This window comes from Lissotriton helveticus, chromosome 2_1 (genome assembly GCF_964261635.1).
Source record: "Lissotriton helveticus chromosome 2_1, aLisHel1.1, whole genome shotgun sequence".
In the NCBI taxonomy this organism is placed as follows: Eukaryota; Metazoa; Chordata; class Amphibia; order Caudata; family Salamandridae; genus Lissotriton; species Lissotriton helveticus.
This window is the reverse complement of record NC_136059.1, coordinates 323,914,933-324,203,290: the sequence shown is the minus strand read 5'-3', so window position 1 is coordinate 324,203,290 and position 288,358 is coordinate 323,914,933. Positions and strand designations below refer to the sequence as shown.

Genomic DNA, 288,358 nt, shown 5'->3' with positions numbered 1-288,358 from the left:
CACCCATGCTTGCCGCATTGCTCTTCCCATCAGGATTTCATGGGGACTCAAGCCCGTGTTCCGATCTGGAATACTTCTGAGTCCCATCAACACAAGAGGCAGAGCATCTGGCCATTCCAGTTGAGTGTATTCACACATCTTTCCCAATCTTGATTTGATTGTGCCATGTATCTGTTCTACCACTCCCGGAGCCTCTGGACGATATGCACAGTGCAGTTTTTGCGTGATTTTGAATGCTTCACATATTTGACTTATTATTTCATTCTGGAAATGACTTCCTCTGTCAGATTCAATTAAGACTGGGAAACCGTAACGAGTTATAAGTTCCCTAAGCAATAATGTTGCTACTGTGATGCTGTCATTTCTACATGCGGGGAAAGCTTCCACCCATTTTGAAAACAGGCAGACAATGACAAGTAGGTATTTCATTCCTCAACAAGGGGGCAACTGAATGAAGTCAAGTTGTAGTCTAATAAAAGGGCCTTCTGCCTTTCCAATTTTCCCTGGCAAAACTATTGTTTTCTTTCCAGGGTTAAATTGTTGACAGATCAAACACCTCTGGCAGAGTGCCTCTGCTTCACTTCTGAATTTCGAATTGAACCATGTCTGACAGAACATGCGAATCATCGCATCTCTGCCTATATGTGTCTCTCCATGGATTAACCTGGCCATAGGAGCAAGCATACAGTCTGGCAACACAGGCATATCATCAAGGTAAACAATTACACCATCTCCACCTCTCCTTCGACAACCAGAGTTTCTCCATCTCTGTTTCTTCTGTGGCTCTGCTGCTTCCTGTAAGTCTCTCACTTCTTCCCATGTATTCACTACCTCTAGCATCAAACGTTGGCAGCTGTTTCCGTTTCCCCCAACCTTTATATTGATTGAAATTCTGTATTTTGCACAATGTTGGGCTAACTGGTCAGCATATCGATCACCTGCTGTCACTTTGTCATCGCCATATTTGTGAGCAGCACACTTGACCACAGCCAATTCTTTTGGCAACTGGATTGATTCCAGTAAATCCTGCACATACTTTCCATTTCTGATGGGAGTGCCTGAAGATGTCAGGAACTCCCTCTGTAGCCACAACTGTCCGAAGTCATGCACAACCCCATAACCCTACTGACTATCAGTGTATATTGTTATTTTCAAATTTCTCCCAAATTTACAAGCTTTTGTCAATGCAATTAATTTGGCTACTTGTGCAGACTTGACTCCATACAAATAGGATGCTTCCACTAGACGCTCTAAGCAGCACTTAGGCCACCATCCTAATGTCTCATGCATGAGCCGTCTACAAACAATTCATAATCTTCACTAAACAGGGGGTTCTCTTTTATGTCTGGGAGTGGTTTGGTACTGAACTCAGTCAAATCATTGCAATCATGTGCAAATTCTTCCCTTACTTCTGCTGCGAACGAGCTAGGTAATAAGGTAGCTGGATTCAAAATATTACATCGTTCGATGGTTACGTTTCCCGCACCTACAAGGATTCTCTCATACTTAGTCAGCCGACTAGGAGTGAGGTACTGAGTCTTTGTCCGTGTCAGCAGAATTACAACAGAATGTGGAACATATACAGTTACTAGATGTCCCATAACAATGGACTCACTCTGCTCAAGACTCATGCAAGTTGCAGCTACAGCTTTCAAACACCCAGGTAATCCAGCTGCTACTGGGTCCAATGTGGAAGAAAAGTATGCCACTGGACGTCGAGTCAAACCATGAATTTGGGTCAGGACTGAAAGTGCACAATTGTCTCGTGTGTCACAGAACAATGCAAAGTCCTTAGAATAGTCAGGCATTCCTAATGCAGGAGCAGTACACAGACATTCTCGTAATTTTGTAAAAGCTGTCATGCTTTCGTCATCCCATTCTACTGGGTCATTTGCTCCTTTCTTTGTCATTTTTATCAATGGTTTTGCTAGGACTGCAAATCCCACAATCCACTGCCTACAGTATCCTACAACTCCAAGGAACATTCTGATTTCCTTCTGGGTATTTGGTAATTCCATGTTTCGAATTATCCTAATTCTTTCTGTGGTGACTTTCCTGATACCTCTCTCTATCTGGTGCCCCAGATATTTCACTGATGTGGAACAGAATTGCAGCTTTTCTGGTGATACTTTATGCCCTCCCTCACCTAAATGGTTCAGCAAGGCAATGGTGTCAGTTACACAGTCTCTTCGACTTTTAGACGCCACCAAGAGGTCGTCTATGTAATGCACCAAAACTGATTTTCCGGGCAATATTAGGGATTCAAGGCACTTTTTCAGAATCTGATTAAAGATTGAGGGGCTTTCTGTGTACCCCTGAGGGACGCGATTCCAGACGTAGACGTGACTGTCGAACTCAAATGAGAAAAGAAATTTGCTGTCTGGATGCAATGTAATTGAAAAGAATGCGTGACATAGGTCAATAACGTAAACCATCCAGCATTCCATGGAATTTGGTAAAAAATCACAGCAGGGTTTGGCACAACAGGACAGCAAGGAACCACAATTTTGTTAACCTTGCGCAGATCCTGTACTACCCTGTACTTACCACTAGGTTTCTTGATTCCAATTATGGGAGAATTACATGGGCTGCTCATCACTTCTTGTATGATTTTGGCTTCTAACAATCTTTTTATTTCAGTGGCAACCCCCACTTTTACTTCTGTACTCATTTTGTACTGTTTAATATTTGGGTATACTGCATTTTCATTTATGGCTATTTTAATTGGGTCAACATTTTCCATTAATCCTACATCTTTTCCAGTAAAATCCCATACCTCTGGTTTCACTGTCTCTTGGAGTTCTTCAGGTAAGTCTTGTATTGTCAGTCTTTTAATTTCGGAGTCGGGTCTTGCTAGCATTAATTTGTAAATTCCGTCTTCGTCTGGGGTTTGAATTTCGACGCCATTTGGTGTGCAAAAGATAGTGCAGTTCATTTTACACAACAAATCTCGTCCTAGTAGGTTTACAGGACTGGAATCACAAACAACAAATCTATGCATTTCCTTAAAATTCCCAATTTTAATCTCCATAGGTTTTGTAACTGGGGTACTAATTAGCGGATTAGAAACGCCAACTACCTGGATTGCTTCTCCCGAGAGGGGTAGGTTTGGAACGTCTGCTGTTCTCATAGTAGAACGGGTAGCACCAGTGTCCAACAGAAAGGTGACGTCATTTCCTTCAACCTTTCCTTCAATGTATGGCCCTGTCTGTTCCACCGGCAAGGAGGCACCAAGCACGCACTCCTCGTCCTCCCCCCTCAGGCACCGTCAGTAGGTGTCATCACAGAGAAACGTGTCATTTAACAGAAATTGTGAAGTTGCTGCATTTTTTTCTCCCTTCCTTCCCACACTTCGGTGTCTTCACCCTGTTGTGCTTTGCTCCTATAATTTTGTCTAGGGGCACGAGGCAACTGATTCTGCTTTACCTGTTGCTTGGTCTTCCGTGGTTTCTCATTCTGTGTCTGTGGATTTAAATCATTTATTTGCACATTACCATTCTGTACAGCTGGACACTCGTCTCTCCAGTGACCTATTTGTTCGCACCCGTGACAGGGGAACTTCTTTTTGGCCTCCTCTCGGCTCATCTTTACTCTGGGCTTTCCCCCACCCCCGGGGCCTTGATTCTGATTACTGGTCAATTTATTTAACTGCTGTTCCTGGTGTTCTGCTAATTTTACTAGAGCCCACATGACTTTTTCTTTTAACTCTTTTCGTTTATCTGCCAATTCATCCTCGCAATACTTAGCATACTTCAGGACCTCATCAATTGGTTTAGACTGCCAGCAGATTTTATTGTCTTTGATCCACTGCGAAATCTCAGGTCTTAATCCTAGCACAAATCTATAAATGAAGTGGGTCATGTCTTTCATCTCGGTGTTGTCCAAACCACTGTACGTTTTGAACACCTGTAACAATCGTTCATAATAGGAGTGCACAGTTTCATCTCTATTCTGGGTAGTTCTGTCTATTCGAGTCCAATCAGTTTCTTTTGCAGGCACCTTTCCTTTTAGATACAACATTACCTGATTGTACTTTTTTATTACATCTGCTGAAGGTGTCCCTGTGTTTGGATCTCTTGGGTATTCCTCACTAGGCCAATCAATAGCAATTTTACATTCTGTCCACAAATCTACAGGTACTACAATTTTGAAGAACCCATCTAAATCTTTTAGGAGGCATTTCTGCACTTTTACAAATCTCTCGACCTGTCGGTACCAATCTACAGGTTTTTCTCGTAATTTTGGGAAGTCATTGGTAAAGGACACAATATCCTGTCGGGACCATGGAACATGTACATACTTTCCACCTGGCACTTCTCGCATGGGATATAATTTTTCTGCCTTGTCTGCTTCTTGTAACACGTATTCAGATGTCATTTGCTTTGATCTATTATCTTCTTTTTTCTTGGCCCACCTGAATTTCCACTTTTCTAAATCTCCCCATTTTTGTAATAGGTTTAACAATTCTCTGATCTGTACCTTTTTTCGTGACCCATTCATGTTTTCCAAATCTTTGTCTGAGAATTCTGCTCTGTAGGGTTTTTGCAAAACTTTTGATTTGCTAATATCTATTCCCATACTAGCCGCAGTGTCTATTAATTTTTCATGGTACACTCTGATATTTCGAGTTAGACTTTTACAAATAAATAACAATTCTACCTCCGTTAGGGTGTTCAGTCTGTCCAACCCCACATTTCTAGCTGTTAGTTCTTCCAATTCTATTCTTAGTTTGTAAATATTAATGGTCTCGGCTGAGGATTTAGTTTTTCTAATTTTCGGCTCCATCTTTCAATTTCTTCAGGAGTCACTACCGTGGCCCTTCTAGTACCTGAAGCTGATTCAATCTGAATTTCTCTGGAGGTAAATGGAGTGTTCCTTCTCTGTGAACCCCATTCTTGTTCCCTTATTGGTAAATCCATCAAGGAAATCACAGATTCACATGCACTTGCCTGATCATCTACAATCAAGGGCTCTCTTCTCGGCTGTACTACAGATGGGGTAATGATTGGAGGTTTCGGGGTATTCTGCTTATCCCTGTACAGAGGGACAACTGGTCCAATAGTTACTGGAATTGTCAAAGCTTCAGGACTGGTATTCAGTTGGGAGGTTTCTGAATTAATTCTGTTCTTTGTTAAACTAGAGCCTCTCGTTCTCTATCCTGTAGTACCCTTCCCATGGTAGTTTCATGCACTATTTGCGGAGTTAGGGTTGGAGTATAATTCGGGGCAGTCGGATGCGTCTTATTTAGTCCTTCACCATTATTAGGTTTCAGGAATGGGTTTCCTGTACTTAGGAGTCGTGTTTCCTCCTGGTAAGGAGGTCTTAGACATGTGTCCCTCGCACTTATAGGTCTTGATCCCTCATTATAAGGTGGAGGATTCTTCATCAACAATTCCTCCAGATAATCATCATCTGAATCCACACTGGTCATCAAATGCTTTGTTTTCTCCGTCCTTTTCTCTCCCAAGGGTGCTTCTAGCGCTATTACCATCATATTCTGTCTCCATTCTTTCAATCGTTTCTCTCGGGTCTGGCTATTTACTTTCGGGTAAAATTTTGTCAACCCTTTATCATTTCTGGGTCTGTCTCGTTCAAAAGCCTCTATTTCCCATTCTTCTAAGGCCTCATATTGCGTCAGTCTGGGTCTGGGATGCAAATCATTCATTCGGGTCCTCAAATTAAACAAAATCCTGCCATTAAATGTACCTTCTAACGGAAATGCCTAAATTCCATCATTTTTAGTATATTCCACCCAATTTTCCAACCACACACAAGAATGGTATCCTCTGACAAACATCATGAATGAGGCAGGAGTATTAGGAGGTGGAATGATAACTCCTTCTCTAGTTTTGATAGACTTGTCTTTCTTGAAATAATTCTTTGCTTTCTTTGCATGTGTCATTTTCCTCTTGCTTCCGTACATAATGCAATTTCTAGCTGTTCTCCACTGATCCCTTACAAATCCTTGATATCTAGGATCCGGTCGGGTCTCTGGATGTCTCGAACACCACATATACCTTTTCGCAAATTACTCTTTGTTTACAAAATCAATTTCCAATCCAAAGGCGTCTTTCAATTTTTCTTAACCAAATCAAATGCGCGGTTTCAAACTGCCTCAACCAATGGGTGCGCGGCGTTTCTCGTAAACGAGTTCTCACGCTCCTGTGCTCACCCTCCTTCACAATTCTGTCTCAGCTACACGCCCGCTGCCTCGACCAATACCAGCGCGGCACTGAGTGACGTCAGCGCAGCTCCGCAACTGACTCTCTCCTTCACAAGGTAACGGAAACCTCAATTTCTACCTTTTAAAGTGCAAGTGCCTTGTTTAATTTACAACGTAAACACATTCGCCACTGTACTCGAGTGTCTAGAAAGGAAAGATTTGTTTCGCTGCAAGTAACCTTCTTCTATTTACTTTTCAAATACTGCGAGTAGAACCCTTCTGCCTACTCTTCACAAAAGCATTAGTGAACCTGCTACTCCTTCGACTCATCCACTCTGGGATATATATACTAAGCCAAAGGTTTCACTAGTGAACCCCTTTGCTATCAGTCAAGCTTAGACAAACCTGCTACTCCTTCCGTGTGACCCTTACTAGGTTATATCACAATAGAAGTTTTGCCAGCGAACTCTTTGCTACCATTTATTCAAACATTTATGCAGAAAAGCCTAATTAGTGCTTCCAGTTCTGTCTAACCTGCACCAATCTTCCTCAGGTAAGTGACCTCACTACGGCGTGGATTCTCCTCACCACCCGCTATTCTGCCCCCGGGGATTCCAGACAAACATATAACAAATCACTAACGAGTGTATTAGTACATTTATCAATATAAAAGCAAAAAAACAATTTAAAACATTTCATAATTTTTCAAAGCAATAAACAACAATTTTACATTTGATCGATCGATACTTTTAGCAGCAAATTTCACAGTTAGCAGCAAATAACATATCTACCTATCTTAACTAGTCCTACCTACCTTTAACCAGTCCCTAACCATTTCCTCTGCTACCAGAAAACTACTGATACAGCACGCAGGTCACCCGACTATAAATTTACCATATACACTTTGGGCCCATAAATTCAATTTACCATATTCATTTAATCGGGTAACCTACACACTACTAACAGTAACCCAGTTCCTTCCTATTTATTTCTAATGTACCTGACTTACCAATCCACTGCTACGGGTACCCATGATCACAATGGATCAGGGAGCTAGCTGTAAAAGAAAGGCAGTCACAAAATACAAAATACCATTTACTATATTTGCACTCATGTAATAATCAGAGACACAGGAAGTTTTCAAAGTCTTTATCTAATCTTCTTCAAGGTTAGCAAGTAATATGTTTACAGCAATTAAACTATCAATGACTAGGAGCATGAAAAACGTGTAACTATGCAAGAAAAGGATAAAGCCACCCATTTAGGACTCTTCAAAGTTTAGACTTAATATGGAGTGACTAAAGGACGGGAAAAAGAAGGAGCATACTAAAATCACACAGTTTGTATATTACCCCTAGAAGGTGGGTACGGAAAAGAACTTTTAGTTTGTACTACGGATATTCTGAGGTACCTTGGTAAGACTAGAACATGCTAACATTCAGAGCAATTACGGTAATTCAGTAAAGGGTGGGTAGAGAGAAGGAACATCTATTTATTCAGAAACAGTGTTTTATTCACCTATAGGTAGGGAAAAAATGGAACAGGCTATAATAGTACTTTCACGACTTCATTAATCTATAAAAAGGTAGGGTAAAAACAAGGAACATAGGCAATTTGTGAATTAGCAAAAAAGTTCAGGCAAAGATTAGAAATAAAAGATGCAAGTGTGGTTCCCTAACAGCTTTATATTTACCTAGCACGGTGTGAAGACCAACCCTGGCCACGGGTCAGTTAAGGACAGTAGGAAACCCCAAGGAAGGACGGTCGCCAGTAGGCCAGCAGGTGCAGCATGGAACCCCAGGACAGGAAGACCAGATAGGGTTCAGGACAGGACCACCAAGGTAAACCATCACCCGCAGTTCGGAAGCAACGCCTGCGCTCCACCCTCTCTGCAGCTATCAGTCAGAACCCCGATTGGGTTATCGAATTTCCCAGTAAAGTGCTCCGCCAGCACTTAAGGTTTCCCAAAACCCCGCTTGGGTCTCTGAAAATTACGGACAGAGTGCTCCGCAGCTCTCTGTATCATTCACCTATTGAGTGCGTTGGGTCAATGACAGGTCAGCTATTCAGACAAGTCGGACAATTTCTCTAGCTAAACCTAGGCTAGTTATACTGTTTTTGGGTCAGTGTACCACCCCCCAAATGTTGCAAGTGTAAGAATCCCCAATTTCGATTGGTCCAAAGAAAGCACAGGTCATCACACCAACTAGGATTTGACTTTCTCAAGCTCAATATTTGCATCTTTGGAACCTCCCATTGAATTTTGGGGTTCCCATGACATACTCTTCTTCCCTAACAATGGTATATACAAATTTTATTACAATTGTTTCAAATGCAGTACAGTTCGGCTCCGTTAGCTGGGCTACAGGTCGATTCCCAGGATGCATCTTGACTGTGGCTGCCAGCTGGCTGGGTTCCACTGGTACAAGGTTTTCTTCCCTCTGCTAGGATGGCATGCGCAGTAGGGACTTCAATAGATGGAGTTTAAACACCTCCCAGGCCCAAATGATTCGCCACATGAAAAGTAAAGGAAAACAATTTAGAACACAGAAATAAATGAGTACACTGTATACCAGGAATCCCTATATGACTCCCCTTACTTTATACTAACTATAGCATTAGGATTAGTGCAAAACGAACAGCAATTGCAAAAGCTGCAGGGCAAGCGTTGGCATGTGAGAACACAAAAGCAGCCATCTTGTTGCAAATGCGCTAGCGCAAAGATTTCCCACCAGAACTGCGAGTACGTCACGTCACGTGAGTATGCGCAGAAGAGATTCCCGCAAAGCAGCAGCCATTTTAGGTTGCAAGCGTATTAGGATTAGTAAACACATAAGCAAGCAACACTGGGACACCCCGTGTAATGTAGAAATGTGCAATATTAGTAACACGAACATGTTGATTACAGTTATTAACATTATTTGAGGTTCTTGATACAAGCAAGTCGCTTTACGTGCGAATCCTTGCTCCATCAGTATCGCCCGCATACATATGGAAGAGAATGTCCGTGGATTTTAGTTTTTCCAAGAACAAGTTGAAGAGAATGGGAGATAGGGCGGACCCTTGGGGGGTCCCCATGGATACTGGGGAGGGCTGGGAAAGAGAGATTGGTTTGCCTTGAATCTTAGAGATCTGTGGTGGAGGAAGGACAAGAACCAATGCAACACCTGCCCAGAAAGGCCCATCCTGTTCTCCAAAACGAATAGTAGGTTGTTGACAGTGTCAAACGCAGGGGAAAGGTCAAGGAGGATTAGGAGGCCAGATTCATTATGGTCAAGCATTTTTAAAATCTCATCCATATTGTGAGTGAGAGCAGATTCAGTGCTGTGCCCACTCCGAATGCCAGATTGATGTTGGTCCAGGAGTTGGAAATTCTCGATGTGAGCACAGAGTTGTGATTGGATGCATTTTTCCAGGAGTTTGGCTAGAGTGGGGATGTTAGAGATGGGGTGGAAGTTGTTATGGTCAGCACTATCGGTGTTCGTTTTTTTTTAGAATAGGTAATACCTGAGCTACTTTTAGGCAATCTGGGATGATGCCTTGGGCAAATGACGCGTTGACAATCTTTGTCCAGATGGGGATGATGACATATTTGATTTCTTTGAAGATGGAACGTGGCAGCGTGTTGCTGAAGTGATTAGATTGGTTGATACTCTGGAGAATATTGCTAATGTCTCTTTCACTGAAGTTCCCATCGGGCATTGTTCTTGGTGCACAGGCTGATTGGTGTGAGCTTCTCAAAGAGGGCCGAAGGGGACGCGGGCCCATAAGATGGCAGTAGAGCCTTCTTAGAGAAAAGTTCAATACTGATGAGTCTTGATTTCTCCGCAACGAAAGCAGCCAGTTTGTCGCATGAGGGTGGACTGACTCCAGGGTCAGAGTGGTTTGGAGCTTCCACTGATTGCTGTTTAACCAGTTCAAAAAGTTTCTTGGGGTGATTAAGTTGGGATCTGAAGTAGTCGGCCTTAGCGTTCTTGATTTGTTTGTTATAGTAACTCCTGACCGCTCTAAGGATTTTTAGCTGATCCAAGGATGGTTTGGATCTCCATGATCGTTCAATTGCCCTAAGGTTGTGGCGTTCAGAGTTTAAGTTGTCGTTGAACCACGGTTTGGATATTTTTGTTGAGGCTTTTTTTGTTGGAGTGGTGCAATGGAATCTATGATGCTATAGATAGTAGAGTTGTAGAAGTCAGTGAGTATATGAACTTCAGACATGTCATCTTGGGAAGAGAGGGCAAATTTACAGTGGGTTGCTAGTTCATCTTGATAGATCTGAGGTCCCTTTTCCAGATCTTCAATTTCGTTGGTTGACCTCAGAGACACCTCCCTGTTAATATAGAAGAAGATGCTGTGATGGTCGGACCAATCGAAAGGCGTAATGGTATCCAGAGTGATGGTGTGTCCTTTGGTAATGATGAGGTCCAGAATTTCTCCTGTATTATGGGTTGGGCAGTCACAATGTTGTTTTTAAAAAAAAATCTTTTTATTGAATTCAAAGAACAAGAAACACATAAATGAAACAAAGGCAAGGCAATACATTACAAATGTGCCACTTCGGCGCTGGGGGGAGGGGGTACATATGCAAACAAATGTCAGAAGTATACGATGAGATTGGGGAGGGGGGAGAAAGGAGACCAGAAGCAAACAAAATATCTAAACTCCTGCGGAGGAAACATCAGGTTGGGAGGATGACAAGTCAGTATCCAGTGCCGAATGGGGGTGGGGGGAGTACATATACCACCACGGTACGTGTTCCATTGAGTCCAAATTTCCCCCCATTTGCGGGGCGTGCCACGGGAAACATAAACAGTCTTTTCTCTAAACATGCACCAGTCCATGTTTTGTTGCCACACCAGAACAGTTGGTGGACTCTGGGCACCCCATAACTGGGCAATGTCTCTCTGGGCAATCATATTACCCAAGGTCACCAATCGAAGCTGCGCCTGGTCATAGTCATTCGGCTCCCAGACATTCAACAGACATCTCCTCGCCTCAGGCATTGATCGCACACCCGTGACCTCACTCATAACTTCATGCACGCGAGTCCAATAGCGTAGCACAGCCGGACATTCCCAAATAATATGTTGAAACGTGCCCACCAAACCACAGCCACGCCTGCACAAACCATCCGCCGAGAATCCCATTCGCACCAGACGAGAACCAGTCACATATACCCTATGAAGAATTTTGAGCTGGACAAACCGGAGGCGTGCCGGGATAGCCACCTCCTTCGGGGAAGAAATCGCAGCCTGCCAGTCCTCGTCATCGAGTTCCAGACCATCACTAGTCCATACTTCTCGAAGGGTATCCAGTAGGTCAGTTCTGGTATTAAGTAACTTTTTATATATGAGCGAGATTGTGCTATCAGGGACGTGCCCATCCAGTATCCGATCCTCAAGCGGGGACGCCTCCGGAATATCGGAGCCCAGGGGAAAAACTGACAAAACCGTATGTCGGATTTGCGCATACCGAAAGGACTCTCTATCATTCAAGTCATACTCCACTTTCAGCTCCTCAAACGTCTTGATTCTACCCTTGATCCATACATCATTAACCCTGCTGATATCGATCACGTCCCACTTATCAAAACCCTTCGACTTCCAGAGGGAGCCAAGTGTTTCCGACGCATAAAGCGGAGTAGCACGGGTCGGCTTGTCAGCCCATCCCGTAGCCGCTGCAGCACGATACCACACCTGCACTGCTGTCTTAGTGGGGCCCGTGAGAGATCTGCCGGCAGATTTCGCGTACAGAGCCCTGTTGTAATCTCCACCGGGTAGTAGCCATCTATCCATCTCAAAAGCCGGGTTCGGCAAGGGTGCGTAAGTGCCGTAGTTGATGGCTCCCAACTGAGAGGCCCAACAGTAGCGACGGATGTCCGGGAGCGCGATGCCCCCATCGTACCAAGGGAGCGTCAGCTTCGAAAGGGCAATACGAGAACGGCCCCCCCATATGAATTGTCGCTGTAGACTTTCAATCTCCCGAAAGTAACCGGCTGGTACAATGTCAAGTGTGTTCTGAAGCGCATAAAGAAACCGGGGGAGCGACATCATCTTAAACAGCGCCGCTCGTCCCAGTGGAGAGAGAGGGAGCCTACCCCACGCAATCACATCAGCATGGAGGCGCTGGAGAGGGGGCAGCAAATTGCGTTCATAACGAAACACAGTGTCCAAGGTGATAAAGATTCCCAGGTACTTGAATCCCTCCAGCACCACCGAGATAGGACAGCCACGAGGCAGGAGAGGAGCTTTGCCGGAGAGGACATAGACGCAAGACTTCGACCAGTTGATGACAAGACCGGAGTTTTTACGGAAAGAAGTCAAAACGTCGAAAAGGACGATCAACGACTTCCGAGGCGACGTAAGGTACAAGAGTATATCGTCTGCGTATAGGGATATACGATCTTCAAACTCCGGAGTCCATCTAATGCCTTTCAAAGATGGCTCCCACCTCAGCCATGCCGCCAGCGGCTCCAAAGCAAGGGCAAACAAGAGTGGGGACAAAGGGCAGCCCTGGCGCGTTCCCCTACCGAGAGCAAAGGAGGTCGAGACACGCCCGTTCACCACCACTTGCGCTAAAGGGTCAGTGTAAAGCAATTTCACCCAGTTAATAAAAGTGGGGCCAAAACCAAATTTAGAGAGAACCGCCCAAAGATATGGCCACCCCAGCGTATCAAACGCCATGGTGGCATCCAAAGACGCCAGGATGGCCGGTTCACGCAGGGTCTCCGCTCGCGCAAGGACTCCATGCAGGCACCGGAGGTTCAGCGCTGTGTTGCGGTGTGGTATAAATCCAGACTGGTCCGGGTGAACCAGATCTCCTATGACAGAAACCAAACGATTAGCGAGCACTTTGGCCAGGATCTTCGGTTCAGCGTTAATCAGAGATATGGGCCTGAAGGAATCGCAGTGGTCACGTGGCTTACCTTCCTTATGAATAACCACTACGGAAGCCAATCTTTGGTCAGGAGGAAGGGAGCCCGTCTCCAGTGTTTCTAAAAACAGCAACCGTAGATACGGTGCTATCACATCAGGACGGAGCTTGTAAAGCTCAATGGGGAGCCCATTAGGGCCCGAGGCCTTCCCCACGCGAACCGAGCGGATGGCAGTCGCGATCTCCTCAACTGTAGGCGGAGCCTCCAGGAGATCCTTTTCAGGGTCGGACAAACATGGCAGCGAAATATCGCGCAGAAGCAAGTGGGAGTCAAGTTCAGGTCTATCGGACACAGGGGAGTACACTTCCCGAAAATAATCCGCGAAACATTCAACAATATCAGCAGGGTCAGTGACACTCACGTCATTCACATCAACAATCACAGGGACAACCCGACTCGCACATTCCCTCCTGTCCAACCACGCAAGCAATTTCCCAGCCTTATCTCCCACATCATACAAACGTCCCTGCTGTTCCCTGCCCATCTCTTTCGCAGCGTCAGTCACCAGCGCCCTATACTCAAGTTGTTTCAGACCCAAAAGGTGCAGCCTCTCCGGGGTGACCTCGGACTCCAACTCCCCCTCAAGAACGGAGATTTCATTTTCAAGACGGACAACCTCCTCCCGCCTACATCTCTTAACGTTACCAATCAAGGAGAGGGCCTGGCTCCGAATAACAGTTTTGTATGCTTCCCACAATGAGACAGAAGAGGACACAGAACCCACATTTTCAGCAAAGTATTGGTCAATCGCTTTAATTAGTTCTGTTCTGACCTTGGGATCACGGAGATACCATGGGTTTATCGGGGCCTCCCTACCCTCCGACTCCACGTGCGCGTCCACAACCCACCATAGTGGGGAATGATCCGAAATACCCCTAGCAAGATGTTTCACCTCCCTGATGAAGGATGCCTGGGAGGAGGGCATCAACACATAATCCAATCTCGAAAGACTGCCGTGGGCTCCAGAGTGGAAGGTATATTGCAATTGCCCAGGGTGAAGCAGGCGCCAGCAGTCGGTAAGCCCCAGAGCCTCCAGAAATTCCCCCAACCAGGATTGAGACTTCGCGATTTCACGGGGAGGGTAACGATCACACATCCCAGACAATACAGAGTTGAAATCCCCACCCACTACAAGCAAACCCTCAGGGACTCCCAAGATCACTCTTCCCAGGTCGGCATAGGTAGTAGTCTGGAGGCCTGGCGGTACGTAAACGGAGAGCAGGGTGACAACCCTCCCCTCCCAGCGCCCCACAATGGCGGCGTATCGTCCCCTATCATCCAGGATTACATCGTCAATAGCAAGAGGGAGGGAGTTCCGAACCAGAATGCCCACCCCCCTGGAGCCAGAAGTGAAACCTGAGTGCGCAATGAGACGATAGCCACGCCTATTCATTGCATGGCACGTATTGCCAAGCAAGTGCGTCTCCTGAAGCAAAACCACATCAGGGGACAGACGTCGCAGTAGCTGCAAAACTACACCCCGCTTGATCCTATCTCCCAGCCCATTAACGTTGCAACACAGTAATCTTAGTCCCCTACCCCCATCCCAGAGGCCACCCTCATCCCCCCCACACCAGACGTGACACTGTAAAACAGAAGATCATCGATACTATGCCTTGATAAAAACGAAGAAACATGAACTGCAACCCCCCAGCCCCCCAAGACATCACACCCCCCACCCCGCACCTCTGCGTAAGACTCAAAAGCCACCCCAACTTGCAGTGTGCCTGTCGCCCTAACATACAACTATTCTACGAAAAGAACCCCAGAGGAGGAAGACTCACCCAACCCCCACCCACACCCCAATCAGACAACATGTTAGCAAGCAATAGCGGCATAGCAGCAAACCACAGCCGAAAGTCCATGCGATGGTCTGGGAGCCGATTTCGCCCCCTATTCCTGCTCCACCGGGCCGCCCTCCGCTCCACCGGAGTGGCCAGAATGATCAGATGGATCTCGTCCTGGGGGCAGCGTGTCCAGCCAGTCACTGGCCGCCCCAGTATGATCAAAGAAAAATGTTCGGTCATTGTACACCACACGTAGTCTGGCCGGGAAAAGCATAGCATATTTCATATCTCTGTTCCTCAGTCTCTTTTTCACCCCCTGGAATCCAAGTCGCTGTTTCTGAACCTGCTGGGTGAAGTCCGGGTAGAAATTGACTGCGGTGTTCTCATATGCCGTAGGACCAGATAGGCGTGAAGCTTGCAGGATCGCATCCCTGTCCCGAAAGTTAAAGATCCGAGCAATGATGGGACGCGGAGCGGCTCCCAGCTTAGGCGGGCCACCTGGGATCCTGTGTGCACGTTCTACTGCAAAAAACTTGCTGAGGCCCTTGAGTGCTAAATGATTCAGGACTAAGTCCTCCACCAGCAGGTCCACCGATGATGCTTCCAACGTCTCCGGGACACCAACCAGACGGACGTTGTTCCGTCGTGCACGGCCCTCAAAATCGTCCAGGCGTCGAGTGAGGTAGTCACGGGCGGATCGCAGGTTACCGACCTCTGCCTGTAAATCGGAGACGTCGGTAACAAGACTAGATGTCTTTAGATCGAGTGATTTGACCTTCTCATTAGTCTTCGCAAGATCAGCCCTGATCAGGGTAACATCGATTGCGACCGTATCCAACTTGTGGGGCAGTGCTTCATACTGTTGACCCAGTGTGGCCTTCATCCCAGCAATGGCGCCCATGACGTCCCTCAACGACAGATCTTCACCCATCGGGGATTCTTCTCCAAAATTGGCCGGGGGTTTAGTCAATCCGCCCGGAGAGCCCTTAGCGAGGGTATATCGGTCCATAACATTAGACTGCACAGGACCCCCTCGTGTTGCCGGTTTGGTCTTGCGTTTTTCTCCCTCAGGCTTGGCGGCCATTTTAGGTCGTGCGCCCCGGAGGGTATTCTGAGACCTAGTAAGAATGGCTACACTCGATGCGCCCGCAGCAATTTGGAGAATAAGATGAGGATCAACCACCAGGCAAGGAGCAGTGAAGGGCCGGGTCTCCAGTCGGTGATGCGTGGTTAGACAGAAAGCAACAAACCAGGGCGATCAAGGCAAAGTCAAAGAGGTAGAAGCACGAGAAACGAAACTGAAAGTAGAAGACCGGGCAAGCGAGACCCGCATGATCCGTTGTTGTTCAATTACTGTCCGGCTGGCAGAGAAACCAAGCCCGGGGCAGTACCATGGAGCAGGCCGGAAACGTTCAAAAGTCCATATCTTCGGCTCCCGGGGACCAAATCGAAGTCTGAAAGCGGATAAACGATCAGCAAGGCCGCGCCAATAAGAACCCGTCCTCTAAGTCAGGATAGGGTACAGGATAATCGGTGGAGGTGGCGAAGCTCCGGGAGCTCTAAGCTCACGCGACCATCTTGGGTGCGCGCTAAGCTCCTCCTGGGCAGTCACAATGTTGAATCAAATCGTGATCACTTAGGATAGATTTAAGACATGTTACAGCTTAGTCATTGGAGTTAGACGAGTGAAGGTTGAAGTCTCCAAGGAAGATTTGGGACATAATGGAATAGACATTCCCAGAGATGATTTCCATTAATTGTTCGATAAAGGGGAGATTGTTCCCCGGGGGTGATAAAATGTGTGAAGTTTGCACACCGGAAGGTTGTTACTTGAGATGTTGAGACAAAGGTATTCGCAGGAGGATGGAATAGAGGACTCCGAGTGGGAAACCGAGAGAGTGCTCCAGTGTATACAAGCTAGGCCACCGCCCAGCTTCAATGCGCCGTCTATATGAATTATGTCGTAGGTAGGAGGCAATAGGAGGTCTAGGATAGGAGTAGAAGAGAGATTGAGCCAAGTTTAAGTTAGGATGATGATGTCTAAATCATTGTGATGGATGAAGTCGAAGATGTCGGAGGCGTGTTAACTGGCTGACCTACAGTTGAGTAGTACACATTTAAGACGTTCCGGTGTATGAGAGGAAGGTGTCTGGATTATGTTCACTCTCCTAAGGTTGTGATTATTGATGCCTCTAAGATTGTGAGGGGGTTCTCTGTTCGGCTTAGAGAGAATGGCTTGAATTTTCTCCGGAAGGATCTTGTTGGTGCTAGAGTAGGTCATCAATATCATTAGACGCAAGATAGGCCTTCAATCTCCTGCCTTCTGCCATATGCCTTCTGGTGTGCTTGACCAGCGGGATATAAGAAACCATCCGTCCCAGCACCCTCAGAAACATCCTCACCAAGATGCAGGACAGAGGATGAAACATTGGGATAAGAGCTCAAATGTCCTGGATTCTCTTCTCCACAGGACAGGTACAAAACTGCACTATGTCCAGAATGGCTCCAATGAAAGGGAGGATCTATGGAGTCAGGTGTGACTTCGGCACATTGATAATGTACCTGAAGAACGTCAGAAGGTTCACCGTAGTCTGGAGGTGGTTGACAATTGCCTGGGGAAAACTCCCCTTCAACAGCCATTCATTAAAGTAGGGTAAGACTGGAATCCCAACCTCAGAAGATACACCTCTACCACTGCCATCACTTTTGTGAACACCTGAAAGGCGCTAGTAAGACCATAAGGGAGCAAAGCTAATTTTAGATGCTTGTGGCCTACTGTGAAGCACAGATAATGCCTGTTGGCCTGCAGAAAGGGGATGTGGAAATAAGTGTCCTACAGGTCTAGTGATACCATCCAGTCTCCAGGGTTGGGGGCAGAGAAAACCTGGGCTAGGGTGTGCATCTTGAACCTGTCTTTCCACAGAGAGGCATAGAGAAGGTTATGGTCTAAAATGGGATGGAGAGCCCTGTTATTTTTTTCAGCACCGGGAAGTAGCAGGACTAATGACCATGATCAACTTCTGATGCTGGTACCCTCTCTATGACTCCAGTCAGCGGAGGAACATTATAAGTTGAGTTTGTCGTCCTTAAGTTCGCCTTCGTTCTGGTCTCACATGACAGGCTATGGCAAGAATTGAACCGCCTGAGTCTTTTCGACAAACTTTTGCTACTCTTGATTAGTTTCCACGAGAGGAACTTTCCGCACGTTCGTTGGGGTTCCCAAGGACAAGTGACAGACCGATTCTCTATCACAAAGAGTGTTGATCAGTGGTTTGTGTTGGCACCTACCTTGTTTTTGCTTTATCTCAACAATGTTGTCTCTTACCTGTCCTCCATACATACTGATGCTCCATTTCTGGCGGGTATTAAGACATCAATCCTTCTCTGCGCGGATGACACCTTATTGATTTCCAAAACCCAGAGCAGTCTGCAACATGCTTTAAATAGCTTTTTTAGAATTTTGCTATCTGAGGTTTGGAAATCAAATGCACAAAGACAAAGGTAATGTTCTTTAATAAGGATCAGCATTTCAAAAGGTAACTTGAGTTGGGGAGCGAGCCAATCAATAGTGTAAAGATTTCTAGCTATTGGGAGTGACTTTCTCCCCGAACATTTCATGGAAACCTCAACTAGATTTACTAACTCTCAAGCACAAGCAAATAACAGGAGCTATAGTCAGAGAGTACAATAGCTCCTTAACCAAACCAATTGCACCTATTTTGCAAATTTATGATGCTAAAGCTGTTGGTGCCTGTTTTTGTGGCTCAGATCTATGGGGTTTTTTGCGACCTTTCCTCGCTGAGCAGATTAGAAGATCACTTTTTGAGGAATGTGGTCAATTTACCGCAAAATACCCCCCTTAAACTTTTGATGTTGGACTTGGGTCAGTGACCATTGGCAGATAGAGCCAAATAGCGGCCTTTGTTATTCTGGAGGAATTGGCATATTATGACGACACATTAAGGGACTTGATGACTGTAGACACGTTTTGTAAAATACCATGACTAAGACAGGTTCGCGAGTTGCTTGTAGCGATTGGTCTTGAGGACTATTGACTCAATCAACTCCTAATTCCGCCTTTAACACCAAGGCTGTTGAAAGCCCATTACTGGCATTGGGTAGACAGAAATGCAGTTCGATCGAGCATTGGTCACTTGCTGATTGGAGGCTTTTATGATTTTAAATCCTCATTTTATCTGGAACCATACTGGGATCTAATTACTGTACCTCTAGACAGGAAATTATATTTCCAATTTAGGATATATACACTACCTCTAAAAGCTCCTCCTGCAAGATGGGCCCCTGATAAAAACAAAGTCTGTCCAGTATGTATTGCTGCCCCAGAATCTGTTTGTCACATTTTCTTTGCCTGCTCTGGATATGACGACATTCACCATTCATGGATTAAATCCATATGCCGGCTGATGGGGACTCACAGTAGCCAAACTGCTCTCAGGATACTTAGATCGGACCCAAATAAGGCACTTGTATGCGCTGTTGCCATGTTTCTGGGTAAAACGTGGGTCACTCATTCAAAGGCATAACCAGGGCTGATCTATCACACTGGCACTTTTTGAACTGCTCAAGCAGTTATCACACCAGCTGCCCGTGTCTATTTACTGTGAATACAAGCGTGGTGATCATCCTCATATCTGTACATTTTATATGACATGTATTGACGAATACAGCACCAATTGATTGAGTGACTCCTATGGCCAAAAGAGCCTGAATTTCCTGCTGCAAGATTAACAGGGTGTCCTTCCTCAGCCTATCTGGCGACGGTGGAATATGTGGTTGGTCTCAAGAAATGGTAAACCGTAACCCCACTGATTAACTTGCAGGAACCACTTTTCCTAAGTTACTGCCTGCCACCCTGGCAGAAAGTGTTGAATCCTCCAACAGGGTGGGTGTGTACTGTCAAGGGCATGCTAAAGAGGGTTAGGAGGGTGTGCAGTTGTGGGGGGCAGAACATGGGGCTGCACTCTGTTCCGCTTTCCCTCTGCTGTGGATTACGCAACCACAAAAGGGCTAGGGAGATTGTTCAACCTGCTGCGGCTGTTGGCGATATTGATAGACCTTACCAAACCCACATGGGGTGGAGAGGGAGAATTGCTGGTGTGGCTGGCAAGAAGAATCAAAAAGTCTCAGGAAGTGCTTTGTGGCCCTGCTATCATTGAAGCGCTCCAGGGAAGAGTCTACTTTATCCTTAAAAGACAGGAGACGTCAAACAGCATGTCCATAAGACTGGCCTGAACATCTTCCAAAAAGCCTGTGGACTATGCCTGTGAATGGCCACGCTGGTGCCAATAGCACTGCTGAGGGAGTACATGGCATTGAGTTAGCAGAGGATGGTGTACTTGGCCGCAACTTGACCACCTTGAATGGCCTAGGAAAGTTTGGCCCAAGCTTCTTCGGAGACCATGGGCAATACTTGGGCCACATTGATCCTACAAGGTATCCAAGTAGCACCCGAGGAGACAGCTGGCATTCTTCGAGTGAAGTGCTAAACCTGTGGAGGAAAAAAACCTTTTTAACAAAAGTCTCTATCCACTTTGATTCACTGTCATGGGGAGTACTAGGAAACTAGTTTGGGTTCACTTTACTGGCCGAAGCCTGCACTATAAGGTTCTTAAGGGTGGGATGCTGAGTTGCCTTAAGCAGGGCGATGGTGTCTGGCAATCTCGTTATGCACAGGAGGGCTCAGCAGGGTTTTGCTCAGGTAAGAGCATATCAGTTATAGCCTCATTGAATGGAAGCAGGGGCTCATAGTTACACTGGCCAGGCTGTAAGACCTCTGTCAGGACACTGGTTTCAACTTCCTGAGTGGGAAATTCAAGGTCAAAGACCTCAGCAGACCTTTGGATAATCATAGCAAAAAAGACACTGTCTTCCATGTAGGCCCTGTGGGAAAACTAGCCCAATGTCTGGATAGGTATACAGACACTGGCATATAGGAGGTACACAGACCAGTTGCAGTGCAGGCAAGTCTGGGGAATCTCATCTCCAGCATCACAGACCCATTATCAGATTCTGCACCGCACAACTCATGAATAACATTTTCCCTTCCTAGAAAGCAGAGGCACTGTATCAGAATCATAAGGATGGTGAAGAGGTCATGCTCAGATAAAGGAGCATGCTGCCGCAGTCGAGGTGGCATTGTCTCAGCATCAGACAGAACTATTGGTTGGCTGTCATTGTTCAGAGGCGATGGCGCTGTCATCAGTGGATTGCATTGCAGCGTGGGTTTTGGTACCAAAGAGGAAACGGGTACTGAAGTGGATCTGTAGCCATGAGCGGATCCCAAGGGCACTGAGGGGTAACCTGCTTTTTGGCTCCTTGTGGCCCAAAGGCATTCCGGAGTGCCCCGGTAATATGCTATTAGGTCGTAGCTTGGCTTCACATAATTCCTTGATTTGCTGCAGCATTGCCAAAGGACCAGGAAATTACAGCTACTACAGACCAAGGAATCAACACCGAAGTAAAGGGAACTCGGGAGCGCAACCTGGAGGCACGATGATGCCCTCATGTCTTCTTGTGAGATCAAGATTGGTGGGACAGGGCCAAGTCTCACTTGAACTTCTTGGGCTTCTTCTTAGCTTTGCATGAGGACTTAGATTGTGAAGACCACATATCATGGGAGCATCCTCGGGATACAAATGGGACCTAGACCGATACTGGTGCAAGGTCTTGTGGTGGTTCACAACAAAGAACTTTGCTTCTCGATCTCAAATGACCTTGTGGTTCATCAAGGCACAGTCATTGTAGGCCTTGGAATCGTGCATCCACCCAGGCAGCCCAGGCAAACCACTTGTGAGTCTCAATGAGACAAGGGGTAGCTCCGGATCTGCGGATCGTGCAGAAAGAAAAGAACTGATGTCAGCACATTAGTGGTACCCATTTAGGTCTGTGCATGTCGAATTCAACGTGATACAACATCAATTCAGAGCATCCGATGCACAGGGGGACTGCTGAAGAGTTTCCTGATCCAGTGTGACATGAGGGGGAATATTCAAAATGTGTGGAATCTGCGTTTAGAAATCTCTATCACAAGACATATGTACCACATAGGTACATATATGTGGAGTTAGGTATAGCAATTCTAGACTTACCTTTAGATATTTTATTTTCTATATTCGGTCCTCGAAATTGTGTCTCATTGATACTGTGGCTTCGATATTGAGGGTGCGCACCATTTCTGCCCGCGATGAGTTAAGATGGCTCCACGAGGACACACTTTAGGAGGATTTATTGTAGAAAGCACATTGTTCGTAAATGAGCTGATTTGGGTATTCTTTGAAATTGGGAATGCTCATGGAGTCTTTTTAATGGTGGTATATCATGTGGTGCTTCTGTATCAAGTTCACTTGAAATATTTGAACAAAAAATTTGTTTGGGGGCTCTTTTTCTACAGAGGACATTAAAGCTGTGCCTTGTGCCCCTTTCAATGCAGGCTGGCATCTGGTGACTTCCATTCAGAGCTGCGTGGACACCAAAGTACATTGCAGGATCCATAGAAGCCAGATGAGATATGCCCGAGTTGTTCTAAACAGTAATGACCAAAGTGGCCTTTTGAAGATTCCATCTGCTGCTGGAAGGTCGAGGAGAGAATAAAACATTCCTGCTTGATAGGATTCAGGACTTTTTTAGGGCAGGTTCAACCTCATGGTCGTGGATGCTTTTTGGGTGCATGAATGAACACAGGTTGTAGTCCACCAGGTCATGTAAAAAGACCGAGGGACAACAAACTAATTTACATCTGTAGATGATATCGATCTGTGGCAAATGTCACAGGGCTTAAAGCCTGAAGAATTTAAGGGACATGTGCTATGATAACTGCACATACCGGGTCCAGTCATTGCCTGATAAGTCTCTTTAGGGATAGCCATGAAGCTCCCCCCTCCATTGGTTTTTTTCAGTCTTATTGGTCCCTGTATTCCCCTGAAACCTATCGGGTTCATCCACACCAGAAAATTGCCACCTTAACATTGACCATGCCACAGACCAGAGCTTGGTATCAATTAATTTTTGTCCTCCATACTGCCAGTAAAGATAAAAAAGGTCCATAACGCCTCCTGCTTGAATTTTATACTTGCCCTTGGTCTTTCAGCTGTGTGTGTTTGGGTGGCCATCTTGTTGGGTTTGGTATATATACCACACTCCAGTCACTTGGCCTTACTAGACTTTGTTTCCCACTTGGACCCTGAGCAGTTTATGCTGCATCTCACTAAAGGAGCCAGGCAAGGAGGAACACCGGATTAAACTCTCTGGACACTTACCTTAGCAAGCGATCCTTGCTCCAGCAGCCTTCCGTCATTCAGGACAGACCTAGAAGAAAAGGAAAAAGAGAGACATTCAAGTAAGATCTAGGAGTTTGCTTGGTGAAGGAAAGAGACAATTTGGGTCAACGTCAGCATTTTGAATGTGTCCATCTGCAGGAAGGCGTTCAGAAGGCGAAGATCTAAGATGGGCCAATATCTCCTTTGGAAAGGAAAAATTGTACCTCCAGCCAGAGATTGGACAGGTTCTCAATTGAGATTTGCTTTGATTTGGGGGTGAGGGGGAAGAGTAACAAGAGAAGAAAGGAAAGATATGCTGAACAATTTGGAGTACCGATCGGTCACTTGTGCTGGATCCTGCCTCCCACAGAGCGGTTTGTGCAACACTAATGCTAAAGCAGCTTTGTGACTGATGCTGCACGGGATTAGGAAGAATGGTTCCCTTGGTGGCCTGAACATTGCCTGCCCAATCCAAGTCTTCTGCCTTGAAAGGACTGTGGTGATTGTAGCAGAAGCGGGAAGACTGACAGCCACCTTGAATAGTCGCTGAATTTATGGAACTGGTGATGAACTGTTTGGCAGGGGTTCAAAGACCCAGAGGACGTGTTGTGGCCCTGCTTTCTTTGAAGTGTTCCAAAGCAGAATCCGCCTTTTTGTCAAACAGGCATGAGCCATCAAACTGCATATTAATGAGAGAGGCCTGTATGGCTACAGAGAATACTGAAAAGTGCATACAGGCATGGCAGCAGATCACCACATTAGTGCCAAAACCTTTCCTAGAAAATCACTGGTATCAAGGCAGCATGAATCACATACCTGGCCACATCTTGACCATTGAGTGGTTTGAGACAGGGATGCCCTAATTTCACATTTGATCGCAGGACGCACTTGTTGGCCATGTCCCAGAGGACGTGTGTATAACTGCCCGACAAACAAACTTTGTTGCCTCACCTCAGTGTACGACAGACAAGTTAACATTTGTTTTCTGACCTCCTCAATCTTATATTCCTTAACTGAGGGACTCATGGAGAAGGAGTTGGGGTTCTACTTGCTGGTTGGAGTCTGAACAACCAGATTTTGAGAGGTAGTGTGCTTTGCGAGGGAATCAGGATTGCAAAGTGCCAGTCTGGGACGTTTGACACCTGCCTATTCACGGGTGGGACAGTACAGGGCTTTGACTCTGTGCCCATTTAAGTGGCAATGAGGGCCTCACTAAATGAGAGCAGGGGTTCAGAGGTGGCTGGCCTAAATTCAACGAAGGGAAGTTGTAGGTACACGACCTAAGATACACGACGATTACCACTGCAAATGAGGCTCTCCCTTCAATTGGCAGGCCAAATGGCGAGTTCAACCCCGTACCAGGGGAAGTATCAAGCCCACTAGCCTCTTGTAAGTCCTTGTAAAAATTATTGTCATGATGGGGAGGTAAACCATCCCCCGCCCTCTCTTTACCCCATCATCCTTATATCTGGGTGGTGGCAGGCTTTGATCAGAATCTGAGGTGAAAAGACACTGAAGTCTTGAGAAAGCATATGCTCTAGAAGACGAATAGGATTGGAATCAGGCAGTATATGATGGGGTTCCCTTTAGTGATTTCATAACTGGACATTGGTAGGGATCGTGTTCAAGTTTGTTCAGGGTCTCGCATTAGAACAAGAACTGGATCTCCACCAGCACTGATGAGGAAGGGCTCGATAAAGGTTGTGGCTTGAGGGTGAAAGTTTGTACCTGAGCTGGTACGATGCTTGAAGTGGGGTCTGCTGGTGGTCACTCAACTGACTGCACTTGTGGATCCTCAGGGAACACAGGCACGTCAGATGGAGCCTGAAGAGGTCCAAATATCTACAACATGGCATCTTTAAACAGTACCCCCACGCCCCCAGGATATCGCAATTTTATAATATGTAAAAGAAAAATCACAAACTTTTTTGTAAAAGTTCTATGAGTTTTACAAATTGGCTGCAAAAACAAAGGACATTGTCATTTTCTAAAAAGAAAATGAGGCATCCCCTTCTTTTATTGGCACTGTGCTGTCAAAAGCCAATAAAAGCAAAGTGAGCAACATGACAGCTGGCAGCAGAGGTGTTAAATTGCTCTGTTGCCTGCCTGGCTCCCCGTATACACCTCTCTAGGCCCCCTCCCTCTGCACTGCCCTTTATCTCCGTCAAGCAGTGTTGCCGAAAGCCACTAGTGTACCCATAACGTGATTAGGTGTAAAAAGCATATTAAACAGGCAAGACAGGTTTATTTATACAGGCATTCCGGTGGGTCACAGAGTCAAAGGAATGGCATACCCACACAAACAACTTTGTGTTTTGCACCTACATATAGCGCATATGGGCCTAAGGGCATTACAGACCTTTAAGTGAGCATCAGTTACAAGTCACAAGGTCAGATTCATGAGTTTTTTCATGCACGGAGAGCTTAAGTGAATTGCTAAGAATCAGAGGATGTTGAGGCGATACCAAGACACGTACTGGTTCCCCAGTTCCATCGTTGAATCTCTCGTAACCAGCAGAGCTACTAGGAGGATTGAAGTAGGCCACTGCAACAAACTAATATCTGGATATGCCTCAGTCACGATTAGTTTACTTCCAGGTGATTTGGAAAAGCATTTTTGACAGGCACATATTATGCCGCCCCCAAAACGACTTTCGGGTTTTGGACTGCAAATTGTGCATTTTTTTCCAATAAATTTGCCATCCTAAGCCACAAAATCTTGGGGCATCTACTTAAAGGCTTCAACCTGTTGTGATGTCACCTATTGCCAGAGGAAGTCAGGTCACACAAAGACTAAGTGCAGAATCAGCTCCTCAACTGGAGAAACAGAGGAAGACCAAATGACATTGTGACACTCTAGAGTCAATCATTTTTATTGTGTGGAGAAGCAATGTTGTACACAGCCCAGCTGCCTACATCAGCTTGTCGGCAGGGCGTATTCTCATAGCAATTACACAGCGTCTGGGTCCACAACCTGGAGGGCGACCCCGCGGAAGAGAGCGATGCTGTAAGAGCAACCTTGCAATGCTTTAGCCACCACTTTTAATCAAAAAATAAACATAAGACACAAACAAAAACCCACTCCCCAATACCCTCACCCCCACCACCACCCCACTCCGCACCAGATTCGAACTCTACCATCCAACCTCTAGGAGCCGCCAATTCTCCCTATCAACAAGCAATCAATCAATATTTGTGGCCCCCTGAGGTTCTAAAGGAATGAATTGCAGAATTTGCAGATACTTCAGGCATGTTACTTCTCGCAGGTCTTTAGAGAGGAGTCGCAAGAACAGATCTAAGAGCTTTGCGTAGTCGCTGCCCTTCCCATACACACCCAGGGAGAGGCGCTCCAAAGCCAAAGTGTGCCAAAGTCTTAGTAACCAATCCCGTGGGTCTGGAATGACTGGGGAACCCCACTGTGCTAAAAGGACCTGTCGCGCCGCTAAGAAAGCTAGTGCAATCTGTCTACCCTTCAGCGAGCGCAAGGGAGGGTACTTAGGGTGGGGAAGCCCCAGCAACACATGTTCAGGGGCACGGAGAAATGTAATCTGAAATGCATCATCCAGGTCATCCAGGACTGCCACCCAGTACCTCACCAGCTTTGGGCAATGCCACAGTAAATGCATCAAAGTCCCTGAGAGGTCACCCCCGCCAGCAGAGGCCTGACTTTGTAGCGTCCCATGTCTTGATGCGCGCCGGGGTATAGTACCAATAAGCGGCCACTTTATAGGCCGATTCGGTACCCGCAGTGTTAAAGGCGGTGTGGTGCACGTGGTAAGAGATATGTTTCCACTCCTTTTTCGTCAAGGGGCGTCCCAGCTCTGTTTCCCAACGGACCTGCGCCTTCGTACGCTGCTTCTCAGTATGGTGCAGGATCATCACGTACAGCTCAGATATGATCTTGCGGTCATATTTCTTACAAACTAACCATTTTTCAAACACCGACAATGGGCGGGACATGGAAGCGAAATTGGATGGCTGCGTCACACAGTGTGCTAACTGCGAGTAGTGGAAAGCATCAGACTCCGGTAACTGGAAGTACTCTCTACGTAATTGGGTGAATGGAATCAGACCCTCAAGGTCAAAGAGAGCCCACCCTCTTACAGCCTTGCCACGCCATCAATGAAAGACTGGAGACGCACATCTGGCGTAAAATCCGGATGATCAACAATAGGAGTCATCGGGGAGGGAAAGATAGTCCACCCCCTGCGCTGCGCCAATTGGTCCCATGCTTTGAGGGTCGTGGAAGTCACAGGGGAAAAGTACAGGCCCCACGTGCCTACGCGGTAGCCACAATTCCCGCCAAACGTTGCAACCCGCTACCGTCTGGTCCATGAAGTTCCAGTGCTTGCTAGACAGGGGCCTGTTCCATTCTGCTATGTAACGGAGGGAGGAAGCCTGATAGTAAGCCGTCAGCAGGGGAAACCCCAGCCTGCCCGCCGCCTTCGGGGCAGTAGCAAGGGACAGTGCAAGCCGCGGCCGTTTATTGTTCCACAAAAACTTATTAAGGAGCCTCTGCAGTTTCCGGAGAGTACCCGGCGGGGGAGTCAAGGGCATCAGATAAAGGGAGCACAGTCATTTTCACCACCGCCAACCTCCCGTACCAAGCTAAGTTGAGGCGGGACCAGTCAGAAAGGGCCTTGACAGTTTGGTCAATAAACAGTCTATAATTAAGGAACACCGTTTTAGCGATGGAGGGGGACAATCAGATACCCATGTATCAGATATCGGAGTGCACCCACTGGAAGGCAAAGTCTTGCTGCAAGTCTTGCACGTCTCCGTCAGGGGTGGAGAGAAAGTTTAGAGAAAATTACTTTAAAACCCGCTACCTTTTGGAATTCAAGGAGTTCCGCTGACAGACATCGCAGGGAGGAGTGGGGTTGGGTGAGCGACAGAATGACATTGTCCGCATATAGGCTAATCTTGTGAGTGTCAGCGCCAAACTTGATACCCGTGATCCCGATGTTAGACCAAATGCGTGGAGCGAAGGGCTCCATATAGAGCGCAAAAAGCAACGGGGATAGGGGGCATCCCTGTCGCGTTCCCCTGGTGATGGGCAAGAGGGCTGACTTATAGCCATTCACCCGCACTGCAGCTCTAGGTGCCGCATAAAGGCACAAACCCAGCGCAAGAAGTTGTCCCCATCCCGAAAGCCTTCAGAGTAGCAAACAGATAATCCCAATCGACCCAGTCAAAGGCCTTCTCTGCATCAATAGATAGAAGGCCTGAGTCCGAGAGCGATGGATCAAATCTATTAGGTGGAGCAGTCACTTGGTATTATCCCCCCCCTGGCGCGTTGGGATGAATCCTGCCTGGTCCGGGTCAATGATCCCATCCATGAGGGGGCTGAGTCTCACTGCAGCAAGCACACCCGCGAACAGTTTCGCGTCTATGTTGAGCAGCGAGATCGGTCTATACGAACCGCAATCTTTAGGGTCTTTTCTCGGTTTAAGGATGACCGTGATCGCCGCCTCAGCCATGGAGGGAGTCACCTCCCCTGCGCCAAGAAAGGAGTTAAAAAGACGGGTTAAAAGAGAAGTCATCTGGCCCCGAGGATTTAGCTACCTTCAACCTGGCAATCGCAGATATGACCTCTTCTATGCGGATCGCAGAATCTAGTGCATCCGCGCCGTCTGACACAGAGGCGTAATGCCACACGACGCTAAATAAGCCGATATTCCCCCAGAAGCCCCCTCCTCCCTGTACAAAGTCTGATAGAACTGCCGAAATGAGTCCACAATGAGGGTATCCATGGAAGGCTCAACTGCTTGGGAGTCTCTGATGGAATGAACAGTTGCCAGCTGAGTTTGTGACCGCAATTTAGGTGCCAGCATCTTCCCCCCTTTATCCCCACTAAGGTAGAACTTGTGCCGCAAGCGCAACAAGGCACGGGCAGCTCTATTGAGATTAAGGTGTTTTAAAATGCGTCTTTTCATCTCCAGCTCCCTCCAGACTCTCAGGGCCCCAGTCCTCTTATGTATTGCCACCAAGCAGCCTACCTCCTTCTCCAGTTCAGCGCGCTTCTCTTTGCGCAATCTAGAATACGTCGCTGCAAGCGCTATAAACTCTCCCGCACCACAAGTTTCAAGGCCTCCCAGACCGATGCTAGGGGGTGTACCCTCCAATTCATTATCGGCAAGGTAGTGAACTATAGTTTCCCGTATCTGCGAGACTACTGAATCCGAGTGTAGCAAGGAGTCACAAAGGCGCCAGCCAGCCGGCGGCGGTTGAGCACCATGGGAGGTGAGCAAAACCGAGATAAGGGCGTGATCTGACAGGGAGCGGGGTGCGATGTCAGCTGCTGAGAGATGAGGTAAGAGGGATGATGTGGCCAAAAAGTGGTCTAAGCGCGCATACGTTTTGTGAGTTGCAGAGTAGTAGGTGTAATCGCGCTCTTGGGGGTGTAGAACACGCCATACATCATGCAACCATCCCTCCAAGAGCCACTGCCTTCCTCCCTGGGACATTGCCCCCGCCTGATGGGACCGCTGCTCAGACCTGTCCACCCCGCGTCCATCAAAGTATTCAGATCACCACCCACCAGAATCGAGGCATCTGGCGATGCTAATACCTCGGAAAGGGCCGCCTTCAAGAAAGGCTCCTGTCTCTCATTCAGAGAATAAATAGACCTCACTTTGAGCTGTGTCTCCCCCCATTGGATGGGAACAGCCAGAAACCTCCCCTTAATGTCTACAATCTGAGAGAGTATCTTGCAGTGTGCACGTGTGTTAAAAAGAATCGCCACCCCATGTTTCTTAGCCTTACTTGAGGACCATAATTGCAGCGGGAAGTGTTTATCTGCCATGTGCTTAACATCTTTAGAGAGGAGGTGAGTCTCTTGCACTACGCACACATCCCCACCCACAACCTCTAGGAGGGAGAGGATAGCTGAGCGTTTAACAGGGTTATTCAAACCCCTAACATTGAGGCTCACAAACTTTAATTCCCTACCCACGATACCTACAAGGGGGTGGGGTGGGGGGATAGCCATTGCAAGTCCTAACGCCAGCGCCCCTGGGGGTGCCACAGCACTCGTTCTGCGCCCCGGGTCCTCGCCTAAGTCCCCGTTTAGCTGGTGCGGAGCCCCCAAAAGAACCCCAAACCCCCCACCCACACCCCCCTCCCTAACCCCATCCACATGAAAAGCCCACATGAAACAAGACACAGAGCTCGGCAAAAGCAACAACAGTTCGGCAAACAGGCCCAAATAGCAGGAGCACATGGCGCCTCCGCAACACCCCTCCGATTCCTGATACAGGACACACAGATCTTCGAGGACATAGAAGTGTAATAATCAGTCATTGGAGAACCGTCGTCCTCCGGCGCCAGATACAGACCCCACTAGTGCCAAACTAATGGGCCTCAGGCGACCCCAGAGATATCAGTTACTAGTGCCACGGAGGTAACAGCAGCCTCCCTCTCCAGCTGACTTGCGGACACATCCGGCTTCGCTGACGTAGAGGGCTTCCCTACACGCTGCCATTCTGTGGAGCGCCTGCGCTGCCTAGCAGAGGACCTGCTGCCCACATGCGCGGAGGACGCCCGTTCCAGACCCAAAATCTCAAAAGCAGAGTCCAAAGAACGAACCTGGATCAGCTTGCCATTGAACTTGAAGATAAGCCTAAACGGGTGGCCCCATGAGTAGGGGATGCCTTGTTCTCGCAAATGAGTGGTGATGGGTTTAAAGTCCCTACGTTTGACAAGGGTGGAGGCCGCCAGATCCTGGTAAAGCATTGGGTGGTGGCCCCAGAACTGTATGGGGTTGAGATCCGGGGCTCTCCGGAGGATCTTTTCCTTGAGCTGAAAGTCATGGACACATACTAAAATGTCCCGGGGAGGAGCTCTGGCACCACACGGAAGGCCAACACGGTGGACCCGATCCATCTGAATGTCCTGGACCTCCTCCTCGCCTAGGATGTGCCGAAAAAGGGCCTCCATGCAGGTTGTCACCCTCGCCCTTCCACGGGACCGTCCTGATTCTAATATTGTTCCACCTGGACCGGTTCTCTAAATCATCAGCGTGCGCCTGAAGGTCTAGAATCTGTTCCGTGAGGCAAAGAACATCTTGCTGAAGTTGGTGGATGTATTCTGCGGTCCCCAGGTCATGCTCCTCCAACGTCGCCACTCGCTCACTGACAGCGTCCACATCGCGTCGCATCTCACGCAAATCTGAGGTGAGCTGTGAGCGAAGCTTCATCATATCTTCTTTTATGACGGAGAAGAGTTCCAACATAAAGGCCTTGGTTGCCGGCGCCTCATTATCCTCAGAGTGCGGTGATTTATCAGCAGATGAAGAGGCAGGCTGCCCTGCTACTTTCGGAAGGAGAGCCTTGAGAGGTGTGTCCCTCTTGTTCCTGGTAGCCGCCATCCTGCGCCCAAGAGGGGCCCACACTTCAAAGCGCTAGGAAAGGGCAAAGGTGGGGTCAACCCCCAGCAGTTGCAACTGAAGGCCCACACCTCAGCACCTGCACACCAGTCCAACCGCGAGCCCTGCACTCTAAAGCGCGACACAGGCCCGCGTCTCTCCAGGGGTGAGGGGGGACAACGAAAGATCAGGGCTCCATCCAACGCAGCAGAGGGGCAGAAAGCACTGTTGAGATGCCAGGCAGTGATCGCTACCTCGGGTACAAAGGAAGCAGAGGGGATGGGGGGGCGACCACTCGCCCTGCGGCGCCACACTCCAAATCTGGGCCGCCCCTGGCCCTGGATCCAAGGTTTGCCGCGCCGCCGTCTGCCGACACGCAGACCGAGAAGGCGGCCCAAGCTCCCACCACTGCCTCAGAGTGAAGATGCAGTCTCAAGTGCCCCTCGGAGAGCAGGCGCCCTCCGTGCGCTTTTTACAGCCGCCAGGCAAGGTGGGCCCCGTAACAGGTGTAAAGCTAGTAAGATGCCACCCGCCGATTCGCGGGCCGATTGCAGGTCCCCCACTCCCAACAGGCTGCTCAAGTCCCAGCAACACAGGCGCCGTCACTCGTCACTCGCCACTCTCCTCAATGAGGGCACTCACCCCCGTTGCAGCTCCACAGGCCTCACCTCGGCCGCCTTCTGGGCTGGGTCCGCCGCCGCACTCACCAGGCCCCGCCTCACCACCAGCAGGCACGGGGGTTCCACAGAAGCTGCTCAGTCGCCAGCAGCCCCGCCAGGTGGGGAGAGACAGGAGGGCAGGTCACGCGCTCCCGCTAGGCCCCGCAGACGTCCACCACCACGCGGACCGAGGCCGCGGCCTCAGCTCACCAGCCTCCTCCTCGCGCCAGCGCCCACCTCTTGGCCCTCACCCCACCTCCGGCCGCTCTGCACTACTCTGCTATGGGGCCCAGATCACTCCGCCAGACACCACGGTCACTTGCCGGCGGCGCCGCAACAGCAGCTCCACCGGGCCTCTCTGTCCAGGGGCGCAGCCAGGTACCGCAGGTCACTACTTACGAAGCTGGGGTGCCGAAGGACAAAATGGCTGCCGCCGTCCCGGAGCCCTCGCTGCCTCCGCCACCGTGCTGCACGAACCTCCTCCCAGGTAAGTCGGCCGCCGCTAATGACACAGCGGTCGCAGCTCCTCCACACCGATGTATCCACACCAAGCAGCCGCCCTCTTAAACGCTCCCACCAGTCAAGGGCACCGGGCATCCGCCGCTCCAAGGCCACGCGTCTTCAAACAGCGGCAAGCCACACCGGGCGCAAAAATAGGTTCCCCACCAGAGGACAGGATACAAGGGGAGGCGAAGGACCCCCGCGGCCAGCACAGATGGGCACTAGTAGGGGCTAAGTACAAAGCGATGCACGAGCGGTGCCGGAGGGACTGTAAAACATGTCCTACTCCGCCGCCATCTTAGCCACGCCCCCCATTGTGACACTCTAGTATCTCATCTTTAGATAAAGTGGTGGATTGGAGTTGCATCTCCCTTTGACTTCTTGAGTGTTTTTGGACTTCGACTTACTGGAGAATTTCAATGCTAAGTCGAAATTCGCAGGGTAGTCTCGTGCTTGATGTGAAGAAGGGTGAGGAACTTACACGAAGGCTGCAACTTTAGGTTACGTTTGGCAAAATACAGCTTCGCCTCCCTGTCCAAGATCGTCTTCAGGTGCATGAGAGCGTATCTGTTGCATGAATTCAGGTCATGCCCATTGCCCAAACATCAGAGACACAGTTCATGCGGGACCGTAACGATAACTGTTTTGATCTCTGCATGGTTTGAAACTTCCTGTAGTTTGCTAGGTAAGAAAACAAGTTACTTACCTGTAACTTTGGTTCCCCAGTATTGGTAACTTTCATAGATTCCCATGCTTTTGTATCATTCCCCGTCGTCGGAATGGGAGTCTCGGTAATAACAAAATACCATAGTAGTAGGTACAAAAGAGAGAGGAAAGGCCTAGGCCTCATTCCCTTTTGTAGCATATCAGCCTCTTTTTGTAAAAGAGACCAAATATTAGGCATCAGCCAATCAGAAGAGCCTCACCCCTGGAACCTTCCTGAAGGAATCTCAGAGCCTCAGATTTTCGTTGTGTGCTAGACACCCTACTTGCTGAAGGCTGAGCTTTCCCCGGGGAGGTGGGTGGGCGCATGGGAATCTATGAAAGTTACCAATACTGGGGAACCAAAGTTACAGGTAAGTAACTTGTTTTCTTGCCCCAGTATTGGAACTTTCATAGATTCCCATGCTTTTGTATCAGAATAGCAAGCAGTAAACCATCATAAACACATTTTGTAAATAAATACTGTATATCATCACAAATGAAATCACAAAATGTGTTACCACTGGAAGGTGGGATAGAAAGGAAAGCTCACCAATCACTTGAAGAGGTTCCTCAGGACAGCCTGGCCCACTGCTGCATCATCCTGCTGCAATGACTCTAAGCAGTAATGCTTAGTGAAAGTGTGCACGCTGCTCCAGGTAGCAGCCCTGCAAATGTCTTTTATAGGCACCCCCGCAAAGAGGGCCGTTGAGGATGCCACTGATCTCGTTGAGTGAGCACGTATCCTGCCCACCAGAGGTTTTCCTGCTATGTTGTGGCAATGCAGAATAGCACTTGAAATCCATTTGGAGATCCCCTGTTTGGACAGAGGGAGACCTTTGCTTGGACCACCAAAGGCGATGAACAATTGCGAAGTCTTTCTAAATTCCTTGGTACGGTCCAAGTAGAATTTAAGACATCGTTGTAAATCAAGAGTGTGCAATGACTTCTCCGCTGGAGTGACTGAGTTTGGAAAAAATTTCTTTAGAATTACGGGTTCGTTCAAGTGAAAGTCTGTAGGAACTTTAGGAATGAATCTTGGGTTCGTCCGCAAGATGACCGTGTTCTTCTTGAACTGTAAAAACGGCTCCTGGATAGTAAGGGCCTGCAACTCTCCCACTCGCCTAGCCGATGTCAGGGCTAAGAGTAGGGCCAATTTCCATGACAAATATTTCAGGTCTGAGCGGTGAATTGGCTCAAATGGTTCCTTCATCAGTTGAGCCAGGACCAAGTTCAAATGCCAAGTTGGAGGAGGAGGTCTCACTGGTGGATAGATCCTGAACAGGCCTTTGAGGAATTGCTTGACAATTCTTGAAGACCACAATGAAGGACCAGAGGCAGCTCTCCTGAATCTGGAAATTGCCGCCAAATGGACCTTGATCGTAGAATGGGTCAGATTAGACTTTGCTAGCGAGAGTAGGTAGGGCAAGATCTGATGAGGTTTTGACGTAAAAGGATCAACCTTTTCCTTCTTACACCAAATACAAAACCTTTTCCATTTTAATCTGTATGTCTTGTTTGTTAAAGGTGCTCTTGCCTGGGAAAGGATGTCCTTGATCTCCTTGGAAAGAGGGACATTCATGAATTCTCGCTGGTCAGGAGCCATGCAGTCAGGTGTAATGATCTTGGGTCTGGATGCCAAACCTGTCCTTCGGACATGGTCAGAAGATCCGGAACCTCCTCCAGCCGCAATGGAGGGACTAGCGACAGCAGATGTAGTTCTGTGTACCAAAATTGTCGCGGCCATGCTGGAGCTATCAGGATTAAATTGCATGGTTCCGTTTTCATCTTCCTGATGAGGCGTGGAATCAGGGGAATTGGCGGAAACGCATAGAGAAACCTCCCTGTCCAGGCTAACGACAGGGCATTGCCCAATGAGCCTTGATGGTGGAACCTGCTGGCGTATGACCAGCATTTCTTGTTGGTTGGCGTTGCAAAAAAGGTCCACCTCCGGTGTGCCCCATGTCTGAAATAGTAGATCCAGAACCTGCTGTTTTAGTTCCCACTCGTGACTGACTGAGGATAACCTGCTCAGTCTGTCGGCGCCTTCGTTCAGCACTCCTGGTAAGTGCTCCGCCTTTAGTGAAATTCTCTGAAGAATTGACCATTCCCATATCTGTTGAGCTTCCCGCGACAAGAGGAGTGATCTCGTTCCTCCCTCCTTGTTCACATAATGCATAGCTGTGGTGTTGTCCGTTCTGATGAGCACTTGTGAACCCTGGAGTCGCGGAAGAAAAGCTTGAAGAGCTAGCCTGATCGCTCTCAGCTCCAACAGATTGATATGCAGTTTTTGCTCGCAAGGAGACCAATGGCCGCTGACCTGCAGATCCTGCATCACTGCTCCCCATCCCTCCAATGACGCATCCGTCGTTAGTATTTGAGGCGATGGTACGCTTGCGAAGGATAGACCTTGGCACAAATTGTCTTGATGTGACCACCAAATCACTGCCTCCTTCATCTCCCGAGTGACAACCACCTTGTCCTCGAACGATCCGTGCACTTGTTTCCATTGGAGGTCCAGTTGTTCCTGCAGGGGACGCATCCGAATTCTGCAGTGCGGAATTAAGGGGATACATGATGACATCACCCCTAGCAGCGACTTGTAACTGCGTACAGAAAGACACCTTTTTACCCGAAGGTTTCGTGCCAAACGTTGCAGTTTCTCTATCCTCTCTTGAGTAGGAAACGCCCTCGAGAGCTTTGAATCTAACACTGCTCCTAGGAACCGTGCTCTTCTTGAGGGCATCAGCGTGGGTTTTTCTCTGTTCAAAGTGAGCCCCAGATTCTGGAACAGATTGGTGCAAGCCTGCACAGCGTCCTGCGCTAACCTTCTGGACGGGGCCTTCAGTAACCAATCGTCCAGATAAGGGAAGACCTGGAAGTGGCTCCTTCGCAGAAATACCGCCACCGGTGCCAGCACCTTCGTGAAAATCCTTGGGGCAGAGCAAAGTCCGAACGGCAGAACCCTGAACTGAAAATGGCTCTTGGCTACTGTGAAGCCTAGGAACCTTCTGTGTGCTGGGTGAATCGGGACATGGAAGTACGCGTCCTCCAGATCGAGCGTGGCCATGAAATCCCCCGGGCTGATCATCTTCAATATATCCTGTAGGGATACCATCCGGAAGGATAGGGAGACGAGATAGGTATTTAGCTCCCTGAGGTCTAAGATGGGGCGCCATTTCTCCAGCGTCTTTCTCACCAGGAAGAACCTGGAATAGAAACCTTGGCCCTGTTGTTTGGAGGGGACCGGCTCCATCGCCCCTTTGCAGAGCATGTGTTGTACTTCGAGCCTTAGGAGACGCAGATGTTTTGATGGAACGGCTGCCGGGGGCCTGGGTGGAGGGACTTCCATAAATTCCAAAGTATGTCCTCGCCTTATGATGTTGATCACCCAACGGTCCGATGTTATTTTGGACCAATTTTGAAGGAATGTTGACACCCTGCCTCCAACTGGTGATTTCTTGGAGGAGGGAACAGTAGGCAGAGCCAGGAGGCCGCTATTGGCGCTTGGACGTGTCCCGTCCACGGGCAGCCTGCTTGCCCTTATTGTAAGGCCTCGAATAACCCGAAGATTGGCCTTGCCTTTGCTGGTATGACTGGCGATTTTGCTGGTATCCTGAGCTGTTCGAAGAATAGCGTTGTTGCTGTTGTTGGTATGAACCTCTATAACCACCTCATCTGCCTCTCGAACCTCTGAAGGGAGATTTGCGATACTGGAGGGTACCTAGAGACCTGGCTGTTTCTGTGTCTTTTTTGATCTCTTGAAGAGTATCATCTATTAATTTCCCGAATAGGGCTTCGCCATCGAAGGGCAGATCAAGGACCTTGTTCTGAATTTCCGGTCTAAACCAAGTCGCCTTCAGCCACCCTTGGCGTCTTAACACTGCCGCTCCTGCTAACGCCCGAAAGGACGTTGTCGCGATGTCCATGGCACAGTCTATAATTTCCATGGAGACCGCCTCACCCTCCTGTAAAGTCTTCTTCGCTTCCGCCAGTGACTCCGGTGGAAGGAATTCCAGATATGGGGCTACATCGCACCATAATTGGCGATCATATCGTCCTAATATCGCCAAAGCATTGGAGGCACGAATTAGTAGGCTAGCCATCGATGAAAACCGTTTGCCCGTGTTATCAAGTCGTCGCCCATCCTTATCAGGAGGGGCCGTTAATGGAGCAGAGGGGTTCCGCGACTTCCTCTGTGCTGCCTGTGAGATGACAGAGTCAGGTTTTGGATGGCCCGTTAGCGATGCCGGTCCATCATCTGGTGCTTTATACTTTTTATCCAGACGCGGTAGCACAGGGACCACTGTCGCTGGGTTTTTCATAGCTTTCAAACCTTCATCCCACAAATGATCCACAATTGGAATCGATCTTGTTGTTTTGCGGTGTGTTTCTTTGAAGTCATATAAGAAACATTCCGTGGTTTCCGCGGGCATTGCCAGCTTAAATCTTCCCGCTGCACGTTCCATCAGCTGGTGAAAACTGCCGATGTCAGCAGGAGGTGAATCTACCAAGTCCTGATGAGGTGAAGCTTGGTCTGGGATGATTTAGTCATCATATTCATCCCTATCATGATCCGAGTCTTGGTTACCATCAGATGATTCATCATCATCATCCCCCTCCGGGTCATCGGCTGGCTCTGACGGAGCCTGAGGTGTCGGCCGCTGAGGCTGAGGTGGCGTCCGTGCCGGAAGTACCAAAGGGACTACAGATGAGGGGTTTCTGACTGGTGTCGAAGGAGCAGACCTACGTGGTGTTGGTCTTTCCGCTTTCGACTTATAGTCCTGCAGCATCTTGTGGAGGTCATGCAGGAATGTTGTAGGTACCGAAATCATGTCCTGTGGCACATAGCCCTTAGAGTGGGCCACTTGATGATATTCTCCTTCTCCTTGGTCATATGCCCCATCCGAATCTGTCTCTTGACTCTTGATTAGTAGCTGAGACGGGCTACTGGCATAGTCATAAGCGGCGAAACCAGTTCTGCCTTATCCTTCCCACTGCGGTGGGGGGAGCTTTCTGAACCCCGGCTATCAGACTCTCTGGGGTCTTTTTTGAAGCCTTTGAGGGGCACCCAACAGAGGAAGATGGGGAACCTCTACCCCTTTTCACTGACCTTTTTGAGGAAGTAAATGAAGACGATTCCTCCTCATCACTGGAAACTCCATGTTTCCTCTCCTTTTGCCTCTGTAGCCATGTAAGCAGTCTTCCAGCACGATCTCTCAAGGTCTTGGTGGAGAGAGTGCGGCAAATTTTGCAGTCTTCTGCCTTGTGATCCGGATAAAGGCAGTAAATGCAGTCCTTGTGTTTGTCCTCCACAAACAGCCTCTTCTTCCCACAGGTGGAACAGGGCTTGAAAAGAGCTTTCTTTTTCTCAACTTCAGACATCCTGATGAAAAGGAGAGATTTCTAAAGTAGAACTGAAGAAATCCTGAAGAAACAACTGTAGAAATCTACTTGAAAGAGTTGAAAATAGAGCAGAGCTCAATGGAGACTCCCTAGCACAACGTGCAGTAGAAAATCTGAGGCTCTGAGATTCCTTCAGGAAGGTTCCAGGGGTGAGGCTCTTCTGATTGGCTGATGCCTAATATTTGGCCTCTTTTACAAAAAGAGGCTGATATGCTACAAAAGGGAATGAGGCCTAGGCCTTTCCTCTCTCTTTTGTACCTACTACTATGGTATTTTGTTATTACCGAGACTCCCATTCCGATGACGGGGAATGATACAAAAGCATGGGAATCTATGAAAGTTCCAATACTGGGGCAAGGATGCCCCCTCCTCAAAGTGCATTTTTGTTTTTTTCCATCAGATATGACGAAATCGAGAGTGAGGCTCTGGATCTCTGGCGGTAAGGGGTAGTGGCAGTTCCTCCTGACACGCTAGCTCGCCAGAGGCTACAGTATTGAGCCTGCACTCAAACCTAAATGTGCTTTGTGATTTGCCATAATTTTTAATCTGTGATTGAAAACGGAATAATTTGTGTTTTTAAAATTTGCATTTCGCATTTCTTGCACTCACTGATCTAATTGCCACACTCATCTGACTGGTGTGCAGTAACCGCATCTCGGGTTGCTTGTTCGTTTTCCCTCTGATTAGCAAGGGGGAGGACACCACTTCCTGTTTAGAATTGCTTGGCGGTTATCGCTCTAGCAGCTGGGTCTCTCGGGGCTATTTAGGCTGAGCCTGACATCTACGCGCTGCGGTAAGGGGTAGTGGCAGTTCCTCCTGACCCGCTAGCTCGCCAGAGGCTACAGTATTGAGCCTGCACTAAAACCTAAATGTGCTTTGTGATTTGCCATAATTTTTAATCTGTGATTGAAAACGGAATAATTTGTGTTTTTAAAATTAGCATTTTGCATTTCTTGCACTCATTGATCTAATTGCCACACTCATCTGACTGGTGTGCAGTAACCGCATCTCGGGTTGCTTGTTCGTTTTCCCACTGATTAGCAAGGGGGAGGACACCACTTCCTGTTTAGAATTGCTTGGCGGTTAGCGCTCTAGCAGCTGGGTCTCTCGGGGCTATTTAGGCTGAGCCTGACATCTACGCGCTGCGGTAAGGGGTAGTGGCAGTTCCTCCTGACCCGCTAGCTCGCCAGAGGCCACAGTATTGAGCCTGCACTCAAACCTAAATGTGCTTTGTGATTTGCCATAATTTTTAATCTGTGATTGAAAACGGAATAATTTGTGTTTTTAAAATTTGCATTTCGCATTTCTTGCACTCACTGATCTAATTGCCACACTCATCTGACTGGTGTGCAGTAACCGCATCTCGAGTTGCTTGTTCGTTTTCCCTCTGATTAGCAAGGGGGAGGACACCACTTCCTGTTTAGAATTGCTTGGCGGATAGCGCTCTAGCAGCTGGGTCTCCCGGGGCTATTTAGCCCTCGCCCCTTGGTGAGCGCGCAGCGATCGCGGGCAGTGAGAGCCGAAGCTACGCCGAAGAGTAGCCAAAGAGTGGCCCGTCTGCGCCCGTCCGCGACAGGACGGGGCCAGGGGCCACTCACTCTGCTCTTCCTCCTTACCATCATGGCTTCGTTAGAAGACACACGTCTCAGGTACACCTCTCACTCTCTATTAGCCCTTCGACCTCAGGAATTACTGAGGTGTCCCTGCAATATCTGGCCATGTCCAGAGGGTCCCTTTTCCTGTCTGCTATGCAGATTTCAAGCGACTCCCAATGCTATTACTATTGGGACCACTAAGGCACATAAACCAGAAACGAAAGGCTGGAGAAGCTTTCTTTTAAATGTTAGATCCCTCCCGCGACATTGCGTCGAGATATGGGATACTATCCAGAGCCTTAAACCGGAAGTATGTTTCCTTACGGAAACTTGGCTAAAGCCACATACTGTCTGTTAGACCTGTCTGCTTCTGGGGAGACTCTAACCATTATAATTTATTTTTGTCCCCCTTAGCCTCCCAGAGTTTCTATTTTTTATTTGTACATATGTCCATCAGGATTTTTCAATGCTGTCAGGGGACTAGGTGTTCCTTGGCGATGACGCTATTTTTCCCTCATAACCTGTGAGGCCTAGTCACCCCCTTGAAAATCTAGGGATCTCCAGAGACCTAAAATGGTGTCCACCAACTGCCATAACGGACACAACTGGAGGACAGGTCCATAGGATAACATTAGGGAACTTTCTGGAATTGACTAGAGACTTCTGCAGGTCTCAGGCCACCCTATATAAGGCCAGTGACCAGCAGCCATTTTGTGCTGACCCCAGAGTAGAGGAGTGAGGCAGTGGTGAGAGGAGGTGGACACACTGAGAGCAGCTAGTTTGTCTCTGAGGCTGACAGTTTCTTCAGAGGATTGTTCCCCCTTCAACCTTTGACCGATCCCTCTCTCTCAAGATAACAACTGCTGATAAAGAAAACAAGCTACTTGAAAAGGAAGACCCTTCTTAATCGGCTCTCCAGTAAAAGCTGACAGGACCTTCCTTCTGAAAATCATTCCCACATCCCCTGCCCAGCGCTGCACCTACCAGGGTGTCGAATCAGTTGTGGACCCCTTGAAGCGCCTTGGTGAGGTTGGGGGACTGTGGAGCCTGTAGCGACCGGAAGAGCGAGTGCCCGATCAGGAGGATACCTTCCCTGGAGCCAGGTGAGGGAAGTGACAGCGTGTGGAGTGCGGCGCTGTGTTAACTGACTGCGGGACCCCGGGGGCACCGGACGCGTCAGTGGAAGCCAGGAAACGCTTCCGCGCATGTCCGTAGCACGTCCGCTACTTAAAGCAGGAGGGGCCTAGGGTCGGGCAGGCCCAGGAGTGCAGCGTTCCCCTGTGAGGCGAGGTCCGGCGAGGAACGCGCAGGCGCCGAGGAACAGCGCGACTCGAGAGGCGGAGCCGTCGAGGAGCGACGCGTATGCCCAGGAGTTCAGCGCGACCATCGGGTTGCCTGAGGTGGCGCCGGAAGATTTCCCTGAGCGCCGCGTTAGCGGCGGTAATCCCCCACTCTCGAGCGCTATCTGGAAGAGCCAGCGCTTGAGCAGAAGACTGCCCAGCCAACCCCTAGCGACACCCTGAAGCAGTGAATCATCGCGCTGAGCCTAAACCGAGGCCCCCTAGCCTAACGCTGACGGGTGGAAGCGCGCTTGGGCTGAGGAAGTCGGCAAGGTTTCCCCCACGCCAGCAACAGGAAAGCAGCTGGTTGGGGAAGCCCAAGAGGCAGGTGCCATCTGAAGGCCTGTGGACTGTGGCGTATCTGCCACCAAGACAGTAAGGAGAGGGGGGTTGTGGAAAGAAAGTGCTGGGCACTAGGGAGTAACAGTGAAAAGTTACCTTAACAGTTCCAACAACAAACAAGGTGCCTTGACCATTTTAATTCCCTCGAAATCCATACTGTGAGGTAGTAGATAAGGGGATAGAGAGCATAGCCCTGAATGTGATTGAATAACCAGTGAATTGGCAGGTTTTATTGGTGAAGTATTGGTGTCATTGTGCATTAATGTAAAGTAACCCTGCATAGTGTGAAACTAAGGAGATTCACCTAAGTATCCAAAGAGTTACCTTTATTCATGACTGAATCTTTGACAAAAGAATGTGGTTTATTGCCCTTTTTCCACAGCAGGAAGAGTGAAAAGTCATTTCTCAACGCAAAAGTGTAATGTTTACTCCTAAAAGAAATTGATGTTGTATCCTGTATGATTTGAATCCAAAGAGACACATTATTTTTATAAAAGGTAACGGTATTTTTCCAAATAATGGTGTTGTGTCTTCATTTTAGTGGTTCATCACTGAGTTGCTGTGAGTGAGACTTGTAAGTACTTAGCCAACGCCTTGAGTTAGCTGTAGACCACTACTGTGCCAAGCTACCATATGTAGGCTTGGGTAATCTAGGTCCAACATAATTGGTGTTTCAGCGGTGGGATCACGGATTTGTACTTACACTCACTTATTAGTAACGCAGTGCCAACCACGAGACCTCACCTGGAGTTTTCTCCCTGCGGCCCTCCTAATTTACATTTTTGATTTTTCAAAATTTTCTTCTGGTGGTGGGTGGAGGTTAACCTCAGGTCACTTCGTGGTTTTCTCCTGTGAGTAATTTTATACCATGGCAAAGCTGGAGGTGAATCTTAAAGAGCTGGAAGCCAATACTGTGGCCCAACTCAGGGATTGGTGTCAGCAGAACGGGGTATTTTTTAATAAAGGAGCCAAGAAAGGAGAGTTGCTGACAAGCATAAGGGCATGGTTAGAAGCTCGTCTAAGGGAGGAACCAGAAACGGAAGTGGGTGATGGGGACACTGTTACTGAGGCTGCATTGCTGAACCAGATGGGGAGAGGGAATCTTCTGACAGGTCCCAGGATACCTTCAAGGGCAAGCAGCAGCGTTTCAGACAGGGGCTTAACCGAAGCCGAGCTGGAAGATAGGAGGGAGGAGAGGAGGTTGAAAATAGAACTAGCCAGGATGGACATGGTGAGGGAGGAAAAGAGGTTGGAGCATGAGCGGACCATCAAGGAGATGGATTTGCAAGCCCTAAACTTAAGTACCCCCAAACCAGAGAATGGTGGCAGCGATATCCAGACCAACACCAGGGAACCTAGACCGTACCTACCAAAAGATATTATGGCTTGTTATGTACCCAGTGACGACATTGCTAAGTGGCTAGCCGCCTACGAGGTCTCGCTAAGGGCCCATGGGATTCTGGAAGTCCACTGGGGAGGTGGGTTATACAAATACATGCCCCCCACTGGCAGGGATACTTTGTTGGCTCTTGACCAGAGTGAACAGACCTACTATCCGGCTATGAAATCAGCGCTGCTCAAGAAGTTTGGGTTGACCCCTGAGAAATATAGGCAAAAGTTCCGGGGCAGCTACAAGCTGGGCACGCAAAACTGGGTAGATTTCTTGGACTACTCCAGGAAGGCCCTGGAGGGTTGGGTAAGAGGCAGCGAAGTAGGAGACTATGAGGGACTATATGACCTCATACTCAAGGAACACCTACTCGAGAAGTGTCTTCCCGAACTAAGACAGCATCTGGTGGACAGCAAGCTGACCAGCCCCAGGAAGCTTGCTGAGGAGGCGGACATCTGGGTTAGTACCCGGGTGTCGACTAAGGGGACTGGAGGGAATTCCCAGAAGCAAGGACAGGGCGCCCCCCAGAAGAAAGAGGGAGGGGAAACTAAGAGGGAGTTCTCAAAAGGGCCACAAAATACTTCGCAAGGAAGGGGCAGAGGATTCATCCCCAAGAGTAACCCCCCTCGCAACCCTACCCCTGGCCAAAGCCAGCAGCCAAGGGTTGTTCATTGTTTTGAGTGTGGTGGTGTGGGACACTATAAAGGAGATGTGAGATGCCCAAAAAGACCACCCCCTCCCACTGGAGGAAAAGCCCCGGGAATCACTAGTGTAGTGCTCGGGGAGGAGATGCCTTTGGTTAAGGGAGGGGAGCGGGCGGGTGTCACCTTAGTGTCCCTGGGAGATAAGGAGATGGTTCCCAAGACCCAGCTGCCCTCTAATACTACTAAGTATGAGCAGTGGGTCACCATCAATGGCCGTAGAGGGGAGGCTCTGAGAGACACAGGAGCCAGCATGACTACGGTAAGGAGTCAGCTGGTGTCTCCAGAGCAGGTCATCCCAGATGTACTCCATCCCGCCGTAATGGCTGACGGCAGATTGGGCCACTACCCTGTGGCTGAGGTTCCCTTTGAGTGGGGAGGGGTTGCAGGTCCACTTCGAGTTGCCGTAAGCCCTGCCGTGCCTGTTGACTGCCTGTTAGGGAATGATATGGAGCACAATGCTTGGAGGAGGGTGGAGTACCAGACTCACTCTGAGATGCTGGGACCCCCTGACTGGACTTGTGTCAGCACAAGGTCCGCGACTGCCCGAAGGGGGAGTTCACTGACGCTGGAGCCTGGAACAATGGCCCAGCCGGCTGCCAGAGAGGAGAAGGACAGGAGGCCGGAGGACCCTGCCTCGACATCCCCACCTCGTGAGACCGCCGGGCCACCTGCGGAGGTGGATCTGGAGTCCACAGGGGAGAATGTTGCTTCCCTGGAGAACCTACCCATCCCTACTGAATGGCATGTGGAGGGAGGTCCTTCCCGGGAAGAGTTCTGCAAAGCTCAGAAGGAGTGTCCTACTCTTGAGGGGCTGCGGCAACAGGCCAAAGCCCAGGCAGCAGGGAACATTGTAGGGAGCTACCAGATTTACTGGGAGGATGGACTCCTCTACAGTGAGCCCAAGACACCTGGACATGGTTCAACCAGGGCCTTAGTGGTCCCTCAATGCTTTAGAGCCTTTTTACTGGAACTGGCTCATGAGATACCATTGGCAGGACACCTAGGACAGGACAAGACCTTTGCCCGGCTTGTCCCCCATTTCTACTGGCCACGAATGAAAGTGGCGTCGGATACATATTGTCGGACGTGTGTGTCTTGCCAAGCCAGTGGGAAAACTGGGGTGAAGCTAAAAGCTCCCCTGGAACCACTACCTGTCGTTAGCACCCCCTTTGAGAGGGTGGGCATCGACATTGTAGGGCCATTGGATCCACCAACTTCAGCTGGACACCGGTTCATACTGGTTTTGGTGGATCATGCCACACGGTACCCAGAGGCAATACCTCTGAGGACCATCACTGCACCTGCAGTGGCAAGGGCCCTGATGGGGATCTTCACCAGAGTGGGTTTCCCCAAGGAGGTCGTTTCCGACAGGGGGACTAACTTCCTTTCAGCATACATGCGGGCTATGTGGAAGGAGTGCGGCGTTACCTATCGGTTTACCACTCCTTATCACCCACAAACCAATGGTCTTGTGGAAAGGTTTAACAAAACCTTGAAAGGTATGATACGGAGTCTACCTGAGAGCCTACGGAGGAAATGGGACATCCTCCTACCCTGTCTCTTGTTTTCCTACAGGGAAGTGCCACAGAAGGGAGTGGGCTTCAGCCCCTTCGAACTTTTGTATGGGCACCCTGTAAGGGGACCTCTCAGCCTGGTGAAAGACGGATGGGAACAGACTCCCAGGAAGCTTCCCCAGGACGTGGTGAGCTACATGCTGGCCTTCCGGAGCCAAATGGCTAAGTTGTGGAAGCAGGCTTCAGACAACTTGGAGGCCAGCCAAGCAGTTATGAAAGAGTGGTATGACCACAACGCTCACCCAGTGGAACTGGAGCATGGACAGAAAGTGTGGGTAATGGAACCTGGAGAGCTAAATGCCCTCCAGGACCGTTGGACAGGCCCCTTTGAGGTTTTGGAGAAAAAGGGGAAGTCCACCTATTTGGTGGATCTTAAGACCCCGAGGCAGCCCCTCAGGGTGCTGCATGCCAATCGTCTCAAGCCACATCATGAGAGGCCCGAGGTTGTCTTAATGCTGGTAACCGATGGAGCAGAGGAAGAAGAAAGTGAACCTCTCCCTGATCTTCTCTCGTACAAAGAAAAAGATGGGTCAGTGGAGGGAGTGATTTTCTCGCCATCCCTGACTTCTGAACAGCAAAGTGATTGCCGCCAGATCCTGGAGCAATTTTCTCCCCTGTTCTCCCTTGTCCCAGGTAGGACCCACCTGTGTACCCATGACGTGGACACAGGAGACAGCCCACCTGTGAAATCTAAAATCTACCGGCTGTCGGACAAGGTGAAGGCCAACATCAAAAGTGAAGTCGCCAAGATGCTGGAGTTAGGGGTGATTGAACCTTCTGGTAGCCCTTGGTCTAGCCCGGTGGTTTTGGTACCAAAAGCTGCCCCACCAGGCACCACACCTGAATTGAGATTCTGTGTGGACTACCGAGGCTTGAATTCAGTAACCAAAACTGACGCACATCCCATCCCACGGGCGGATGAGCTTATTGACCGGCTGGGAGCTGCTCAATACTTAAGTACCTTTGACCTAACTTCAGGGTACTGGCAGATTTCCCTTACTGAGGAGGCGAAGGAAAGGTCAGCCTTCTCTACACCTCAGGGACACTACCAATTTCGTGTGATGCCCTTTGGGCTTAAGAATGCCCCTGCCACTTTTCAGCGGCTGGTGAACAGGGTCCTTTCGGGAATGGAAGCTTTTTCTGCTGCATACCTGGACGACATTGCTGTCTTCAGTAGCAGCTGGGAGGACCATTTGCAGCACCTGCAAGCTGTTCTTCATGCCCTGCAACAGGCTGGCTTGACCATCAAGGCCAGCAAGTGTCAGATTGGACAGGGGTCGGTGGTGTACCTAGGTCACTTGGTGGGCAGAGGGACGGTGCAGCCCCTCCAGGCAAAGATTGAGACCATCATCGCCTGGGAGCCCCCCAAGACTCAAACAGAGGTCCGAGCCTTCCTGGGCCTCACTGGATACTACCGTCGCTTCGTGAAGGGGTATGGCACTATTGTGGCACCCCTCACTGAACTTACTTCCAAGAAGCAACCCCGACGGGTAGTCTGGACGGAGGCTTGCCAGCGAGCCTTCATGACCCTGAAACAAGCATTGTGTTCCGCTCCCATTCTCAAGGCCCCTGATTTTGCTAGAGAATTCATTGTCCAAACAGATGCGTCAGAACATGGCATTGGGGCAGTGTTATCGCAGCTAAATGATGAGGGCTTGGATCAACCCGTGGTCTTCCTGTCCAGGAGACTACTCCCCAGGGAAAGGAGGTGGAGTACAATTGAGAGAGAAGCCTTTGCGGTGGTTTGGGCTCTGAAGAAGCTGCGACCATACCTGTTTGGTTCGCACTTCCTAGTTCAGACTGACCATCGCCCCCTTCGTTGGCTGATGCAAATGAAGGGGGAGAATCCCAAGTTACTAAGGTGGTCCATCTCCCTACAGGGAATGGACTTTAGGGTGGAACACCGACCTGGGGCGGACCATGCCAACGCAGACGGTCTATCCAGGTATTTCCGCCTTAGTGATGAGGACTCCCAAGGGGTTGGGTAGTTCTCCCCACTTTCAGCTGGGGGGGACGCGTGTTAGACCTGTCTGCTTCTGGGGAGACTCTAACCATTATAATTTATTTTTGTCCCCCTTAGCCTCCCAGAGTTTCTATTTTTTATTTGTACATATGTCCATCAGGATTTTTCAATGCTGTCAGGGGACTAGGTGTTCCTTGGCGATGACGCTATTTTTCCCTCATAACCTGTGAGGCCTAGTCACCCCCTTGAAAATCTAGGGATCTCCAGAGACCTAAAATGGTGTCCACCAACTGCCATAACGGACACAACTGGAGGACAGGTCCATAGGATAACATTAGGGAACTTTCTGGAATTGACTAGAGACTTCTGCAGGTCTCAGGCCACCCTATATAAGGCCAGTGACCAGCAGCCATTTTGTGCTGACCCCAGAGTAGAGGAGTGAGGCAGTGGTGAGAGGAGGTGGACACACTGAGAGCAGCTAGTTTGTCTCTGAGGCTGACAGTTTCTTCAGAGGATTGTTCCCCCTTCAACCTTTGACCGATCCCTCTCTCTCAAGATAACAACTGCTGATAAAGAAAACAAGCTACTTGAAAAGGAAGACCCTTCTTAATCGGCTCTCCAGTAAAAGCTGACAGGACCTTCCTTCTGAAAATCATTCCCACATCCCCTGCCCAGCGCTGCACCTACCAGGGTGTCGAATCAGTTGTGGACCCCTTGAAGCGCCTTGGTGAGGTTGGGGGACTGTGGAGCCTGTAGCGACCGGAAGAGCGAGTGCCCGATCAGGAGGATACCTTCCCTGGAGCCAGGTGAGGGAAGTGACAGCGTGTGGAGTGCGGCGCTGTGTTAACTGACTGCGGGACCCCGGGGGCACCGGACGCGTCAGTGGAAGCCAGGAAACGCTTCCGCGCATGTCCGTAGCACGTCCGCTACTTAAAGCAGGAGGGGCCTAGGGTCGGGCAGGCCCAGGAGTGCAGCGTTCCCCTGTGAGGCGAGGTCCGGCGAGGAACGCGCAGGCGCCGAGGAACAGCGCGACTCGAGAGGCGGAGCCGTCGAGGAGCGACGCGTATGCCCAGGAGTTCAGCGCGACCATCGGGTTGCCTGAGGTGGCGCCGGAAGATTTCCCTGAGCGCCGCGTTAGCGGCGGTAATCCCCCACTCTCGAGCGCTATCTGGAAGAGCCAGCGCTTGAGCAGAAGACTGCCCAGCCAACCCCTAGCGACACCCTGAAGCAGTGAATCATCGCGCTGAGCCTAAACCGAGGCCCCCTAGCCTAACGCTGACGGGTGGAAGCGCGCTTGGGCTGAGGAAGTCGGCAAGGTTTCCCCCACGCCAGCAACAGGAAAGCAGCTGGTTGGGGAAGCCCAAGAGGCAGGTGCCATCTGAAGGCCTGTGGACTGTGGCGTATCTGCCACCAAGACAGTAAGGAGAGGGGGGTTGTGGAAAGAAAGTGCTGGGCACTAGGGAGTAACAGTGAAAAGTTACCTTAACAGTTCCAACAACAAACAAGGTGCCTTGACCATTTTAATTCCCTCGAAATCCATACTGTGAGGTAGTAGATAAGGGGATAGAGAGCATAGCCCTGAATGTGATTGAATAACCAGTGAATTGGCAGGTTTTATTGGTGAAGTATTGGTGTCATTGTGCATTAATGTAAAGTAACCCTGCATAGTGTGAAACTAAGGAGATTCACCTAAGTATCCAAAGAGTTACCTTTATTCATGACTGAATCTTTGACAAAAGAATGTGGTTTATTGCCCTTTTTCCACAGCAGGAAGAGTGAAAAGTCATTTCTCAACGCAAAAGTGTAATGTTTACTCCTAAAAGAAATTGATGTTGTATCCTGTATGATTTGAATCCAAAGAGACACATTATTTTTATAAAAGGTAACGGTATTTTTCCAAATAATGGTGTTGTGTCTTCATTTTAGTGGTTCATCACTGAGTTGCTGTGAGTGAGACTTGTAAGTACTTAGCCAACGCCTTGAGTTAGCTGTAGACCACTACTGTGCCAAGCTACCATATGTAGGCTTGGGTAATCTAGGTCCAACACTGTCCCAGCTATAACTCTGGGAATTCCCCTAGGATTTAACATTTTGAGACAGGACCGCCCGATAAATACTGGTGGCGGAATTGCCATCATATACAAAGACAGCCTTCATATTACAGTGATTGAACAAACTATACTACCATCTATGGAAATAATGATCTTTAAAATAAATACAGGAACTAAGGACCACTGGAAAGGTGCTCTAGTGTACCGGCCTCCTGGCCCTAATGCTGAATTTTCACTAGCCCTAACCGAAATACTAGCCTTACATATGAAGGCCAAAGAAAATTTTATTTTACTTGGGGATTTTAATTTTCATGCTGATGTATCAGAAGACTCTGACACAAAGCTCCTTTTAGCTGACCTTGCTCTTTTAGGTTTTCATCTGTGTAACCATGGCCCCACCCATAGAGGAGGCCACACTTTGGATTTAATCTTCACTAATAACCCCTCAATACATTGTCACCCTCCCAAATCCATAAACTGGTCTGATCACAGTATGTTGGAATTCTCTTTTTTACAGCTAGCTAAACCTCCTGATCCTCCTACTACTCTGAGCATTAAACGAAGACCATGGCACAAAATTACCCCGGAAACGTTCGAACAAGTCTGGAGAGAACCAATTGTCTCCGACTCTGATAATACTGAGTCGGCGCTAGCTAAATTCAACAATACACTGCTAGAGGCCATAAATCTTTTAGCCCCTCAAAAAACAGTTAAACAACCTTCGACCACAAAAAAAGAAACATGGTACACTGAAACATTGAAACTAGAGAAACAAAAGTGCAGAAAGTTGGAAAAACTATGGAGGAAGAATTACTCTAGTGCTAGTAAGGAGCTTTACCAACAGGCAACATCCACCTATTATAAAAACATAAAAAAGGCAAGAAAAACCTGCCTAATATCTCAGCTAGATGAAGCTGGCAACTCGACCAGGGAATTATATAAAATCCTCCAATCCTTTACCAACCCTTTGGTATGTGAAAGCCCGACACATTCTCGCAAGAGTTATGTAATAATATTTCCCAATTCTTTGAGGATAAGATCGACACAATCTATAAAAAAATCTTGGCAAAACATTCCAATAATACTGAGGACCCTAGTGCCCCTAATATAAAGACTCATACAGACACCTTTTCTGATATCCCAGAAGTCACGGAAAGGGATATAATATCACTATTAAATAATATGAAAACTGGCTCCCCCCTTGACCTTCTTCCCGCCAGATTGATGAATACCCTGAGCCAGACACTATGCTCAACTATCTGTAAGATCTTGAACCTTTCTTTTAAAGAAGGAAAACTCCCTCAGCAATGGAAAGAGGCAGTAGTGAATCCTATACGTAAAAACTCCACCTCCCCTTGGACGGAACTCTCCAATCTACGTCCTATCTCTCTTCTGCCCCTCCTGAGCAAACTGGCTGAGAAACATGTCAACACCCAGGTTTCCAGTTTCATAGAGGCGACAGGGGGCCTGGAACACTCACAATCTGGGTTCAGGCCCAACTACAGCACCGAATCAGCACTCCTCTCCGTGACCGATAAAATCAAGATGTCACAGGATAGAGGAGGCTCGATGATTTTGGTGCTGTTAGACCTGTCGGCCGCTTTTGATACTGTGTCCCACAAAATCCTTATGAGCCGTTTGCAGGGAGTGGGCATTGGAGGACAGGCCCTATCTTGGTTAGAGAGTTTCCTCTTCGGGCGCTCACAATCTGTCAGCTTGGGCCCCTATCGTTCCATTTCAAGGGTGCTGACGAAGGGGGTGCCACAGGGCTCATGTCTAAGCCCCACATTGTTTAATGTGTATGTGGCCCCCCTTGCTGAAATTGTGAGGAAGTATGGATTCACACCGGTGTCCTACGCCGATGATACCCAACTTCTCTACCCTTTCCATTCCCTCAACTTTAATGTCAGGGAAAATTTTGCTGAAGGCATGAGGGCTGTTTCAAATTGGATGGCTTCCAACTGCCTCCAATGCAATGTCGGGAAGACGGAGGGAATGCTCTTTGGAAAAGCCACCATACTATGGTCTCCCGACTGGTGGCCTCTAGATTTAGGGCCAGTGCCCTCCCCAAAATCAACTGTAAAAAATCTGGGTGTGAAGTTAGACCAAAATCTAACCTTAAGGGAACACGCAAATGTGACTGCTGGAGCGTGTTTCCGCACTATTGGCCTGCTGAAAAGAGTCTTTCCTCTTTTGCCGGATACTCACAGAAAGACCCTGGTACAGGCCCTGGTGATTAGTCGATTAGACTACTGCAATGGGGTCCTGATACTAGCTAACGAAGATGCCATAAACCGGCTACAGGTAGTCCAGAATACAGCGGCAAGACTGATTCTGAATGCTCCCACAAGAACTCCCTCAAGGCCCCTACTGAGAGAACTTCACTGGCTCCCAATACGGCAACGTGTTAAATTTAAAATCTGTTGCACGGTGCACAAATGCCTGTTTGGAAATGGCCCCAATTATCTGACCCAAAAGCCACAACTCTATAAGCCAGATCGATCTCTGCGCTCTAGCAACCAACTGCTATTAAAACCCCTGTTCATTAAAAAGACCAGACAAGGTGGACGTGTGCTTTCCCTGGTGGGACCGACCCTGTGGAACAACTTGCCTTTCAGTCTCAGACAAATCCCCAACCACCTAGCCTTTAGGAAAATGCTAAAAACCAACCTGTTCCTGGAGGAATAACAGGCCCTAGTTAAGATACTGTGACTCTAGTTCTTTCTGTAAAGTCCATCTTTAACCATCTTGGCGAGCAACGCGCGGAGATACCCCGTCTGGGGTCGATTCCTGCGCTATACAAGAAACTAAATAAATAAATAAATAAATAAATAAATCAGTGACTGTAGGTGCAGAACGAAACACACCGATATCAATGCACCAGAGTGGTGCTTATATGCGGCTCTGCTCTGTCATTTCCGGGGTGACATGACGCCGCACAGTGCCCGTAGTGCATGGGTATCCAACCTTTTCTCTTATGAGAGCTACTTATGATCAATAAGAATCATCCCAAGCTACTAATATCATTAGTGTTGTATGCCTTTACATGGGGAATACATAACAGCCATAGCTGAAATGCCCCTGGCACCAACATACTAAATATAGTAATACACCTCTCCAATGCCATGATTTGTCACTCAAAAGCCAGCTTTAAATATATTTAGAAAATTCAACCAACAAGCTTATCAGTTCTAAAAATACACACGTTTTCTATTTTGGTATACGTACAATAAATCAGTCTAGCAAAAGCTTCTAATTTAGTAGGCTGGACTGGACAGAGGAGAGCTACTTTGAGATAGCTGGAGAGCTACCAATAGCTCACGAACACTCATTGAAGAAGCCTGCCCTAGTGCCATGTATGAGTATTGTTGAAAATATTCTAGATTCAGTCTGATGCCTGAGGAATGTTCTAAAAGGTGAGGAACCTGCAGTTGGAAGTTTCCACCAGAAGGTTTTTAACTGCATGTACCACACTGCTTGGCTTTATTGCTCCTACTTATACGTTCCGCTCTGCATATAAAAGTGCTTGCTGCATTCCTTAAACAAGAGGCCACCTCACCTGTGATTTTTTTAACCTTAGCATTTGCAGTTAACTTGATTTGCCATTTTTCTATAAATCTTACGGAAGCGTGTTTGTTTTTCATTACTTTATGCTATTATTCCATACAGTATTCTATCAACAATTTAAATACCTGTTTAAAATCATTGATCAACTCCAAAATGTAAAAAACGTAGTAAACCGTAATGCTGTTTCAAATGTATTTAATTGACTAAAATATGATTAAAGGTAATACTCATTGAATATGTGGAAAGGAAAAGTTTCATAGCATTTCAAAAGTTTCTTATACATTTCAAAGCCGTCTGCTTTCTTTAATCAATGAACAGCTTCATGTTATTTATTAACATTGCTATCAATTAATGCAGACAATAAATACACCATTCTAAGACAGGTCATTAAAAAACCGAACTGTTGAATTGTGACAAAAGTATGTAGAGGAACTGGGACTCTTAGTACATTGGCGAGAAAATGAAGAGGGCATAGAAGGGATGGAGGGAGAGAATAGTGGGACCCCCTGGACTATTTTTATTTGCTCTAATTTGGCTGAAAGAGATTGCAGTTTCGGTTCTTACTAGGTCAGCAGGTATATGAATTACTTCACCAAAGAGAGCACCAAGAGTGTTGTAAAATTAAGATCTGGAATTTAACTTCAAAAAGAAAAGTACTAGAACATCGGAAATTATTTTAAACATAATAATTTATTTAAAAAAAGCTGTGCAAAGTTGCAGTGAACGACCAGATTTCTATATTATGAAATCAGCGAAATTTCCCAGTTTAAGTTCACTTTTGTATATGCAAACCTTTTCTGCACATTACAAGATAATTTTGACTAATTAAACAAAGCTAATATGAAAAATGCATTCAGTGTTTACCTGTCGGAGAGTTTTCAATACCTAGGGCTAGATGTAGGTAAATCTTTTTACCGATTCTAAAATACCGAATTTTACCGATTCGGTATTTTAGAATCTGTAAATTAGATGTAGGTAATAATTTGGTATTTTTTACCGAATCGGTATTACCGATTCGGTAAATACCGAAAAATGCAAGGGTGGCAGGGTGTCACTTTGACACCCTGTTGCACCCCTGATTAGTGCTTGTTGCCATGTGGCACACATACATGCCCTAACGGCATGTATGTCTGTCACATGGCACAGGTGTACATGCACAGATTTGCATATACACAGGTATTCGTTATTTACCACCAACTAAGAGTTGGTGGTAAATAACGAATCCTTAAAGCCCTGTAGCACTGTTCACAACGCCACCTAAATCTCAAAATACAGATATGGTAATTTTACCGAATCGGTAAATTTACCGATTCGGTAAAATTACCGATTCAGTAAAATTACCGATTCAGTAAAATTACCGAACCTGTATTTTGAGATGCCCTACATCTCAGTATCTAAATACCGGTCGGTAACGGCCGAAAATCTGTATTTTCGGCCATTACCGACCGGTATTTGGATACCTACATCTGGCCCCTAATGGCATAGGTATTATGAACTTCTCTGCAAGTTTATCTTTTGCTAGAATTTATCGCAATTTTCACAAAATGTGGAAATTCCGCAACTTCATGCAGCTTGCCAAGCAATCCATGGAACTTCATGAAGTGAAAAAAATAGCAACTTTGCACACCTTGTATTTAACAAGGAAAAGTAATACAATGGAACCTAGTTTCCGTTAGCTCACTCTCAATTTGACCTGTTGTATATAAAAAGGAAGACAGGAAATATATAAAAGTTCTGAAGTGCACCTGCTTTTAATTCAGTAATATGTGACAAACGTATCTGAGTATGGGCAATTTTCTCCCCTCTGTTAGAAATGCTGCTCGTTTTTCAGGTAGATTAACCAGAAAGAGGCCCTTATGCAGACTGACATTTACACTTTGATCAAAATAAATGAGATGGAGGAAGCGCTGTTGTATTTTCATTTAAAATATGTAATTCGTATTACCTTACAGTGGGTAATATGCATCCTCACGAGGGCGAAATCACATCTACAAACCACAAGACTTTGGACGCCATATACATATAAAATGTACATCAAAGATGGATTCATTTTACATTTCATTCACAAGTACTCGGTGCCAAGTAACCATTGTAATTCTGGTTGAAAGACACTTTATCACCCCTGAGAAAACAGCACTTGTAATTAACGTAGAACAAACACCATCTGGAGTCTCGCGAGAGTGATATTCAATAGCTTTGTTTGTTGGCTCATTCAGGAAAGTGATGCCTCATATCAGATGCACTGTGAACTCCCTGCTTTTTATTGCATGATAGAACATTGGACTCCCATTTCTTCCTAACTAAAGCAACAACGCGGACAAACTGCTGTTAAAACTCCTCCTCGGAATGCTTGGCGCGAGCCTGCTTCAGCTCGAGTAATCTCGCGATGGTTTCAGATACTGGGCGCTCGCCGTGGACCTTGTTATCTCTGGTACGTATGTTCACGGTTCCACAATTTTTCTCCTTTTCACCAACCACTAAAAACACAAATTAAAGTAAACAGATTATATAACCGATATAAATACTCAATATCAAATTTTAAATAGAAGGCAGTAACAATTATGCTGGTCACTATACATAGCTGCCAAGGTTTCAGATAGCTATGTGTGACATTTAAATCATTTCAGTGCAATTATGAGTGACATTTCAACTACTATGAATGACACTTTCTTGCGAGCAAAATCAAGCAATGTAGATGAGGGAAACATATGAATATCAGAATTTACACCCATTTGAGCAACAAGAAACTCCAAGAAGATTTTAAAACTGCTGCAAAGCACCAGAAATAGTATCGCAGTCCACATGGGACCCGGCCCAACAAGAAGGATATGCGATGGCCCAACATGAACATGTTACACATGGAGGCATCTGAGCGGCCTAAGAGTGTCACAGTTTCAGCTGACTAGCAGAAGACAGGCTGTCAAACACCATTTTGCATTATCCTCACAGGTTGAGGCCGGCGCAGTAATTAGTCATACAACATAGCGGCAAATTAGGACTGTCAGAAACATGTTAGAAATTACCCCTAGCGGTTTTAGAAAAGAAACGCAAACGTAAAGGAGGGGACAGAAACACACACTTGGTCAATATGCAGCAAAGCCCTTCCTCATTCACGCAAGCCTCTTAAATCACGTTGAGCTGTGGTCAATGTGTGGAATGAATCACTGAAAAGCAAAGCCTCTTGAAATGTCGCTTCCTGCCACCACTCGCACACCTGACCCATACCTAACCATCACCACTGGCTGCTATATTCCCACACCACACTCTCACTGTCACCACTTTACCTGTACCTCAGCCCAGCATTTCCAAGATGTCTTGTTTCAGGGTGGGGCTCCGAAGGCTGGTCGCGGGGCCGGTCCTGCCATTAGACAGCGCAAATGCGTCAAAGAGCCGAAGCCAATCGTGGGGAAATAAGGGAGAGTTCACACTCCAGGCTGCACTCACTTTGTCCTTGCCGTGGCCTGAACGACTCCGCCTTCTGATGTTCAGCAGCTGAGTGGAGAGACTGGTGTGCCTTATGTACGGAATAACTTCAACGCAAGGTCTGCCCCAGGCTGTTCACTCAACCGCCAGCGCCCTGCTGCGGTGCGTCGGCTCCCTCCGGTGCTACAGCAAACATTTGTATTCATTTAAATTAACAGCGGCGCGAGCCTGACTAAACTTTAACTCCAGACGCGTGTGCTACAAAACTCGTCCTGACTCTGTGTCACGGAAGTTAGGAATGTAGCAAATCTGCCCTGCTGCTGCCAGTGGTGAATCCTAGTATAAATGTTACATTGTAACACTTAGCAGCCATAGCTGCAGACTACGAGACGACCCCAGGAGCAGAGTGCAGGGCGCACTGCCACTCTTCCCTCCAAGGTTAGTTTCAGTACAGCTCAGTGGTGCATGGTTACTAGCGCTCCTGCTTAACAGCTCAGTAGGCGCTATATATGTGTGACAATGCATTTCAGTGTGGTGATGCGGCTCACCACACTGAAATGCGTGTCACACTTGATGCGTAATACTTGGCAACACTGGTAATAAAAAAAAAAATGTCTGAATCATGTTAACAATAGGATCGATCATCCAAGTGCTTCCTCAATCAAATCTAGTTAATACTGATAAATGGAATCCCTGCTACATAATCCTTGCCGTACAGAAGGGGGGTGGTGATGGACGGAGCATCTGAATCAATCAAACACTCACACCCAGTCAAAAGATCTGGGTTTAATCCATCACCGTTCTTTAGCCCACTCTGCCACCCCAGTTCAGACATGGCTATATGCAAATCAGTCTGACCCTGTGCCTCATGGGAACAGTCCAGCCTGAACTGCCAAGCCATAAACCTTGCCGGCGCATCCATAAAGCAGCAGGATTATGGTGCAATAAATACTCTGGTGAGTGTAAACTACAATACATGCCAGAAGAAATAGCCATTTGCACATGTTTGCACTGTTTCTATACTTCCTAAAAAACACTGGGTCAACTGAGATGCCTACTCTCAAGCAGCTTTTGAAAAACAGTTTAGAAGCCAGGCATCTCAAAACGTTTCCATAACTCCTTAGGATCACTGAAAATCATCCTGAGTTACTAACAATGATTACTGGTGCTATAATAGGGGCTTAAGCAGACACATTTAGACGACGCAGGATTACTAGAAATGGTTGCAATGTCATAAGCTTTATGAACATGAAATGTGGAATTTTAGTTCGTGAATTGAACATCATCTGCGCCATCTTGCCCATTCCTCAGACTCACGTATGAACCTACACGACAGCCATTTTAGGTACCATGGTCTCCCTGCTCACGATCGATCATCAGCGCACTTCCCTGACCCTGCAAGCATCCCCAATGCACCCTGGCTGCCCCCGCTCTCACATGCACAAGTCATGAACTCTCCCCTTACGCATGACTCTGTCTCTGGGAATCACACCCTGCGCCTGACCAACACCTCCTTTCCATCCATGAATACCCCTCTTTTGATAAACCCTTCCTCTATGCTCGATTGTCCACACCGATCCTTTCTTTCATGAATATCTCTCCTTTGATGACCCCTTCCTCTGAGCCCGATTGTCTGCACGGACCGCTGGTCATCCCTTGGCCTGAGGATACAGTTTATTGCCCACTACTGTATGCACTTGCCCCTCTTCAAAGGAGCTACTATTGATCATGACCTCCCCACCCCCTGAGATTCGATCAGGCGCACACATTCCAAAGGAATCGGCAGAACACTCAGCTGCGTGATAGCCCCCTCCTATTGTATGGGGGGTGAGGACCTCTACTGTAGCCACGTGTTGGAATGAGCCGGAACTGGGGGGGGGGTGGGGAGGGGGGGTACCGGGGATGTCTTTTTCCTTACTTCACAATGTCTTTATTGTAATAAAGAGCGGTCACATGTCGTAAACCAGTGTATAAAAGGCCAGGCCTCAGAGAGGCTGTCAGAGAGCACCTCGAGACGATACCTTGTTGTCCGATCTGATGTGTTCTGCTCCGTCGGAATAAAACTTGTTTCCTGTCTTCCTGTCTCCAGCGCCTGCCTCTTTATTTGATAAACTTCGTATGGTATTAGAGGCGTTTAACGCCGGGCAAAATTAAACATCGACTAAATCGCCTGACCATTTCTATAGTGATCTTCCACAATTGGCGTCCCAAGCGTGGGGCCCATCAGCGACACGTGGATCCAGTGGGAGAGGTCCCGACGACAGAGTGAACGACTGCAACGATCGGAAGAGCTCCTGTCCGATAGACCCTCGTCTGACAGCCGAACATCTGAACTTTACTGGTTCCGAGCAGACCTCTCCCGAGTGATCTACGGTCCTGACTGGGAACCATCAGGAGTGCCGCGGTAGCAACAGAGAGTAGAGGACGATCGGGCGCTGGAAGCGGAAGACGAGAAACTGTCCATGCGGTCCGGGTAAGGTCGTGACACACGACGAATTGCGAATTGATTGATTGTTTGATTGATTGAAATACTAGTATTTGCTTTGTCGCTCTTTGAGATATTCGCTGCCTGCAAACGGGGAGGAACAGGAATATTCTATCTCCCTTTGCGGATAGTGAAGGGTAGGTAACGCGGACTTTTGTCCCCCATTGTAATCTGCCGTACCTATTTTTCTCCCCACTGATTGATTGTCCGAACATAGATTGTTTGAAGTATAGTTCTTTTGAGATTCTCTGCTTGCAAATAACGTAGAATAGCAATATTCTGTCTAGTCTTTGCAGATAGTGAAAGATAGGTAGAGCGGGCCTTTGTCCCCCGTTGTAATCTGTCATGCCTGTCTTCTCCCCACTTATTGGTAGTTGGTACAACCCGGACCGCTTATTAGAGATGAACCATCCAGCTCCATTGGAAGGCACCCCTAATAAGGACATGTTCATTAAGCAAGGACTAGTCGCTATAGCTTATAGTAAGTTATGGCATAAATATACAAAAAAGGACCCCGAAAGTCAGTGGCCACTGATAGGTTCCTTTGATGATCATAAAATAAAAGCGCTAGAAGCAGCTGTTAGAATAAATAAGGCAACGCCCACCATGCTCGATAGTATCGGCATGTGGCGCAAAGAAGCAGAGCAACGAAGGAAAAAAGAAGAAGCAAAAATAGGGAAAGGCAGCCCACCTGGCCGCGAAGGAACTAGATGAAGAAATAAGAAGGAGAGAGGAAGTTAGACAAACGCAAGAATCAGGGTCGACAGGCCAATGCCCTGTTAGGACCCCCTCTACGCTCTACCCGGAGATGCCCTCCAAACAACGGGCAAACGACGAGTTACTGCTAGGTCCTCCGATTATCTACATGCCCCCTCCTTATGCCCCCTGCCAGCCTCTGGCACAACACCTACCAGTTCTGAGTGCGGGCGAGGGTGACCCTAGCGCTAGTGCCCCGGCTCTTACGGCCGCCGCACCGGCCACAGTGGTAACAACATCAGATGAACTCGAGACTAGCAAGCAGCCAACAGCCAGACCAAATAGGTTGAGCAAAGACGAGCGGGATGGGATTGACAAGATAGCAAAGACACTGGTAGAACGGAAGGAGAGCGAAGAATATACGATGGATATGCACAATTCACATGCCGGTAGCCACAGACGGCATTTTATTTTACGGTTCAGCTACCACACCCTGAACGCATATGAGGATAGGTATCAAAATAAGGGTCCTGCTAAGCTGACTGCTCTATATAGAAAGGTCGATGTTGGAGATGGGACTGAGCGCGATGTGACGGACCTCTTCATGCAGACGCTTGAAGTCTTCCGCCACCTCACGGAACAGAAACCGGAGGTTAAGATCACAGTCCCTGAAACGGCTGAGTCCCCATTAGAGGTAGCCAACACCATGATGCCTATCAGAGAAGCCGCCCCCTACTGGGTTCCCCCAAGAGGTCAGGGAACTAATGACGATATCAACCACGCAGATGCAAAAGGGAGGGTTGTATACAACTGGGTTTACCAACCATGGGATCGACAAGATATTTTAACCTTTAGGCAAACCCTGCCTGATTTAAGGAAGAACCCGACAGCATTTTACACCGAATTAGGCACAGCCTTGGGTTCAACGATAATGACTCTAGCAGACATTGATTTGTTTTTCGGGTTATGTCTGCCGGCTGACGTGTGGAAGCAAATCCGGAAAGCCGATCACACAGATCTGTTCGGACATACCTGGAATCAACTCAGTGAACTAGATAGACGACGAGAGCCCGGAAGGAAACCGATAAAAGACATACTGGAACTTCCGGACAAAATAGTTCAGAAGCTGAAAACCTTGATCCCAGAGAAAAAGGTAGATTGGTCAATAGTCACGGCTTGCCGTCAGAAACCCCAGGAAGACGTATCAGAATACTTCTCCCGATTTGAAACAGTGTTCTCCGACTACAGTGGCCAAGACATGACCACCGCAACCGGACAACACCTATTTGTGCAAAACTACGTAAAGGGTCTGTCACAAGAGGTTTCCCAAAAGTTACAAACGAGCGAGAGTAGTTGGGGGGCCTCCAAACCCGCCGCTATCCTCCAAATGGCTCAGTACTACGAACACCAAAAGAATGAGACTGATAGGGCAACAGAGAGAAAGAAGAAAGATTTGAAAGAAAGGGTGATGATAGCCCAGATACAAGGGGTGGCAGTCGGGAAAGAACTACACAGGGGGAACTACCAATCAATCGCCCCTAGAAATCCACCCCCAAAGGACCGCACACCCACTCCCTACTCTGGACGTAGGGACATAGAAGATAATCAGTGTGCATTTTGCAGAGGATTCGGACATTGGAAGTCTCAGTGTCCGGTTCTTCTGGAACTAATTAAAAATAAAGAAACGAGGGACATGACGAATAGCCCCAGGACTAGAGGGCAGGGGCGGGGGTACACAAACGACACCAACAGCGACAGACCAGGAAGATCGAACACATTTGACCGTCCCCGACAGAACCAGTACCAACTATCTGACAGTGAGAACACTCCCGATTTCGCATAGGACTGCCAGGAGCAAGGGAGGTATCCAGTCGAGCTCTGTGTTGACCAGCAAGGTCCTTACGTCACCGCTAAGGTCCTGGGTACAAAGTCTCCATTCTTGGTAGACACTGGAGCGACACGTAGTGTATTATCAAAGCGACTGATTCCAAGGGCACCCTTGTCTGGCTCACACATTACATCGATAGGTTTCGATGGAACGCCCTCCACTAATTCCCGGTCTGTACCTATCCCCTTTGACCTAGGAAACAACCCCACTGACACAACATTTCTGCTCTCCTCCAACTCCCCTGACGCCATTATGGGTATTGATTTACTAAAACATTTCTGAGCTACTATTAGGTGTTCCCCAGATGGAGTCCGAGTCATCCTGTACGACAACCCGAGCATGTCCAGATCCCTCCCCACACGACATATGTACTCTATAACTGATGCTGACCCCTCCTTGCTCGACACCCTACCCCTGTACCTATGGGCCAGAAACGACTCGGATGTAGGACGAATGATGATCGATCCTGTGCACATAACTGTTCGACCAGACGCAATACTCCCGAAACTCCCACAGTACCGGATATCGCCCGAAGGCGAGAAGGCATTGGTAGCGATTATTCAGTCCCTGGTAGATGCAGGAGTGGTAGAGGAAGTGGTTAGTAATGTCTGCAACAGCCCTATCCTACCCATTGTTAAGAAGCAAGGTGAGGGAGAAGAGAAAGCGTACCGCTTCATCATCGACCTGCGAGAAGTCAACAAAGTGGTGGTGCCACAGTACCCCGTAGTCTCAGACATCACCACCATTCTGACCCTTATCCCGTCCACTGCCACCACCTTCACCGTTATTGATCTCAAGAATGCATTTTTCTCTATCCCCATCCATCCAGACAGCCGTTATCTCTTCGGCTTCACCTTCAAAAACCGTTCGTACCGATTTTGTAGAGCTCCCCAGGGCTACACTGAAAGTCCCAGCATTTACAGCCAGGCCCTCAAAAGACAGCTGGACGCCGTCCAGCTACCAGATGGAGTGGTGTTGATCCAATATGTCGATGATATCCTTTTGGCGGCCGACACCACTCCACTTGCAATCACGGCCACTATCCAACTCTTGCACTTTCTTGCGGAGAATGGCCAAAAAGTCTCCAAAAAGAAACTGCAGTTCTGCCAGCCTCAAGTGACATACCTAGGCCATCTCCTGTCCAAAGAAGGGAGGAAACTTACGCCCGACCGAATCCAAACCATCCTAGACACCCCCATCCTAAAAACACAGAAGCAAGTCCGTTCGTTGGTGGGCCTTACCTCTTTTTGCCGACAATGGTTACCAAATTTCAGTCTCATTATAAAACCCCTACTTTCCCTGTTGGCCAAAGACGTTCCCTTCCCACTCCCTTGGACCCCCGAATGCCAAACGTCCTTTAAGGAGTTGCGGGATGCCCTTTGCTCGGCACCCGTCCTAGGAACACCAGATTACTCCAAGCCCTTCTCCCTCTTCACTCACGAAAGGGAGGGATGCGCATTGTCTGTTCTAACTCAGCCCATCGGCTCCAAACAACGCCCTTGTGCCTACTTCTCTGCCACTCTTGATCCAGTCGCCAGAGCTTTACCTGCCTGCCTTCGAGCAGTAGCCGCCGCTGCTGTCTCCATCCGTCAGAGTGAGGGAATTGTACTTTCAAACTCTCTCACGGTGTTAGTACCCCACGCAGTTGACACCCTTTTGAACCAGACCAAGACTCAACACCTGACTAGTGCACGACTGACGGTATATGAATTGACTCTACTTGCACCCCACATCACTCTGAAAAGATGCACAACTTTTAATCCTGCTACACTGTTGCCCTTGCCTGAAAATGACCCCGATGTGCCCCCTATACACGACTGTGTGACCCTCACGGACGAACAGACCAGGAGTAGAATTGACCTCCGAGACATTGCTTTTACAGACCCTGATGGAGAGCTATGGGTAGACGGCTCTTGTATCAAACTCCCAGACGGCACCACCTCAGCTGCCTATGCGGTGACGACAGCCCGAACAGTAGTTGAAACAGCCCGCATCACGCAACGATCCGCACAGGCAAAAAACAACAAGTGATGGACTGAATGTGGATCAATGTCACACACTCCCCCAGTCAAAAGATCTGGGCCCAAATCCATCGTTTTTTTGCACTCCACACCACCCTGGGTCAGATAATGGCTTTATGCAAATCAGCTCTGACCCTGTTGCCCCATGGGAACAGTCCAGTCCGAACTACAACAGCCATATCTTTCCCAGACCGGAATCAAGCATCCGAGGACCGGACCGGTTTCGAGGTAACACCTCTCTTCAGCCCGGCTAGCTTGACTCCAAGTGGTGTGGAGTGCCTGGGACCCACGTCTGGGCATCCCCAGCGCACTTAGGGCGGCAATTGCAAAAAACAACAAGTGATGGACTGAATGTGGATCAATGTCACACACTCCCCCAGTCAAAAGATCTGGGCCCAAATCCATCGTTTTTTTGCACTCCACACCACCCTGGGTCAGATAATGGCTTTATGCAAATCAGCTCTGACCCTGTTGCCCCATGGGAACAGTCCAGTCCGAACTACAGCAGCCATATCTTTCCCAGACCGGAATCAAGCATCCGAGGACCGGACCGGTTTCGAGGTAACACCTCTCTTCAGCCCGGCTAGCTTGACTCCAAGTGGTGTGGAGTGCCTGGGACTCCACACCACTTGGAGTCAAGCTAGCCGGGCTGAAGAGAGGTGTTACCTCGAAACCGGTCCGGTCCTCGGATGCTTGATTCCGGTCTGGGAAAGATATGGCTGCTGTAGTTCGGACTGGACTGTTCCCATGGGGCAACAGGGTCAGAGCTGATTTGCATAAAGCCATTATCTGACCCAGGGTGGTGTGGAGTGCAAAAAAACGATGGATTTGGGCCCAGATCTTTTGACTGGGGGAGTGTGTGACATTGATCCACATTCAGTCCATCACTTGTTGTTTTTTTCACGATCCGCACAGGCGGCAGAGCTAATTGCCCTCACACGAGCATGCATCATAGCAGCAGGAACCACGGCGAACATTTACACGGACAGCCAGTATGCCTTCGGGGTGGTTCATCATTTTGGGCTCTTGTGGAGGGAAAGGGGATTCCTGACGTCCCACGGCACGCCCATCCTTCACGGAGATCTAGTCTCCGCCCTGATTGAAGCAGTTCTCCTCCCCAAACGATTAGCAGTGATCAAATGCCAGGCACACAAGAAGGTGACGGACTTAGTTGGACAGGGAAACGCACTGGCCGACATCACTGCCCGAACCACAGCTGAGAATAGGACGACGACACGCATGTATGTGACCAGGTCACAAGCAGAAAAATGGACTGACGCTAGGGAAACGATTAGGGACATCCAGTCGGCCAGCACACCTCACGAACTGACTGAATGGGCACGGGTGGGTCTAAAGGACGATGAAGGCTGCTGGTGGACAAAAGACACAAACAAATGGTTGCTGCCTGACTCATACTTGATTCCCATACTGACTATGGCACACTCCCCTGCACACATAGGCTCTGCCCCCATGATTGAACTCATTTCCAAAGTCTGGCACAACAACAAGATCCCCGACTCAGCCAAACGCCTGGTCCAGCAGTGTCTTATCTGCCTACAACACAACCCCGGGAAAGGAACTGTGGTACCCCGGGGAGGGTTTGGGATCCCCGACCACCCCTTTGAGGTCCTCCAGATGGATTACATCCAGCTGGAGAGATGCCAAGGCTTGAAGTACGTATTAGTCATTGTATGTGCCTTCAGCAAATGGGTGGAAGCCTATCCAACCCGTGATAACACTGCCATGACTACTGCCAAAGTACTACTGAAAGAGTTTTTCCCTCGCTACGGCCTTTGTCGAATTTTATGGAGCGACAATGGCCCCCACTTCATAGCTGAAGTTATCCAACTAATCTTGAAGGGGCTGGGGGTAAAGCAAAGGTTCCATGCGGTCTTCCACCCCCAATCCGCTGGCCTAGTTGAGCGACACAATGCTACACTGAAACTGTCAAAAATAGTGGCCACCACAGGACTTATGTGGCCAGATGCCCTCCCACTGGCATTGCTATCGATGCGCTCCACTCCCACTAAGCACCACTTGACCCCCTACGAGGTTGTGTTTGGGCGACCAATGAACCTCTGGACTGCCCCCAAACCAACCTCCATTCACGACGTCCCCGACGTCCTGCTGTCAGATTATTTATACAAATTAACTAAAACGTTGTCTGTCATTCATCAACAGGTGCAGCAGGCCATCCCCGATGCTTCCAGGGGTCCCGGTCACAATATCCAACCGGGAGATTACGTTTTAATCCGGAATTTTCAGCGAGCAAAGAGTCTGGAACCCCGGTGGACGGGCCCCTGGCAAGTACTGATCACCACTCGGACGGCTCTCCGAGTAGAGGGGAAGAGGCACTGGCTGCACGCACACCACTGCAAGAAGGTCTCCTCGACCCTGGCCACGACAGAAAACGTCGACACCCAAGAAGAGCTCCTGAACAAAGACCGGCCATCACTGAACTGCTATCCTGATACCGAGGCACTTGAACTTGCAAAATTCTCTGATCCCACTGTGCCATCCCGGGAAGGGTATTTCCTGCGTCGAAAGGAGGGAGCTTCGGCTAAGTAGACCACGGACTAAGTTAAAATCTCAGAACGGTGGCCTAAAACAACCAAGGGTTACCCGGAGAGAAGCTAAACAAAGTCTGTGGTTCTGCCCGCTACCGAGCACCTTGAAGATGATGGAAGCGCCAGATAAGAAGATGATGGAAGCGCCAGACAAGAAGATGATGGACGCAACCGGAAATACCCACTACAGGAACCCAAAGGCTGACAATTTGCACAAATCAAAGACAATCGCCTTCTTCATTCTCTTCCTCCTTTGCCTCCTCCTCATGACTTCCTTCTGGATCTTGGAGGAAAGTACACCCGCTCATCAGATATTGCTGACCACTGCACAGCCAACCACCATGAAAGAGCATTACCTGATCTCCCTTTCGCCTCAGCTCCGAGAAAGGCGTAAGGAGTTCTGGAACAATTCCTTCGTGCAACTATTGCACCAGCACAACCTTGCTGCAAATGCCACGAACTGCTGGATCTGCGGGTTGCTCCCGCATGCCACTGGACACTCCATCCCCTTCATCCCTTCTCCTTTCTCAGTTCACGGCTCCTGCCTCGCCTGCTTGATCCTCTTGCAGGAAAGCCACAAGGACAACGCCGCTTCTGGTCAAACAGTGTCACACTTCTACTATGGGTTCTGGCTGAACAAAACAGGAAGGACGTCTGCCCCCTTTTGTCCTGTGACCTCAGGTTCCGCCTTCCATATGAACATCCCTGCCAAAGAACGAGTTGAAATGCAAGTGCTCCACAATCCAGCTAGACCCACCTTCTCCCACCTGCGGAAGCGAACGGCTGCCACACTGACTGTGGCCCTGTCTGTCATCAATGTCACAGGACTCGTGTGCATCGAAGGCCAGGGAACTCAGCTGGTGGGTCACAGTTCCTGCCGCATCACCAGAACATTGGTCTCAGTTGATCCCCCCTCCTTTGTTGCTTCTCCGAATATGTACTTTGTTTGTGGCACCAAAGCTTACACTTGGCTCCCGAAAGGTTGGAGGGGCACGTGCTACATCGCCTTCATCCTTCCTCCCACGTATGTGGCCCCAGCCTACCATCACCGGCAAAAGCGCGCCGGAGACATTGGACAAGCCGACTCCACCGGAGCTCAGTTCCTGGATGCGGCGAAGGGACTTGTTCCTCTGTGGGGCCCAATGGCAAATAGCCGCGCTATCCGACACCTGACTCAGGCAGTAGAAACAACCATTAACATCACGGCTGGCATCCTCGCTAACAACACGGCTGAGCTTCAGGCAGTCCGCCTGGTGGCTCTTCAAAACCGCCGTGTTCTAGATGTGGTTCTGGCCGACCGTGGAGGAGCATGCCGCATCATCGGCTCCAGCTGTTGCACCTACGTGCCAGATAACTCGCCTTCAGTCTACAAAGCAATCGAACACCTCCACAGACTATCCTCAGAGGTTCACCAGGAGCAAGAAGGATGGTCGCTTGGAAGCTGGTTTTGGGACACTTTGAAGGACTGGGGATGGAGGTTGTTTACATTTATACTGATACCAGTCATGATACTGTGTGGGTGTTGCTTAGGTATTCAATGTTTGCCACCTTTGTGTTCACTCATTTCTAACTGTATATGCCCTAAGACTTTGGACTTTAGAACTGAGCACATGAGTCCCCTCTAGGAGATAGAAATACGGGGTCTTATGGGGATGGATCCGAATTGACAAGCTGGCGGGACATGTTAAAAGGGAGGACTGTGGAATTTTAGTTCGTGAATTGAACATCATCTGCGCCATCTTGCCCATTCCTCAGACTCACGTATGAACCTACACGACAGCCATTTTAGGTACCATGGTCTCCCTGCTCACGATCGATCATCAGCGCACTTCCCTGACCCTGCAAGCATCCCCCATGCACCCTGGCTGCCCCCGCTCTCACATGCACAAGTCATGAACTCTCCCCTTACGCATGACTCTGTCTCTGGGAATCACACCCTGCGCCTGACCAACACCTCCTTTCCTTCCATGAATACCCCTCTTTTGATAAACCCTTCCTCTATGCTCGATTGTCCACACCGATCCTTTCTTTCATGAATATCTCTCCTTTGATGACCCCTTCCTCTGAGCCCGATTGTCTGCACGGACCGCTGGTCATCCCTTGGCCTGAGGATACAGTTTATTGCCCACAACTGTATGCACTCGCCCCTCTTCAAAGGAGCTACTATTGATCATGACATCCCCACCCCCTGAGATTCGATCAGGCGCACACATTCCAAAGGAATCGGCAGAACACTCAGCTGCGTGATAGCCCCCTCCTATTGTATGGGGGGTGAGGACCTCTACTGTAGCCACGTGTTGGAATGAGCCGGAACTGGGGGGGGGGGGTACCGGGGATGTCTTTTTCCTTACTTCACAATGTCTTTATTGTAATAAAGAGCGGTCACATGTCGTAAACCAGTGTATAAAAGGCCAGGCCTCAGAGAGGCTGTCAGAGAGCACCTCGAGACGATACCTTGTTGTCCGATCTGATGTGTTCTGCTCCGTCGGAATAAAACTTGTTTCCTGTCTTCCTGTCTCCAGCGCCTGCCTCTTTATTTGATAAACTTCGTATGGTATTAGAGGCGTTTAACGCCGGGCAAAATTAGTTAAGAAACATCGACTAAATCGCCTGACCATTTCTATAGTGATCTTCCACAGAAATGCTTCTGCATAAATATTTAAATGGTGGCCACAGCAACTATAACATCACTAGTAAACCTCCCCAAATCAGTACAAATTATTTTTCAACTATTTGTTTTAAATATACGTTGGAACTGCTATCATCTTTACAGCAAACATCAGCTTATTAGCTTCGGAAAATAAAAAAATGCTTTTATTGAAGATAAACATATTTTGTTTCAGCAAATTAAAGGTTCTGTTTTTATAAAAGAAAAGGTTGACTCAAAACACTAGATCATATTTGGTTTCTGCACACCTGCTTGTCATTTCCATTAATTACCAACATCTTCAACTGCCTCAGAGGACAGATTCTGCTTCACATTGCTTTGCATTAGTATGACATGGGAGGTATGGCCAACATAATGCAAAGAGTGCCCAGAATAACCCAACAATGATCACTATTATGTCAAAACCACCATAGTGCTACACACACTGGACATCATAATAAACAGATGTCCAAAATATTTTAAGAATGATCAGGGTGCTTGTAGAGGGATCGGGCGTGGAGCAGGATGGAATGCAGCCGTTCTGTGATGCCTCTGGTCGGCGAGGGGGGGGGATTGGCGAGGGCTTCTGTGTATTCGGGAGGTCCTGAGTTGTATGCGAAGTGACAGCTGCTGCAGCTGAAAGGTCCTACAGTTAATTGAGGAGAGCTCTGCGGTGGAGTATCAGTAGGTGGCAAGAGGGCCAGGGTTCCTGGCGCTGGGCATGGTCTAGGTGGGGACGTGCGCAGAGTGGCTTGCCCATGGCATGGCGACGCTGCGGCCTCCATTAAGTAAGTGTAAGAAATACACATAAACAAGAATAGACCCTTTGGGTCAGGTAATAAAATTTCATTCAATATACACTTTGAAAAAGATGCCTGACCTACTAAAGTATTAGTTCTTGAATCTACATCAAGGAGATAATGTCTTGTGAATGTATGAATTGACTTACAAGTTGCAGGCTTACATATTCCTGAAAGACAGAAATTTCTAACCCAAGCGACATATGCTGGTTTTTTTTCTAGTGGAGTGTGCTATTGGTTAACTGGCTAAAGGTTTATTTGCCAACTGGTAGCAAAACTTAATGCACAATATAAACCAATAAGGTATGGTCTGTTTGGAGAAAGATAACCCTGTTCATAGAGGGTCATAATTTTTTTGATTTTATTTCTTTATTGGCATTTAAAAAAAAGGGAAATGCTACTTACCAGTATTCATCTATTCTTGGCATGTAGAGCTGCAGATCCACACACTGTGCATAGATCGCCATCCGGTGTTGGGCCCGGATGTTTGCACTTGTTGTATTGGAAAAGTCTTTGGAAGTCACGAGATAGGCGACTCCTCCTTTGGATAACAGTGCGCATGGGCATCGACTCCATCGTCAGATTGTTTTTTCGCCAAGCAGGGAAATGATGGAGTTTCGTTAGAAACAGAAAGAGATGTCCATGTATGTTGTATCTTAATAAAATAATACTGGAACAGATAAAGGTAGCCGGGGAGGTGGGTGGGCGTGTGTGGATCTGCAGCTCTACATTCCAAGAACAGATGCATACTGGTACGTAGCATTTTCAGTTCGAGGCATATGAGCTGCAGATCACACACTGTGCATAGGTTGCATTGCGGTACCCCTCCTTAGCGGCGGCCACCAGTATCTGTCGCAGTATTTTGAAATAGTGTTTTGAGTACAGCCGGGCCCACACTAGCCCGTTGCTTAGCTTGCACATCTACACAATAGTGTTTTGTGAATGTGTGCAGTGTAGACTATGTAGCTGCTTTGCAGATGTCATCTAAGGGAATGTTCCCTAAAAATGCAATTAAAGCCCCTATATTTCGAGTAGAGTGGGCTTTAGGGGGAATAGATAATGTACGTTTTGCTTTGTGATAGCAAATTTGAATACATGTGACAATCCACCTTGCAATTCCAGATTTTGATATGGGGATGGCTTTATGTGGTGGTGAGAAGAACAAAAAAAAGTGGTTTTGTGTTGTGAAAAGGTTTTGTTCTGTAAATGTAGTAAAGGAGTGCTCTTTTTACATCTAGAGTATGAAGAGCTCTTTCTGTGACTGTGGTTGCGAGAAGAATACTGGCAACTCCACAGGCTGACTGAGATGAAAAGGAGAAATGACCTTAGGAAGGAATTTGGGGTTTCTTCTGAGAACCACTTTGTTATGATGGATTTGTAAGAAAGGTTCTTGAATAGTTAGTGGCTATAGCTCACTGACTCTTCTAAGGGAAGTAATGGCCACCAGGAAAGCAACTTTCCATGTAAGAAATTGTGACTTGCGTTTATGCAGAGGTTCGAATGGAGGGCCCATTAGTCTTGTGAGAACAATGTTCAAATTCCACACAGGTGAGGGTGGTACCCTGGGAGGAATTATTCTTTTGAGACATTCCATAAATGCTTTGATGGCACGTACTCCGAACAGTGATAAGTGTTTAAGTGTTGCCTATTCTGTAAGTAGGGTGTTATGGCAGCGAGGTTTAACCTAATAGATGTGTATGCTAGATTACATCTTTGAAGATGTAGTAGATAACATATGATGTGTTGAATAGACACATCTAGAGGATTGATGTTGTTGTTACAGAATATCACAAATATTTTCCATTTGGATGCATAACAGGCTCTAATGGTGGGGCGTCTAGCCTCCCTGATAACGTTCATACAGTCAGGGGGAAGGTTAAGGTAACTAAAATCTAAGACTTCAGGAGCCAGATCGCTAGGTTGAGCTGTGCTGGGTCTGGGTGTCTGATCTCACCATGATTCTGTGTTAAGAGGCGTGGGGTGAGGTGTAGTTTTTGGTACGGGACTACTGATAGTTCCAGCAATGTTGTGTACCCACGGTTGTCTGGCCCATGTTGAGCAACTAGGATGAGAGTCAGTGAGTGTTGCTGCAGTTTGCGCACCACCAGTGGAATGAGTGGGAGAGGCGGAAAAGCGTACAGAAATCTGCCTGACCAATTCATCCATATCGCATTGCCTTTGGGCAATGGGTGTGGATATCTGGCTGCTAAGCTTGGGCATTTTGTGTTGTAATGTGTGGCGAAGAGATCTATCTCTGGCTGCCACCACATTTGGAAAAATGGTTGAAGAACTTGCGGATGAAGTCCTACTCGTGAATCTGTTGTGTCTGACGACTAAACAGATCAGCTATGTTGTTCTGGACTCCTGGAACGTGTTGGGCTAGGAGAAACATGTTTTGAGTAATAGCCCATCTCCATATGCTCTGTGCTAATTGAGAGAGCTGTAGGGAGTGTGTCATGCTTTGTTTTTGTATGTAGTACATTGCTGTCATGTTGTCGGTGCGGAGTAGGACAGCTTTGCCTGATATTTGTTTCTGGAATGATTTTAATGCGAGAAATATGGCTAGTAACTCCAGATGATTGATGTGGAGTAATTTTTGTTGAGGTGTCCATGTGCTGTATGGTATGATGTAACAGATGATCTCCCCAGCTGGAGAGCGATGCGTCCACTGTCAGCACAATCTGTGGAACTGGTTCTATGAGCGGTCGCCCTTTGGAAGTGTTTTGGGTGTGAACACTCGAGCTGGAAGAGAGTGTTGCGGCTGAAATTTTGTTATGAGACTTTGTATGCTTGCTATTCTGGGTGGACTGGGATATGCAAGCGCTTTTTGAGGTGTTTATTGTGGTACCAAGATACTGTTGTATGTGGGACGGTTGTAGGTGAGACTTTGCGTGGTTTATGGTAAACCCTGTTGTGAAGTAGTTGATTATGGCATGTGTGTGATGTACATAGTAGTTGTATGACTTGGCTTTTATGAGCCAGTCGTCTAAGTATGGGAAGACGTGAATTTGTTGTCTTCTTAGGTGAGCTGCATCTACTGCCAGACATTTTGTGAAGACTCTGGGTGCTGTGGTGACTCCGAATGGGAGTACCTTGAATTGGTAATGCTGCCCGTCCACTACAAACCGTAGATATTTCCTGTGAGCAATATGAATGGGAATATGGAAGTAGGCGTCCTTGAGGTCTAAGGTGGCAAGGAAATCGCCTTGTGCAAGAAGAGGAAGGAACTGTTGACGTGTGACCATGTGAAAATGGTCTGATTGTATGTAAAGGTTTAGGGGTCTGAGGTCCAAGATGGGTCTCAGGGTTCCATCCTTCTTTGGAATGAGGAAGTACAGGGAGTAAACCCCTGTGTTTTGCTGATGCAGGGGAACTGGTTCTATTGCATGTTTTTATAGGAGGGAGAGCACCTCTTGCATTAGCAGTGATAAATGCTTTGTTGACATTGGGCGCTTGTCTCACCCACCTGTCGGTAGTGATGTTGCTCCAGACAGGTAGGAATTGTTACAGTCTTCCCCCGACCGGAGTAGAATGGCCCGGGGGGAGTGGATGGAAGTCACTGGGTGGGGGTGGAGGCGGAGCGAGTATTGTTGGTCTTGCCCCTACCTTTGTTGTTATTGCCTCTGTAGCCTCCTCTGTGATAACCTCCGGTAAATGATGTCTGGGTAGGACCTTTGTAGGAGGTGGAGGGGTTGTCAGAGGAATAGCCTCTGGAGGTGCCTTTATAAGAGGAGCGACAAAATTAACATGTGGGAGCTTGTGATTGCAATGCTACCATTGATTTAGCCGTGTCGGTGTCTTTTTTCATCTTTTCCCGAGATGAATCCACGGCAGGGCCAAATAGATGTTGCTGATCAAATGGTTGGTTGAGTATGGTAGTCTGTACTTCTGGTTTAAACCCTGAAATGCATAGCCATGCATGCCTACGTAAAAGGCCACTTGTGTTAATGGCTTAGGATGCGGTGTCTGCCACATCTAGAGTGCAACGAATGGAGGTGCTTGTTATAGATTTACCCTCCTGTATGAGGTTGTTGGCTTTTGTCTTGTATTTGTCTAGAAGGTGTTGTAATAGGGTCTCTAACTCATCATAGTGTGCCCTATCATATCTAACTAGCAAAGCTTGTATGTTGGCGATTCACCATATGTTGGCTGCTTGTGACGCTGTTCGTTTGCCAGAAGCGTCCAAGAGTTTTGACTCCTTATCGGAAGGCGGAGCATCACCTGGGGGGACCCTTTTTCTGGCATTGGAGACCACTAAGGAATCCAGTGGTATCTGTCCTGATGTACACAGGGTCAGCTGGGGCCGATTTGTATTTTTTTCTATTTTGGGGTTTATCACCCTAGCTCTAACAGGATCTTTTAACACCTCAGGTGCGTGTTTAATTACCCCTTTTAACATAGGGAGAACAGAAGTGGACCTTTGAGATGTGTCAAATGTGTCCATTAGAAAATCTTCTTCCACAGGATCTGTGTACAGATCTACCCCGTGATATTGTGTAGCTCTATGAACCAGCTGAGTGAAACCCATAGTGTCCTCTGGAGGAGAAGGTCTAGAGGGATAGATATCATCTTGTGGCACGTTAGGGACATCTGGTGTGCCATAATCTTCCCATAGGTCCCCTGGGGTATCAGGATGACTAGGACCTCCGAAAGGGTGATCGTCTCCCTCGTCCTCCCCGTCCCCAGAGGAGTCATCATCATCATCCGGAGGTGGATGAGATGGTGAGGCTAGTGGTGTGGCGGGGGAGGTGGAGGAGGAGGTGGAGAAGGAATTCTAAGAGGAGATGGATCTGGAACAGGCATGTTCGTAGGTATTTTCTTGGAGTTGAGAGTCAGTTGACCTGTTTTTGTATCTTTTAGAAGATTTTTTTGGGTTGGATCTGGTTGAAAAAGCTCTTCTTGTGGATGTTGGTCTTTCAGCACCAATTTTCTGGTTCCGAATGTTTGCGTGGCACCGAATCTGGAGCTGGTTTGTGTTCTTTAGGCTTGGAATCGTGAGGTTTCTTGAGTTCCGAAGGAGCCTGTGGAACCGGTTGTTTTTTGGATTCCGAAGGGTTTCTCGGTTCTGATGGTCGAGTGTCTGTACTCTTCAAAGTTGGCTTTTACCTCGATTCCGATGATTTTTTCGGAGTCGAGGGGTCGATACCAGAAGGTTCGGTGCCGAGTGCGCCAATGTGGAACCAGTGTTTGGCACGGAGGGTGACAACAGTTTCTTTTTGGGTGCCGGGGATTGGGTTTCGGCACCAACGGTAGGCTGACTCGATCCACAGTGGCCTGAAGGCACATTTGTGGACTTCCCACATCCTGAAGGTGGGATGTGGGAAGTCTTGTCCCGGTGTGCAGCCAGGCCCGAAGGTGAAGGTTTCACCGAAGCCTTTTTGGGGATGGGTAGAGGGAGGGGGTCAGGTCGACGTCAGCACTTCCGACCCGCTGCCCTGGAGTGATGGCTTCGATGTTGGGTCCTGGGCTTCGGAGGCGCGGACGAGGCCTTCTTCAACCTGCTCCTGCTCTGGTACATCGACGCCCTCCTGGAAGATGTCGTTGGGAATGGATGTCAACGAGCTTGACGATCCCGGATACTTTTCTTGGAGCGGAAAGAGGAGCAAGCTGGGCCGTCGCTGGCCTCGTGCTCCGGCGAAAGGCAGAGCGTACACACCTCAAAGATCTGTGTCTGGAAACTTGGATCCACATTGAGGACACTTTTTAAAAGGAGTCCTTTCCATGAGCCAAGTCTAATGGCGTAGGTAAGCCCGAAGGCCTGCGTCGACGACCGAAATCGAAGACTTTGAGCTTGTAGAGATGCGCATTGATTAGGGAACGCGATCGAAACAATATCAGAGAAGAGGGTTAAGGATTTTGCGTCGAAAGTTGGATCGGTAACAGCACAGGACTGGAGCGCGATAAACACATCAGAGCCCGATGGCGGAAAAAAAACAATCTGACGATGGAGTCGATGCCCATGCACACTATTATCCAAAGGAGGATTCACCTATTTTGTGACTTCCAAAGACGTTTCCAATACAACAACAAGAGCAAACATCCGGGCCCAACACCAGATGGCGATCTATGCACAGTGTGTGATCTGCAGCTCATGTGCCTTGAGCACAATGTTACAAACAGTACAAACAACACGCCAGTTGCTAATCCGCGCATAGTTATCTTGACAGCTGCTCACTGTAGTAATCACAAAGGACAGTCATGCTTGCTTAATCTTCTGCACATTATATGAAGGATATTACAACCACCCATTCTTAAATCACAAAGAGACGTCTTCCAAGCCCCGTGTGGCTTTTTAAAATGAAACCCACTCCATCACCTCTACATGTAATACGCACAAGTCTAAATTTGGTGGCTGAAATAGTACATCTCACGTCCCCAACAATCCTCCAACCCCTGTACCCAACCTCCCCCAGGCTAAGCTTGTTTCTCACACAGTTACAGTCTATCGGCGTATTGACAGAAGCCTCCTGGTGTTCTCGTGCCCACAAAATAAAAGGCTCCCAAATGTCCTTGGGTCTGGAAGCTGAAGGTATTAGTTCCCAGAAGGTGGTCAGTTGTGAATGCCCAAATGGGACGTTCCTAATTCACTCTTTTTTCGAGGGAACCACCTTTCGCCCCCAGTGTATGGCTACCTGGAGCTTGCTGACTTTCACTGGCATGTCCTTCACATACCCTAACAGATCATCAGGCGAGCCTATTATCTGATGTATTGAGGTAAATATGTTGGACAAGTATGGTGCCAGCCATGGACAGCTCCACGCCATGTGTAAAAAGGAAGCAGGGGCGAAGCCGCATCTCCAACAGCTGTCATAAGCTTTCAGTCCCATTCGATGCAAACCTGAAGGTGTCCTATAAAATCTATGCAAAAACTTAAAGTGGATTAGGCGGAGTTTATAGTTGGGGGATAGAGCCGTGAGCTGGCCACAGCAATACACTCAGCGGTCCTCCGCCAGAGGAACCGGAAGTTTGTTATTCCTCACCTGGAGCACCTGTGACTGTCAGAGGAGCCGACACTTGCATGTGATTATAGATCCGAGTAATTAGCCTATGCGGTGATATTGATTTAAGCACATTTTCCAATGCAGTTAAGATAGGCGGAGAGCTCGGGAAAGTGTCATGTAAGGACCGGCAGACAGCTCGCAGTTTGTAATATACAAAGAGTTTGGAAAAGGGTACAGCCTGACCCTCCATTGCGGTCGGGGGTGGTCGAAACTTTTCCTCCGGATAAAGGTCCGCAAAAGTGTGGAGACACACCTTCTGTGCTAAGGCCTTACTGATACTCTCGCCTGCATTTGGCAACATAGGGTTGTATGCCAGAGGTATGGAGGGGGCATACAGAATAGGGATGCCAGCTTGTTTCTGCAACTCAGTCCGTGCCCACCTCAGGGTCTTGACAGTATCTATGCCATCACTGGGGCGCCTGTAAGGTTTATACAGAGCGAACGACAAGGGGACCGGCGCTGGGGCATCTGCCTCCACAGCCACTTGGGGTTGAAAGTGAGTTGGGTGTACCCAGTGGTGAAGAAACTGAGCCGGGCGCTCTATGCATACAATTTCATATCTGGGGCTCCCAGCCCTCTCCTCCCTGCTGTAAAGGAAGCGTCAACAGGTCCCAAGAAACTCTTGCCTGCCCTCGCGCCCAGACCAGCAAGACCGAAGGGATTAAAGAGATTTTAAAAAAGCTTGTGTTATGGGAATGGGAACATTGACAAATAAATAAAAAAATGTAGGAAGCACCACCATCTTAACCAATGCTATTTTCCCGGCTAGAGACAGCGGAAGCTTAGCTCACGCAGTGACTTTCCCTCCCAACCAGGTTATGGCTGGCCCGAAGGTCATGTCCCATATGTCTTGCATGTTTCTACTGATTCATATGCCCAGATATTTCACTGGTTCGTCCGCCCATTTAAGAGGGAACTCAGAGGGAACCTGGGTGGTGGCATCCATTAAAGGAAATATGACCGACTTGGCCCAATTGATGGAGATACCAGAAAGACCTAAAATTCTGATCAATTCCCAGAGTAACAGATCTAGATGCGATGCCGGGTCTGTTACATACAGTGTGACGTCATCAGCATATAATGAAATTAAAAGGCTCCTAGCAGGAACCCCAGTCCCCTTGGCAGGGTGGTTTGCCTAATGCGGGCTGCAAGTGGCTCCATCGCTATCGCAAGCAGCAAAGGGAACAACGGGCAGCCTTGCCTCGTACCTTGCGAGATGACAAACGACGACGAGATCAAGCCATTCACCGAGATCAGAGCTGTAGGTAGTATATATAGTAGACGTATGAGATTAATAAACAGCGGGCTAAACCCTATGCGGTATAGCAAATAAATACTGGCATTCCAGCGTATCAAACGCCTTTGTAGCGTCTAGGAAGACTGAAGCGGCTTGCACATCGGGGTGTAAATAATGCAGCGTTGAGAATAGGGTTCTTAGGTTGTGGAGGTAGATCTCCCTGGGATAAATCCTGATTGATCTGGGCGGGCGACCAATGGAAGGAGATGCTGCAAACGATTAGCAATCAGCTTCACCAATATTTTCACGTCAAGGTTTATTAACCACTTGGCTGCTAAGGCACCTGATGAGCTTCCATTGACTTTCCATTGAAATCAATGGAAAGTCCATGACGAGTTACCCTTGTCATTAGCGCTGAAGTGGTTAAAGACCAAGGTCTGTAGGAGTCAAGTTCATTATCTGGCTTCCAGGCTTCAGCAGGGTAATTATTATTGCTTCGTGCGTTGACGGTGGTAGGAGACCCGAGGTTTGAGCCTCCTCATATACCGCAATTAGGTGTGGTGCCAGCTCTTCTGCATAGGTCTTGTAGAGGGCGGTTGTTAGACCGTCCAAACCGGGGGCCTTGTTCAGCGGTAAGCTCATGATAACCTGGGTGACATCCTCCACCGTAAATGGTAAGTCCAAATAGTCCCTATGTCTCTGACTCAGCCAGAGCAGCTTCAGTGAGTCTAGAAAAGGTAGCAGGTCGTATTGGCTAAATTCCTGCATAGTAGTATATAGTTCAGAATAAAAACGGGAAAACCCATCCAGTTTGTCTCTCTGTCCTCTAATGACGGACTGTTGTGTACCCTTCAGCTCAGTTACATAAGTGGTGGATCTTGGGGCGCGAATCATTGCTGCAAGTGTCCTCCCCGGTCTGTCCCCCTCCCCGTACCTTCTGGCCTGGGCATGTTTCCCCAAAAATTTTACTTCGCGGTTTGCCTCTTTCTTAAAGACATGCAGTTTCTCCTTCAAAGGGGCTAGCAACCTGGGATCATTGGATGAGTAAAACCGTGTTTCCAGCACCCTGATCTGTTTTTCCAGAGTAATAAGCGTACGCCGAATAGCCTACCGAAATCCGGCCTGGCGGGTGAGGCAATTGCCCCTAATGACCGTCTTAAAAGCTTCCCATAAAGAGGCCTCAGTGTCAACCGACCCATCATTCAGGGAAAAATAGTCTGTTATCCCCTCTAATTTCCCCCTTGAAGGCCTCATCTAGAAGTGCATCTGGCAGCAGCCGCCACGTAAACATTTGTGGGACAGAGTTGGCAAGTGTTAATCGCAAAAGGCACGGCGCATAGGAGCCGACAGGGATCTAGGGAGATGTGTGACCTCGCTGGTCCATGTAGCCACATCTTGTGACACCAACCAGAAGTCAAATCGAGACCATGCTTTATGGTGTTCAGAGATGCATGTCTCCTCCGTAATGTGTGGATGATGTCTCCTCCAGACGTTTACCCGGTCGCCGTCTAAAAGAATGGCATTCGATGCAGCGCTAGCTAAGGGATGCAGTGTTTGAGATGACCCATTCCGTCCTAACTCGTCATTTAGGATGGCATTGAAGTCACCACCCCAGATTACGGTCTCACAGTCAGTCGCTCTAAAACATGATTGCAGGTCTTCCACTAGGAACCTGGCTGTGCAGGTTTAAAACTGTAAATTGGACCTGTCAAAATAACCCTTTTTAACAGTTCTCAACCCTCCTTTTAAATATTAATAAGTCACTCCTAAGTAAGCCTTAATACCCGGTAAGGCAGGTTGCATGGTATTTAAAAGTAGAACATGTGAAAGTTTAATGTAAAACATGCCCTTACAGTGATATGGCTTCAAAAGCCAGTTTCACTGTAGCATGGTTATCTGTCCCATAGGAAAGCACTGGGAGTTAAAGTTAAAATTAAAATTGTGTGATCTCCACCTAGGAACCAGCTACAAAAGTCCTTCTTGGACTTTTAAAAATATTTATTGCAAGTTCAATTCATTGGTAAAGGTCGGATTTGTAATAAATATTTTACAAGTCACCTTTGGATGCCTAAAGACTTCAGAAGCCCATCTGCATGAGCTTGCAACAATCGCAGAGAAGCTGAATAGCTCCTTGATGAGCTGTACTCTGGGCAGTGCCCAGGAACATTATTAACTTCAAAGACGACCACCCTTTAACAGGCAGATGTATTAAAGACAGTGGCCTGCCCCATTCCATTTTTTCTTTTGCAAGTCAGACAGCAGGGCCCAGAGAGAGAGAAAGCTGCACCTAGAATTGATTTTGATTGATCACAAAGAAGGGGTTGCTAATTTCCCTGGTCACACTTATAGTGGTCACAAAGAAGGGGTTGCTTATTTCCCTGGTCACATTTCTAGAGTGGGCACAGGGGAAGAAGGGTCCACCCTGAATTTAATAGAGAGGGGCACTCTGGCATTGAGAGCGATCGGGCACATAGGAACGGCTGCAAAAGTGGGTACAGTTACCTCTGTGAACTTTTTCTATACTGGTGTGGGATGGGCCAGGAGTCACACGCCCGCACCCCCACCGACAGGTTAGTGCCAGACATAAAAGTGGCACCTTTGGGCATCCTATTCTGCACACTACTGGACCCAAGAATGACTGCACCTGCGGATGAATTCCGTGAGGAGAACCCTAAGGGCTGGCCTACATAAGTAGACTCCAAGGGGCAGTTGGCTGACTTCCTGTTAAGCCACAGGGATACAAAAGCTGTAAGCAGCCCAATTTTCCGGAAGAGCTCTCAATTGGGCCTGCCCTGGACCCCGCTAGTGGCTTCTGTGGAGTGAGCCCTAACCTCCAAGTGCTGTTCCTTCCTGAGGTCCTGGAAGCTTTGGCTGATGTCAGAGTGTACTCCTCCTGCCAAATTCGAATACCTGAGACTTTTAAACTTGGTGTCAGAGTGTCCTCCTCCCGTCTGTTGTGTACTCCTCTTGTCTCACTCTAAAACCTGGGACTTAGACATTTTTTGCAAAGTTTTTGCCTGGGGAACCATCATGGGACCTTGACCAACCTGCCAGCCAATCTGCTGTGTGTGTATCTCCAGTGGGCATGACTTTGCCGCAGATCCAGTTACGTTCTTCTTCACAACAGCAAATCTGATTCAGCGGGCCTGACGCAGACCAGCATCCAAGATGTTGATCCCTCTTTCGCTACAGCCGTGTCCATGTTCCAAAAAACAGTCTAAGTCTGAAGGTAGGAACCTTCACCTGGTCCGATGCCGAGCAGCATCTCATTGACATCAATGACTTCCTGGGTGTGAATTTCAGACTTTTCTTGCCTTAGTCGATGGCTTCACCGTGACCTTGTGGTGGTCAACAAGCCCATCTCCGGGTACTGTCTGCAGCCTTGCCCTGCTGAGGAGTCTACCTTCTTGGAAATGTTTGTGGTGTGAAGGTAACGTTCCAGCCAGGACTCATCTGGCCTATGTATTGGACTTGCACTCCACCACGGTTGGCCTTAAACCTTACTCTTGATTCCGGTCAAGCACGACTAGTTGGTGCTTTTTGTTGATATTGTATTTTTAAACTTGAAAAATTCATATCTCCCGTCCCCTAATTGAATATTTGTTTTTTAGCTATCCTTTCTTCCATTATATTATTCCCTTTTATAAATTGGAATGGGATTTTCCTTGTGTTGCTTTATTTTTTTCTTTTTTTTTTTTAACTGTTTTGGTCCGACTGTATGCTTCTAACCCGGTCTGCTTTGTGTCGTAGATATCAGGGGTCGAGTGGAGTGTTTAAATTACTTAAAACTTTACTGGACCTAATAGGATTAGTGACATTATTATTTGTGGTGGACTAATAATCCACTTTCTCTTACTACCATACACAAATTATGACAAAAAAAACAGTCCACAATGTATACCTCGTTTTCTTTAAATAGATTAACACCTTGTTGGCATCATAGCGGGCAGACTGACTGGCTCAGACAATGTGAATATTTGACTATCTTGTGAAAAGAAAGGGAAAAGTAGCATCACCATCTTAGTAACTAACCTACAGAGATATTAATCTACAAAGATTTTGCCACATATACAATGCATCCCACTTAGTACCTGCCCGCTGACCAAGAACCCAAGATTTATTCTGGCTATTCAAATTTTGAGAGGTATAAAAAGAACTAGTCACAAAATTTGGCAAGTTCTTCTATTAGCTGAAATGTCTTGGAAAGAAATGTCTATTGATTAAGAGATAAGGACGTTTTAGAGGAAGACTCCAGGATTCGCAAGGAGAAATGTATGGTTTGGTATTTATACAGTGAAAAAGTAGCTGGATAGCAACAGAGTGCTGTACACCATTTGGGAATGTATACACTAATCTTTCACAATGACATATTTCACAAGTTTAAAACTGCATTAAATGTGTTACAAATGTGCACTTTTAGGCAATAATCAATAAAAAATGCTTGAGTATTTAAGTTAACATATTTGTGAATTAGTCTGAAGGTCAAGTTGCACAAAAAAAACACAATTATCTGGTGAATATATGGAACCAGTATTGCCTTGTGTACATTACATTATGTTTTAATACATAAGTTATACGTCTTGTTTTACCTAAAATGAAGTTGTACTGTGCAAGCTGCGCGTTTCTGATCTTCTTATTCAGAGTGCAACCTGGGTCCAGGTCAACATCAGACATGAATCCTGCATCATGGAACTGTTCTTTAACCTGTATCACATTTAAATAACATTAGAAATTGTCAAGGCAGCATATTTTTTAAGTATTTCGACACCAGAGTCTCCACAGACTATCACAAATTTAACATACACATTGCTATGCTCGTTTCTTTATATGCCTGGGATGTATTACCTTAGTAGGGATAGGAACAAGAGCACTTGCTGCAGCAGTAAAAATCACAAACGCTCAAATACATACATGACCGTGCCTACTTGGCTATCCCATAGTAAAGAAAGTAAAAGTCAAGGTATAAGAATAAGAGCCTAGATGGTAATAGGGTACACACAGTCTCATTCTGGTATCCTCTGCCCTTACATACATTTGCTAGCATTGATATTCCCAATTTAAAAGTACTGGGGAAGGCAGCAGGACAAGCCCCACATGGCTCAGACAATACATGTTGTTCAGCACCGTTTGAACAAACCGAGAACCAGCTCTACAGCTCACCATAAAACACGTTTCTAGCTAAAAACATGTTGTACTGTCATTTTGTAGATTTTGTTAAAATAAAATGGTTTTTGAAAGACTTGTGGTGCAGCCTTGCATCAACAGCATTAGCATGAATATTTTCAACCGAAGGACGCTTTTGGGCCCAGCAACATAACATTCTACTCAAAGTCCTCCGTTGTTTATTAACAAGCATCTTGTAATGCTGGCTAATAAAAAACGTAGATCTTTGAGCATTTCTTCTTAGATTAAGGCTGCATAGGTAACAAGATGTCTGCTGAAGTGGCTCGAACGCTTAGTTCCAACCCCAAATTCCTTATCCTTATCAGATAAGGAAACCGTCAAATTGCTGCTTACACACTCTACTAAAAAAAACTGAATAGAAAAGCCATCAAAAGACAAACTTGTGAGAAACACAAAAAACTGTCAAAAGGAAAAAGATAACAATTAAAAGAGCCAAACACCTACGCCAATTACAAAGCTGTTTTCTCCACATAGAAATGCATTTCCATGTAATGAAACTTATTTCTCTACACTCACATAAGATATGGGGACATTCTCCTAAATGTTCCACTTTCAGTGGATATGATTTTGTCACTGTTGGATACTACTTTCAATGAGCACATCCAAGATGTACCCTCTTACCCACACAAGTCAAGTCAAGTTAAAATCTGTATAGCGCACTACTCACCCGGAGGGTCTCAAGGCGCTTGATGGGGGGGGGGGTGTTGTTACTTATCAAATAGCCAAGTTTTGAGTTGTTTTCTGAAGGAGAGGTGGTTCTGAGTAAGGCGGAGGTGGGTGGGGAGAGAGTTCCAGGTTTTGGCCGCCAGGTAGGAGAAAGATCTTCCTCCCATGATGGTTTTACGGATACGTGGAATTGTGGCGAGGGCTTGATTGGACGATCGTAGTTGACGGGTGGGGGTGTAAAAGGTCAGGCGCGTGTTGAGGTATTTGGGTCCTAGGTCGTAGAGGGCTGTGTGTGCGTGGGTGAGAAGACGGAACGTTATTCTCTTGTGGACGGGGAGCCAGTGAAGGTCTCTCAGGTGACCGGAAATGTGGTCGTGGCGGGGTATGTCTAGGATGAGTCTGGCGGAGGCGTTCTGAATGCGTTGGAGTTTTTTCTGTAATTTGGCTGTGGTTCCAGCGTAGAGGGTGTTTCCGTAGTCCAGTCGGCTTGTGACAAGTGCTTGAGTGACTGTCTTTCTTGTTTCGGTGGGGATCCATCGGAAGATCTTTTTGAGCATGCGTAGGATGTTAAAGCATGATGATGAGATGGCGTTGACTTGTCTGGTCATCGAGAGGGAGGAGTCTAGAATGAATCCCAGGTTGCGAGCATGGTCCGTTGGTTTGGGCGCGTTGCCTAGGGCTGGTGGCCACTGTGAGTCGTCCCAAGCGGAGGGTGATGATCCTAGGATGAGGACTTCCGTCTTGTCTGAATTTAGTTTTAAGCGGCTGTTCTTCATCCATTCGGCTACGTCTTTCATCCCTTCGTGTAGGTTGGTTTTGGCGGTGTTTGGGTCTTTGGTGAGGGAGAGGATCAGCTGTGTGTCGTCAGCGTAGGAGATGATGTTGAGGTTGTATTGGCGTGCGATGGATGCGAGGGGGCTCATGTAGACGTTGAAGAGAGTGGGGCTGAGCGAGGAGCCTTGGGGAACGCCGCAGATTACTTCGGTGGCCTCTGATCTTAAAGGGGGGAGGCGGACTCTCTGGGTTCTTCCAGTGAGGAACGATATGATCCAATCCAATGCTTTTCCTTGTATTCCGATGTTGTTGAGGCGTTGTACAAGGGTGCTATGACAGACCGTGTCAAACGCTGCGGAGAGGTCCAGGAGGATGAGGGCAGCTGTTTCTCCGTTGTCGAGTAGTGATCGGATGTCATCTGTGGCTGCGATGAGGGTGGTCTCGGTGCTGTGTTTCGCTCGGAAACCGGACTGTGAGGGGTCGAGGGAGCCGTTAGACTCGAGGAAGGCGGCGAGCTGATTGTTGACGGCCTTCTCTATGACTTTGGCAGGGAAAGGGAGGAGCGAGATGGGGCGGTAGTTCTTAAGTTCAGTGGGGTCTGCTGTAGGTTTCTTCAGGAGAGCACTGAGTTCAGCATGTTTCCAGCTTTCCGGGAAGGTAGCGGTGTTGAGGGAGCAGTTGATGATTTTCCGGAGGTGGGGTGCGATGATGGAGTCGGCCTTGTTGAAGATGTGGTGGGGGCATGGGTCGGTTGGTGATCCGGAGTGGATGGAGTTCATCAAGCGGATGGTGTCTTCGGTGCTGATCGGGTTCCAGGCGTCAAGGGTGGTGGTGGGGGGCTTCAGAACGGTGGTAAGGGGGGTGGACTGGTCGCAGAAGCTGTTATGTATGTCAACGATTTTACTGTGGAAGAACGAGGCTAGAGAGTCGCAGAGGCCTTGAGAGGGAGTGATGTCGTTGGTGTCGGCGCTGGGATTGGTAAGCTCTTTGATGATGCTGAAGAGTTCCTTGCTGTTGTGGGGGTTGTTGTAGAGTCGCTCCTTGAATGCTGATTTCTTGGTGGATCGGATCAGCTGGTGGTGTTTGCGGGTGGCCTCCTTGAGGGCGGTCATGTTGTCTGTGGTAGGGTTTCTTCGCCAGGCTTTCTCGAGGGTGCGGCATTTCTTTTTGGAGTTCTTGAGGTCGTCATTGAACCAAGAGGCTTTTTTGCTGCCTGGCTTGTTGTGTTGCTTTTTCAGGGGAGCTAATTTGTCGGCGCAGTGGGTGATTCATTGTGCGAGATTGATGGCTGCTTGAGTTGGGTCCGATGATTTGGTGAGAGGGTTTTGGTATAGCGATGTGGTGAGCTGGTCGGTGGTAAGTTTGTTCCAGTTTCTGCGGGGGACTTGTTGTGGGTGGTGGTGGGTGGTGGTCTTTCTGAAGTTGAAATGTACGCAGCTGTGGTCCGTCCAGTGGAGTCCTGTGGCGTGATTGAAGGAGACGTGCTTGCTGGAGAAGATCGGGTCGAGCGTGTGTCCGGCGTAGTGTGTGGCGGTATTCACCAGTTGTTTGAGTCCGAGATTGGAGAGGTTGTCCAGAAGGGTGATGGTATTTCTGCTGTTGTTCTTTTCCAGGTGGAAGTTGAGGTCCCCTAGGAGAATGTAGTCCTCGGAGGGGAGGACGTGTGGGCTGATGAAGTCAGTGATGTCTTCGCAGAATTGTGTGCGGGGTCCTGGTGGTCTGTAGATGAGGGTGCCTCTAAGTGTGGTTTTGGGGTCGGTGTGTATCTGGAAGTGGAGGTGTTCGGCGGCTGTGAGGGTGTCGTCGGAGCTGGTCGTGATGCGGATGGTTTTCTTGTGGACGATGGCGATGCCTCCTCCTGTCTGGTTGATGCGGTCCTTTCGGATGATCTTGTAACCGTCTGGGATGGCTATGGCGATGTCGGGCGCTGATGAGGCGTTTATCCAAGTTTCTGTAAGAAAGGCGATGTCCGGTGTGGTGTTGTCTAGTAGGTTCCATAGTTCAATGGCGTGTCTGTGGATCGAACGGGAGTTGAGCAGGATGCACTTCAGGTGGTTGTTGTCGGAGCTCTGTTTGGCGTTTGTGGATTTAGTGTGGGTCTTGAAGCAGTCGAACTTGCAGGATTGGCAGGTGAAGGGTCCATGCGTGCGTCCTGGGGCGGCTTGGTGACAGTCGGGGAGACGGCTGGTGTTGAGTGCAGAGAGGGTTGCGACGTCGTACATTAGGCGGGTGGAGTGGATTTTGCTGGGGGTAGGGGGTCTGGTGCTGGGCGCGGTCCAGGCGCGGACGGGCGTAGACGGGCTTACCTTTGGCGCACCTTCGGCGCGCATAGGGCGCGTCCGCTGCGCGTGGACGCTACGCGTATGTTGCTCTGACATAAGTGGATAGTGGAGGGGGGTGGAGCGAGGGAGGAGCAGCTGGGAGGCGGGAGCGGGGTGGCGAGTGGGTAGCGTCAGTAGGAGCTGGAGGGAGCGGGGGTGGGGCCACGGGGGAGCAGCGGCGTGGACGGGCTAAGGGCACAACAACAATGCTGGGCGAGATCACTGGCACAAAGGAGGTCGTGGGCACAAAAAACAATCACTGGCACAATCAATGGCACAGAATGCGGTCGCAGGCACAAATAGCTGGCACAATTGTAATCAATGCAGGCATTTTTCATTTCATAATGCTTTATTCGGAGCAAGAAACAAGTCCATAAAAGCACAACATACAAAATACAGTAAAAAGAGCGGTGGCCATACTAACGCAAACTATACAGATAAATTGATATTAGTTAAAACTGCATACTTTTCCTAGCATTAATTGATTTTAAAAGGAAGGTAGCTGTGTAAAAACAGACATCAGGGTGATGAAGATTAAAAAGCAGTCTCATGGAGTCTTTTACAGTCCTAACTCCAAACTTTACAAACACAGGTTTAAGATAAGCAATCCGCAAGTATTTATACAGTTGACAAAACAAAAGAAAGTGCATAGTGCTTTGTAAACAAATATTATCACATGGGCAGGGGCCAACAGGGGGTGACCGCTGTTGTGGGAAGGCCACTAGATTGTGGGCTATCCCAGTTCTCAATCTAGTCAACACAAACCGATGGGCCTTCCAAGTCACCTGCGATAAGTACGGTTGATAGCCTAAAAAATCATTTAAATCATGGTATAGAATACAAGAAGAAAGTTCAACACTGTCTTGGTGCCGTCTGTTAGCTTGGTGGTTTAAAAAAGAGTTATTGAATACATGTTTAGCTAGATCAGAGGCACCACAATGGTCAGTAAAAACATCCAGGCCAAAGCTCTCGTGAAAGCTGTCCACGTTATACTTTAGCCATGGGATCCTTTGATAGTTATCCAGGGAGAGGCAATCAGATATGATTGATCTACACAATGACGTCTCTTCTTTCAACCATATCGAGCGCCAAAGCATAAGTGGTCTCAGGAGAATCAAATCGGAAAGATGGAAAATACCCAATTCTTTATGCACTAAAATGTTGGAAACTGAGCTGGGTAGACACAAAAGTCTCTTTAAAAAGATATTCTCCTCTACTTGAAGCGGTCCCGCCGGGGCATAGCCCCAGATACCTGCTCCGTACAGGGCCGTAGAGAGGCATCAGGACTGAAATATTTTAAGCATGTCATGGACACGCCTGTCACCCAACTTCGTGGCCAACGTAAATATACAGTTTGAACTCCTGGCCATCTTAGATCTTACATTATTATGCTCGCTAGACCATTTGTTATATTTGTTATTTGAAAATGTAACCCCTAGATAAGAAAAATTATCAACAAGTTGAACCTTCTGCCCGTCAATGAAATATGAAAAGGGCTTTTTTACGTTCCTCCGCCCAACTTCCATTACAAAGGTTTTGGATTTGTTAATCACTAGCTTTCTTCCTTTGATAAATAGGGAAAAACCATCCATCAATCGTTGGAGGCCTATGGGGGTGCGTGAAATTAGAACCGCGTCATCCGCGTATAATAAAACTGGGACGCGGTCTCCGTGTATTGTGGGAGCATCCACTGCCATAGATTTTAAGGTGGAATCTATCTCGTTGATAAAAAGAGTAAAAAGCAGTGGGGCCAACACACATCCCTGTCTAATTCCACGCCCAATTTTAAACTTGGTGGTGCATTCCCCTTTGGTACCGTAACGTACACAAGCACGTAATTTGGTATATAGTCGTGCCAGGAAAAATACGATGCCCTCAGGGGCCCCCATTTCGATAAGCTAGGCCCACAGGATGGCGTGATCCACTAGGTCGAAGGCACTACTTAAATCCGCAAAGCAGAGATAAATAGAGCCTGTTTTTGCTAGGGTATATTTACCGATAAGCAAGTCTAAATTAAGACATTGTTCTATCGTTCCACGACCTTTTCTGAAACCAAATTGACTGTCAGCCAGTATACCATTCTCCTCCACCCATTCTTCTAATCTTACCATGAGAACTCGGCTCATTACTTTTACGGAAGAATCCAACAAGGAAATCGGGCGATAGTTCTTAACATCCCCACAATTGCCTTTCTTAAATATTGGGATAATTATGGATTCTTCCCATGTGGGAGGCACCTCATTGCAGACTGCAGCATTACAAATGTTAGTTAAAAGTGGACCCTATACCTCGGGAACTAGTTTATAGACATCGACTGGGACCCCGTCCGGACCCTGTGCTTTCCCCCCTTTACTAGCCCTGATACTATGTAAGACCTCTGGGACGGAGATGTTAAGTGGCAGATGAGGCCATCTAACCGCCGTATCCTCCCTTACACTGCACGAATCAAAGATTTTAGAGAAGTGAGAAATCCACTCTTCCCTAAGAACGGTGGTTGTTAATTCAGGGATTTTTTCATCTTTAAGAAAAGGGGAATTGATTGTTTTCCAAAACAGGGTACAGTCGTTCAGTTCAGCAGCCTGTGCCAATTTATCCCACGCATCCTGTTGGAGCTCCGCTTTCCTGCGTTTTAAAGTTTCCTTATAACTGCCTCTAAGGTTTAAAACCAAGCTCTTGTCTCTGGGTTTGGCTGCTAGTGCCAATTTTAATTCTTTAAGGGCTGAGGTACAGGCTTGGTTAAACCATCCCCGCAAACGGCCTTCCTTATGCTTAGACGCAATGGTGAGTTTAGTTTCAATTATAGAGTTAATATAAATGAATCGTTTAATAGAGTTTGCAGTGGCATCTCCGTCATCTAAAATTCCTTCTATTTCTGACAAACAACTTTTAATAATGGAACCAGACGCGATCTCAGCCTTTCCCCTTTCCATCCTCATGTAACGTAACTGGTGCTATGTAAAGCGCTCTGATAACTGATTCGGTTCGGTTCTAGTTCGCGCTATATAAAAACTCTGCAAAAAAAAAAATCTGATTCTCATACCATTGGGGCGGTGGGGTTCGATGTTATTAATACTCCCCGTATTGGGAGTCCCTTTGTTTACCCATAACAGGGCCTCTACAGTCAAGCAATTATGGTCACTAAGCTGCATATCTACAACTTTAGGTGCCGTAATCCAGGGTTCTAGGCTCGAGGAGATGCAGATGTAATCAATCACTGAGGTAGCTGCATGGCCTATGAAGGTAGGGGTGTATTCCTCACTATCGTTTTTCTCATTATCCATAATATTCGTATCGTGTCTATGGAGGAAGAGATTTAATGATTCCCCATAATGATTATGTTGAAAGTGTAATACTCCCTCTCCTTGACAATTTACTACCCCGCATAAGTTTAGATCAGAAAAAGGGCAGGTGGCAGCATTAAAATCCCCTGCCATAAACAGATCAAAGACGACATTAGAAGCTTTAATAATATCGTCGAGGGCATTTGATAGTGCTTTTACCGCCTGGTCCCTAGTGTTGTCAAAAATATTGTTATAAAAATTAATTAAAAGGATGTTCCTACCATCCGCATTGTACAACCACAGGATCTGAGAATGCACCCCCACTTTTACATATTTTTTAACCAACAAAGGGGTTTCAACAGAAATCAAAACCAGGAGACCCCCTTTCGCTCTCCCCGATGAAGATTCAATAGCGGTAGCTGATATGAGACGAATCCGTCATAGCCCTTAAAATCCAGGCACCAAGTTTCCTGGAAACATATAATTTCAAATAAGGCTAAAAATTCTGTCCAACCCAGACAATCCGATTTAGACCTAATACCTGCAACATTCCAACTAGCAATGTGGCAGCTACAAGAACGTTCTCCAGAGGGTGGTCGACCACTACCATGCTGAATAAGTGCAAGCTGTGGGCTAACCTCGGAGGTAGTGATCTTGGGTAAACTCTCCATACCTCCTCCAGTTACACCCACCATAGCCATAGGCATACAATCTACAGGGGTACATACTTCACTGGCAATGGTTGTACACCCCAATGCATAAAAACTCTATCCACCCCCACATAGACCCTGCTCCTCCCTGTTATCAGTAATAGTCAAACCAGACTCCAGTCAGTCGTTAAGGTCTAGCCCACTTAGACATTGGAAACGGTTAGAAATGTCCACCTGAAATCCTCTTTGCTCACTATAAAAACCTGCACCCCTCTTATTCAACCGCCCATCGTCCCTGTGGGTTGACCTATAAACTGTCTATAAAAATAATCCAGGGGGCGAAGAGAAATACCATTCTCATTACAGGGGAGGGAGGTGGCTCTAATCAGAGTAGTAGTAGCAAGGTGGGGATTACTAAAGTTTATAATGATACAATCTCCAGAAATATTCTTAGGGGTAGTACCGATCCAGTTGGTTCTGGTGGTAACCAAAATCTGGTCCGCCAGAGCAACTGGAAAGCCACATTCACGGTTGAGCCATGCCACGGTTTTGTGTTTAAGCGATTCTTGCGATTCGTTTACACGATGGGGCCCATCATCCCTGACTGGCGGGACGTTGGTCAGTACCGCCACGTAGGGTGCACAGTCAGGTGGAAGATTCGGGTGGGAATATCCGTGGGTTTTAGACTTCCCCCCCTATCTGAGTAGATGGTCCGATTACCTGAGATCCCAGTAGATGGCAGAGACGGGGGGACGGTATTGGGGCATGCTGGCGTCACTACTGTTACTTTAGCTAAACCTATGGTAGTCGGCTGCGGAGGCTTGTTGGTTTGACCCTGAACCATGACAGCTGTGTTAAGGATATTACTTTGCTGTGAGGGCGGACAAGAGTCAGGCCGAACCGCAGCAACTCCTAAGGGGCTATTGTTGAGCTGCATAAGCATACTAGTTCCACCACTCACCATAGGGGCTGATGAGGGGCTAATGTTTGGCCTCAAACTAGATTGCACCAATCCCCCCAAGCGTGTCAATTCCCTGGAAACTGACTCGAGTTTATCCAATAGGGGTAGTACAATTTTTTCTAACTTGGCATCTATAATACCAATCAAAGCGTCTAACTGATCAGCAGCTAGTGTGAAATTGGTGGAGCTTATATCATCCTGGGGACTGTGTAGGTCGTTAGTTACTCCTTTTGATATAGGGTCAGTATTTCTTTTATACTTACGGGTTACCCCCCTTTTTGGCAGCATGGGTCTACCTAAATGTCTCCCTGACCTCAATACTACTCTTTGCACTTTGGGGGTTGGGTGCTGAGAGCTTCAGAGTCATTAATGGAAACATTGGTATATTGGTTATCCTGTGGTATCGCCGAGGCAATACTGCCCTGGATAATTGAATTGTCAGGAGAACCTATCACATCGCTATCATCTATAACTGGGATGGACTGAGAGGTAGGCAGGGGAATTGGTATCTCAGTGGCGGTGATCGGTGAATCTAAGACTATCCCCCATCCCAAGGATAATCTACGTTCTTTATTAATTTTGTCAACAACTTTCACCAGATAGTTGTCGAGTGTAGATACAGTAGGTCGCACGATCCCTCCCAGATTTTTAGACATTTTACAGGGGAGAAACACAACACATATACGATGATGGGGAACCTTATGTTAAGACAATGAATAAAATTTAAAAAATCCGAAAAGCACTGAAATGAAGGTATGCAGAAGCCCAATAGTAAGTAATAAATAGTAGTCCGGGGTACAACTGCAATGATTAGCACTAGCAGCTAATTCAGTTTTAAAAATAAGAGTTACCATATATAGTCCACAGTTCTCTGGTTACAGTCGTGCATATGTCGTGGCCCTGCCCAGCCTTGACCAGTCGTGGACTGTCGCAGACTGTCCCGCCCTTGTCCCGGGCTTCTCCCGGGCGCTCCCGCGCGCGACTCGCGGGGCGTGAGCCTCTTGAAGCGCCTCCGGGCGCGCTGATGCCGTGTGAGATGTGCGCCGGCCCCGGGTGGTGCTGGGAAGTGTAGTCCCCCCCTGGGAACTACAGCCGTTGCCCTCACGGCGTTCGCGGTCCGCCTGACCGCCTGCCCGCCTGCCGTTTCCCTCACGGCGTGTGGCTGACCCAGCAGTCGGCAAACAGCAAGCTAGGTCCGATTTAGTTGAGCTCCCCAGGCAACGATACCAGGCACAATGCAGGTCGCTGGCACAGATAGCAGGGCAGAATGCAGGTCGCTGGCACAGATAGCAGGTCGCTGGCACCGATAGCAGGGCAGAGTGCAGGTCGCTGGCACAGATGGCTGGGATGAGCTGCGAGTGGAGCGACCAGTTCTGACCGGAGTCAGGATGGTCACCATACCCCATACACCATACCCTAACAATAGTTAGGGATGCCAGATTTTTAGAACAAATAACTGGGAGGCGCACAGTCATAGAAATAGGACTAAATGTTGGCAAAGACCATGGTCAATTACCACTGAAGTGAAAAGAACATTTAGTACTATATATCTATGGATCAAAGTTAAACATTCCCTCTCCTTGCAGTGAAGAGCTCCAGGGTCAGATTGCAGGCGACTTTGGTCTCGTGGCTTGTCGGCTCTATCGCCTCATTCACCCCTCATTAAATCCTGCTGTGCTACTTGAATGAGGCAAGACAGCACAGCAGTCTACCAAAAAATGTATGCTGTGTCCCTGGTATGATGTTGAGCCTGGTTGAAGGCGTGATTCTGAGCATGTTCATCCGGCACGCTCTCAAAAACCAGGACATGTTTTACATAAAGTGATGGGACGGCGGAACAGTCCTTGAAAAACCGAGACTGTCCAGGCAAACCCAGGATCCCCTAGTCACCCTACTCATAATACATTGAAACACCTGTGATAATTACAGCTTGCTCCTGGCACAAAAAAACAATTGCTGGCACAGAAATTGGTAGAATCTGATTTTGTAAATCAGGACAGCAGATTATGTTTTTGTGCACACATCCTGGATTTGTATGCTAAAAAAAGTGTGACAATTAGCTGCTCATATTCTTATGCTAAATCTGATATTTAAGACCATTGAGGGCACAATGTTTGGGTAATATGTTGAACTGTAGAAACGGAACACTTGGAGCTTTAGTAATAAGTATCTCAACATTTTTGACTGCTAACTTAAAGTGTCATGTGAGGTCCGGAAAGCAGGAGCATACAAGATATCAGAGTGGTGTTTTTTTCTGTTATGAAGGTTAGGCCAGAAGGTGAAGTTCTCTTTTTCCATTGCTAGGCCCTGTTACCAGTGTCCCTTGTAATTCTGAAGACAAATAAACAAACCTGGTCCAACTCAGGAAATAAAATATGAATGAAGGTCCCCAATGAGATCAATGAAGACTTTTTACCCAATTTCCAGCAAAAAAGGTAACTGCCGGTTACACCCATGAATAAAATTATTTCAAAAGCCTTGTACTGTTTCTAGAGTACAAAAACAAATGGAGGCACGTAATTGATCATTTTACAAGCCTATTCATGAATGAAGTCTAAAGAGTAAACGGTAACAGACTGTAAGATCCCATATGATGCTGCCAAATTCAAAGCATGCAAATCTAGGCAGAATCAAGTGTCCATACTGTGTGAGCAACCTTTATGTTTCCTTCTGGAGTGGGGCTGTTCAGTGAGGGACAGGGTCAGCACTGATGTGCAAAAGTCCAGCTCTGTCTGGAGTAGCACAGTGGGTGAAAAACAAACAGTTTCTTACCTGTTGGTGTAGTTTTGCAGCTTGGAGGATCTTTCCAGATTCACTATGCTGTGCATTATTCCGCGGTCTAGTGGTTGGGTCCGGAATCGTAGTCTTTTCTTTCTTTTTTTTTCGTAGCCCAGGTGGGCGTCGACGTCCCAACTTCTGGTGTACTTCCTGTAACGTCTGCACCCTTCCTGAGGAAGCTCCCACCTTTGGGCGCCATCTTCTGATTCTTTTTTTCTTGTTTTTGTGATCTGTTCGTGAATCCTTGGCAATGTTATCAAGTTCTTCCTTAATGTAAATGATTTATCATTTTGTCTCTTAAAGTGTCTGTTTGTACTTCATACCTTGTATTTCACCTTCTTCTCCTGCCTCATCTTTCTGGCGGAGGTGGGTGGGTTCGCTAGTGAATCCAGAAAGATCCTCCAAGCTGCAAAACTACACCGACAGGTAAGAAACTATTCGTTTTGCAGCGTGAATCTTTCTGGTTTCACTATGCTGTGCATAGACTTTGTAGCAGTGTGTTATGTTTGTGACGGCTGGGTGGAAGATGAGCGTTGGTGACTGAATATGTGTTGAAGCACCTTCTGTCCTACTTGTGCTTCCTTGTTCATTTGTATATCCACGCAGTAGTGCTTAGTGAACGTGTGCACTGGAGCCCATGTTGCTGCCAGGCATATGGCTTGAATGAGTGTGTTAGCCAAGAAGGTTATTGTTGCTCCCTTTTTTCTGGTCGAGTGGGCTTGTTAGTCCCCTCTGTTAGTACTTGCCCTACCTGTTTGTGGCAGAATAGTATTGTTTGTGCGATCCATCGTGTGGTGGTGTCTTTTGTTACTGGTCTACCCGGGAAACTGGTTGCGAATGACACAAGCGCGGCTCAGTGGTTAGAGGCGGCAGACCCGGAAGCTGAGATCGGCTGTGGACCAGGGTTCGATTCCCCACCTCGGCGGGTCTCGGGCTAAAAAATTCCACAGACTCGACAATTCTCGCTCCGGTGCCTACTCGACTCACGGGGTCACACTCTGCGACTCTGGGCAATAGCTTGCTTAATCTCCACTACGGCCCCTCGCGGTGGGATGCCTGGCTTTCACCTTGTGGATACCCTGCCGGGGTATCTCACTGGGGAATACCAGGACGGGTTCCCTAAGCAAGCGCCTTGATGCCTTCGGGTGATACGTGCGCTATATAAGTTGCATTACATTACAAAGAACTGCTTTGTCTTCGTGTGCTCTTTTGTTCATTCCATGTAATGAATTACTGCCCTTCTAGCGTCCAGAGTGTGCAGTGCCCTCTCTGCACTTGTGGATGGTTTCTGAAAGAAGCTCGGTATTTGTATTGCTTGGTTCATGTGAAACCTTGACACCACCTTTGGCATAAAGTGTGGGTCCGTTCTCATTACCACCCTGTCATTGTGTATTTGGATGTAGGGTTCTTGAAGCGTCAGCGCTTGCAGCTCGCTTACCCTGCGCAGCGAAGTGATTGCCACCAGAAAGGCTGTCTTCATTGTGAGCATTTGTAGTGAAGCCTTATGAATGGGTTCAAAGGGCGCTTTCATAAGCTCCGTTAGGACTAAATTCATGTTCCATGCTGGTGGAGGCATCCTCTTAGGTGGTGCGATCCTTTTTGCCCCTTCCAGGAATCTCTTAACTACTTGTGATGTAAAGAAGCTCTTTCCTGTCTCTCCTCTTGTGTAGGCTACTATCGCTGCTAGATGTACTCTTAGCGAGGATGAACTTAATTTTGCTTTCAGCAGGTGTTAGATATTTTAGCACCGTTGATTTCCTTGTCATTTTCTTGTGTAGCTTCTCCTTGCTGCACCATTGTGTGAACCTTTTCCATTTTGCCACATAGCACTTTTGTGGGGTAGGTCTCCTTGCCTCTATTAGCACCCGCAGCAGGCTCTCCGGTAGTCTTAGGTGTGCAAACTCTATGTCTTCAGGAGACATGCAGCAAGGCTGAGGCTCTCTGGCTCTGGGTGTAGTACTTCTCCGTTTTGCATGGAGAGTAAGTCTTTTCTTTTCCCGAACTTGTGGGGTGTCCCTGTGCCATTTCCATTATTTGTGAGAACCAGGTCTGCCTTGCCCACTGTGGTGCCACCAGGATCAGTGTCATGTTGCTGGTTCTGCACTTGCTGAGTACCCTGTGTATCAGTGGTATCGGGGGGGGGGGGGAGAAGCGTAGGCAAATGTTTTCGACCAGCTTATCCATAGGGCATTCCCCTGGGATTGTTCCTCTGGTTGCCTGGATGCGAAATACCAGCATTTTGCATTCTGGTGTCTCGCAAATAGGTCTTTTGTTGGTGTTCGCCACCTCCTGAATTGCCTTTGCATTTCCTGTGCATTGAGCTCCCACTCGTGGGACACTGATGTCTGTCTGCTGAGCCGGTCTGCCTCCACATTGTCCTTTCCTGGTAGGTGTACGGCTAGTAGGTCTATTTTGAGTGGGATGGCCCATCTCCATATTTCCTGCGCTAGGTTGGATAGTGCGACTGATTGTGTTCCTCCCTGTTTGTTGATGTAGAACATCGTTGTTGTGTTGTCTGTTTGTATGAACACTTTCTGGTTGTACAGTTGTTTCTGGAAGGCCGACAGGGCGAGGAGCACGGTCTTTAGTTCCAGGTAGTTGATGTGTCTGACCGCATCTGCTGGAGTCCACAGACCCCTCACCTTGAGCTTGTTCATGTGTGCTCACCATCCCATCTGGGATGCGTCTGTGGTGATGGTCTCCGTTGGGGTTGGTGGTGTTAAAGGCTTCCAGTTTGTTATATTCTCCTTGTCCCACCACGTTATCGCCTGCATGCGTTACAACCACTAGATCTTCCCAACTTTCTGTAGCTTGTGACCATTGTTGTTGCAGCCATTCCTGGAATGGTCTCATGTGGAGCCGTATATTGGGGACCAGGTGTATGCAGGACACCATCAAACGCGTGATCTTGGTCGCTGTCCTCACTGTCAGAGCTCACCCCTTCTGGTAGTGGCGTGTCTCCTTTAGCAGGGGAAGTGATCTCTTGTCGCTGGGGAACACCTTGCTCTGTATTGTGTTAATCTGTGCACCTAGGAAGATCTTCACTTGCTCTGGCTTCTGGCTTCCATTGAGGACTTCCCCAATGGAATCCCAGGCTTGTCAGTGTTTTTGTGACCCGCTGTGCGTGTTCCTTGCATGTCCTGTGGGAACTTGCTTTTATTAGCCAGTCGTCGAGGTAAGGGTATACATGAATCCCTTCCCTCCGTAGCGAGACACTTGGTGAAGACCCTTGGTTCGGATTGTAGTCCAAAAGCTAGGGCTGTGAACTGGTAGTGTTCTTTGCTGATGGTAAATCTTAGTTAATGTTTGTGCTGCCTGTTCATGGGAATGTGTAGGTAGGCATCTTTGAGTTCTATGGTGGACAGGAAGTCTCCTTCCCTTATCTGAGGAATGACCTCTTGTAGGGATGTCATTTTGAATTTTTGTGTCTTTATGTATTGGTTTAGGAACCTTAGATCCAGGATGGGTCTAAGCATTTTGTCCACTTTTGGTACTAGGAAATAGTTTGAGTACACTCCCTTGTTTCTTTCTCTGAATGGAACTGGTTTGATGGCCTCCTTTTGAAGGAGTTCTTGTGCTTCCTCTAGGAGTAGCGCTAGTTCTTTTGCTGAGTGTGCCTTCCTTTTTGGTTTTCTGTTTGGTGGTTTCTTTCCCAGTTCTTTGCAGTATCCAAACTGTATGATGTTGAGTATCCATTTGTCCATGGTTATTTTCTTCCATTCCTGGAAGAAATGTTTTAGCCTGCCTCCGACTGGTGTTAAATGTTCGTTGAGATTTGGTTCGTGTAACCCTCTTTTGTTGACCTTGTTGTGCCCCACCCTCGGAGGGGACGTGTGGGTGGGCACACTTTGCGGGACGGAGTCACTTTGAGGTGGGTTGCTGGCCCCCTCTTCTTGTTTGCCCTTGTCCATTTGCCCTCCCACGAAAGGACTGGCCCCGAGGCTGGTACTGCCAGGTTTGGTTCTACTGGCCCTGTTGTGCTAGATTGTCGCCCTGGTAGGCCTGCTGGAATGTCTGGTGTGACGTTCCGGCTGGTTTCCCCCCTTCCGCTTGGTCTCCGTGTCGGGGCACCCCATCTCATTCCTCTGAACTGTAAGGCCCCCATGGACCTTGCAGTCTCATTTTCTTTCTTGAGCTGGGTGAGTTTTTCATTCACCGGTGCCCCGAACAGTGTTTCTCCATTGAAGGGAGTACTCAGAATGATGTTCTGTTCTTCTGGCTTGAAGCCTGAGATCCTCAGCCAGGCATGCCTTCTGTCTGTGACCCAGATCATCATAAGCCTGCTGGATGTGTCAGCCCCATCCAAGGCTGATTTCAGGCAGGAATTTGCTATATTTTTTTCCTTCCTCCACCAGGTGTGACGCTCTTTGTTGGTATTACTCAGGGAGGTGCTTGAGCAGCTGTCCCACCTCGTCCCAGTGTTGGTACTGGTGTCTGTTTAGTAGGACATTGGAGTTTGCAATGCGCCAGTGAACCGCTGCATTCCTCTCTATTTTCCTCGACTGTTAGGTCCATCCTCCTACTTTCTTTGTCTGGTGGTGGGCCTGAGGTTGTTGGCACGTTTGCCCTTTTCCTGGCTGTTGTCGCAATAATGGAGTCTGCCGTGACGGATCTCTGGATGTAGGGGGGGGGGGGGGGTTCTTAGAGGAGTGCTAGTATTTCTTCTCCATCCTAGGCGTGACAGACCTGCAGGTCGCTGGGTCTTTGAATGCCTCCCTCCCTTGGTCCAGGACTCTTGGGAGCATGGGGAGGAATTGACTCCTTGTTTGAGTGGGGAGCAGGGTCTCTAAAAGGAAGCATACCTTTGTTTTTTCTTCCGCCAGTTTGACTCCATAAGCCGTTGCCGCGTTCCTGATGACCATGTTGTAGACCCCAGTGTCATCTGGCGGCGAAGGCCTCGAGGGGTACGTCTCCACGGTCTCTTCTGGGCTTTCAGCGTCGAGGTCCTGCCACTCCAGGTCCTGTGCCATCGAGGATGGCGAGCCGAAACTCGTCCGCTGGTCATCGTCGCCTTCCTCTCCGTAGTATAGGCCCTCTTCCTTCAAGTGTTCCTGGGGCTCGAGAGTTTTCGGTGGCTCTTCCTCTTCTATTTCGACGATCGTCGGCGGTGGTTTCGACGGAATCGTGAACCTTTTCATTTTCTCGTCAAACTCTCTCTTCCTTTGCAGGATGTTATCCATTTCGGCCTCGACCCTTCTCTTCTTTCTCTCTATTTTGGCTGCCTGTTAGGCGTCTAAAGTATCGGCCAATTTCTTCGTCGACGTCGAAGCGGCCTTCGGGTCCTTCTCCTTTGAAGTCGAGCGGTCCTTTTCGGGGACGTGCTTTGACGACCGTGGCTTCTCGCCCGTTTTTGCCGTCTGAGAGTCCTTTTCAGAGGATCCGCTGGGCTGTTTGTCCTTGGATGCAGCTGCGGCAGTCGAGATTTTCGGCGCCGGTGTTCCCTTCGTGGGCTTAGACTCTGTTTTTCGAGAGTCCGACTCAGACTTTCGAGAGTCTGTCGGGGTTTAGGGGTTGACGTCTCTCCTATCTCTTTAGATGTTTTCTTATCGGTCTCTACGACCGTGTAGTCATCTGGTCTCTTGGCGATGTTGTCCTCCTCGTCGCTGGAGAGGCCCAGGTCCTGAAGCAACAGAGATTGGCCTTTGCCTTGCATGGTGTAGTTGGCTCTTTTCTGTCTCTCTCTAACCCTGAGAGTCTTCGGGGTGAAGACGGAGCAGGCGTTGCAATCCTTGCTCTCGTGGTCGACCGGTAGGCAGAGGTAGCAGACCGGTTGCTGGTCCTTCTGCGCGTATTAGTGGTGGCAGTTACGGCAGAATTTAAAAGGTGTTTTGTCCATTCCTGCGCTCAGGGGGCCCCCTGTGTGTGCATTCTCCGTTGGACGTCGAAGTTCTCTTTCTTCTTCGTCGTCCCGGCTCAGTGATCTTCTTCCTCGGTGTCTTCTCCAATCTTTTCCGTGTAGAATTCGTCTTTTACCTCTTCTTTCCTCCAAAAACTTTGGAGCCTCTCGTGACGATCCAGACCCAACAGCGGAAAAAAGAATCTGAAGATGGTGCCCAAAGGCGGGAGCTTCCGCAGGAAGCGTGTCGACGTCACAGGAAGTACACCACAAGGTGGGACGTAGACGCCCACCTGGGCTACGAAAAAAAAGAAAAAAGAAAGGAAAGACTACGATTCCGGACCCAACCACTAGATCGCGGAATAATGCACAGCATAGTGAATCCAGAAAGATTCACGCTGCAAAACAATAGGTTGGAATGCTACCCTAGAGACTGCCTCTGGTTTAAGTATGCATTCCTAACATCACTTTTTCTGTGCTTCAGACAAACCTTTCCTACCCAATGCTTTACCATGCAATTAGTTACATACCTGTAAGAATTGTTTTGAAGCTTGGAACTTGTATACATTTACATGCTCTACATTATTGTCCCATCTAGTGTCTGGGCCTGGAAACATTTTACAAAATAAACAAAGTTCTATTTGTACATTGATAACAGACAGACTAGTATGATTTCCTATAATGTCAACCATAAGTCCACAATGTTTTGTATATGCTAGCAAGAGTCAGATTTTATTTCTGCTCTATAGTTTTCTGATATGCGTGTACATATTAATAATGTCAAAGTCAATTTAAAATAAATGTTTTCTTTTTTGTGCACTTGTCTTTCGGGCTTAGCGGTGGATGGGTTAACTGGGCATCAGAATCCCTTTCAGAGGGCCACAGGGCAACCAGGAGTTACTGAGCCCAGCTGGGGTGACTGAGGATTCTTACTCCTGATGTCCCGGGGCTCGCCCTCCTATGGATCCTACTCAACTGGGCCAAGCACTCCTTCTGCACCTGACTCGCAGTTATGTAGCTTTGGACGGAAAGGCAAGGCTTCTTGTGGTGGGGGTATAGTTTGGCAAATAAGACTCATAATTCAACGTGCAAGTCGGCACGATCAATAAATCAATGTCCAGTCAAATACTTGTTTTTATATAAAAAAAGAAGCATTGTAATGCCAACTCTACATGCCCACGGTAAACGACATTTACAAGCAATAACACAGGTTGTCAGGTCACTCCCTGTCCTACTAATTTTAGGGCAAAGTGTTTGATGTTATTCTCCATTCACTGATGACCACAGAGGGAATGTAAACTATTAGGCCATACTCAAGAGTTCTCCCCACTGACTCCTTTTGGAAGTTCTGTACCAAGAGTCTATGGGGTCGCAGTACCGATGGTAGTATATGTCCCCTGGGGTCCCAAAAGCCCAGTTCCGGACTTACCTGCTTCGGGGTTATGGAACCCTTTAGTGAAGGGGCAAGGTCCTGCTCTGAATCCGCAAAGGCGGGCTTCACGCTGTCACACGCAGTAGCGTGCGGGAGGGGCAGTCTCTCTCCTACGAGCCACTCTACTTGCTGGTTCAAGTGATCTGAATTGTTACCGCACAAGTGATTGGACAGTAACTCATTTTTCCCTTAGCAGGGAGGTGGGGTTGATCTCCTTGCTCAGATATGGCTCCAGTGCTGGCTTTTGATCCTCGGGCTTCCTTTGGTGCAATTCAGAGAATGCAGGCTGGAGCCGCCTTGGTCACAGCGGCAGTTCTTCAGCCTGAAACCTTGGCTTCCGCGTCTCCGGAGGCCCCTTGAGGCATACGGGGTTGCCACTACGGCACTGGCAAGTCTGGTCACACTGACCTAGCATTGATGTTCACAGTGGCACTCTCTCTGGCACACAGGGCCACCCACCACAAGGTTGTGCAGGCCTGGCGCTCTCCGCACAGCCCTTGCTCCTCACTACTCTGCTCAGTCCACGGCACACGGGGGTCGTGGAAACAATCTAGAGCACAGGCTGCGGTACAATTGGTGCAAGAGCAAATTCTTCCCACCTTGAACAGGAAGTCCTCATGATAGGGCTTACCCCTGGAGCTCACTCCTTCGAACACTCTCCTCTTCCTCAAAAGGAACACTGGTCTTGGCGGATAGGCAGGCGCTGGAGCTCCAGGCCAGGTGCTCTTGGTTTCCCTGGGTGATGCCCCCTTACACAGCAATGAGACTAGTAGGCATGAGCAACCAGTCCTGGTCACAGGCATAAGTCTTACAGAGCTTCCCCTCCCACACAGTCCATCTGCCTGCTCTGCAGAAGACAAAGTTTGGGGTTCCAAACTCCCCTACTGCTAGTCCTTTTCCAGACACAAAGTGTAACATAGTGTCTGAGTCTTTGAAGTTTATGTTGAGGTTCTACTTCATTGAAATGGACATCTTCCCCCTTTCTTCTACCTCCCGAAGGAGGTCTGTCACAGCAAGCAAAACTTCAAAGTTGCTTAAAACACAACTAGATTCATGGGAATGACTAGAGTTCACATCTGGATGTCAGCCACAGTGATATGTGCAGCAAAAGGTTAATCCTGGGCTCCCTGACCTGCTCTTTATGATTACAATATCAGCCCCATCTCTCTCTTCCTAAGATGTGTCTTGGCCCGTTCCTTGTGATCCATCATTGAATTAAAAAGCCCTTTAAAATGTAAGTCTTGCTCTCCCCTCCTCATGTGTTCCTCCCAGCTAAAAGAAATGCATCAATACATAAATCTGTCTGTGGGGGATTCCTATACTCCTCATGTTTTCACCAGGCAGGCCTGGGTATTCCAAAATGGACGTAATAAACAAAAGGGGGAGGGAGAGGAGAAGTGGATTCTGTCTCCCCTAGAAATATGCATAAACAAAAGGAATCCACTGAACTGGGTTCGGTGATCCCTACAGTGGTGGGGAGCAACCAGTGTTGTTTAAATACCCCTCACACACCAAAAGGCCCCTTGGTGTCATGCTTCATCATCGGGGTCTTCGCAAACCTCTACGGAATGCGGCGTGCTGCGACTCACGACTACGTAGGAGCACTTATAAGTGAACTATGTGTTGGTGTGTGTGAGGGTGATATATTGTGAGTGGTGAGGTGAAAAAAATGAAAAATTAAAAAATACCTAGCTCGTGGGTTTCTAAAAAAATGTATTCAGTCCCCGGCTGGTATCGTTAAAAAGTGCAAGGGAGGTTGTCTTTACTAATTAGGGTAAGGTAACCTCACAAGTGCGTCGTCAACATGTTTCGGAGTAGAAAACTCCTACATGACAAGAATGTGCACTAGGTATCCTCACCTTACTCACATGGGTGTAGATGTAAAAGTGTGCTCTACAAAAATAAACCTAGGTGAAATGTACCTATCTGTTTTATTAAAGTTCGTTGCGCCCAATTGGCGATTTACTGAACCTGTGAATGAACAAAAAGGTCAAAATAAACCAAAATGTAGAACATATTCAAGAAAAGATGTGTAATTACACAGCAGGGTAACAAAGAACCAAAATGCGGTCCTAGGAAAGAAAAAGTAAAAATACGAACAAACACATAGACAGGGACACACATTAATCGTTTTTTGAAGATCATCATCTGGTTCCATACTATGGAAAAATGGAATTGAAGGCATGCTGTAAGGAAGTATGTAGCTTACTTATGATAACAGGTCTAGTAACCTCATGAGCCAGATGCGTGGTATTGGGGGTCTCCTGTCCTGCCCACTTTGGCAACCTATAAGGTGTTTAAGCAATCAGGTTTTAGGATCCGAGATAGTAGACCCAGATTTTGACAGAAAAACACCTCTGACATACACACACACTCACGGTTACAGCAGTGCCTGGTTGGCTTCCTCCCCTCAACGCGGCTCCGACGAAGTGTCGGTCCAGTAAGAGGTTTGCCCATTTTATAGTATCGCCACAATTAGTTGATTGCCCCTTAATTGAAAAAGGAAAATGCCCAAAGATGGATGTGGCCCTTAAGTTTATCCCGGTACTGCGCGGGTTGGCTGGGCGCGTCCAACAACAAACTGAGCGTACGCAGAGGAAAAACACTGTCCGCCGGCGCATGCGCACGGCGGTAGTGTCTGCGAAGGTGCCCGGCCCGAAAATGCGCGAGTAAGGTAACGCTGCTACCGTTGTTTTCCGATTGGATGCAGCGTGGGCCCCGTATGCATGTAGTTGCATCAGCGCATCCTAAATAAATAAAGAAAGGGATGATTTCAACATGCTCAAGTATAATCAGGGTCATTGATATCAAAAATTACAACCTATTTACGGGAGTGCATGAGGACTGAAGATGACAGTGAAAGGGACATTGTTCAATGGACTGAAGTTATTCATCGTGAGAGGGGACATTATTCACTAGGCTAAAGATATTTATGGTTGACAGACTTAAGTCCCTTTGTTAGCGTAATTGGCTCCATGGAATGGAGTCATTTAGCCCAGTTGTATCTGAGCCCAAGCGAAAGACCCATCTCTGTTCTTTCTCAAAAAGACCCCTTTCAGAGGGTAGTTGTTCAATAACTGTCCAATGTATCTCGTTCACACAGTGTTGTGCCTCAAGGAAATGTGATGCCATTTTTGTGGTCTGTTTTTTGCACCTTACATTACTTTTGTGTTCATTAATCCTAGTTTTGACAGCACGTGTGGTCATCCCCACATATTCCTTCCCACAAGGACATGTGATCAGATACACGACATTCCTGCTGTTACAGTTTGTGAAAAGCACGTTGATCCCAGTTTGTGCCATTTCTGAATTCGAGAGTGAGACTTTTTTCGGTGAGGTGACAGTTATTGCAGTTACCGCATGGGTGGTGCCCATGAAGACCTTGCAGTCTCGTTTGTTGGATCACCTGGGTACAGGGTCTGGTATGTACCAAGATATCCTTTAGGTTTCTTCCTCTCCTGTGGGCAAACAGGGGTTTTTCTAATTCTAGATTGCCGCTTGTCAGAATACGTCAATGTTTATTTACCAGTTTAGAGACCTGGTTTGAGACGGAACTGTACGTTGTCACACAGACTGTTCTGTTCTCTGTCACTTCTTTAGGAAGACTGTCTTCCAAAAGTGCTTCCCGATTATTGTTGCGGGCCCTTTTCATTGCCTGTTTTTTATTCTTTCCGGATATCTTCTTTGTTGCAGTTTCTTGCTCAGGTCTAGGGCTTGGGACTTGTATTTTCCCACATCACTACAGTTACGTCGTAGGCGTAGGAACTGCCCGTATGGTAGGTTCTCTCTTAGGTGACGTGGATGGAAACTGTCATATCTAAGGAGACAGTTCCTAGCTGTAGGTTTGAAATGTGTCTCAGTTTTCAAAAGCTGTGCTCCAAATGTTACAAAACCACCCATTCAACCCTGATTCCCAAATATTACTGAGCCTCGATGTGGAGAGCCTGTATACGAGCCTCCCACACGACGAAACTCTCCTCATAATTGAGGAAGTACTACACAGTAAACAATGGAACTATCACACCCCTCGTGTGGTAGTGATGGAATGTATCTCTATGGCCCTTACCAAAAATTTCTTCGAATATGAAGGAACCCTGTATCTACAACGCCACGGAACAAGCATGGGCAGCACTTTTGCGCCAAGTCTGGCCGGTCTCTATGTACACCACTTGGAGACCACCAAAATCCTGCACCCCAGTAACCCGTTAAGGAGAAGGATTCTCTCCTGGAGGCGCTATATCGATGACGTCTTGGTCATTTGGTCAGGGGATGGTCAGACTGTCATGGATTTCATGCAATGGATCAACAATCAGAACAATTTCCTGACATTTTCCCACCAGATGTCCAATGATTCCATGGTTTTCTTGGACCTGAACATTTACCATGAGGCAGGCTATTTGAAAACTGAGACACATTTCAAACCTACAGCTAGGAACTGTCTCCTTAGATATGACAGTTTCCATCCACGTCACCTAAGAGAGAACCTACCATACGGGCAGTTCCTACGCCTACGACGTAACTGTAGTGATGTGGGAAAATACAAGTCCCAAGCCCTAGACCTGAGCAAGAAACTGCAACAAAGAAGATATCCGGAAAGAATTATAAAACAGGCAATGAAAAGGGCCCGCAACAATAATCGGGAAGCACTTTTGGAAGACAGTCTTCCTAAAGAAGTGACAGAGAACAGAACAGTCTGTGTGACAACGTACAGTTCCGTCTCAAACCAGGTCTCTAAACTGGTAAATAAACATTGGCGTATTCTGACAAGCGGCAATCTAGAATTAGAAAAACCCGTTTGCCCACAGGAGAGGAAGAAACCTAAAGGATATCTTGGTACATACCAGACCCTGTACCCAGGTGATCCAACAAACGAGACTGCAAGGTCTTCATGGGCACCACCCATGCGGTAACTGCAATAACTGTCACCTCACCGAAGAAAGTCTCACTCTCGAATTCAGAAATGGCACAAAATAGGATCAATGTGCTTTCACAAACTGTAACAGCAGGAATGTCGTGTATCTGATCACATGTCCTTGTGGGAAGGAATATGTGGGGATGACCACACGTGCTGTCAAAACTAGGATTAATGAACACAAAAGTAATGTAAGGTGCAAAAAACAGACCACAAAAATGGCATCACATTTCCTTGAGGCACAACACTGTGTGAACGAGATACATTGGACAGTTATTGAACAACTACCCTCTGAAAGGGGTCTTTTTGAGAAAGAACAGAGATGGGTCTTTCGCTTGGGCTCAGATACAACTGGGCTAAATGACTCCATTCCATGGAGTCAATTACGCTAACAAAGGGACTTAAGTCTGTCAACCATAAATATCTTTAGCCTAGTGAATAATGTCCCCTCTCACGATGAATAACTTCAGTCCATTGAACAATGTCCCTTTCACTGTCATCTTCAGTCCTCATGCACTCCCGTAAATAGGTTGTAATTTTTGATATCAATGACCCTGATTATACTTGAGCATGTTGAAATCATCCCTTTCTTTATTTATTTAGGATGCGCTGATGCAACTACATGCATACGGGGCCCACGCTGCATCCAATCGGAAAACAACGGTAGCAGCGTTACCTTACTCGCGCATGCGCGAACTATTTCCATTTTCGGGCCGGGCACCTTCGCAGACACTACCACCGTGCGCATGCGCCGGCGGACAGTGTTTTTCCTCTGCGTACGCTCAGTTTGTTTTTGGACACGCCCAGCCATCCCGCGCAGTACCGGGATAAACTTAAGGGCCACATCCATCTTTGGGCATTTTCCTTTTTCAATTAAGGGGCAATCAACTAATTGTGGCGATACTATAAAATGGGCAAACCTCTTACTGGACCGACACTTCGTCGGAGCCGCGTTGAGGGGAGGAAGCCAACCAGGCACTGCTGTAACCGTGAGTGTGTGTGTATGTCAGAGGTGTTTTTCTGCCAAAATCTGGGTCTACTATCTCGGATCCTAAAACCTGATTGCTTAAACACCTTATAGGTTGCCAAAGTGGGCAGGACAGGAGACCCCCAATACCACGCATCTGGCTCATGAGGTTACTAGACCTGTTATCATAAATAAGCTACATACTTCCTTACAGCATGCCTTCAATTCCATTTTTCCATAGTATGGAACCAGATGATGATCTTCAAAAAATGATTAATGTGTGTCCCTGTCTATGTGTTTGTTCGTATTTTTACTTTTTCTTTCCTAGGACCGCATTTTGGTTCTTTGTTACCCTGCTGTGTAATTACACATCTTTTCTTGAATATGTTCTACATTTTGGTTTATTTTGACCTTTTTGTTCATTCACAGGTTCAGTAAATCGCCAATTAGGCGCAACGAACTTTAATAAAACAGATAGGTACATTTCACCTAGGTTTATTTTTGTAGAGCACACTTTTGCATCTACACCCATGTGAGTAAGGTGAGGATACCTAGTGCACATCCTTGTCATGAAGAAGGAGTTTTCTACTCCTAAACATGTTGACAACGCACTTGTGAGGTTACCTTACCCTAATTAGTAAAGACAACCTCCCTTGCACTTTTTAACAATACCAGCCGGGGACTGAATACATTTTTTTAGAAACTCACGAGCCAGGTATTTTTTAATTTTTCATTTTTTTCACCTCACCACTCACAATATATCACCCTCACACACACCAACACATAGTTCACTTATAAGTGCTCCTACGTAGTCGTGAGTCGCAGCACGCCGCATTCCGTAGAGGTTTGCGAAGACCCCGATGATGAAGCATGACACCAAGGGGCCTTTTGGTGTGTGAGGGGTATTTAAACAACACTGGTTGCTCCCCACCACTGTAGGGATCACCGAACCCAGTTTAGTGGATTCCTTTTGTTTATGCATATTCCAAAATGGAACCCAAGGTCCTCCATGCAATGTACAAGTGCAGGCAGTCAGTGTACATCCAGAGCACACGTGCAGCACAGCACAGCACTGTTATCCTATGTATTATGCCACCACTAGCATAACTACGTACAGCAAACACATTCAGCCTGAGAACATTGTTAAGTACTGCAGCCTTTCTGTATTGTATTTTCGAAAACACTCTGCTAGCATACACACATTTACCAGGTGTGCACTGTACCACACTTCACACCTTGTGTAGTGTACTTCTTGCGAGCACGCCTACACGCAGCACATGTTTCCATCACACACGCACTTCCTCATCTACCTGATGTATGCCAGGGGTGAGTTAAACACACAGCAGCTGAACTTTTAAAAAGATGAGTGAGCCTGCAGACCTCACTCCAGTGAGACATGGTAAAAGGGTCCTGTTCACTACTACTGGTCACTACACGGTATGCTGCCACCACCTTGTTTGTCCTGCTTAACTCTTGGTGAAGGTGGTAGCTTTCCAACAATAAGAAGGCCCCTCTTGGTCCACCAAGACCGCAGTCTGTGAGACAGCCTATGTCATGGCGCACACGGATGATCTGTGTTCACCTATGACAGAGAAATTAGCATCAGCACCACACACAAGCACGCGCGCCGCCTCCCGCGCAGAAGATGGAACAAAGTCATCGAACACCTCACCTCCGCCTTCACTACCACTCCACCCCCAATGATGCCAACAGCACGACAAGCAACCTCCACGGATGGATTACCAACTGTGCAGACACACTTGCACCCCTTTAGAAAGCTACAGGACAACACAACAAGAAAGCAAGCTGGTTCACCACGGCAATACGAGCGCTCCTGCCAAAGACTTGAAAGGTCATGGAGACCGCCCTCCTCGCCACCACTGACGACATCCGCGCCCATCAGGGCCAAATGGCAGCCCTCATCCACCTAGACCTGTCAGCAGCTTTCAACACCGTCTCCCACCGCACACTAGCCACCAGACTCCACGACACTGGCATCCGAGGAAAGGCCCTAGACTGGATATGCTCATTCCTCACAGAGAGCTAGACTCCCGCCCTGCCTCTCAGAACCAACAGGGACAAGATGCGGAGTACCCCAGGTATCCTCCCTCAGCCCCACCCTCCTCAACGTCTACATTTCCCCCCTCGCAACAATCGGCAGAAACCACAGGTTCAACATTGTCTCTTACTCCGATGACACCCAGCTCTTCCTCTCCCTCATCAAGGAACCCAACATCACCAGGCACAACTTCCAAGAAGGGATGAAAGCCGTCTCAACCAGGATGAAGAACAGCTGCCTGAAACTCAACTCAGAGAAAACAGAAGTCCTCATCCTTGGTTCCACCCCGTCAGCTTGGGACGACACCTGGTGGCCCCCTAGGACTCGGAAACCTACCCACCCCTACAGACCATGCACATAACCTGGGCCTCATATTGGACTCATCGCTCATGATGAACCGCCAGATCAATGCCGTCTCCTCTGCCTGCTTCAACACCCTCCGCATACTCTGTAAAACATTCAAATGGATCCCCTCCGAATCCAGAAAACCAGTCACACACGCCCTCATCACCAGTAGACTGGAAGACGGCAATGCCCTCTACGCTCGAATCAACAAAAAACTCCTATGTAAGCTCCAGACCATCCAGAACGCTGCAGCCAGACCAATCCTCAACATCCTCCGGCACAACCACACCACCCAACACCTCTGCGATCTCCACGGTCTCCCCGTAGAAAGAAGAAGAACATTCAAGCTGTTCATGCACGCATAGTAGGCCCTCCACAACATGGGACCACAATACCTCAACAACCGTCTCTACTGCCACACCTCCAAGAGAAACCTCAGTTAAGCCTACCTCTACCTAGCCACCGTCCCACGCTTCTATAGTTCTCCTAACTCGCAGCCAAGACCTGGAACGAACTCCCCCTCCACCTCCAGCAAAGCCCTACACTGCTCCTTTTCAGGAAAGACCTCAAGACTTGGCTCTTCAGATGACCCCCAACGGAGCTGCACTGACCTTTCCCGCCCCCCAGCGCCTTGAGACCCTAACGGGCGAGTAGTGTGCTTTACAAACCCCTGATTGATTAGTTTGATAGATTAGGGACCCAGACAACAGTACGGTTCAGCCCTCAGGTCTGGGGTACAGACTCTCACCATGTAGTGGACTTTTCCATCCTAACAATGTGAATCCAGAATAGTTTCAACCTGCAAAACTATTGTTACAGGTAAGTAACTTTAGATTCACATGTAATGCGCAGATTATATAGCACCATTCCTCTGTCCCACGGAGAAAGGAGTGAAATGTGAGTATGCCAAACGTGTTGCAAAAGAAACCGGCTGAGGCTTCCTTAATGCCTTCATGTCTTGCATGTAATACATGATCTCTCTCCTCAGACCAAAGCTTTTTCAGCAGATTTACTTTAAAGTGGAAAGGCAATGGTAACCGTACTGAATGACTGACATGAAAATTAGACACGACATTAGAAAGAAATGCAGGGGGTGTTTCCAAAACTACCTTATTTGAGGACAATGCTCTTGGAAAAGTTTAAGGTTTTATCTTATAAACCCTTCGTAATAAACTAAACAAAAATTAAAATGCTGTTTATACAGTTAAATGTATCATACTTGCTTTCTTCATTTATTCACAATGAGATGACATAAGACTCTAAGACAACGTTCAAGATGCAAGTTGTTTAGGAACTCTTTGTGGATGACAACTTATTTGCTCTTTTAAGAAATCTGGTGCTAACCGGAAAGAAAATAAATATTCCCTTTGTGCACACTGCGAAAGATAATAACATTTATGAGCGGCAAAAATGAGTTTACAGTCTAGTAAACATACAAAATAATGAGTTATGAACTTCTCCGGCATTTGTTGTGTTAAAAATGATATTCTTTTTCGCACAACTCGTGTTGCTTGCGTTTTACTTTCCTCAATAGTATACTTATATTTGTAGTACAGTAGCGTGTTAAAATTCTTACGCTACAGGAACCATACTGTCAGATTCATGCTCTTAGGTTCTACAGGAAAAAACATTGCTCCATTCATCAAGGGCAACAATGGAACACCAGCTATCTAGACATTTGCTTGGAAACACTTAAGAGTTGTGAGTACCAAGGTCCTCAAGACTATTGGGTGGGAGGAGCATAAGCACTTGTTGCCGAGTTGATTTATCAGTGACAAATGTATACAAATATTGCATACCTGCTCAGTGACCGTGTATTCCTGGAGGCCAGTTTTTTGCATTTTCTTTGTCTCGAAGGTTAAGCAGGTCAACTGTGTTGTGAGAATGTCTCTCGCCTTGATTTAGTTTTCATTTTTGAGAAATGCTGGGTGGCTACATTTCTTCACTTGTGGTGCATCACAAGAAAACTCAGTAGTTGTGTCGCACCGTGCCACGTATTGGTCTTTAAAATGAGTAGGTCTTTGTCTCTGTCTGTACATGTAAAACATTGCAGCATTGCGATCCATCTGCTACTGCACTGCTGGTCCTTTGAATTCTCGCCCTTCTGTCATTGCTGGTATGAGTTTGAACTTCGATATGCGTCATGAAGTTGGAGGATACGACGACCCGCGATAACCTTTGACTTAGGTGCCATTGAGGTGGAGATGCTAGTTATATATTTGGCTTTATATTGAGAAGCGTATGAAATTGAGGCCATTAAGACATACATACGACCAATATATATATAAAAATAAGCCACAGAGACGGATGCTTGCATCTTGATTTTTACTGATCTTGTGACGTGGTTAGTGGGCCACACCTCGATATTTGGGGTAGCTCTCCCTACACTCTATAGGCTTATAGACTGTATACTATAGCGGGATCAAATCACTGAACTTTATGATTTTGGACAAAGATAGTTGCCCTTTACCTGAAGTCCCCTGGGCAAGTGTGGGTGTGTAAATCTGGAAGAGGTCCTGAGGAAGGTGGCTTTGTACCACCGAAACGCGCGTCGACCAAGTGCGGAATCTCATACTGTGGTCTGAGATTTGTCTATGGGCAGATACTTTTCTGCTAATTAGATCTAGTCCCTTTACAGATTTTTGTTTGAATGAATGTGGTGAGGGTATGACTGTGTGAGAATGACTGATGAAGAGTGGTGCTATCCAGGGGTTATAGTTGCTTTATGACATGCAATGTGTTTTGTAATTTGGTTTTTATTATGTGTATATTTGATTGTTAAAAATGACTTCTCTTGTATGAATTAGTGATGAAATTTCATGCTCAAAATTTATGAATTGTTTATGAATTTGGTTATAAGGTAATATAAACCTTTATGAGAGAAGAAGGGAAAAAAAAGAAAAATAAATAAATTTTATATGAAAAGAATAAAAGAAAATCATGTGAAAAAAATAAAAAATATTTTCATAAAAAGGATAAAGGAATACTGTGTGTTTGTCACCCATGTTTCATTTGCATATATGTTAAAAAGTATATTAGAAATATATCTTTATTAACTTATTATGGTCAATGAGGGAAATGTGTTTTTCCCATGAGTTTGCCCATCACTATTCACAGATAAACGTTTTTGGCGCATCAACTTAAATAAACAGTCTCCCTTGCTAGACCATTTGGAAACGCTTCTGGCTTTGATAATGCAGCATCCTCAAGACCATCTGAGCCTTCCTCTTCGACTACACCCATTTATGCCACGTTGGTTCATTGCTTTGCACAACTCCCAGAGTGTTTTGGGACACAAGGTGATGTGCCCAAAGCTGCTTCTTTCGACTGTATTAGGTTTTGTTTTTTATGATCGAAGGGTAAAAATACATTGAAAACTAAGAGCCCGATTATGAGTTATCCCTATATTCTGACCCGTACATTAACCAGTTTACACAGGGATTGGAATTGAGATTTAAAAGGAATTTAAAGCATCTGGTAATTAACGGATGCAGTAAATACTTCAAGCTTTGTTCAATTTCGGCAGCTCAAACTGACCAAAATTTACCAGGGAAAATCTGTACTGTATTTACTGTACCATGCCGATTTTGGAGTGTTAAACATCAAACAAAATCTGCATATTATTCCTGAATAACTCATAATAGGTGCTATTTATCGCACCCAATAACAAACCCCTGAGTATCATTATTTACCAGGTGCGATAAATAGCACCTTTACTTGTAATCGGGCCCTAAGAGTTCATTATTAACTGCAAACATGTTGTGACAATTTGTACACAATTTAACTGGTGCATTCTCCACAGTCTACCACCCCAAGGCAGAACTGAATGGAGTAGTGTGAAAAAAATCACCCTGAAACCCTTACTCTTCAACCTGCACCTCCTTTAGTTAAAGCTAGGGTAAAATCTTGATGTAGGAAAGTGGGTTATCAGAAGGTGAAATAACACCACGATCACTAATAGCTGCAGAGCTTTCAGCAGGACAAACCAGACCGGTCAGGCTGATTCGCTAGTCATCAATATCAGCTTTACTCTCGTCTTCGAGTCGGTCTCCTCCGGGAGCTTTTCTGAAAAACTTTGCAGAAAGTTTCCAAACTTTGAAATCTTGGTTCTTGTTAGTTCCTTGGGGGGAAATAAGGGCCCAACAGAATAAACCACGGGTTCTGAGACTCTGGATTGCCAATTTCCTATGCACTTGTGCAGTTCAGCAAAATCCAGTTGCAATTGGTCAGCTGGGGTAGTCCTCTCTTGAACTTTTGCAGGTGACTTCTTCCAAGCCTTTGGTACCCGTTGCTGATCAGGGAGTCCAATCTTTTTCTTTTGAGTCAGGCACAGTCCTTTCTTGGTGGCGCATTATGAGTGCAGCAGGTGCAGTTTTACAGAGTGCATGCCTTCTGTAGTGCAGTCCAAGGGTCAGGAGGGCAGTCCGCCGTCTGATGTTCCAGGCAGTGATCTGAAGAGCTCCTGCACCTCTGACATATTTATCCTCCATTCTGGGCTTGCAGGCGGGAGGACACCCTAACTAATAGGAATAAAGCTGCCTCCCCCTGCTATGACCAATTCCTGTAAAGTGTGAAATATGTTTGACCCAAAATGCACATGCTCCCAAAAATCAAAATGAAGAAAATCTTTCCTTGGAGGGTGTGTGTGTGTGTGTGTGTCTGTGTAACCAACCAAGAGGTGGGGCTACCTACTGGCTACATTCCCCTTCAAGTCCCCCTCCTAATCTAATTAGGGGGGCTCCCATCTGGCTGGGGATCAAGGAAGTGGGGGCTGGCCTGGATCCCACGACATCTGTTCTCCTGCCTTTGAATTCCAGCAGATCTCCCCAGCCCTCTTCTTCTAACTGGCTTTTTCCAGGAAGCAAATCACTTCCTGTTTTATTTCAGTCCAGGGACTCTTCACACCCACTGTGAGAGCAGCTTGGGTCAGGCTTTCAAAGGCTGACTAATCAGAAGAGGCTGTTATAGGGCTGATTTAGGCAACTTCAGGATAATTCGTTCTAAAACTACTAGCAGATCTGACCACGGCAAGTTGTTGTATTTATTGTAAACATTAGTTTGACACCTTGAATGATATGTCTAACCAGTGCCAATCAAAAGTTAGAATTAATCAAGTTTAATAAAGCCTTCCCATGTTAGCCTATAGGGCTAGCAGCACTACAATAGGGAAAAATGACTCTGTCCCACCCATTTATAACAATGCACCCTACAGGGCCGGACTGGCCGTAGCAGGCACCGGGCAATCCCCTGGTGCGCCGCACGGGTGAGGGGCCGTTTTTGTTACAAGGCCGTTTTTGCATAGCTGCAAAATTGGCCCTGTAATAAAATCGGCCGAAAACTAGCCCTGGCAAGGAGCTCGGCGGCACCCACAACCACCGGAGGGGGGCCGGCCGAGTACTTTGCCACAGCCGGTTTTGGTTCCCAGTCCGGCCCTGGCACCCTACTTTTGGGGGCACTTAGGGCAGAACATAGGCTTGACCTTTAAGTCATAAAAAGGTAGTTTGGGACTTTAATTTGGACATAGCTTTATTTTAAAACAAGCCTGCAAGGAAGGCCTGGCTTTACAATAACACCAGAAACACACCAGTGCACACTTAAGGACATTAAGTCCACTGGGGTCTCTAAACCTATATGCCCTACTATATACTAGGGACTTACAGGTAGGTTGTCTTAGCCAATTAGAATTATAACAATGACCATATACCTGTAGAGGACATTGCACTAGCCCCGGGCCTGGTTAACAGAACCCGGGCACTTTCAGAGTCAGTAACCACCAGGATCATTCAAAAAAATGGGGGTGACAAGGAAAAAATAATGACATTCGTACACTAGATTTTACAATGCCAGCGTTAAGTGCAATTTTATTTGTAGCCTTCCTGCGTACTCGTTAGTCATCGGTATTGGCAAGATCATCAAGGGCGACTCTCAACTAGCAGCTCTGTTTCATTTCTCAAAACACCAGTGAGAAAAACGTCTGAAGATGGCAGATACATAGGCTTACAGTTGGAGTCCTAGTGAGTTATACTAGCTCTGCCTATGGTCAACATCCAAAACATAACTTTGAAGACTATTTCTAGACAGAGCTACTTACTGGCAGAATAACGTGCACCTGAATCAACAATAGATTCGGGATGAAAGAGCCTTGTTTCTTCCCCTTCAAACAGTGATACAACAGGGTGTAAATAATTTACTTCATACACAATAAGCCCACTTTCAGCCAAACAATACAATACAGTAGGGTGGTAGGAATTTTGGAAGGATTACCTTCTGAGCGTATTCATCACATGTTGGTCCAACTGGTACCACCATAACCTGCTGAGGAGACAGCCAAAGTGGCCTTCAGACAAAAAAAAAAAAGATATTCAAATAGTTGTTAAATTATGCATGAATTAAATCAGGCACAAACAACTATAAACTAAATCCCCCGAGTGTGAACACACATCAGGAGTACATGAAAACCTACCAGTCACCAGGGTTCAGTGTTACTGAAAAGGTATTCAACAACATTTACATATATATTTTTTTAATAAAGGAAGGAAATAGCCTCTGATAAAAATATGACAGCAGAACTGCCTAACGATGCCTGTGCCATTGTTTAGCAGAAACAACATAAATCGAAGCTAAACAAGCTCAAGAATATAGTGAAAAAACATTTATTCTACTTTACGAGTGCCTTTTTAGAGGTCAAACACCTTTATAACTGAACAGCCCCTCAAAGTAAGATCAACATTCGTTGAAGACTGGATTTTCTGAAAATGCCTTACTTTCACAATAAATTAGCAAATAAATAAGAATGATTTAGCTATGTAGAAAGTAGGCACAGACTGTATTACCGTGTGATAGTGAGAGCTGCATATAGCATATATAAAGCTATGTATTGAAAGTAACACTAGTGCATCCTTACAGAAAAATTATTAGATATTTTACACACAGTCCTATACTCTGCACCTTTATGTGGGGGCTTGTAAAATACCTTTCAAACATTCTCAGCCAGGAAAGTACTTTGGATCAGGGGCAGGTATGGGTGGTTGGAACTGTGCTGAACATTTCAAAAACATCCAGGGCAGTTGTGTTAGACTACCCACGATCATGTTGATGTTCCAGCCAGTGACAATTGCCAGAAAACAAAACCGCACACAGCAAGGCTAAAACATGAGAGCTGTACAGATCATGATTAAAAGGAACAAAACTTCTGAAGCTTGTAGTGCTTAACATTATTATAGGCTACCCTGAGAAAACATAGATTCAAAATCAACCTCCCACTTGGGATCAGTAAACAAATGTGGCTGGAGTGCTAGGAGACCGTGAGCCCTGGTACAGCCAGGCTGTGTAGCAGCTAATGAGCAAACAGAGATGTAAGAAGGAGGAGGTAAAGCCTTCCAGCAGACAGGAAAAAGAGGTTTAGCAAGGCTAAATTGTAGGAAGGGGGGAACCCGACTATAGTAAGGCAGAGTTGAATCCTGCAGGGAAAAGAGGGAGGAAAGGTTTAGGAAAGATCAGGTTTGGGGGAGACGGTGCAGGGTATAAGAAGACTAGGATGAAGCCTACAGGAAAGTTTGTAGAAGCATAGGTTTAAAAAACACCTTTGTGTAGTGGGGACAGGGGGAGTGGCAGCAGCACTACAGAAAGACTAAAGTGTAAGGGTATATATATATATATATTTTGTCTAGGTGAAGCCTGGGGAAGATAAAGGGTGGAAACAGGGATTTACGAAGATAGAGTTGTATGAAAGAACAAGCAGTGGTATAGGAAGTACAGGAGTCATGAAATCCACTGCATTGACATGTGAAGTGTCTCAGTGCCTACACAAGATCTAACCTCTTTAGTACCAAATGGCAAACCTCAGTTTTAAGAAGGAAAAGGCAACCAAATAACTCTTGCATGTTGACAATGAAGGAAAATCATGTGCTTACCATTTGCCTGCATAGTTTTCAGTCAATATAGCCATCATTCGCTCCACAGATCCAAGGATGGCACGGTGAATAATAACAGGCCTTTTCTTGTCCTCACTTTCAGGGCTGCAACAAACAAAAACATGCAGAACTTTACTTGACAAACTACTTGATAACATCATCCAGGCTAGCAGTACACTGTGTGGATTTACAAAAGAGATCATTGTTGAAAACATAGGACACAACCCTTTAAATCCAAATCACAAATGAAGATGCCCTTCACTAAAATGAAGGAACAGAGTTCTCCTGTGCAGAACACGTAAATTCATTAAATCTATGAAGCTAACATATTAAGTAATGAAAAACAAGTAATTTTATTCCAACGGCTAACAATAAAGAGAAGCAGGAGCTACATTTGGTAATGATCATATTGGAAGAAAGCAGTAGAGTAACTGGTATGGGAAGGAGCACCTGCTCGTGAGACCCCTTCTGCTGAATTTTTAAAACCAACACATTTTTGATATGTTGTGAACCAAATGCATAAGGGTCAGCTGAAAGGGTGCCCAAGACCAATTGAGGGCACTTGAAGAGTGGATGCTGCTCTCTGAAATCATGCTGGTTGTTTCTGAAAGTGCACCGAGAACCTGCAGAATTGAGGGAAAGGTCTGGAATCTGATGGAAGACATCTCTGACGGTTAATAAAAAAGTGTTCAAGGATTAAACAAATGTAGGGGCATTCTGATGGTCACAGAGCACACCCATGGATTTTAAGGGAAAGGTGGAGGTGTCCAGGGCTCAACAGCTAGATGTGCATAAGGGCGTACTGGAGTTTACTAGAGGGTAGGCTGAAGGCCTGCTGGGTTTACCAGATGCCATGCTAAGGAATTTAATAGTGGGCTGTGATGTCTGAAGGGAGCAGTATCTGACTTTCTGAGGGTCTTTTAAGTCTTTGGAGGCGTCTATGGCAATCTTTTGGAGGCTACTGGAAGCGAAAGGACCAGACAGACCACCCACCTCATATTTATAAATGACTGCCAAGCAGGCGGTTATTTATAAAGCGTTGGCTGTTACTGCTGTCACGGCGGTTCCTGTCAATGCTTCTTGCTGTTTGGTGCAGGGCTGTGTCAGCATGCTGCAACCCTACACCAAAAAGTATTCTGTTTTTATTTAAAAAAAAGAAAATCCTGTTTTGGGATTTTCTTTTTGAAAATAAAAAAATAATGCTCCCTCGCCATGGAAGTCAGCTTCCATGGCGGAGGCAGCATTATTTGGTTTTTACTGTCCCCCGCCGCCAGGATTTGCCTGATAGTACAAATATTACTACATGTCTGCCCATCCTGATAAGACCGATGGACATGTAGCCATTTCTTCAACAGCCCTAACTCCGTCAGGAAGGTCTGGCTATGGCAGTGACGGGGTAGTCGTTGCCAAAGTCAAACCTAAGGTCACCCACATTTAAATCAGGCAGGCAGACCTTCATGGTGGTGGTACGTATACTCCATCGTGATGATGTATACACATCGCCAACATAAGTTTTCAACACGTTTCAAGTCTTCTAAAGCTTTCCTACTATGGCAAAGAGAGAGAGAGAGTGTGTGTGTGTGTGTGTCTGTGTGTGTTTTAGAAAACATTTTACTAAATGTAAACAAAAACAAGAAGCACAGGAATCGCAAATAACGTTTAGGCATAATTGTGATCTTTTTCTGAACTGAATCTTTTGCCAAACATCAGAAGCTTTCTTACCTGACATAAGTAAGATTGAACCGGATTGGAAGCTGAAAATCTAGTTGAATTGTGGCACACTGGTGGTACCGGCCAATTGCGTCCTTAATCTGAATGTCAATCTGAAAAGTACAGCAGGAGAAATAGAATTATCACAAGCAATTGAAGAGAAAGAAACCATGAAATGCCACAAGATAGCCTCAATAAATGTACCTTACTACTCTGCAGTCAGGATAACATGAGACAATGGGAGGAAAAAGGAAAATGGGCAATAGTTGGAGGCTGAACATAAGATAATTGAAGGCTAATCCTCTGGAGGAAACTGAGCAGAAGTTTGAACAGCTTACTTAATACCAGGGAATGCTCACATCCGTGGTGTGGGATTCTCACAAAGTCTTAATTACAAGCCCTACATCAGCTTGACAATCATAGAAGGAGTCCACTATCCAGAGGGACTTTTTCCTCAAATACAAGCAACCCCATTTGAAACTCTTGCAAAAGAGTGAGGGTTGCTTAAATGCCTAAGATGAAGAAGTCACACAGTCATCCAACATAAAATAATAAGTGGCAAAATTGGGTTTATCTATGGGTGATATGAGTGAGAGCGGCTAGTAAGTGGATGCATACCCAAAATGAAAGTCATCTATAAAACTTTCACACTGCCTTCACATGTGCAATGATCATGGTCATACGCGATAGAGAATATGTACAACACATCGGTCCTTAGTTACTGTTTCTGCAACTAAACAAGTATTTGAAATAACCCTTAATGAAAAGGAAAAATGGAAATAAAAGAAAGAGAAAGCAACTGTAAAATGTCAATAACATAATAAAATGTGTCAACAAAAGGGTCATTTCCAAGAATATATAATCACTTGTAGAAGCAAACAAAGTAAATAACATCACATGTGATCACCACAACTGTACAATTAATTTACTCACAACAGAATAAAACATGTGCCTGTCACTGTTGTGTAGGCAAGATCCCAATAGCATCAACCGTTGTAGGTGTGCCTAACATCGTTGCAGTTGAAACGAAGGAAGAGGAATTCGTAACATTAACTAATGCATAAGCCCTTTCACCCTACCCCAACCCCTCCGACAAAAAACACCGGTCAGCTAACTAGTAGGGTAAATGTATTGCGTTCACCTCTACCAGTCTCACCACTAAGATGGGACTTTGCATGGGGATGCCTCACTCCTGGGGCGGACATGTCAGGGGAGGCCTCGGAGATGTTTCACGCGATTCATTCCCTGCCTCACAGGTCAATTGGGCGTCTGGCGATGTGGAGGCTACAGGTATGTCAGTGTGGGAATCAGCCATGATGGCGTCTCACTTACAAGCTACAGGGTGTTTACGAAGTCCCAAAGCGTCTTCCCTGTGCAGTGCAACGCTATCTGCCTGTGCCCAGGTACTGAACGGTTGTGTCCATAACTTGAGACGCCGGGATCAGGTGATTTCCATCGATGGCTGGTTAACTTTTTGGCCAAAGCAGGCCCAAGTCAAAAAACTGGGATGTGACCTTGTGTTTCTTGCTCCTTTGGTATAGGCCTTGCACACATACTCCCCATGTGTTCAAAAGAGCACTATCAGTGCACTGTAGGAGGCAGCTCGTTACTCCACTAAAGTAGCACTGCAGCCGGGGACACGCCCAGAGCATATGCACTATATTCGTATCTACTAGCGCGCAGTAGGGCCAGGCAGCAGCAGCACAATGAAAATACCAGTTTATATTGGCGAGGTGAGGTAGGCCCTGTGCAGAATGTATAACTGAATCAATCTAAATTGAGTTTTGCGTGGCATCTAAGGGGGACTCTCTAATAAAGAGGACCATTCCCTATCCGTGAAGGGTCGGTTGATATCAATTTCCCACCGTCCGCGTAGAGAAGCAAGCATTGGTGCAGTGTGGAAGCGCAGCGACCCAACCAGTCAGACCACTAAATATCTGCCTTGACCGAGAATGTGAAAGTACTGTATAGTGAGGTGTGTGGGGGGGCTCGCTAGTCTTATCACCCCATCTGCTCCCCAGGACCCCTACCAAGGATGTGTGTAGGAGAAATTGTCCCTGAAGAAGTCTATCCTCTTCCACCAGTGACTCATAAGGCAGGAGTGCACCGTCTCTATAAAGGTCTCCCACCGGTTGAACTCCCGCAGCAGTCCAGGCAGACCGTTCCGCCGTGGTAGGTATGTGTTGGCCGCGTGGCGTTCCCAACAGTGTTGGAGCTGGCGTATAGGGGACAGACTGCCCGGTGAGGTAGAGGCTGATTCTGAAACAGCGATGTGCAACCAGTATGAGCGTGGGTTTGGGCAGTAATGTACGGGCACAGGAGGGAAATCGTTAGCAGATATTGGTTAGGCTCCAGCCGGTTGTAGTGTGGCGGTTAAGTGTAAATTGGCAAGCCATCTCACCACCCATTGGAGCTGGGACGCCAAATAGTATCGACAAAGTTAGGCACTGCTAGTCCCAAAGGTCCGTCAGCTGATAAAGCTTTGCGGGCGCCACCTAGTTTCTGGGGGTGTTCCATATGAAGTTCCTGATCACACCTTCAAATAACCAGAAAAAGGAGGCGCGGATGTACAGGGGTAGGTTAACGAAATACAGGAGACGGGGAGCAGAACCACCTTTAGCAAAGCCACTGTGCCAGCCACCGACAGGGGCAGTGTCTTCCAAAAGGTCATCTGAGCACCCAGCGAAGTGGCAGCGTGTGTCAGGTTTCCATCAAACAAGTTGGTGGGCGAATGGTAGATTTTGGATTCCCAAGTATGTGAATGTATGCAGCTGCCATGTAAGGGGGATTGTGAAGAAGTAGATGTCCGGGTTATGTATAGTTGGGGATGAGAGAAAGAGGCCGGATTTAGCCCAATGACTCTCATGCCGGGAAATATATCACCGTTCTATAGTTTTATATCACGTTTTAAAGGGAATATGTGAGCCTGTCACTGTGTAGTACAACGTCCACCCAGGATACTTCACTCAACTTTCATCAACCAAAGTTGCACCAAAGTGATGTTCTTATACAGCAAAGAAGGTTAATCGAAGCCTTCAGAATGCCGTTCAGTGTGAAGCACATTCATTTGACATGAAATATAGGCCTTGTTTTCCAAACAAAGCAGCAAACCTTTTGCAAGACGGCCGCAAGTACACCTATTTTATTTTCTACAGGCAAACATAACCTGTTTTAAACAATGAGCCTGCCGCAAAATGGCTGCCTGTAATATTTTCTCCTCAACCACTAAGACTTGTTTTGATTGGAAATAGCTGTAATCTAGTTCAGGTGTTACCTGCGCTGATCACAGCTGCACCAAGGACAAGGTGGAACACGGCTGCACTAGGCTAGTTTCTCTCCTCTTTTCCACTCGCTAACCAACAGTCATTTTGACAAATGCATCACCTTTCTCACTATGAGCCAGCAGGCAACTCCACTGATTCTCCCAGCAATCGAAGTCAATTTCTCTTTCCTCATGCTGAAGCCACTGGGGTATTACCGGACAGAATGAACCCAGCTTGTGACCAGTGTAAAATGTGTATAAATAATCCATCATAAGTCCGAAGAAGTAACTCATGTTGGAGCTTTAGTACTAACACCCAAGCTCGCTTCTCTGCTCAGGCCAACTGTCATTCTCCAAAATGGGGAGACCCAACATTTCACTAATGCTGAGCTTAGCACAAAGAACACGAAATAGATAAAATAACGTTATAAGACATCACACTCTGTACCAACTGAAGTGCAAGAAAGATAGTCTCACAGCAGGGAATGAGTTATTGAGGTGCATATCTAGCAACTCGCACAAAGAAAACTCCAAAACTGAAGCACCAGCATGTTCATAAACTGGATTTCAAAAGAGGCGCCCTCCGCATTGGCGTCTAAGGAGAAAAGGTCCATCTCCTCCCATAGTCACAAAGTTGTCAAACGAGCCTTAAAACCAGCCCCCCCCCCAAAATGATGCGGGAAATCTACATCTTAGGGGCGTAGATTGGCGCCAGGTCAAGATGGCCGCGACGTGAGAAGCTCCACGTTGGTTGCAGGAGTAAAACGGCCCTATTACAACAACCGCAGGAGGAACTGCAATTTGACAGTCACTATTTATTTATTTTTTATTTTAAAGTTTTATAGAGCGCGAACTTGACCCGTGAGGGTATCAGAGCGCTTTACAGGTTCAAGAGTAATACAGAAAGATCGGTTGACAAAATGATAGCAATAAATCGGGGGGGGGGGGGGTATACAGAAACAGGGGTCATATGGTAGGCAGGGGGTCAAAGGGGTATGTGCAAGGTGGGAGGGGGGGGTGAAAAGGTATATAGGAACATTTTCCAGAATAAATGGTCATACAGTGACACAGTGATCTTTACAGAGTCACAACTCTCTGCAGGTTTGTTTTCCGGAACACAAGCATGACATTTTCTCCTCAAATAAGGCGACGTTCTGTCTGGGATGTTGCGACCGCCATTTTGAATTCTATATTTGTTTCCACTGCCTCACAAACCGTGTGCTTTTAAAATCAGCATTGCATAATTCTCCTAAATTCCAAATCTTCTGCTAATACTTCCAAATGCACTTAGAGTATAAAGCAATGTTTTTCTGGTCAGCTTTATAATTTCTTCATCGCTCACTTGCTAGTCATTGCTTTGAAAAGCATAAAATACAGAGTTTGCCTGTGTTTTCCTGTAATATCGCCTTGATAATTTTTTACTCCTTGCCTTATGAGAAGAACCAGAGGATTGAGGCTGCTCCCACCTAATACAGTTAATTCTTCATACAACTTCTCCGTAGACACTGCTAATTCATTTCTTTGCTCGCAAAACATATGGAAGGCAGTAGTCAAGAATCAGCTTCATCATCCACTGCGTCCTCTAGTGGAAATGCCACAACTAATCGTAAAATGGCTTCCAATCAAAGCTTGAGTACTCCTCAAGCTACTAAATAGGTTAAGAAAGACCCTCTGTCTCCCATCAAACATTCAACTTTATTTCAGTGGAGCTCTTGCTTGAGGAAAACCAAGCTCTTAAACCATACATGGAGTTTGAATGATAATTGGTATCTCATGGATAAACGGGTCACTCATATTGAGCAAACAGTCAGTGACCTTGACGATACCATGCAGACTTTTTGAAATCTAAAATCCGAAGTGTCACAATTGAGAAAGCATGCTGAGGACTTAGAAAATCTGTGTAGAAGAAACAACCTCTGTATTTATGGTCTGGTGGAAGGCACTGACCCCATTTTTTATTCTTTCAAACCATTCTCCCTAAGATTTTAGACCTTCAGCTTTCCCATTAATGAAGATGCAACGAGTGAACGGATTGGGCCATTCTACTAGTCATCCTTCGTCAACACAAAAGCCGAGAGTAGTTATCTTCCTCTTAGAATACATTGAGCTTCTTCAAATTATAAAGCTGCTAAAGACAAAGAATACATTTCATGGTCTGCATCAGTTATTCTGTGCATAGGCTTTTGCCAAAGCTACAGTGGATAGGAGGAAAAGATTCCTGGATATGAGATCAACTATCCGTTCCTTGAAAGCAAGATCTGGACTTTTCCACCCATGTCTGTTTAACTCCTTCGGTGCTTGTCATGAGTCACAGTGGAGCTGTGCTCATGACGAGCTGGGCTCGTCATAACGGCTGCGTGCCGCCCACGCACGATTGATTCCCCCCTGTGTGGGCGAATTAATCAGCGGGCGGGGTGCGACGAGCCCAGCTCGTCATGAGCACAGCTCTACTGTTACTCATGACGAGCTGGGCTCGTCACGAGCACTGCGGCGCCACGCTCACCCCCTCGCACCATGGGGGAATTACCCCCGCAGCGAAGGGGTTGAAGTACATTTTAGGAATATAACTAAGGCATATGAGGATCCCATGTTATTGCAGCGTTTTGTTGATAATTGTAGAGGAGAAGAGCTGGATACCTAAAAAATGTCTGCAATTGGACTTTCACGGTTTATTGTGGTTTTTTGGGGATAACTCTTGTGATAACCTAGTTAGATGTTGCCATTTTTGCAATATATGCATGTCTCTCCTCCCTCATTGTGTGCATTGTCGCCTCAATTTAATTTTTTTTATCCTCTCATTTCAGAGACTGTTTGGCATACGGCTTGAAGATTAAGTCATTGTTGTTTTCTGTGGTCTGATTCTCCCCTTCTCTGCTGCGTCATCATATTTATGTTGTTTCACCACCCTCAACTATTTGTGTGTTTTGTAGTTAAGTGGAGAAGTGTGGCTCACTGGTTAGAGAAGGTAGACCCTGAAGCAGAGGTCAGACCCGTGAACAGGGTTCAATTCCCGACGCGGCAGGGTCTTGAGCCCAAATATCCACGGACTCGATAATTCTCGTTTCGGTACCTACTCAAATCACGGGTTCACACTCTGCAGCTCTGGGCATCAGCTTGCTTAATCTCCACTATGGCCCCCCTGCGGCGGGATGCCTGGCTTTCACCTTGGTGATGCCCAGTACGGGTATCTCACAGGGAAAAAGCCAGGATGGGTTCCCGAGGCAAGCGCCGAGATGCCTACGGGTAATCGAGCGCTATGTAAGAACGCATAATCATAATAATAATAATGTTTTTATTGTCATTTCAGATTACTTCACTAAGTCTTTATGCAGCATAAGTAATGTTTTCTCAGTTTCTGCTCCTTTTCCCTCCCCTCTTTCTGATTTCTTTATCTCTTTTTCATATTCTTTCTGATACATACATTTAATATATTATTTGCAGAGAACCAATTGTATTTTACCTATGGTTACTTCAACCTTATTGTAAAATGTTATCACTATTTTACTTGTTTTATTTATATCCCAATAAAGGGTTTTTTTTTTAACTTAAAAAAGAAATCTAGATCCTTTTAGAATCTGTCATGATTCCCGCTTAAATTCTGGTAACGGCAGACCTCCCTCAGTGCTTTGGAGACAGACCTAGGATTGTCTGTCAGCGAGAAAAAGTGTGTCTTTATCTATGTGTCATCAGCATTTCGCCAGTCAGCGGCGATATTGTCGCTGGCTTCCTGAGCAGCGTCCCGGGAACAGAGGACTCCAAACCCCAGAAACCACTTTGTGAGCAGGATAGAAGATACAATGCTGAAAAAAACTATAAATTTTAAGCTACACCTAGAACATCCCGTGCCAAATGAATGAATGTACGGTGCGATAAACAAGACTATGATGAGAGTTTTTGAACTGTGGGCATAAAAAAAACACCAATTCTTTGACAGGTCGAGGTCTGCAAAAGAAAGCATTTGACAGAAGAAACGGCACATGGTCACTGGGAGAACGGGCACCTCTTTAACCTGCAGCATCAGGGCAAATGTGTGATCTTCAAAAGGGTTGGCGTTACTAAATGCCCAAAACTGCACTCATGAAGCGAAAACAAAAAAACCCCGAAATACCTAGACATCTGAAATCATGTTATTTAGTAGTACAAACAGAGAACAGAGCCCTCTTCAGCAATGGACATACAGTGCCACCTACTGTCTGGATTAGGCATTAGAAGGATATTTAACCAGAAGGCCATGCAACGAACTGCTTGCAAAAAAGGAGAAAGCAGATAGAATCCGTTTCGGATGGAAGACTCTGAGAAAGACAAGTTACGAAACTATAAACCCAGTAAACAAGCAGCTCGTGGGAAGCTGCATGTATCTGACATAGGGGCATAAGACACGATTTCGGAACACTGTATGCATACTTCTGCACCGCCAGTAAATCCTGCCACCAATCAACAACTGAACAGGCCAAAGGCACTACATAAAAAAAACTCAATAAGAGAAGATGATAGTTTATGGATATGATTTATTTAGGCTGTGCACCTATTTCTGTTACTGTCAGAAAGCACAGTGCAGATTAGTTATCGGATGCATCAGGGCAGTCATATGATTAGTCCTGCATTTTGCAATACTATTATAATTCAATGTTTTATTAAAGTATTTAATTGATTAAATAAACCAAGATTGCAGGTATTAAAACAGAATTTTAAAGAAATGGCAACATTAAAAAAAAGATTGAAATTGCCAAGATTCGTGAAGATATAGTAGCAGTCTATGCTGTGCACTAGCAGGTGTGTTGACATGATGCAGATAAGGCAGTGTCAGCTGTGCACTAGCCGGTGTGTTGGGGTGATACAGATACGGTAGTGTAAGCTGTGCACTAGCAGGTGTGTTGGGGTGATACAGACATAGCAGTCTAAGCTGTGCACTAACAGGTGTGTTGGGGTGATACAGACATAGCAGTCTAAGCCGTGCACTAGCAGGTGTGTTGCCGAGATACAGCAGAGTAAGCTGCGCTCTAGTAGGTATGTTGGCGTGATACAGATACAGATGTGTAAGCTGTCCATTAGCAGCTGTGTTGACATGATACAAACCTAGCAGTGTAAGCTGTGCCCTAGCAGGTGCGTTGGCGTGATACAGACATAGCAGTCTAAGCTGTGCACTAGCAGGTGTGCTGGCGTGATACGGTTGCAGCAGTGTAAGCTGACCACTAGCAGGTGTGTTGCTGTGATACAGATACAGCAGGGTAAGCAATGGTCAAAGTGGGGGGGGGGGAGTAGCGTAACTGTGGGCGGAGAATAAGAGGGCAGGAATAACCCACAGATTGGATCAGTGGGCTGAGCCAGAGATGTGGCCAGAATACGCAAACTTCCCAATTTTTAGTATTTGTTTGGCATTTCACTGCCCAGTTTAATCAACCAAAGGATACACATGAATATTTAAGATCATAATGAGCTATTGACATTAAAACACATTCACAAAATGGGATATGTTTCTAATCACAGAATGTCCCAAATACTATAAAATGTGGAAGCACAAGCCATTTGTCGCCGAGCCATGGAGTTTGTCATCAGCACTTCTCCCTTTTTCCACAACAGCAGTTCAAACATGAATGGCAGAATATCCTAGTTTGCAAATGTTTTCTATATAATTATGGCTCTGCCATATTTGCCTCATAATGCAAGATCTGCTGCATGATCTGACCATTTAAACTAATAAATTGTTTATAGCTCAAACGTATAAAAAGTTAATAAAAAATGTGACTTGTTTTGCTGCGAAGTGGCTGACTTATTGCAAAGGTGGACTGATCACCTTTCTCACTGTTGCATTTGTATGTTACACTGGTACTAATAAGGCAAAATCTTTCCAGAGACTATTAGCATGTGCACACATGTCAAAATAATAAAATATCAGAAACTATACTGCATTACGCTGCAGCCTTTTTTTAATGCATAATTTTGTCAACAATGCGGCATAATTTTGTCCTCCTTTGCTGCATAATTAATTCCAGTGGCCCCACAGCAAGCATCACATGTTAAAAGTGCTTGTGAATGAAGCAGAGAGACTGTGCAGTTTGCGAACTTAGTTTGGTCTGCGTGTAAATCCTGCATTGCCAATCCCTGGTTAGTTGCAGCTACTACTTCTGAAACAAGACCAATGGAGGTACCTATGGGTGAGGCAGACTGGCCTCAAGGGCAAGGCCGGCCTTAGCACTGGTGGTGCCCTGTGCATTGTTTGTTATTGCCCCTCAATGATCACCCCTGCCATGGATTCCCTCACTACCACCCTTTAACAGTGCCCCTCAAGTCTCCATAATCACACTCTCTCTCATGCATTTAATTTGATTTACAGCTCTACTCATACCAGTGTAGGGTGTCAGAGCACTTTACATCACATACATTACTCAGAGACAATCAATGTGTGTGCAAATCACTGTATAGAAAATATTACATAAGACTAAGGACTACAAGGTGTAGGAGTCACATGACAACCATACTAATAGGCCGTATAGTTCAATAGTAATTGGTCTGAAGAAACACAAACTTAGAATTTAAAACGTAATACCTTGGTTGGGGGTTCTCTTTAATAATCAGAATTGATTTATGTGCAAAAGAACACTTTTTGCAATATTAGGATAATCAAAGACTAGGGGAAAAACATAATGCTCTAATTTATACCTTGCAGTTTGTATGCAGCTCTTAGATTAAAGTTAATAGCTCACTGTTCTATGTTAGGATTTTAACTTATAAACTGCAAGTAACAAAAGGATCTCTCTGACAAAAGCAGTAGCCCACTGACCTATTTACATTATGCGCCCTTTGTGATCTGCATGGTGCATGTTCTTTGCAGCAGGCACATTAACCCTCTGAGCTACCTTTCCATGAATCAAAACTTCCACTAGACAAACTGATCTCTCTCTGGGAAGAACATTAAACACCAGAGTCATCATGACATTTTTATTGTTGCCGAAAATTGCTGGAGGCCAGGAAGGAGCCAGCAAGCACTTTTAAAACCTTAATAAACTTGCAAACATAATGCCTCCACCCAACGTCAGCACCTGGTGCGGTCACACCGGTTGCACTACCCTAGAGCTAGCCCTTCTCAAGGGTCCGGTGACCACAGTGACAGAGTCACTGTTGTTCTAGGCTGTGCTGCTTCATAGGCCTGCCGTCAAGACTGGAGGTGTACTTAAGTATGGATTGTGGTGGACAAACCTTGAAGGTTAACCCACACTTGTCACTGCTTGGTGTTAAGGCACCAGGGCTTCTAAGGTCTTGCAAAGAAAGCCTTCTAAGGTCTAGCATGGGATTGTGCTCTCAGGAGAGTGGTCTGGTGGACTGGTTATTGAGTCTGAACCTGGATCCCCAGTTCCAAATTCAGCAGCTCAGGCCATAGTGCCACATCCTCTCCCCCACCGAACACCATATTGGCCCACTGAGAAAAACTCACACTGCCTTCGACTACAACCCAATTGCTGCAGACTATAAACACCTGGATGCGGCTCAATTTAAATGAAGCACTAGACAAGAGTAATATGCGGTCTACCAAAAAAAGTAACAACATCCTGGAAAAAGCAAACACTCATAGGGAATGCAAAATTTAGAAAACCATGTGAAACGTAAGCAGGGACAGCATGGTTACCTTAACGCTTTTACACTCACTATTGAGAAATCAGTCAGTGCTTTTGCCTGAAAAGTTAAGGACATGACTACAGGGCCCTGAATGGACCTATTTCAATGTCCTTTGCTTATATCCGTACAAAACATACGCAGTATGGGAAAAAGACCACATCCCTGGACACAGAGCTGCAGTACACATTTTGTTTTCTAATCCACGCATTACAGTACCTCCAGGATTGGTGCACTAGTTGCAAGCCCAGGAAAATCAAAGACAAGAAAACAAAAATAGAGCTTCACTGGCAAACTCTATAAAAGTGGCGCTAATGTGTTTGGGTGTGAATACAATCAATCTGGCCAGTTTGCTACCACTCTGTCTTACTTTATTTAGTAATTTTTCATATTTTTAACCTTTTATTTCAGATGCTGCACTTTGAGGAGCAAATACAAGAAAGGAGAGGAAAGAGAGTGAGAACCCCGTCTTGAAGTCACGGTTTTCAGTTAGATCAGAACTGCTAGACAGAAAGAGAGGGAAGAAGGAAAAGAGTGTGGGGGGGGGGCAGCTGAAGTGGACACTGTTTTTTTCTTCTCTGGGCAAGAAGGAAAAGACAGAGTCCTGTTACTTCTCTGCCGCCTGTCCTCGAACGCCAGGAACACAAAGCTTTATTTATAGGATGGTGATTTCTTGCGTACGCATTCTCAAAAAAAAAAAGTAGGGGAATGGAATCATTGGAATTAAAGAAGTAGGGGCACTCTGTGCCTTGACGATCCCGCCCACTTCGACCACTGAGTGTAAGCAGTGTATTAGCGGGTGCTTTAGCGTGATACAGCAGAGTAAGCTGCGCACTAGCAGGTGTGTTGGCGTGATACAGACATAGCAGTCTAAGCTGTGCTCTAGCAGGTGTGATGCAGTGATACAGATAGAGCAGTGTAAGCTGCGCTCTAGTAGGTGTGATGGCGTGATAAAGATACAGCAGTGTAAGCTGTGCACCAACAGGCGTGTTGGTGTGATACATACAGCAATCCAAGCTGCGCACGAGAGGGTGCGTTGGCGTGATAGATACAGCAGTCTAAGTTGCACACTAGCAGGTGTGTTGTTGTGATACAGATATGGCAGTGTAAACTGCGCACTAGCAAGTGTGTTGGCATGATATAGATACAGCTGTGTTAGCTGTGCACTAGCAGGTGTGTTGGTGTGATAGATACAGCAGTCTAAGCTGCACACTAGAGGGTGCCTTGGTGTGATACAGATACAGTTGTGTAAGCAGTGCACTAGCAGGTGTGTTGCCGTGATAGATACAGCAGTCTGAGCTACACACTAGAGGGTGCATTGGCGTGATACAGATACAGCAGTGTACGCTTTGCACTAGCAGATCTGCTGGCATGATACAGATACAGCAGTATAAGCTGAACACTAGCAGGCTTTTTGGCGTGATACAGATACAGCAGTGTAAGCTGCGCACTAGCAGGTGCATTGACGTGATACAGATACAGCAGTATAAGCTGCGCACTAGCAGGTGTGTTGGCGTGATACAGATACAGCTGTGTCAGCTGTGCACTAGCAGGTGTGTTGGCGTGATGCAGACATAGCAGTGTAAGCTGTGCACTAGCAGGTGCTTTGGCATGATACAGATATAGCTGTGTAATCTGCGCACTAGCAGGTGTGTTGAAGTGATACAGATAGAGCAGTGTAAGCTGTGCACTAGCAGTTGCGTTGGTGTGATACGGATGTGGCAGTGTCAGCTGTGCACTAGCAGGTGTGTTGACGTGAAAGATACAGCAGTCTAAGCTGCACACTAGCAGGTGGGTTGGCGAAATAAAGATACAGCAGTGTAAGCTGTGCACTAGCGGGTGCATTGGCGTGATACAGCTACAGCAGAGCAAGCTGTACACTAGCAGGTGCATTGGTGTGATACAGATGTGTAATCTGCGCACTAGCAGGTGTGTTGGCGTGATACAGATATAGCAGTGTAATCTGTGCGCTAGCAGGTGCACTCGCATGTTACAGATACAGCAGTGTAAGCTGAGCACTAGCAGCTGTATTGGATTGGTACAGATACAGCAATGTAAGCTGTGCACTAGCAGGTGCATTGGCGTGATACAGATACAGCATTTAAGGCTGCGCACTAGTAGGTTTATGGCATGTTACAGCTATAGCAGTGTAAGCTAATCACATGAAGGTGCTTTGGCAAGATACAGATAAAATAGTGTTAGCTGTGCACTGGCAGGTATGTTAGCGTGATACACATATAGCTGTGTAAACTGCACTAGAAGGTGTGTTGGCGTGATACAGATACAGCACTGTAAGCTGTGCACTAGCAGGTGTGTTGGCGTGATACAGATACAGCACTGTAAGCTGTGCACTAGCAGGTGTGTTGGCGTGATACAGATACAGCAGTCTAAGCTGTGCACTAGCAGTGTAAGCTGCGCACTAGTAGGTGAGCTGGCGTGATACGAATATAGCAGTGTAAGCTGCGCAATAGCAGGTGTGTTGGTGTGATTCAAATATAGCAGTGTAGGCTGCGCTCTAGCAGGTGCATTGGGGTGTTACAGATATTGTAGTGTAAGCTGTGCACTAGAAGGTGCTTTGGCACGATGCTGCTAAAATAGTGTTAGCTGTGCACTAGCAGGTGTGTTGGCGTGATACAAATACAGCAGTGTTAGCTGTGCACTAGCAGGTGTCCTGGAGTGATACAGATATAGCAGTGTCAGCTGTGCACTAGCAGGTGTGCTGGCATGATACAGATACAGCAGTGTAGGCTGCGCACTAGCAGGTGCATTGGCATGTTACAGCTATAGCAGTCTAAGCTGCGCACTAGAAGGTGGTTGGCATGATACAGATACAATAGTGTTAGCTGTGCAGTAGCAGGTGTGTTGCTGTGATACAGATACAGCAGTGTAAGCTGTGCACTAGCAGGTGTGTTGGCGTGATACACCTCAGTGAACAGCCCCATCCAGGTCCAACACAAGACTTTTGCACTAAGCCCCCTTGGCAAACTACTTCAAATACTTCTGAAGCTAGAAGGCCAGGGCACTAGAAAAAGATAATAAAAACACTTGCTTTGGGTGCTATGTTTGTTTACCCTAGCGCCAAGCTCCTTTAAATGGTCTCACTAGACAGACACAGGCAGGGCATGAGTCGGGGATTCACGCGGGAGGATGGCGTCCACCCACTTTTTTCACAGGGTGTACGCCATCCACCCTGACAAGAAGTTGGGCCCCCACTGAAAAAGAATCTGCATTTGTCCCGGTGTATTTTCCAAACACAGGGACACTTTCAACAGTGCCAGCACACAGTTCTCTGCTTTCGATCCGCAACAACATGCAGGCAGGGATAGGATGGGGCTCTCTAATTTCTGACTCCTGCTGATTCCATAACAAAGGTCGAATCTGAGGGGTCATCCGGCCTCATTTTGCTCGAGTCTCCTGGCTGGCAGCAGTCGGGAGCCTCACACCTGATGTAAATGCAGCAGAGGGGAAACAAAGGCTCTCACCTTGTTAGAACTTCACACATACTTAAGAGAGGCAGCTTTTCACTTTGTTCAGGCTCTGTTTAGGAGATATGCATGCACTTTAAGAAGTCAGATGTGTTGATCGTTCCCAGTATTTGCACAAAATAAATAGCATTCATATAGCTTTTACTACCCCTGAGGAGGCGTTGTAACAATTTAAATATCACTTTTTTTTTCTTTTAAAGCACTATGGGTAGAGGAAGCTTTACGCTGACAAAAGGCAACATTGGTTTATGTGAAGCTTACAAAAGTGTGAATCTTCTGCCTAAATCAGGAGGGTTTGCAAGTATACCGCCGCCGCCGCACATGCGTGGCACTGGCGAATGCCCCAGAAGTGCAGACTGTCACCTACTCTTAAAAAAAGTCCTGGATACTTCTGTTTTCCGCATCTTACTTCAATTACATGCTTGAATTCAGGCACCGACCACTGTCGCCTGGCGGTCTTTCAGTCTCCTATCCTCAGACTGTTACCTTCGGTTATCTCCTCCATACCCCTGTCCCAATATCACCGCGTCACTTCCGCTGGGCTCTTTACTGTATTATATCCCAGCCACGGCCCGTGCATGTAAGAGTGGTGGGCTGTGGGCCGGTGGGGGGGTGGGGGGGGAGGCGTCGGGGGAGGGGGAGGGGGGGGGATTTCGACAGATTACAAAAAGGGGATATTATTTATTTATTTAATTATGTTCCCTTGCGGTCGTCTTTCGATTGATATAGGGTGGTGGAAGGGCCATGAAGGCTGAAGCTAATCTGAAACTTAAGTGGCCAATTCAAATGTTTATTTTGAGTGGTCTCAATGCCAGCGTAGATTACTGTTCAGAGGCATTACCTTTAGCTTGTAAAGAAAGAGGAGTCCAAGAGCGGCTAGATTATAATTTGAGGTCAAGATCTGGTTTTGAATGCGAGCCCAAATGCCTTTGTGTGGCCAAGGCCCAGACAAGTGCAATAGATATAAGAGAAATAATTGATTGAATCTCGTTTACTAACCTTGGGTCCATAAAAGGCGCCATCACCAGGATTTAACTCCCACTTCTCACCAAATTCATTCAGGCTGTTTTCAAGTTGCTAAAAAAGTAAGATAGTTAAAGTCACATACAAGGCTGCTGTCAACATACAATGGGAGTATTTATTCAATAACCTTTCTCCCCCTAGATGGAATGCTGAGATTGGCTGAGCCCATCAGAAGATTAGAATGCTGGCACAAGCTACAACTCACCGCCCACTTTCTAGGTTCACTGTCTGTGATGCAGTGGCAGAGAAAGCACCGATCAGAGTAGAGGCCCACCAACCTTTCAAATGGGTACACACTCGAGTTGCCCAACAAGCCTTAACCCTAGAAGTGATGTATAACAATAAAAAAGCAAGAGGCCTGTTTCAATGTTGGGTGACAAGTGATACCAATGTCCCCATCAATGTGGCCAGCAAAGCTAGAAGTATTACTGCCCACATGAAGTCAACAACAGCCGCGAATGGCCATTCTCGGATATATGCCCTCGCCTCTGACTGGGCGCATAATATTGAGTAATGGAGGGCTACTATCAGCAGCTAACACCCCCTCTTGTAGACGTTAACTGCTGCTGTACTATTTAAAAGCAGGCCTTCTACTTTATTCTTACTACCTGGATTTGAGAGATATACATTGTGAATTGCAATAATAAGAGACTGGTGCTGCAGCCCAGAACTCTACAGCAACGAAAGGAACAATTTCCACAATGGAATATTGTACATGTATTTTAAATGATGACATGGTACTAACACACCACGCGGTTACCCAGCCTCGGCACCCGAATGTAGGCAAACGGAGATTTTTCACAAGTGAATTACAATTTCCCCAGCTGAAGATGTGTACCCAGGACTTGGTACACATGGCAACACACACTACACCAAATGGCCCCAAAAAAGGGCATGCCACTTCTGCTTTGTGGATTTTGTTTAGCACTAAATGGCTGCAGTTACCTTCTCTGCTCGATTCCACACATCAATGTCTCCCAGGAACTTTTCTGGACGAGTCGAGAGGTTCAGCTTGAATGAAAATCCAAAGACATCGTAAACAGCACGTAGAAACTGCAAACAGCTCATGATCTCCTCCTCAATCTGTAAGAAAAATAACCAAGATGTTATAATTGTTAATCTTCCCTGGAAAAATCTTGGATGATGATTACAAGACTAGCAAGGTTTACTTAAGCAGACCTACAAATTCCCTCCAAACCATGCAATTTCTTGCAGTTTCGGCCCACATTATGTACACTTAAATCATATTGCAGCCATCAATTGGCCTGTCACAACCTATTGCCAAGGTAGCTAGAGTTTCAGTTAGAGCAGCATAACGCGTAATGAAGATATCCTACAATTAATAGGGAATACATGCCTTTAAGTTTAAATGTTCCTTCGTTTTGTAATGGCAAACACCATTACAAAGACTTGACTAAAACCTTGCTACAGTTTTAACAAAACTCTCATATTATCACGTAATATATCATTTACTAATGGAGCAAAAAGGCTACAGCACTTTTGAAATTCGACCAAATCAAATGAAATGCCGTTTAAACTAGAGGAAGCTATCAAGATACTACATAGCCCCATCCTAATCGAATGGACAATTTCCAAGAATGTGATAAATTACAAACAAAACAATTCGGGATAAACAGGGACAGCTACTCCGTTTGAGTGAAAGAGTATCATCCCAAAAAGAAAAGCCCCAGGCCAGAGCTCACGAATAAAATGGTAATAAACGTAATTTATTGCCATTTTATTTTTCGGTAGCAAACATGTCTCAAAATGAGTGTCGGGGCGGGGCCATCGCTGCTAAGTGGAAGCAGGGAGCTGTGTGCTCAAGTTTAAAATGTTGATAAACAGAACAGGGTGGCTGATCAGGATTACTTTAAGACAATTCAAGATCCACACAGCCAAAACGTGCTGCGTAGCCAAAGGTTATATTCCAAACAAATTTATTGTCATTTGAGATCAATTTGCATTAATTAATCAAAAACATGGCATCAAAGGAACTTCCTATCAAAACAGTCAGTTCAAAAACATACAGTTATATATACAATATATACAAACATTTAAAGTGAATACTCAAGATTTGGCGACACCAACAACAAACTTGAAAACAAATTACATAGCAAAATAATTACAACATGAACAGCCTTTGCACGAAAGGCACCATTTACAAGTGGAAAAAACCAGTCCTATGACTAAACAACCAGTGGACAGGCGGATCTGAAGATGGAATGGGTGAGCCTGCCTGTCTCACAGCACCTGTGATAGAGTATTTTTAGATTGCAAGGGCCCACGAAAGTGGTATTAGTTAGTCCCTAGCTGCACCCTTCTTTCTTGACACAGGCTGGGGGTCAACGCGTTTCGAACCGTGGTGAGTATAGGTTCTCCTCAGGACAGGGACTGGATAGGAGTTTATCTTATCAGCCAGCACAAGGGCTGCACAGGGAAAAGTGGACTGAGCGTCAGGTAAGTATTCTGTATGCAAGCGCAAAGGTGTCTGGAAGCAGGGCGCCCGCAACGCGGTGCGCGATTGATTGGGGGACGAATCACATGGTGGTTTTCTTGTTTAAGTGGGCTGCACCCAAATTGCACTCTTAGGGGAACGGCTGGTCCGCGGAGAGATCCGGGAGGCGGAGCGGGAATCAAGCAGCCGCGTACCGTGGAGCGCCCAAGAAAAGAAGTCCTTTCCTTATCGTGCCTGGAAACCAGGCACGATAAGGAAAGGACTCTCCGCGGACCGGCCGTTCCCCTAAGAGTGCAATTTGGGTGCAGCCCACTTAAACAAGAAAACCACCATGTGATTCGTCCCCCAATCAATCGTGCACCGCGTTGCGGGCGCCCTGCATCCAGACACCTTTGCGCTTGCATACAGAATACTTACCTGACGCTCAGTCCACTTTTCCCTGTGCAGCCCTTGTGCTGGCTGATAAGATAAACTCCTATCCAGTCCCTGTCCTGAGGAGAACCTATACTCACCACGGTTCGAAACGCGTTGACCCCCAGCCTGTGTCAAGAAAGAAGGGTGCAGCTAGGGACTAACTAATACCACTTTCGTGGGCCCTTGCTGTCAATCTAAAAATACTCTATCACAGGTGCTGTGAGACAGGCAGGCTAACCCATTCCATCTTCAGATCCGCCTGTCCACTGGTTGTTTAGTTATAGGACTGGTTTTTTCCACTTGTAAATGGTGCCTTTCGTGCAAAGGCTGTTCATGTTGTAATTATTTTGCTATGTAATTTGTTTTCAAGTTTGTTGTTGGTGTCGCCAAATCTTGAGTATTCACCTTAAATGTTTGTATATTTGTATATATTGTATATATAACTGTATGTTTTTGAACTGACTGTTTTGATAGGAAGTTCCTTTGATGCCATGTTTTTGATTAATTAATGCAAATTGATCTCAAATGACAATAAATTTGTTTGGAATATAACCTTTGGCTACGCAGCACGTTTTGGCTGTGTGGATCTTGAATTGTCTTAAAGTAATCCTGATCAGCCACCCTGTTCTGTTTATCAATTGTTGAGATCCAGGCTGGTCAGTGGTAGGATCCAATACCTTCATTTGTACACAAGTTTAAAATGTGCACGTCTCTTTGTCCGGCCATCCTGCGACGGCCAGCGAGACATGCACATTTTAAACTTCTCTTACCAAGCGTAGACATAAGGGTTAGTGAAAGTAAAAGCCTCTAGTACTCGTGTGAGGCAGATCGAGGCTGCCCCCACCACTCCTAGTGCTGTTCTCAGGATGTAAGCAGCACCAGGATTGGCTTGGGAGTTTGGAGTCAGCCTGCCTCTAGGAGAGAAGACCACTGAGGAGGATGTCCCGCTCGCAGGTAAGTGACTATAATTCATTCGTTTTTATTGTCCCATCCACCTAATCACCCTCACGTCCTTGTCAGCTCCCACTGGGGATACATACATATAAAAAGGATTACTGCTTCCTAACATCTGGAGAGTCTGTCAAACAGGACCTGTGTAGATTAGCCTCATGATATAACCTTTTTCTCACAAGCTGTATACTTCTGGAACTAAAGCTAATACAACGCCACTCAAACCACCAGCAAAAAGCTACAAAACAAAGGTGTGAGCCAAGCACCTGAATAGTTAACGGCACCGACAGTAAACGCTGTGAACAATGCACCAAACGAAGAGAAAAGAAGGCAGTCAGGAAGATGTTTGGGGGGGTATTTGGGAAGCAGACACAAGCAGGCTGTGAATAGCGCGACGTGCAAGTCCTCTGACCTGAACTTTCCAAAATGTTCTACAATAATTTCAAGTAAACTGTTCTAGCTCAAATATCTTCCATACGCTTGGAATGCATTCTATTGGATGGTTACGTTTTGTGCATGCATGTAAAACATATAATACCCACCTAAAGGTAAGTGATATTGCTTTAGGCATAGAGGAAAAACATAAGATTCAGTCATGGACTTATGTACGTTTATACACAACAGAGGGGTGTGTTACAGATCTGCAATGACTATAATCCTGTATGCATGTGCTTCCAAGATATACCTGTTCCATGGTGCAGAATATGTGCGCATCATCCTGCTGGAAGCGCCGTACTCTGGTGAGTCCTGTTAGTGCACCTGATAACTCATTTCGGTGAAGTACTCCAAAATCTGCCAGTCGCAAAGGCAGCTCGCGCCAGGATCTTGGTCGGTGGTCAAACATAAGACTGAACAAAAGGAAAAGAAACAAGAAGTTCAAAACTCAACTGTAATATTGCACTTTTAGTAGACGAGCAGAAACAAAATGCATTTTTATATCGAATAACATTCATACTTAATTACTTTCCAAGAAAAGTATTACATTTTTTAAAGCATGTATAACTTAGCAACATCCATCATTCGCAATCAAAGAAAATACGGTTGCGACATTGCAATTTCACAATAAATAACTTTCAACGCGTTCCAAACAAGTCGCACTTTGAAAGCAGCTTTTAGCATTCTGCGATAGAAACGTGGACTTTACGCCTATTAAGTAATTGAGCACAAAAAAGAAAATATATTTTCTTTGGGCCTGTACCTGAATATTGACCTTAAAACAACAGCTGTGAACATGTGCACACTTACAATTTCCCCATTAAATCATCAATTATAGCAACTTTTCAGCAATTTTTTTTCAGTGCAACCTACAGGTACCTCAATACTGAGCAGCAGGCATCAGCACTCCGAATACATAAACTTCAAAAAGTAGGGAGTAAAATAGCAAAGTAATAAAGAGCATGTGGGTGGGTACGAGGGACAAACAGCAGACATGATTTAGTTCTTTACAAAAACTGCCAGCAAATCAAACAAACAAATTACATGCCTTCAGTAATGCTCTTTCTGGTGGATACTCTAGCGGCAGATTCCTCACCTTGGAAAAAAGGCGCCAGACTGGATCTAGAAACCTTTCCCCAGCAATGCTCCTGCACACCAGAAGAGGGCACTGTGCAACTCTGTGCTGGCTCCACAGTGCTCTCGAAGTGATGAAGCAGAGGGCACGAGTCGGGGTACCACGCGGGTGGACGGCATCCCCCCACTTATTTTCGAGGGTTTTCCAGGGTGGACGCCGTCCACCATTTTGAAATCGGAAGTTTCTCGGACTGCCGCAGGACACCACGCCCCTTCACCTACCAGGTTCGCCGTTGCCAGGGTACCCAATAGACGCCGAGATCTTCAACCAATGGATGGACGCCGTCCCCCCTGCGCAAAAGCGCTACACCAACTATTAAACACATACCTATTTTAACAGGTTTTTTCCTTTTCGTGACGTCACTACACGTATTTGAGCGTCCCCCCACTTCTAGGTTTTTGCCTTTCGTGACATCACTTCCGGTCGTGACGTCACTTCCTGTCTGTGAGCGTCCCCCCACTTCTTTATTTAGGACTTGTGCCCTGGCCGCATATAAGCATTGACCCTGCATGCAGACGTAAGTTTGTCTTTTCCCCTCCTGTGCTCTCAGACGCACAGCATAAAACATTATTGGTGCTATTGTGCTAATTCATAACTTGGAACCTTTCTAGATGTTAAAAAGAGGTCACTCCAGAATGGAAAGGTGGGAGGTAAGTGAGGAGTCTGCAGTTACATAGAATATCCACCATAAAAATCATTACCAAACTTAAGTAACTAGCTCTTATGATGGATGCTTCTAACTAAAGATGTATATTAGCTCAGAATGGATACCAAACAGTACCAGACCAAAACATCTTAGAAAACTGAACAGGCAAAATGTCCTTCGCTGCCAGACCTGGCCGTGAAGGTGTGCACTGATGCCCACGTCGCAGCCTGGCAGATGTCAAGAACTGGCCCTCCAAGAGTCAACGGAATGTAGACATCTTAGCCCTGATGGAATGGGCTTGCAGTCCTTCCGGAGGCTGCTTCTTGGTTAGTGTATTGCAGATCTTAAAGCACAGGACTAGCCACCTCAAAGGCGTTCTGGTCTACACTGCCTTCTCTTTTTTTGCTCTGGAGAACCCCACAAAAATGTAATTGTCCACAAGGTAGCCCCGAGTACGAGCAATGTAAAAGCTTACAGCTCTTTGGGGTCCAGCTGATGGAGCCTCCCCTACTCTTTCGAGTAGTAAGGGAGGGTTAGGTAATACATTGCCCAACGTGAAAGGGAGTCATGACCTTTGGTAAATAGGTTACTAGAATTCTCAGCATCAATTTGTCTGGGAAAACGTGGTATGAGCAGTTGCACCCAGAGCCGAAAATTCACTCATGCAATGAGCTGATGTAACTGCAATGAGTACAAGGGTCTTTAAAGCCCAGAGACGCATCGAGCAGCTTTACATACGCTCGATAGGCATACGCCTGAGAAATGTCAAAACCAAGTTAAGGTCCCACTGTGGTATCAGAAATGGTTTTGGAGAAAATATGTGTCAAACGTTAATAAATCTCATCACGACAGGTCACTGAAACAGGTTTGGCAATTGTACAAAATGACGTCAGGGTCAACAAATAACTTTTTATAGTGCCCATTAGGACAAATATAAAACAAACAAAAAAATTCAAACAGCTTTGCTTGTAAAGCGTCAGTCTTGTAGATGCCGCACAATGGCACAAATTTGTCTCAGCACCAGGCATAAATGAACTTTAAAAATGGTACTTGGTCGCAAAGACAACCACAACCTCGGGCAGCTGATCAAACGCAGTCAACTGCATCCACTAAATCTCCACACACCGAGGTCCTCCCGAAGAGGAAGCCTGATTGGATGACAGATGCACATGTTCAGAAGTTTTGGGTACCACTCTTTCCTGGCCCAATCCAGATCCACAGGGATGACTTTGGCCCAGTTGCTCCAGATCTTTTTTAGTACTCTGGTATTGGACTTGGGTCAGGGTCATCCCAATACTTTTTGCCTTCCTCCTCCTATTTTTTGCTGAATTTGATTTTGTTGGCCTTAGAACTCTGTGCACTTTACCAGTGCTAACCAGTGCTGAAGTGTTTGTTCTCTCTCCTCTAAACATGGCAACATTGGCCTATACCAAATTGGCATATTTAATTTACTCAGAAGTCCCTAGTAAAGTGGCACTACATGTACCCAGGGTCCGTAGATTAAATGCTACTAGTGGGCTAGCAGCACTGGTTGCGCCATCCACTCAAGTAGCACTTTAAACATGTCTCAGCCTGGTATTCGAGCTTGTGTCTGCAGTTTTAAACTGCCATATCGACCTGGCAAAAAAAAACTTTTGCCAGGCCCTAACCTTCCTTTTTAAAAAATATAAAAAGGATCCCTGTGATCAAAGCGTTTCTACTCGTTTAGTCCTATTGAAATCAGAGGTTAACTTGGGTAAAAATGTTATATGTCCTAGGTCAAAGCCTCTGTTTTCTTTCTAAATCTATTTAAATAATAATAAAGAAATATCTTTAGAAAGTCAATAGTTTCACAAAGAGATCTTAGATTTACATTGATGGAGAATCGCACATTACTGTTGAGTACCTGGCATTGGCCTCAACTATGGCCAATCTAAGCAAAATGATTCACAACCCCTAAGAAAATCCAGAGTACATCAGGGCTGCGGTGTGTATCTCGGACCCATTTGCTGTTTAGATATGTATTGGATCATGAAAATCCTGTGAAACACATAAGAGCACAGCAAAGGCTAAGTACAAGTTCCCTGCACCTCTCTCGAGTTACCAAAAAGGAATTTTTAAAATTCCCTGACTGACTAACCGGCTCGCCACAATAGGAACCATTTTTAAAAAGCCTCTTGGAGGCTGTACAAACAAGAGAAGGAAAGAAACTCTTAGGCTTAAAAAAAAGAATTTAATATAAACGCTACTGGCATAAAATATACCTTTAATATAAAGATGGAGACAAACCGAACAAATCAAAGACAACATTTCTGTAGAATAACAGTTTAAATAGTCAAACATTAAGTATCTGAAAAACTCACTACACAGCTTAAACATAAACAGAGGCAGGCTATCACTGTCATGTAGTCAGTGATAATAGATCAGCTTACTGCCTTGAATAGCCAGTGTCCAATTCCAAGTTAGTGTGCCTTGTGCCTGTTTAGACACATTTCTTGCACTTCTGATTTTTTGTTGAAGAATTACACAATGTTATTCAAGTCAATTTTCCTTTTAATTCTATTTAAATAAAGAGGCATTAAGTGCATTTAGATGGCCAATGTTAAAACAACGCAATATGTGTTTTTAACCAATAGTTCTCTCTTTGAAAAACAGTATCAAGTATTTTGTAAATGAATGGTGATATTCACGGTTTATTAATACCAGCAAAGATTCTTTGATGAAGGTTAACCCCATCTTAGGACTCCCCTTCAATGGACCAAACATTCTTGCTTTCCAGCAAATAGTTAGTGCTGCAGTGAGCAGTTTGCGATACTCCTGTTTGAAACTTGCCAATGTGGAAAACGTGAACAGGACTCTAGTAGACAGCAATATTGATGGTCCTTGATGAGGGCCAAAGCAAGGAACATTTGTATTTTGAATCAGATACTTAGAGCCCCAAAGGCAACTTAACTATGGTAACATTTTGTCAGTAACTCCTACCTAAGAGTGATGAAACATCAGGATCAAGTGCGTGGGTAATGTTATGTATGAGTTACATTATATAAAATATTTCTAAGTAGTTTGTCATATCCATTTTATACTCTTGAAACATACCCATGATATTAAATAAAACAAATTTTTCCAAGAACAGTCAATAAAGTAAACTTCATATATACTTTATGCCAATATTATATCAAGGTGTGAACTGCTAGTAGAAATTGGCATACTTTAAAGTACTTACCAATGTCCTGGGCAGTTCATTGGTTTTAAAGCAAATATCTCTTTCTCCACCTCGAAAGAGAACATGTTTTCACTATAATGCTGCCAATGGCCGGAGGTCTGCCAGAGTTTGCTGTTGTAGACATTTGGTGTGACAACCTCTTGGAAACCTCGCTTCCTGTACTCACTCTGGAACAGATATCACAGTTTTAATAACAATGCAGTAAAATTAGATTCATAGTCTTACATTCGCCCACACCCACACAAATACTATACATAACTTTGGAGATAAAAGTTCATACATATGCTGAGCAGTGGGCATTTGTTCTGAATGAAAAGAAGCGTACGGAGCATGATACTAAAGGTGCATAGAATAACAGTGACAGACAGGTTTTCACATCTACATATGGCTTTATTTCAGTACTAAATTCTCAAAATAACAGTCAAACAAGATGTCTACGATAACAAGTGCATTTGAAGATTAGTCAGGATCTGAGAAACACATGAAAGGTATCACTAAAATCATCATTCATAAGTGATGTTCTCCATATTACTTATATGAGTGAAAAAATAGAAAAGTCATTACATACCCGAATAAATCCAATAAGCTGGTTATATATGTATGCACCTTTTGGCAAGAAGAAACAACTTCCAGGGCTAAGTTCATGAAAAAAGAAGAGTTCTTGGTCCTGAAATACATAAATCATAATTCACTGTAGCTTTCAGATACAAACTCATTGATGTAATCTTTAAAAGAAATACTTCTATAAAATCTCAATCAAGTCTAAAAGTGAATGGTACTATTTGGACCTACTATTGTCAGGATGGAATAAGAGATCAAAAGTTGATACACCCATAGGTTTAGCTTTCTCTAGCAGAGGTCACTAGAGACTTCTAAAATCTTCACTGTCAACCATATTTTCTTATTTTAGCAAACAGAGTGCATAATATTTAAGAGTGAGGTTATGAAAGGATTTAATGGGACATTATTCCCTTGCAAAACCTGTGCTGGGAAAGGGGCAACCTTTTAAGTGAAGGAAGAACAATATAAAAAGGCATGTTTCAGTATCGTGGACAAAAAAGGTCTTGTTTAGTAAGAAAATGGACGTAAGAATAGAGGAATATAATGGCTAATGGAGTGATGCAGAATGGAATTCTTTTATATAATTTTATACTATGTTTCTATGGGAATGGAAAGACTGTATGCAAATGCATGTTTCAAGCAAGAAGTTTATTTTTCACTTACTCTTCCAATCTTTCTATGATCTCTGTTTTTCGCTTCCTCCTGAAATTTTTCCCATTCTTTCAGCATTTTTGGGTCAGGAAATGAGATTCCATAAATTCTTTGGAGGGTTTCCATATCAGATTTGCCTTCCCAATATGTGGAGGAATTCTATAGAGCAGAAAACAAAAGGACCATGGATTAGGGGTTGGGTAAGAAAAACACATTTGCAATAAGGTATTGGAATAAGAACAACACTGCCCTTTTAATACCGGCTTTAAAAGATAGAAGGAAAATTGCAGGAATTATAACTTGATTGTTTAAAAGATACACCAATTACAATTGAATCACCTTAAACTGCTTCAATTTGCTGAGTGGAAAAGAAGAACACAGAATGCGGATAGCCATATGCTATGAAAGTCTGATCTGCCTAGTAGGAGGCCAGTGGAATGCTCTAGAACTGGAAATGCTGCACTGAGGGAAATCAAACATAGCTCTTGCAGGCCCCACCAGAACTAAGGAGGTCCAGGTCCGTCTACAACAAGTCTGCCACCTGTGAAACATCTTTCCTGAGCCTGAGAAAATGATTTGTTTCACAACAACTCATGGCCTAGTGTCCAAAGAGCATTCCTTGGGAATCTGGTGATTTTGAAGCACCACAGAAGCTTCAGTCATGACAATACAGCACTTACTCATGTCATAATTTTAATACCCGAACATTTGCTTTGCAAGTAAGTGAAGCTCAGTTTTAAAACCTATTCCTAAACACTGTTCTGTTTAAAAGCCATTTCCAACGAAAACAAAAGCAGTGAAGCCTCATTGAGGACGTTTTTGAGAATCACACTCAGAACAATGAGTTATTTAAATTCTCACTTCTTAATGTTAAATGTTTTAAGGGCTATTGAGGAAATGCTGGGCAGACACAAATGCAAACCATGTAACCCAACTTGCTCGCCCGTATAACTGCCTTTTCGTTATATGTCACATCTCTTTATATTTTTGTATAGTGAAAAACCACTTAAAAAAATAAAAATAAAAAAATAAAAATAATTCTCACTTCCAAAGTCTGAATGTAATAAAAAAAGCATCCTTTCTTTTTTTTTTTTAAGTCATGAATTACTTTACTTCTGTGTAACTGTAGCCATTATTTGTTTTTATTTTGTAACTAAAGTGGTTAGAAATAGTTTTCTTGTTTATTCCGTAACGGTAATGTCCGTTTTTTGTTGCTGTTAATATATCTGATGCACTTTTCTTGGAGGAAGGCCTTGCTGTTACAGAAACCGCTTTACTTCTCTGGACTAGATCGACTCTGTATTAGCTCAGCCACAGCTCACATTTACACTCAGGATTAATATTATAGGCCATTACTCTGAAAAAAGAGATATAAAGTTGCTTCTAGTATTAACACCGCTACGAAAGTTAGACCACACTTTTAGCTGACTGTATACTTCCTTCAATCAATGTATTTTCATTAGTTTCACATGGATATTACAGATTTAACTACAACAACCTAGAAAGGTATAATTTTAACAATATCAAAGCTATTAATTTCCTTATTTATCCAGGACTTCCCAACTGATTCCTGTTTCGCTACAATTGTATACACTGGTTAATTCTGCAAATATTTCAATTCAGTGTGAGCATCCCACCAGTAACCGTGTGCAAGCCATATCTTCTTAAGAGTGCTGCATACGGCTCATCCAAGAGAGAGCATAATTACTTACCAAAAACGTATTTTCCAAGAATCAGGGATATCAGAGCTGACTCCAGGTGATGAAATTAATTTTGTAAATTGATTATTGCATAGCAGGATACATTTTTTTAAAAGCCTAAATAATTGACAAACTTTAAAAGTGACCACAATGTCTTGAAATAGAGTAAGATTATACACTTTTCATTACCAATTTTCTGAGGAGGATGACTTTAGGTAAACAATTGTTTTCAAAGCTAATTTGGTCATACAATACCTTATGAATTTTGAATGCCTTTATCTTTCCAGTATGTCGTACATGAGGGCCTCTACACAGATCGATCAGAGGTCCACACCTAAAATAGAAACTCAAATTAATATTATGCATTATTATTAACTACATTTAGTGAAGTTATTCTAACAGACATGGTTTACTTTACCTGTACACTGTGGTAGTTGGAGTATCCACCTTTTCATTTAAAATCCTGCACTTGAATTTGTTATACTGAAAAGGGAAAGGAAAATGAGCCTTTGTAGGTGTTTCACTTAAAGACAATACAATCATGCCACTACACAATAGCATTGTAGAAAAGGTAGGTTTCCTAGTGAAACTTAATAAAATGTAAATTCATTTGAGGTAGTTTAAAAATACACTAAATAATACAGGAACAAACAGTGAGGAAAGATGCTAGCGTGGGGGATGGAAAAGGAGATCATGGAAGGTCTGGTCCAACATGGAGTTTGACAAGAGTCAAACTCTACCAGAGTTCCACGCTGCCTTCAAAATTGAAAACTCCAGCCAAGCTTATCATTCATCAGTCAAGTATGGGGTAACATTTGAAAGTCTTTGACACTTTTGTATCTCCTTAAATTCAGCAATTCACTTAGGGTATCTTCCCTATTGTAATGGTATCCAGGACAGGTACAGAATGTTCGTAGTTTACTAGCATGGAAGATTATACAAATATCTTTTGGCCATTACTCAGACCCTAATATTATTTGGGCTATTAACCCGCATTACTAATTAACTTCTAATCAATAGAAAAGCTTCTCTCTGCTTAAAATGATGAAACTGCTGACACATTGGTTTATTGAGCATGATATATGTTGTTTGAAGGTACAGTTCAACCTCACAACTAAACTTCATTGGTAAGCCTTGGCTGTTTTATCTTGCCCCCCCCTGTAAACAAAAGGCCTAAACAGGAGGAACGTGACAATTCAGTGATCTTGAAATAGTATGTGGTGTTTATAGTGCTAAGGGCAATACCAAAACTGGTCATAAAGATCACACACTTCTCTGGAGACTGACCAGATAGTTAACAGCCATGTGAACCTTTTCCTGCAGGGTGAGCAAATATTAGATCTCAAAAGGAACATCATACAAAAATGGAGGGGAAATTGTATGAGAGAGGAACGAGTGCGGACAGTGAGGGGACGCGGCAGAGTTTAATATTTGACTAATATTTGACATAAGAGTTCTACTTAATTGCAGCAGCAGTGCACAGCTGCAGACCTTCCCTCTGCCTTACTTGTTCTTTGAAAAAAGACAAAAATGTATCAGTTGTGCAGCAAGCTATACTGATAACCGTGTTACATGACCTCTGAAAAAAAATTTGCAACTTGGAAAGGCAGGCCGTAGAAGCTGCATTTTGATTAACAGAAACAGGTGCAGTCTTTTTTCAACACCGTATCAGAATATGAAATGTAACATGCTTAGTGCCAAATTTAGGGCAATATTTATATGTCGGTCGAAGGCTTTCCGACCAAAATCTTCGGGTTCACTTTCGACTGCTGCATTACAATGCCAGCGGTTGAAATTGAAACCGGCCAGTCGTTCCGGCTAGATTCGGATGGACTCAAGGAGCCAGTCAGAGGCCCCACCGTAATCCCTGAGGATGGCGTTTCCGCCGCCGTGATTACGATGTCAGTTTCCAACAGGCATTCCATGTCGGACTTTCCGACATGAAAAGCGTCAGAAAGCGACTTTGGCGGCCACTAGCAGGGCCCTCAATTACTCCACGGCCTCCGGTTGTGGGCCGAGGGGGCACCTATGGTGCCGCCACGTTGAGGTGCCTGCCACGTGGTGCAGGGATTAACTGAATCTCCCATTTCTCCATGGGAGCTTGTGCTATAGCCAGTTTGCAGCTGCAGCACAAGCTCCCATAGAGAAATGGGAGTATGCAACCGTACTATGTGCGGTCGCATTGTAATTGCGCTGTCATGACCGCAGATCGGAGGTCAGCCGGTCCCGAGACCGTGGCTATGTCGTCCACCCGACATCGTAATCTGGCCATTAGAGTTTTGCAGATAGGATACACTGTTACAAGCGTGACGGATATCCCGTGGTCTGTATTACCAGGTCATTATATCCCACGGCACATGTAATACAATTGGCGGGATATCTGTCACATGTGTGACAATGTATCCAATCGGCGAAACTCTAAATCAGGTCCTTAGTCTCAACTACAAGAGTTTTAGGAGTAAGATGCAACAAAACTCTAAAACTCTACATGCATACAGACATATTACACAGCTGCCATTAACAAGAAATGAAAACAAGCAGGGTTTTTTTCTGTGCGGTCAATGGACAAAACAATATTAAGAAACCAGATTGATTTGTTTCCACAATGACAAACTGTTTGCAGCTCACTTCTTATCACTCCCCAAACTGAACAAAGCATCAATGTCTAATCAATTTTAATTAAACATTACTGTAACACGCTAAAACCTAAGAGGCATTAGGGCGCTTTATACATAGCTAGAACACACAATGGGCTACATCAAGATAGCCAAATGAATTAAAAGAACAGGGAAAAAAACAGTAGAACCAAGAAATAGAACAGTCTCTCAAACACCTAAAGAGTGCCAGAAACAGTACAGATTTGTATTGCCTAAAGAAGCGTCTTAAGTGGTTTCCTGAATTACCTTAAACATCTCTAGTAAAGTTTCTTTTTTCACTTCCAGTCTTTCAAATTGCTGTTTCTCTTTCATGATTTTCTTACATAAGTTCTCCAAAGAAGAAAAGTCATTACTAGACACACCCCTGTGAAAAAATAACTAATAAATTAATACATAGACCTACTGCCTCGTTTGAAACTAGTTGTATGAAGCTAACTTGCTAAACTTTGTGTCTCAGAAAATGTAAACTAATATGTGTTTTATCATGAAATTGCACCGACTTGGGTAATAAAATATGTCACACAAGCTAACACGTTGGGAAGAACTACCACTGCAAAGACGGGGAAAGTATTCCACAGCCATGCTAATGCAATCTACAGTGAACAGAGACCTATGCTAGATTTAATAGTGTCCTGTTCTCAGACTAGAAAGTGATCATGAGAGCTCACTGGATACCACTGTAGGTCAGAACATGCATTTGCCCACATATCTGGAATGCTTTACACAAACCCATTTTATTGATCAAACACACAGACTACAGATAACCCAAAGATAACCTTAATGACAACCTTGACATGAAATTGCAATTCGAAACAATGGGCAAAGAACACCCACAACTAAAAGCAATTGTGCCCACTGGCCACATCCACCTACACAAAACTGATGAAAAATAGTTACTTACCTGTAACTGTTGTTCTCCAGGATTGTTATCTTTTATAGATTTACATGCTTGAATCATTCCCCGCCGTCGCAGTAGGAGATTCATGATACCATAAAAAGGAGTAATCAATGACATATATAGCAGTTAATGTTAAAAACACATTCACTTCAATAGCTTATCCTCATAATTTAATAAGACCTAAAGTACAGCCAGTCAGATGACCAAACCCTCTAAAACACTTACAAAAGAGACTTCAAGCCCTAAGAATTTCTAGCACAAGTGAGATATAGGAACAAACCCAAATAATAAGGAGAGCCTTTATGGGGAGAAGGGTGGGTTGCATGTGAATCTATGAGAGATACCAATACAGGAGAATTACACTTACAGTTAAGTAACTTATTTTCTTCTCCAGCATTGGATCTTTCATAGATTGACATGCGTGAATCAGAATAGTAAGCAGTTAAAACACATAGAATTAATAACTTAATCTGCATTTAGCAGATGGTGGGAAATGCATTTAGACATGGCTCACCTCATTGAGCTAAATAGCGCAACGCAGCTTGTCCCACAGCCACATCACTCTTCTCAGAGGAATCTAGACAATAATGCTATGTGAAGGTGTGCCTGCTGGTCTGTGTCGCCGCTCAACATACTTGTTGAATAGGCACACTAGCAAAGAGAGCTGTGATGTTAGAGAAAGCCCTGGCAGAATAACTTTACTCTTTAGCGGTTTTCCGGCTAGTCTGTGACAGAACTGGATAGCTGCTGCGATCCATCTGGCCATGCTTTGTTCGGAAATTAGGAAGCCCTTACAAAGGTTTCCATATGCGACGACTAACAGATACGCTTTCCGAAAATGTAGAGTTCTGTGCAAGTAGAACTTAATCCATCTTTTAACGCCCAATATAAGTAAAGATTTTTCTGCCATGGTTTGGGGATTAAAAAAGAATGTTCTCAGTACTATGGGCTCATGCAAATGGAAAGCCAAAGGAACTTTTGATATGAACATAGGATTGGTCCCCATTGCACAGATTACCCCCAAACTTTCCCAATCAATAGTACCCACTGTGACACTTTTTGACAAACTTTCATGCAGAAAGGTCAATATATATGTATATATATATTGATTATAGGAAGCACTGTTGCAGCTAGGATTGATGGAGGAATTTCCTCCGTCCATGCCGGGAGCTGAAAAACGAATAAGTGTGAAAACAAACTATTTTTTAAAAACTACATGTGAAAGAGCAGGATAAATGGATACTGTGATTAATTCAGTAACACAATCCATGAAATAAGTGCAACTAACTGTCGAAAGGCATGATGGGTACTGTGGTCCAAAGAACAATAAACAGTGAATGGAGTTACGAAGTGAACCTGGGATGCAAGGATAATGTGGAAAATGAAATGAAAGATCTACTATGACCACAGCGTGATGGAAACGAACTGCTAAAGTTTTATCACTAGAAACAAGTAACTAAAAGAAAATGAACAAATGCAATGAAATAACCTCAGATGAAATGACATGAAAAAGTAAAGCATGAATAAGATACTCACTATGAGCATAGCACCACAAAGGAGGAGGAACTACTAAAGTTTGAAATAGTATAAAAGGACATTACCAGTAGTCCTTCTTCCTTGTTGCATGTGGATTTAAAAGAGACGAACAAACGAGGTTACATGATGCATATGATCAAGGCCCGAAAGGGTCTGAAGAAGGTCATGCTGTAACCCTCCGCAATTGAAAGAATTGGATGTTACTAACTGGCTGGTGGGCTTTTGTTTGGTCCCTGGATACAGGGGCTCTGTCGTTTGGAATATATATATCTGCACACACACACACACACACACACACACACACACACACAGATACACCCGCCGGAATAACTCAAACTGAATTAAACAAAGTACGTCACTGGGTGGTGAAGCAAATAGTTGTGAGGAAGTGTGGACACAATCCAAAAGTTAGGAGAGAGCAGAAGTTCCTAAATCCAGATAAGTCAGTGTATTTATATCTTGATAGGCATGTGCACCACATAGGCTCAGGGTCGAAGATTTTGGTAACTAACTAGTCAAAGAATCTGAAGATAACTGGGATTCCCAAGAGAGATATTTCCAATAGAAGATAAGGATCTAAATCGAATAGATTCAAAATACATATATTATGTTGAAATGTCATTTAGAAGATAATAAGTATTGGTTTTACAGAATATGTAGTACTTACAGAGGTAATACATCGATTGGCCTCTTTAAAAGACATAGAAACATAAAAAAGAGTTCTCTCAGTGGAAGAAAAAGATGAGTTGACAGTCATGCAGAAAAATCTAAACATTAGGATATTGCGAAGAGGAAGCATATTGTACTGTTCATTTGTGCCGCACTTATTTATTTAATTTGATAACGAATCATGGGTAACTAGATTACTTGACTAACCTGAGTAGCGACATGGCTTAATTCATAATCATGTAGCGATGAAAAAAATGCATTGATCGACTCTGGGCCGTTAGTCTATTACCGAATCCAACTTAGTTGGGGACTGAAGTAGGGTCTCTAATCTCCCTTCTTCCCTCTCCTCTTCCGAGGAGAGTGCGTCACCTGCCGGCAGTTTAGCTAGTGTCCTAAAAGGCATTGTCGTTCCTGGCGTTCATGCCAGGATAAACTCCTGGATGTTGCCGGCCCCCTGGCAAAGATCATGGATATGGCGGAGGACGCCAAAGCCTCCGGGTCCCTCATATCCCCAGAGGTACTTTCTAACTATGCTCAATGGGCCATCATACTTCTAGGAAACACGAACTGCGGGATCTCTAAGGAGAGGCAAAGATAACTCCTCATTAAGATTGATCCCGAGGGGGCGTGGCCTGAGGCGTCAAGATGGCGGACGCACTCTAAGAATGCTCCGGACCCCCTTCCTCATCCGCCTGGCATCCGCCCGTCTTTAGCTGCAGCATACCTTCAGGATAAAGCTGCTGGACCCCCCGCATTGTCTGCTCTGTCCTGATCCCTCATGAGAGTGGAGCGGACCCACCACTACATCGGGCTGTCTTCTCCACTCTGTCGGTCCGGGCCCTTCAAAATGGCGGCCCACCGCGCCTGAGACGGGTGCTCCTCTGCAAGGTATCTGGGCCGCCTTCACCCGTCGCTGAGCCCACGTCCAGGACTCCCCCGGGGCTGGGGGAGGTGTGCGGCGCTGCCAGCGGTGCCCCCGCTGAGTCGCGCTGCGGGCGGGTGAGGACAGCGGCGTTCTTGTCTGGTGCCTCCGGCTGATGGGCGGGGGGGCAGGGACCGCCTGAGCTGCGGTCCACGGCCGAGGCGGCGATCGTGAACGGGAGAGAGACGCTCGCGGCCCCCCCGAGGCCTGGTGTGACAGGGGATCGCCTTCTGGAGGCTTTCTGTATGTCCTCCTTCTGGGGCTTGCTGTGTGACCTTCTTCTGCCGGTGGTGACGCTCACTAGCCCCCTGCAGCTTGCTGAGATCGGACGGAGCCAGGCCCTCGATTCGTTCATCAGCCAGCCGGAGTTCCACATCTCTGGGCATGAAGAAGCGCAATAGTCCCTCATTTAGGTTGGCAGTTCTGCCGTGCATGGGACCGGCACTCAGTGTCCTTTGGAGTGGTTGGTTAGGCCGGGAGCAGTGAGTGCGAGCTGCCCAGTGTGGAGAGTCCCGCTCCGGAGGTGACAGGGTCCAAGGGTAAGCCTGGGGTCCGGCCGCTCGGTCATTTCGTGGTGGGGGTCCCCTAGCCCCTATTTGGACAACGCCTCTGCCCCGCCACTCCACTTGCTTGCCTACTGGTCAGAGTCATGGTTCCCCCTCCTGGTACACTTTGGTGACTTGCGCACTCACACTGCGAAGCCGCAGCCTCACAGCGAAGTTTCATTACGCCCTGATTGGCTGACCACAGGGCGTTGGGCGCCGAGCACGGACCTTGTTGCATTCTCCCTCTCTATCTGGCAGCGTCCTTGACCGGATGCCCCCGTGTCTCTAGACAATTAACGAACTTGCTGGCCCGTTCCCAGCCTACTGTTCCGTGCTACTCTTTGAAGCCCTCCTCCTGCTTACCCAGTTGTCCCCCCGTACAGCTCCCATTGCCATGGGAAAGGTGAACCCGAAGCAAAAGAAGCTGCAGTTCGAGAAGGCAGCAAGCAGTGCTGTCCCCCCTGGCGACACTATGGCGGAGAAAGGTGACTCGGAAGGTCCTCCCCTACTAACTGTGCACGGTAATGAGGCCCTTATGGAATAACTGCGGGCTGGAGTTAAGGCCCTGGACATGAGGTTTGATGCCCTGGATAGGAGCCTCAACACAATGGGGGCGATGCTTGATAAGCACGACGCTCACTTGGGACACTGTGGAGGGGAGAGTGTCCGATCTGGAATATGGCTTTTTACAGACGACTCAAAAGCCTGGAAAGAATGGAGAGGGTGCTTAAGACTACTGCTATGAAGAATGAGGACTTGGAGGCCAGGGGTAGGCGCAACAACATACGAATTGTGGGTATTCCGGAATACACAAACACCGGGCAGTTGGATGGGTTTGTGGAGGGCCTGCTAAGGGATTTGTTTGCACGAGACTCCTTCACCCCCACCTCTGATCATGGCGAGGCCCCTTAATTTCAGGGATAGGGACACTGCATTGCGCTTGGCCCGGCAGCGTGGTTCTCTGGACTGGCTAGTCTCCTCAGTCTACCTATCCGGACTTCACCGTAATGGTTCAGGAGGCCCGTTGAAAGTTTGTGGCGGTCAAGGTTGCCCTCCGTAAAGTTGGTCTCAGATATGAGATGCGCTACCCAGTGCGTGTGAACATGGATATAGACGGGAGATCCAAGACCTTCTACTCCCCAGCTGAGGTGCAGGAGCTTCTTATACACCGGTCAAATAAATCCCAGCATCGGAGGTCACTCACACCGGATCGCTCCCCTCACCTTCCTGATTCTAGCGCCAGTGGCAAACTGTACTCTGCACACAGATAGCTTCAACGAATCGATATGGACAGACTCTCTTGTTCTCGATTTGCTACTCTTAAAGAGGTTACTGGAGCCGCTGGTTAAGTGCCTTTACAATTTCTATAAATGACCGTTTTGTACGCCCGGGGACTGCTTGGAGCGTTGCCTCCTCCCCTGTGCTTGTTGCACCTGCTTTGAAATGTATGGTTTGTCTATTGCATTGTTTGCCATGCTTACATTTGGGTTTGTGACTTTCCCCTACTTAATGGGTATGGGGATGAAGGGGGGGTGGGGGGGTGTTGACTGTTGTAGGTTACTGATCTGCGTTTCCTTATTTGATCTAAACATTAATTGTGCAAGATTGTCTTTCCTATTTATAAGTGCTCAGACCTGTATTAATGTCATGTATTACACACCACACTGAGAACATCACCCTGCTAGCTTGGAATGTTCAGGCCTTAAAGATACACGCAACCACAAGAAAGTGAAGTGCTGCATTATTTGCAGTGCCACCAGACTGATGTAGCATTTCTCCAGGAGACGCACCTCCCCCCTCACTCCTCTCCAAGCTATGTCGCTAGTTGAGGCCCCAACAGGATCTTCACAGGGTACAGTACTTACTCAAGGGGAGTTTCGATTCTGGTGCATAAACTGATCTCATTCCGAACAGTGGCAGTATACTTGGACCTGGAAGGTAGATATATCCTGGTAAAGGGAAGGCTCCTCAGCAGCACAATACTCCTGGTTAATGTATATGCGCTCAATGTAGACAGCCCAGAGTTTTTCCCTGAGCTACATTCACGCATTGACATCATGGGGGCCGATCACATAATCCTGGGGGTTGACCTAAATATTCGGCTTAATCCCCAGTTGGACAGCACCGCAATCACCGTTGACTAAGCCCTGGGCCAGACGAACCCTTACATCACTGCTTGATGCCTTTCACCTCTCAGATGCATGGCGACACCTGCATTCAGCGACAATTGCATACACGCATTATTCTGCCCCACACAACGCCTGGACTACTGATTACTCACCCCTGACCTGGCCACCTGGTAGCATTCAGTTTCCCACCACCCATGCATACTCTTGGACCATTCCCCTGTGGAGCTTGGGCTGCAGATCCCGGAGGCTGAGGACAGGATTGGGCAGTGGCGATTTCCTGAGATGACCTTGCGAGACACGGTTTTCAAGGAAGAATTGCATACTGCTGTTGAGGAGTATTTTGAGCTTACTAGGAACTCCGTGGAGAAAGTCCATAGGTCGCACTCTACTCCACCCACCAGCGGGTATACCCCTTGAGCATCATGGTAAATGCAGTTCTTTGAAGCGTGTGCGCTTTTCGTAGATTCTGAAGTGTAAAGGCAAAGTTGCAGGCCAACTCTGGACACCGGTGTTTCAGGATTATGGTCCTTCATCAGCAGAGTATAGGCAGTTTTTCGGGGTTTGCTGTGCAGGCTGCCAAGTATTATCGGGTCTGGTACCTCTAACGGCGCTTAGGTGCGTAACCTGAGCTCGTCAGCTCGTGTGGCTGGCTAGAGGGAGCCATATTAAGTGAAAGTCCATAGGTCACACTCTACTCCGTGGACTCGAAGGCTGTGCTATGGGGTGCGTTTATAGCCTACATTAGGGGGATATGTATTTCCAAAAGAGTAGGCATTTTGAAGGACCTCTGCCACACATTGGCAGGGATTGAGACCCAGTGGTTTGCCCTGGACGCTGCCTAGGAAGCTAGTCGCTCCACACCCGGCATTAGACGAAGAGTAGTGCTGCTGACTGGATTTCAGGAAGCGGCTGAGACGAAAGCCCCGTTTTTGTATGCCATAGCCGATGATATGGTGAGGAGGAACGTCCAGGACGTACTCTAGCTAGATTGATTCACCCCAACCGTGGGCCCTCGTACATTACCACACAGTCTGGCTCTCGGGGCAAACTGAATACTGATTGTAAAGGTATTATTGAGAGGGTGTTCACATACTATCAGGGCCTCTATAAAACCAGAGTTGACCCTAACCCGGCTCACCGTATCGCTTGTCTCAATGAGATAGCCATGGTATGGCTGGAACGACCATACAGGGAATTTCTCGCTGAACCATTCACGTTTGACGAAGTGCTTCAAGCTGTTTAACACATCCTTAACAAAAAAGAACTTGTCACGAGCTTTCTCCGGCGCTGCCCCAAAGATTTGGTACTCTCTTCCACCGGAATTATGGAGAATCTCTTCAACGAAGGCTTTCAAATTGGAAGCTAAACGATTCCTAATGAACAAATTCTTACCTTAAGATGGATAGGCTCACTTGCTCGTTGTCATTGTTCCCACTATCATGATACCTCCATTTGTAACAGCTCTTCTTTAATGTACTCTGTGCCCCCTCCCCCTCGTTGCGCGTGTACACCTGCTTATTGTATTACCCTCCTGGGCACAATTGTCCCGCATTCTGCAACCATTACAGTCTTTTTTTTCTCTCTCTTTCTCTCTCTCCTGGATGTTAATATTGCATTTATGTTCTCCCTCCCATCATATTGTAAAGCGCTCCGATATCCTTCGGGATCTTGTTCGCACTATAAAAAAACGTTATAAATAAATAAATTGAAGACATGGACGGCTCTAAAGCGCCTTGTCTCGACGGGTTCCCTGGATGTTTCTATAAAACCCTCGCACCGCATATCATTGAAATGTTTCAGGAGGCCATTGAGCGCGGTGAGCTGCCCCCCACACTTTGTGAAGCAGTTGTTCCCAAAGCCAGCAAGGACTCATTGCAATGTGGATCTTACCGGCCACTCTAGCTGCTGAATTTTGATTACAAAATTATAGCAAAAATGTTAGCCAACAGTCTCTCCCTGATTGTTGTTAGGATGATTTCACCTGCACAAGCTGGCTTCATTTCTCGACGGTCCACTGCGCTGAATTTACGCACTTTATTTGCCACTCTTCACCGTGTCAACCCCTCTCTTCCGGCTGCAGCGAGAAGTCTTTTGACTCACTGGAGTGACCCTATTTTAGGGCTACTCTGGTGATTTCCTTATACACCGGTCCAACGGCTCACACTCTCCCCCCTTTAAATTGTCCAGAGGAACCCGGCAAGGCTGCCCCCTCTCCGCCCCTTCTTTTTATACTTGCCTTGGATCCCCTTGTATATCAACTTTTGGAGAAACACCAACATAGGGGAATTCAATTTAACACGGGTCCCTATTGCTTACTCTTTATGCGGAAGACATCATTCTTTATGTTAGGCAACCAGATGACAATTTAGACCCGATCCTCTGTGTATTCACCTGATTTGGCACCCTGTCGGGATTGCAAATTAACTGGGAGAAGTCTGAGGTATTTCCTCTGACAGATGCCCGTTGCAACCATACCTCTGAGTTCCCCTTCAAATGGTGTGATGATTCACTCAAGTACCTTGGCATGCATATTCATAGAGACCAATCACAAATTGTTCAACTTAATTCTGGGCCTGCCTTGCTCAAACTCTCCGGTAGCATCGACCGCTGGTTGAAACTTCCCTTAGCTATGGCTGGCAGAATGGCTCTTGTCAAAATGGTCGTGCTCCCACAATTTTTATAACTGTTTCACAATATCCCTATTCCACTGTACGGGAGCTTCTTCTCGTCTCTTCGCTCTCATCTTCTGCCACAGGTATGGGGGGGGCGGAAGGCCAGCCCAGGGTCTGCTAGGACGCTCTCACTCTGCCTTTTGAACGCGGGGGATTCAGGGTTCCAAACTTCCGTATTTATTATTTGATCGCGCAGTGTCGTTTTGAACAACACTGGTTTCATGTTGACGCACGAATTCCGTACATCAGGCTGGAGGCAGACCTTGCCCTCCCTACTCCTCTTTCAGCGCTATTACCAGTTGGGATTCCACGAGATCTACAGGACTTACAGACTCTTTCTACAACTAGCTGGGCATGGAAACAGTTGACGCGCATCCCCAGAGCTACACTGCTTTATTCTCCATCTCTTCCTCTGGCTGGGAATCTTTGGATCCCCATCACCAAGGAGGCCGTAGTGCAGAGTACACTGTTGAAATTTAACTTGGAAATATTTGGGGCTCTTTTCCCGAACAATCCTATTTTCTCACGCTCCGAGGTCACGCGCTTCTCAGACGCCACCATTCTAGACCACTTCATTCTCCACCGGTTGAAAAAGCTTTTATTGTTCGATTATTTAAAATCATTACAATATGCTGACAATATAAAAATAGTTATCTAAAAAACGACATAAGTTATATTCCCTAATTTTTTACTCCAGTCAGTTCAACATTAAACCTTCAGTAAAATGTCATATTCTAGCTATACAGTTTACAAACAAGGTGCATTAATTATTTTAATTTTTTTTAAATGGGAGATATGACACCTCTCCCCTCCTTCCAAACCTACAGTTTTCTTTTTTTGCGGCTCTGTATTGGCGGACAGTCCTATACGAATTAGGTCTATGAATTTCCCCAGCCGTGCTACTGTTTGACTTGTTGTAGACGAAAAACACAGGTCCGAAATTTCGCAGCATCGGTTGAGGCCCTGAGCTCTGCAGATTGGAATGACCAAACGATGCCTCTCACTGGCTAGTTTTGGGCAGCAACACAACAAATGCTACCAGGATTCCTGATGGTAATCACAAAGTCTGCAAGCTACTGATTTATTCACATGGGCCCAGCTTTGATTGAACTCCAGTATGGGTAATGCCAGGAGCCTCATGTAAGTGATCTTTTTTCGAGTTTGAACCGATAGAGCTTGCTCAAGATAGGGCTGTGCTTTTCCCACTTTATAGGAAGCATCCAGTGAGGAGAGATTTGGGTGATGATGCAGACTAACGAGATCTCTTGCGAATGATTTTTGCTTTACCTGTCGGTTCACTGCTCTTTTCCATGCTGGAATTGAAATATTCGTATTGGCCAGGTTTTGCACCTCTATTTCCAGCAATTGATTGGCTACTGCCAGTTGCGCTTGCCATGGGGATCCGCTTTCTTCGAAGATTGTTTTAATTTGTGCTTTCAATGCTGTTGCTGGGGCTCGCAAGGTGCTAATGTAATATTTTATTGTGTCTCCCAGGCAAGAGATGTCGGGGCGGGAGAGCCCCAGCTCCAGCCTTACTCTGGCTCTCCTGGCCTGTGGTGGGATGCCCAGCACTTTCTTATATGCGGCAATTTGAAAACTCATATAAAAGCTGGTAATGGCTCCGGGGAAGATTAAATGGCCATAATTTACTGAGGGCACTATTTTTGCTTTTAAGACTTTCAAGATAGATTCCGTGGATGGACTGTGTAATTTTCGATTGAGGCTTCCTAGACTGCAGGTGATTCCTGCCCCTTTACTTCTTAGATGCTTCAAGTGAGCTGTTGACTTTGCCCCCTCCGTTAGCCTGAGGCCCAGATAGTTATAATTTTTGCAAGATCTAATTTTCTGGTCACCCAGGCGCCATTGGGCTATATGCTTTCGATGGTACTTCCCGAAGATAAGAATCTTGGTCTTCTCCTGGTTTACCAATAAATTATTCTTTTGATTAAACCTGTATAGCGCGTCTAGGGCTTTCTGTAAGCCCATCCTGGTATGATCCAAAATTACAAGGTCGTCAGCGTACTGAAGTATTTGGAGCCGCACATTCCCCAGCTTTGGAATGACTAAGTTTGCCCCCTCCAATGCTTGACCCAGGTCGGATGTGTAGATGTTGAACAGAAGCGGTGCAAGTACACACCCTTGTTTAAGGCCGTTATTTGTTAGGACCTTGTTGGTCAGCAACGTTTGACTGGTCTTAATCCGTACCCAGGTCCCATCGTATAGAGATCTTATTGCCTTAAACAGCTTTTCGGGGATGCCCCAATTGGTGAGTTTACTCCATAATATGCCACGGTCTACTCGATCAAATGCTGCGCTGTAGTCCACAAAACAGCAAAACAAAGGAGGTTGAGCGGGCTGAGTCGCACGTCTGGACAAGTATCCCAGTGCTATGATATTATCTACTGTGGAACATTGTGGTCTGAATCCAGTTTGAAAAAGTGGAAGGATGTTGTGCTCCTCCGCCCAGCTTTCTAATTCCTTCAACAGCACTCTAGCATATGCCTTTGCTTCGATGTCTAGCAAGGCCACAAGCCGATAGTTTTCAGGTTTTGTACGGTCTCCTTTTTTATATATGGGGCAGAGTATTGAGCCTTTCCACGATGTTGGAATGGAGGCCGTTTCAAAGGCATGCTTAAAGAGTGGGGTTAGCTGGTCTGCTCAGAATCCGTATGCCTCTTTGAACACAGCCGCTGGGACTCCGTTGGGGCCCGGTGCGCTGTCTATCCTCATTTTCTTGATTAAGTTGATTATCTCTCTTGTGTTTATGAACAAACACTTCTCCTCATCTTCATAGTCTAATGAATTTTGTTGTTCTTGCGTGACCCTCATTACCTGATCTGTTGTATACAATTGTTTTGCGTACTTGACCCACTCCGTGGCTGCCACGCCGTTTTCTTTGCTTTGGTCGGTGTGGCTTAATTGTCTGATGTGTCTCCAGAATCGGAGGACGTGGCCATTTTCTTTGAGCATATTAAATATTTTCAGCCACTCTGTCTCAATTTTTTTGGTTCGGATTTCCCATATTTTTTCCTGTGTTCACTTGGTAGGGTTTTTATTTCCGCACTGTCACTCCTTTTCTTCTCGCCTTCAATGCTTTAGAGAGGCTCCGTTTGGTTTGCTCTAAGTCCATGGGGTTTAGCTGTAATAGGTGGTTTTGCGGGTGAAGGCCTTGAGTTTTCAGGTTCCCCCTGACCTGTCCTAGGACCGATTTTAATTCCAGAAATAGATCCTTCCAGTGTTCCGTGGGAGGAGCCATTGTTTGGCACTGCTCTTTATGGATAACCCACTCCATGAGCATTGGGCTTGATTTTATGGTCCACTTTATTCTATTCAATACTGTGTGGTGCTCTTCCTCAGTTGAGGTGCCCAATGTTCCTGGGTGTTTTGCGGTTTTCCCATTTATATCAAAAGTGACCCTCAGTGGATTGTGATCGCTTTCTTCCCTGTCTCCCACCTTAAAGTCCTTGAAATATGTTACAAGTTTCTTTACGATAAAGATATAATCGATTGTTGACTTGTTCTTGAAGGTGGGCAAGGGACGCCATTGAGGGTCCACTGCTTTCATGGAAGCATGGGTGGAGACCATGTTATGCTCAAACGACAGCTGATATAGAGGCGCCAATTCTGTTATGCTTGAAGTGTCCCTCGTTTCATCTCCTAGCCCCCTGATGTTCATATCCCCTGCAAAGATTGGAAAGTGAGAGGCATATTTGTTTATCAGATGGTCCATTTTTTTGGATAATAATTTTATTACTTGCTTTTTTTGCCTTGTGGCGGGGTTTATGTAACAATTGATTATCAACAAACGAATTGCGTTATTGTTACTTTTGAGACCGGAGATCAAGACTGCTTGGAGATTCGCAGAGTTCGTTTCTATTGAGTTTACCTCTATTTTACGGTTATGGTTAATGTAGATTGAAAGCCCACCTGCTGCTCTCCCGAAGATATTACTTTTTATTGCTGCAGTGTGAATCTCGTAGTACCCTGAGAGAATTAGAGGTTCAGTAGCCCATGTCTCTTGTAGACAAAGTATGTCGTTTTCTCGAAGGTACAAGATTGCTGCTTTACAATTAAGCATTCTTTTTAACCCTGCGACATTCCATGATAAGATGGACAGGAGAGTATTATTCCCCCATTTTTGGTTCTTATTCCAGTATCTGGCTCCCTTGTTTTTATTAGGTATGCCGTCGATGGCTCATGTCTCCCGAACCCATCAACGTTTTTTGCCTTGCGATGTTATTTGGTTCCACATGGAACACTGCCCTTTGCTCTGCTGAGCTTATTATCTTATAGGCGTTGTAAAGTCTCGGGTCCATGGCCGCACTTTTCCCTGTTTGTTTGCCTGACGTCCCCTTTAACACCGAGTAGACCTCCTTTATTGGGGAGTTTAATGCTAAAACATGTGGATATTTCTCAGGTATGGGAAATGCTATATCAATTCCCCAGGCGGCCATCATTGCTATTTCATCAGTTGTGAGCCCCACTTGAGCCTGTCGGCTCAATCCAATTGAGGTTGATTCTCCATGAGAGTCGCTAGTTAGACTTAAGAATTTAACCCAGACTAAATTGTTTGATTGTATTTCCGTAAGAGATGTTATGTGCTTAAAAAGCCTGAGTAAATTGCCCCTGTTTAAAATTTCATGGTTGCCTTTGATGTAATATCTGGGGGTTAGAATCACCTCATATGTTGTTTTACTGGTTTGGTTTGCTTTGTTCTTATCATTTAGTTCTCCTTCGCTACCGCTTGTTTTGCGTCTAATGCCATGGGTCCATTGGCCTAGGACTGACTGCTGGGCCAAACTTTGAGATGGCTGTTCTACTTGGTCGCTCATTTTCTGACCCCCATGGGCGAGGAGTCCCTTAGTTGTACTAGCCCAGTTCTCTGGTGCTTGATCCTTGCATGCTCCCCCTGGTTTTCTATGCTCTCTCATTTTGTTGTTTAATTCCGGGGGTGGTTGAGCTCTAATTACCGTGCCGGTTGGGCTTTGAACACCCTCTGTATGGGGGGTTGGCTGTTTGTAACTATCCCTCAGATCTGTCTTCCCCGTGGGGGGTGAGGCTGTGCCTAATGAGTTATTTGAAGGTTGACTTTTTGTAAAGATCGGAAAGAGGCGTCTTGTTTCTATGGTACTTTGTAGTTTTTGAAAATGAGTTGGTAAAAGGAGGGCGCGTGTTTTTGCTGACTTAGCTTTTTTTTCCTGTTTCTTTAGCTTTTTCTTGGCCCTCCTTGACAGCGGGATCTCTTACTTGTCTGGTCGAGGTTGTCGTCTTCTGAATGTTTTTCCGAGGAAGAATGACTGCTGTTGGATTTGCATCTGTCCGGACTACTAGAGACTTTGTTCGATGTCGAGGAGTCTTGTGCCTCCGAGTTGAATACTGAATGCCCCGAGTTTCCTCCTCCTGCTGTACCTGGCTGATTTTCAAGGTTTAAAGCTGGACTGGAGCTATCCTTATTGCTTGAAGTTCCTGTTTGAATTTTTAGTGCTTCCACCATCCCTTTAAGAATTTCTGGCAGTGTTGCCCATGTGTCCATGAGTGCTGCGCACGAGCAGGTGCCTGTGCTGTTATTCTGGATGTCACTCAGCTTTTTCTCCAGGAGTTCCACCTTGTTGTTTAGCTCCACTAGACGCAGCGCGATAGTTGCTAGAAGATCAATTTGTAACTCCATTTTCTTTGATTGCCAGAGCAGTGACCTGGCCATGTTTTGCACTGTTTCTCCGGGAGGGGATGCACCTTGATCCAAGCTGGCACTACTCTCCTGGTGCTTTTGGCTTTGGGGACTTGGTGTAAGGGAGGGAGAGCATTGGTCCTCATTAGAGCTTCTGTAAAAAGTTGGAGTCCGCTCTAATGTACTTTGAATCTTGGATTCCACATTTTGGAGGAATATTGGGGATAGACAACCCAAATTTTGCAGCTGCTCTGGCACACCTAAGTTTCTTAGCCCAGAGCCTGGTTTTAGTGACAATGGCCTCTGCTCCGGGGAGTGAAGAATCGATTGGTCCTGGCAATGTATTTGGGCAATTGTAACTTGCTCTGTCTTTCTGCAGATTAGTGCGGGTTGTCGCTTATTGGGTCAGATAAATGTCCCAGCCCTGAACAGGAGCGCGAGCGTCGTCTTTCTAAGCTTGTGCTTCCAGAACTTTCGCATTGTGTTTGTGTGTTTGGCAGCTTTTGAAGGGGCCGATTCCCTGAACTGTTGTCCATCCCGTCGCTGCTCATGCCTTCTTGTTGCACTGGCATATCTAAGGTGGTCTTTGGGTTAGGCGTAAGTTTCACCAGAAATTGTGTAATGAGACCGCCTGATGGCGATTTCAAACAGGGCTTTTTATCTTGATCTACAAACTTTGTGCTCCTTAAAATTCTGGGTGAAGCTTTGAACTGATCTAATTACTTTGCGTGGCCATTTTCTAATTGCTGGCTGCTTTTTGATTCACCTTTTTTTGTCATTCCTCTATCTGGGTAGTCTAAATCAACTACCGTAAAGCAGCGCTTGCACTCAGCCTATCTGCACTCTCTCGTCTCTCGCGTCTCCTTAGCCCGGTGCTTCCCGCTACGCTGGGGGTCAGCTTGATATTTATGCGCCTCCGGGCGCGGAAGAGGAGTGACCAGCTGTCTGCTGCAAAGAACCCTGGCCAGTGTAGTTGCCCCCCTACTGCGGCCGCGCCAGGTGTTGCAACGGCTGCGGCGGCAGGGGGAAACCAACAGGAGGGCAGAGGAAACTACAGCAACCGGGGCCGTGGAACACCAAGTGCCAGTAAGTCACTTGCTGGAGCAATTCAATTATGTGGGAAATGACGCGGTAGGCCCCCCTGCGCAGTTAAAAACAGGTCGAAATTAACTCTTCAAGATTCCGCGGGTCCTGGGCCAGACCGGTCCAGTGATATTCCTTGGTACAGAAAATGTCTGTGATAGTCCTGGTTAGACAATTCTGTTTTTGAAGTAGCTTTGCAGCGGTTTTCCAAATTTAGACAAGTGAGTTTGCACAAAACTGCTCCTGGGCCGGCTCCTACTCCACTTCTGTCTCTTGCGTCCTGCCTATGGGCCTCTAAGATTCTACGCTCTGCCGTAGGTCGCACTTGTCACACAACCATTCTGTGTGTGAATTCCTGGGAGGGGGTGCTGAAGAACTGGAGTGACGACAATTTGGATAATTATGGATTTTTTTATGTGAGCGTGTGTTACATCCTCTGCTTCGCGGTCCGCTGCTCGCTGCCCTTTGCCTTTTCCTTATTTTCCTTATTATCTCCTACCTGCCCCTGCTCCAAAGGTCACCTCTCTCTGCTCTCAGCTGGTCCGCTGCAATACACTCGGCGCCGAACCCCCGAGCTGCCAAACAGCCAGCCAGGTGGGTACAGGGGCAGCTTTGTAGCTTCTGGGCAGCTGATGCGAGGCAGCGAGGGTAGGTAAGGTGAAATCACACCAGGGCAGTCACAAGCGGCTGGTCACGCCGTAGGAGGGGGTTGGTACCAATGCCACTGCAGGGGTGGTCCGCGGGAGGGGGACGGGAGAGGGTGGCGAGCCGCAGGACCGTAATGTCTCACTCGCGGCTAGCTCACCTCAGCTCCGGTCCACTCCGCTACTTCCGCTTGCCTCTGCTGCTGGATCTCCTGCTCGTTCGCGGTCTCTCTGAGCCCTCTGGGCTCGCTCACCTCCTCCGCTTGCTGCCCTCCAGGGCCGACAAACTGCGTGCGGTGACGGCCGGCGGGGGGGGGGGAGATGTCTCCCAGGCAGACCGCTCTTGCTCTTTTTGACCCCGCGGCCCCTTCGCCGCTGCTGGTCCTCTGCTCGAGGCTTCTGCTCCCCCACCCCTCAGCTCCTCCGGCTCGCAGCTCCCAGCTCGTGGCACACCTCTGCCGCAAAACTCTCGCAGGTACTTTCTCCCAAAATGCACCAGCGGCGGAGCTTGTTGCCACCGGTTATTGAGTGCATTCAGGTCAACAGTCCCGACTTACCCCGTAGAATGGCTGGAGTTCCCCCCATTATCTCTCCTCATTAACGACGTTAGTGGCGAACACTTAATGTCTAAAATGTATAAAGACGCCATATCTGTTCTTCCCCCCTCCCCCCTCAGGGACTTGAAACTGAGGCAGACATGGGACCGCAGCCTGGGCCATCGCGCTACCAGACACTCAGTGGCAATATTGTTGTGAACAAACGCGTAAGATCTCTTTTAATTATAGGCACAAACCGTTACATTTTAAATTCCTTCGGCGGGCATATGTCACACCATGCATGGTACACATTATGGACCCTACCAAGCCCCACGCTTGCCCTCGCTGCAAGACTTCCATGACAGATTTTGCCATATGGCATGAACCTTTCCCAAGGAAGCCCAGTTTTGGGGTAAAATGTTCGAAGCAATATCATCAATGTTAGACCGTCCCATCCCTCCCTCCCCCCTCTTGGCCCTATTGGGATATGTCGGGGACCTCCCCAAATCCTGCCGTCATTTCTGTGCCATTGTACTGTTGCTATATAGAGAGAAGTTGCTATATTTTGGGGCAGCAAACACTCCCCTACTGTAAAGGGCTGATTGTACAGCATGACCCATTGCAACACCAATTCTGAACTGTACTCCCAGTTGCAAGCCCCCGCCTCCCGCCCTCTTGACATTTGGCACCCGTTTAAGCTGTACCTATCAGAACAGACTTCAGTGAGCTCGCAAAGTGGCCCAGAGCCCACTACAATGCAGTAATGATGTATTTGTTGTACCGTTATTATCCTACTATATATGTACTTGGGGTATCGGTACGACATGTAATAACACGTTGTGGTGTATTGTGTACAAGTGTGGATCTCAGGATGATCTAATTGTCTTTATTGGGAAAAATCGTTAAATAAAAAATAAAGGCATGAGCAGCGACGGGATGTTTTGCTAATAATCCCCCGTAATATAAAATAATATAATATAAAAATGGTGCGTCGCTGTGTTACAGTCGAGTTGTGGCGTCAAAAATCCTTCTTCCAGACAAAGCAGAAAATGGTAGGTCACCGATCATAATTAAAACTTATGTTTAAATAAAGGGAGAACTAGTTTATAACAAAAAATAATAATAATTTTTACCCCTCATGTTTTTGTCGCAGCCAGACAAGGCAGCCCGTTCCAAGTAGCCCCCAAAGGTGGCGACTCAAGACGCGGCCAATGGCAGGACCCTGGCGAGTTTGGCAATTTCTACCAAACCAAGTCCTACCCTTGTCGTCGTGCGTGCAGAGGTGGCCAAAGAGGCAACTTCAGCAATAATCAAGGTGAGAATACAGAACTCAGTGAGGATTTCCATTGGGGGGCTGTTGGCCCTTTTTCCAATCGAACTGGAGAAAACTGTTCTCAGATGCATGGGTACTGCAGATGGTGGAGGGTTTCACATCAAATCTTAATGAACCCAGACCAAATCCCAGCCACCCACTCATTTGACCTTTCTACCCGAGGAGAGAACACTGGTGTGCCAGGAAATAGACAGCCTTTTGCAGAAAGGGCAATAGTTGGGTCAGAGATTCACCCTGTGGCTTCATCAGCAACATCTTCTAAGTGGAAAAGATGGGCGGCGAACAGCGCACGGTCATCAACCTCAAAGAGTTCAACTCTTGGCTACTTTATCGTCATTTCAAAATGGAGGGTATCCACCTCCTACGAGACCTGCTCCAGATATCCGATTGGATGGTCCACTTGGATTTGAAGGACGCTTATCTGACGGTTCCTATCTTTCCCCCACACAGACACTTCCTACAGTTCTGCTGGGAGGCCCAGCTGTTCAAATTCACCACCCTTCTGTTCAGTCTCTCCTCAGCTCCATGATGCTTCACCAAGCTGATGAGGCCGGTCATCGAACATTTACGGGCTCGAGGGATAAGATTTATTGTTTACCTCGAAGATATCCTGCTTATGGATCAATGCCCAACTCGACTTTCCAAGCATTTGCAGACGGCAATAGATCTGCTAGAATCCTTAGGGTTCGTAATAAAGTGAAGTAAATCAGCTCTGGTCCTATCTCAGTCGATGGAATTTTTGGGCTTCGTGGTGAATGCAACCGAGGCGACTCTCAGTCTACCAGCGAGGAAACTGTCCACAATTCGACACATATTGCGGAGGACAATATCCAAATCCCACATGTCACTTTGGCAATTGGAAAAGATACTAGGACTTCGGTCGTCCTCTATCCAGACGATTTTCACAGGTTCTCTCCATTACAGGACCCGTCAACGTTTGAAAATCGAGCAATTTCTTAAAGGCCTGTCATATTCACAGAGGATTCCTTTCTCACCCGAAGCAAAAGAAGAGATGAGTTGGTGGCTAGGCCACATGGAAGCCGGGAATGGCAGGGCGATTTTCGTCTCCCCACCCGACCTCATAATCAAGTCCGACACTAGCGGTTCTGGGGACTATTCCACAAGCAGAAAATGGTCCTCTATCGAACTCTCTCTACACATCAACTGCTTGGAGTTGTTGGCAGGATCCTTCACGATTCGCTGTTGGACCAAACAGAAGGTGTAGTGTTCCGTTAAAATGGACAATGTGGCAGCAGTACGCTACGTCAATCACCTAGGAGGGACGAGGTCAAAGACACTGTCGGCCCTAGCCGGAAACCTTTGGGAGTTTTGTCTAGCCAATCAAATCTCCTTGTCAGCGGAGCATCTTCCTGGGAGCTCCAATCAAGAAGACGAATGGCACTCTCGCCATTGGAGAGATGGAAGCCTGTGGAAATTGAACCCACAGATCTTTCGACAAATCCAGAACAGGTGGGGTCCCTTCTCCAAGGACCTGTTCTCATCCTGACTGTACTTCCAGCTCGACAGGCATAGCAGCTGGAGGCCAGATCTACAGGCGACAGCCTTGGACAACTTCCTACAGGATTGGAGCAAGGAACAACCTTATGCCTTTCCCCCCTTCGTCATGAGGTTGATGGCACAAGTACGCAGGCAGACGTGGTAGTGATAAACCCAATTTGGAGATCTCAAGTCTTGTATCCAGTGTTGATGGAACTTTCTTGGAATTTTCCAATCCCTCTACCCCTGTTTCCGGATCTTCTCAGGGATCCCCAAGACAATCCTCATCCATTGCTCATAGCTGGGTCTCTTCGTCTCATGGCCTGGAGGGTTACAGGCGATGTTGGCAAGTCCCAGGCCTTTCGGCAGAAGCTTCCACCTTGCTCGCTAAGGCCTGGGCAGACAATACAAACAGACGATACAATTCCACCTGGTCGTGATGGGTGTTTTGGTGTCATCAACATCAAATTGATCCGTTAGGGGCGGACGTTGTCCACGTGATAAACTTTCTAGCGAGCATGGCTTCCCAGGGCTTCGCATATCGATCTATTACTTACAGAGCAGCGATTTCAGCAGGATACTTGCCCGTGGAGGGTCACCCAGCCAGGAAACATCTGCTGGTCAGGAAACTGTTAAGAGATATCAGACTCTCAGTTCCTCCTGAACCCAAATACACATCGCTATGGGATGTTAACAAGGTCCTATCCTTATTTCAATCTTGGCCTCATAATAAATATCGGTCCTGAAAACAACTGTCAGCAAAGTTGGCAATGCTTCCGTGTCTGTTATCCTGTTGCAGAGTTTCAGATGTCCGATCCCTGGATAGCACAGGTATAGTGTTTACCCCGGAAGTGGTCTTGTTTCATATTAATCGCAGGAAAAAATGTAATTCTACAACTGTTTCTTATCCAGCTTTAGGAGCAAATCCTAAATTATATATAGCTCGCACTATTAAGGCTTATGAAATTGTGACTGAAGAACTCCGCCCTCATGGTGAGAAACAACTGCTAATTGTACTCACAAACCTCACAAAGAAGTTTTGTCCCCTACGATTGCCAGATGAGTCAGGTGGGAGCACACTCAGTCAGAGGGGCCATGGCCTCAAAAGCATTTTGTCTAGGAGCTCGCCTTGAAGATATTCGTAACACAGCAGACTGGTCAAACAACGACATCTTTAAGACCTTTTACTTTTGACCGGTTCCCTCTCTGGCAAGCGTGGTGGTGGATAAGCTTTGAACTAGCCTACTCCTCGCCTTCTAGTCCTGACATAGAATGAAAAATGTCCTAGCTAAGGTAAAGGAAAGTTGATTGGATGACCTCTTTTGATGTTATTCCCTAGTTTTAATGGGAAATGTAGTTTTTTATGAACTTTACACATTTTCTAAAATGGCTGCCGGAGTAGCTAATTGTAATAAAAGTGGAGAGAGACAAGCAGCCTAATCCTCAATAGAATTGAAACTTTCCTTTACATTAGCTAGGAATTTTTTCATTGTGGGTTCAAAGAGCACAGAAATACAAGGGAGCCCACAGCATGTTGAGTAGAATGGAGCGCAAAGAGCTGTTCAACGACAGAGTAGGTATAAGATGGCAAATCCAACTCCTTAAAAGCTATTGGAGAGTAATAAATATTCAGTTTAGTAGGTAGCCATTTTGGTGGATTATCCAAAAAGAACCTCTCCAGGCGTTTGATATTTCATAGAACTCAGACAACCTGTAGCAATGCAAAGCTGACTATTATAATTGCTTTTGCGTTGAACTATGACTTGCCTGAGACACGCAGAAAAACCCATAGAATATAATTTTTGTTTTTTAAAAAGAACTTCAAATCACACAAAAATAAGCTTCAGGAATGACCAATGCAAGCATATTTGCCAAAGTACTAAATATTGATTAAGGAAGATTTAAGAACGTACCCATCATCGAGGAACATGTCATAATAGAATCCATTTTCGATTGGTGGCCCATAACACAAACAACCACCATAGGTGCGCTCCATTGCTTCACCCATTATATGTGCACTGGAGTGCCAGTACACCTAAACAAAAGACAAATGAAAGAATGAAAGATTACGGGGCATTAACTTAAATACTGTTTTACATTATTTTAAAAAAATTGTATTACATTTTCTCACAACATTATGGCATCACAAGTACGAATGTTTGTAGGTTGATTATTTTTAGGATAACAGGTTATAGAAAAAAAGCAGGAAAAAAATACCAAAAGACAGAACACAAAACCAGAGTAAATGAAACCAAAAAAGTGCTCCATTAGTACTATGAATTGACATATGAACACAGGCCTATATTTGGATCCAGGTACTTTTTCTGAAAAATGAATAATATTCTTGCAGTTGGACAATTTTCCTCTTTGCTTTCTGCACAGTAATGAATCCTTGGTGTGCCATCTGAAAGTTCTTTTATCTTATTCTCTTGATCTCTTGACATTAGTCTTACTTCTGCCCTGCAGGTCAAAAATGTTTAAGAGGTATAGTTAAATTGTGAATTTTTGTTCTGTAGTCTTACTTCGTGGTGATTTAGAATTTTTTTTGTTCACTCCTCTGCAAACATTTGTAGGACTCCTCCACTTGGTGATCGCCCATCAGAGTGTTGAGAACAAACGTGCATTCAGCACTGAAGGAGGACAACTAAGCCTAACTGGTAATTTTCCTACCCGTCAATCAGTAGAAAAGGGGGTGACAAGAAGGTAGATGAAGGTCCAGAACCCATTCTCCCATCGAGGTTATGTATCAATTCTTCAAAGAAGGGTGAGTCTGTTACAAAGGAAAAGAAAAAGTCTAGTTTGAAGTGTAGGTGGAAATTCCTCTGTTAGGGTGAGGGTCTTCCTAAATGGAAGATAGAGCCCTCACACACCGAGATGGTGTCATGCTTCATCACAGGGCTTAGCTGCTCATGGGGATGTTGCTGCAATGCCCCAAGGGCCCCACTAAAGGGCTCTTTGGCGGAGATCTTCTCTTGAAGCCGTATGAGTGCGTGAGGCTCTGTGAATCTAGGGTAAAGTGGATGTGAAAAGAACTGTTGTTACAACTACCTAAGGAGTCTCAAAACAAGCTTTAATATATAATTAATTATATATTCCTTGGCAGCGTTGAAAATGAAAGTGCAAAAAGGCTGTCTCTGGTGTGTAACTGGCCGGGACAGTTTCCACACTTAAAGTATTATTTAAATGTCAACATGTTTCATGCCTGTTGGTCCAGAAGGTATCCGGGATGTTTCTTCAGGACCAAAAGAACAGGAAAAAGGAGTGACTTCTACCCTGCACCAGGGCTGGTTTGCATGTGGAGAGATAAAGAGGGAAGAACCCCTGCATTTTCTATTTATTTTTTATGTTTATATCATGGGACATTCAGTGGTAAACTGTATCTGGTATAGAGGTCCCGAAATGAGTAAATGAAATCCAACCCTATAGTTGTCTATTTCCAAACGCCATGGATTGTGGCAGAGAAGTGTGTAACAACTATGGTCAGACAATGTTTAGGCACGGAGTCGCGTGCAAGACCTGCCCCTCTCTGCCCGTTCCTTAAACTTCCGGTTAGGAAGACCCTCCCCCAACTGAAGAATTTCCACCTACACTCCACATTATACTTGGTTTCTTTTCCATAGGAACAGACACCCTCTTCTTTGTATTGATTTTCCAAGTTGGACAGCCACCCTCTGACAATGTACTGATCAAATTAAAGACAAAATGGTAGAGACCACTGCACGTTAATTACATAAAAAATACAGGTTCTAAGATGGAACCTGCACCTTCAGTCACATATCTCTGATTAATGTAATAATTAACTGGTCAGAGCAAAGCTCACCACAGTGCATTAGTAACTAGTTGAGTGCAAGTTAAAAATCAAGCAAAAGGCGGTTTGACTCTTTCTGCACAGTCTGACACTAGAAATGTACCTGTATTAGAATGGCTATATCTCTCGCTTCCTCAGATAGTTTGGCTTTTGCACTTTTGCCAAAATAAACATAATGCTCCCAAATCGCTGGGACTAGAAACTTATGTGACAGAAGTCCCTAGGAAGTGTTTGTACCTGCCATGATGGCAGGTATGCCACATGAAAGAATGGATTATGTTACTTACCGTGTAAGCAGCTGTTCCTGGCAAGTAGTGCTGTAGATTCACATGCTTTGCATAAAGTAGGCCATATAGTGTTGGGCTCGGATGATTACAAGTTATTTTTGTTCCACGACGTGTTCCGAGTCATGAGGCTGGGACTCTTTCTTGGTGATATTGCACATGGCCATCGACTCCATTTCCAGATTTTTTTACTGTAGATAGGCGAGAATGGAGTAGTACTAAGTATCAGTAATATGATGTTCGTGCAGTAATATGGTGTAAGTATATCAAGTATATAAACTGTAACCTACGCGGGCTTTTTAGGGAGGGATGGAGCATGTGAACCTACACCACTACAAGCGAAGAACAGATGTATACAGGCTAACATAATCGGTTCGAGGCATGTGTGCTGTAGATAAACATGCTTTGCATACACTGTAAAGATGTAGATGTAGATGTAGATGTAGTTGAGCTTATATAGCGCACAGCTACCCGCAGTGGGTGTCCCGGCGCTTGCTTAGGGAACCCGTCCTGGTATTCCCCTGTGAGATAGCAGGGTATCCACAAGGTGAAAGTCAGGCATCCCGCCGCGAGGGGCCGTTGTGGAGATTAAGCAAGCTATTGCCCAGAGTCGCAGAGTGTGAACCCGTAAGTCGAGGAGGCACCGGGGCGAGAATTATCGAGTCCGTGGAATTTTTAGCCCAAGACCCGCCGAGGCGGGGAATTGAACCCTGGTCCAGGACCGATCTCAGCTTCCGGGTCTGCTGCCTCTAACCCCTGAGCCAGTCCCTCTCCCTACGCATTGGTTAACCTGTGTGGGTTGCAGTTGTATGAAAGAGAGTTTTTAGAACAGCTTAGCCAACATTGGCTTGTTGACGTGCAAAAACAGCCACACAATAATGTTATGTGAATGTGTGTGGAGTGGACCATGTTGCTGCTTTGCAAAGATCAGCAATAGGATTGTTCCCTAAAAAAAGCCATATAAGCCCATACTTTCCTACTGGAGTGAGCTTTAGGTGGAGCAGGTAAAGGCCCTTTAGCTTTAGCATTGCAGGTTTGCATGCATTTGACTATCCAGCTTGAAATTCCAGATTCAGAAATTGTCTTTCCTATGTGAGGAGGTGTGAAGGCAATACATATTTGCTTTGTCTTTCTGCATGTTTTGGTCCTGCCAATATAATACATTAGAGCTCTTTTAACATCTAATGTATGTAAAGCTTTCTCTACAACTGAATTTGGTTGCAGAAAGAAAACAGGTAATTCTATTGATTGATTAATAGGGAAGTTGGAAACCACTTTTGAAAGGAATTTACGGTTTGTTCTAAGTAGTAACTTGTCCCTATGAAGTAGGAAGAAAGGTTCCTCGAGGATTAGTGCCTGAATTTCCCTGACTCCAAGTGAAGTAATGGCAATTAAAAAGGTGAGTTTCCTGAATAAATATTGCAATTGACAAGAGTGGAGTGGTTCAAATGGAGGCCCCATAATTCTTGTTAGTACGATGTTTCAGTTCCATGCTGGTGAAGGTGGACGTCTGAGAGGAAGGATTCTTTTAAGTCCCTCCATAAAAGCTTTGATAACAGGTATTTTAAATAATGACAAATGTTGTCCATTTTGCTAATGGACTGCAATAGCCGTCCGGTGTAATCTAATTGAAGTACAGTCCAACCCTGTGGTTTGCAAATGCAATAAGTAAGTAATTGTTTTTGTACTTTTGCATTGAGTGGGTTGATTTTTTGTTTCTTACAGTATATAACAAATATTTTCCATTTAGCCGCATAGCATTGCCTTGTGGTAAGTGTGGCTGTCCATACATTGCTGTGGTAAGTTTAAGTACTGAAATTCTAAGACTTCAAGAGTCATATTGCAAGGTTAATTTCCTTGAGATTGGGGTGTCTTAGCGTTCCTTTGTTCTGTGTGAGAAGGTCTGGGTTGAGGTAAAGCTTCTCGTGTGGAACTAGGGAGAGCTCCAACAGTGTTGAAAACCATGGTTGATGAGCCCATGTTGGTGCTATAATTATCATTGTAAGAGATATTTGTCCGAGTTTCCTCACCACTTATTGAAGTAGTGGGAGAGGAGGGAAAGCATATTAAAATATCCCTGACCAGTTCATCCATTGAGAATTGCGCTCAGACTGTTGTTGTGAGTACCTGCTTGCAAAGTTTGGGCATTTTGTACTTTATGGGGTTGCGAACAGGTCTATTTGTGGAAAAACCCCGATCTTTAAAATTATGGTAGGAGGGCTGTAGGGTGGAGTTCCCATTCATGGACTTGTTGCTGTGTCCTGCGTAGAAAGTTTGCAACTTGATTGCTTGTCCCTGGGACATGTTCTGCTAGGAGATGAATGTTGTGATGTATTGCTATGCTCCATTTTTTCGGTGCCAACCCAGATAATTGGAGAGAGTGCGTCCCCAATGTTTTTGTATGTAATACATAGTTGTCATATTATCTGTTCGAATGGTGAGGTAGGAAGGCTTTTACTGTTAGGTGAACAGTTTGCAGCTCTAGGTGATTGATATGGAGCAAGGCACCTGCTACGGGCGTCTCCGCTCTCTTAAACCCATATTGTTTGTTTTTTTAGCCCCCTATTCGCCAGATTATAGTCCAGGCATCTGTTCTATCTCACCTGGACTATTGTAATGCCCTCATGCTAGGCTCCAACATGACTACAATAAATAGACTGCAAAGAGCACAGAACGCTGCCGCCCGCGTTCTATTTGCCCTTCCTAAAACCTGCCACACGTCCCCCATTCTCAAACGATTACATTGGCTCCCTATACAACAGTGCATTCAATTTAAAACCCTTTGCCTCACCCATAAAATCCTGTATAAAGCTGGCCCCCAAACTCTGCAGGGACTGTGCTCCTTTTGTACGCCCACGCGCGCACTCCGCTCAGCAGACCTTTCTCTAGCTTGTACAGTCAGGATTCGGAGGAGCAGAGCCGGCGGCCGCTCCTTCAGGTATTTGGCCCCTAAGCTTTGGAATTCTATCCCTGCTAAAACTCGGGCTACTTCAAGTCACCTGCAATTCCGAAAACTTATAAAAACTTGGCTGTTTGCATCCATCTAGCACCTCCTTTGCCGTACTAGCCTCTAGCATGTCCGTAAGCGCTGGGACGCCCCGTTGCTGGGGTAGCCATGTGCTATACAAAATTACATAACATAACATAACATAACATCCCTGTGTTTGGAGTCCCATACACTCTGAATTGTGAGGTTTTGTAGATGAGCTACCCACCCAATCAGGGAATTATTCGCTGTGAGAATTATTTGTGGAGACGGGTCTTGAAACGGCTGCCTCTTGGACAAATTCTGCGGATTCCACCATTGTAAAGAGTGATGAGTGCAGAGGTCTACCAAAACTAGATTGTAAAGTTGACCCAGTGACTGTGTCCACTGTTTGGAGAGACATTCCTTTAGAGGTCTCATGTGTCGTCTGGCATGTGGAACTATTGAAATGCAAGATACCATCATGCCTAGAAGTCATAGAAATGTTTTAGCCGGGATTAGAGTTCCAGTTTGAAATTGTTGAATTAATGTTACTATGCTATTTATTCTTTCTGTATTTGGATATGCCAAAGCTGATTGTGTCTTGAGCATGGCTCCTAGCTATTGCTGTATTGTAGCTGGCTGTAGATGTGACTTTTGTAGGTTGATTGTGAACCCTAATTGATGTAGTAAGGTGAGGGTTTGCTGAGTATTTTGTTTGCAATGGCTGAGGCGGTTTGATGTTATTAACCAGTCGTGAATATAGAAAAACATGGAAGTTTTTTCTGCGGAGATGTGCTGCTACTACCGCTAGATATGTTGTGAATACCCATGGTGCAGTGGTAATTCCAAAGGGAAGAACTTTGAATTGATAACAGTTTCCTTGGAACTGAAACCTTAGATATTTTCTGTGTGCGGGATGGATAGGTATATGGAAGTAGGTGTCCTTTAAGTCTAAGACAGCCAAGAAATCTCCTTTTTTAGCTAAGGAATGATTTCCTGAAGAGTGACCATATGGAAGTGTTCCAATATGATGTAATAATTCAGTGGTCTGAGGTCGAGAATGGGTCATTTAGACCTATCTTTTTTGGGAATAAGGAAGTATACCAGATACTGTTTTTCATCTGTTTCTATTGCTCCTTTTTTAAATAGAGTTGTTATGTCCTGTTCAAGGAGATTTTGACGTTGCATTGATAGTTTGTGTTTGCGAAGTGGAATATTTAGAGGAGTTGTAATGAACTCCAGACAGTTACCATGTTGGATAGTATCTGACACCCACTGATCTGTTGTGATTTATTTCAATGTTGAGAGAAAGGTTTGAAGACAACCGCTGACAGGTGTTAAATTGTTCTGGGGGAATTGTAAGGAAGTAATTCTTTAGTATTGTTGTTTGAAGTACGGGTATTATTCCAGCGATCTCTTCCTTTAAAATGGTTTCCTCTGTAGGACCCCTTGTAGAATGTTTTTGTCTCTGGTTTTTATATGCTGACCCTGTGTTGTCTAAGGTGGCAGTTCTGGCACCTTGCTTATAGTTGAGGCTACTAAATTAACCGTGGTAGGTGCTTGTTTGGAGAAACCCCATTGATTTTGCGACCTCTATGTAGTTTTTCATTTCCTCAAGAGGGTGTGTCCACTTGAGGTCCGAAAACATGGTCTTTATAAAAAGAGAGGTTTAAAATCTCCTGTTGTACCTCAGGCTTAAATCCTGAGACACAGAGCCATGCATGCCTACGTGATAGGAAGCCAGTATTTATACCTCTACCAGCGGTGTCAGCTATGTCTAGTGCATATTTTAAAGAACTGTTGGTAATGAGCTTTCCCTCATTAACAATTTCCTACCCCCTTTTTTAGGTCTCGTCTATTATATTCCGCAAGGAAAAAATAGACGAGAGTATTGAGGTCAAACCAAGCTCTGAAACCATCGCGGATTTTGGACAGTGCCTGTGGATTACTCGAGCGGAAAGCGCGTCCACATCAAAGCCATCAGCCTCCCTCCCACAGGCATCTGTTGCTTCCCCAGCCTGCGCTCCGCCTCAGGCATTCACCACAGCGCGCTCTCGGTCTCACTTCTCCTCCCCCCTAATTACATCCCTGCTGTTTCCTTTTACTTTCACGGCCGCATGGCCGTGCTTCACTTCAAAGGGATCCACACCCCGCCCCCGCAATGCCGAGAGCATTTCCCGGCCACTTTTTGTTAGCTTGACATTTTGCCAGTGTCTTTGGCCCAAAACTAAAACTGTGTGATCGCTTCTAAAATTCATCGGGATTTCATCAGCAGTCGTTATTATAGAATTTCATGTTGGCTTTTCGTCTCCTACTACCATTTTTGGTGAAACAAAAGTTGTCATGGAGGTACGTTTTTTTTTATTATTACATTTTCCCTTGGTAATTACTTTTGTATGACGTTACTAAGCATTTAAACGGGGCAGTAATAGTGCACTTGCATCATCAGCCTTTACCTCCCGGGGTGTATTAATGGCTTGTGCTGCATTAAGGGCCTTTCGGTTCCACTTTTGCTCTAATTAATGGATTCTTGTTTATTTAACATATTCTCTGAATAGTCAAAAGTCCCAAAATAAAAGATAAATGCATGCAGGGATAATGAGACAAACTCGCACTTAATCCTGAGAGGCAGAATTTCGATGCACATTTTATGTACTTTCCAAGGTGTGGATCATATGCACATAACTGTCATGAAACCCGGTTTAGCCGTCTGGGTATCTGGAGATGTCGAGTAGCAGTTTAAACGCTTCTGAACAGCAGCGATCCTCAACTGCTAATGAGGTTTTATAAAAAATCACGGACACAGTGCTGACAGAGAACGCTTCCCAAATTCAACAGCACAAAGGCAATTCTAATAAGTGGGGAGCTGAACAGTTGAGCTAGGGTATACACAGCCATGGAGAAGTGCTTAATGTTACTGATGGCGCCATTCAAATCCAACCCCGACTCCATGAACACCTCTCCCCGTGATGAGGTGCGTTCTTTCTGTTTTGTGTTTATTATTGTGTTACCTTTCTGCAGATGCTGTTGGCGTGCCGATTTACCTACATGCCCTAGTTCCGACCACAGGATATGTTCTCTCACCACTCAGCACCACCACAGCATCACTCAGCACCACCACAGCATTACTCGGCGCAACCCCTGCATCACTCGGCGCAACCCCTGCATCACTCGGCGCAACCCCTGCATCACTCGGCGCAACCCCTGCATCACTCGGCGCAACCCCTGCATCACTCGGCGCAACCCCTGCATCACTCGGCGCAACCCCTGCATCACTCGGCGCAACCCCTGCATCACTCGGCGCAACCCCTGCATCACTCAGCGCAACCCCTGCATCACTCAGCGCAACCCCTGCATCACTCAGCGCAACCCCTGCATCACTCAGCGCAACCCCTGCATCACTCAGCGCAACCCCTGCATCACTCAGCGCAACCCCAGCATCACTCAGCGCTACCCCAGCATCACTCAGCGCAACCCCAGCATCACTCAGCGCAACCCCAGCATCACTCAGCGCAACCCCAGCATCACCCAGCGCAACCCCAGCATCACCCAGCGCAACCCCAGCATCACCCAGCGCAACCCCAGCATCACCCAGCGCAACCCCAGCATCACTCAGCGCAACCCCAGCATCACTCAGCGCAACCCCAGCATCACTCAGCGCAACCCCAGCATCACTCAGCGCAACCCCTGCATCACTCAGCGCAACCCCTGCATCACTCAGCGCAACCCCAGCATCACTCAGCGCAACCCCAGCATCACTCAGCGCAACCCCAGCATCACTCAGCGCAACCCCAGCATCACTCAGCGCAACCCCAGCATCACTCAGCGCAACCCCAGCATCACTCAGCGCAACCCCAGCATCACTCAGCGCAACCCCAGCATCACTCAGCGCAACCCCAGCATCAATCTCAGCAACCATTCAACAACTGGTTCAAATATGTTCTCTCAATGTTTCAAGCTTTATTACAAATGTCACAAAAAGATGTTAATATTTCACTTCTGTTCCTGGATTTTTATCACAATAAAATACACTGAACATAATCTTCACAAAAGTTATTTACAAAGGTTTAAGCTATTGCCATTATAAATTACAATCCCTTTTATTTAAGTATTAATTATTTAAAAAAATTAAAAGCCATTGTTATTTGTAATATCAATACATCTAAGTCACGTAAATACAAAACATGTTGCATCACAAATGCTATAGGTGTCACATTTGCGAAAGTTATAACTATTGGCATTGTAAATTACAAAGCTATTAATTTAGCTATTTTCAAAACCAACACATAAATAAAAAATTGTCATTTACAAGACCAATAGCTCAAACTTTCATAATGCGAGACCTATTGCATTGCAAATGCTTGTCTATGTTCCTCTGGGAGGTGTTGGAGGTGCCCCTCCATTTCGTCCCAGTGGGCTCTATCATATCTAGCTATTAGAGCCTGAATGTTGGCTATACGCCAATGGTTAGGGGATTGTGCAGCTACATGTTTTCCAGAAGCATCTATTAGTTTAGATTCTTTCTCTGGGGGTGGTGCATCTCCTGATGTATGGGATTGCCTTTTTCTTGCATTACACACTACTAGAAAGTCTGGGGTTAACGGACCTCGAATATATATAGGATCGGAGGATGCGTGGTGTTCTGATTCTAGCCTTGACAGGGTCTTTAAAAATGTCCTCAGCATTACGTGCCCTCCTTAGAGCGTTAGAAAAGGTTTCACAATGAAATTCTCCTCTATCGTGTCCTTATGTAAAGGTACTTGATAGATAGCTGTTGCTCTAGCTATAAAATCCTGAAACGCAAAAGCATCATCCGGTGACGATGGTCGTGTGGGATAAAGATCAGCGTCTGTATGCCCTTGTGGATCAATATAGTAATACCAAGCATCCCCAGGGAGTATGTGCTGTGATATATTATCATCATCCTCTACTATGGGTGAGTGAGAAGATATGTCACCTGCCTCAGATAGTTGTGGTGTGTGAGGTGGTGGAGTGGATGGTGGGAGTGGTGTTTGTGGGTTAGATGAAGGTGGAATATGGATGTGCAAAAGACTAGTGGCAGCACCCTTTTTAGGTTTCGCCTGGCGGTAGCACTGCGCAGTGATCCTACAGTGTGGGGCTTTGTCCCGCCTTCTCTTCCATTGGCTAGCTCCATAAATGGAGGCTAGCCATTGGAAGAGATGGTTATCAATCACTCTTTCCCCGTCACAACGCGATTCGGGGGTGTTTCCGTGTCATTTTTTAAGTCCCGCCCTCTCCTCTTCCCATTGGCTGGAATTTTACCTTCCAGCCAATGGGAAGGGGAGAGCACGAAAAACACGCCCCCGAATCCCTACAGGGCGCGCTGTGAATACACATATGCCTATCCTTCTATTATTTGTATACACCTGACCCTACATATTGTGTTGTATTTGCTCCACTTTAATTGATCAAACGTAACACAATACCCACTGCCAAACCCCACTCGTTTTCAATCCTAACCTCCCCCCAAGCCACGTGTCCCCCGCAGGCCACTGCGCCACATGGGCAAGCATGGAAGCACACGTTTTACCACCAAAACGGCAGTTTTTTATTTTCAACCGCGTGCTCTACTATAAAAACCGTTACTGGTTCATAAATTACCAAATTCAAGAAGCACATTGTGCTCAGAGTTACCTTTCACTATGTTGAATCGCCTTTACACTACTCCACATCCTGTTTCCTCGCGCCATCTGAGAGTTACATTTCTGCATTCTCAAGGAAAGTCCCAAACTACTGCTGGCTTTGCCAATGGATGTTATTTCACACTTCGACCGCTGAGAAAGAGAGGTAGGAGGGAAGAGGGATCTGGAAGTGAAAGCAGAGGATGGGAGGAGTGGACGGCAGAGAGGAGCAAAGGAGGCGTCACTCGTGATCCACGAGGAAGTGACCCAGCGCGGGGACAGATGCGGTGCTTTCCAGCTGCCAGGATGGTGGCGTCTCCCGGGATCTGCGCCCTCCTGCTCTGGGGACTGGGGTCCGTGGCAGGGAGCTCTGGAGCTCCGCAGCCTACAACTGACGGTGAGGGGGCAGAAAGGAGAGGACAGAGCTCAGGAGACCGACACCAGTGCACCGCTCCCGTCAAACTCACAGAGCGGACGGACTGACGGACACGAGAACACCGGCAGACACCAGTAAAGTGTGGGACAGACGCTGAGGCGTAAGGGCCACAGAGGGACAGAGGCTGTTAAGTGCAAAAAACTCCAAAACACACCGGCACGGAAGGTTACCCACCAGGAGGATACAGGGGATACGCTGGAATCCAGACCACGGAGTAAACGCTAGAATCCATAATTCGGAACATACACCAGAGTACACTATACATATACACACCTGAACAGAGAGGTGCAGACTCCGGAAGAAACGAAGCACAGAGTTTTTTTATTTAGTGCATTTTTCTACAGCGCGGACATTACCCAAAGGTGTCAGAACGCTGTACTATAGGACCAGTTACTTTACATGAGAAACGTGTTACTCAATAGAACATTTCAAAAAATAAACAGGAGACTAAAAAAGGTAGGGCACTCGCAGTGTGTGGGGGGGGCTCTGTGTGGGTGTGTGGGGGGACTCGTAGTGGGTGGGGGGGCTCTGTGTGGGTGTGTGGGGGGGCTCTGTGTGGGTGTGTGGGGGGGCTCTGTGTGGGTGTGTGGGGGGCTCTGTGGGTGTGTGGGGGGCTGTGTGCGAGTGTGTGTGTGGGGGGGGCTCTGTGTGGGTGTGTGTGTAGGGGGCTCTGTGTGGGGGGGCTCTCTGTGGGTGTGTGTGTGTGGCATTTGCGAGAGATTAAGCTATTGACATTGTAAATGACAATGCCATTTATTTATCTGTGTTCAAAACCAACACATAAATAAAAAAATTGTCATTTACAATGCCAATAGCTCTAACTTTTGCAAAGGCGAAACCGTTGCATTGTAAATGCTTGTTCGTCTTTGGAGGCTGTAGAGGAACATCCAAAGCCTCTTGGAAAGTTAACTGTTTCTTAGAAGAGTGAGGTTTTGCTGGTCGAAGAACTAATTTCTTTGTTCAAGGCTGAATTTGGAGCGTGTTTGGCCTCGATTTAGCCATTCCTGCATTTCATCGAGAATCAGCTCTAGTGGAGATTTCGGTCCAAGAGGGAAACACTTTGAGGAAGGATGTCTTGATTTAGGTGCAGCTGTGGTCAGATCCAAAATAGTATTTGTTTTGGAGCCAAAACTAATGATCAAGGTGTTGTAGACCCAGAGATCAAGGAGGTAGAGGCCACTGCTCTAGGACAGACTTTTGGAGCCAATCCCGAGGGCAGGGCTTTCAAGTCAGTTTTTCGGTACGCGCCATGGCTTTTTTGCAGTCTTTCGGACGGAGCCAATGTTTTGGGCTTTGGATCAGGGGTAAAAGTACTCACTGTCCGAAGCTTCTGTGCGAGCTGAAGGGAGAACGAGTGCTGGTTGTAAGTGTGTAATGATAAAGATTCTTCTTATGCTGCCGATGCTTCCTAGTCTTCCTCCTGTTGTACACCGAAAATGTCCAGCACATCATCTGTGTTTACGCAGCATCTCTTGGCATCAAGCACGACGATCTCATAGATTCTTTTTTGATCAAAATGACTTGCAGGCCTCACAGCTTTGTTTATATGACCCTGCAAGAGGCACAGGTTACAAACTGAGTTTTGGTTGGTATGGAGGTATTTTGAGTGACACTTCGGACAGAAGCAGGAAAGGAGTTTATTCATTCTCCAAAGGACTAGGGGAGTGAAGAAACTGCCCAGCCGGGCGTGGCCTATGGGCCGCAGAAGCGAGTCGAAGACCTGATATGCAGAAGGATGATCAGTCAGAACACAATAAAACAATGCGATCGAGACAATAACGTAGAGTGGAGATCTACTAGAGAACCAAAGGGAGCATGAAAGTGTCTCGAACAAGAGTGCAAGAGATTACATCCCAACCCGTCGGCAGATAAAAACAATCTGGAAATGGAGTCTATGACCATGCGCAGTATCTCCAACAGGAGGAGTCAATCAGCCTTGTGACTCGAAGAAAAGATCTTGAACAAAAACAGCTGGTAATCATCCGCGCCCAACACTAGATGGCAGACATATTTAAGGCATGTGTATCTACAGCACACATGCCTCGACCATAGGATCCGTTTTCCACCATCTACTCACATGAATGACACATTAGTCCTGAAAATCCCCACAAGAGGGACCATTCGTAAAGAAACTACAAGAAAGGGAAGCCAGGATACAAGTGGCAGGATTCAACCATGTTTATTGAAGACAAGTATAGCTAAATCTCATGGTTATGAACATTATAAGCCTTTTACCTCTGTACATTTAAAGTAGAGACCACAGGCAGTGTAAAATCCTGCGACATCCGCATACCAGATATGTGCTTGGGTTGTATCCGTCAGAAGAACAAAAAAATCACAACAAGCGTTTGGGGATGATTAAAAGAAAAGCCACATCACAAATTAGCTGTCCTAAAAAAAAGTACCCTGTTAAAACTCAAAAATACAAACAGCCATGATCTCTACATCTTCTGTAATCCAGGCTCAAATCTAAACACAGCAGCCACGGCCCATGGAGGGAGTTTCGGTGGAACGGAGAGGCGGGGCGGGGGAGTGGCAGGGTGGGGGGGGGCTAAAATCCGGAGTATGGATAATTGAAGGTAAGTAAACAATTTAATTGATAAAACTAATTTCGTAGCGCGCCCTGCATCACATTTTGCGATGCAGGGCGCGCTACGAAAGTCGTTTTATTAATTAAATTGTTTACTTACCTTCAATTATCCATACTCTGGTTTTTAGCACCCCCCCCATCCTGCCCCTCCCCCACCCCGCCTCTCTGCCCCACCGAAACACCCTCTAAAAATAGCTAAAAGGTAGGTGTTGGAAAATACACATTTAGGCAGAATCATTGTTAAGGAAAACATAAGCAACATACTTTATACGTTGGCAAATACCACTTCAATGTGTAAGGCAGATAAGTATTATTAAACTTGGTGCAGATTTAAAATTCAAATGTTTGTGTCAAAGCCAAAACTTTATTGTAATTAGTAATAAAACCACTACGCATTACTTTTTCAAAGCAGTCATTATAATATGCAGGACTAAAATATCGACTATACAATTAAGTTAATCATCATACTATCCATTGAAATGGGTTATTATAAATACATACATTCAACAAATACTTCAACTAAAACACCGACTTGCATTTAAAGAGTGAAACATTAATGGCAGAGATAAAATAAATGAAATGTTATCTACAGTTACATTATCAGACTTAAATCCCACAATGTAAGGCATAACCAGAGATTTCACTACTGATGCCATAATGTCATGTGTGTCAACTTCCAAACATAACTGAATTGCTTCCCTTACAGAAAGGGTATAACACATATTAAATATTCATTATAAGTATCCTACTTGAAGTGGCAGATAATTGCCACAAAGGATTAATAATCAAGGCTGCATTGCTTGCATTGTGTACTCCTCTCTATATCTGCATCTTTACACTAACTCCCCATTATTGCAAGGAGTTTGGCACACTGCATTTCAAATAGTAAAACTTTCCGTTGAATGGAAGGTCTCCTAAATTCTGTCAAATCGGTCAGAGGCATTGGGCATTGGATTAGTATAACTAAATAGCAGAGATTAATGATTAATGTATTTTTTATTTATTTTCAATGCCACTATCAACAATAACATTTTCTAACTTATTTTTCTCATGAAAAACATACTTTAAATAAGGATTTCTACTTAGTTTAATTAATTTAGATGCTGACAACATCATAAAATTAAGAGAGATGCCAAATAGTTTGCATATTTCCTGGTCTTTGAACTAATTATTTCAGCCTTTAAGACTGATTTGATAGAAACATTGCGGGAATACTAAATCGTTTCAAGCTCTTACCGCCTGAGCTTCTTCATCATCAAACTTAAGAAGTTCTAGAGTGCAGTCAGCCTCTAGAGGACGATCCAAATCCCAGACCACTTTGTTCACTCTAGATATCACTGTGTTATCCGCCAAACCTTGGCTGAAAGTAAGAAAAAAACAGGCTTTTCAGAGAGGGCAGTTTAGAAAGGTACAAAACAGTTTTATAGAATGCATAAACCGTATTTGTTGATGAAACTCTATAGGAGTGTTTAAAACGACAACTGAATCCAAAACCACCAGTTTAATTACATGTATACATATTTTAGAAGGATGCTCCAAACTCATTTTGAAACAATTTCTCTTGATTCATATCATAGGAGAGAAATATGACTACACTATATTTTTATAATAGTTTTATTTGTCCATTAGTACACCGAAGGAAAATATGTACATATGTGAATATGTGAATTTTAGATTGATTGATGCCTGAAATGTATTTTAGTTCAATTAACATATTTAGACAAAAGGCCAATCCTACAGGATCTTCCAGGGTGTTTCTGATAGCACGCCATTGCCTTAGACATTGACCACATGACAGTTGTTCGTTGGGTAGCAAACCACCACCCTCCACACCAAGCCCCTGCCTCTCCTTCAATTATTTTTTATGTCTCGCCTAGGCAGCACTTACGCGGTCTCGTCGAGACATGCAGTATACACTATAGCAGTGGAAGATCCGCCCACTCTCCGCCCATCATTTTCATTGGCTTGTGTCTTAAATGCTGCCTTCCGATTGGTTGTAGGCTTGTTAGTCCCTCCTTATGATAAACAGGTCTTCATTTGTGTCCTTCCATGGCTGCTGGCACCTTTACTGCACAGACTACTTTCTTCATGTGCCTCCCATCCCTCCCTCCTGCAGTCCGATGCCTTCGCGTTTCTGTAGCACATTTAGTACACGAGGCTCATTTCTACAAATTAGTGTTTTTTCTCTCCCCGGCCGTCTCTCCTCCCACGCATCTGTGCAGTCCTCAGTAGGAACATGTAAAAGCCGCGTTAGCAGTTTGGCTGCATGGTCTGCCTCCCCCTGTGATCCGAAGGAGGGGCGGGGGGCGCTTTCTCTCATCCCCTCAGTGAGCACAGAGTCATGCGTCCCCACCCAGGTGTGGGGACGCATTAGCCGTACACTCCTGTGACAAGGACTCCAGCAGCGCCTTTGACAAGGTAAACCCGGAAGCCTTGTCTTTGTTCTCAGCACTAGCTCCCGCACTGCCATTTTCCTCGGCTTTCCCTAGTGCTGTGCGCTGATGCCGAGGTGGGAGACGGAGCCTCAGAGAGCAAGGCGGTGTTTCCCAGAAGCAGCAACACGTGATTTAATGGACAGAGCACACAGGGTCGTTGAGCGGGGCTTTCACGCTTAAACATATGGGTGGAGACTGCCTTTTGCACGATTTTCCATGTCTTGTGTTCTAGTAGACCCATTCCTAACTTCAATATCATATCAAATGTCGGCTGAATTAATTTTGTTAAGGCTTGTGATGTGTATTTCGTTCACCACATGTTACACATTTGTCGTCTAGAGAATGTTTTAGATTTTACTCTATAATCTGTGCCACTAAGATTACAAAACCCTTTCATGTTAGTAGGGCACAATGTCAGTCTTGGGTTCCAGTATTTTTTGGGAATTGTAGTTTTCAATGGCTTTAGTTGAACCAAGTTGAACAACTAGTCTCACATATATTGAGTATTTAATGGTAAATACGGACAAGTTAAACTATGGGAATGAATACATTTAATGATTATTGTGACCACGGTAAATGGCCTTTAGTCGACTAGTAAATGAGGGGTTTCAAACAAAAACAACGAACAGAGAGCCACTGATGAAGTGAAAGGTGCTTTGACCGTCCAAGCTGAGGCAGAGAGTTTGGTTCTGAGGAGGGAGGAAGGGACTCCCGAAAATCCCCATTACGACCCAGAGGGATAAAATGCTATTAGTCCTCACATCATACGCTCAAATAATGTCATAATGTCTAGTAATGGTAACTGTACTGAACAGATGGCAGAAATGAAAACAGTTGTTAAAAAAAAAACAGGAACTGCGAGATGCACCTTCACCATAGTATTTAGAAAGGATTCTGGAGGGATGAATACCTAAACTGGTTCTCTTGTAAAGCACTCTAATGCCGCTCGGTTCAAGTTAGCGCTTTATAAACCTGCACAAAAAAACTCCAGTCCATTCAACACTGCCACTAGCAAAAAAAATCTGTACACAATATAAGTAGGCTTTTTTTTCCTGAACAAAGGACAGAAACATGAGAATACAATTGTATTCGTCAAGAACATCGCTTCCAATATACTGTTCCCCTATACTATTGTGGCCAAAATATTGACGAGATAAGTATATTCAGTGAAGTATAGGTTTACTTAACTATATATATATTTTTATTTTTTTTCCCCTCAAGAAATGTGGAGTTAAGGGTAAATCTATACTATATCCATTAGCTTTCTGGATAATTTGATCCCCAATATTTTGGCAACAATATTTGAACATACAACTAAGTAGAACACGAGAAACAAATATGTATTTATTAAAGGCATTCAAATGGCTCAGTGAGTTAAATACTCACAACAAAGATATGTGGTGATCTGCAAGTTTTGTGTTTAAATCAGAGAAACTGGTTCTGCTTTCCAGCCTTTCGGAATGATTACCATTAAGTCTGGTAATGGGTATCTACATTATTTATAGCAGTTAGATGCATAAGTGCAGTATGGAGCACTATATAATACACATTCATTTTATTATTTAACACAATTGTGTGCCTGTGTATAGTACACTGAAATGCTTTGGAGTTTACATTGGTAGGTATCAGTTCACTGATGGGCGTTAAGAGAGAGTTATTTGGCAGCGATGGTGGTGCGTGCAGCCATCTGTGGCTATTATGGTGGTAACATTGAAACTTTACATTTAGTTACCGGATGTGTGTGGTAGCTTTCTGTGGTTGTGAAGATGATACTAGGTAAGATAGACTCTTTAGGATGACGGAGGTGATGCTGTATTTATTTATGTGTCTTATAAAGCGCACTGTCACCTAGCAGGCATCCTGGCGCTGATGGCTCAAAGAGGGCGAAAAGTGTCAGACAGAACAGGACAGAGTGGGAAGTTACACATCCTAAGGAAACAGCCAGGTTTTAACCCTTTTTCTGAACGGGAGAAGCTCATTGATTTGCCTGATTTCGCACGGGAGCAGGTTCCACAGCTTTGCTGCGGGCACCTCAAAAGATCTGCCCCCAGATCTGATCTTCCTAAACCTAGGCACTCTCACCAACCTAGCCGCTGAGGAACGAAGCAGCCTGGTTGGGGAGTACCACGCAAATTTAGATTGCAGGGGTAGAGGGCCTATTCCAAAGTAAGGCCTTAAACACGAGGCAGAGGGCCTTAAATTGAACCCTCTGTCTCAGGGGGAGCCAGTGCAGCTACGCCAGGGCCGCCGGCGCATATGCTCTCCTAGGAAGCCCCAGGACCAACCTAGCAGCCGCTGATTGCAGACTTTGGAGCCTATCCAAAAGGAAACCAGGGGACTCCAATAGCAAGGCGTGACAGTAGTGCAACCTACTGAGGATTGTACACCTTGCCACCTGGGCACGCGCTTGGGATGGTAGTAATGGCATGATCTTCCGCAAAGACCGCAGAATAGCAAAACAGCAGGAGGTCGTCTTTTTGACGTGTGTCTCCATGTTGAGCTTCTGATCAAGCATGACCCCTAGGTTGCAAACTGATTTCACTGGCCGCACTTTCGTCTCTGTGTCCGGAGGCCAAAAAATTTCTGGAAATGGCCGGGAGATCTTATTCCCAGTGCTAAAAAGCACCTCCGTCTTCCCAGCATTAAACTGGAGGGAATTATTCTTTAGCCAGCATGACGTATCACGCAGACAGTTGAGGAATACTTCCACGGGTGTTGATTCCTCTCCCTCAAAGGAGAGGATCATCTGCGTGTCGTCAGCGTAGTTTGTTATTTTAATTTTATAGGCTTTAATAAGTGAGATCAGAGGTCTTAAAAATAGGTTAAAAAGAATGGGACTAATTGCTGATCACTAAGGCACCCCGTGTAAGACAATGGAAAAAGCCGATTGGAAGGGAGGCAGGGATACCGCCTGCTGTCTGTCCTGCGAAAATGACCGAAACCATCTCAGAGCGCTGCCTCCCACCCCAGCATCACTTAGGCGGCCCAGCAAGATCTCATGGTTAACCGTATCAAAGGCGGCACGCATGTCAAGCAGGATGAAAGCCGCTGCCTGTCCCCTGTCTGCACGCCTTTGAAGCTCGTCCACGGGAATGACCAACGCTGTTTCGGTCCCATGAGACGGCCGGAAACCAAATTGATCTTCCTCTAATAAGAGATGCTGTTCCAGGTGTTTGGAGAGAGTTAGACTAACCCAGCGCTCCACAATTTTAGCGGGGATAGGTAGCAGGGAGATGGGTCTATAGCTCTTAGAGCAGCCCAGGTCTAAAGAAGGTTTCTTCAGCAGGGGAGATATCACCGCCTGCTTCCACTAGGCTGGAACAATACCCGTGTCAAAAGATTGCTTACAGATCAGGCGGAGAGTAGGAAATAATTCCTCCTCAAACTCCTTCCAGATCTTATGTGGCACCGGGTCCAAAGGAGAACCAGACGAGATCCCCCTTGCCAGCCCGCTGAATGCTTCTTCCGTGAGTAGCGGGAAGTCTAATAGAGGTTCGCCCAACGACCAAACCTGCTCATTGATCTGGTCTACCAGCGCCCCATGACCCGTGGCCTTAGAGCTATTTTGAATAATATTCAAGGTGATAGGGCTAGGGTGGAGGCTATTACAGCTTAAGGATTACAGGGGGGCAGCTATTTGAGTTATGGAAGGATGATCTTGGCAAACTAATTGGTGTCCAGCATTGGTCCGGGAAGGTTGAAGTTATGGCTGCTTTTCAGGGTATCCAGATTTTATACATTTGCATGCTTTATCTACATTCTCAGTGGTTATCCTGTAAATCGGAGTTGTCCAGTGGTTGCGGTAACAGTTGATTAACGTATTCTGTGGGCTTCTATTAACCCTGCATTGTGGTGCAACTCTGTAGGCAACACAGGCCAGCGTCCTTGTATTCAAAGCTAAACCCTTTGGCTTCAGAATTAACATTAGTTGCTAAGTTTGCACTCGCACTTAAACCATTTTGGATCACAGCTCTCAATTAGGAGTCATGACCGCACAAGGGCCTAGTTGGATGAGGCTGGAGTAGAAATAGCTGTGTTGGATGGAGGTTTTGAGCTCATCGATGTGGTTGAGAGCTTTCTTGGTGGAGCGTGTTTCAGGTGATGTGGCTGAGAGCTTTCTTGATGGAGTATAAGTTAAGATTGTTGATGGTTGTGGTGTACTGACCTGTTTTAAAGTATTTTAAGGGTTTTAGAGCAAGAGAGAGATGCTGGGCTCAACAGATTTTTATGGGAATGATAATAGTGTCTTTAATGTAGGGACTTAAGTCATCTAGACAGAGGTATGAAACTGCATGATTTAGAGGAGAGCATTCACAGGAACTCCACGATAAAATGGCAGGACACTCCCAATCCATTCTCTTCCTCGTTCCACAACCCAATAAGTATGTGGGAAGGTAGAGGCTGATAAAGCTGACAACAAAGGCTCTGCTGGCTCCCCTGCTAGGTCCCTCATTGGGCAGCGGTGACACCACCGAGAGAGGAAGACTACCTGCCCGTATTAAGGTGGATGGCCTATTATCATTTTTATTATCAATTCCTCTATGAAAGACCTCTGTAAAACTCTCAGGATGTGTAGACACTTTTTGTATGGGTACTGGAAATCTAAACGTAGTACAGAACATATGGGGTCATGGTATACAAGTGGGAGGTGAAAGGGTGGAGGAGAGGTGTGCTCTGATTGGGCAGAACGTTGATGCGAAGTTTGCCAAGGAACTTCAGTGAGTAAGTGCTTGGTTAAGTGGCTTTATTTTTATACTTTCATTCCGTGCGCATTTCATCGAATCTTGCGACTCCCTTTAAGTTCGTATTCAGATCATATTGTGCTTTGTAATAGCGAACACAAGGGAAAAGATAATTTCTCACTAAAACCTGGAGATGGTGATTCGCACGCCTCTCTAGAACCTGTCATGAGGAACAATAATCCATGCTAAGTGCTATTAAGGTGTCCCATGTCCAGCTTTCCACACATGGCTGCCACCCATACTACCTACCTCCTCCATGTCCTTCTGCTCACACACAGATTGGTCCATAGAAATTGTCTTCTAAGAGCATTCATAGATAATATTTTTTGCAAATCTTTTATTTTGAGTGATATGACCACCAAAGGCTCTGATTCTATATTAAAAACAGAGCTTTGGACTTTACCATTTCCCTCTGAAAGAAAATATTTCTCTCCATTTGTTCTCATACCTGCAGTGTCATGCTGTTTGGTGCTCACTTTTACTCTATATTAAAAAACAGTAGATGTTTCAGCACCCAGGCTAATATGCTGCATTGCTAAATACATATAAGGTCCCAAAGGCGAGACCGATGCATTGCAAATGCTTGTTTTACCTAATGATCAAGAAGATGCATCAGACTGCTAGTATTAGCTAAATAGTGAGCGCCCCTTCACCCAAATTGTCCAATCTGCTAGCTTGGATTTTGTCTTTTGGGAGTTTTATATAGCGCAAACTAGACCCAAAGGTATCAGAGTGCTTTACATGAGCACCAGTTGCGTTACAGACGGGCACATTCATATTTTTTTTTTGTTAGGCACGGCTAGATTAAGAGATTTGCCCAGAATCACAGAATGTTGAGCCAGGGAGTGGAATTTAATAAAATATCTACTTGTCCATGGGGCAGGTTGCATCATAAATCCACTTGTCCTGTATCAAAATCCACTTGCCCCTTTGGTGCCATGTAGTGCAACAACAAATTATGGCAGAAATCTCATTATATAAGATCTCTGATATAGCCTCTCTGATTATGCAAGGGCTCATACCATAGTAGTGTTTGAATACTTGCAATCCCCTTATGCTGCCACATTTTCGCAGATCTACATCCTGGGGCTGAATGGTGTGATTAGCAATAGTTCCAGGGTTAGAATGCCCTTTTGAGTCTGTGCAAACCTACTAACTTGCATATTTTTGTTTTTTTTATTAACACATTTTATTGGGATTTTTGTGGTACATTGCGCAGGAGCTCATTACACTGAATCAAGTTGAAAACTGCTACAAAATAGTACAGCTACATCCGAACATCAACCGGAGCCTGTGAAAATTCAGACTAACAAAACAACCATGGCACAGGTTACACACTTTGCTCCTCAGCCGTGGGGAATTTCTGTAGAGTTCAATTATATGGCTGAGTCTGCTAATCATGAAGGTGTCAATGATCGAGTGAGTGTATGATCTGATTTATGGAGGGTCTATATATTGTGAGGTGGTAGATCGATACCTCTGTACATTGCACAACAAGACAAACTCTTCTTATGGTTCTGAGGACAGCCTCGTCCTTTGAATACAGCTACCTCTGTCCCCATACATCTGTCCATGGCACGTTTCCACGCACCTATCAACGGCAGGAAAGTCACCTTCCAGAGTTAGGCAATAGTTGACCAATCAGAAGCAAGGAAACAAGAGTGACGTGGAAGACAACCAATGATAAGTTATGGTAAGTAATGGGTGGGCTCCAAGGCCATTTTAAATCTTTTCCTTGTTAAAAATAGATCTTGCTGACGGTGCATGTACGCTGTTCAGGTGAAACAATCAAGATCTGATTTTTCTGAATGGAAAAGAAAGCAAGGTTTTACATATATGGGTACCCTAGATTGCCTACAAATAACTGTTAATAATTTTTTCTGATCCACAAATCATTCAGTAGTTTTGAGAGGAAAAGTTCACCACAGCAAAGGTTTAGCTTAACTAAAGCAGTAACGTGCTGTGAAACAGGCATCACTGCAAGAATTCACAGCTATGTGGGTTACTGCAGGTAGTAAATTAAGATAGTGTGAACTGATCGATTGCAGTAAATATATTCTCTCACAATACTTCGACTTTATCAAGAATGTACCCGCATCTTCGGTCTAACATTAAGAGTTTACAAATGATTTTTCCATTTTGGAATCCTACCTCCAAACTCTGTTCAAGCTTAATACTCTAATATCAATGTAGAATTGTCTAGTCTTTTACAAATATGTACAAGTATTGAAAAGAGTGGTGTTGTTTTAAAGATTACTCCTTTTTTTCTACAGTTAGTTCAGGCACTGAAGAGAGGCGGACTAGAAAAACCAATATTTATTTTTCTCATGCACGATAAGAGATTAAAGGGCAAATGTGGGCTAGCAACCACTCTTCTGGCTGCCACGACACACCGAGCTGTGCCGAAAGGCAGCATTTTGCAATGTTAGCATTCAGAGAAATTGCATCATCTAGAAAGTAAACCCACACACTCAATTTTCCTATTTGGATTATTCTTTTTAAAGTAGCCACAAATGTTTAAGAAAGTCAGATCCGTCACTTGGCCGCTCACAAAAAGCACCCAAACTAGATTACCGAAGAACCAGTAAAACAATAGAATCAATGAACGAAAACTCAGAGGAACCAGTAAAACAATAGAAGCAATGAACGAAAATTCTGAGTAGTTCGAGAACAAGAGTTAGAGATACAGGCGCCAGGCACCTCTTCAAATTCAGAGCACCGCACAATCAATACAGTGAGACAACTCTGGAACCAACAATACCTCTATGCAGCAAAGTTCATTCTCAGCAGAGGAAGGGATCTTCTTGACTGGCTATGGGGACATTCGATGGAGAAAACTGTAGGTTTCACTACACTGGTCACTCTTGGCTTCGTGCTCTGAGACGTACCAGCTTTCTCTTGCCGAGCCTCACGTAAGGAACACACTGGGCCTTCTCCTCCTGGATACAATTCTTCTATAATACATATGCCACAGATGTACTACACACCTATATGCCCTCAACATGCACATGGAATGTCAGTGCCAGGTTAGGCGTTCACATTATAGAGGAACTTAACAAGAGTAGGGTCAGTACATGACATAGTGATGCAAGAAAAGGTCTGGTCACACAACAAGATTCAAAAACATGGCATGCTGCTACCATTGCTTAATGTGATAAACACAGGACAGGGACAATAGTCCAACATCTACAATGACGGCAAGCTTGGTGCACCCATCTAGCTTACAGGACAGGTCCTGGACCTAGCATTACCAGGGACAAACCTAGAACCCTTTGTACATGCTAGGTTAGCATTTCGCATGCAGCAGGGCACTCAGGACAGGGGGGCATGGCCTTTTACAAGCACGGGCCTTTTCTGTTCCAACATGTGTCGTGTGATATGTGGTGTGTTACGACATGAGCTCTTGCCCAACTGAAGCAGTCTATAGACATTAACCATTTCTACAGTCCAATGTTAGCTTTTACAGAGTGTTTCCCACAAAATGTCCCTTACTGGGTTTGAACATACCTAGATTTGTAAAGCTCTTGCATCTTTGTTACAATTTTTTCTGAGATGTTATTGATTTGCCTGCCCCATGATAGGACGGTAACAAAGTAATTACTGAAATTATGATACTAACTATTGTAATAATGCAGCAACAGCCATTTGAGCCTGCCAATTTGTGTTCTTACAGCTATTTCCAGGCACATCTCAATGAACGACATGGACATTTTACAATGACTTCAAAGTCCTCCTTTTCTATCATTAGAGCTCAGAAGGGTTCAGTAGAAGACAAACTAGTACTCAAAAAAGGAAATAAACGGTCTTTATGAGTTAGTAGATTATAAATTGGGGTGGGTGTGAGACCTCACCAACTAGTAATGTCACTGATCCGTATCAGGTCCAGTTAGACTACTTTAATTCAAGCCTTAGCTCGGTTCTGGGTAGGTGTGGCACAGAGCAGTCAGGCTTAACTCAAAGGAACAAGTGTAAAGCATTTAGTAGTACCAAAAGTTAATAAGTCAAAAACACAATACAATAAAAAGCCCACTCCAATTTATAAAAATAGTATACATTTTACTGAGCAAATAGACTCCAAAAACGACACACATTAGGGGAAACAAAGGTAGGATTATTAGGAGTTTTAGAGTTTTCTAGCTCCAAAAAGTACAAAGCATCAACTGCGGATATCTGATTGCGCTAGATGGGGTCAAATGTCAAGGCAAATCACGATGGTGCGCAGGGTGGCAACAGGGCGAGGTTCATCCTGGTGAAAAAAAATTCTTCGATCTTTTTTATGGAGGAATTTCCTAGTCGGCTTGCTAGATCAGACGAAGGGTTCGACGACGGCAGGGTGCTTTTGGGATTGGTCCTCATGAAACCCTTTACGTTACGACTTGGAAATATTTCTGGAAGCCAACCTGCTTTCAGTGGTGCAAACCAGCAAGCTGAATCTGGCCGGAGATGAGACGACAGAGGCTACAGTTCGTAGCCTCTGTGTTTTTTTTAAAGTGTCCTCTCTTACAACCTTGGGAGGGGGAAGAGTACACTCTAGCACCAGCCAAGAGTCTCTACCACCAGCCAAGAAAGTCCAGGATTTTTTGCCATTTGGTGGCCACATCCCCCAGGTCCTCTCTACAGGAGAAGGCCACACCTCCTCCCAGCCAAATTCCTTTGTTCAATCTCCTGAGATCAATTTACACTTCCCAGCAGGCTGGAAGGTGACAGTTGGCAAGTAGCCAAAAAAGGCTCCTAGAGGCTTTAGGCAGGAAAATACAAACTTTCAGAAAGGGGCAATTTCAAAATAGTAAATTTACCATCAGATTGTAGTTTAAATTCATATTAATTTGAATCCTTGTATCTTCAGTCTAGCTATTTCCAGAACCAAAGTTATGAATTATACGGTGTTACAATGTAATCCAGTACTTTTCTATGGGACAGCCAATCCTGTCACAGTGAAAAATGACTTTGGAGCTTTCTCACTACCAGGACATGTAAAACTTAAGAACACATCTCCTATTTTTTAAATACCTGCACCCTGCTACATGGGAACTTCTCGACTACTTTAGGGCTGACTTTCAGTATTAAAAAAGAAGGTTTCAACTGGGCTAAAGGTGTATCTTACCAGGTCAAATAGGCACTTTTAAAAAACTGTTATGCTAGGTTGAGGTGGCAGTCCTAGAGTCATGTTTTCACTTTGTCACTGTAACGGTAGCACAATTAGTGCTGCAGTCCACTAGTGACATTTAACTTACAGGCCCTTGGTACACAGAGTACCATATACTAGGGTATATATGAAAGACAAATATGCCAACCAGGTATCAGCCAACTGTACATATGTTTTAGGGGATAGAGCAGATACAGCCGGCACTGGACATCAGTGCCCCAGTGTTCAGAGTCAGTAGGCCAGCACCAAATCTAGCAAAAGTGGTCTCCAAAAGGGCATTTCCTCAGTCTTTCTTGATGATAATTCGCATCAGACTTCAAACACTTCCTTCTGTTCAACTCATACCTTCATGACAGTATAAAAGGCACACTATGGCTGCGCATGTGCCTTTTCAGCCCACACGGTCTTCCAAGAATGAGGCGTGCGCAAAGGCCAAATTCTGGCACTTTTTAATATCTACACAGGAATCCTCTGAGAGATTCTAAGAGCTTTGAGATTTGCTTTTTGGGCCACTGAAGCTAAGCTTTCCTAGCAATAACTGTTAGAACATTTTGGAGCAAATGAGTAAGAGAATGTTCTCCCTAAAACCCATTAAAACACAAGCTATTAACCTACTAAATTTAAACTATAATGTTTTTAACATAGATACTCTAAACCACAACAATATTTTTTCTTCAACTGGACAATTGCCTCCATTAACTTTACTCTCAAGAGCCTTTGCAACCTGAAACGGTTTTTCAAATTCAGATCTCAGATATACCACTCAAGCACTTACTAGTTTTAAAACTAGATTATGGAAATTCACAACTAGAATGCTTCAACTCCACGCTTCCCGAGAGACTTCAAGTGTTCCAAAGTTATGTCAAGGATCATTTCAATCGCTGGCCGCCTTGACCACACACTTCGGATCATGAAGGTTCACCACTGGATGTCCCTCAAGAAAAGATCTGGGATATCTTAGTTTTCGATGCAATTCTACAAAATGATAAACATATTAATTAAATTCAGTCTGTTCTAAAACAAAGTCATGTATGAGTATGAAGAGAGGGTACAAGACATTAAGGGCCCTTCTTGGGAAGACTGTGTAATGTTACACCTGGCTCTGCCAAGCAGAGACAATCAGTCTGTAATGTCTCTCACCGTTAAGAGGGCTGTCCTACTGTTTTTCTTGGAGGATCAACATTGCATCTATTCCCTATATCTGATTTACACTGGTTTGCACAAGGAGGTGAGGGGTAGGAACAAATATCATTATCATTTTTGGTGCTATGCAAAGACGTCTGGCAACTTCCAAAGTTTAGGATGCGAGATGTCCAAAGCCTGAACTAAAGTCTCTCCAAGTGTAGGTTAATATTGGGACTCCCTATCACTCGGTGATTCTGGACTTCAATACTGCATTAAAAGAAACAGCTATTCCCATTAGGTGACAGGCTGAGTCCCATTGATTTTTAAAAGATTTTGGTTCTAAAACACTTTTCTAAATCCTTAGCGACATAAAGAGAGGAACAGTTCCGTCACGCTCCCTACCCCTTGTTGAACTCACCCTGAATACTAATGATGGAGAAGCCAACTCGCCAAAACACAACCGGAGCCATTGTGATTCTCTGATGAAACCTCAAATGGGAAGGATCTGAACCGAGACAGAATGCAACAGATGATGTCCAACCACCCCAGTCAAGAACCCTTGAACCTTCCAGAACACTGTCCAGGTTCCAGAAGGAAAGGGCTATATACATTATATGCTAACAGGATAGAACAGGAAGGAAGCCTGCCCAGCCTGGCAAATGCAGAGCTCGAGAAGAAAATGACTGCAGTAGACACTCCTGGAAGCAGAGAATCTGACTGAAGTCAGACATGTGGCTTGCTTTGTACAGAGGACTAAGAGATATTACCCAAATAAGCCTGCCTGACTTCTGACAAAAAAAGCCTGCAAAAATGTCAACTACACATTGTCAGTCAACATTGTTCAATGATGCTATAAACACTGAAAATGAAATCCGATACCCACCAGAAAACCAGTGCAAAAAGCTCCTCAAACAAGACATTACCCTAAACAACTACAGACAGCAGACTCAAATGATAAACCTCTTCATAAGATTCTCCAGCCAGCTACATACAGGACCACAGAGCCTTGCACAGTCTCAGGCTAACGCCCCAGCTTGCTAAAGAGAACACATCTCCTAACTTATTCCTCAAGGAGAACCAACTAAGACATGTCATGTAACTCATCAGATGTACTCACATCCAGCATCAACAGGCACCTTCCACAGACTGGAGCATTCAATCATTCAATCAATCAAAGCATTTATAAAGCGCACTACTCACCCGGAGGGTCTCAAGGCGCTAGGGGAGGGGGGGTCCGCTACTGCTCGATCAGCCAGGTCTTGAGCTGCTTCCTGAAGGCGAGGTGGTCCTGGGTCAGGCGGAGGTGGGTCGGGAGGGAGTTCCAAGTCTTGGCGGCCAGGTAGGAGAAGGACCTTCCCCCTCTGGTGGCTCTTCAGATGCGGGGGACGGCGGCGAGGGCGTGGCTGGTCGATCGAAGCTGGCGTGTGGGAGTGTAGAAGTTGAGGCGGCTGTTGAGATATCTTGGGCCTTGGTTGTGCAGGGCTTTGTGTGCGTGGGTGAGGAGACGGAAGGTGATTCTCTTGTTGACCGGGAGCCAGTGCAGGTCTCTCAGGTGTCCGGAGATGTGGCTGCGCCGGGGGATGTCCAGGATGAGACGTGCTGAGGCGTTCTGGATCCGCTGGAGTCTCTTCTGGAGTTTGGCGGTGGTACCGGCGTAGAGGGAATTGCCGTAGTCCAGACAGCTGGTGACGAGGGCCTGGGTGACCGTCTTCCTGGTCTCGGTGGGGATCCAACGGAAGATCTTGCGTAGCATGCGCAGGATGTTGAAGCACGACGAGGAGACGGCGTTGATTTGTCTGGTCATGGAGAGGGAGGAGTCCAGGATGAAGCCCAGGTTGCGTGCGTGGTCTGTTGGTTTGGGTGCGCTGCCCAGGGCGGGGGGCCACCAGGAGTCGTCCCAGGCGGAGGGTGGAGATCCCAGGATGAGGACTTCCGTCTTGTCCGAGTTCAGTTTCAGGCGGCTGTTCATCATCCACTTGGCTACGTCTGTCATCCCTTCGTGTAGGTTGGCTCTGGCAGTGTCCGGGTCGTTGGTGAGGGAGAGGATCAGCTGGGTGTCGTCGGCGTAGGAGATGATGTTGAGGTTGTGTTGGCGTGCGATGGCTGCGAGGGGGCTCATGTAGACGTTGAAGAGGGTTGGGCTGAGTGAGGAGCCTTGAGGAACGCCGCAGATGACTTCGGTGGCTTCTGATCTGAACGGGGGGAGGCGGACTCTTTGTGTCCTTCCGGCGAGGAAGGAGATGATCCACTCCAGTGCCTTCTCCTGGATTCGGACGTTGCTGAGGCGCTGCACTAGGGTACGGTGGCAGACAGTGTCGAAAGCAGCGGAGAGGTCTAGGAGGATGAGGGTCGCTGTTTCTCCGTTGTCGAGCAGGGCTCGGATGTCGTCGGTGGCTGCGATCAGGGCGGTCTCGGTGCTGTGGTTGGCCCGGAAGCCAGACTGCGAGAGGTCGAGGGATCCGTTCGTCTCGAGGAAGGCGGACAGCTGCTTGTTGACGGTCTTCTCTATGACTTTTGCAGGAAACGGGAGCAGCGAGATGGGGCGGTAGTTCTTGAGGTCGGTGGGGTCGGCTGATGGCTTCTTAAGTAGGGCGCTGAGTTCGGCGTGCTTCCAGCTCTCCGGGAAGGTAGCGGTGTCGAAGGAGGTGTTGATGATGTCCCGCAGGTGGGGTGCGATGACAGCGTCGGCCTTGTTGAAGACGTGGTGGGGGCAGGGGTCGGTCGGAGATCCGGAGTGGATGGAGTTCATCGTGCGGACGGTGTCTTCGGTGCTGATCGGGGTCCAGGCGCGGAGGGTGGTGGTGGGGGCGGTGGTTCGGTCGTGGCGTGCGTCGGTTGAGTGCTGAAGCTGTTGTGTATGTCCGCGATCTTGTTATAGAAGTAGGAGGTGAGGGAGTTGCAGAGGTCTTGTGAAGGGGTGATGTCGTTGATTCCGGCGTTGGGGTTGGAGAGCTCTTTAACGATGTTGAAGAGTTCCTTGCTGTTGTGTGCGTTGATGTCCAGTCGTTCCTTGAATGCAGTTTTCTTGCTGGCGTGAATCAGTTGGTGATGTTTTCGGGTGGCGAGCTTGAGGGCAGTCATTTTGTCCGGTGTTGGGTCTCTGCGCCAGGCTTTCTCGAGGGCTCGGCAGTTCCTCTTGGATCTCTTGAGTTCGTCGGTGAACCATGGGGCTTTCTTGCTGCCGGGTCTGCTAGGCGGGGTCCTCAGAGGGGCGAGGTCGTCTGCGCAGTTGCTGATCCACTTTGTGAGGTTGGTGGCCGCCTGGCTGGGGTTCGTTGCGCCGGTGGGAGGGTTCTTGCTCAGGGAAGTCGCGAGCTGGTCGGCTGTGATCTTGTTCCAGCTTCTGCGTGCAACCTGTTGCTGGTGGTGGTGGAGCGTGGTCCTTCTGAAGCTGAAGTGGACGCAGCTGTGGTCCGTCCAGTGGAGTCCGGTGGCGTGGCTGAAGGTGATGTCCTTGCTGGATGAGAACACGGGGTCAAGTGTGTGTCCGGCGTAGTGGGTGGGGGTGGTCACCAGCTGCTTGAGTCCGAGGTTTGCGAGGTTGTCCAGCAGGGTGGTGGTGTTGCGGTCGTTGTTGTTCTCCAGGTGGAAGTTGAGGTCCCCGAGGAGGATGTAGTCAGCGGAGGGGATAGCGTGCGGGCTGATGAAGTCGGCGATGTCTTCGCTGAATTGTGTGCGTGGTCCCGGGGGTCTGTAGATGAGGGTGCCTCTGAGGGTGGTCTTGGAGTTGATGTGGATCTGGAAGTGCAGGTGTTCGGCGGGTGTGAGGGTGTCGTCGGTGTTGGTCGTGATGCGGATGGTGTTCCTGTGGACGATGGCGATGCCTCCTCCTGTCTGGTTGACGTGGTCCTTCCGGATGATCTTGTAGCCGTCCGGGATGGCGATGGCGATGTCGGGCGCTGAGGAGGCGTTCATCCAGGTTTCTGTGAGGAAGGCGACGTCAGGGGCTGTGGTATCGAGCAGGTTCCAGAGCTCGACGGCGTGTCTGTGGACGGAGCGGGTGTTGAGCAGGATGCACTTCAGGTGGCTGCTGCTGGTGCTCGTCTTGGTCGGTGCTGGTGTAGTGCAGGTCCGGGTGCAGGTGAACTTGCAGGAGTGGCAGCAGAAGGGTCCGTGGGTGCGTCTCGGTGTGGCTCGGTAGCACCCCGGGATCCGGCCGGCATTGAGTGCGTTGAGCTGGGTGGCGTCGTAGGTCCGGCGGGTGGGCTGGTGACTGCGGGGGCCAGGGGTCCTGGCATTGGGTGCGGTCCAGGCGCGGACGGGCGCAGACGGGCTTACCTTTGGCGCACCTTCGGCGCTCAGTCGGCGCTCCCGCTGCACGTGTCCGCTGCGCGGTCGCTCTGGGGGCGTCATAAGTGAGGAGCCGGGAGGGCGGGTCAGCTGGGTGGCGGGAGCGGGGTGGCCAATGGTCGGGAGGGGGGCGGAGACGCCGGAGGGCAGTGGCGGCAAAGGAGGTCCGAGGGCGGCTCAGTGGTGGCTGGGTCGTCCGGCGGCTGGGCAGGGAGCACACGGGAGGGGATACAGAAGGCAAAAGGGGAGAGGGGAGGGGGAACACAAAGTAAAGTACACGGGGCAAAAAAGGCAACAGGGGAGACAGAGGCTCACCACAATACGAACGGCAGAGTGCAGAGGGGGAGACAAGAGTAAAGTGAACAGGGCGAAGGCAACAGGGGAGACACGGGAACAGACAGACGGCGGAATGCTGGGAAAAAAGGCAGCAGCAGGAAGTGCGTAGCGGGCAGAGTGCTGGCAGACAGCGGGCAGGAGCAGCGATGTGGGGGCGACCTCGCCTGCAACAGGCTCAGCGGTCGCTCCCTATCTCTGCGTTTGGTCCCCTTAAGTTAGGAGCCGGGAGGGCGGGTCAGCTGGGTGGCGGGAGCGGGGTGGCCAATGGTCGGGAGGGGGGCGGAGACGCCGGAGGGCAGTGGCGGCAAAGGAGGTCCGAGGGCGGCTCAGCGGTGGCTGGGTCGTCCGGCTGCTGTGCAGGGAGCACACGGGAGGGGATACAGAAGGCAAAAGGGGAGAGGGGAGGGGCAACACAAAGTAAAGTAAACGGGGCAAAAAAGGCAACAGGGGAGACAGAGGCTTACCACAATACGAACGGCGGAGTGAAGAGGGGGAGACAAGAGTAAAGTGAACAGGGCTTTTTAACCATGGTGATCAAATGACCATTTGTGGCTACCTGGGGCCATCATCTGCTGTAGCCTTGGGACACTCTTCACTGGTGACATTTGAGCACCATAAAAAAGATTAGGTCTGGAAGTAGCAATCTTGAAGGTAGAAACCTTCTAAGCCACACCCAAATGCATGCAATGGTTTATTAAATCCCACAAGACAATCCATAAATCAATCAGAGTACTTGTAAAGCGCGCTACTTACCCGTGAGGGTCTCAAGGCGCTGGGTGGGGGCGCGGGGGGTGGGGGGTGGGGCACTACTGCTAGAAGAGCCAGGTCTTGAGGAGTCTTCTGAAGGCGAGTAGGTCTTGGGTCTGCCATAGGTGGGTAGGGAGGGTGTTCTGGGTCTTGGAAGCGAGTTAAGAGAAGGATCTGCCGCCGGAGGTTGTTCGTTGAATGCGGGGGACAGCTGCGAGGGCGAGGCTGGCAGAGCGGAGCTGGCGGGTAAGGGTGTAGAAGCTGAGTCTGCTGTTCAGGTAGGCTGGTCCGGTGTTGTGGAGTGCCTTGTGTGCGTGAGTGAGGAGCTTGAAGGTGATCCTCTTGTCGACGGGGAGCCAGTGTAGATCTCTCAGGTGGGGGGTGATGTGGCTGCGGCGGGGACATTGACGATCAGTCGGGTGAAAACGTTTTGGATGTGTTGTAGTCGTCGTAGGTGTTTGGCTGGGATTCCTGCGTAGAGTGCGTTGCCGTAGTCCAGTCTGCTGCTGACGAGGGCCTGTGTCACTGTTCTTCTTGTTTCGGTCGGTATCCACTTGTAGATCATGCGCAGCATGCGGAGGGTGTTGTAGCAGGAGGAGGCGACGGCGTTGACCTTTTTACACATGGAGAGGGAGCAGTCAAGGATGAATCCTAGGTTGCGTGCATGGTCGGTGGGTGTCAGTGCTGTTCCCAGTGTGGTCGGCCACCAGGAGTCGTCCCAGGCTGAGGGGGTGGGTCCGAGGAGGAGTACCTCCGTCTTGTCCGAGTTCAGCTTCAGACGGCTGTTCTTCATCCAGTCGGCAATGGCCTTCATTGCCTCGTGGAGGTTGGTTTTGGCGGTGTGCGGGTCCTTGGTGAGGGAGAGGATCAGCTGGGTGTCGTCGGCGTAGGAGATGATGTTGAGGTCGTGTTGGCGGGCCACTTGTGCAAGGGGGGGGCCATGTAGATGTTGAACAGCGTCGGGATGAGCCCTGGGGGACGCCGCAGATGATGTCAGTGGCCTCGGATCGGAAGGGCGGGAGGCGGACGCTCTGTGTTCTGCCGGAGAGGAAGGATGTGGTCCAGTCGAGGGCCTTCTCTTGGATTCCGGCTTCTAGGAAGCGTGTCTTTATGACCATGGCAGACCATGTCGAAGGCGGCTGACAGATCTTGGAGGATGAGGGCTGATGTTTCGCCTGGGGAAACGGCCAATGAGGACACTTTCACATTTTCAGACCTCATAAACTTCAATGTACGCGATCTCTCCCAGTAATTTATACTGAAATGGATAAACTTTTTCTCCTGTTTCCTTTTATCCTATTTTTATACCTATGAAGCAATTAGCCACTCCATTTTTCATTTTAAAAACATGGTGTACACCGTACTTTTATTTTGTACTGTATCGCTTACACAAGTTGATGTTCCTTTCACCCCTTAGCACCTCCCAGAAAAGAAGCCTGATTTCAGCACATGCAAAAGTGAAGCAAGGATACTTTAAAGTATTGTTTGGGTTGCCTTTGCAAAAAGAGACAAACACACAGGTATTAAGGGAGCTTTGTTTCAGCATGTAGAAAAGTCTGTGGTTACACTCCACTACTCCATTCACTAAGCACGAACGCTCCACATCATATGCCCCACCTATAAATACTTACTTTCTGTATCTAGTTCTAAAACTACCAGGTGCTACATCTTTTAGGACTACAGGTAAATCACAGACTGGAAACTGAAGGGAACTTTGTGCACTGATCAGTTCAGTTTCTACAGAATCAACCGAAGCTAGTAGGCCCTTACTTACTATTACTTACTTTCTGTGTCTAGTTTTTAAATCTACCTGGTGCTACAACGTTTGACACAACTGGGTAATTGAAAACTGTAAACTGAAGGAAACTATATTCACTGACCAGTCTAGTTTCTATGCAGTTATTCAAAAGGAATTTCCTGACCAACTCCTAGCCCTGAACTGGATCTTCAAATATTTCCCACAAGTCACACCTAAGGAGCTCCTCATCTCAACCACCGCTATATCAATGCATTAGAACACTCATAAATCTGAACATTTAGCCAAAATGGATAATATCCTTCCCCACCCTCAAGACAGCTGCTAATTCCAAGTCTTCTCCTTCCCCCTCATAACATGATCTCACAAACTGCATCAATCTCTCATCCCTCCTCAGGTCTGGGGTGACCAAATCTGATTAAAACACCCCTCACTCCCGCAGCGTCCACGGTTCCATCCAGCCACCTGACCTAGTATCATAAAAACCTACACAGTCCACATCACCTACGAACCAAGCAGCTACTGGACCTACAGTTTCTCGCACCTCCCTGGGCTCCTCATGGATACAAATTGGAGCCCTTGGTGAGGATTCCTCTACCTACTCCTCATCCCCTTCCTCCTCTAGGGACCCTCCCGGCCTGATCTACCCTAAAAAGCCCCTTTCCTTGCCTCGATCTCATCTGCCACACACAACACCGATCAACCGCCATTCACCACCGGTTCCTCTCCCCTGCCTAACAGAGACTCATCAAGACCGCACTTTTTCATGCACTAACCCTAACCTCCTCAATACCACCTTGGTCCCCGTTGCTCAAGGACACAACCCCTTCCTGGATCTTCCCATACAACCCATTTCTAACTACCAAAACCAGATTGGCCCGCTAGTCTTGATGAGATCGTGTCACCTGTGTCTTCTCACAAAAGAACTCCTAGAACTGTAGGCCATTACTATTGAACATCTCCCCTTACTCAGAACACTAGGGACCCAAACTAGTGCCCTTATTGACACATTTCCCGCCCTTGTCTCACAAACTCTTCCAAACACCTTAAATATTCTAGGGGAGAGAGGAGGCATTTGGGAGGGGTGAAGTTTTTAAGGATTATCTGTCGGCAAGTGAGATCCTTGATCTACCGGTTTATTATTCCCTCCCTCATGGCTCTGACAAGTCCCTACAGGGTCAAATCCAAACTATCCATGCTAACCCTGAGAGAGAACCGGTTTCCCAGATCGATAAATACCGAAAACCTCAAGCGAGTTAACATACTCCAGACCTCTAACTCCCCAATTAACCGACCAACTGAAACGCATACTTCTCAATTGCTGTTCAGCTAGTAAACGCGCCACCGATATCTATTATCTCATCCTGACCAATGAATTGGACATTATTATCCTCACAGAAACCTGGCTAAATTACTTTTCCTCCCCTACCTTTGACCTTCTAGTCCCACCTACTTATGACATAATTCATATGGACAGATCATTGAAACAGGGTCGAGGAATAGCCGGTATACACAGGAACACACAGTCGATCTTGCAATCAGAAACCCCTAAGCATCACTATATCATGCAAAGCCCGCCCAGTCTGCAAACTACATACATTCTACCACCCTCCCGGAAGACAATCTTCCTTTCATTGAGCACTTAATGAAAATCATCTCTTCCAATGACGACCCTCTCGTGTCCCAAATCTTCCTGGGAGACTTTAACCTACACTAGTCTAACCCTAATAATCTCATAGTGAATTGTCTCAAATCCTTCCTTTTAGATCAAGAACTAGCACAATTCTGTGATAGCTCAACTCACAACAAGGGTGAAGTTATGTATTTCATAATAGCCAAAGATAACACCGTCATACTGGACTTCATTACCCCATGCGATTGGTCGGACCACTACTACATCCTCTTTTTCATCAACAGGAAGGTGTCGGTAAAGGGGGTCCTGCCCATGAAAACGAATCAATGGAAAAGGAACTTCCAAAATATAAACACTGAATAACTAGCCACCCAGTGCAAAATTGCCTTGCCTTCACAAGCAGACTTGAAGGATGTACAAATCCTCTCAGATGTTTATAATTCCTCCATCTCTAGTGTCATGGATGCTATAGCGCCTTTACAGCATAAAAATGCCTCCCACAAAATTTCCAAACCGTTGATCAACTCCAACCTAAACGTGGAACGATGTAAGCTGAGGGCAGCCGAAAGATCTTGGAGATCCATACCTTCCACAAAACATTTAAATCTTTTCAGAGCTATCAGGAATTCTTACAACAAACAAGTCAAGACAGCAAAAACCGGCTTCTTCAGATCCCAACTCAATCAAGCTAACAACCTCCCTAAGAAACTCTTTGAACTCATTAAACAACAATCGGTCAAGGCACCCAACCGCCATGACCTTGGTGACGGCTCTCCTACATGTGACGATTTAGCCGCTTTTTTCTCCCAGAAAACTAACAGCATCAATTTGGACATTGAATCAAAGAGGGATCTTCTCCCAATATATAAAACCACAGCCCCACCTACCAACTAAGAGCCACTCATCCCCCTAGTTTAAGCCTAAAAAATCTGGCACACCTTTACTCATCTCAATGAAAGTGACATTTACAACACTCTCCTTACAATCAATCCGTCTAACCACTTCAGTGACCCTCTTCCACCTTCCATCTTAAAGGAAATAAAAGCCTCCATCCTCACATTATGGTCCAAGATCGTCAATGCTTCACTAGTGCAAAGCACGATCCCAGACTGTCCAAAAGCAGAATAGGTCTCCCCTATTCTAAAAAAACGAACGCAGACAGTTCTGATCTGAACAACTTCCGTCCCATTTCCAACATCCCCACTCTGGAAAAACTTCTTGAAAAATGTGTGCTAATTCAACTCTGCTCACACATACACTGTTGGATCATCATCAATCTGGCTTCAGGAGAGGGCACAGCACCAAATCGGCACTCACGCATCATGAATGACATCTTAAAATCCCTAGCCCATAATGAATCCTGCTTATTGATCATCCTCAACTTATCATCTGCCTTTGACACTGTGAACCATATCAAACTACTATCTACTCTGGAACACAGGATGGGCTTTTCCTAGTTGATATTGAAGTGGTTCACTTCCTTCCTTCAAAACAGATCCCAAAGAATAAAGAAGAATCAATCTCTTTCCTAGCCTTGTACAGTAACTATGGGGGTTCCACAGGGGTCCACCCTATCACCAATACGTTTCAATTTATTTTTGGAACCGTTAGCAAATGCCTTCAACTCCATGATAAATCTTTTTCATATGGATGCGGACGACACTCAACTCTATTTGAAAATCACCTCTCCAGAAGACATCATCTCACCCAACTTAATCCTGATGAATACTCAAAACTGGCTCACGGACAACTACCTCAGGTTCAACACATCCAAAACCGAATTCCTTCTCATCGCTCCCCCTAATCACATTCCCAAGACTGACCTTTGGATGAAACACCTCACAGCCTTCAACTGTTCCCCCACATCATTGAGTCAGCTAAATTGCTCGGAATCACACTAGACTTGCACTTGAATATGAAATTAAATGAAATGAAAGCAAATTTATAACGCGCAAACTCAGCCCAATGGGCATCAAGGCGCCTCATATCAGCAATGCAACCAAGGGAGCTAATCGTCAGTTGAGTATACTAATGAATCTCAAACCAATTCTTCCCCAGAAAGACTTCAAATTGTTGGTACAAGCTACAGTAGTTCCATGCTATGTGGTCTCCCCAAACTGAGCCTGTCCCCTGTAAGGGTTTCCCTTAATGCCGCAACTAGACTGATTACTGGGACAAAAAGAAAATAACACATTTCCCCAGCCCTAAAATCCCTAAACTGGTTACCATACAAGCACAGAATTCACCTAAAAATTGACTGTATGACACACAAAGCCCTTCACTACAAGACCCCCATCTATCTGGCTCAAATACTAGAACTATCAGTGGGCTGAGAGTGTCTCGAAGTGCAAGTACAATGCTCCTGAAACCACAGCTCTTCCACAAAAAGAGATCGAGTAACATAGCCTTCTAAGGCATTGCCCCAAAGATATGGTTCCCTCTTCCACCAGAAATCCGTACAATCTCCTCTAGTGCTTCCTTCAAAAGAAAGTGAAAAAAATATTAATGCTCAAGTTCCTGCCTGAATAGGCCTTGACGACTTAACTCCATTTCTGCCCTCTAATAGGTCTTCTTGATTAACTTTGGACTTGATTATATACCTGGGAATACCATGGTTAGCATGCTTTGTCCATACATATGTTTGAATGTTCCTCACCCATTGCTGTATCTGCCCTACCCTTGTGTGAAGTTCCGACACCTACAGGAGTCTTGCTTGCGTCTTGCATAATTATGTAACAAACGAATGTTTTCTTCCCAATACTGTATACTGTTTATTCCCAATATTGTATCTATTACCCACAATTGTAAAGTTCTCTGAAAAACGTTATAAATAAAATAAGTAAAAATATTAGGTCTTACAGGTACATTTCTTATATCCCGGTCCTGAATATTGTTACAAACGTTTCATACTTTCAACTACCTGCAAACAGTCATACCAAGAAATATGCTTACCCTTTGGGAATCTAAAGGGAAAGACACAAATCTTGCACAGGTTACTACAACAAGAACTGGAAGGTTAAAATGCAAAATATAACTGAAGCATCTACTTTAAATCAAATCATCAATTATTTGCTACATAATATTTTTATTGTCATATACCACCCACCAAAAAGCTTACACAAAATGTCAGTCTTGTACTTTAGTTGAATTATAAAGTTTTAAATATTCAGCCATGTCAAACGTCATGAATGCCATACCTGACAGTTGAGATTTCACGCTATCCAATGTCAGTTGTGCATAGCTCACCAAGTCAACTTTCTTTACATTCCACAAATCATAATGTTTCCATTCTTGTAGGAATATTGGGGTGCAAGAGCCAGAAAGCAAAAAAAAGTCCTACTCACATATGATATGGACAACTTGTGATCAATAAATGTATCAAATTCACCAGCAATATTTCAATGACAACAACCTTAACATGCCAAACGGTACATAAACTTGACGTAAAAGACCAGGAAATCTTGGCAAGGAAAGAATAGGAAACCGAAAAGCACGAGCATTCATATTTTCTTTGGCAGAATGGCTGAAATAACATAACCGTTACATATGCTACATTGGAATCATAGATAAAGATCAATTGAGTTGCGGAATAGTACTGCATTGCATTTAGCTTTTTGCTGCATGGGTTATATATATACTACCATCTCAAGAGATTTGAACAATACCTAATTCCACAGGCAATCTGATACGGTGTAGTTTTCCAGGATTCGGCATCAACCTGTTTGCCGTCAGGCAGCGTGACTTTGATAGGCTTGCTCTCTTTTGCTGCACGTTCTGCGAGAATTGCATCATGTTCTGCTTTCAGCTTATTGTAAATATCAAGACGTTCATTGATGTAGGCGGGCCATGGATTTAGCTTTAAAGATTAAAAATGAAGGACTAACATTAATGTGAATCCATTTCAATATCAAAACATCATTACATTAATAATAAAACAATTCTTTTTAGTGACCGCATAGCCAAATTCGAAATTAATTACCAAACTCAGCTATTTTATTGTACAGCACGGGTCATTTTAAAGTACATCTATGCCTTAAACAGACATTAATCAAAATATGTAAATTATTATTACAAATCCCAAGGCTGGGTAACGAGGGGGTTAACTTGAAAAGTATACAAATGTGTATGGTAGAACACGGAATATTGCATATTCAGCCTGTAGTAACTCAATTCTCTTCTGAGCAGCAATGGCTACGAGGGTTGGCTATAGAGGAAAAAAATCGCATTCTAATCACATGCGTGATGGTCATTGCCAAGCAACAAGTAGCTGTTTGTTCAATAGTGTTACCTGTGCAAATAGACAATCACATCCAATCCCAATTACAGTGGCAGCAAGAAACGGACGACTGGGTGCAAAAGATTGCACAAAAATACGCTTGTATAAAAAAGGATCTTGATTGAGAATATTTAATCTTTACGCCCTTACTTTTTTGTAGTAATCATTTAAGTGTGGATGTTAGGAAAGATGGTTGTAACTTTTAAGACAGTTACCGAATAGAATGCTGTCCTGATTAAAATAATGGGAAGTTACTGCCTGTCTAAATACAGGCTGATAAACCATCCAGAGAGACTAAGAAGATCAGAATTGTTCTTAAAATAAATACTCTAGGGATTTTAGCTGTGACCGCGTGAGCCTCTTACATCTAGGTCTATTAGTACACTTTCAACAAGGTTTTTGTTGTTGTTATCTTATTTGTTTTCTAATGTGAGAAATCATTTAAATCTTTGTTCATATATTTTTGAGGAAATAAATCACAAACACAACAGAGCGCAGACGTTCTAAAAATATAAGCCAGTCAAGATCAGAAAGTTTACCAAAAGCAAAGAATGATATAGGACAATGTTGTTTCCCACCCCCTGAAAGACACCACAATGGAGCGTATAACCCACACAACAATAAAAATAGTACAATCAAACATTATTAAATCTTTTCATTTGTATGATTCCCCCCCCTCTTTGTAAGTAACAAACGTGCAATAACTGGTTCAACTGCAATAAAACTCAGGGCACATACCTCAGTGCGGCCTCCTCCATCCCCAGATCCCTCTTTAGCTTTCTTCTTTCCTCCATCCTTTCGCTTTTCATCCCCAGCAGTGGCCTTAAAACAAAGGATATAGACTTGATGCTACCGTTTCCCTACTACACCTATAAATGGGTAAATCCACGTTGAAATATCTTCACCAAAGTAAACTATTAGTAATGTAAGTTATTTTGACTTACTGCCTCATCCATGCAGCCGCACGCACAGCACCTTTGAGACTTTCGCCATTTTATTTCAAGCTAATTGAAAATTGCATACCTAAATATATTTCAGTACAATCACTGTTACGAACTATTTGCTACTCGGCACTGGAGAGGTTTGTAAAAACCAAGTAGTTGTCTAAGAACCAGAAATACGATTTTAGCAAACGAAAGTACAGTAAATACATTTAAAAGATAAGCACACAGAGTGAAGTCAAATATCTCTGTCCTAAAAAAAGCACTTCCAGGAGTTCGGGTACCGTAACAGTAAACTGGGGTAGGGGGCAAGATTCTGCGATTCTGGGCATCCTTCATACAACTGCTATGCTGGAATCAGTCAAGACATTTAGCTAGGGATTTGTCGCCCCATCTTAGATACAGGCATTCATTGAGGAAGAAACGTTTTTGCCCCTTCTTGGACCCCACTATTGCGACTCCAACTTCAGTATTAACTCTGCCGTGGTGTTTCTGTGCTACATGGGGTTCGCGCCTCTTCCTCTACAACACTGGCCCTCTGTGTTCTCCTGTTACGCCACATTCTTTTGTTTTCTTTTCTGCACCCTGTACTCTTATCTCCTCTGGGCCTCACTCCTCGCAACACGCTATGTCTGAATTGGTTGTCTGGCCATTTTACACAAATATCTATTTATTTAGGCCTGCCACTCTTTTTATTTAATAGGTGTACATACACATTTGTTTCCGTGCCCTATGCATGTGTACACAACTGCAAGCGTTTGTGTAGGTCTGTTTGCATGTATGTTTGTGGGGATGTATGCAGAGCTTTTATTTCACTTGAAGAAACGAGGCTGTGACGCTTCTCCTTGGACAAGTAAAGGAGAAACCTCATCAGCACTGATGAGCAGGTTAAGTACAGAGCATCATATGATACAGTTTTGGGTGTGGTATGCAGGTAGTGGGTCTCACTTTATCCAGGGCCGGCCTGGCTATCGGGCGTTTTGGCATGCTGCCAAACTGGGGGCTGATGTCACTGCGGTGGGGGCTAATTTTGTTGATGGAGACCTGCATGTGCTTTGAAATAAACACAGCAAAACGAATTTTGTTCAGCACACGCAGGTCCCCATCAACGAAATCAGCCCCCAGCTCGGCATCATGCCAAAACGCCCGGTAGCCAGTCCGGCCCCGATTTTAACCCTTGTGAAGATGGGAAGTGCCTATACATCAATTTAAAACAAGCATTGGGCAATGCAATATGTTTCGCCTATGGGATTAATAACAAGGTGTTTTTTGTGAGTTGTAGCCTGGTGAATAGTTGTGCAATACAAGTTACTGAAACTCTGTTAAATTGTTATGACTTGCATATTGAGAAAGACAATATATTGTGCTGTTACTGGTGGTATTATAAAGCGGGGAGATTAGGTAAATTGGGGGAGGAACAAAAAAACCATGTACCCTATAAATACAGTGTGAATGTAGATGAGGCCGGGACCCACATTAGGCTAAACAGTGCTACGTGTTGCTGGCTGCACCTTGCTCTGACTTGAATGACATCCTGAAGCAATAAATGCGCAGTCATGCCACAGGGGTCCCTTGTGTGCCTCCTCTACACAGAGGACTTAATGTTCATCCCTGTAGTCTGATGGGAAACTATTTAAAAGATACAGAGATTAGTTTATTGGATGGGGTGAATGATGTCAAAAAGATGGGAGCTATGTCTGTGGAAAGAGAAATAAATAAAAGGAGGGGGAAAGCAAAGAGGTATGACCCGGGAGGAGGCTGTAAGACACGTGGCGGAGAGAGATGGCCTGCAGATGCACTCGTAAGGTGTTCTTGCAAAACGAAACGTACATTTTATAAACTGTAAGCATGCGAATCTAACTCATTATAAATGCATAAGAAGTACCCCTCCTTCAAACGGCACACCACAGAAAACGTTGTGAAATCAAACTATTTGCTGCAGGCTGTAAATTGCGTTTTCTTAAACAAAGAGGCTGTTTGTGGATTTTTGCAGCAGTATCTCTTGGTTTTTAGCACTGTGTTACAGCTTGGGTAGACTAGGTAAACAGTTTGTAAGAGGTATGATTTGGTTTGAAGGGTCGCTGCATAATGAAGGTGTAAAGCAGCCTTCCTTGGCACTTGCATCAAGATCCTGACGTCTAAAAGCAAATCTGACAAATGGGTGGAGTTCCGTCTTGGAAGGAGGGGAAGAGGAGGACCACGGGTGGACTTCTGTCTTAGAAGGAGGGGAAGAGGAGGGCTTGGTTTTCTAAAGAGTCAATGGACCATCTCTTTCATGTTCTCTGTCAACCAGCCAAGAGTGGCGCCAGGCTTCTCTGCACATGCAGATGAAATGAAAAACGGGCCTTTTGTATCAAACAGATATCGATTCTAAGTTTGTAAATTCTCCTAGTGCAAACAGATTTCAAACTTTGCCAGGAAATTGCCACACAACCCTACAGAGAACCCATGTACATACAGCACTACATTTTAATAGCTGTGTGTTTGGCAATTCACATCTCAAAATGTAATAGCTGTCACCTCAGCGCTCTGAAGCACCAGTCTGGCTGTACTGGCTCTACACAGAAACAATTAATACAATAGAAATAAAAATACAAAAATTTTAAATCATAAGCATGATTGTATTGCACGCTCTGGAAAAAATCCATATATGCGTCTTCTTGGCTTGTTTGACGTTACACAGCATTTACCAGACTCAGTCATTCTCCATGTTACTGAGGGCAGTGATTACCGGTTTCCTCGATCCATCAGCAGCTCATGTCAGCCCCCCTACTCCTGAGTGTGAATGTAGATGAGGCATGAGACTGAGATTTGGTGAGACTGCGCCTGGTGCCACTGGCTGCACCTTGCTCTGACTGGAAAGACGTCTTGAAGCGATAAATGCTGAGTCGTGCCACCGGGGTCCTTTGTGTGCATCTGCACAGAGGAATTATTGTTCATCCCTGCAGTCTGAAGGGTAAAGATTTAAAAGACCCAGAAATTAGTTTATTGGATGCGGGTGAGTTATGTCAAAAAGATAGAAGCTGTATCTGTGAAAACAGAAATAAATAATACAAGGGGGAAGCAACGAGGTAAGACCAGGGAGGAGGTTGCAAGACACAGGGAAGAGAGAGATTGCCTGCAGATGCACTCATAAGGAGTGCTTGTTAGGAAATGTAAACAAGCAACACGAGTGAATGAATCTAAGAGCTATGTGAGCTTCTGGAGGGAATTCTGTGCTCTGTCATAGAAAACACACTAAAGAGACGAGAATAGGCTGTGGTGTAGCAGTCAGAACTGCCAACTTCAGACCAGAGGACCACGGAACAAGTCTAGGCGTCTGCTCAACATTCTGTGATTCTGGACAAATTATTTATTCTCCCCGCAACCACACAAAAAGGAATGCGTAATGTAACTGGCGCTCATATAAAGAACAAAGTACATTTTACTAAACTGCAAGAATGATAATTTAACTCATTATAAACGCATAACAATTAGCCCTCCCTCATACGACAAACCACAGAAAAGGTGGTAAAATCAATCTACTTGCTGCAGGCTGTAAATTGTTTTTTGGTTTTTTCTAAACAATGACAGGCTATTTGTGGAGTTTTGCAGCGTTATCTCTTGGTTTATAGCGCTGTGTTAAAGCTCAGGTTGACTAGGTAAACAGTTGGAAAGAGGTACGATTTGTTTGAAGGAGTGCTGCATAAAAAAGGTGTACAATCAGCCTTCCCTGGCACTCACAGCAAGATCCTGCAGCTGCTGAAAGCAAATCTGCCAAAAGGGTTCAGTGCCTTCTTGGAAGGGGGGGGTCGGGGAGGGAGCTTAAGCCATGGAGGGGTCAGGGCGAGAGGAGTGCAAGCACCAACGATGAGGAAAAAAGACAACGGGGGAATCAAAAGAACAAGCACCAATGATGAGGAAGCAAAGATGACGGGAGAAGCAAGAAGAAAAAGCCCTTGCTGATGAATGCTGCTCACACAAAGTGCATTTCGAAAAGGGACAAAGCTGTAAATTAATTTTCCTAAATTACCATGATGCCCAAAAAGTTGATTTTAAGTTCTAAAAGCCGCCCGCTATAGCCATTGTAGCAGCCAGGGGCGTAACACAGGCCCCCAAAGCCCACGCGGTGCGGGGGGGGGCCTAGCTCCAAAGGGCCCCCTCAGCACTGAACTCTGGCCAGGAGAGCTCCTGATTGAGCCCGGAGGGGGCCCCCCCAAGTACCGTGCAGGGAGGCCCCCTCACTTTTCGTTACGCCAGTGCTTAAGTCTTGTCTTTGGGATAGATGTTATAAATGCATTAGAGTAATTGAAAATAAAATAATGATTGCTTGTTAGGCAAATAGTTTGGTTACTTGCAAATCCACTGAAATGAATGGGAGTCCTATGATGCAGCTGAACGGAGTCATTTAGGGCACATGATATCATTGCTATGCCTCTGCTTGATTAGCTTAAATCACCCTCAATTCAGACAGCTGAGGGAGAAAAGCTCAGGGAGAGGAACAAGCAACACAAGTGAATGAATCTAAGAGCTACGTGAGCTTCTGGAGGGTATTGCGGCAAGAGCTGCAGACTTTAGAGCTAGGGAACCAGGTTAGGTTCAAGTCTCGCAATCAGCTCAACATGCTGTAAGCAAATCGCTTAATTTTCCCTTGCCTACAAATATAAAAATATGCGAAGAACTCGAATCGAAGAAATGTTACATTTAAATTCAGTAAGCAGCACAATCACCAAGAAGTAGGTCAAAAAAGGTGGCGTGCTCGCTCGTAACTAAAATAAAGAAGTTCAGCGGATGAAAATGGTACTTTGGTCTCAGGACACAGATAAGAAGACATGGAGAACAACAGGAAACAGTATGCTATAACCAATAGAAACTGAGGAAAAGTAAGCGGCAAGCACACAAACGAATGAAAAGGAAAAGCGGGATGTAAGCTCCTCTAAAATTTATAACAAATATAATAGATTTCACAAGCATAGTGCAGGCGAAAAATAAAAAGTGGGGGGCACTTCACTACTCTTTCCAATAATGCAGCACACGAAAAGTGGCAACCTGAGCCTCTGTGGCAGGGCACAGATTATATCAAACAGAGGGTGGGTAATTAGCATATGCAATGGTGTAACTTGTAGTGATATCACTATATCGGTAATGTAAAAGGAAACAGGATAATTTTCAGGCAAACTTGAGACACAGTTTTGCTACATCTAAAAGTGTGACTAAATGCACACCATATTTTTATTCATATTTAAAACAAACATACACATTATAAATCTTGTTGTCTTTGAACCCAAAGCACTGAATGTTTTAGAAAATAAGTCTACACTTAAAGCTCAATCCATACATTAATAAATATTTAATCATCTGCATTGTATGAAATGAAGGACATATGCATATGCTTGATGAACAAATATTTATTTGGAAAGTTTTATATAGCGCAAACGTGACCAAGGCGGGTATCAGAGCGCTTTACAGTTGGGATAGGTGGGGTATAGAGGTGGAAGGACAAGTATTACTTGAATATACATAAAACGAACAAGATAGGAGTGCATTACAATTAGGGTAGAATGGATACAGTACATGGAGAAGAACATTTGAAACATAAATGAGCATAGCAGGCGAGTGCTGCGTAATAAAAGTGAACAGCAACCTAGTAGTCAATCAGGGGATAGACAATAAGCAGTGGGACCAGGGCCATAGGATTTTTTAATTTCCTTTTTAAAGGAAGCAGTGGAAGAAATGTGTCGGACTTCCGATGGGAGAGTGTTGCAAATCTTTGGGGCAGCGCCTGAGAAGGCTCTGTAACTCGTTCTCATTTTGTGGAAGAACTGTGGTTTCAGGAGCAATGAGCTTTCACTTCTTGACTGTCTGTAACTCCAGATAGTGCTAATTTGTGAGCCAGATAAATGGGAGTCTTGAGATGTAGGGCTTTGTGGGTCATGCAGGCTATCTTTAACAGTATTCTTGCTTCGCATGGCAGGCAGTTTAAAGATTTAAGGGTTGGGGGGATGAGATTGTTTCTTTTTGTACCCATGATTAGTCTAGCTGCAGCATTAATGAAGGCTCTTAGTGGGGCCAAGTTCTATTTGGGAAGTCCACAGAGCATGGAGCTACCATAGCCTAGGCAGTACCAGAGCTTGTACAGCCATCTTGAAGTCCTTCTGTGGAAGGAATGGTTTGAGCTTCCTTAGTATGTTCATCTGGTATTTAGCACCTTTGCTTACATTGCTAATATGATTCTGCATGTTCAAATGCTTAGCTAGTGTGATTACGAGGGATTTCGCAGTCGATAATGTGGGGAGTGCAATTGAGGACCATAAGGTATTTCAGCCTGTAGTCGATCTTGGGGATGTGATTGTGTGCAACAATAAGAAGGAATTCCGTTTTTGGAGGTGTTGAGCATGAGGTGGCTATCAGTTAGCCAGTTTTGAGTATACATAAGGGTAGAGTTGAATGACAAAGTCTTCAGGGGAGGGGAGGTGATTTTCAGATAAAGTTGAGTGTCATCTGCATACATATGGAAGAGAATGTTAGCGGAGTTCAGAGCATTTGCCAACGGTTCCAGGAATAAATTAAAAAGTATTGGTGATAGTGCAGACCCCTGTGGAACCCCCTTACAAACTGAAGAGGGCATGGAAAGTGATTGAGTCACCTTGACTTTTTGTGAGTTATTGTGGAGGATGGACGTAAACCATTGCAATACCAGTCCTGAAAAGCTCATCCTGTGTTCTAGGATGGATAAGAGATTGTTGTGGTTAACAGTGTCAAAAGCCAAAGAAAGGTTAAGGAGAATCAGGAGACATGCTTTGTTTTGGTCTAACATTTTTAAAACCTTATCCATAATGTGAGTGAGAGCAGATTCCATGCTGTGACCTCTCCGACTGATGTTGGTTCAGAAGTTGGAAATGCTCCATGCGTGCACAAAGTTGCGTCTGCAAGCATTTTTCAAGCTGTTTAGCCAGCATAGGGATGGTGGAGATAGGCTGGAAGTTATTGAGGTCAGGGGGAGCACGTGACTCAATGATGTCTTGTGTAGTACCAATTTGTGCAGAGAGAGGATACGAGGATGGGGGAGATGAGGTGACATAGGTGTAGTGGATAGGCGGTGGGTATGGGGAGGTGGGATGGAATGGGTTGACTGGAATCCTTGGAGTGCAAGAGCCTAAACTCTGATTGAGATGGTGGCACATTAGGCAAGATCGCGCAAGCGAGTTCACCAGGAGAGAAATAGGGTCTCCTGAGCGTGAGAGGATAACCTGCTATGGGAATTGTGGTGTAGAGACAGATTCCCTTTACAATATGGTCAATCCAAGAATGGGCCAGATGATAAGAACTACAAGTTTTCCTCATAGATTTGTTAGAGTGCACAGAGTCGAGACAGATTCCCTTTACAATATGGTCAATCCAAGGGATGGGCCCGATGATAAGAACTACAATCTAAAAGTTTTCATCATAGAAGTGTTGGATAGCACCTAGAATAGTCCTACCTTCCTTTTAATGCCCCTGAGAGATGTTCTAAGTCCTCTTTTGATTTCTATGTCAGACTGTGCCGATCCTCCTGTGATTGTTCCCTATGAGCTTGGAACGGTCACCATCTTGATTCTGAGCTTACTGAAAACAAATCGATAGGCAAAATGGACTCCAAGCCACGACTGACTTCCAGCTGCCACAATCGATCTGACTAGAGCCAGGCCCTCCCAGCAGATGTCACTGGGTGCTGGTCACCGTCAATTAGGGCTTCGGAGCTCAGAGGAACCCCGGGGTGAGAGATATGGGAGTTCTGAACGGGACCCTCAGCAGTCGGGAAAAGAAAAGGCCCCTGACTGTGCAGGCAGACCCCAAAGATCTCCTGAGTAGAACCAGGATGGGCCGGGCGTTGATGAGGCACCTTGTCTGGTGCGAAGGCGGAAGGCTCCCTGCACCGCTGATTGGTCCGCAAGGCCCCCTTGCTCAGAAAGTGCAAGGCCATGGCCGCAGCACCAGCACAGTGGACTCCAAGAGGCCAGGCCGCCAGCTGAGCAAGGCCAACTGGTCTAGTGCGAGCAAGCAACCTGCAGCAGATTGAGGTGACGCAGCAGGGTGTGTTCTCTGGTGAACCGATCTTTAATGCCGCGCCCTTACGTAAGGCGATGAGGCAGCAGACCCACTGCGCTATGTCTGAGGCTGCTGCTTCTCAAGTTTATTGCACAGAATCTTCCAAACGCAAAGACTTCACATCCAACCTGACGGCCTCCTGAACAACCGACGAGGGCAGGGCAAGTCTGGCAAACATGGAAGCATGTGAATACCTCGCAAGGAGTGAGAAATATAAATTTGAGGGATGCAAATATTGATGTAGAAGCTATGTGCTCTTAACCCAACCATGTACTTTCAGACCTAACTTAAGTTGTAATCAGGAATAATATTTGACGTTTATGGGAATTATTTTTGATACATTGAAAACTGTGGCATTGTGCATGAGATTTGAAATCTGAGTGGCCTCTTGTTGCATGTGCACTTTACAAAACAACAAATGAATATTTCACACAGAAATTTGAAAACGAAATCGCAGTAGTGAATTTTACTTTTCATAATTCACATGTATGATTTCCACATATCAATGTGTAAGCTGGCTTAGAAATGTTGACTGTTAATGTTTTTTTCCTGCATTTGCACCTCTTTAAGCAATGTTTTTAAGGCTGAATAATAGGCAGTTAGGTGATCAAAAGATAACCTCTTGCCAGTGCATTGTTGGCGACAGAGGCTACCATGCTGTGGCCCCATTACAAGCCTATGTGGTGCCTTAAACCTCTAACATTTGAACAGACAAGTTAGAGGGACATAAGCGACAACGACCTCTCAATCTGGCAAAGGAGGAAGAAATACCCCATCTAAAAATTGTTTGGGGACTCCCTAGATCTGCATCCACCCAACTTGTGCTTTGCCCCATGGCAGAATTAGTGTGCTTTAAAAATGTAATATGGCTGATCATGGACAGAGGTGATATAGCAGCGCTCATACGACTAGACCTATATGCCACATTTAACACTGTCTCTCACCTCATCCAAAGCCTCAATTAAATCAGCATGTGAGGAGCCACCCTCCAATTAATCAGCTCCTTCATTACGGGGCACACCCGATCCGTCAGCCTTGCACCACACATCTTCGCTCCCACTGATCTGAGCTGCGAAATACCCAAAGGAACCTCGATCAGCTCCAACCTGTTCAACATTTACATGTAGTGCTCACTAACATTGTGTACGCACATGGAATCAGCATAATCTCAAACACCAACACCACCCAGCTCATTCTCTCCCTCTCAGATGACAACATCCCCAACAACGGATGAAGTTCACAGTATGCATGTTTGAATTTGCTCAAACTTCCACCCCGCACTCACAATACAACTCCCCTAACAGACCTCCCAGGCTACTAGCTCACAAACACACACTTTTCAAGCTCCTCCCCCACACATACAAAACCTTTCGTAATCTAGGTCTCACCTACCTGAAGAGTTCCATCAAAATCCAAACTACGCTTGACGGACATCCTACTCGCCCACATCCCCCGAGTCTGAAGAATCAGAGCCGATATGTGCGCTTTATTTTACCTGGCTCCCAAAGTCTGGAAAGACCCCTACCCCGCACATCAAAGCCACTAGCTCAGTCTTTAAAATCCGCAAGAAAATGAAAACCTGGCTATTCCAAAAGGTCCCAGACATGCCCACACCATTGTTCTTTAGACCCGAGGATAGCCTCCCAGGACAGATGACCCCCATACAAATACATATAACATAACGTGATATTTCATATAATAAGCATGCCTTGGCATTTTGGAAGATCAACCCATTGCCTCCTGAATATGGGTGATCCCATTAAAGAGAATATGGACAAAATATTTTGAAGGATGATTGAAGTCTGCAAACTGAGTGACCTTTTCGTAAAGTCTATGGAGACTTTTACATGTTTGCCCCCAATTTTAGCCGGACTATACTTTGACTGGGTGTGCCCTGGGTTCCTGCCGGCAGGGTACTCGGGCCTGTGTTATTTCCCTAAACTGCATTAATACAAAACCCAATTGGCACTCTTTGGCCACATGTCAGTCCCTTGTGGATGGTGCCATAGGTGCCAGTGGCACTGTGGCCAGTGAAGGCCTCTAAGGGCTGCAGCACTTATTGTGTCACCTTTGGAGGGCCTGTACCTTTACACACACACATACTGCCATTGCGGGCTTCATGTTTTGGTGCAGAACGGGGTGGGAAGTCGACATGGCAGGAGTCCCTGTGTGGCGTACCCACAACCCACTGCCCTGGGTCAGCCATCCCTCTGGCTGGGTGCAGTAGACCAGTGGTGAGGGTACAGGTGCATCAGCCCTGTGCCCCTTAAGTGTATGGGCCAATTATTGAACATTGTAAGTGAAGTGATGCCATGCCATTAAGAGTACATGGTGCTAGGAATTTGTCATTACGAACTCCACAGCACCATAATGGCTTTACTGAAGACTGGGAAATTTAGTATCAAACTTCTCGCACGTTTTACCCACACCGATACAAGTGTGGGATTTGATGAAAGGTGCATTCGGAGGGCATCTTGGAGGTGCCCCCTGAAACCTAACTCTAGTGTCCTGGCTGTGTGGCTGCCTGCCAGCTGCCACCACCAGATGTGTTTCTGGACCACTGGGTCGAGAGCCTGCTGCTCTCCGGAGTCTGAAAAAATGCACATCCTGGGACGAGGGGTGCAGTAGGTGCTTGACGCTGCCCACTGATAGAGCCTTACTGCTCGCCCACACTACCACAAATGGGGAGTAAGGTGCTGTCTACTTTTGCCTCTGCCTGCCTTTGTGGTTCCGCTGGACTCTGTGCACACTGTGCCTCATTTTGGTGAGGTGTATACAGAGCCAGCTTCCTACAAGCATTTTTTAGCCATTACAAATAACATTTTTAGTTTTATTCAGGGCACAGCCAAGGATTACAATCTGTGTTCCTGCAGTTACTCGAATACATTCTTCTTTGCCTTAAGACCTGGTGTTGTGGAAACTGTGCTACTGTTCAAGGAAGAAGACTAGAGTTGTAGTAGTGTTGCATGTTCAGTATCCCATAAAAGTGGTAAAGAAGGTGAAATGTTTAATTCTTGCCTCTGTGTCTTCAATAGAATTGGAAATTCTCATTTCTGATAGCTTGAATTTTCATTCCAATTGATGGGTATCATCTGCCCTTTTGCCAATAATGGTCATTGTTTTTTTCCCAGTCCTCACTCCCAGGGGAACAGTTTCCTTTCCCAGCATTTCCTACATGCTAAAAGGTGTCCAGCCTGTGTCACACTCTTGTAGAGGCCCATATACACCATCTCCACATCAGCACCTATACCCCTAAGGTAGGCTTCACCTACTCTGGCAGCATTTGCCTGCTTCCTCTGAGGCTCCTCACAAACATCCTAGGCCTTCCCTTAACCTTGCAATGGAAGGTTTGGTTGGAGGGGGGCGTCAACTGCTTGTTCTGCGGCAATGAGCTTTTCCAGTTTCTCTTATATTCTTTCCCATTTTCTGTGTACAACCAGTACCCTCTTCCCCACATTCCCACCATACGCAAACAGATACATATACCGCATATCTCTCAGTATATCAGCATTTATTTGTGCTATAGCTATGTACCTATATGTGTGCATTTCTTTATATAAATGTGTAAAATACTTGTTTACAAAAATTATATATATTCATTAGTTCTGCTTAACAAATGTATATATTACTGATAGTTACATTATTCTATGTTTTTAACATGTACATAAGTGACTACACAAATAATCTTTTTACCATAACTATTTATCTACATTTGCTTCACTATTGACCTACTAAACAAATATATATGTATATAAAAATAAATAAAACTTAAAGTACAACAACACTTGAAAGCCAGATTTTATTTAATGCATCTTTAATCTACATATACTACCTTCCTATATGCATCTATATACCTTCCATGTACTTATGGACCTATAGCTTTATTACTTTTGGTTCTATATAACAATCTTTTTATCATAACTATTTATCTACATTTGCTTCACTATTGACCTACTAAACAAATATATATGTATATAAAAATAAATAAAACTTGTACAACAACACTTGAAAGCCAGATTTTATTTAATGCATCTTTAATATACATATACTACCTTCCTATATGCATCTATATACCTTCCATGTACTTATGGATCTATAGCTTTATTACTTTTGGTTCTATATATTTATTACTTTTACTTCTTATTACTTTTGTTAAACTCAGCACCCAATACTGCTCTCAATATATCCTCTAGCGCAACTATTTGACTCATCTCAAACCTCTTTCTACTACTCATTCCAATGCCCTAGCCTATTTCTCACCCTATCCCCCATCTATATATCCATTACCTCCACACTCTCATTCATCCAACACCACTACTATGATCCCCAAAATAACCCTTTCAAAACTCTTCCCTACTCCACCCCTCCTTGCATCATCTCATACCTCTTTTTACTATTCAGATTGTCCCAAAACAAGTCTTTAACCCCTTCTATGCTAATGACAAGGTCAGCTTGTCATGCAGTACCACTGGAGCTGTGCTTATGATGAGCTGACCTTGTCATGAACAATGCATATCTGAAGCCTTCAGCACAGGAGGAAAATCTCCTGTAGCATTGAAGGTGTTACCCTCCCTCCACCTTCCTTTTACTCAATTTTCACCCAATACTGCTCTCAATATATCCTCTAGCTCAACTATCTGCCTCATCTCAAACCTCTTTCTACTACTATTTCCAATGCCCTAGCCTATTTCTCACCCTATACCCCTATCTATATATCCATTACCTCCACTCTCTCATTCATCCCACACCACTACCATGATCCCCAAAATAACCCTTTCGAGACTCTTCCATACTCCACCCCTCCTTGCATCATCTCATAAGTCTTTTTACTATTCCGATGCCCTAAAACAAGCCTTTCTAAACCCTCCCTGCACCTTCCTTTACTCATCCCAAGCCTCCTGCGACTGCTATGAGCTACAAAAAAAACATTTAAATCCTTCCTTTCTATCCTTCTATGATGCTTTTCAATCCAAATAACTGACTAACAAGTCCACCACTCAAATTAATTTTATATTTCACTATACTAATTCCCCACTAATCCTTTATGGGTTCCAGAGTAGCGTGCTACTCGCCAAAAAAAAAAAAGCACTTCAACCCGCCATCAGGGGTAGCCAAGAGCTATATAAATGCAAACCCTTTTCCCTTCTCTATACTTCCAATATCCTTCTCAATCCAAATAACTGACTAACATATCCACCACTCAAATTACTTTCCTATTTTCACTATACTAATTCACAGCTAATCCTTTATGGTTTCCGGAGTAGCGTACTACTCGTCGAAAAAGCGCTTTGACGCCTCGTCAGGGGTAATAAGCGCTATATAAATACAATTACAATACAATTATACAATACATGTTGCCCTGAAGAAGTGTGCATGCCATTAAAACAACTGAGCAAAAGACACACAATTGATGGACGGAAGCAGAACAAATCAAAACGTTCAACCCCAGTCAAGTGATCTGGGTTAAAGCCATCATTCTTCTGCTCACCATGCCACCCCATTTTAGACCTGGCCAAATGCAAATCAGTCTTGACCCTGTGCCTCATGGTAACAGTCCAGCCCGAACTGCCAAGCCAGGTCCTCCTTGGACCGGAAACAAGCATTGAGGGCTGGTTTCAGGGTTTCACCCTTCATCAGCTAGGATAGTTTGAATCCAGTGGCTTGGTAGTTCAGGCTGGACTGTTCCCACAAGGAACAGGTTCAAGACTGATTAGCATACGGCTGGGTCCAAACTGGGGTGGTGTGATGAGCAAAAGAATGATGAATTAAACCCAGATCCTTGTGGCGGGGGGGGTGAATGTTTGCATTTTCCAGCATTCCGTTCATCAATTGTTTCTTTTGTATAGTCGCCCTAAGTGGGGAGGGTATGCTCAGATGTGCTCACTACACCACTGGATGCAAGATAGCCTGCCTGATGAAGGGTGATGCCTTGAAACCAGTCCCTGGATGCTTGATTCCGGTCCAGGGCGGACCTGGCTTGGCAATGCAGGCTGGACTGTTCCCACAAGGAACAGGGTCAAGACAGATTTGCATATGACTGGGTCCAAACTCGGGTGGTGTGGTGAGCAAAAGAATGATGAATTAAACCCAGATCCTTCTTGTGACTGGAGCTGAATGTTTGCAGTGCCCGGCATTCCGTTCATCATTGTTTCTTTTGCATTAGAATAAGTTAAGCGCAGACAAAAAGACAATGATATGCCGCATGCGTGTGTTCCAAGCATCCAGCCCACCCCGTAGTGTATTGATAACGAGGAATGTACCTAAACTTCTACACGTTCTGTGCTGACGTATACGCGCAATTAAATGTATCAACGTACCTGGTCGTTCACGCTCATTTTGCTGAGCTGCTGAGTTGCGCTATCGGTCATGGAGAAGATCAAAAGGAAAGGGGAGGAAAAAACTGTGGACCCCAGTGATCTTGGGCTGCTTGTTCCTGCTTCAGTCAGCACGCGTTTGCGGAACCTGCTTCCTGCTCCTCGCCTGCCAGCTGATGCAACCGGCAACCAACCCCGGCGAAAAGCGAAACGAACGTCAGAGAGCCCCGTGAGCCAATAGTAGGAGAGACGTGGCCTTGTCAACGTGCGCTGTCCGGGGGTGCAGACACTGCTCAGCGCCGTCTGGGCCTCTTCTCTTAACTATGGTGACCGAAATCCTCCACTGTATTTTACACAACCAAGCGCAAGTTGTAATAGAAGTGATCGATGCTTCTGTTAAAACGAATGTATGACTGTTCTTTCAATTCATTTATTATGCAGTTGCTTAAACCACTACTTTTTAAGGCATCTAGCAGTGTTTTCTTTTTAGTATAACGGTACTTTGTTGCCGTTTCTGTAGTACCGCGACTTGTTCTCTGCGCTGTATTCGTTATCAGTGGAAAAGGGTTAACTTCAAACAGCTTTTCTTGTCGCGCTGTTTAACAGGGGCGTACCAATAGCGTCAGAGATAATCTCAGACTGGATTGGCTCCTCGGCAGGAGGTGGGATGAATTGTAACCAATGCGGATGGAAACACTGTTTATAGTACGTTTTATGCCCAGAAAAATTCAGCGAAGGAAGGTGACGCTGATGTTGTCACGTCAGGTAACAGAGTTAGGCGGTGCAGGGAGCCGCTGTTTATTTTATTTATTTAATTTAATTATTTTATGCGTTTTTATAGCGCGGACTTTACCCGAAGGTGTCAGAGCTTTTCACAGTAGGAACAGAACTGATACATGAGGAGAAACATTACAAATGAACAAATTACAAAAGCAAACCCTCGGGATCATATTTTCAATGTTATATAGCGCATACAATTGTTTATGCAAAAAGGATTGGGTACGGAACAACAAGCAACAAGGAAATAAATGAAGTATCTACAATTTAATAACTGAAAACGAAACTAAACGTGCTAAGTTGTATGAATTATACGACACATCATCATCATCAATAAACTTTATTTCGGTCAGTAGGACCCCGAAAGTACAGTCAAGATACATACAAGTGAATTTTTAAAAACAGAAATAGTCAAATACCCTCATAATGCATTTATACATTGTTTTAAAAAAATGGAGATTAAAAGGATATCAATATGTACATTAGTACCATGCAATAAAAATACAAAAATTCACAGGCCTATTTCAGTATCCTATGCCCTGAAATTGAGGACAGCTGATCATATCACAAAGATTTGTACTAGGCTGTAAACAAGAATTCAACTATGGAAAGTGGATAGCGCAAGTAATAAATAAGTCTATTCTAAAAAAGTTCATAAGAAGATGACCACAATCTTATATTACAAATGTCGGCACAGTCCTCGCACTAAGTTTTGTTCTTCAAAACAGAAAAACTAAACTAGGAATTTAAAACTACCAATGGGTAACCTGGGAAGGTGGACTACCCAAATTATTAAAGAATGAGTAGTTAATTTTCTATATTAGGGGCTTCTATCGCCTGTTGGGGAAGTTTAATAAAAAGCCTACGAGTGTGCCACATGGAAAATAAAAAGCCTGCAACTGAGAAAACAATAGGGATACTTGTGTCATGTTTGAGAATTCTGAACGCCTCCACACAGTGTCTAGTTCCAAGGTTCCTACACATCTGCGCCAGCCAACGGTTCCTTGCTTTGTGGTAGCCAAGGCAACTGAAGAGCACGTGGAGTACTGTCTCATCAGGGTAGTTGCAAGCCGGACAATTCAAAGCTTGGGAACCCTTCCATTTATGAGTGAAACAGCGAAGTGGCAACACCCCATACCTGTACTGAAGGTAAAGTTTTCTCGTGGCAGCTGTTTTGATGACATCTAGGGCCGGCTCAAATAAAAACCTGTCTTTTATCTCTAGGAATGCTGAGGTTAGCTTGCCTATTCGTGGACAGCTATGAAGCTGGGCCATTTTATGCTCCTCTAAATGAATCTTCAGTTGTTTCCTAGATAATGAGGAGCAGGCAAGTTCAGGGTCAACCCAGAATTCCCTTAGCCCCATGCTAATAAACGTGTGTTTAATGTAAGCTAGCCACAGCAAATTGGCAGCCCCCCGGAGATTCATTACCTCTAAAAGTTCTTCTCTATAGGATAAAAGTTCTGGGGTTACCCACAAACGGCGCCAATACATTAAGGGTTTAAGATTCAGTACTTCTGACATTGCCATAAGCCCCAAGTCTAATCGGCGAGGAGTTAACGGGGTGCTCTGTGGGAGATTCAACAAATGCCTTCAAAAGTTGTTCTCTACCTGTGGTAAGTTCTTGGGACCAGAATGGCCCCATAGTTCAGCCCCGTAAAGTACCCCTCCCCGAGCTTGCACCTTGTAGATTTCTATAGCTGGGCTAATTGGTTTCAGAGTGGACTTACAGAAGACCTTCATAATCCCACCTGATGATTGTGATAATTTTAGGGATGATTTTTAATGTGTGCCTCCCAATCCATTTTTATCTGTAATGGTAATCCCCAGGTAGGTAAAAGAGGAAACTCTTTCAAGGGGTTTGCCATATAGTAGGGGATTGGGAGGTGTGCTCTTTTTTTTTGTTTAAATTTGTTTATTGGGTTTTAGGTTGCAGTATACAATCAACATGACAGTAATCGTGAAAGTAGACGGACATCGCAGTGCAGGATCATTGATACATAGTTTTAGAGTTAGTCCCATTGCGGTCTCCCCCAGTCCGAGGTCTTATGTCTTTCGACTACCATTTTCCTTGCAATTCAGCAGTGTGGACCACGTGGCCTCCCACCAGTTCGCGTGCATCCCTCTGCCGGGAGGTCATACCGTCCACGTGAACCTGTCAGTTAGTGTCAATGAGGAGATGGACTCGCAGTGTAGTCGTTACTGTGGGGGTGTCGCAGGGGGCTCTAACTACGTGGGCAGGATCTGCAACAGCACGTGATGTCGTGACGACATTGACTATCGGCCTTTCCAGTGAATCATATTCGGGGGGGCATGCCCCTTCAAACTTAAGCTACCTAACTCTCCCAAGAACGTAGGGATGAACTGGATGACGTGGGTGGGAAAAGGTTAGGGGCAGCGGGAGGGGGGGGCAACTGGGTCTCTGTGATAGGGCGCTGAATCGGTGCTCCCGGGTCGCATGTCGCAATTGCATGGTGGGAGTAGTCGGCACGCGTCTGGTCGCTAAAGGGTCGCTGGGCGCGGCCGCCTATGATGGTCAGGTGGTGCTTATGGCAATGTCATGGAAGTGTGGGGGCTGGTGCGGCAGGGTGTGTCTGAGATTGTGAGGCGGTGGGTGATTCTTGGGGGCGTGTCGCCTGTGTAAAGTTATATAGTAACTGAGCCCATCCCAGGGATATGGGGTGTTTGCGATGTCCACGTACTTCCTCCTCCCGGAGTATCTCCTCCTCTGCCTTGCCCCATTTCTGTACCGCGCCTATCCATGGCGCTTCTGGTGGCCCCGTGGGGGACCTCCAATGCATGGCGATTCCTCGTTTCGCCAGGAGGATGGCCAGTGAGAGAAAACGGCATTGTGTTTTCTCGGTTTTCCGTCTATGGAAGATCCCGAGCGTGCATGCCTCCCATGTGGTCATGGTTGTGATGGCCGTAACCTCCTCGAGGGTGCGATGGACCGTGTCCCAGAATCTTCGGAGGGTGGGACAGTCCCAGAACATATGCCTGAAATCCGCTCCTGGAGATTGACAGCGGGGACACTCGAAGTGAGTCTCTGGAAAAAACCTCTGTAGGCGGCCCTATGGAGGACGTTAAATTGTATGTTGCAGAATCTGGCGTTTCTGGAGACTTTTTTAGGATATTCCAGGGCCGTGCTCCGTTCTTTATCATGGACCACTCTACCGAAGTCTGTCTCCCACTTCTGGCGTAGAGATTGGAGAGATGAAAGGAGTAACAAACGTATCGCTCTGTAGAGCCAGGTTACCAAGTGTCTACCCACCCCCATGTGCATAGTCGTGTGGATCACTGGGTGCGTCGTGGGTTCACCGGCATCCGGGTTCCAGTGCCTGCGGCTGCTGTCTAGTAGTTGCCTATGGAGTAAGAATTGCCCGGGGGGGAGGTCATATTGTTCCATCATCTGCGCAATTGTTTTTAACTGGCCGTCCTCAAAAAAGGAGTCTACCTCCGTGACTGACAACTCTGTCCAGACCCGAAGTGCACCCCGTGTGTAATAGGAATCCTCCCGTGGGAAGCCCACTAGCGGCAGCAGGGGCGAATATGGCGGCTGCTCTTTGGACATGCGGTGGATGCGCATGATACAGGTGCGGGATATGGACATTTGCAAGGGCCGAGTTCGTGTGGGTTTAGTACCCGGTAGCAGCATTCAGACGATCGCAGCTTGTGGCACCGGGCCATTGGCCGTGGTGGTCTCCCCCGTGTGACGTCCCGCCGTCCAGTAGGACAGCCATTGGAGTGGGGCCGCCAGAAAGTATGCTTCGAAGGCCGGCGCACCAAGACCTCCCTCCGTGGTAGGTAGGTAGAGCGTGGACAGCGCCACTCGTCGCCGGCCTCCTCCCCACACCAGCTCCGTCAGAAGAGTGTTCAGTTCTTTGAAGAATGATCGGGGCAGGATCACTGGAAGGTTCGCGAAGTGGTACAGCAACCGGGGGACCATAACCATTTTCGCCAGGGCCACTCGGCCAATAGGTGCCAGTGGGAGTGTTTTCCAAAAGCTCACCGCTGACCGCAGTCCGGCTAGGGCTTTGCGGTGATTTCCCTCATATATGTCCTCTGGGGTGTGGTATAACCGTACTCCTAGGTATCGAGGGGCCTCGGCGCTCCATGTAAGTGATTGGGTGCCTACTTGGGCTTCGAACGGGGCCATATGAGGGCTCAGTGGGTATAGAGAGGATTTTCCCCAGTTCACTTTGAGGCCGGATACATCCGCGAACTCCTCTAACGTATTCCAAATACATGTCAGGTCGCTCGTGGCGTCTCGAACATAGATTAAAAGGTCATCTGCGTATAAGGATACACAGTGCCACGTTTGCGCCAGAGGAATTCCCCAGCCTTCGCCCTCTCGTCGTAGGCGTATCGCCAGGGGTTCAACCGCTAGGGCGAACAGGAGGGGCGATAGCGGGCACCCCTGTCTGGTCCCTCTCTCCACTTTGAACTCTGGAGAAATGTAGGGTCCCAGCTGGACTCTGGACGTGAGTTGTGAATAGAGGAGCCTGGTGTATGCGGTCAGGCGTGGGCCAAAATTGTTTTTCGTGAAGACCTCGAACAGGTATGGCCATAAGAGAGTATCGAACGCCTTTTCGAGGTCTAAGATTAGGCAGGCTGCATTTGGGAACCGTTCATGCGTCACGTCTTGGATATGAAATAGCCTACGAAGATTGAGGAAAGTGTTGCGGTTCGGCACAAACCCATTTTGGTCGGGCTGGACCAGTTGGGGTATGACCTGGGCATATCTCATTGCTAGTAGTTTACCCAAGATTTTACAGTCCGAATTGAGTAGTGCGATCGGTCTGTAAGACGACGGGAGCCGGGGGTCCCTGTGTGGTTTCAGGAAGGAGACTATCATCGACTCCCTGAGGGAACTCGGCAAGACCCCCGCCGTGAGCGCGTCCTCGAACATGGCCGTCATCTGCGAGGCAAGATGAGCCGAGAATGTATGGTAGTATTCGAGAGGGAAGCCGTCCATGCCTGGGGCCTTATTCCTGGCTAGTGCTCCTATCGCCGCTTTAATCTCGGTGCGTGTTATTTTCTGGTCCAGGTCTTTCCGGATTGTTGGCGAAACTTGGGGGACAGGTAACGCGAGCAGGAAACTGTCCATCGCGTGGGGGTCTCCCCGGCTTGGAATCTGGTATATATGAGAGTAATAAGTGTAAAAAACTTGCATAAGTGTGAGTTGGGAGGTCTGGAGTCGACCGGACTGGTCGGTGATTTCTGTGATGGGTTTCAAGTCGGGGTCTTGTCTAGCTAACCAGGCCAGGAGTGTGCCCCCCGTTGCCCTCCCGGTGCACCCTGGTGGCGTATTTCCTGAAGTTATATTTGCGTAAGTCCCTCAATGTCGCAGTGTACTTTGTTTTGGCCTCCGCTACGCGCACCTGGGTCGCTTCTCCGCGGTCGTCCGCCTTAAGTAGAGTTGCCAGCACGTGTTCTGCATCATGTAATGCGCGCTCTAGGACCTTTCGCACCCCCACTATCTGTTGTATGCAGTGACCCCTCGCTGTCACTTTGTGCGCGTCCCACTCAATGAGGCTAGAGGATGCTGACCCCGCGTTGATTGTGAAATGTACCTGTAAGTGTTCCCCATGTTCGTGTGTGAATACCTGGTCTGTCAGGCATTCCCGAGGGAGTTTCCATGTCGGCACTGGAGGGTGGGGTGGTTTCCATCTAAGGGTAAGTATATGAGCGTCGTGGTCTGAAAGTACTCTACCCAGGTAGTCCGTGCGCCGAACTTTGGTGTGTAGGGTAGTCGAGCATAGGAATCTATCTAGGTGAACTCGGAGGTCGTGTGGGACGGAGTGGAATGAGTACAGTTTCGTTGTGGGGTTTAACGCCCTCCATGTGTCAGTAAGTGCCCAGTGTTGCACCCACGCTTTGAAAAGTTCAGTTTGTTTGTGAAGCGGTGAGCGGGGCGGTGGGGGGCGGGAGCGGTCGAGAGTCGTGTCTAAGACACAGTTATAATCCCCTCCTAATAGCCAGGGGGCATGGGTGTGGTGTGCCAATGTGTTCGTGAGGCGAGTCCAAAAAACGTTTTGCTCTACGTTGGGGCGTATATACTGCCTATCAGGATTGACTGCCCGTCCAATTGCCCTTCCAGTAAGACATACCGTCCCTCCCTATCCACCACTCTGGACTGCTCTCTAAAGGGGACGCCCGGTCTGACCCATATCAATGCACCCCTGGCGAATGCAGAGTACCCTGTGGCACACACTATGCCCCTCCATTTTTTCTGTAACCTACCATCCTCCGTCGTTGTCAAGTGAGTCTCTTGTAAGAGAGCTATGTGGGCCTGTTGTGTTTTTAGATAAGCGTAGACAGCATAGCGCTTACTCGTCGTGTGCAGTCCTCTGACATTGAGTGTGATGAACGTAATGTCTGTATTAGGGATTTTCTTCATGGGGGATTGTTAGTCGTGTTGGTCGGTCCGTCCACCACCGATTGCCCACTACCGGAGCCACACCCGCCTGTGCACTCTCCCTCCACATGTGTCCCTTCAGAGACCAACTGTCCGCTCCCATAAGGGTATCTGGGTAAAATGGGATAGGGGGTAACTTAATAACAACTTCCGGGAAACAGTCCCAACTAAAGGGGCCTATTGCTGGGCACAATAAGTCCAAACCATACATCTCGTACTGTCTCTAGTTCGTTTGGTGCGAGGGGGTGAAGCGACGGTACCGCCGTGGGTCCTGGGCCTGGCCGCCCGCCGCACCGCTCCTCTGTGAATGCATGTGCTTACGCCATTACCTTATTTGAGGCTTTACGGTGTCTCCCGCTGGTGAACTCGCTCGGGTATCTTGGTCTTACCGCGGTCCACGTCTGCATCCCTCAGATGAGCGTATCCGCCGTCTGCGGAGTTACCAGTGGTGGAGAAGCTGAGCCGTCTCTGGAGGTTCGGGCGTTGCTCCGATCCTCATCTTCGGATGTGAAGATGTGGGGGCCTCGGTCCTCCTCCAGGTCGATGTCTGTCTGCCGGACCTCCGTTGCCGCTTGTAGGGCCCTCCGTCTATCCGCTATGATTTGTTCCAAATCCGGGGCGCGTGGGCGCTGGGAGTCGACGGGCGACTCATCTGCCTGAGAGTGACCTTTTTGGATCGTAATCGCTGCCTGCTGGACGAGGAGCTCGACGGCGTGCCTCCACGTTCTGACAAGTTCTGGTTGTGATGATCTAACCAGCGCCTCGCCTCCGCTGGGTCCGTGAAGAAGTGTGTCGAACCTCCGTATATGATTTTTAGGCGGGCCGGGAAGAGGAGGGCATATTGTATCCTGTGTTGGCGCAGGGTTTGCTTCACCGCCTGGAATGTGGCGCGCTGGCGCTGCACCGCCTGGGAGTAGTCTGGGAACCCCATCACATTTTTGTCTTCCACCCTGAGTACTTTCGCTTGCCTGGCCGCCCGCAGGATTGTGTCCTGTCTTGGTAATGTAGTAACTTGAGCAAGAATGGTCTGGGTGGGGAGCCAGCCGGTGGGCGCCCGGCCGGGACCCTATGCGCTCTTTCCACAGAGAAGAATGGCGTGAGGTCTTGGGTCCGGGTGAATGTCTTTATCCATGTCTCGATATAGTGAATGGGGTCTGCCCCCTCCACTTTCTCCGGCAGGTTGATCAGGCGTATGTTACTCCGGCGGGAGCGCCCCTCCAAATCGTCCGCCTTGCGTTCCAAGAAGTTAACCTTGTCCTGCAGTTCTTTGATGGATTTCTGGTTTTGCTGGACCTGTGGCTTCAGTTCGTGTAGCGTTTGTCCTTCCTGCTTCACCTTGTCCGCCAATTTCCTATGGTCATCTCGTAACAGGGTAATGTCCGAGGCCAATTCCCCGAATTTGGTCTCCATGGACACCCGGGAGCGCTCGATGGCTGCCAGCACTTTATCAAGCTTCGTTGACATGTCCGTCTCCTGCGGTGGCCCTCCGGTCTTTTGCTTGCGCGAGGGGCCCGGGGAGGGCGAGCGTCTCTGGGACGACGCCGGCGCTGTGGTTGACGTTCTCAGTGGTCTCCCCATTGGTGGCTCGGGTGACCCGCTGGCCCGATGTGGACTATCAGGACCGCCGCGTCTTGTTCCCTCCTCGCCTGCAGGCCGCGTCTCCCGTGGTGACGTCGTTAGGGAAAATACCGGTTCCAGTCACAGATCCCTACTCGGTGGTAACCTCTCCGCCCGACCCCTTCGTCAGGTAGGTCGGGTGTTGCCGAATCAGGTGAGGTGGGGTGTTGTTTGTCACGCACGTGCGTGGACCCCTGTCAATAAGGCGGCTGAGCTGGTGTGCAAGGCAGGGTCCGTGTTTTCGCCTTGCACGGTGTCGGGTGAGGTCCGGGTTGCCCAGGTGGGTCGGGATGGCTTGCTCCCCCCCAGTTGCGCACCCCCTACAGCTCCTCAGTCTCTCCGGGGGGCGACCGTGGCGGACCACCGGCACTGGCAGTGGAGTGCGGGGCCGTCCGGGTGGAGCGCCAGTCTTGGTGCGCGTGGGCCTTTACCCCAAAGTACCTGTTGTGGCCGCGGGTCTTTCTCGGAGGGCACCGCGCCTATGACGGCTCTGTGTCTGCAGGCCTCAGGGGTCTTGGCGTTCGGCTCCTCCGTAGGGCTATCTGGGCGGCGTGGTCGTCACCTCGCCGTCGCCCGGGCTCTCAGTAGTAGTCTCGCAAACCCGGGGGCAACAGGGGCACATCCAGGGACGCACTCGGTGGTGCTCTCAGGGGGCACCCACGCGGGGGCCGGGCTGTCCAGTCTCGTGGGCTTTTTGAGCCCCTCCGGTCCGCCGGGCCGCCCAGACGGATCAGGAACTGGGGGATCTCAACACCGCCGAGAGCGCTCTCGTCGTTAGCCGGGTGCGCAGAGTGTCCTCCGGGGGTCAGCGGGGGGCTCCGGGGCTCATCAGAAGGAGGCAAGTCTTGGCGCCTCGGGACCTTCGGCGTCAGTCTCTGGGCGCCGCCATTTTGGATGGGGTCTGGCGGCGATCGTTGCGGGTCATTTCGGGCACATCCCAGCCATGCTGTCAGCTGCTCCTACCGGGCGCGCAGAGCATCCACCGGGGTTCAGCGGGGGGCTCCGGAGCTCGCCATCAGGAGGCCGGTCTCGGTGTTGCGGGACCTTCGGCGTCAGTCTCTCGGCGCCGCCATTTTAGACGGGGCTCGGCGGCAAGTGTTGTGGGTCATTCCGGGCTCATCCCAGTCACGCCGTCGCTCTCAATGAGTCCCGAGGTGGTCGCGGGAGCACCTCATGAAAGTGCGGGGTATCGCACCGTTCTGCAGGTGGTATTTGGCAGCGGTGTAACGGGCTGCCGGCCGGAGCTCTAGGAAAGCTCGTCCGCCATCTTGGCTGGCTCGGCCACGCCCCCTTGGGGCGTGTGCTCTTGGAACTATTAAACGCCATAAATTTGGTTTTCTGCAGGTTAATTTCTAACCCTCTTTCTCTGCAGAAAACTTCAAACTTATTAAGAATCCTCAGTAGCCCCATGGGTGATTTGGATACTAGTAACGTATCATCGGCAAACATCATTGCCGGAATCAGTCGGAAGGCAAACTTGGGTGCATCTAGGTTTTTTTCAACCAAGAGAGAATCTACTAGGCCATTAATATATAAACTAAAAAGAGTGGGGGCAAGGACACATCCTTGGCGAACACCGCGCTTAATCGGGATGGGGCGGTTAGCTCACCATCCTTGCCAAACCTGATTTGCGCGAAATTGTCCTCATGAAGCCGTTTGATGAGATGGGTTAAATGTTCGGGAACCCCCAACTCATTGAGGACTGTCCACAGTTTTTCCCTTGGAACTAGATCGAAAGCTGACCTCAGGTCTACGAATACTAGGAAGAGACTGCCACCCTCCAGACACACGGTTTTCCAGTACAGCAGCTGTAATCTGAGTACTTGATCCAAGGTAGATAGTTTTTTCCTGAAACCGGCCTGTAAAGGGGACAGGATCTTCTGTCCTTCCATCCAATTTTGTAGCCTGAGCAGCAGGATGCGCGTAAAGATTTTTGGGGTAATATCAATCAGGCTGATGGCCTGTAATTGGTTGGCAAGAGTGGTGAGCCTTTTTTAAAGATTGGGATTATTTTCGCACTAAGCCAGCTGGAAGGGATCCTCATACCCTACGATATAGCATTGTACTTGTTGTTCTCTCATTATCCCTAGGTCACTCCCACAGAGCCATGATTCTGAAGAACATTAATCCCTGCACCTGGTAATGACAACTGTCCGTCTCCTGCGGTGGCCCTCCGGTCTTTTGCTTGCGCGAGGGGCCCGGGGAGGGCGAGCGTCTCTGGGACGACGCCGGCGCTGTGGTTGACGTTCTCAGTGGTCTCCCCATTGGTGGCTCGGGTGACCCGCTGGCCCGATGTGGACTATCAGGACCGCCGCGTCTTGTTCCCTCCTCGCCTGCAGGCCGCGTCTCCCGTGGTGACGTCGTTAGGGAAAATACCGGTTCCAGTCACAGATCCCTACTCGGTGGTAACCTCTCCGCCCGACCCCTTCGTCAGGTAGGTCGGGTGTTGCTGAATCAGGTGAGGTGGGGTGTTGTTTGTCACGCACGTGCGTGGACCCCTGTCAATAAGGCGGCTGAGCTGGTGTGCAAGGCAGGGTCCGTGTTTTCGCCTTGCACGGTGTCGGGTGAGGTCCGGGTTGCCCAGGTGGGTCGGGATGGCTTGCTCCCCCCCAGTTGCGCACCCCCTACAGCTCCTCAGTCTCTCCGGGGGGCGACCGTGGCGGACCACCGGCACTGGCAGTGGAGTGCGGGGCCGTCCGGGTGGAGCGCCAGTCTTGGTGCGCGTGGGCCTTTACCCCAAAGTACCTGTTGTGGCCGCGGGTCTTTCTCGGAGGGCACCGCGCCTATGACGGCTCTGTGTCTGCAGGCCTCAGGGGTCTTGGCGTTCGGCTCCTCCGTAGGGCTATCTGGGCGGCGTGGTCGTCACCTCGCCGTCGCCCGGGCTCTCAGTAGTAGTCTCGCAAACCCGGGGGCAACAGGGGCACATCCAGGGACGCACTCGGTGGTGCTCTCAGGGGGCACCCACGCGGGGGCCGGGCTGTCCAGTCTCGTGGGGTTTTTGAGCCCCTCCGGTCCGCCGGGCCGCCCAGACGGATCAGGAAGTGGGGGATCTCAACACCGCCGAGAGCGCTCTCGTCGTTAGCCGGGTGCGCAGAGTGTCCTCCGGGGGTCAGCGGGGGGCTCCGGGGCTCATCAGAAGGAGGCCAGTCTTGGCGCCTCGGGACCTTCGGCGTCAGTCTCTGGGCGCCGCCATTTTGGATGGGGTCTGGCGGCGATCGTTGCGGGTCATTTCGGGCACATCCCAGCCATGCTGTCAGCTGCTCCTACCGGGCGCGCAGAGCATCCACCGGGGTTCAGCGGGGGGCTCCGGAGCTCGCCATCAGGAGGCCGGTCTCGGTGTTGCGGGACCTTCGGCGTCAGTCTCTCGGCGCCGCCATTTTAGACGGGGCTCGGCGGCAAGTGTTGTGGGTCATTCCGGGCTCATCCCAGTCACGCCGTCGCTCTCAATGAGTCCCGAGGTGGTCGCGGGAGCACCTCATGAAAGTGCGGGGTATCGCACCGTTCTGCAGGTGGTATTTGGCAGCGGTGTAACGGGCTGCCGGCCGGAGCTCTAGGAAAGCTCGTCCGCCATCTTGGCTGGCTCGGCCACGCCCCATTGGGGCGTGTGCTCTTGGAACTATTAAACGCCATAAATTTGGTTTTCTGCAGGTTAATTTCTAACCCTCTTTCTCTGCAGAAAACTTCAAACTTATTAAGAATCCTCAGTAGCCCCATGGGTGATTTGGATACTAGTAACGTATCATCGGCAAACATCATTGCCGGAATCAGTCGGAAGGCAAACTTGGGTGCATCTAGGTTTTTTTCAACCAAGAGAGAATCTACTAGGCCATTAATATATAAACTAAAAAGAGTGGGGGCAAGGACACATCCTTGGCGAACACCGCGCTTAATCGGGATGGGGCGGTTAGCTCACCATCCTTGCCAAACCTGATTTGCGCGAAATTGTCCTCATGAAGCCGTTTGATGAGATGGGTTAAATGTTCGGGAACCCCCAACTCATTGAGGACTGTCCACAGTTTTTCCCTTGGAACTAGATCGAAAGCTGACCTCAGGTCTACGAATACTAGGAAGAGACTGCCACCCTCCAGACACACGGTTTTCCAGTACAGCAGCTGTAATCTGAGTACTTGATCCAAGGTAGATAGTTTTTTCCTGAAACCGGCCTGTAAAGGGGACAGGATCTTCTGTCCTTCCATCCAATTTTGTAGCCTGAGCAGCAGGATGCGCGTAAAGATTTTTTGGGTAATATCAATCAGGCTGATGGCCTGTAATTGGTTGGCAAGAGTGGTGAGCCTTTTTTAAAGATTGGGATTATTTTCGCACTAAGCCAGCTGGAAGGGATCCTCATACCCTACGATATAGCATTGTACTTGTTGTTCTCTCATTATCCCTAGGTCACTCCCACAGAGCCATGATTCTGAAGAACATTAATCCCTGCACCTGGTAATGACAACTACTAAGACAAAACTGTGTTTAAAACATGGAGGTCACACAGCCTTGAGTGTTTCCGTGGTGTTTATTTACAGGGTGTGGATTACTGTTAGTGCATATTTACAAATAGGTGTTGGGGGGAAGTGTGAGTTGAAGGTCATGTCAGATGACAACACCGTGGGGACACCACCTTGTGTGATGTACACCTAGTCCAACAGACGTGTGCCAATGCTTGGCATTGTGGGGCAAGATAGTTCGCAGAGTGAATGCCAGGCTCAAGGAAGGGTAAAGTCAGTGGCGGCCCCTCTTTGAGCGGGTGGATGGTGCATTGCCACTGCTCTCTGCTGGATCCAGCCTCGGACTGCCCCTCCGTCTTGGAGCCAGAGCGGAGCCAGCTGTGGGGGCAGGTTGTTCAGGGACCACCTCCCTGTCAGTTGCCTCAGGTGATGATGGCGGTGGTGTTGGTGCCCTGTCCCGCTGGCCACTTGGGGGAGGGGGAGGTGGTGTGGTGCGGGATAACCACTCCCTCCAAAGAGCTGTTTGCTGCCCCATGAGGTCAACAATTTGTCCCATGCGGATGTCCATGGACCGCAACAGCTGGCAGGTCTGTTGCGAGTCTTGGTGTGCCCGATCCGCCTGTGCCTGCGACCGCTCGTAGGAGGCTTGCACTCTGGCAATGGCATCCAGGGTCTCGGTCCCAGGGTGGGCTGGGTCTTGTTCCCGATCTCGCCTTGCACCTGCACTCCTGTTTGTGAGCTGTGGTCGACTGATGCTGGCGGTTCCTGGTTTCGCCTGTCAAGTTGCGATCACCTGAGGGACAAGAATGTAAGAATCAATGCTGTGGACATGACAGGTTTGTTGTTGTTACATTACAAATTTCTAGGGAATCAGGATATGGTTGTTGGTGTCATCATGTTGGTGTGGTAGACAGTACTGTGCATTATGGTGGTGTGGAGGTGGGGAGACAATACTTGTATATGTGTGGTCCGGTCCTGCTATTGGATGGTGCCCCTGTGAATATGGCTACCTACCTGTAGGTTTGAAGGAGGAGATGTACTGGTCAGCAAATGGTGGGCAGACTCCATCTTGCTCTGGGATGGGACATGGGGGCCTGTTGGGAGTTATAGTGCTGGACCCACCCCCACCCTCCACTGTGTTGTATGTGTGCCATGCTGTTCCCACCAATCCTGGTAATTATGTATGTGTCTGTCATCCCCCCACCTAGGCGACTCTGCGTACCCAAACCGCTCGTGGCTGCTAAGCCCCCTACGGAATCCTACTACCCCAGGTGATATGCGATATAATGAGGCCCATGGCAAGACACGTCGGGTGGTGGAACGTACATTTGGACTGCTGAAGCCTAGGTTTCGCTGCCTGGATAAAACCGGAGGGGCCCTGCCATACTCACCCGCCGAAATATGCAAAATAGTGATTGCCTGCTGCATGCTCCACAACCTGGCCTTACGCGAGAATATTGAACTGATCATGGACCCTGCAGACCAACAGGTTGCTCCGCCTCCCATACCACCCATGTCCAGTGATGAGGATAGTGGGGAGGAAGAAGGTGTGGACCAGAGACGTCAGCTCATTGCTCGCTATTTTCCTTGAATGTGAGTAACTACCTCTTGTGCTGCTGTTCAATGCGTGATGTATGTTTGCTGGTGATGTGTGGATGTTGAGGTCCTTGGGAGTGTCCCTGGCCTTGGGAGGTGCCCTGTCCTTGGGAGTATCCCTGGCCTTGGGAGGTGCCCTGTCCTTTGCAGTGTCCCTGTCCTTGGGAGATGCCTTGTCCTTTGCAGTGTCCCTGTCCTTGGGAGGTGGCCTTGCCTTGGGAGTACCTTTTGAGGGGGAAGCCTGTGTTCCATGTGAATCCCTGTCCCCCAACACCCCTTGAGGATCCTGTGTGTCAACTCCAGGGTAGCTGATGTTGTGTTCTGTAAAAGATTTCCCTTTCCTAGGGGAAGGTGTCTGTTGCCTCCATGCCCTGCCTTGCTGCCTGTGCCTGCTTCTAGTGCAATACCCAGAAAATGAGGCCTGGTCAGAAATGTCACTCTCCCCTGAGACATCAAGTGGTGTGGATGGGGGAACTGAAGTAGAACATTGTCCATGCGACTGTTGTTTGGCTGCAGACACTGTGTTGGATAATGACTGAACTGTTCTGTGGAGACCAGCAACATCGCCATGCATCCCCTCCATAAATGCTACCACCTGCCCCAACTTCCTATCGTGGTCTTGGAATGCATTGATCATGTTGGTCTGCCCTACACACAGCTGTCGCAGCAGATCAACCGCCTCATCACAAAGGGCACTTTGTGTCACAGGGGCAGGGGCAGCGGTGCCTGCACCGAAGGCCACTCTGCTCCCCCTACTCTGGCAAGCACGAGCAGTACTTGTTGCAGTTGGTGGCAGTGTGGGCCCTGTGTGCTGTGTACCGACTGAAGGTGTAGATTGCCCACTCCCTGTGTCTACCAACAGTGCTGACTCACCACCACTGTCTGAAGATGGGGGCGATGGTGTCTCCACATGTGGGTCCACAGGGACAGTTCTGTCCCCCTCTCCGGGGCTGCTCTCTTCAGTCTCAGTCTGCCTGTGTGTGATCTCTGATCCGGATCCATTGCCACCACTGAGCTCCGTCGTTTGTGGGTCAGTGCCCTCGGCCAAAGCTGAAAGAGAGAGAAAAGAGGTATACTTAAGTGCCACACTCACGGACTGCAAATTACAAATTCAAAAATTCATTGACTGCTGACCAACATGTAGCACCCATCCTGCACACGAACCACCCCTACCAGACATCCTCATGTCAAACAACCGGGGGTGCCTGTGAAACATGTACATCGAACAAACAGGGCAAGTGCATGCAGACCATGGCATGGGACCACAGACCTCAACGGCATGTCCTGGGACACGGCACTACAATGCAACTGGTATGTCCACCTGGCTGAAATGGATGCTAATGCTCACTCTGCTAATGGCACCAACATGCAATTGCAGCACAACATACACACCACGGATGTCACTACTGTGTCTGAGCAGCAATACATGCATGCACTCACAAGTAACAAACACATTCAGTCTGCTTACGGCTAGTTTGCTGCTGCTCCCCTCTCAACCGGGCGGACAGGTCAGGATGCGTCACAGCTATGATACGGAGCATTAGAGGGGTCATGATATGTCGTGCAAGCCGGGATGATCTTGGAATCTGCCCCAGTGTCATCTCTGCCACATTCTTGCTGAGCCTGGAGATGTCGTCCCAGCGCTTGTGGCAGTGTGTGTGTCACCTATTGCACACCCCCACTGCCCATACAACACGTGCTATGGTCCTCCACACGGCCTTGCGAAGGTGCAGCTTGACCTACCATGAAGGGAGACAAGAGGGGGCAAGTCAGTGGACAGTTGGCCATTCACACGATAGGAGCAACACATATCTTTCAGCAGCCATGCAGAGTACAACACATGTGAAGGTCCCACAGCACACAGCCAAGATTGAAGAAGCCAGGAGTCAGTGACCACCTCATGCACACCAACATGTCCCCCACGGGGGCACCGTAGAGCCATTCATAGTGGCGGAGCACACCGTCCACAAGGACCGCCAGCTCCGCTGTGGTGAAGGGACGAGACCGGATCTCTTGAACTCTCGGCATGCAAGGTCCAGGACTGTGGCACAACAGCAGCAGTTGTTGGAGTGCTCAGCAGCAGCAGGTAGAGGTGATGGATGCAGGCAGCAGTTGTTGGATTGCTCAGCAGCAGCAGGTAGAGGTGATGGGTGCAGGCAGCAGTGGCTGGAAGCAGTGGATGTGTGCTGCTGAAATTCACACATTTATAGGGCCCTGAGCTGATATCAGTGGCACACGCCTGCAGCAATTGGTTTTCCCGGGCTGCCTCATTCAAAATGAGCCAATGACTGGCCCTGCTGTGGCGGTGCACGGCTTCCGCTATTTTTGAAATCGCTTACGCGCCCCGCTTTACCTGTTTCCATTGGCTACATGTGCAAGGACCAACACGGTCACATCCCGCCAACCGCATGTGCGCACTACCATGATGGTGCATCTTTTGAAAATCATAACTCACTGGCATCACAATGGCGGAGCACACATTCCGCGGAGGCGGGGCAGGTTAACACATATATTTGAATGTGCAAGTGGAAATGGCAGTTGGTATCCCCCCTTTCGGTCACATAGCCGCACCCACCGCTGACCGCCGTGTGCGGGCAGTCACCCACTGCCGTGTGCGGGCGGTCACCCACCACCGGGTGCGGGCAGTGGGTGACCGCCCTGTGTATTGATGTTACCCTGGCATGGATGGCCATGGCCGGTCACCCACTGCTGTGTGCGGGTGGTCATCCACCGCCGGGTGCGGGCGGTGGGTGACCGCCCTGTGTATTGATGTTAACCTGGCATGGATGGCCATGGCCGGTCACCCACCGCCATGTGTGGGCGGTCACCCACTGCCGGGTGCGGGCGGTGGGTGACCGCCCTGTGTATTGATGTTACCCTGTCATGGATGGCCATGGCCGGTCACCCACCGCCAACCATGGCCGGTCACCCACCGCCGGGTGTGGGCGGTGGGTGACCGCCCTGTGTATTGATGTTACCCTGGCATGGATGGCCATGGCCAGTCACCCACCGCCGGCCATGGCCAGTCACCCACCGCCGGCTGCGGGCAGTGGGTGACCGCCCGCACACGGCAGTGGGTGACCGGCCATGGCCATCCATGCCAGGGTAACATCAATACACAGGGCGGTTACCCACCGCCAACACCCGGCGGTGGGTGACCGCCCGCACACGGCGGTGGGTGACCGGCCATGGCCATCCATGCCAGGGAAACATCAATACACAGGGCGGTAACCCACCACCCGCACCCGTCGGTGGGTGACCGGCCATGGCCGGCGGTGGGTGACCAGCCATGGCCATCCATGCCAGGGTAACATCAATCCACAGGGTGGTCACCCACCGCCCACACCCGGTGGTGGGTGACCGCCCGCACATGGCGGTGCGTGACTACCCACACCCGGCGGTCAGCAGTGGGTGCTGCTATGTGACTGAAAGGGGAAACCAACTGCCATTTCCACTTGCACATTCAAATGTATGTGTTAGCCTGCCCCGTCCCCTCGGAATGTGTGCTCCGCCATTGCGATGCCAGTGAGTGATGATTTTCAAAAGATGCACCATCGCGGTAGTGCGCACATGCGGTTGGCGGGGTGTGACGTGTGACCGTGATGGTCCTTGACCATGCAGCAAATGTTACGCACAATTGCAGTATCAAGGATCATCTTCTGTGTTGGCGGAAGGCGTACCCGGATGCCGTGTGTACACACACTGCATGTCTCCCCACACATGTAATGTTTATAGGTGTACATGTGTGTCAGGGCATGTCCGTAATGCGACAAGAATCATTATGTCATGTCAATGGCGGGTGTCCACGTGTCTCATTTATGTCCATTAGTTGAATGTGTGGTCATACTATTGACCTTGCCAGTGGTTAACAAAGGCCAGTGATGTGAGCCCAAGTTGCGTCAGATGTGCATGGCTATGAGGTGACGTCTTGGTTTTGAGGTTACACGTTTCTAATTGTACACACACAGTACATCATGGCTGTGTACCCACATTTTGAAGCTGTCGTGAGTGTGTGGTTTGTGTGTGCAAGTAGCAATGATGGGGGTATACATGCATTCTGTGTATGCGTCTGTGTGTCGCCTGTTGTATGCCCATGCCTGTCATGTGAGGATGCACAGCATTGTAGGTGGGGTCATGGGTGCATGAAGACAAGGAGGGTGTGTTCCATGTTCCTGTTGTGTGTGCACGTCCATGTTTGTCTGTGGGGACGCTTGTCCACACATGGACCCTCAGTCATGTGATGTTGGCTGTTCTTTCAACATGTGTGCAGGTAACATTGGACATGTTTGCACACAGGATGTTGTTTGTGGGTGAACATTGTGTGTGTAGTTAGCTGTAGTGCCTTATATTTCGGTCACGTCACACATACAATCAGTGTCTGCAACATGTATTATTTGTATTGTGTTGGTCAATATGTGATAGTGTGGCACAGCTGTGCGGTGTTGGTCAATTGACATCTGCTCCTATCTACTCCACCTCAGGAGGGCTCCAAATGTGCATCGACCATACACTGTGCTGGAGGACATGGTTGAGGAGGAGGTAATCCGCAAATTCCGGCTTGACCGTCCGACATTGCAGGACCTTGTAGCCCAATTGGCACCTCATCTGCAGCCACGCAGGCCATATCCAGGAGCAATTACACCCACTGCAAAGGTGATGGCGGCACTTCACTTCTTCGCGACAGGCACTTTCCAGTACACAGTTGGTCATGTTGGGGGGATGTCCCAATCCATGTTCAGCATGGTACTGCGGGATGTGCTGCAAGCCATGTTGCGTTACAAGGATGATTACATCCATGTCCCACGTCCGGCAGAGCTGGCTGCAGTGAAAGGGGACTTATATGCCCTCGCCCAGATTCCACACGTAGTGGGTGCCATTGATGGCACACATACTGGTCTGATTCCACCCCAGGCACGTGAACCCATCTATCGCAATCGGAAGCACTACCATTCTATCAATGTGCAAGTGGTGTGCCTGGCTGACAACATCATCTCCCATGTGTGTGCCAGATTTCCCGGGCCCGCACATGACTCCCACATCCTGCGGAGCAGCATTGTACCCCAACTGATGGCTAATCTGCGTCAAGAACGTGCGTGGCTTGTAGGTGAGTGTGCTGTGATGACTACTGTGTTGTATGTGTGCCATGCTGTTCCCACCAATCCTGGTAATGATGTATGTGTCTGTCATCCCCCCACCTAGGCGACTCTGCGTACCCAAACCGCCCGTGGCTGCTAAGCCCCCTACGGAATCCTACTACCCCAGGTGATATGCGATATAATGAGGCCCATGGCAAGACACGTCGTGTGGTGGAACGTACATTTGGACTGCTGAAGTCTAGGTTTTGCTGCCTGGATAAAACCGGAGGGGCCCTGTCATACTCACCCGCCGAAATATGCAAAATAGTGATTGCCTGCTGCATGCTCCACAACCTGGCCTTACGCGAGAATATTGAACTGATCATGGACCCTGCAGACCAACAGGTTGCTCTGCCTCCCATACCACCCATGTCCAGTGATGAGGATAGTGGGGAGGAAGAAGGTGTGGACCAGAGACGTCAGCTCATTGCTCGCTACTTTCCTTGAATGTGAGTAACTACCTCTTGTGCTGCTGTTGAATGCGTGATGTATGTTTGCTGGTGATGTGTGGATGTTGATGTCCTTGGGAGTGTCCCTGGTCTTGGGAGGTGCCCTGTCCTTGGGAGTGTCCCTGGCCTTGGGAGGTGCCCTGTCCTTTGCAGTGTCCCTGTCCTTGGGAGATGCCCTGTCCTTTGCAGTGTCCCTGTCCTTGGGTGGTGCCCTGTCCTTTGTAGTGTCCCTGTCCTTGGGAGGTGGCCTTGCCTTGGGAGTACCTTTTGAGGGGGAAGCCTGTGTTCCATGTGAATTCCTGTCCCCCAACACCCCTTGAGGATCCTGTGTGTCAACTCCAGGGTAGCTGATGTCGTGTTCTGTGAAAGATTTCCCTTTCCTAGGGGATGGTGTCTGTTGCCTCCATGCCCTGCCTTGCTGCCTGTGCCTGCTTCAATCAATCAATCAATCAATCAAAGCATTTGTATAGCGCACTACTCACCCGGGGGGTCTCAAGGCGCTAGGGGAGGGGGGGTCCGCTACTGCTTGAATAGCCAGGTCTTGAGCTGCTTCCTGAAGGCGAGGTAGTCCTGGGTCAGGCGGATGTGGGTCGGGAGGGAGTTCCAGGTCTTGGCGGCGAGGTAGGAGAAGGACCTTCCCCCTGTGGTGGCTCTTCGGATGCGTGGGACGGCGGCGAGGGCGTGGCTGGTCGATCGAAGCTGGCGTTTGGGAGCGTAGAAGTTGAGGCGGCTGTTGAGGTATCCTGGGCCTTGGTTGTGTAGGGCTTTGTGTGCATGGGTGAGGAGACGGAAGGTGATTCGCTTGTTGACCGGGAGCCAGTGCAGGTCTCTCAGGTGTCCGGAGATGTGGCTGCGGCGGGGGATGTCCAGGATGAGTCGTGCTGAGGCGTTCTGGATCCGCTGGAGTCTCTTCTGGAGTTTGGCGGTGGTTCCGGCATAGAGGGAGTTGCCGTAGTCCAGTCGGCTGGTGACGAGTGCCTGGGTGACCGTCTTACTGGTCTCGGTGGGGATCCATCGGAAGATCTTGCGTAGCATGCGTAGGGTATTGAAGCACGATGAGGAGACGGCGTTGATTTGTCTGGTCATGGAGAGGGAGGAGTCCAGGATGAAGCCCAGGTTGCGTGCGTGGTCCGTTGGTTTGGGTGCGCTGCCTAGGGCGGGGGGCCACCAAGAGTCGTCCCAGGCGGAGGGTGAGGATCCCAAGATGAGGACTTCCGTCTTATCTGAGTTCAGTTTCAGGCGGCTGTTCTTCATCCATTCGGCTACCTCTTTCATCCCTTCGTGTAGGTTAGCTCTGGCGGTGACGGGGTCGTTGGTGAGGGAGAGGATCAGCTGGGTGTCGTCGGCGTAGGAGATGATGTTGAGGTTGTGCTGGCGTGCGATGGCTGCGAGGGGACTCATGTAGACGTTGAAGAGGGTTGGGCTGAGCGAGGAGCCTTGAGGAACGCCGCAGATGACTTTGGTGGCTCCTGATCTGAACGGGGGGAGGCGGACTCTCTGTGTCCTACCGGCGAGGAAGGAGATGATCCACTCCAGTGCCTTCTCCTGGATTCCGACGTTGCTGAGGCGCTGTATTAGGGTGCGGTGGCAGACTGTGTCGAAGGCCGCACAGAGGTCTAGGAGGATGAGGGCCGCTGTTTCTCCGTTGTCGAGCAGGGCTCGGATGTCATCGGTTGCTGCGATCAGGGCGGTCTCGGTGCTGTGGTTGGCTCGGAAGCCAGACTGCGAGAGGTCGAGGGATCCGTTCGTCTCGAGGAAGGCGGCCAGCTGCTTGTTGACGGTCTTCTCGATGACTTTTGCGGGAAACGGGAGCAGCGAGATGGGTCGGTAGTTCTTGAGGTCGGTGGGGTCGGCTGATGGCTTCTTCAATAGGGCGCTGAGTTCTGCGTGCTTCCAGCTCTCCGGGAAGGTAGCGGTGTTGAAGGAGGTGTTGATGATGTCCCGTAGGTGGTGTGCTATGATAACGTCAGCTTTGTTGAAGACGTGGTGGGGGCAGGGGTCGGTCGGAGATCCGGAGTGGATGGAGTTCATCGTGCGGATGGTGTCTTCGGTGCTGATCGTGTTCCAGGCGCGGAGGGTGGTGGTGGGGGGCGGCAGTTCGGTTGTGGCGTGCGTCGGTTGCGTGCTGAAGCTGTTGTGTATGTCCGCGATCTTGTTGTGGAAGTAGGAGGCGAGGGAGTTGCAGAGGTCTTGCGAAGGGGTGATGTCGTTGTTTCCGGCGTTGGGGTTGGAGAGCTCCTTAACGTTGTTGAAGAGTTCCTTGCTGTTGTGTGCGTTGTTGTCCAGTCGTTCCTTGAATGCCGTCTTCTTGGTGGTGCGAATCAGTTGGTGGTGTTTTCGTGTGGCGAATTTGAGGGCACTCATGTTGTCCGGGGTGGGGTCTCTGCGCCAAGTGTTCTCAAGGGCTCTGCAGTTCTTCTTGGAGCACTTGAGTTCGTCGGTGAACCAAGGGGCTTTCTTGCTGCCGGGTCTGCTAGGCGGGGTCCTCAGAGGGGCGAGGTCGTCTGCGCAGTCGCTGATCCACTTCGTGAGGTTGGTGGCCGCTTGGCTGGTGTTCGTTGCGTTGGTGGGTGGGCTCTTGTTCAGGGAAGTTGCGAGCTGTTCGGCTGTGATCTTGTTCCAGCTTCTGCGGGTCACCTGTTGCTTGTGGTGGGGGATCGTGGTCCTTCTGAAGCTGAAGTGGATGCAGCTGTGGTCCGTCCAGTGGAGTCCGGTGGCGTGGCTGAAGGCGATGTCCTTGCTGGATGAGAAGACGGGGTCGAGTGTGTGTCCGGCGTAGTGGGTGGGGGTGGTCACCAGTTGCTTGAGACCGAGGTTGGCGAGGTTGTCCAGCAGGGTGGTGGTGTTGCGGTCGTTGTTGTTCTCCAGGTGGAAGTTGAGATCCCCGAGGAGGATGTAGTCAGCGGAGGGAAGGGCGTGCGGGGTGATGAAGTCGGCGATGTCCTCGCTGAATTGTGTGCGTGGTCCCGGGGGTCTGTAGACGAGGGTGCCTCTGAGGGTGGTCTTGGGGTCGATGTGGATCTGGAAGTGCAGGTGCTCAGCGACAGCGAAGGTGTCGTCGGTGTTGGTCGTGATACGGATGGAGTTCCTGTGGATGATGGCGATGCCTCCTCCTGTCTGGTTGACGCGGTCCCTCCGGATGATCTTGAAGCCGTCCGGGATGGCGATGGCGATGTCGGGCGCTGAGGAGGCGTTCATCCTGGTTTCCGTGAGGAAGGCGACGTCTGGGGCTGTGGTGTCGATCAGGTTCCAGAGCTCGACGGCGTGTCTGTGAACGGAGCGGGTGTTGAGCAGGTTGCACTTCAGGTGGCTGCTGTTGTTGCTCGTCGGGGTCTTGGGCACTGCTGGAGTGGTGCGGGTCCGATGCAGGTGAACTTGCATGAGTTGCAGCAGAAGGGTCCGTGGGTGCGTCTCGGGGTGGCATGGTAGCAACCCGGGAGTCTGCCGGCGTTGAGTGCGTAGAGTTCGGTGGCGTTGTAGGTCCGGCGGGTGGTCTGGTGTTGGCGGGAGCCAGGAGTCCTGGGGCTGGGCGCGGTCCGGTCGCGGAAGGGCGCAGACGGGCTTGCCTTTGGCGCACCTTCGGCGCACAATCGGCACGCCCGCTGCGCGTTACCGCTGCGCGTGCGCACGGTCGCCATTTATGGCGAAGTGCAGGGAGGGAGGGGCAGCTGGGAGGCGGGAGCGGGGAGGAAGGGGGCGTGGCTACACTCCCCGGCGGCGGGAATCGGCAGCGGGGAGCGGGTGCAGGGGTCAGCAGCGCAGGGGGGGGAACCAGGTACAGAGGGCAGCACGGGGACAAAAATAAACAAAGTATCAGGGCACAGACAGTAAAAATACAATACAGCAGAAACAGGCAGACAGTGGTACACAACGCGGAAGAAACAACAGGCGGGGGGTGTGGCCTGAGGGCGGACCCGAGGGCGGGAAGGCTCTGCGAGGCAGGCAGAATTGGCAGGCGGGGGCACTCGCAGCAGCTGGTGGCCGTGCGGCGCGGGGGTGTCCTACAAGTAGGTCACACTCACCTGTGCCGCACGGTCGCCATTTATGGCCAAGTGCAGGGAGGGAGGGGCAGCTGGGAGGCGGGAGCGGGGAGGAAGGGGGCGTGGCTACACTCCCCGGCGACGGGAATCGGCAGCGGGGAGCGGGTGCAGGGGTCAGCAGCACAGGGGGGGGAAACCAGGTACAGAGGGCAGCACGGGGACAAAAATAAACAAAGTATCAGGGCACAGACAGTAAAAATACAATACAGCAGAAACAGGCAGACAGTGGTACACAACGCGGAAGAAACAACAGGCGGGGGGCGTGGCCTGAGGGCAGACCCGAGGGCGGGAAGGCTCTGCGAGGCAGGCAGAATCGGCAGGCGGGGGCACACGCAGCAGCATTCTAGCAGTATTCTAGTGCAATACCCAGAAAATGAGGCCTGGTCAGAAATGTCACTCTCCCCTGAGACATCAAGTGGTGTGGATGGGGGAACTGAAGTAGAACCTTGTCCATGCGACTGTTGAATGGCTGCAGACACTGTGTTGGATAATGACTGAACTGTTCTGTGGAGACCAGCAACATCGCCATGCATCCCCTCCATAAATGCTACCACCTGCCCCAACTTCCTATCGTGGTCTAGGAATGCATTGATCATGTTGGTCTGCCCTACACACAGCTGTCGCAGCAGATCAACCGCCTCAGCACAAAGGGCACTTTGTGTCACAGGGCAGGTGCAGCGGTGCCTGCACCGAATGCCACTCTGCTCCCCCTACTCTGGCAAGCACGAGCAGTACTTGTTGCAGTTGGTGGCAGTGTGGGCCCTGTGTGGTGTGTACCGACTGAAGGTGTAGATTGCCCACTCCCTGTGTCTACCAACAGTGCTGACTCACCACCACTGTCTGAAGATGAGGACGATGGTGTCTCCACATGTGGGTCCACAGGGACAGTTCTGTCCCCCTCTCCGGGGCTGCTCTCTTCAGTCTCAGTCTGCGTGTGTGTGATCTCTGATCCAGATGCATTGCCACCACTGAGCTCCGTCGTTTGTGGGTCAGTGCCCTCGGCCAAAGCTGAAAGAGAGGGAAAAGAGGTATACTTAAGTGCCACACTCACGTACTGCAAATTACAAATTCAAAAATTCATTGACTGCTGACCAACATGTAGCACCCATCCTGCACACGAACCACCCCTACCAGACATCCTCATGTCAAACAACCGGGGGTGCCTGTGAAACATGTACATCAAACAAACAGGGCAAGTGCATGCAGACAATGGCATGGGACCACAGACCTCAACGGCATGTCCTGGGACCCTGCTCTACAATGCAACTGGTATGTCCACCTGGCTGACATGGATGCTAATGCTCACTCCGCTAATGGCACCAGCATGCAATTGCAGCACAACATACACACCACGGATGTCACTACTGTGTCTGAGCAGCAATACATGCATGCACTCACAAGTCACAAACACATTCAGTCTGCTTACTGCTAGTTTGCTGCTGCTCCCCTCTCAACCGGGCGGACAGGTCAGGATGCATCACAGCTATGATACGGAGCATTAGAGGGGTCATGATACGTCGTGCAAGCCGGGATGATCTTGGAATCTGCCCCAGTGTCATCTCTGCCACATTCTTGCTGAGCCTGGAGATGTCGTCCCAGCGCTTGTGGCAGTGTGTGTGTCACCTATTGCACACCCCCACTGCCCGTACAACACGTGCTATGGTCCTCCACACGGCCTTGCGAAGGTGCAGCTTGACCTACCATGATGGGAGACAAGAGGGGGCAAGTCAGTGGACAGTTGGCCATTCACACAGATAGGAGCAACACATATCTTTCAGCAGCCATGCACAGTACAACACATGTGAAGGTCCCACAGCACACCACCAAGATTGCAGAAGCCAGGAGTCAGTGACCACCTCATGCACACCAACATGTCCCCCACTGCACTTACCACCTGTCCGGGGGCACCGTAGAGCCATTCATAGTGGCGGAGCACACCGTCCACAAGGACCTCCAGCTCCGCTGCGGTGAAGGGACGAGACCTGATTTCTCGAACTCTCGGCAAGGCAAGGTCCAGGACTTTGGCACAACAGCAGCAGTTGTTGGAGTGCTCAGCAGCAGCAGGTAGAGGTGATGGGTGCAGGCAGCAGTTGTTGGATTGCTCAGCAGCAGCAGGTAGAGGTGATGGGTGCAGGCAGCAGTGGCTGGAAGCAGTGGATGTATGCTGCTGAAATTCACACATTTATAGGGCCCTGAGCTGATATCAGTGGCACACGCCTGCAGCAATTGGTTTTCCCGGGCTGCCTCATTCAAAATGAGCCAATGACTGGCCCTGCTGTGGCGGTGCACGGCTTCCGCTATTTTTGAAATCGCTTACGCGCCACGCGTTACCTGTTTCCATTGGCTACATGTGCAAGGACCATCACGGTCACACCCCGCCAACCGCATGTGCGCACTACTATGATGGTGCATCTTTTGAAAATCATAACTCACTGGCATCGCAATGGCGGAGCACACATTCCGCGGGGGCGGGGCAGGCTAACACATACATTTGAATGTGCAAGTGGAAATGGCAATTGTTATCCCCCCTTTCAGTCACATAGCCGCACCCACCACTGATTGCCGGGTGCGGGTGGTCACCCACTGCCGTGTGCGGGCGGTCACCCACCGCCAGGTGCTGGCAGTGGGTGACCGCCCTGTGTATTGATGTTACCCTGGCATGGATGGCCATGGCCAGTCACTCACCGCCGGGTACGGGCGGTGGGTGACCGCCCTGTGTATTGATGTTACCCTGGCATGGATGGCCATGGCCAGTCACCCACTGCTGTGTGCGGGCGGTCATCCACTGCCGGGTGCGGGCGGTGGGTGACCGCCCTGTGTATTTATGTTACCCTGGCATGGATGGCCATGGCCGGTCACCCACCGCCAACCATGGCCGGTCACCCACCGCCCTGTGTATTGATGTTACCCTGGCATGGATGGCCATGGCCGGTCACCCACCGCCGGCCATGGCCAGTCACCCACCGCCGGCTGCGGGCAGTGGGTGACCGCCCGCACACTTCAGTGGGTGACCGGCCATGGCCATCCATGCCAGGGTAACATCAATACACAGGGCGGTCACCCACCGCCAGCACCCGGCGGTGGGTGACCGCCCGCACACGGCGGTTGGTGACCGGCCATGGCCATCCATGCCAGGGTAACATCAATACACAGGGCAGTCACCCACCACCTGTGCCCGGCGGTGGGTGACCGGCCATGGCTGGCGGTGGGTGACAGGCCATGGCCATCCATGCCAGGGTAACATCAATACACAGGGCTGTAACGCACCTCCTGCACCCGGCGGTGGGTGACCGGCCATGGCCGGCGGTGGGTGACAGGCCATGGCCATCCATGCCAGGATAACATCAATACACAGGGCGGTAACCCACCACCCGCACCCATCGGTGGGTGACCGGTCATGGCCGGCGGTGGGTGACCAGCCATGGCCATCCATGCCAGGGTAACATCAATACACAGGGTGGTCACCCACCGCCCACACCCGGTGGTGGGTGCCCGCCCGCACCCGGCGGTCAGCAGTGGGTGCTGCTATGTGACTGAAAGAGGGATACCAACTGCCATTTCCACTTGCACATTCAAATGTATGTGTTAGCCTGCCCCGCCCCCGCGGAATGTGTGCTCCGCCATTGCGATGCCAGTGAGTGATGATTTTTAAAAGATGCACCATCGTGGTAGTGCGCACATGCGGTTGGCGGGGTGTGACGTGTGACCGTGATGGTCCTTGACCATGCAGCAAATGTTACGCACAATTGCAGTATCAAGGATCATCTTCTGTGTTGGCGGAAGGCGTACCCGGATGCCGTGTGTACACACACTGCATGTCTCACCACACATGTAATGTTTATAGGTGTACATGTGTGTCAGGCCATGTCCGTAATGCGTCAAGAATCATTATGTCATGTCAATGGCCCGTGTCCACGTGTCTCATTTATGTCCATTAGTTGAATGTGTGGTCATACTATTGACCTTGCCAGTGGTTAACAAAGGCAAGTGATGTGAGCCCAAGTTGCGTCAGATGTGCATGGCTATGTGGTGACGTCTTGGTTTTGAGGTTACATGTTTCTAATTGTACACACACAGTACATCATGGCTGTGTACCCACATTTTGAAGCTGTCGTGAGTGTGTGGTTTGTGTGTGCAAGTAGCAATGATGGGGGTATACATGCATTCTGTGTATGCGTCTGTGTGTCGCCTTTTGTATGCCCATGCCTGTCATGTGAGGATGCACAGCATTGTAGGTGGGGTCATGGGTGCATGAAGACAAGGAGGGTGTGTTCCATGTTCCTGTTGTGTGTGCACATCCATGTTTGTCTGTGGGGACGCTTGTCCACACATGGACCCTTAGACATGTGATGTTGGCTGTTCTTTAAACATGTGTGCAGGTAACATTGGACATGTTTGCACACAGGATATTGTTTGTGGGTGAACATTGTGTGTGTAGTTAGCTGTAGTGCCTTATATTTCGGTCACGTCACACATACAATCAGTGTCTGCAACATGTAATATTTGTATTGTGTTGGCCAATACGTGATAGTGTGGCACAGCTGTGCGGTGTTGGTCAATTGACATCTGCTCCTATCTACTCCACCTCAGGAGGGCTCCAAATGTGCATCGACCATACACTGTGCTGGAGGACATGGTTGAGGAGGAGGTAATCCGCAAATTCCGGCTTGACCGTCCGACATTGCAGGACCTTGTAGCCCAATTGGCACCTCATCTGCAGCCACGCAGGCCATATCCAGGAGCAATTACACCCACTGCAAAGGTGATGGCGGCACTTCACTTCTTCGCGACAGGCACTTTCCAGTACACAGTTGGTCATGCCGGGGGGATGTCCCAATCCATGTTCAGCATGGTACTGCGTGATGTGCTGCAAGCCATGATGCGTTACAAGGATGATTACATCCATGTCCCACATCCGGCAGAGCTGGCTGCAGTGAAAAGGGACTTATATGCCCTGGCCCAGATTCCACACGTAGTGGGTGCCATTGATGGCACACATATTGGTCTGATTCCACCCCAGGCACGTGAACCCATCTATCGCAATCGGAAGCACCACCATTCTATCAATGTGCAAGTAGTGTGCCTGGCTGACAGCATCATCTCCCATGTGTGTGCCAGATTTCCCGGGCCCGCACATGACTCCCACATCCTACGGAGCAGCATTGTACCCCAACTGATGGCTAATCTGCGTCAAGAACGTGCGTGGCTTGTAGGTGAGTGTGCTGTGATGACTACTGTGTTGTATGTGTCCCATGCTGTTCCCACCAATCCTGGTAATGATGTATGTGTCTGTCATCCCCCCACCTAGGCGACTCTGCGTACCCAAACCGCCCGTGGCTGGTAAGCCCCCTACGGAATCCTACTACCCCAGGTGATATGCGATATAATGAGGCCCATGGCAAGACACGTCGGGTTGTGGAACGTACATTTGGACTGCTGAAGTCTAGGTTTCGCTGCCTGGATAAAACCGGAGGGGCCCTGCCATACTCACCCGCCGAAATATGCAAAATAGTGATTGCCTGCTGCATGCCCCACAACCTGGCCTTACCCGAGAATATTGAACTGATCATGGACCCTGCAGACCAACAGGTCCAATGATGAGGATAGTGGGGAAGAAGAAGGTGTGGACCAGAGACGTCAGCTCATTGCTCGCTACTTTCCTTGAATGTGAGTAACTACCTCTTGTGCTGCTGTTCAATGTGTGATGTATGTTTGCTGGTGATGTGTGGATGTGGTGTGTGAATCCTGCCTGTTCTGGTATGTTCTGTTCGCAAATGGGTGTGTGAAATGGTGTACATGCAATGCTCCCTGATGTGCGTCCTGTGATCCGCTTAATTAGTGATGAGTGTGGTTTGTGGGATGTTGCAGTACTGTGTGGTGTGATGGGTGTGATTCAGTTTCCTGACCTGTGCTTGTTGTTCTCTCATTATCCCTAGGTCACTCCCACAGAGCCATGATTCTGAAGAACATTAATCCCTGCACCTGGTAATGACAACTACTAAGAAAAACCTGTGTTTAAAACATGGAGGTCACACAGCCTTGAGTGTTTCCGTGGTGTTTATTTACAGGGTGTGGATTACTGTTAGTGCATATTTACAAATAGGTGTTGGGGGAAGTGTGAGTTGAAGGTCATGTCAGATGACAACACCGTCGGGACACCACATTGTGTGATGTACACCTAGTCCAACAGACGTGTGCCAATGCTTGGCATTGTGGGGCAAGATAGTTCGCAGAGTGAATGCCAGGCTCAAGGAAGGGTGAAGTCAGTGGCGGCCCCTCTTTGAGCGGGTGGATGGTGCATTGCCACTGCTCTCTGCTGGATCCAGCCTCGGACGGCCCCTCCGTCTTGGAGCCAGAGCGGAGCCAGCTGTGGGGGCAGGTTGTTCAGGGACCACCTCCCTGTCAGTTGCCTCAGGTGATGATGGCGGTGGTGTTGGTACCCTGTCCCGCTGGCCACTTGGGGGAGGGGGAGGTGGTGTGGTGCGGGATAACCACTCCCTCCAAAGAGCTGTTTGCTGCCCCATGAGGTCAACAATTTGTCCCATGCGGGTTTCCATGGACCGCAACAGCTGGCAGGTCTGGAGTCTTGGTGTGCACGATCCGCCTGTGCCTGCGACCGCTCATAGGAGGCTTGCACTCTGGCAATGGCATCCAGGGTCTTGGTCCCAGGGTGGGCTGGGTCTTGTTCCCGATCTCGCCTTGCACCTGCACTCCTGTTTGTGAGCTGTGGTCGACTGATGCTGGCGGTTCCTGGTTTCGCCTGTCAAGTTGCGATCACCTGAGGGACAAGAATTTAAGAATCAATGCTGTGGACATGATAGGTTTGTTGTTGTTACATTACAAATTTCTAGGGAATCAGGATATGGTTGTTGGTGTCATCATGTTGGTGTGGTAGACAGTACTGTGCATTATGGTGGTGTGGAGGTGGGGAGACAATACTTGTATATGTGTGGTCCGATCCTGCTATTGGATGGGGCCCCTGTGAAGATGGCTACCTACCTGTAGGTTTGAAGGAGGAGATGTACTGGTCAGCAAATGGTGGGCAGACTCCATCTTGCTCTGGGATGGGACATGGGGGCCTGTTGGGAGTTGTAGTGCTGGACCCACCCCCACCCTCCCTGTAGACATGGGGGCCTGTTGGGAGTTATAGTGCTGGACCCACCCCCACCCTCCCTGTAGACATGGAGGCCCGTTGGGAGTTGTATTGCTGGACTCTCACCCACCCACCCCCACCCTCCCTGTGGACATGGGGGCCTGTTGGGAGTTGTAGTGCTGGACCCACCCCCACCCTCCCTGTAGACATGGAGGCCTGTTGGGAGTTGTAGTGCTGGACTCTCACCCACCCACCCCCACCCTCCCTGTGGACATGGGGGCCTGTTGGGAGTTGTAGTGCTGGACTCTCACCCACCCACCCCCACCCTCCCTGTGGACATGGGGGCCTGTTGGGAGTTGTAGTGCTGGACCCACCCCACCCTCCCTGTGGACATGGGGGCCTGTTGGGAGTTGTAGTGCTGGACCCACCGCCACCCTCCCTGTAGACATGGGGGCCTGTTGGGAGTTGTAGTGCTGGACTCTCACCCACCCACCCCCACCCTGCCTCTGGACATGGGGGCCTAGTGGGAGTTGTAGAGCTGGACCCACCCCCACCCTCCCTGTAGACATGGGGGCCTGTTGGGAGTTTTAGTGCTGGACTCTCACCCACCCACCCCCACCCTCCCTGTGGACATGGGGGCCTGTTGGGAGTTGTGGTGTTGGCTGCTTTGACAACATGCAAGACTGGGAACGTAGGAGGCAACATTTGTGGTTGGTCATGGTGGGTGCATTTGAGCCCAGGACTTCACATTTGGGTGACTGTGTGGTCCACATGCACGGATTGGAGCCTGGGAGATGTGTCTTGGCAGTTGTGCAAGGCAGACCATGACAGTGTGATAGTGGTCATTGGTTTGTACTTACCAGCCTCAAGTCCCTCTTCTATTCCTTCCAGGCTCTCAGGGTGCAGTATGCCCAGCACCTTCTCCTCCCATTCGGCAAATGTTATAGGCTCCAGGGAAGTGCCGCCGCCGGTGTGTTGTGCCCGCAGGTGCTTCTTGGCCCTGATGCCTTTCACCCTTGCCTTGAGGTCGTGCCACCGCCTCTGGATCTCGTGTTTGGTGCGTGGCACGGTCCCTGAAGCATTCACTCTGGTCACTATCCTGTCCCACATGGTGGTTTTAGTTGCCAAGGTGGTCTGCTGGACTAAGGTACCGAACAGATGTGGTTCGACACAGATGATTTCATCCACCATGACCTTCAACTCACTGTCTGTGAACTTGGGATTTTTCTTGGATGCCATGCTGCGTGATGTGCAAGGTGTTGGTGGGGTGGGGTGTGCAGGTGTGTGGTATGTAGGGATGGTGTTGTGGGTGTTTGTGTGGTTGGTGTGCAGGTTGTATGTGTGTTTGTGTGTGTTTGCTGTTTGTGCTATTCTGCCTCTTTATTCCAGCTGTACTGTGATGCAAAGGATTGTGGTAATGGGAGGGATTCATTTTATACTCTGTGTGGTGGTTGTGTCCCAATGGTTGTTGCCAGTCAGGTGTTCTGTGGGTGTGGTGACTTGGGTGCTCTTGTTTGTGCTGGGGGGGTGTCATTGGGGTGTGTAGTTGTTGGGGGTGGATGTTTCAGGTGGGTGTGTGTCCTGTTTTTGGTGTTTTCTATTTACTTCCGTCCGCCATTTTTTAATCGGTTTGATGGCAGGGGTGATGTTCGTTTGGTCCTTCCGCAGTCATGCTCTGTTTGTCGATGCTTTTTTTCCGCGGCGGTCGAGGAAGGTGGTGAGTTCCGTTGGGATGGCGGGGTTATCCTAATCGTGCGGCCGGACCCTCCGCAGGTCTGGCGGCGGTTGGGCCTGTTTCCGCGGTCAATGCGGCGGACGGTGTTTCTGTGGTACCGTCCGCTTGCGGTGGTCTTTGATGTGATCCGTCCGCCGCGGTCGGTGTGTGATGACAGAAATATCCTAATCGCAGCCGCAAATTATCCGCGGTGCGGTCGGGAGTATTTTTGCCGTGACCATGGCGGACGGAACCCGTTTCCGTCCGCCATCCTAATAGGCCTCATAGTTCTTTTTTAAGCCAGTGGAGGTAGTTTTGAAAAGAAGTTTTTTTTTTCTTTTTAGCTTTCTATTTTTTATTTATTTTTTCAGGATGTTTTTTTAGTTGTTTTTTTTTAAACCCAAAAAATGAAACTGGAAACAAAAAAACTGTGGAACAGGAAGAAAAAAGAAAAAAAAATATTATTGTTTTGGGCAACGGTGCTCTTCTTTGCTCTTCACAATGAGGTGAATAGACTGCTCACCGTAACAAAGGAGTTCTCTGCAAAATTTACAATGAATTGTAAGACTTGCAAACTGAGGCACAATAATAGGATGCGGAATGTTCGGAGGAGGTGGTGGTGCTTTTGAGGTAGAAGGAACTGCAGGTTGAGGGTTTTCCTGGAACCTTTGTGTTGTCATCCTTCCATAATTATTTGGATGCAAATTTTTGACATGGAGAACCATTGAGGCTGTCCCGAAAGAGTACTTTTTAGTGGGGTCAGCCCGGGAAAGTGTAATCTCACAGATCTTGCATTTTACTTTCGGTACATTCACGTTTTTCTGTCCCTCCGGAAATGAAGAAAACTTCCAAATGAAAGCTTCTTTTCTCTTTTTCTGAGGTGGCCTAGTAACAAAATGTTTCTTAGAGGAACGTACGGATGAAGTCTCTAAAAGAGCAGTCATTGTAGAGTTTGGTTGTAAAAGACTACAGCTCCACAGAATAGATGTTTTTCCTGGGAAAATCGAAGTAGGATAATCCAAATGAGAGGGGTCTTTCAACAGTTGGAATAGGAAGTATTATGAACTAATCAAAACTCTCCTTTTATGGTCAGATGACTTTGCGTACGCTTACAGTGCTCTTACAGTCCTCTTAAGATGCGAGTATGTACGACGTACCTTTGCGATTTGTGTAATTGCTTTTAAAAGTAATAATTGTTTAAAAGTAATAATTGCTTATTAAAAGTTAAAAAAAAGTATTTTCATGTTTGTCCTAGATGCTGTCTTCCCTTAATATGTACATTAAATACATAAATATATGTTTTTGAACAATTAGAAACTTTTGCGCCGTATTCTTACGGGGCGCCGTATATGACGTCACGCAGAAGCGTTGATGCGATGCGCAAGGTCAAAGTGTATCTGTAACGAGTGCATGGCTATGCGCAGAGGACCGTTTGCCGTACAAAGTGTGGTGCGATCACTGTACCCGTACGGTGCGATTACCCCAAAAAATATGAAAAAGGAATTATAGAGATTCTAATTGTAAAAAATGGAAAAAAAATTGGGATTTAGTTTTGTGATTATTTTACATTAAGAATATGAAATATAATTTAAAAAATAAAATTAATATACATATTTTTCATAAAAATGTAAGAAATTAGTGTAAAAAGAAAGAAATTTAATAATTTTACATTTAAAAATGATCATTTACTAAACCTTTGAAATTCACAGAAAAAACCATAGGTTTCAGCCACGTTATAGTTAGGAATTAGTATTTAAAAACCCTACAAATTCACTGAAAAAACCATACATTTCACACATGTTATAGTTAGCTGGAGATTTCACTCATACAAAACCATTGGAGTTCCCCCGTTACAGTTAGTTCAGCTAACTATAACTCGCGCGCCCGCAATGCACTGCTGATGACGTCACATATTACATCACTCATGATATGGTCAGTGACATCACTCGTGACATCACTGATGACATCTCAAATGACATCACTGATGACATCACTGGTGACATCATCCAGTGAATGTGTGTCTTTCTGAAAAATAAATATTTTTTATATATGTATATCTAAAGGATGATGGAAGAATAAATGGGTAAATAAGTGTCTAAATGTTTTTTTTTTGTAAAATTGATTGTATAACTGACTTATTAAGTATATCTCAGTGAATACATGTATTAGCGACTAATGTTTAAATATCTAAATATCTGTATCAGTGTCTCAATTTGTGTATAAGTGGCTGCATGGGTTAGTGAGTAGCTACATGAGTGTCTATATGGGTTATTAGTTGGTTTTTTGAGTATCAGAATGAGTGTATGTATGGTTTGATGGGGGTATTACTTAGCGCACAGATGCATGAATGACTGACTCACTGTTTGCATGTGTTTTGAAGACAGCATGTGTGCAGGACTGTATTTGGGGGGAGCCAGCGCTTACATGCTCGCATTTGTTCGTGCCTGACTGGTTTCGGAGCCCCCAAGCTCCTTAATCATAGGCATGCTCTGCATTTGAACAGCTTTCTCTGTGGCTTTCACTCCAAACCAGCATGCTTTATTATTTCCTGCCCTCCAGTGGGCTTTTATTGTCAGTAATGTGTCTCAGGTGAGTGTTCTAAAACCTTTCAGCCCTGGTTTGTTTAAATTCCCTTTGGGAGCTTTCTTCTGAATTCCCTCTGAAGAGTAGAGAGAGGCAGGGTTGTATATTGTCACTTTTATTATTTATTTTATATATCAATGGAATAACAGCCCATTTATCTACTTCCCACACAGATATACCCACAAGTGCTGGTTCTCCTATCAGGTGGACTGTTTTGCTTCCTTTATGCGCAATCTGAATCTAAGCAGATTAAGGATAAAATAAATTAGGGTAAATGGGTATACTTGAACTTTTGTTATTTAGGATTAAATTCCAGTTCAACAGGGTCATGGAATCATCATCTTGCTCAGGCTAGTGTTAAATTAATTAAAACTGTGGGCACAGTCTTTAACCTCATTAGACCACTTATTAGGGGAACTGTGTTTCCACCACTGAAAGTTTACAATTCGCCATGCATCAGTGTAGCCAGCTACTTAGCTGGAGTATAAGGTTTCAGTAAATGTTGTACTCTTCAGGCAGAGGAATACCGCTTTTTGCGACGGTTGCTAAGTCCACCGCCATCCACTCCTAATCTCATTATCCACATTGAGTTAAACCAATGTTTTATTTAGGATAGGATTCAGCTGGCGCCACTTTTATTATGGGTTAGTATTCAGTTGAACCCCACCGCTAAACTCTGTAAGGATATTATATCAGATTGGCTGATGCTGGATAAAGCACATTCCATACCCTGGCTGAGTTATATAAGGGATACTCTTGGTTTCCTCAGTATATCCTGGTGGTTTACCGAACCCAGTTGTCAAAATGGCAAGATGAAGGTGAAAATATTATTTAAGGACCATTGTGCAAACATTAGGCTAAAACATGAGTTATCCAAACCCTTGTTGTTGATTTATTATAGTCTCTTATAAACAGATGATCCCCCTTTGTATTCTTTCGCTGTACCTGTCAAGATGGGAGGGGTCACTTCTTTTTCGCTTTAGAACAGGGACAATTTGCTGGTCTCTATTTTTAAAACACTCTCTAGAACCAGAGGGGAATATAGTCTCCTTCTGCCCCTGTGATAACCATTCCACACTATTACACTTTATGTTTTTCTGCGAATTTCACAGCTTAGCTTGAAAGCACTTTCTGAGACCCTTGTTACGGAGGCTAGACCTCCACCGCTGTAGGCCAGCTCTCCTTCACTTACAATCCCTGTGTTCACCTGAAATTGTTTTCATTGTCTGTGCCTTTCTGAAAGCAGCACTTAGGGCTAGACACACCATGATGGGCTAGTTTGTCAGAATTTTACGCACACCGTGGCTCAGTATATAGAGTTGGCAGAGATGTTGGGTTTACTTTTGGGGGATAGTAGGAGCGCATGGCGGACCCTATTTGAGGTTTTTGTTCTCTCTCTATGTCATCTTCATGCTCTTTCAACTGTAGCCACTGCCTATAACCCTGTAAAGGGGCACTGATATCTGCCTTCGACGTGCACTTTTCTGCTCACTTCAAGTATGGTTATTTGACGTATTATTTAATGTGTTGTTAAACTCTAAAGTCCTTCATGCACTTCATTAAACTGTTTTTAACTTGCGATCATTTTTAAACTTTTTTGTCTGATTACAGCTATGTGCAATACTTTTATGTACTTTTATGGCCTATTGTTTTCAGACCAAATAAAGTTATATTGAATTGAATTGAATACTGGTTAAAATCAAGAAGAAGAGCCATTGGTTGCACGACTTGTCTGACAAGGAGGCTGCACTGTTTTTGGAGTGGGGATTCAAGGAGGTATTCTGACTGGGGTACCAGGAGAGAAACGGATACTAGTTACACCTTATGACCATTGGTGCAAGGAACAAAGATCAGAGTAGCCTCAAAAAACTCTATGTTATGGTTGGAAGGAGGTGTGGTATATCTGGTTCATCCGCCCCACATTAGAGTTATGGCAGTTATCATTGGCTACTCCGAAGTGGTAAATTTGCCAGCCTCAACCCGAGGCGCCTCTGGTCTAGGGTGCAGCATCCAGAGAAATTGAGTGAAAAAAGTGTAAAAGTAAATTGTGCAAAAAAAGGAATTAATCGTTAAAAAATGGTAAACAACCCGGAGGTTTTTTAATGAAGGTTGTTTTTGCCACTCGCTTTAAAAATAAGTGATACTCCTTGTGGACCAAGTTACTAGGTCCAGTAGTATAATAAAAAGGCTACGTCGACATGTTTCAGCTCCTTGGGCCCGGATGGGTCTATGGAGCTTTCGTCAGGACTAACAAACATAAAAAATTCGTACTTACACAATTCGTGTAGTGGTTTTTCGGGTTTAGACACACTTATTTAGGTTTATGTAATTTTAGGAAATTCTCCTTCACAATCTGTAATGAAATAAAAATAAAGTACAACAAATGCACACACCTTTTTCTAATGCATTGCAATTAGGATTGGTTAAGTAACATTTTCCTTCTACCAATACAACATGACCAAGGAAGGCAGTAAACGGTGGAGAGTTAAGTTGCTAGTGCTGAGTCTTGCTGAGGGGTAGTAGTCGTTTAGCCCCTGTTTAGATACTTGTAATGGGCATTAGTTTGTTTTTTAACAACTGTTTACTCATATGATTCTTAGTATAATGGCCCGCTAGTCATTGCTTCACGTTGGTTGGTGAAACATCAAGGGGAAGAAAGCGTGAGTATATACATCAGGGAGCATGCCACACTTTCGATTTTTCATGAGCGCTATTGCGCGGACATAGAGGTTGCCAATATCACCACGTTATAAATTTCTGAGACGCTAGGCAGTTCATGTACAATCGCATGGATTTACACACTAAAGGATACGTTATTCACCCATTCTAACGCAAATGTTCTTACGAGGTCTTTAAAGGTTGCCACTATCACCACGTTACAAATTTCTGAGACGCTAGGCAGTTTATGTAAATTCGCATAGATTTGTACAATTAAAGATACGTTATTCACCCATTCTAACGTAAATGTTATTTACGAAGTCTTTAAAGGAACAAGGTGGAGCAAGACGCAGTGCTGTTGTTGTGAAATGATTATTGAGGCAATAGTAGATGAAGAAATAGGATTTATTCCAATTAACAAACTCCACCCGGCAGCGGAGCGTCTGATCAGCGGTAAGCTAACTGTAATAATGTCAACCGTAGATCCAACGTCCATGCACGGGTGGACATACATTTGTATAATAACATGTTATGCACGAGATCACAATCCCTATCGTCATACGTCGCGTGGGACTCCTCATGATGCGAGAAGCTCCACGCGGCGTATGACACCATTCTAACACTTACATTACAGCTGTCTTAGAAAAGGAGAAAGATCGTTTTTAGCCTACCTTGTATTCAAGAAGTGCTCTGCTACATCGGGGTGTCGCTTTTAGGATTTAGGAGCCCAGAGCTGTTGTAAAGAGGACTCCATTAGTCTGTAACTAATTAAGCATCTTACCGGTGTTTCAGGAAAGCAAGGAGACCGGCGCCATTACCCGCGTGTTGCTAGGATTCCTGCCTTGTGCTGACTCTGCCCCGGGGTGTGGCCTAGACTTGAAACTCAGATATTTAAAGGGCCCTGCTGGGCGGAAAAGACGTGTCGTTTTTTTGAAGCATCTCGTCTTATACACGTAACTTTATTAGTCTGTCTGTGGCATTAAGACTTAAGGCAGGTTGTTTCCTGCTGATATTAGGGACATAAGGTATTTTATGCAAGCCAAATGGGAAGAAAACAATGCACATGGTTTTTATGTGAGTCAAAGAAGAAAACATGAAACACGGAAAGGCTAAGTGGTTATGCTCAGTTCTGCCCATGTTGTTAGTTGGCAAATCGATGCCAGGGAATGGCATCGTTCAATCCGTGTTCACATGTTTTAAGGCGGTCCACCCACCTTTGTTCTTTTTCGAACAACAGATGTTCACAGTTATTACTTTTATCGGTGAGCATTTCGATTACTGTCCAATGAAGCTCATCGCAAGAGTGACCTATCTCTACAAAGTGAGCACATAGTTTTGTGGTGTTCTTTTTTAACCTGATGTTGCTCTTATGCTCACCAATTCTTAATTTGATTTTTCGACAAGTCATACCGATGTATTTCTTGTTACATGGGTATCTGACCATGTAAATGACGTGTGAGGAGTTACAGTTCGTATGTTGTCGTTGTGTCCATATCAATGTCTCCGTCAGTTGCAGTTTTTTCGATATTGTAGTGGTTTTGCAGGCTACACAGGAGCCACAAGGGTAGTGTCCAGTTACAGGTGTCATTGTCACATCCCGCGTGGTTGATTGTTGCTGTATCTTCACTGGACGGGTATGGACTAAGACATCCTTGATGTTCTTCGTTCTGCGATTTGCAAATCTTGGCTTCGGCCAATTGAAGACACCAGTGTTTAGGATATGCCAGTTTTTATTTATCATTTTGTTGACCTCATACGTTGATGGGCAGAAGGTCGTCACACATGTTGTCAGGTCTTGTATGGGTACCTTTGGATAACTTTGTAAGAGGCACTCCCTTGGTTGGTTGCTCGCTCTTTTTTTACAGTACTTTATTGTTTTCACATTGTAATTCCTTTTTAGCAGCTTCTGACTAAGATCTTGCGCTTGGGTCAAATAATCTTCATTCTTACTGCAGTTGCGTTTCAGCCTCAGACACTGGCTGAATGGAAGATTGTCTCTGAGTGGCTTGGGGTGGTAGCTCTGATATGACAGCAGACTATTTTTGGTAGTCGGTTTTGTAAAGGTTTTGGTCTGTAGGATATTGTTCTCCACAAAGATTGTAAGGTCCAAAAAATCCAAGCTGTTGTTACTGGAGGTGCACGTAAATTTTAACCAAGGGTCAAGCTGGTTGAGCCAGTGCATAAACTGATCCAAGTCATCTTTAGTGTTCCAGATCAGGATAATGTCATCTATATACCTCTTCCAGTAAAGGATACTGGAAGAGAAGATGTTGGTTGCATTGTGGATGTGTTGACTCTCAAAATGGCTCACATACAGGCCCGCCACCGATGGGGCGAAGGCACTGCCCATCGATGTGCCATGGGTCTGAAGGTATAGATCTTCCTCATAGGCAAAAAAGTTCTCTTTTAATGCTAATTTACAGCACTCGAGAATGAAGTGCCTAGGCGTATTGTAATGCCAGTCTTCAAGGTACAGAATATCTTCCAAGACTTGTAGGGTATCGTCTTGTGGCAGGCTGGTGAATAGTGATTCCACATCTAAGCCCACTAGGAGGAGCATTGTGTCCGGGTCAAATGGTTTGGCTTTGATCTGCACCAGTAGATCTCGAGTGTCTTTTAGATATGATGGCGTTCGCTGGACTAGAGGTTTCAGGAATTCGTCCGCAAATTTCGAGAGCGGCTCAAGTACCGACCCTATTCCAGACACAATTGGCCTCCCCGGAGGAGGGGACCTGTTTTTGTGGGTTTTTGGAAGTGAGTAGAAATAGGGTATTTTAGGCTCTGGAATGATCAGGTATTCTGCTTCTTTTTTTGTGATCCACCTTTTGATCTCTGCTTCGTAGACCATGATGGAGATTATGTTTTGTAGTCTTTCTGTAGGGTCTGTGGTCAATTTCTGGTAGAATCTCGTATCAGACAAGAGGGCCAGGCATTGATCGTTGTAGCCGTTTTTGCTTAGAATTACTATGCCCCCCCCTTGTTGGCAGGTTTAATCACTATTTCCTCATTCTGCCTCAAGGAATCCAGAGCTACACGCTCCTTTTTGGAGAGATTCTGGAAAGTTTTTTTGTTCTTGTCTATTAGGTCCACCCCTTTCATTAGAGATTGTTCGAAAGTGTGGAGTTCTGGAGGGACACTGGCGTATGGTGGATTGAACGTTGATTTTCTACGTAACGCAGTGTCCCCTTCTGGCTGACTCATGATATTGTTGTGAAAAAATGCCTTCAGTTTAAGAGTCCTACAAAACTCTGCCAGCTCGCTTTTTAATTTGAAAGTATCAAGTTGAGGTGTTGGCACAAAGCCTAATCCTTTGTTTAGAATTCCTATTTGGTCTTCAGTCAATTGTATCTCAGAGAGGTTCACTATGAGGGATTGGTCTTGCTGGTTGATGGTTGTATTGCTGCCATGCTTCTGGTCTGGACGTTTCTCTGTTGATCTTGCCATCTTAATGACTTTTTCCGGCCTCTTGATTGATTTTGGCCACTGGATAAAAAAGGCGGCTCTTGTGGGTGTCCATTCGGGTTTACTGTCATTTGTTGTTCACCCGGCTGTGGCATCTGTTGCATGCCATGGTTAAAGGGATCCATCCACCCTCCATATTGTGGGACAAAAGGTGGATAGAAGGGCATGTTGAAACCTGGGTAGAACGGTCTCTGCCATCTATTCCCCCTTCTCGGGCGCTGATTCCTGTAATTGTTGCGTCCTCTTCTTGGGATGTAGTCATCTACACTTGTGACAGAGTTATTGGAAGAATTATTCCCGGTTGATTCATTGTCAGAGCCAGTCTCTGGAGCAGTATATTCATCCGTTGTATAGGGGTGCATTGTTTCTTGGCTGAATTTCTTCAAGTCTTTCCCAAGTTTCTGCAATTTGCTCTGCATAATGAATTCCCGGGTTTCATCCATTTCTTTATTTATTTCTTCCAATCTTTTCTTATGGACAGAGGGATTGATACCCTTCTTTAATTCGTTCTCACAGTCTTCAATTTCCTTTAGTAGGGCATCCGATAATCTTTTAGCTGTCTTTATAATCAGAATAAGGTAGTCTAAAGTGCATTTCCATGAGATGGACGACCAGTCCTTCCGGAAAGCCAGGTCATGTAGGAAAATTCTTGGTGCATTATTGACCCACAGGCCCCTAGGAGCTGTTTTAAACCTAAGATACTCCGTCATTATAATTCCATGAATGGCGGTGCGGACTTGTTCTCTTTTTTTGTCAGTCAAATTGTCCCAGTCGTTGGTTTGTGCTAGGACGTCTGATAGTTCTGTGTTTTGTAACAAAGGTTGAGCTGCCAGTATCTCATCTATATCATTAGCGTCAAAACTCAATCCAGGATTGCCTTCCATTGTGGACACGTGATGCTTTTTATATATTCAAATATATATAAAGAAATCCCGCAGCTGCACGCTGCTTATACAGTAGTTAATCACAAGGAGGGACGAGGGATCAAAATCTCCGTTTCATTCCCCGTAATAAGTTATAGATTCATCAATAGAGAAACGGATACTAGTTACACCTTATGACCATTGGTGCAAGGAACAAAGATCAGAGTAGCCTCAAAAAACTCTATGTTATGGTTGGAAGGAGGTGCGGTATATCTGGTTCATCCTCCCCACATTAGAGTTATGGCAGTTATCATTGGCTACTCCGAAGTGGTAAATTTGCCAGCCTCAACCCGAGGCGCCTCTGGTCTAGGGTGCAGCATCCAGAGAAATTGAGTGAAAAAAGTGTAAAACCCGAAAAACCACTACACGAATTGTGTAAGTACGAATTTTTTATGTTTGTTAGTCTTGACGAAAGCTCCATAGACCCATCCGGGCCCAAGGAGCTGAAACATGTCGACGTAGCCTTTTTATTATACTACTGGACCTAGTAACTTGGTCCACAAGGAGTATCACTTATTTTTAAAGCGAGTGGCAAAAACAACCTTCATTAAAAAACCTCCGGGTTGTTTACCATTTTTTAACGATTAATTCCTTTTTTTGCACAATTTACTTTTACACTTTTTTCACTCAATTTCTCTGGATGCTGCACCCTAGACCAGAGGCGCCTCGGGTTGAGGCTGGCAAATTTACCACTTCGGAGTAGCCAATGATAACTGCCATAACTCTAATGTGGGGCGGATGAACCAGATATACCGCACCTCCTTCCAACCATAACATAGAGTTTTTTGAGGCTACTCTGATCTTTGTTCCTTGCACCAATGGTCATAAGGTGTAACTAGTATCCGTTTCTCTATTGATGAATCTATAACTTATTACGGGGAATGAAACGGAGATTTTGATCCCTCGTCCCTCCTTGTGATTAACTACTGGGGTACCAGGAGCCAAGAGAGCAACATTTGTTGGCAGTTAAAAGTCAATTAAGCAAAGACTGCATGGGGTTAAGGAAAGACTGTTCAGAGGGGTATCAGAAGGTAAGATGGCTGGTCCATATGACTATTAACCATTAGTGGACCTGAAGAGTTTTCCTCTTGTGCATTGTGTCCAGAAAAGCAGCTGGCTTAATACATCCTTTGTTACGGCACAAGGGAAAGTCAGTGAACAAATTAATTGCTAGAGAAGACATGGTAGTATAGGGAGTGTGATCAGTATCTATAGCCATAGCTTTGGTGAGGTCATGGTTAGTTAGTAGGAAGTCGGGCTTCCAGTGCATCCAGATAATTCGCTTTGAGGATCATATTATTTTTGACATAGTTCTTACCATGGGGAACACAGTTTTTTGCAAGTTGTTTGAGACATCCAGTTTTTTTGCAGTAGTGCTTTATTGTAAGTTCAGACACTATTTAGATGATTTCTTTTTCATTGGCACAGGAGGATCGTGACTGTGAGAGGGCATTGAAACATTTTCAGGGCTTGGCAGATGAATTGGTAGTCCGCTGGCCTCGACCTCACAACTGGCCCATTTGAAGGAGTTTAAGCTTGCTCCTGGAAGATGAGGGTGGAGGAGAAATATGCATGGGAAATTAATACCCTCTCACTAACAAGCCTGGGCATGCCTGGCCCCTGAGAAACAAGTGGTGGCAGCCAGCTCCTGAGCACCAGTCACTGGAGAGGCTCTCATTTGGAGTTGTGGATGGAAGAGGCCAGCTTTCTGTGTCAGTCAGGGAAGGAGCTTAATGCTCTATACAAATTGTGGCTGCAGAGAGTTGATTCTGCTGTATTGAGAAACCCCAATATGTAGTGCAAGAGGGATGAAGGAGAAATAATGTGTACTCTTTGAATTAGTCAGAGATGGCCACCATTTAGCACTCTTCTCCCAACTTTTAAGCTCCCACACAAGTGGAGAATTGTAAGGTGCAAATGAACCAGCAGAAGCCAGGTACAGAAGGACCCATCATGTTTTGAACCCATGCTTGGAGTGGTGTGACTTGGACTCTGCTGGACCTGTGCCTCCGGGGCCAGAGCCACTGGCCACCCTACTCATTCTGGGGAAAGAGGAGGTGAGCATGCTGGCATTCTTAGAGAATTCACCAGGAACATCTGTGGATTGGTTCTACGAGCAGGTGCATTAAGAAGGGATTGCCTGGACTGCGCCAAGACACACTCGGGCATTGCAAGTGGCCAGAAGGCTGTAGGATGTGAGGTGCGCAGGCAGTGTACTTTGCTTTACGGACTGCAGAGTGTTGCTGCCGGAGATCCTGGGTTGTGTTGCTGCTGTAGATCTTGGGTCAGCTGTACCACTGAGGAGCTGGAGGCAGGAGGGATAGTGTATGAACTCTCTTTCATTAGTGGGATTGCAGATGAAAAAGCAGCTCCAATAAATCACAAACCTTTAGAAGCAAGAGGTTGAATCCATCACTCCTAGAACAATAAAGGGAAAATAGAATCCAAATTGGCCCTTTGGCCAAAGAAATTCACTTTGGGCCCAGTTCCTTGTGTGCAGCCCTGGTGATTGCTTGCATTGGTGCACTGAGGCTCGTGGATAAATGCACTGCATAAGCTGATCCTAGGCTGGACCTCTAAAGTACTACCAGTGGGGCCCAATGCCCCTTCAGATTAATTATTAAGAGTGTGCTGTGCTACGAATTGCTCCTAGGCAGGGGGTGAACCTCTGCGGTTATTGATCTGATATCCCAAGCGTAATCTAACTATTTCCCCTGATGAGCCTATGGCCCTGTGGACAACCCTCCCACAACCGCCCCCTCCTCCCCCCCCTCCTTTGGACCAACCAACATTGCACACCCTCAAACTCGTTTAAATTTGGCCCAGGACAGGAGTCTAGTGTAAGGGGCTGCAGCACTCAGCTCTGCCTGTATTTGTGTCACCCAGGCAAAGCAAACAATGCCCGAAGGGTCATCAATCCTTTATGTTAACCCCTTCGCTGCTAGACTTCCACTCCCTCCCCCTGCCTAGTGCTAAGCCTTATTTTGGCTATTTGGAGTGGTTTGCGCTTAGGCCCCTGTAACTTTTTGACCACATAAGGTATCCACACCAAATTTGCATCCTTTTCTTCCAACATCATGGGGATTTTAAAGGTATCCAGGGTCTGTTGATTTCCCTGGAGGGGACCCAGAAATTAGCCAAAATACAGGTAAATTGTTTTTTTGGGGAAAAATGGAAAGAAAGTGCTGCATATGAAAGCATCTGTTTTTTCCCCCTGCAAATGGTATCAACAAAGGGATTGTGGTGCTGAAATCACCATCTTCTCAGCTTTTTTAGGGACTGACAGTCAGAAAACCAGCGTCCCCCTCAGTCTCCTGAGTAAAATGATACCTCACTTGTGTGGGTGTCCAAAGCAGAATTGTGCCGCACTGTGATCCCACACTAAAATATGTGGAAAATATGTTGTTTCAGCTAAATTTGAGGTTTGCAGGGGATTCTGGGTAGGAAAACATTGAGGGTTCCATGGAACCCATATCTCCCAGGACTCCCCAGAGTGTCTAGTTTTGCAGAAATGTGTGGGCTTGGTAGGTTTCCTTAGATGGCCGCTGAGCCCGGGATCAAAAACGGAGGAAACCCCCTTAAAAACCAGGTAGTTTTGTGGTAGATAGGTGGGCACCTGTGTTTTTGGCCCCAGGTTTGCAGACATCTAGGGGAACCTAAAAAACCCAGACATTTCTGAAAACTAGACACCCATTGGAGTCCAGGATGGTGTGGCTTGCGTTGATCCCCCAAAATGTGTCTGCAAACCTCAAATTTAGCTAAAAAGTCACATTTTCATCTAATATCTGTGTGGGAAAGTTGTGGGATCATCACATGGCACAAAGTTCCTACTACCCAGCATTCCACTCAGTCTCCCAATAAAAATGACACCTTGCTTGAGTGGATGGGCCAAGTGCCTATGACATGGAAGGGCCAAATACGTGTAGAAATTGAGGGAAGCCCAAAGCAGGTCTAAAAGGGCAGTTGGTTTATACGCTTTTAGGCTGACGCTACTTTGGGCATCCACACAAGTAAGGTATAATTTTTCTCAGGAGACCAAGGGGAATGCTGGTTAGTAGGAAATCTGTGCCTGCATGGTGATCCTAAAACATACCCACACAAAAACGTGAGGAAAATGTGACTTTGTAAGTAAATTTGAGGTTTACGGAGGATTCTGGGTAAGAAAATGCTGGGGGATCCATGCAAGCCACACCACCAGCCAAGAGTCAGTACACGCACACAACCATCCCCACACACTACCAGCCAAGCGGCATTCACACACACCGTCAGTCAAGCACCATCCATGCACACCGCCAGCCAAGCGATATCCACACACACAGCCACTGAAGCGCCATCCTTGCACACCGCCAGCCAAGCACCACCCATGCATTCTGCCAGCCAAGCGCCCTCCTCGTACACCCCCAGCCAAGCAGGCCCAGAATGGGAACAGCACCCAGCCCTGGCTTATTGCTGCTCGACCGGCACTGGGGTGGGGGTGCGTGCTAGTAAAAAGCACTACTCCCACTTTTGTTACTGAGGCCTGATATTGCAGCACTGCTGCAAAACCGACCCCCAGTGACAAAACCAACCCCACGGTCAGAAAACCGGCCCTCACCCATCCGGCCCACCGAGGAAATGCAAGGTGCCCGCTACAGCCAGTCCGTACCTGCAGCCAAGCACCATCCATGCACACAGCCAGCCGAACACCAGTCCACGTACACCACCAGCCAAGCGCCACTCCACGCAAACCACCAGGCAAGCGCCAATCTACATACACGTCATTAAGCGCAAGTCCACCCACACCATTAGCCAAGTGCAGGTCAACACACACCGCCAGCCAAAGGTCAGTACATACAGACAATCAGACAAACTCCAGTATACACACACACAAACTTTCCCTGGTTTCTAGTGGTTTTCTGCCTCCGCTTGGATAAAAATATCACTGAAACAGGCAAAATGTGTGCCTAAAAATAAGGGAGTGACCCTTGCCTATGGGGCTTCTCAGCGGCATACCCATAAACATACCCTGATGCCTAGGGGGCTTTCTGCCACCCGCGGAGGGGCAGATAAGGGGCTATTGCCCTGATCTGTTTTCTAGGGGGAGGGGCAGAAAGCCTTTACTGGACGTGGGAGCATTAGCAAGCTCATTTTTGACAGCCCCCAATCCTACGTATAAATAAAATAACAAAATCCCTGGTTCCTAGTGGGCTTTCTGCCCCCCCCAGGGGACAGATTAGGGACTATTGCCCCCATCTGACTCTCAGGGGAGGCAGAAAGGCAGTGGCAATTTATTTTTTTGGAGGGCATTGGCTTGCCCATTTTGGGCAGCCCCCACCTCCATGTATGAAAAACAATCCCTGGGGCCTAGTGGGCTTTCTGCCCTGACGGGGGGCAGATCAGGGGCTCTTGCCCCATCTGCCTCCGGGGGCAGAAAGACTGGGCTTTTTGGGGGGGGGCATTGGCATGTCCATTTTGGGCAGCCCCCACCCCATGATACATAAAGAAAATCCCTGGTGCCTAGAGCGCTTTCTGTCCTTCATGGGAGGGCAGATTGGGGGCTATTGCCTCCATCTGCCTTCCGGGGGAGGTAGAAAGGCTGTAGGATTTTGGGTGGGGGCATTGGCATGCCCATATTGGGCAGCCCCCACCGCTAAGCATAAAAACAAACCAATCGCTGGTGCCTAGTGGGCTTTTCGCACCCGGGGGGTAGATCTGGAGCTATTGCCCCATCTGCCTCCTGGGGGGGGGTAGAAAGACTGGCATTTGTTTTACGGGTGGAGGCATTTGTATGCCCATTTTAGGCAGGCCCCACCCCTAAATCCAATAAAAAAATCCCTGGCATCTAGTGGGCTTTCTGCTTCCCGGGCGCGGGCAAATTGGGGGCAGAAAGACTGAAATTTGCAGGAGTGGGGGCATTGGCATGCCCATCTTGGGCAACCCCCGCCCGCCCTAAATTCAATGAAAAAAATATCCCTGACATATAGTGGGCTTTCAACCCCCTAGGGAGGAAGATTGGGGGCTACTGTCCCGGGACAGAAAGACTGAATTTACCCAATGTTATATGGGGGCTGAGATAGCCCCCTGAGCACGTAGAAAGCGAAACTGAAATGAGCCTCTCAGTTAATTTCAATTTCGGTTTCGCTGAAATTATGTAAGTGCGACATGCGCGCTGATCGTAATTTCCAGGAAACCAAACAAACAGCCTCAGGAGCTGGGGATGCTCTTCCCCAGTTCCCAAGGCTCTTGGGGGGGGGGGGGAGAATTCCCTCGTGCCCGCACCAGAGAGATTTCAATTGGCATGTGCGAGGACGGCTGTCAGCCGTTCTTGCCCACACACCCACCATGTCTCAGGACGGCTCCCGGCCATCCTGAGCACGGAAAGGGCTACATTTAAACAACATGCAAGAAGCTTTTTCATGTAATTCCTTTATTTTTTTTAGCAAAATCACTGGATATCTTGGAAGGTAAAAGCCCTGATAAAAGTCCATTGCCCCGTGCTATGGGATCCCATGCGGAAGCACAGTCTACTGGCCATCCTAAAAATCTTTTCACATTTGTTACTAAAAAGATAGTCCAAAAAGAGCAAGAAAACACTGAAAGTGACCGCATCAAAGCACATCACAGCAGGGCAGGAATCAACTGCTGAGGGTTATGCCATAAGCCTTTGCGAGAGCATAAATATTTACATATTTGGTAAAAGTGATGTCCCAGGTGGAACAGGGGGGTAAACATCAATTCAAAGCCAGTCTCCCACAGGAATCTTACTTTTGATTCTGCTGTCCTTAGTCTCGTAGGTCAGGAAATTCATAATCCCAGTAGAGTTCTGCTTGTTTTTAAGCAGTCTTAGTGTTGGGATCTTTTGTTTTATTTTTATGGGGTGCATGGATCTTTGCTATTACCCACTTTAGTACAGGGGCAAGACATTCCTGAAGCAGAGGACGTAAGTGTCTCATTCTTCCACCAAAGAGAGAAAATCACAGCACCTGGAGAATTTTCTACTTTTAGTTGAATCTCAAGCTGTGAGGGAAGAGCTTCTCTCACAACCCACATCAGCATCTTTAGGCTTTAGCTGCTTTTACAGGAATCAGAGTCCAATCTCAGCCCCTCCGAGTACTAATCACATCAGGAAAGGAACTATTAAAAACACTAGAATATTCCCTTTCCAATGATACAGAAAACCCTCTGGGTTACAGGGATATGTTTATTAAAATGAGGTGGGGGCTGTGCCACCCTGCCATCAGGCCATAACATCACTCCTAAAGCCACAAAAGTCTTTTTGGCTCCTGAGCAGGCACACTGGGAGGACTAAACTCCAGGGGGCAGGATGCCCATTGGATGACAGGGGGACTTGTTTTTGTTTTAAAACAAATTGGGAGGAAAGAGGCTGGCTATTCCTGGCATCATCCCATCCCCACCCTAAATACCTAAGATTCTTTATACCTCTCAAGGGGAAAACTGGGGTATTTAAACCAATCCAACCCACAGGAGCAGAAATCCCACTGGGTGTCAGGGATAGTTTTAGGTATTTGTTTTAATTTCAAAGTATTTTACTGAGATTTTCAGATTAAAATGCAGTGTACAAAATTAAAGCAGAAGAAGAATAGTTCTATCAGTGAGGATTACTCCCCATTGAATGTAGTGATCTTGTCCTTATTTTAAAAATCTTTCTTTGATCAATATTAGTAAGAAAGGATAAAGGGAAGAGAATAGCTACAGGAGATATCAGTGTGGCCACCACAAACAAAGGGTGTAGGGCGGGTGTAGGGAATGCTGGAGGGGGAGCGCGGGTGGGGGGGTTTTGGAATATTTTTGTTAAGTAATAACTTACCGTAAGGTGCTGGCCGCCTCCTGCATTGCGCTTCCTCTGCACTTCCTCGTCCCAGCAGACACTGGGGCCACCATGTCACAGACTCCTACCCAATCCCTGCGCTGCTGGGATTGGCATGAGCGGGCTGAAAGGAGACTCCGCCACACCAGGGAGTCTGTGGATGTTTCTCCAGCCTGGCTGTTCAATGCAGCTGGGCTGAAGAAACCTAAGTGCACATGTGTTTTTTTGGTCGGCCTGAGATGGCCGGCCAAACACATATGCGCACTTAGGTAGTGCACATAGCACTCCGCTTCTTGTGCCCCACCCCTTGCTACACAAGCTGACTCAGGAGCGGCAAATGAAAAATAAAACGATGTCAGAATATCATTTTATTTTGCATTTGCTGGCTCTGAGCCAGGCAGTGGGGCGATGCTCCTCCTCCATTGCAGAAGAGCCGCCCGGCTGGTATAGATGATCGAGTGGATGGGGTCCTAGATGGGGTCTCTTTGATTCTCCACTGAGAATGTTAATATTGTCTGCCCCTCAAGTAAACGTGAGTTCATCTTTACAGGTATGGAATTAGGTGTTATTCACGTTTTTACAATTGCATGCCACAGTTTTGCAGCCAAATGTGACTTGCCTACATGCCACATTATGAATATTCAGCTCTGTTGGCCCAGTTATTAAGCAGGAAAAATGTCTAATGGGTTGAATGTCAAGGGTCTCTGTTGTGATAATGTAATATGGCAGGTGCCATCCACTATTGTGATGTAATCATCCCTGACCCTCACATTGGCAGTTTGTCATCCCAGACTCATCACCACTTTGTAGAGATGACACGGAGGAGTTTAGCAGTGAAGGTAAGTTTATTACAACAAGCCCCAGACACGTCGTCCTGTGCAAGAGCTGCCTCTCAGGCAACTGCTTAACTTACACATGTAAGGGTCATCTCTACTGTCTCCTCTATAAATTTGGATGTATATCTAACCTGAATGCTAGAATAGTCGAACATTAGACCATCATATGAGATGGATCACCTATTGAGGAGTTACAATATCAGTAATTAGGGTCATATCATAGCTTCATTTTGAGAATTCTTTGTGGAGTCGAAAACATTCTATGGAGGAGTTGGAAATTAGGATTGTGCTAGGGATGAGCTAATGTTGGTTTTAAAAGGAAAGTTCCAAGTTTTTGACCAATTAAGGAATCTCTCTTGCGCTGGACCTATAGAGTCCAGAAGTAAGTTTTCTAATCTGGATGCCGTATCCTTCCATAGTGTATATTTTACAGTCGACATTTATTAATGAAATGCCCCAAACACCAGAAAAGGCTCAGCAAAATGCATCAGGGTTAATGCATAGAAACAGTAATATGCACAAATATTCATGCATATGCTTGTGAGCTTTAGTACCTTAAAGCCAGACCTACTGGAAATGCCAATGATCATTATATAAAGTGTGGGTCTGATTGGAACAAAGCAGCTAAAGGCGGAGAACAAAGATAAGGTGCTTCTTAGGAGTGGGACCTGATTCTGGGAATAACTAAAGGCGACCCTCTAGAGAAAGAACGCACTACAAGTTATTTTCATGATTTTCGGAAAAATGAGTCTTTGCTATGTTAATAGACCTTTTTATGATGATCATTAATTAATGGAGGGTGTTCTGATAAGTTCAATTTTCCATCCACGCACTACAGTGCTTGATTTTTAACATTAGAGACAATTTTAGATCGAGCCTAGAGGCAGTGCGCATGCGCTACTCTGCGAAGCATGCAGTAATGCATCTGTGATGTTAGACCACACCCCCTCATTCTATTTGTTCCTTTCAGTGCCTTCCCGTAGTCGTTTGTTTTTACTGATAGAATGTTGCTCTTTGTCCCACCTTTGGGGGTGTTTTCAATTTGAGGTGACTGGCCCTGTTACAAGACCCATTACACTTGAATTATTTTATTGTTTGGTAGGGATCTCTTTAATTTGTCTGGAATGGTCCCTGCTGACTCTTGGTGGCCCTCGGCCGTTCTCGTTTTCTTTTTAAGCATATCTGCGATATTCGCGAGCGCTACCGGTTGTCACGTTGCCATTGCTCCCGCCCCTCCCGTGGTCAGTCTTCAGCACCTCCCTAGTACGTGTATTTTCGGAGCGCTTGGTTTGTGTTGAAATCACTCCATTCACAGCCATCTTGAATAACCTTCACCGAAGTACTACGTTACGCTCGCGTAGTTTGCGAAGATTGCTCTACTTTGCACTACGCGAATTGCACGTAGCACAGTGCAAACACGCGTAGCGTAGTGTAGCATAGTGCAGCAGTCATTTCTTGCTTGCTCGCGGTCCTCAACGGCAAGTTGGCGACCACAAGAGAGCGAAATTACATCCCGGCGAGACTTTTTCCTCGTTCGCGATCAGCAACATCAAGTTGCCGATCGCGAGCTTGGAAAATAAATATCCCAGCGAGATTCTCAATGCGGGGAGGTCAGGTTTCTCATTGCGAGTGGTCGCATATTCTCACGACCGCTCACGATGAGAAACTACCAGTCCACGTTGAGAAAGCTGCCGCTCGAGTAGAAATGTACTCGAGCTGCAGAAAATGACCACTTGCACTGTGCAAGTTGCGGTTTGCACAGATTGCACAGTGCTGACAAGCATCCAGCACTGTCTAAAGCTCTGTTTTTGTTAGCGCCAAACTGAAATGCTGATTTTTCTCTATACTCATGGTGTGGTGTTACTGCTAGAGTTGCAGACTTAGGACTGGGGAACCAGGTTCAAGTCCTAGAGTTGGCTCATCATCCTGTGATTCTGGCTAAATAGTTTAATCTCTCCAATCTTATACCAGACATATAAGCAATGAGTGGTGACATTGTGTAATGTAATTGGTGCTCATGTAAAGTACTCCAGTACCTTCAGGTCGGTTCTGCTGTATGAAAAATGAGCATTAGGTAAAGACAAGGCATTAGTGTGAGTAAAGACAATTAGATACCTGTTTAGTGTCTGATTTGTAAATTGTGGCTTCCTAGCTTAAATTGTGATCTTGGGCAAATACTTGGTGTAACCCAAACTGCTTTTTCTTCATTATAGAATATGAAAGCACTTTCAAATATGTGAATTCAGAATACCAGTTACAAAAAAACTATTGTGTTTGATTTAATAGACTATAATGTTGCTGTATAATATCCTGGGCATTGTACATGGTTCACATGACACCTGTCTTGCCTCTTAGGGCCAGATGTACGACAATTCCATTTTGTGAATCACAAATTGCGACGGGTTGCACCTTGAAATGTGCTACTCGCAAAATGAAATGTATAACAGGGTCTCAGACACTGTTTGCGGTTCCCAAAGGGGTCGCAAACGACCTACCTCATTGATATTCATGAGGCAGGTCGCAATTTGAAACCCCATTGGGAATGGCCAGCACTCACTGGGATGGTAGCCTGCTGAGGTCAGCATATCACAATGTCTGCGACTGCTTTTTAAATAAAGCAGTTTTTAAAAACAAATGCAGCCTGTTTTCCTTAAAGGAAAACGGGAAGCATTTAAAAAAGAAAAATGAAACGTTTGATTGTTTTTTTAAGAGTGGGCAGTGTTTCGTGGGACCACTGCCTGCTCTTAAAAAATATTTTCGCTGCCAGTCACAAAAGGGAAGGAGTGCCCAGGGTACCACTTCCTGTTTGCGAGTGACTTACCACCTCCTTGAAGTAGGTGGTAAACTGCTAGTGTTTTGAAATAATCGTACATAGAAGTGCCACTCGCTATTAGAAAGGGGCGCCCTTGGCATGCCCCGTCCTAATAGCGAGTCTTTGAGAGTCGGTAAAAGGTTACGAGTCGCAAAATAAGGTTTGTACATTGGGCTGAGCTATTTGGCGGTCGCAAACGGGCCAATTTCCCGTTTGCGACTGCTAAAAAAGATTGTACATCTGGCCTTTAGTTCACTAATGGGTTATGCTTCAAAACTATCACTTGTAAGTATTTCTTAGTGCAGTGCTGTGATGTGACGTATTTATGTCAAGGCTTGCACATGTTGGAGAAAAGCACTTTTTAGAATTTTGAAGAGACCTTGTCATATTTTACATGAGGTTTATTATATAATTTAGCAAGCTTTCTCAGTGCTCGGCTCATGCACAAGTCCTAAAAGCCAAGCCATACTCACACTCCTGGCTCAACTCTCCCCGTTAATTTGTTGGTTTGCCCCCTCTAAGAAAGCATTAACCTTTAATGTCAGAGGTAGGTGGCGATATACTGGCTGAACTGCACAGCATGAAACTTGAAAATAGGTGATCATCACTTTGTTCTTAATTCTTGGAGGGGGAGATTAGAGTGTGTGTGTCATGCATCAACATTTAATGTTGGCAGTTTTACACAGCACAAACAAAAACAGAGTGTGGGACTGTTTGGTTTTAGAAGCACAATCTGGGTGACTGTCAAAAATAAAGTGCTGATTGCCTGTCACACAAGCTTTTTTCTCCCTTTTCAAGAATTAAGGACAAAGCATTAACCTTTGATGTTTGAGATGGTTACCAATCTAGTAGCTGAATTGCACAGCACGAACATGGAAAATTGGGGATCAATCCTGACTTCTCTGCTTAACCAAAATGTGTGATCCATCGCTAGTGCGTGGAATACAAAGCATGCACCTTTATAGGTGGCCCAGCCTTTTCCTGTACAGCTTCAATGATTCCTTTGATACTTTGATAACTTCCATCTTCTGCTTAACAGCGTCCAGTAAGGGTGATTCTGTAGCCATCCCACATGCACCCTTCTCCGTCATGTATCTCTGTGTGGGATTATGAATGTTCGCTATACTCTCTATTGCTTCTTTCAATACAGAGATATTTTCAGTCATTCATTGTGTACAATAGACATCCCTCTGTTTAAACATAGCATTTTGCTGATATTCGTTCAATACAGTAAGAATAGCTGACAATAATAGCAGCAAGTTACAATCATTCAATTCTGTAAAACAATAAAGGTATGTTGCAGTCATTAGCTCAATGTAGCGGGACTCACTCATAAGGATGATAGCATGCAAGTGCAGGTCCGGAGGAGAGATTGGGACGGCAATAGTGGAAGGACCAGGGTATCACAGGATGCAGTTAGTGCAGTGGTACCGGTGCCTAGAAGCTTGGGTGCCCACCACAATCTGATTATTGCTGTATTTTACAATTCAGACAGCGGGTACAGGGCCCATTTCCTTCCGTGCACCAAGGCCCATATGGATTGGAGGCACAAACTATAGGGATTTGCATGGACATGCCCATGTACCACCCCTGGCTAGCCACATTTAGGCAAAGTAAAGCATAGCGCTACTCTGGTATTACTGCGGGGCTACTTTTCCAGTGCAAAACATGTTGGCACTGCAAGTAAATCCCAAAATCAACACTTGGCACCAGTTTTTATCATTTTTGTGAGGCAAAGCTGATGCAAAGGGTTTGAAAATTTGGCCCCCTGTTCTTTAGCACCTCTCTTGATAGAGCAGCCTCATTTGTAATACATTACCCTTATTCTGTAGTAAATGTTGTACATGCAATACAAAGGTAATTTCTTTCTCTCTTCGGGAGTGGGGTTTGAAGTGGAGCCAGACTGACAATACTTAAGATGCTTCTTAAACAAAGGCCCTGCATAGGCAGGGCATTACCACAAGATTATACTGCATATTGCTATCCTTTCTCTTCACATGGATAACCTAGGTAACATAGGTATGGAGTGATTTGTATTGCAGGTAATCTCTTATTGGGATTGATTTTATCCAGGTTGAACTTTGGGTTGTTGCCAGACTTTGGCCAGTACAACCCTGCACTTGCAGTGAGTCACTACTTTGTTACAAGTGAGACCATCCGCCTCTGTTTAGGTCAGGTGTTTATTATCAACTTTATTTTGATTAGAAAATACAGTTTGAGCATGAGTTGGAAGCGATCAGATCTCATGCCTCCAAGGGGAGAAAAAAAGAAGTACGATTGTACATTCAAAGAGACATGGCAAAAAGAATTTCCATTAATTTTGAAATCTAGAACTAGGCCAGGCAGTGCATTTTGTGAAATTTGTGTGTCAGATTTCAGCATTATCCATGGTGGCAGGAATGATCTATTAAAACATGTCAATACACCAAAACACAAAAATAGTGAACTGTCACAGACTCAGACTTGAAAAATGACCGATTGGGTTGGAGGCTGGGCAACAGGGGGTATTGTTGAAAAGGTGATAAAAGCTGAAGTTTTGTTCATTGGCTTCCTAGTAGAACATAAAATATCCCTAGCAGTCTCTGATCATGCCGGTTCACTTTTCAAATTAATGTTTCCTGATTCAAAAATAGCTGCAAAATTCTCCTGTGCAAAGACAAAAGCCAGTCACATAGTTAATGGAGCTATTTCCCCATACAGTATTGATAAGGTAAAAAAGGATCTAGAGAAGAACACAAGGTTGGGCCTAGCAACTTATGGAAGTAATGATGGAAATTATAAATATCTTCCTATTTTAGTGTTCCATGAAATTCCAAATACAGGGCACATATCATTGCTTGATATGCCTTCTATTGGTGCAGGAGATGCCCAGACCTTGTTTGACAAATGCAACCAGGTTATCAGAGAAAAACATCTTAGTTGGAACAACTGTGCAACATAATCCTTTGATAACACTAATTGCATGAACGGTAAGCACAACAGTCTACTGAGTAAATTCAGGAGGGAGCAAAAGGATGAGAAACAAAAAGTGTATGATGTTGGTTGTCCTTCTCATTTATGTCATTTGAGTGCACAAAAAGCATCCAAAGCACTGTCTGTCAAAATTGATGATATGTTCCCAGACATACAATACCACTTTGAAAAAAGTGTGAAGTGCAAAGGTGTACTCAGAAAGTATGTACATTTTTCTGAAACAGAAGTCAAGAAAGGGATTAAACATGTCAGTACCAGGTGGCTAAGCTTGGGAAAGTCTGCAGAGAAAATGCTGAAGCAATGGGACTCACTAAAGTCTTACTTTCTTTCAAACTTTGATGAGGATTCTGTAGGCAATAAGAAAAAGGGAAAAGCTGGTAATCGAGAACTATGACTTGTAAAGCTTTTCAAAAACCCAATGACAAACCGTTATTTCATGTTTGTTCAGGCTGTGCTTCCAACTTTTGATTATTTCAATACATTACTTCAAAGTGAGGCCCCAATGTTATATGTTCTCCCCTCTACAGCAATGCATCTTTTCCAAAATTTGATGGCCAACTTTATAAAATCTCCAGTTATGGCTATAGCTTCAGATTTGCTACAAATTGACATTGAAAATCCAGACAATCCTTTGCCACTAAATGAAATTTACATTGTCCTCATGACCAAACAGGAGGCTAGGAAAGAGGATCTTCTCGTTTCAGCAGCGTACAACAAATTTCTGAATGAAGCAAAGTATTTTCCAATAAATGCTCTTAAATATATGATAAAGTCAATGTCTGCATTAAAGGATGACTTCCTCATTTCTCTCACATTCTTGAACCCTGACACCAGACCACAAGCTACATCGGAACAAATTGAAATTCTAGTCTCTCGATTTCCAGATGTACTTGAAGTGGAAGAGTTAAATAGTCTTCATCAACAATTCTGTCAAAATCAGTGCATGGCAGACAACGTTATGCCGAAATGTGAAAGAATTGATGAGGTTTGGGAAAGTCTATCCAAATAAAAATATTGTGTTACTAAGCTGCCTTTATTTCCAAGCCTTGCAAAACTGGCAAAGTTTATTTTACTATTGCCACATAGCAATACCTATTGTGAAGGACTATTTAGTACAGTTAGAAAAATCTGTTCGGATTCAAGGCACAACCTAGGCAAGGACATCAAAGGGGGCCATGCATCAACCTCTGTTTACGCTGAACTGACAGGAACGAGAAACACCTTAGTTGGAATCCTAGTCTCAAAACTGAATTTCTTCAAGTCGCAAAAAGCTGCCTGCTATCAGTGGCAGTCACCAAAACCTCTCTTGCAGGCAGCAAAAAAAGCCACATACACAGGCCTCACCAGTAGGTCTTAAAACTCTATCAAAATAGTTCCTATCTGAGGAAGTGTATTTATGTAAGATGTTGTCCCGGCTATATGATGAACTGATGAATATCGCTCTGCTCAGTGCTCTAAGAGTTTGAAACACATTGTTGCTTGAATATGTTCATTTCTGAAACCTTAATAATATGTTATTGCAAAAATATTGTTGCTTTCATGTCCTTAATTTTGATGACTGAAGACGAAACAGAGCCATAAGTGTAGTACACCTACTCTTTATTATATAGATTCCTCTCCATTCCATTTGTTCTTCTACATTTGGGGGAGCTTGTCTCCACTCAAGCTGTCCTGTGTTTATCCTGCAGTGGAATTCCCTTTGTTACCCATGCTGCCAGTCTTTCCCCATCCCCCACAGGTATAGTGTCCACTGTCCTGTCTGCGGACTTGAGAGGACTATGTCCTTAAGGGTCTTAATGTCCCTGGACCATAACCCTTTCTATTGATTAATATTCCTAAATGTCACTGAAGCTGAAACCAGTGACATAAATAACACATCTGTTTTGTAAAAACCATATTGTCTCAACTGCAATTTATTATCTCACTCTTGTCTTTATCACCCTTTATCTTTGTTACCAGCTCACCTCCCAAGTGTACACACACAGACTAGTACATTTTGTGCCACCAGATTTTCACAAAAATGTAACTCAAATAGACTAGTGCCCTGTGCAAACAGGAGTATCTGTTCTAATGTGTTATCTCCACCTCGTCTTCATCACCAGCTCATCTTCCATGTAAACAGATTTGTACTTGAGTGATACAGACTGCTGCAGGTATTGACTCAGATTTCAAAAAGAACACAACTATTGAACTGTGTTGGCAAAAATCACCTCTTTGTAATTTGTTGCCTTCTTTATTACCCCCTTGTATTTGTAACTGTCTTTTCTTCCCAGGTGTATTGGCTTATATATTTTCGCCCATTCTGTTGACTTGTCAGACATTTATGAAATGAATACATATGACTCTCTTCCTGGAAGTGAGCATGCTACATTCTAATTACAGGTGTATATAGCACCTATTGCTATGAAGCAGAAGTTATTTCTTGAAGGTGGTAAAAAACATCTCTGCCAGTTACTCCTGCGACCTATTTCGTGTTACAGCTGACCCGTTTCGCGTTATTCAGGTTGTTGCACCCACACATATTTCTCCCTCTTATTGAAGTTGAATTGTTGGCATGTATGGGTTGACTGCACACAAGCATGATAATTGTTTGTGACTGGTATGGATTTTACCGTTACGCCCTGCATATAGAATCAACGTAATGGCCGAAGCCGGCCGTTAACTGGGGTTGTCTTGCTCATGGCTCATTGACACGTTTCAGTAGAAAACCTACTGTGCAAGGGGTGGGAAAGATGGATGTGAGGGCCTACTGTAGATTTTCTACCCATCTGAATCTTGATGATATGCTCCGCTCTGCTGATCTGAAGTGCACAACTCTTGGTTTAGCCTTAGCTACTCTGCCCACTATCAAGAGGTGGCCCCCCTGCAGAGTTGTTTTTCAGCTGTAAACAATTGCCCTGTCACCTGAGAGCATATTGAAAATAATGGCATACCCTTTTTAAGTCTTAGGGAGTCGTGTATTTCTCCCCAGGTCTAGCTTGTCCTGACGACTGCTTGCTGGGGTTGCTAGTTTGCTTTGCTTCCGTTTAACCAGTTGGACATTTATACAATGACTTGTAACAGAGCATACAAAAACTGGAAACATGTTGTGATTACGTGGTTGATATGCCTTCCTGTCTGCTACTAAACACATTTGGGAATTATTGCCCTAGATCTCCTGCTTCAGTTCGTATCTGATAGGAATAACTAAGGCCCAGATGTAGGTAGCCCAATACCGGTCGGTAATGGCCGAATTTACCGATTTTCGGCCGTTACCGACCGGTATTGGGCATTTGGGATGTAGGGGACACA

General features: G+C 46.8%; 1 protein-coding gene and 1 non-coding gene across 2 annotated transcripts; one reads left to right on the top strand and one right to left on the bottom strand.

The window, feature by feature from the left end:
* Positions 1-53,494: 53,494 nt before the first annotated feature.
* Positions 53,495-227,975, bottom strand: TARS1 (threonyl-tRNA synthetase 1). Its single transcript, XM_078674916.1, has 19 exons — positions 227,730-227,975; positions 213,143-213,226; positions 211,794-211,984; positions 187,155-187,278; positions 172,104-172,225; positions 150,305-150,422; positions 147,820-147,884; positions 147,657-147,735; positions 145,714-145,860; positions 145,058-145,156; positions 144,490-144,656; positions 139,757-139,919; positions 136,197-136,334; positions 135,228-135,305; positions 119,883-119,983; positions 118,161-118,265; positions 116,512-116,584; positions 82,671-82,785; positions 53,495-55,793 (listed from the first exon to the last, which is right to left on the bottom strand). Exons 1-19 carry the CDS (start codon positions 227,778-227,780, stop codon positions 55,645-55,647), a joined length of 2,169 nt encoding a protein of 722 aa, XP_078531042.1. The 5' UTR covers positions 227,781-227,975; the 3' UTR covers positions 53,495-55,644.
* LOC144820601 (small nucleolar RNA SNORA26) lies at positions 193,152-193,273 on the top strand. The gene has a single exon (XR_013607880.1). It is a non-coding gene; the product is annotated as a small nucleolar RNA SNORA26 (small nucleolar RNA).
* Positions 227,976-288,358: the final 60,383 nt, after the last annotated feature.

What these genes read in the sequence shown, in the direction of transcription:
- TARS1 (XM_078674916.1), bottom strand. Translation starts at nt 227,780, where the DNA reads ATGACCGATAGCGCAACTCAGCAGCTCAGCAAAATGAGCGTGAACGAC. An exon ending in ATGAACTGCCCAGGACATTG is followed by an intron (nt 139,920 to 144,489) that starts GTAAGTACTTTA and finishes CCTTTTGTTCAG; the next exon opens with TCTTATGTTTGACCACCGAC. An exon ending in GTGATGAATACGCTCAGAAG is followed by an intron (nt 82,786 to 116,511) that starts GTAATCCTTCCA and finishes AATGTGATACAG; the next exon opens with GTTAAAGAACAGTTCCATGA.